Genomic DNA, 270176 nt, shown 5'->3' with positions numbered 1-270176 from the left:
AATCAAATACTGAAGTTTATTTTTTTAAATCAAATAACATGTATTCAACTTGCTCAAAAATTCGATAGGCCAAATTCAGATCCCAAAGTTTAAGTTAAACAATTCAGGTTAAACATCCAGGATACCAAGGCTAAGCAATTGGTTCTGTGTCAAATAAAACCAAATTCCAGCCAATCAAGTTACACTCCATTGGTCATGTGACACCGATGCTTGAACAAAAGGCCGTGACACGTCGGGCCGTCAGTTAGCGTCTGTGGCCCTAGTTTTTGCGGTGTGTCCCACACCATTGGCACTAGTCGGACCCCTGTCGGCAGCTTTTCGGCCGATTCAACACGGCAGAGCCCGTCGGTGAGAGAGGTCACTCTGATTGGCTGTTCAACTTAGTGAATCAGCGCACGAGAAGAGAAACGGAAGTTACGAAAGCAAGCAAACGACGAAGTCAAGAGACCACACAACAGGAAAGGCTCTGAACAGGAAAGAGCCGAGCGAAATATTTAAATTAGGAGGTGGTTCATTTATCGCCAGCTCTCGACACGGGTTCGGGAGAGCCCCTTGAGCCTGTCGCTGTAGTATCCATCCATCCAAAATAACCATACAACAAATTCATAACATATCAAAATCTCACACTGTAATAACCTCAAAGAATGAAATAGGGAGACCAAGGTAATGGGTAAACTAGGCATATGTTTACTGGGGTAACCGGCAGACACATACGGCGCATGATCTTACTCTTCGCTGGCCTAGTGTTCTGACTTCCTTACTAAGTAACACTGTGCTCTACCTAGTGGTTGAACTAGAATATAACATTCCCTCCCACTTAAGATAAAACAAGAATTGTAAGCAAAACTCCAACAGTTTCTCTAAACTAAAACAATAAAAGAAAAAAAACTCACATGGCCTATACCTTCTCTATCTCCTTCTGGTTGATTTGAACTAAACAGTCACCATTTATCATGCAATTCACTAACAATGATGCCATCTTAAAACGTATTATCTCCACAGATAGCTTAGGTAAATATCACCAGGTACGCATCATTTATTGTCTGTTCTACAGTGCAAAGTCTTTCAGGTGGTTTGGCAGCTTTGTGAGTCTTTTTGTACGTCAGACACTTTGAGTGGCATCACTGCCCCCTTTCACTTGTGCAGTATCTGGTGGCTGCCTCTGGGCACTGACCTGAGTTTCTGACACAGAGCTTGGATTTCCTTCAGTGGGTTGTGGTTGTCCAAGAAGATCCACCGGTTGTGGTGACGCCACGACGGCAGTACCGGGAGCGTGGGTGCTGGGTTCCTTGAATACATCCAGCCCTTCTGCTGTCTCTTCACACCTGGACAGGATCTGGCCTACATGTCAGCGGACAACTCTACCATCTCCCAGCATGACCTTATATGAGACAGGACCTGTTTCTGACACAATGAATCCTGGGACCCACCTCGGTCCGTGGCTGAAATTCCTTGTCATGACAGCATCTCCTGCCCTGAACCCTCTGTCTTTTGTATTTTTGTCGTGCTGATCTTTCTGTTTTCTTTATCTGGTTTCTTTTTCCTGTTTAGGTCTGGGTGTAATAAGTCCAGAGTGGAGCGCAGCTTCCTCCCCAACAGCATCTCAGCTGGGGAGAGACCTGTGGTGGACTGAGATCCTGTAGCTGAACAAGACCCGTGACACCTTAGCTGACAAGCTGCCCTCAGCGCTTTTTATCATTTCTTTAAATGTTTGAACAGCTCGGCCAGTCCATTTGACGACGGGTGGTAGGGAGCAGCCGTCACGTGCACTATTCCGTTTTTTCCTCATGAATTCTTTAGTTCCAGTACTAACAAAACATGTGGCATTGTCACTCACCACCATTTCAGGGATGCCCTGGTTGCTGAAGCTCTGGTGCAGGCAGTCTATGGTAGTGGTGGATGTGGCGCTGTTCACAGGATACACATCCATCCATTTGGAGTGTGCATCGATGATTATGAGGAACATTTTCCCCATAAATGATCCTGCATAATCCATATGCAGTCTCCTCCATGGCTTGTCAGGCCACTCCCAAGGGTGGAGAGGAGCGGTTGCTGGTGCCTTTCTGTGTGCCAGACATGTGCTGCATGTTTTGACTAGGTTTTGTATGTCCGCATCTAGCTTCGGCCACCATATATAATTCCGTGCCAGGGCTTTCATCCGGGAGACCCCAGGATGGCTTTGATGAAGCTGCTCTAAGACCATTTGTCTGGCTGGCTGTGGAATAATCACTCGTGCTCCCCACAACACACACCCATCCTGAACGCTGAGTTCAGCCCCTCTCACCTTGTATGGTGCAAAGTCTCCCTTTGTCTGATGTGGCCACCCCCTTACCACATACAGTGCTGCTTGAAAGTATGTGAACCCCTTGAGCAGTTTAGATGTTTCTGTTGTTTTACCATGATTTTCTTATTTTATCATCACCAGTTTTTATATATGAAATGTCAGATATATGTTTATCAATTGCATCTACTTGTTTAGTGGAACTTGTTTAAGTAGCCCAAAAACTACATGAAACATGAAATTAGGGTATGTGCAAAAGTAAGTGAACCCCCAGCTCCATTGGTTAAGTCAAGCAGGTAACAGACTTAGGTGAAACACATTTGGGTGCTTAATTAATCATTTCAGCAGACCAATGAAATGAGACATCCTTGGGAAAGGGTTTGGCCTGCACTAATTAAAAGAGAGAGGAAACCAACCAAACCACTGTGGTCCCATACAAATCAACAATGCCGAGAGCAAAGGTGATATCCGAGGACATGAAGAAGAGGGTAGTGACGGCCCATCAGTCTGGGGAGGGATATAAGACCATCTCCAAAAGATTCCAGCTCCATCCATCCCCTGTAAGACATATAATTTACAAATGGACTGCCTTCAACATGACAGCAACTCTGCCTAGAAGTGGACGCCCATCAAAAATATCACCCAGAAGCACCAGAAAAATAATACATCAGGTAAAGGCCAACCCACACATCACCTCTAGAGAGTTGCAGACCTCTCTGATAGCATCTGGGACAAATGTGCATGCGTCTACAATCAGACGAAAATTGAATAGCCATGACATTCATGGGAGGGTTGCTAGAAGGAAGCCTCTGCTCTCAAAACAGAACAAAGCTGCCCATTTCAACTTTGCCACAGAGCACTTGGACAAACCAGAGGCCTTCTGGAAGTCCATTCTCTGGACAGACGAGACCAAAATAGAATTATTTGGTCACAATCAAAACCAACATGTTTGGAGAAAAGCCAACACTGCATATGAAGAAAAGAACCTCCTCCCAACAGTGAAGCATGGTGGTGCAAATGTGAAGGTCTGGGGCTGCTTTTCTGCTTCTGGACCTGGACGACTCCATATTATCCAAGGAACCATGAATTCTCCGGCATATCAACAAATTCTTGACCAGAATCTCCTGCCATCAGCCAGGGAGTTGAAGCTGGGACGAAAATGGATTGTGCAACAAGACAATGACCCAAAGCATTCCAGCAAAACTACAAAGGAATGGCTTCAGAGAAAGAGGATTCGTACTCTGGATAGGCCCAGTCAAAGTCCGGACCTTAATCCAATTGAAATGTTGTGGCGAGACCTGAAGAAGTTGGCACATACCAGATGTCCCTCCAACCTCTCTCAACTGGCTGAGTTCTGCAAGGAGGAGTGGGCAAAAATCCCCATAAGCAGATGCGAGTGACTGGTTAGTGGTTACAGAAGACGTTTGGTTGAAGTAATGGCTGCAAAAGGAGGAGCCACAAGCTACTAATACAAGGGTTCACATACTTTTGCACATGTTAAATTTTCAGTTTTTGTGAAATAAACCACCTTTGTCGAATTAAATAATGATAATATATCTCTTTTGTGTGTGTGTCCATTATTTGGAACGTGTGCTTTACAAATTGGGATTTGGATGTATGTGTAATAAGCTTATTTTTAAGTTTTTTTACAAAAACAGTGACCCTGTCTGGAGGGTTCACAAACTTTCAAGCAGCACTGTATTCACGTACTCTGGCTAGTAGTGGATCTTCACTTGTCAGTTTCTTTACCTGTTCGGCTGTCACTGGTGTTGTGTCCATTTCCTCAAACATCAGCACTCTGTCCTCTGGTGCTGTGGTGATGGGCGTGCATTGGAGGGACAGTCGGCTTAAAGCGTCTGTGTTGCTGTGGTCTTTCCCCGCCTTTTAAACAATGGCATATTCATATGCTCTCAATGTCACTGCCCACCTCTGTACTTGTGGTGACACCATGTGTGGAACAGCCTTTACTTCACTGAACAGGGAGAGCAGTGGTTTATGGTCTGTGGAAATGGTGAACTTATGACCATAGATGTATTTGTGGAACTTCTGCACCCCAAATATTACTGCTAACCCCTCTTTGTCCAATTGGGAGTAATTTCTTTCCGCCGGTGTCAGAGTTCTGGACATAAACCTTATCAGTCTCTTTGTTCCATCTCTCATTTTGTGAGACAGCAACGCCCCGACCCCATAGGGTGATGCATCACATGAGAGGATGAGCTCTTTCTCTCTGTCGTAGTGCACTAGCAACCTGGATGACTGTATGAGTTTCTTTGACCGTTCGAATGCGTCCTCCTGGTCTTTTCCCCACTCCCAGCGTGCATCTTTTCTCAGGAGTGAGTGGAGTGGTGCTAACGCCGTTGACAAGTTGGGCAGAAACCTGTTGTAATAGTTCAGCAGTCCCAGGTATGCCCTCAACTCTGTCACATTAGTTGGTGCCGGTGCTTCCTGGATTGCTTCTACTTTTTTTTTTAGTGGGTGGAGTCCTGTTGCATCCTCTCTGTGACCCAGGAATTCCACCTCTGTTCCTATGAAGGAGCATTTGGTCCTCTTTAGACACAGTCCTGCAGCATCCAGTCTTCGCAGCACTTGTGCAAACGTCTCCAGGTGTGGTTAGTCATTGCAGCCTGTCAGGAGGATATCATCTAAATACACTGCCACGTTTGAAACCCCCTGAAGCACTGATTCGATAGTTCATTGGAAGATAGCTGGGCTGGAGGACACTCCGAAAGGCAAGCATGTGTATGTAAACAGCCCCTTGTGTGTGTTTATGGTCACCAGGTTCTTTGCTTCCTCATCTAATGGAATTTGTAAGTATGCATGGCTCATGTCTAGCTTTGTGAATTTCTTTCCTCCTGTCAGATTTGCAAAGAGATCCTCTGTCTTTGGGATTGGGTATCGCTCTAGCTTGGATATTCTATTCACCGTCAGTTTATAATCGCCACATATTCGGATTGAGTTGTCGGGTTTCTGTACTGGCACTATGGGCACAGCGAATTCTGCATATTTGACTGGCTCAATGATTTTCTCTTTTAACAGCCGGTCTAACTCTGCTTCAACTCTCGGTTTCATGGCATATGGCACAGGTCTTGGTTTGAAAAGTCTTGGTGTCGTCTCTTTGTCTACATGGATCTTAGCTGGGGGGCCCTTAAATGTACCGAGTTCCTCCTTGAACACATCCTCATGTCTCGCTAGCACCTCCTGTAATGTCCACTGGTTTCCTTCCCAACCCTGATTTACTGCCACCCTCCAGTCTATGTTCAGGTCTTTTATCCAGCCCCTGCCTAAAAGGTTTGGTCCCGTGCCTGAGACTACAACGACTGGGAGCTGTTGTGTGACACCCCTGTGTTGTACAGTGACTCTGGCAACCCCTAACACCTCTACTCTGGCTCCTGTGTAAGTTTTGAGCTTCAGGGAACATTTCTCTAATTCTGAAACTTTTGCATTGTTGTCGCATATCTTTGAATATTCTGACCTTGTCATTAAAGTTACACTGCACCCCGTGTCAACCTCAAAATTTACCTTTGATTTATTCAACTGCAGCTGTAATGTGATGGGGGGCACTTTTGGTATTTTCTCCAAAACACTGAACATTGTGAACACTTCGTTCTCTTCTTTTGCTTCCCCTGTGTCAGCTTGTCCGCTGATGTGATGTGCTCCCTGACTCATCCTTACTCCCTTTTTGGTTCCCCCTTTCCCTATGAACTTGGGTTTCTCTGGGGGTGAGGTAGTCCGACACGCCCTCCTTATGTGCCCTTGTTTTCCACAACTATGACACTTTTCATTTGCAAAGCCACACTTGTAGCATTCCAGCCGGACTTTATTCAGACGATGCACTCCAATAACGACTGATGGGTCCATGGTGCGGTATCAGACCATTTATTGCAGCATTTACTAGTCACACCGTAGACACACCATAGAACCACCGTAAGAGCTGTTCGCCTTCTAGCTAGGTGCTAAATAAATGATGATGATCAATGAACTATAAGTTGTGAATTCGTTCTGTGCATAGCGAACATGACCATCATTTTCAACTTTCAGTTTAGTTCTGCCGTTTTCTCGCAGCGGCGCACAGCATCATGGGAGACCAGAGTTTTTCAAATAAAGGTCACATAACAAAAGGAAGTGTAATTCGCTGTTAATATCAATCAGGACTGTACTTTAGGCACCAAATACAAATCAATAATGAGCACCATACAAATCAATAATAATAAAAAAATATTATGACAAAATTATATGGGTCATTTACACTCCCACCAAATCATTAATGTTTTGAATATAGAAAATCAAGCATAAGCAAAAACAAATGATTTCTCAACTCAAAATGACCATAAACCATAAGTATCGTGGGAAAGGAGTGTCAAGTATTTTAAAATAAAATAAAAAACGCATCTCAAGAGATGCAAGGCATGTGTTAGTAACTAACTAGTCACTATCTAGTAACAAGACCAGTTTTTGAACTGGCCGTTCAAGCACTGTCTGCTTGGTGAGCCGTTCACCTTTTTTGCCTAGGTTTCTATCCCCTAGACAGATCTTCACCCTCCTAACCAGTCCATCTCTATCTACTACAGTCTCTAAAACTCTACCCAACCTCCATTCATTTCTAGGCAGATCATCTTCTTTCATCATCACTATATCCCCTTCCTGTGGGTTTCTTTTTTGGGTGTGCCAGCGCTGCCTGATGGCGATGTTGGATAGATACTCCTTACACCAACGGCTCCAGAACTGTTCCGCTAAATATTGTACATGCCGCCACCTCTTTCTCGCGTACAGGTCCTCCCTGACGAACTTGCCGGGGGGAGGGAGAGCTGGGGTAGACTTCATGGTAAGAAGTTGGTTGGGATTGAGCGGTTCGAGACTGTTGGGGTCATTGAGGTTTTCAACGGTGAGAGGGCGACTGTTGACTATTGTCATCGCTTCATAGAAGAATGCTTGGAGAGAAGCATCATCCAGATTCCCAGAAGAGAGAGAGAGGGTCGAGTTGAGGATACTCCTGACCGTCCTAATTTGACGCTCCCACACTCCGCCGACGTGGCTTGAACCTGGAGTATTCATCATGAAGTCGCACTGATTCTCAGAGAGAAATATTGCCAGCTTGTCACCATCGACTTCTTCAAGAGCTTTCTTCAGTTCGTTTTTAGCTCCGAGGAAGTTGCTTCCTTGGTCAGATTTGATCTGGCGCACTGCACCATGTATGGCGATGAAGCAGCGCAGTCCATTTATGAAGGAATCCGTTGACATGTCCTCCAGCATTTCAATATGAATGGCTCTGGAGGAGAAGCAGGTGAAGAGAAGGCCATATCGTTTGTGCGCACTCCGTCCTTGTTTGGTGTAAAAGGGTCCAAAGCAGTCCATTCCACAGTATGTGAAGGGGGGAGATGGATCCACACGCTCTGGAGGGAGATCTGCCGTCCTTTGCTCTTCTGTGTGTCTCCTGAGCCTTCTGCACGTCACACATTGGCGAAGATGAGATGCCACGGCCCGACCAAATCCTGATATCCAGTAGCCCTTTGATCTGATCTCGTTGCTGGTCATTCCTTTACCTTGATGTTTAGTTTTCTCATGGCAATGGGCGATGATCATCTTCGTGATGTGATGTTCTTTCGGGATGATTGCAGGATGTTTGACTGCGTGGGGGAGATTCGAGTCACGGAGTCTTCCTCCAACCTTGATCACGTCATCGTCAACCAGAAAGGCATTGAGGCGATGCAGCTTGTTGTGGAGTGGCAGCTGAGAGCCTTTTTTCAGAAGCTTCAATTCCTCTGGATATGATTGTCTCTGTACATCCTTGATTATGAGGCGCTCCGCGTCTTCTCGTTCCATCACTGTGGAGAGTCCATTGGATTTATCATTGCCGATTCGTCGAAGGATACGCGCCACTGCTCGAACAGCTCGAGACCAGGATGAGAGCCCTGACAGCCGATCTGCCAGGGAGTCTTGTTCTGTAGTTTCTGTGCTCAGTGTCTGAGCTCCTTTCACTTCCGGGTCTCCTAATGGCAGTTCTGGGATCACCTCTTCCGAGAGGCCAATTTCCTTTCCCCATAAAAACACAGGTCCTGTGAACCAGTCCGATGATATCAGTTCATCGACAGTTAGGCCTCTGGAGGCGTGATCCGCCGGATTCTGGTGAGTGGGGACGTATCTCCATTGCTGGGGAGTTGTGCTGAGGTGTATCTTCTGGATGCGGTTGGCCACAAACGTGTGGAATCGTCGAGCCTCGTTGTTAATGTATCCTAGAACGACTTTAGAATCAGTCCAGAAGTACTCCTCGGCATCAGCGTATCCAAGTTCTTCTTTCAGCACATTGCTGGTTTTCACTGAGACGACTGCAGCTGTTAGCTCTAGTCTTGGGATTGTGGTGACCTTCGTGGGAGCAACTCGTGATTTTGCCATGACTAGGGCACAGTGAACGTCTCCTTCTTCATTTCTGAGTCTCAGATATGAACACTGTCCGTAGCCAGTCGAGCTTGCATCGTAGAAGTTGTGTAACTCCTGTCTGGTGACCCTCCCAAAGTTTGCAGGTGCATAGCTCCGGGGAATGTCTATCTTCTCCATGTTGGTAAGGTCATTTTTCCATCTCTCCGACCGTGGGCGAAGTTCATCAGTCAGAGGATCATCCCAACCCGTTCCATGTCTGCACATTTCCTGCAGTACTCCCTTTCCGATGAGCAAGAATGGGGCGACAAACCCTAGGGGGTCATACAAGGAGGCAACCGTAGACAGTATACCTCGGCGTGTTGCAGGTTGATCCTTGAGATTGACGTTGAACTTCAAGCAGTCTGACTCAATGTGCCATTGGATCCCCAACGCTCTTTCTGAAGGTAGGTCATCCAAGGTAAGGTTAAGATCTTTGATTTCTGATGCACGTTCAGATAACGGTATGCTTTCTATTACAGCTCTGTCATTGGACACAAATTTGTGGAGTCTAAGGCCACCCAGGGCACAAAGTTCTCTGGCTTCTCGAGCGAGCTGAATAGCCTTCTCTGTACTGTCCATACTTGCGACACCGTCATCGACATAAAAGTCTCTCAGAATGAACTGTGAACCTAGGGGGTATAGGTCTCTGTTCTCAGTAGCCAGGTACTTCAAGCCGTAGTTTGCGCAACCAGGCGATGAGGCAGCACCGAAGATATGCACCCTCATTCGGTACTCTTGAGGTTGCGTGCTGAGATCTCCTTTCTTCCACCACAGGAAGCGCAGGTAATCCTGATCCGTCTCGCTCACGTGGAATTGGTGAAACATCTTTTCTATGTCGCACATCAACGCAGTAGAATGCAGTCGAAAGTGAAGGAGAACGCCATTGAGATTGTACATCAAGTCGGGTCCGGTGAGCAGATGATCGTTTAGACTGGTTCCCTTGTATTTGGCAGAGCAGTCGAATACCACGCGCAGTTTGTCTGGCTTCTTGGCGTGGTAGACACCATGATGAGGTATGTACCATTTTTCTCCTTCCTTCCCATCATCATGTACTTCCTCTGCGTCACCCTTTTCTATGACATCCTCCATGAATTTGATGTACTGTTCTTTGTATCTTTCATCCTTTGACAGCTTCCTCTTCAGATGGCTGAGACGAACGATGGCAAGCTGTTTGTTGTCAGGTAGGTTGGGTCTCTCCTTAAAAGGTAAGGGCATTTCGTAGTGACCTTGACTGTTCTTCTAGGTGCCGTTTTTGAGTTTGTCCAGGAACAAGATATCTTCCTGGGACACCATCTTTTCATCCTCCTTGGCATCTTTGAAGTCGGACTCCAGAATGCGAATAGCATCTGCAGGGGTGACTGGCGGGAGCTCCTTCACAGCTACCCGGAAACACTGTCTCGCCACGCTTGGAGTGTCAAGGTACGGTGAAGAGCAACCCACGATGCTCCATCCAAGGTCGGTTCGGATTGCGTAAGGCTCTTCATTTCCTCCTGCTATTACGTCTCTTGGTGTCATTGCCCTCGCACAGTTGTATCCTATTAAAAGACCAATATCCCAATCTTGCAGCGATGGAATCTCGTCTATGACTGCGGAGAGATGATTCCATTGTCTGGCTGTTTCACTTGTAGGAATGTGGGCGCGGTTCACCGGTATACCGTCCTTAGCGTAGGCAGGAGGAAGGTCGATGTGGAGGGAAGATCTGTAACCGCGCACACGAAGCCCCGAGACTCGTTGGCTTTTCACGATAGTGTCACATCCTATCATTGTCGTTAACTTCAGTTTCACTGGACAGGACTCTGCCTTTAGAGCGCTGCTCACTTCCTGGTCGACGAATGTGGTGTCACTCTGTGTATCCAGCAGGGCGTAGACAAGTTTTTCTGTTCCTGAGTTGTTCTTGGATGACACCCATATGGGCACAATCATCGATGTGTTGGTAGACTGTCCAGTCGTGACGGCATGTGACATTGCAGTCGCGGCAGCTTCTGATTCATTAGCGTTGCTTGGGGGAGTGTTTTCCCGAGCTGCAGACGGTTCCCTTTTCACGTGGTTGTCATTGTGAAGACAGGTGGGGTGTTTGCCTTTGCAGGTGTTGCAGGTATGTCTATGTCGACAGTCCTTCGCGCTACGGCCGGGTTTGGTGCAGCCATAGCAGAGCTTGTTCTCTTTCACGAATTCTCTTCTCTCCTCCAGAGTCTTGGCGATGAACTTGGGACATGCATGTAGCCCGTGTTGACTGTCTTGGCAGAACGCACAGGGGTTTTTTTTCTTTCCGCTGGCTGGCTTTTGCTTGTCACTGTCCGTTTCAGTTTGCGTACTCAGAACACTCGCCTTGTTCCTCTTAGGGTCCCTGTTATTCAGTTTTGCTGTGCTAGACTCGGAGTTGCATAAGGCATAAGGTGAGGTGATCGGATTGCATGCGATTGCTCCCTCCTTTGCCATGAAGGTGGTGAAGTCCTTGAAGCTGGGGAATTCTTGATTCCTGTCCAAGGTTTCCGTAGCCTTCCTGTTCCATCGAGATGCTGCCCAGTCTGGCAGTTTGTGGACCAGCTTCATGTTCTCTTCACAGTCGTTCAATATTTCGAGGCTCTTCACATGAGACATTGCGTCTTGGCAGGCGTTCAAGAAGTCGGAAAAGTCTCTAAGTCCCTCTGCATCCCTTGGTTGGATTTTTGGCCACTTTGTGAGCCTATCTCTGAAGGCTCTCTGTATGACGAAGGCCTGTCCGTATCGGTGATTCAGTTTGCTCCATGCGTCCTTGTAAGACTCGCCGTCGTTTCTGTAGAAGGTCCCTTCCAGTGTCTTACGAGCTGGGCCGCCTACAAATTTCCTCAAGTAGTAAAGCTTGTCTGCTGAGGAGATGGCCTTTGAGTCAATGAGTGACATGAATGAAGTTCTCCACTCAATGAACTGAATGGGGTCGCCATTAAATACCGATGGCTCTGGCACTGGAAGTCTATTCAGGGCTATACTATCTTGGAGGGCCCGGGCGAGGGACGACACGTTTACGTCAGGTGACGATGCCGTTATATTGAGGGTTTGGTTGCTGGTAGCTGGGGAGCCGTGAAGATTTCTTTCAGGATCATTAGAGTGGACACTGCCGCCCTGTGATGTTCCCTGGTTATAGACTTGAAGTCTGGCCCGTGCAGCCCTTAAGTCCTTTTCTGCCTGTAGACGTTCAAGAGCGCGTTTTTCAACTTCAAGCTGCCACCTTTGTTGCTCCTCTAGCGTCCTTCGTTGCTCCTCTAGTGTCCTTTGTTGCTCCTCCAAACGTTGTATCTTCTCCCTTTGCTTATCTTCTTCAAGCAACCCTTCGAACTCCGCTTCCTTTGCTGCAAGCTCTGCTGCCGCGTCCACACGTTTGACTGTTAAAGTGCTGCCTTCGTGGCTGTGGACTGACTTTGACACTCTTGAGACAGTGGATCCATAGATTGAGCGCGCATAGCCGCCCTTGAGTAGCTCCTTGAGACGTCGTTGTGCTTGTTCTGCATCAAAATCTAAATCGATGTCTACAATCCTCTCGTAGGCGATTTTCTTAATATCTGTTGTAGCTGCCTCACATGCATCAACACGGCTTCTCATTTCGGCTGAGGGTGTGAAGTGACCTCGTATGTCATTATAGGTGTTCAACACAGCCTCTTTATCCTTCTCCAAAGTATCAAGCAGAGATGCCAGCTCAGTTTCCTTGAGGTCTTTCTTTAGCCGCTCTCTTGACTCACGAGCTCGACTCTTCCATTTTTCGCACGCTGAGAGGAGCTTTCTCTCCTTCTTCCTCACCTCCTCTTGTTGCAGTTCAAGCATTTTAGGAGTCGAGATCTTCACTCGAGTCGAGCGTCGGAGGCTATCCCCATTTTGTTCTTCAAGTTGACTTTGGAGGCTACTTAGTGTTTCTTCCTTAGTTTGAATTTCCTTCTCTAAGTGTTCTATCTCGGTAGTCTCTAGCGTTTCGTTGAGAGCCTCTTGTAGCTTACTAATTTTAAGCTGTAGTCTATTTATCCGATTCTCTAGCTCTGACTGTGGGGCAGGATTCTCTGTTTCGGTCATATTCAATTCTGCCATGATAAATGTGATGTAATGAATTGTTTGCCTTTACTATAGCCCATAGACTACCCGAAGAGAGGAGCAGAGAACCTGGTATAGCTACAGACTGCTTAGAGGACTAGAGCCTATTACTGTAGGCTGACTGTTATATTACTGACTGCAAGGTTATAATAGCAATCTCTCCACTGAATACAACATTCAGTTACCATTCAGACTGTATAAATCATGCATTAAACATTTTCCCCTTTTTTCACAGTCAACAGGAAGGATGATCAGTAAATGGATAGTAATAATAATAACAGTCAATAAACAAAGTCACTTGATTCACTTGTTACTTTGTGTGAACTTATTTGTTCTATAAAGTCCCATCACCTTCACATTGAGAAACATCAAATTCAATAAATGTCCATTGTTGTTGATGTCTTTTTCTTCTTAAACCTATTCTTCTCAAACCATATGTTTATCAATGTTCTCAGTGAAGATGAATTGTTCCTTATCAATCAATGAAATGTTCCATACCTTTGTCTGACCGTCGCACCAAACCTTTAGCCAGCTGCCTGATGACCGTAAAGTCTCTTTGCCTAGAAGATCCATAGAATGGCGCCGAGTTGCTCGACGAAGTGTCCGTTGTCAGCAACACCAGACGTAGTAGCAACTTGGCCCCGTGATTCGTCGTCGTAGACCTCTCGGTGCAGCGTGGCGGCAGGGTTGATGAAGAGGCTAGCTCTTACTGTAGCATTCCAGCCGGACTTTATTCAGACGATGCACTCCAATAACGACTGATGGGTCCATGGTGCGGTATCAGACCATTTATTGCAGCATTTACTAGTCACACCGTAGACACACCATAGAACCACCGTAAGAGCTGTTCGCCTTCCAGCTAGGTGCTAAATAAATGATGATGATCAATGAACTATAAGTTGTGAATTCGTTCTGTGCATAGCGAACATGACCATCGTCTTCAACTTTCAGTTTAGTTCTGCCGTTTTCTCGCAGCGGCGCACAGCATCATGGGAGACCAGAGTTTTTCAAATAAAGGTCACACAACAAAAGGAAGTGTAATTCGCTGTTAATATCAATCAGGACTGTACTTTAGGCACCTAATTAATGGTGACTACGTTCCCCATACTAAAGTGTTACCCCGCTTCCTGCTGGAGGGTCGCCCATTCACGGCTTATGTGGATCATAAACCGCTGACTTTCGCCATGTCCAAGGTGACTGAGCCGTGGTCTGCTCGTCAGCAGCGCCACCTATCGGCAATCTCCGAGTTCACAACGGACATTCAGCATGTGGCCGGGAAGTCCAACCCTGTTGGTGATTGTCTGTCGCGTGTGCTTGTGTGTCCTGTGCACCTCGGTGTGGATTTCTCCGCTATGGCTGCCGACCAGCCCAGCGACCCGGACGTCCTTGCCCTTAGGTCAACGCGTACCGGCCTCAAGCTAGAGGACGCTGTGATGCAGGAATGCAGTCCTGCCCTCCTCTGCGATGTCTCCACCGGCCATCCCCGCCCCGTTGTTCCAATGGCCTGGCGCCGTCGAGTTTTCGATTCGATTCACTCCCTCTCGCACCTTGGAGTTCGGGCGTCGGTGAAGTTGGTCGGTTCCAAGTTCGTCTGGCCTGGCCTCCGCAAGGACATCAAGGGGTGGGCAGCTGCATGTGTAGCGTGCCAGCGCGCTAAGGTCCACCAGCACACTAAGTCGCCCCTCTAACCGTTTCCGATCCCGGCCAGACGTTTCGACCACGTGCATGTGGACCTGGTGGGCCCTCTACCTTCTTCACAGGGTTTTACGCACCTGCTCACAATGGTGGATCGGACCACCAGGTGGCCAGAGGCTGTCCCTCTGTCCTCCACAACATCCTCGGATGTTGCACGTGCTTTTCTTTCCTCCTGGGTCACCCGTTTCGGCACTCCGTCAGATATCACCTCAGACAGGGGCCCCCAGTTCGTGTCAGAGCTCTGGTCGGCACTTGCGCGATCCTTGGGTGTGCAGGTACACCGCACTACCGCGTATCACCCTCAGGCTAACGGCTTGTGTGAACGTTTTCACCGGTCGCTCAAGGCAACGCTGCGCTCTCAGATGGTAACTGGGTGGATCGTTTACCTTGGGTTATGCTCGGGTTGCGTTCGGCTCCTAAGGAGGACCTCGACGCTTCGCCCGCTGAGCTGGTGCTCGGTCAGCCGCTCCGCGTCCCTGGGGAATTTTTGCCCGGAGAGTTCCGCTCCTCGACCCCGTCCGGCCGTTTATCCTTTTTTGTCCGACAGCGCTCGGGTTCCAGGCCCCGTTCACCACTGTTTTCCGCGGTCGTTCGTGCCTGCGGAGCTCATGTCGGCTCGTTTTGTTTTTGTACGGCATGGTGCTCACCGCTCACCCCTCCAACCCCCATACGATGGCCCATTTCGGGTTCTTGAGACGGGTCCTAAGGGTTTTGTGCTGGATATGGGTGGGCGTAGGGAGCATGTCACGCTTTATAGGCTTAAACCGGCGCACAGGGTGGCAGGCGAAGTTGTGTTTCCGGCCCAGGTTCCCCGTCGGGGTCGTCCTCCTTCCAGGACCCCGGCAGTGTCTTCACAGGTTCAGCGTTCTGCTTCTCAGCCGGCTTTTGGACTGTGTTTCACCTACTGTTTCGGCTGAGGGACGGCGCAGCCGTTATGGCAGGCTGCTTAAGCCTCCAGTGAGACTCTAATTTTCCCTTCTGGGTGTTCGGGGGGGGGGCTGTGTGGCGGACACTAGGGGCTATGCCTCTCACCCAGCAGGACTGTGAGCTGGGGGCGTGGTTTACGTTCCCGGGCTTGCTGGTGCAGGGTTGTTCCTGCGGGAGTTTTGGTTTTGGAGTTGAGGAATAAACATCAAACTCGCCTTCGTCTGCTGTGTTTTTCCTCATCCTGCCACAATATAAGTTTAATTTATTATTATTATTATTATTATTGTGCTATCAATAAAGCAAGCTAGTGTAGTAGTGTGATGTTGTTGCACTGTATTATGAACAGGGCATGGTGTATTTCGGAGGATGTTGTATGGGTTGAAACAAGCTTTTATTCTGAAAGACACAGGTTAGCGTTTTTTGTTTTCGGGGTTCCTGTGTTCACTCAGTGTTGTTAATATGTGTTAGTATGTCCTTATACAATGTTGTAAATAATTAATGTTTAATTTGGGTTTTCACATTATGAGCGGGCACCTTTCTCTGGGAAATCGCGGGGGATGTATCCAAGCGGATGTAGCGAGCATTTTATTGTGAAATGCACTTGTCTGATTTCCGTTGGCTTGACTTCCTCTTTGTTTTGGGATTTCTTGGCTTGGGGAAATGTACGTAGTTTCTGCTCGTTGTAATTTCGCCGTTTATAGTTGCAAAGTTGACGTTAAAAGTACTTCAAAACACATGTAAAGTCAGTGTAACAACAGTGTTGAGTTTTAGAATTGCCATTTCAGTTGTTTTTATGCGTAAATCTGCTGTAGAAGTGTGTCGAGGCTTTTGTGTCGCAGGGCTGCCGTGTGTCTTGTCACGCTAATGTGTGCTGTTGAGACTCGTATGGAGCATGTAGTGATTTTACTCACGTTACGCAGGCACGGAATGAGAGCATTGTGGAGTTAGAAAGCAACGAGACAGGAGACGTGAGAGTAGACGTAGTCGAGGTAGTTTACTAGCTCCAACTTAGCATGTCATACATCGGACAACGACACTGAACTGACTGTGAACCGGAAGCGGAAGTGCATTATCTGACCCCTGGCCTCTTCCCTTAAAGGTACACCGTCCTCTTAGGTGAATGTCTCTCGATATATAGATGTGGGTCACCACACAGGCCCCCCCAGAATTCACCTACACAAAACAATGCAAAACAGCAAAAGTGCAAGTCATGAACATAAAAATAGACTCTACAACAGAACAGTCAATGACATAGTGCAAAGTCACGGGGAAAACAGGTGACAAGTCAGGGGGCGGACCCTGCGGCCATAACGGCCGCGCTTCACAGGAGGGGAAACAGATGGGGCCGAAACCCGGGCCATAGGCGGGGCCGAAGCAGGAACAGAGGCAGGTGCCGGGGCCGACCTAGGAGGGCGCCCCCGCCGCGGGGGTAGGGCCAATTGCATTGGCTCCCCAATGTCCAAGTGAGCGGGCTTGAGATGGTCTATAGCGACCCGCTCCGGCCTGCCCCCCATGTCAACCACAAAGTTCTTATCCCCCCGCCTCCAGGACGCGGAAGGGCCCGTCGTATGGGGGCTGCAGCGGGGACCGATGGCTGTCGTGCCTAATGAAGACGTACCTCGCCGATGGCAGATCCTTGGGGACGTAGGACCGGGGGAGGCAGTGTTGAGACATCGGAACGGGAGCGAAGGCACCGGCAGCGCTCCGGGACGCACTGAGGTGAGAGGCGGCCGACCAGGGAGCCGTAGCATCCGGAAGAAACTCCCCCGGAACCCGCAGGGGCTGGCCATACACTAGCTCAGCGGAGGAGGTCTGGAGGTCTTCCTTCGGGGCCGAACGCAGGCCGAGCATGACCCACGGGAGCCGGTCCATCCAGTCGCAGCCAGTGAGGCTTGCCCGCAGAGCGGCTTTCATGTCCCGATGGAACCGCTCACAAAGTCCGTTGCTCTGCGGGTTGTACGCCGTAGTGCGGTGGATCTTCACCCCCAGGTGCTCAGCGACCGCCGTCCAGAGCTCCGAGGTAAACTGGGAGCCCCGGTCGCTCATGATGTCACCAGGCGTGCCGAAACGGGCCACCCAGCAGCCGATGAACGCCTGTGCTACCTCTGCTGCCGTCGTGGAGGACAAGGGAATAGCCTTTGGCCACCTGGTGGCCCTGTCCACAATAGTGAGGAGGAACGTATAACCACGGGAGGGGGGCAGGGGACCCACCAGGTCAACATTGACGTGGTCAAACCGCCTCTCTGGAACCACAAACGGCGCCAAAGGGGCCTTGGTATGGCGGTGCACCTTGGCGCGTTGGCACGCCACACACGAGCCGGCCCAGGCTCTAACATCCTTACGGAGCCCAGGCCAAACGAACTTGACGCTCACCAGCTTGGTCGAGGCCTTCACTCCCGGGTGGGAAAGGCCGTGGACGGTGTCGAAAACTCGGCGCCGCCAGGAAGTAGGCACCAGGGGGCGCGGTTGACCGGTGGAGATGTCACAGAGGAGGGTGGTGTTGGCCGCGTCGAACGTCACGTCCTCCAGCCGTAGCGCCGTAGGGGTCGACCAGTAGTCTTGAACGGTCGCGTCCTTGGCTTGGTCCGCTGCCATAGCGGCGTAGTCGAGTCCCAAGTGAACGGCGTTAACAACCGCCCATGAAAGGCAGTCGGCGACGAAGTTATCCTTGCCCGACACGTGTTGTATGTCCGTGGTAAACTCGGAAACCGCCGCGAGATGGCGCTGCTGACGCCCAGACCACGGTTCTGAGGTTTTGGCCATACAGAACGTCAGCGGTTTGTGGTCCACGAAAGCGGTGAACTGTCGGCCCTCCCTTAGGAACCTAAAGTGTCTGGTTGCGAGGAAGAGACCCAGTAGTTCCCTATCAAAGGTGCTGTATTTGCGCTCGCTCTCACGGAGTTGTTTACTGAAGAACGCCAACGGCTGCCAGCCCCCCCCCCCCACCCATTGCTCACACACGGCCCCCACGGCGTAGTCGGAGGCATCCGTTGTAAGGGCTATGGGGGCGGCAGGCGACGGGTGAGCTAGCAGCGCAGCATTGGCCAGCGCGGTCTTGGCGGCCACAAAAGCCTCGTCCATCCCCAGTCCAGCTCGTCCTTAGACTTCTTACCCCGCAGGGCCTCATACAGGGGACGCATGATGTGGGCGGCACGGGGCAGGAAACGGTTATAAAAGTTCACCATGCCCAGGAATTCCTGCAGCGACTGTACAGTGCGGGGGCGGGGGAACATGGTGACAGCCTCAACCCTGGCAGGGAGGGGAACGGCCCCCTGTGGAGTGATGTGCTGCCCGAGGAAGGTGATGGACGACTCCCCGAACTGACACTTAGCTGGGTTGATGATGAGGCCGTGTTCGCTGAGCCTGTCGAACAGCTGTCTGAGGTGCGTCATTTGTTCCTCCGCCGACGCGCTGGCCACGAGGATGTCGTCTAAGTACACAAACAAAAATGGCATGTCGCGGAGCACAGAATCCATAAGGCGCTGAAACGTCTGCGCCGCCCCTTTAAGGCCGAAAGGCATACGTAAAAACTCAAAGAGCCCAAAGGGTGTGATGACAGCCGTTTTTGGGACATCCAGTGGGTAGACCGGCACTTGGTGATACCCCCGCACTAAGTCGATTTTGGAATAGATGGCAGCGCCCGCCAGGTGGGTAGAGAAATCTTGTATGTGCGGTATGGGGTACCGGTCGGGGGTCGTGGCATTGTTTAGGCGACGGTAGTCCCCGCACGGGCGCCAACCCCTGTCGGCCTTAGTAACCATGTGAAGAGGGGAAGCCCATGGGCTGTCAGAACGGCGGACAATGCCGAGGCGCTCCATAGTCGAAAACTCCTCCCTGGCTATTGCGAGTTTGGCCGAGTCGAGGCGTCGGGCCCGGGCGTAAACTGGGGGGCCCACTGTGGTGATATGATGTTCCACGCCGTGCTTGGTCACCGCCGAGGAGAAGGTGGGTGTGGTGAGCTCGGGGAAATTTGCGAGCAGGCGTTGGTATGGATCCCCGGTGGAGAGTGTGTTAGCAAGGCACAGCGCTCCAGCCCCCCCAAGCGTGCAGGGGTATGACGCAAAAGAGACGGCATCAATCACGCGACAGTTTTTAACATCCACCAGCAGGTTGAAAGCACAGAGGAAATCCGCACCTAGGAGCGGGGTGGATACAGCAGCCATCACAAAGTCCCAGCCGAAACGTCGGCCGCCAAAACACACGTCCACATGTCTGATACCGTACGTCCGAACGGACGTGCCGTTGGCGGCGTCCATCTGGGGGCCGTGACTGTCGGTCATCGTGTCCACAGCTTGTGCTGGTAGTATGCTGCGTTGAGCGCCAGTCAACCAGCAGCCGCCGGCCCGACAAGGAGTCTGATGAACAACAGCTTGCAGTCACGGCCGGCGCCTTGGCGTTTCCCTGAACCCTGTAACTGCAGGGTTTGCGACACTGTTTTGCTTTTGCCCCAAACCTGGCATGGTAATAACAGAGCCTGTCGTCAGGTTGGCGGCGGGCTGTCACCGCAGCCGCGGTGTCCATATAGTCGTACACAGGTGATGGTGGGGCGGTCTGGTGGGGTAGCAGGGCATGCACAAACTGTTGCCGGTTGGCCAGGAAAACCCTGTCTGCTTCAGCAGCCAGAGAACGGTAGTCCTTGGAGGCGGCGAGAGGAGAACTGGCCAGTGCTGTGCGTACAGGTGCGGGGAGCTGCCTCAGAAAAATGTGTGTGAAAAGAAAGGCCGGATCAGCCGATCCCAGCACAGACAGCATTTTTTCCATTAACTCAGACGGTTTGCCGTCGCCGAGGCCATTCGGGGACAGTAAACGGTCTGCCTTCTCCAGCTCCGACAGTTCAAATAGTTTCAGGAGGAATGTCTTTATAGCATCGTACTTGCCAGCAGCTGGCGGAGCTTCCAACAGTGTCATTGCTCGCGCCGTTGTCGATGCGTCTAACGCCGCCACTACGTGGAAGTACTGCGTTGCATCCTGCGTTATCCCTCTCAGCTGGAACTGGGCTTCCACATGTTGAAACCACGGCTGTGGATTATGCTGCCAAAAGTCGGGTAGCTTCACAGTAGCGGCGTAAATGCTAGCGTTAGCAAAAGCCATGTTGTTAGCACCGACGTCGGGAGCGGGTACCGCGGCAGCATTATTCCCGGCGTCTTCGTTGTCAGACATACTCGTATTAGTAGTTCGATCACGTCGGGGTCACCAATGTGGAGTTAGAAAACAACGAGACAGGAGACGTGAGAGTAGACGTAGTCGAGGTAGTTTACTAGCTCCAACTTAGCATGTCATACATCTGACAACGACACTGAACTGACTGTGAACCGGAAGCGGAAGTGCATTATCTGACCCCTCGCCTCTTCCCCTAAAGGTACACCGTCCTCTTAGGTGAATGTCTCTCGATATATAGATGTGGGTCACCACAGCATGTAAGAAACTCAATGTGAATGCTTCTCTGCACAAAAATACAGGTATGTAGTTTTATGCATAGTTTTGTAACCGGTTATTTTCTTGCTCGGTGCGGGATTCGATACGGGGTGTACTGCACCACAAGGTGACATCACTAACCGCTCGACTGAAGGGTCAGACCCTTTGCTAATGGGTCAGACCCTTTGCTAATGGGTCTGATTAGTAGTTTACAGTCGTCACCCTCTCCCGGAAGCGCGCCCTCGCGTTTTGTTATTCCCGCGCTTCGAAGAGACTTCTGAGGATCTGCACACTTCCGGATCCCACCGCTGCCACCAATGTAACCGGTTATTTTCTTGCCCGGTGCGGGATTCGTACGGAGTGTACTGCACCACAAGGCGACATCACTAACCGCTCGACTAAAGGGTGAGACCCATTAGCTAGGGGCTAACGTGTCTTATTAGTAGTTTACAGTTTTATTATTTGATAGAAAATACAATGATAGAACCATTTATTCATACTTTGCACTGATGTATTTTGGCCGCTGGCAGGCAGGTCTGACCCTTTAGTCGAGTGGTCAGCGATGTCTCCCGCGGTGCGGGCGATATGGGTTCGCGTCCCGGCCGCGGCAGTTCCTGTGGTGCCCCCCCCCCCCCCCAATTCGCTACATTGGTGTCAGAAGTGGGATGGCGAGACCGTAAGGCCATCGGAAGCGTATGGGCCCAGAGGCGTGAAGGAGCTGATATGCTTCCCGAAGTGTAACGTACATGGATAAGTAGACACGTTGGCCGCTGGTTGACGGGGCGGACCCTTTAGTCGGCTGGTTACTGTTGTCGCCTGCGGCGCGGGAGATACGAGTTCGTGTCCCAGCTGCAGCAGGCCCTGTGGTTGCCCCCCGAATTCGCTACATTGGTGTCAGAAGTGGGATACGCGCTTTCTGGAAGGAGGGGGGTAATGTAACGTGCATTGATAAGTAGACACGTTGGCCGCTGGCTAATGGGTCTGACCCTTTAGTCGAGCGGTTAGCGATGTCTCCCGCGGCGCGGGCGGTACGGGTTCGCACCGCGGCAGTTCCTGTGGTTGCCCTTCGAATTCGCTACAATGTGTTGCTTTTAATACTTTCTTTTTAGTACCCTAAAATAAGCCAAGTCTTTGCCAAAACTTGTTTTTGCAAATAAATACATCTAGCAAGTATACAATCTGTCACCGGCGAATGTCAGAAGATTTTCAAATCCATGGATTACTGACCTACGCATACAAATATTTTGTTGTTGGATGGGTTATTTACCTGAGTATATAGGACTTTTTTTTTACATGGTGATGCTGGTCACTTGGCTTGGGTCCTGGGCTTTTCCGGTGGCGTCTCGACACTGCTTGGCATCCTGTGCATCATATTCTTCATAAATTTTATAATTCCATTATAATTCTGTCATTCTCTTTTGTGTAAACACAACATCCATTGCACGTTGTCCATCTTGGAAGAGATCCCTCCTCTGTTGCTCTCCCTGAGGTTTCTTCCTATTTTTTCTCCCTGTTTAAAGGGTTTTTTTAGGGAGTTGTTCCTTATTCAGTGTGAGTGTTTAAGGACAGGATGTTGTTATTGTAAAGCCCCTTGAGGCAAATTTGTAATTTGTGATATTGGGCTATAAGAATAAAATTGACTTGACCTTGAACTGAAAAAGTTTATCTGAGCACAGGATGGGCAAGTTGATATAGGCTGTCAATAAATGTAAATGTTTTGTTGTGCCGTTACCTTGGTTTGCAGGTTGACGAGCAAGTGAACCATGTGACGTGCCAGTTTGCCACTGATTGCCATTAAAAGTAGCACAGGCCAACTTACCATTAACTTTCAGCCATAGTAATTAGGTACTTGCCAATCACTTAAGTGATTAAAAGTACATGGCCCACAATGGTCCATAGGCCACAATCATTAATGTACTTAATGCTACACCAGGTTCGACTCTCACCCATCTACTTAGCCTAGTTTCTTGGTTGATTGATAATATGTACTGTTTTGAATATTTAACATATAGTATACGTGATAGCTTGACAGTATGCTGACACTAAGCTGTTTTAGCTAAAATTATAATTCGGTGTTTCACTTAGGTGAATCATTCCCAGAATCTCAACTTGACACAAACACATCCATGGATAATTGTACAAGATGATGGGATGGTAATGGCACACTGTATGTGCATAGCAGGCCTAGGAGAGGTTGGCTTACATGATGCAGAAGCTCGGTTGTATCCTATTTGGCTGCTGTTGAAAGGGAAGATGGATAGGTGGCCACCCAGAAACCCTATGTATGGACAGAACCAGCAGAGTGTTTGACGATTTGAATATGATTTAGGCAACAGTGTTGTAAGGTTTATGAATCTGCGTGTGTGTCTCGTTGAAATCCCTTTTCAATCTATTTTAAAGGTTTGCTAAGCCATAGGAATAAATACTTAATTCAGGGTTGAGTAGATATGAGGCTACACTGCTTATTGGAAGCTTAAATCAATCAATCAATCAATCAATCAATCAATCAAGTTGCATTTTTATAGGGCTTTTCTAGCTGCAACAGTCACTCAAAGTGCTTTCAAAAGCTTCCAGATAAGTAGACCAACAAGTTACAATAACAAGTTCATAGCCTTGTTCTAAAGACATATGCCCGTGTAGGGCTTTATGCACTCTTCGTGAGACCATCGGGCGTAGTCTCTACATATTAGCAAACATATCTTGGCACAACAGACAAAGCATAGCAAACATATCTTGGCACAACAGACAAAGCAGCTTGGTGTGGCTCAATGTCATATCTAATCTCATTCATGGTCTTCCATGTCTCAGACAGATGTTCAGAGCTTATCATCTCTCCTTGCCTGAGCCCACGGTGAGTCAGGACCTCTGTTTAATGTCTCATCCGAAGGACGGCATCTCCTATAGCAGTGTCCCCGTCACTGCGCTGGGATTTTTTTTTAGAACCAGTGGGAAGACTGCCCCCTATGGTCCACCAACACCACTTCCAGCAGCAACTCAAGTTTTCCCGAGAGGTCTTCCATCCAAGTACTAGCCAAACCTGTACCTGCTTATCTTGCGTCATTTGGCAGAGCCAGGATACAAGCTGGCATGGCTGCTGGCCTTACTTAGTACTTAGTTCACATTCTGAGTCAGGATGATATTAGACCTGATTCCAGCAAGGCAGAAGCCATCGCTGAAATGGAAACCCCAAAGGCCGACTGTAGAGTCCCAGTCGAAAAAATACAAGTCGGGACTGATGGTTTAATGCTGTTTATTTTTGTTTCCTTTCCTTCATAGACCAACGTAAGCGCTAAACAGAAATTAAACAACCAGAAGGCAAAATAATACGTTAAACTCTGTTAGCGTAACACCAGAAAGTTAGCTTAACACCAGAGTTATCAAAACACAAACAAAATCAAAATGATTGAAAATACATTAAATACCTTGTTGCCCTTTCGACTGGAGCTAAACTCCGATTATGCTCTCCCCGTCCATCCTTTTTACACCTTGCTTAACTCAATGTTTTTCTCCGTGTTGACGTTAACTTTCTACACCATTTTCCCGTCGCTTTACTTCCGTGTCTGCTGTCTTTTCAAAATAAAGGCACTTTCGTGTTCATAGGAAACAACAAAATAAAAGCAATATAACAAATACATTACAAATGCAAACGTTATACACATGAACCACGCTGTGCATTGGGGTCATTTACACTCCCACAAAATTATTAAGTGTTTTACATACAAGTTAATTTAAAACACAAATGATTTCCTCATATGAAATGACCTTTTACAGAACCCTATGTAAACTACAAACCTTTACCGTTTTTACCTTCCCATTGTGCTTAAGAGGCCTCTAATAGCAAAACTAACTAAAATTAAGTGGACATTCTACCACAGACACTTTGCTTACGCGTTCACCTCTTTTATTCAGATTTCTATCTCCTAAAAATATCTTGACTGCCCTTACAAGTCCATCTTTGTCTGATACAGTCTCTGAGACTCTTCCAAGTCTCCACACAGATCTTGGTTGTGTTTCATCGGTGTCTATCACTATGTCACCTGCTTGAATGTTTCTCTTAGGTGTGTGCCATCGTTGTCTGACAGTGATGTTATGGACGTACTCCTTCCTCCAACGGCTCCAAAACTGTTCTGCCAGATACTGCACTTGGCGCCATCTTTCTTGTCTGTACATATTCTCTCTGACACACTCACCTAGGGGAGGTAGTGCAGTGGTGGCCTTCATGGTGATGAGATGATTAGGGGTGGTTCCAAGCTATTTGGATCATTCAGGTTGTCAGTTGTAAGAGGGCGGCTGCTTACGATTGCCTCGTACAATAAAGTCCTTAAGGAGGCATCATTAAGTTTACCAGGGGAAAATAAAAGTGTAGAGTTAAGCGCATTTCTTACAGCCCTTATTTGTCACTCCCACACTCCACCAGCATGATTTGCATGAGGTGCGTTCAAGACAAAAACTCACACCGTTTTTCTGCCTGGAATGTTGCCAGTCTCTCAGCATCAACGTCCTGTAGAGCCACATTCAGTTCATTTTTGACGCCTACAAAATTGGCACCCTGGTCATGTTACGCCCCTGTAAGGGGGAATATGAAAGGAATGAATACAGAGATGATGTTGCTGCTTCAAGTCCATGAGTTGTAATGAAAAAAAAACCCAATAAATACATTTTACATGTTCGCCAAAATCCTCAATAAACATTGTATTGTCCCTTTAAGAAACTGCACATTTGAAAAATAAGAGTATTTTCTCTTTAAGAAACTTGACAATAAGAAAAATCCCAATATGAATAAATATTAATGCCTTTCGTCACCTTAAACTCATGGCCGGATTAACCCACTAGCAGGCCCCGGGGACATGCACGTCCATTGCCCCCCACCCCGTCAGATAGGCTATGCAAACAATACTAAACATTGTTAAATGTAAAACTAATGCAAATACCCAACATGGTAGTCGATGCTATGCCAGTCGGCATCAGATTCGGATGGCGACTACAAAGTACCACACAATTTTGAATCACAAAACAGACAGATGAGAATAGCAGCTCACAGCATTGCAAACATATTGCGAAGCCTTCTTCCCACTTACAACAGCAAATAAATGTTGGTTTCAGAGCAAATAATGTAGTGAAATATGGGCATATTTTAGTAAAACTATGTTTAATTATGTTTCAGTATGGGCATTCTAGCTAGCACATTTGTTTAACTATACCCAATGAAACGATGAATTTGATCATAAGCATCAAGTTTGCGCTATGTCAGACTTTGTTGCACTCTCAACGCTACAATGTAAAAACAAAGTGAGCTTGGGGCCCTGCATCAGTAGAGACTGTAGCTTGGGGCCCCGCATCAATAGAGAATTTGTAGCTTGTGGCCCCGCATCAATAGAGAATTTGTAGCTTGGGGCCCCTGTATCAGTAGAGACCTTGTAGCTTGGGGCCCTGCATCAGTAGAGACTGTAGCTTGGGGCCCCCGCATCAATAGAGACTCTGTAGCTTGGGGCCCTGGATCAACAGAGACTTTGTCGCTTAGACCCCGCATCAATAGAAACTGTAGCTTGGGGCCCCCGCATCAATAGAGACTTTGTAGCTTGGGGCCTGTTACGTCCCTCGGCCTGGTGACGGTGCAACAATTAGTGCACTGGGTAACAATGGGGTGAGGGTGCAACACAGTGAGACAAACGTTTAAAAATAATAAAATATAAATATTTATTAACTTAAACCATGACAAGACAAGGGAACCGAACAGTTGCCAAAACAACAAACTACTAACAAAAGTAACCCCCCCCCCCCGACAGTGCTCAAATGCACCAAACCTAAATATATACAGAGTGGCAACCACTCCTAACCTAGTGTGTCTAACAGAGGTAAGCTACGTGATGGGGTGTTTGCCCATGGGCATCTTACCTTGATCCCCTTGCCCAAAAGAACTAAACAAACTAAAGGCTAAACATAACTCAAAATAGTGATGCCAATGTGTTCCACATAATGGCCGAAATAGCGGCCATTATATTTCTACCACTTTCTCGCCAACGTGATGCCAGCTAGCAAGCATGCTACAGTCAAGCAACATTTTCATGGTTAGCCGAACTAGAATCACTTCCTAAAATTACTCTAGACACAGATATTTTCTCTCCACATGTTCCATATAGCATAAAAACATATATACATGGATAAACATATTATAACCTTCTTACCTGTGTAACCGAGGGTTTGTAGATGTCGCCTATACTGTATGAAACTATAAAATAACAAATACGGAGGTTCCACTTTCACACGAGGACCACTTTATTTGGATTCTTCCCCCAACAGAACTCCACAGCAACAACACTGCGTACAGCACTTCCGCTCTCTCTTCAGCCTTCAAAATAAGAGCTCAAGGCATATACTGTGGCAACAGCTTATAACAGGAACTTAAAATCACTAACAGGCAAGTCCAGAAAAATAGGTTACACCTGTAAGGAGGAATATGAAAGGAATGAATATAGAGACGATGTTGCTGCTTCAAGTCCATGAGTTGTAATGAAGCAACACGTTTCCCTCACAGGCAGAGCTAGGCATGAGTAATTGAAAACACATCAGTAAATTACAGGCTGATAGTTGAACTTGGAGAAATAAAGAAACACTGTAAAACGTTAATTCAACTACATTTTCCCAAAGCATTAGAGAAAGCAAATTAGACCATGTTTTAAACACATTATCTCTTTTTAACCTCTTTTACCTGGACAGCAAGCAATGGATTACACATCTCTATACCAAAGCAATGGAATTTGCAGATAATCCAATTAGCAGATCAGAGTGCATTTCTAACTGTATCTTTTTGTAAAACAATGAATTATAGCCAAGGCTGGATTACAGACCGGGCATGCCGGGTGAGTGCCCCGGGGCCCCGCACCACGAGGGGCCCCAAAAGGTCAGGGGTATGTGTTCGCATTAGGGCTGGGACTTTAACGCGTTAATTCGATAATTAATTGTAGCAAAAATAACGGCGTTAAAAAAATTAAAACATTTTATTGTGGCGGACACTAGGGGCTATGCCTCTCACCCAGCAGGACTGTGAGCTGGGGGCGTGGTTTACGTTCCCGGGCTTGCTGGCGCAGGGTTGTTCCTGCTGTAGTTTTGGTTTTGGAGCTGAGGAATAAACAGCAAACTCGCCTTCGTCTGCTGTTTTTTTTCTCATCCTGCCACATTGGTGACCCCGAATTGAACATGTTTGGAGCAGAAGATGAGTGTGAATCCACTTCGGCCACGCCGCCCCAACTCTCACAGCCGGCCGTTCTCGCCGCGGCTGTGAAACTCCCAGAGTTCTGGCAGAGCGACCCGGCTTCGTGGTTCCAGCATGTCGAGGCGCTGTTCCACCTGCGTGGAATCTCCGCGGACGACTCCAGATATTATTTGGTCGTCGCTGCGCTGGACCAGCAGTCCACACGCCGGGCCATGCAGCTGTTGCGCGCCCCTCCGCAACACGATAAATACGTGGCCCTCAAACATCTTCTGCTCCGGAGGTACAGCCTATCTGCCGCAGAGAGGGCAGATAGAATCCTTTCCCTATCCGGTTTGGGCGACGGGACGGCTGTGGATCTCATGGACAATATGCTGTCGCTGCTAGGCTCGGACGAAGGCGGATTCCTTTTCCCGCACGTTTTCCTGCGCCAGCTTCCGTCTCCTGTGTGCGCGGCTTTGGCCAACTCCCCGTGTCTGGCCGCTGGTGACTGCCGAGGTTTGGCTGAGGAGGCCGATCGGGTGCTGCTGGCTACCAGACGGTTCTCTGTGCGGAGTGTGGCATCTGAGCCTCTGCAGCCGGCGTCGGAGGATGCGGACCCGGCGCTGGTGGCTGGAGTAACTGCCCGGAGACGGCGCGGGAGAGGCCTCTGTTTCTTCCACCAGCGGTTCGGCGGCAAGGCGAGGCGCTGCGTCCCTCCGTGCACGGTTGAGGCGGCGGGAAACTCCCGGGCCAGCGCTCAGTAGCAGCTGTGGGCGCTGGCGGACGTAGTGAGCTGCTCTTCATTAAGGACACGATGTCAGGAAGACGGTTTCTGGTGGACTCAGGCTCGCAAAAGAGCCTACTCTCTCCTGCTAAGACAGACAGGTCGACCGAAGGCGGCGGCCCACAGTTAAGTGCAGCTAACGGTTCGTCCATTGCGACGTTTGGCACAAGGATGGTGACTGTTTGTTTCCACGGGCGCCATTTTGAGTGGGACTTTGTAGTGGCCGCCATTACTTTTTGTATTATCGGCGCGGATTTTCTGTGTGCTAATGGTCAGCTTGTTGATGTTGCAAACCGACGTTTAATTGATGCTGTGTCTTTCGCCACTTTTCCGTGCGAGACAGGGGGAGCTGGTTGACGTTAACACACGCTAACTTCTTAAAATTAGGGGATGTTTTTCAGCGTTTGCTGGCGGGTTTTCCATCGGTGACTACGCCTGCCTTTTCCACCGCGGTTACTAAACACGGGGTAGAACATTTCATTCCCACTCTGGGACCGCCAGTTTTTGCGCGCGCGCGGCGCCTCGACGCGGTAAAATTGGCTACAGCTAAGGAGGAGTTCGCCATCATGGAGCGTCTGGGTATAGTGAGGCGTTCCAACAGCCCGTGGGCCTCGCCGCTTCACATGGTGCCCAAGGCGGATGGGTCGTGGCGGCCTTGCGGCGACTTTCGCCGCCTGAACAACGTCACCACCAATGACCGCTATCCCATTCCACACATACAGGACTTTTCCATACGCCTGGCGGGTACCACTATTTTCTCTAAGGTGGACCTGGTGCGCGGCTATCATCAGGTTCCCGTGCGCGCAGAGGACGTGCCCAAGACAGCAGTGATCACCCCATTTGGGCTTTTTGAGTTCATGCGCATGCCTTTTGGCTTGAAGGGGGCAGCGCAAACCTTTCAGAGGCTGATGGACTCGGTGTTGGGTAACCTTGATTTCGTGTTCGTTTATCTCGACGACATATTAGTGGCCAGTCCGTCAGCTGAAGAGCACCTGGCGCACCTGAAACAGGTTTTCCGTCGTTTGGACGAACACGGCCTGATAGTCAACCCCGCCAAGTGTCAGTTTGGACTGCCGGTGATTGACTTCTTGGGTCACCGCATTTCGCCGCAAGGCGCGGTCCCGTTGCCTTCTAAGGTGCAAGCGGTGGCGGAATTTCCCCGCCCAGTCTCTGTTAAGGCATTGCAGGAATTCTTGGGCATGGTGAATTTCTATAACCGTTTCCTCCCTCGCGCTGCCCACCTCCTTCAGCCACTTTACGAAGCCCTGCGGCTTAAGAAGGCTAACGACCCTGTCGACTGGACTCCCGAACGGGTCCAGGCCTTTGACGGAGCTAAGTGCGCCCTGGTTAACGCTGCCCTCATCGCCCATCCCACACCCATGGCGTCCATAGCTTTAACAACCGATGCGTCTGACATAGCCGTGGGGGCTGTGGTTGAACAGCGTGTGGCGAATTCGTGGCAGCCACTCGCATTTTTTAGCCGCAAACTGCGCGATAGCGAGCGCAAGTACAGCGTTTTTGACCGGGAGTTGCTGGCACTGCACCTAGCAACCCGGCATTTCCCCTTCCTGCTGGAGGGTCGCCCATTCACGGCTTATGTGGATCATAAACCGCTGACTTTCGCCATGTCCAAGGTGACTGAGCCGTGGTCTGCTCGTCAGCAGCGCCACCTATTGGCAATCTCCGAGTTCACAACGGACATTCAGCATGTGGCCGGGAAGTCCAACCCTGTTGGTGATTGTCTGTCGCGTGTGCTTGTGTGTCCTGTGCACCTCGGTGTGGATTTCTCCGCTATGTCTGCCGACCAGCCCAGCGACCCGGACGTCCTTGCCCATAGGTCAACGCGTACCGGCCTCAAGCTGGAGGACGCTGTGACGCAGGAAGGCAGTCCTGCCCTCCTCTGCGATGTCTCCACCGGCCGTCCCCGCCCCGTTGTTCCAGTGGCCTGGCGCTGTCGAGTTTTCGATTCGATTCACTCCCTCTTGTACCCTGGAGTTCGGGCGTCGGTGAAGTTGGTCGGTTCCAAGTTCGTCTGGCCTGGCCTCCGGAAGGACGTAAAGGGGTGGGCCGCTGCATGTGTAGCGTGCCAGCGCGCTAAGGTCCACCAGCACACTAAAAGTCGCCCCTCAAACCGTTTCCGATCCCGGCCAGACGTTTCGACCACGTGCATGTGGACCTGGTGGGCCCTCTACCTTCTTCACAGGGTTTTATGCACCTGCTCACAATGGTGGATCGGACCACCAGGTGGCCAGAGGCTGTCCCTCTGTCCTCCACAACATCCTCGGATGTTGCACGCGCTTTTCTTTCCTCCTGGGTCGCCCGTTTCGGCACTCCGTCAGATATCACCTCAGACAGGGGCCCCCAGTTCGTGTCAGAGCTCTGGTCGGCACTTGCGCGATCCTTGGGTGTGCAGGTACAGCGCACTACCGCGTACCACCCTCAGGCTAACGGCTTGTGTGAACGTTTTCACCGTCGCTCAAGGCAGCGCTGCGAGCTGCGCTCTCGGATGGTAACTGGGTGGATCGTTTACCTTGGGTTATGCTCGGGTTGCGTTCGGCTCCTAAGGAGGACCTCGACGCTTCGCCCGCTGAGCTGGTGCTCGGTCAGCCGCTCCGCGTCCCTGGGGAATTTTTGCCTGGGAGTTCCGCTCCTCGACCTCGTCCGGCCGTTTATCCTTTTTTGTCCGACAGCACTCAAGTTCCAGGCCCCGTTCACCATTGTTTTCCGCGGTCGTTCGTGCCTGCGGAGCTCATGTCGGCTCGTTTTGTTTTTGTACGGCATGATGCTCACCGCTCGCCCCTCCAACCCCCATACGATGGCCCATTTCGGGTTCTTGAGACGGATCCTAAGGGTTTTGTGCTGGATATGGGTGGGCGTAGGGAGCATGTCACGCTTTATAGGCTTAAACCGGCGCACAGGGTGGCAGGCGAAGTTGTGTTTCCGGCCCAGGTTCCCCGTCGGGGTCGACCTCCTTCCAGGACCCCGGCAGTGTCTTCACGGGTTCAGCGTTCTGCTTCTCAGCCGACTTTGGACAGTGTTTCACCTACTGTTTCGGCTGAGGGACGGCGCAGCCGTTATGGCAGGCTGCTTAAGCCTCCTGTGAGACACTAATTTTCTTTCCAGGAGTCCCTTCTGGGTGTTCGGGGGGGGGGCTGTGTGGCGGGCACTAGGGGCTATGCCTCTCACCCAGCAGGACTGTGAGCTGGGGGCGTGGTTTACGTTCCCGGGCTTGCTGGTGCAGGGTTGTTCCTGCTGTAGTTTTGGTTTTGGAGCTGAGGAATAAACAGCAAACTCGCCTTCGTCTCCTGTGTTTTTTCCTCATCCTGCCACATTATCGCATTTTATTTTTACACTCCAGTCAACACGGAACGCTTCTCAGTGCACTCGTTTCTGGCATACGGATTATACCGATGCACCGAGTGACGTCAGTCAAGCGGAAGGCGGAGTAGGTTAGGCTAACAAGTTAGTATGCTAACAACAGATGTGATGGACGACAAGGACGACACCGTGTTGCTTAGCTCTGTGGATGGGAAATTTACGTTTAAAAAACGGTCGGATGGAAGCCTAGATAAGAGCACTGTTGTGTGCAGACTCTGCAACAAAGAGTTAGCATTCCACTGCAGTTATTCAAGCCTCCGGTACCACCTAAATGCGAAACACGTTGCAGCTAGTATGAACACCGGAGCTAACGCTAACGCTAGTGCTCTAGTACAACCAAGCAGAGTCGCCAACCGACTCTCCATCAGATGACGGGTCTCAAAGCCAAGATGAGTAAGTCCACGTCTGATAAATTAACAAACTCACTGGCGAAATGGATTGCTGTGGACTGTAGACCACTTTCAATGGTAGAAGATCAGGGGTTACAAAAAGTACTGTGTTTACAAAACAAACTTGTTTTGAACAAAATAAACAGGATTTTGTTGTTTAAACTTATGTATGTGTCTATTCATGGATTTAGTCATCTACCAAGACCTGTTTGAATTGAAAAATGTTGCTTCTGGTGTCAAATATCGATATGCGATTAAAATGCGATTAATTGCGATTAATTAATTACAAAGCCCATAATTAATTCGATTAATTTTTTTAATCAAGTCCCACCACTAGTTAGCATATAGTAGGGATCCCCAATCATACCCTACAAGGGAAGTTTGTTCCAACCCTGCGTCGCGATGCAGGGCCCAAGCTAGTCTCTATTGATGTGGGGGCCCCAAGCTGCAATCTCTACTGATGCAGGGCAACCAAGCTACAAAGTCTCTATTGATGCGGGGCCCCAAGCTACAGTCTGATGCAGGGCCCACAGCTACAAAGTCTCTACTGATGCAGGGCCCCAAGCTAGAAAGCCCATACTGAAAAATAATTAAACAGCTAGTTTTACTAAAATATGCCCATATTTCACTAAATTATTTGCTCTGAAACAAACATTTATTTCATGTTAGTAAGCCGTTGTAAGTGGGAAGAAGGCTTCGCAATATGTTTGCGATGCTGTGAGCTGCTATTCTCATCTGTTTGTTTTGTGATTCAAAATTGTGTTGTACTTTGTAGTTGCCACCCGAATCCCATGCAGGTTGGCATAGCATCGACTACCATGTTGGCTATTTGCATTAATTTTACATTTAACAATGTTTAGTATTGTTTGCGTAGCCTATCTGACGGGGGGGGCAATGGACGTGCATATCCCGGGGCCCCCTGGTGGGTTAATCCAGCCATGATTATAGCCATTTTAACTTATTCAGTGCACATCTAGTGGATGTTTTTAACGCCATCTTTTCCCATTCGGTGCATTTAGTAGATATTTTCATATCCATTACAGTTACACTTAATTTGTCTGACTGAGCCTCGCAATGCAATAAAGCAACTCAGACCATTGATGAAAACATCAGTCGACAGATCATCTAACATCTCAACATGAATGGCACGAGAGCAAAAGCATGTAAAGAGCAAGCACAATGCCCACCTGGCTGTGATTGGCTTGACTGCTTTCTCTGTTGGCACTCAATTGATTTGAATTTTTTGTCAGTTGATTGATGCACGTCATGCAGCAGAACGTGAGCTTGCATCATCTCACGAGGCTAGTACAACGCAAAACTGTTGGTCCTTCACACCGTCCTTACAGTCCTTTTCTGTCATTGTGTGGTAAGTCCTGATCTTTTAATTAAGACTAATGTTAACTTGTGTACATTATTGCCATGACACATTACTCTGCTTGGTTGTTTTAAATAATTGTGAAGTCTGATGCTCATCTGGGGTCGGCTGTAGTAGGTTAACTTTGCTAACATTAGCTAGCTTGCTCTGAAAAAACCCACCGAACGGAATTCTCCATTTCTATGGTGCTTGCCAGTTGGTAATAGCTAGATAGTCTAGCTATGTTAGTTTAGCGAGAAAGTTGTATTAATACAAATCTTTGAAGCAGCTGTCAATACAGTCTTCCATTTATGTAACACTTGTGTTGTGAACTGCTTTAGCAAGTTGATTTAAAGTTGATTTGGTGGTAAGTGCAGCTAAAATGGTGCCGGGTACGTTAACATTATAGAGTTGGCTAGTTGTTCAATGGTGGCCATCCGTCTGGTTTTAGGATGGACAGTGCAGTCTTGAAATACTGTGTCCGTCTCGTCTACATTTGGCAGCTCATTGCTTGCTTAGCAATTGTTTACTGTATTAATGATGGCGAAAAAGAGTCTACAAGCTGCCGGAGAGGTTTTTAGATGAAGAGCCAATTAATTTAGCTACCACATTTGTTAGCTTAGCAAGCAGAACGTGTTTAGTACCAACGTACTCCCGCAAGGAGCACATGTTTAGCAAGGAGCAGACTCTGGGGACTGGGAGAGGGGCTGCAGGCACATGCACATAGACCGATTATCATCCAACCCTATTATGATGGCAAACAAATTGGCCTCATGTCATTCCTTTAGGCTCCACAGTTACCTAGCATAGAATAGTGTGTAGCTATCATGAGCCTAGCTACTTTATTTTGAGTTGGCAAGATGGTAAGCTGCTAATGCTAGTTTGCAGCACCGTTTCGCACATGTGCTGTGATTTAATTAATGGGACCTGCTGTTCTGAGTCTGCAGCCATTCCAATCCTACTGCTCCTACCCCATGAGGGAGGGAAAGCAAAAAAATAAGCTTTATGCAGTGTCATTTTTTTAGATATTAATTTCAAGTCATCTAAACAACAACTTATCTTTAAACTATGTAATGGTGTTATCCTTCAAGATGGCACACAGCCTTCTGTGGGTCCTTTTTCCAATCAATATGAAGGAGAGATTGTTTATGGCACTCCACTTGGAGGGGAAAGTATGTCCAACTTCAGGATTTCACCAATGCTAAGGCTGATGATTAGACTGACACCACACATCTAGGCCTACATATTACCTCTTGACAAATGTGTGCATCATAACTTTTTTCCCCAGCTTTTTGCAATGGTAGCTCACATATTGCATTCATTTTGATTTTGCCCCTGTTTCTGTTTCTGTTCAGGGTTGTGTTATGAGAGGAGCCAGAAAGGAGCGAGAGAAGCGAAGAAATAGGCTACACAAATAAGCTACAGCCAAGTAAACTATTGCAATTATTTCCACAACACCACCATAACTTGAGTTCATAAGATGGCTTCTTATTGGGCTAAAAGACGTAGAGTCAGCAGATTTGTAAGGGACATAGAGCAGGATATCCTTAACAAATATGATGAAACCATTGATAATTCAAGTGAAAATTCACCCACTTTTGCACACACAACTCCCACACAACTACCCTCCACAGCCTCTTCTGAGTGCCTACTAGATACACCACCAACTTCCCATATACAAGGGGATAGTGTTCACATCAAAACCCCAAAGAGTTCACTGGGTGCTGAGTGTAGCAGTACAGCTGGGGATGATCAAGTTGAATCGGATTCTTCCTCTGACTCTGACGATGATGAGCCTAATCAGGATTTTCTAACAATGAGCCCACAATATTGGGCTACCACCTATTCAATCTCTCTAGTTGCACTGTCTGCTCTGCTATGCATCTTAAAGATATTTCACCCTAAGCTCCATAAAGATGGACGAACTTTGCTTGGGACACAAGCTCATCTTCCAACTACTAAAATAGAATGTGGCGAGTACTATCATTTTGGGTTGGTGAAAGGAATACTTTCATGGTTGAAATGTTTGACTTTACCAGTGAACCTTAGAACTCTTACTTTACAATTCAACGTAGATGGTCTCCCCCTCTTTAAAAGTTCGAAACTTCAGTTCTGGCCTATACTTGCAATTCTCAAATGTGATTACACTAAGTCCCCATTAATTGTTGGTATCTTTTGTAGTATAATCAAACCAAGGAGTGTTTTTGAGTACCTGCAGCAATTTGTTAAAGACCTTACAAATGTACTGGCAAATGGCATCGTAATGGTAAGCAATTGAAAGTACTGGTTTCCTCAGTTGTTTGTGATGCTCCAGCCAGAGCTTTCATTAAGAATACTAAGGCACACAATGGATATTCAGGATGTGACAAGTGTCATGAAGAGGGTGAGTGGAGGAAGAAAATGATATATCCTGAAACAAATGTCAGGCTCAGGACAGACTCTAGCTTTGCTGACATGATTGATGAGGAACATCACTTGAATCAGACACTTGGGCCTTTAGCAGGGACAGTAAAGATGGTGTCTATGTTCCCGATTGATTACATGCACCTCTGTTGTTTCGGGGTAACAAGAAAACTGTTGCATATGTGGTTAAAGGGCAAAAATCTGGCTACTAGGCTTTCATCACAAACTGTAAACATAATTTCAACTGAACTGCTGGGACTACGTTCCCACACCCCTTGTGAGTTTAATTGTAAGCCAAGGGATCTAACAGAGCTGGATCATTGGAAAGCTACTGAGCTGCAATCCTTCATGTTGTACTGGGGTCCTATAGTTCTGAAGGATTGCCTACCAAATGAGATGTGTGACAACTTTATGTTGTTTTCAGTTGGCATGTATCTGTTCTTGTCCCCTGGAATTTCTGAGGAAATGGTTGAATTTGCACATACGTAGGTTGATGATTTACTTTGTGGAACACTTTGGAGAGTTGTATGGCAGGGATGAGATTGTGTTCAGTGTACACCAGCTTATTCATTTAGCTGATGAATACAGACGATTTGGACCTTTAGATAATATTTCAGGATTCCCTTTTGAGAACTATCTTGGCCAAATTAAGCATCTTTTACTGCAAGCCACATCACCCTCTACAACAGTTAGTCAAAAGGTTGTCAGAAATTCCACATGTTGAGGCGTCTTTCCCAACGGATGAACCAGCATTACACAAAATCCACACAGGTGGTCCTCTTCCCCAACATTTCAGTCCTGCCCAACAGTACACAAAAGTCTCCACTAATTGCTTTACCTTGTCCACAAAGGAGGGGGACAATTGTATTGGGGTGGGAGATGGAATTGCATTAGTGGAGAATATAGTCCAGACAGAAGATGATGTCTATGTGATATACAAAAGGTTCAGACACCAAGAGTCATATTACACCTATCCCTGTGAGTCATCATACATAGGTACATACAAGGTCAGTGAGTTGCATGATGGCATAGGGACAAGTAAACTTAGTTACAGCAAACACAAATATGTTCTATGTCCAGACAGAGATAGCCTCATAGCTATTCCAATAGCTCATATGAAGTAGATGGCCTCATAGCTAGTTAAGTTTTCATTTAGGAGTGCAGGGGAAGTTGCAGCACATCATGAATAATGCTCTTGTTCTTACCCATAGAACTTAAGATGGAAAGTGAGGTGGTGCTGTGGACCGTTGTACAGTTCCCAATTGGTGGTACAGCAATAGTCCTAGACAGCTGGTATAATGCAAAAGAAAAGAAATTGTTATGGCCCCCCAAAAACATCAAACTTTCAAAGGCCCTTCAAGATGGACTGAAACCAGATGATGGATGGACCTTATTTGAAGATGTTCACCCCCTAATTGCCTGTGGTGAGTCATCACTGCATCACCCTTGTCTGATGTATACATTGATGGATGAACAAAAAGCTGCAAGGCTTGTCAATCATGCATTGTGACAATCTCGAAGAGCCCTGTTCTGTTCTGCCCTTAGCACTATCTATGGCAATAAGCTGTAATTGCAGGTGTGTTGGGGTATATGCTATTATTGTTACCTCATTAGGCTAGAGATGGTAGCTAAACTGACATTTATTTGAATGAAAATCTCAGATTGCCACTTTTAAACCCCTATTGTTTTCATACATTTTTTGGTAATAATTGTTCACATTTTCTGTTTGTTCTCTTATAGAGTCATTCCAGCAGGCCAAACACAGTGAAAAAAAGTACATCTCAACACAGTGTGCAACCTCGGACATAGAATCTGAGGAGGAAGCTGAAGAACGAAAGAAAAGAATATCAAGGTACATGTTAGGGTTTTGTTGGTTCTAGGGCCCAAGAGCAGACATGACAGGCAGTCAGAGAAACCCCTGGTGGAGATGGGTTGATTGGTGACAGGTATGGAGTGTGATGAGTTGAGTGGTGGCTGATGTGAGGGGGGGGGGGTGATGACGTTGGGAGTGCGCCCGGCCCGTGATCATAGCTGGCGAGAACACGGCTCCTGCTGTGCGTCCTGGGAAGTACTTGGGGAGTCAGAGACAGAGGAGGCAGCCGAGTGTGCCCGGGCAGGCAGGTAGACAGTCAGAATCAGAGTTGGGGGGAGCATGCTGGCGAGGCAGAGATATGACAGTACACTTGAATTCCTCAGTCAAATGTGTTGGTGTATTAAACTACTTTAATGTAATTGGCCTACAACTTGTTAATTTTTTTAAAATTTATTTTCAAGGCCGAATCCCATATATAGTCAGGGGGCCAATCCTGAAAAGTGCTTCCGTTAACACTTTTGTGGCCATGTTTGGGTAGAAGCTGTCAACATATTTTTTTGGTAAGAGGGGACCTGTAGAAGATGTTCTAGGGTGGTTGACATGTTAAAAAATATATTTTGTGACTTTTAGAGGCCATTTCGGGCCTATTTTTCAGATTTCCTGCTCGAAATGACATGCCCAAAATAAATATAGAATATCTCCCCAATCACAAGGGCCATATACATAATCTTGGTATCAAAAGAAAGCTAACAACAGTGGGATGGCTGCAGAAGTGTCAGGATCTAAATGTATGTTACTGTGTCAGAGAAAATAGCTGTAGACCATTGAAAAAAGTCAAAAATTCAATTTCCGCCTAAAAGAAAACATGTTTTTAGAGTGAATATCAGCTTGGAAACATGAGATAGTAGCCCAAATAATTTAGGAATCATGATTCCAATGTATGATAGGTACTTGTGCCAAGTTGAAGCATAGTAATGTGATACAGTGCAATACTGCACAGGTTTTAATACTGTAATGTCCAGGTGGAAATCTAGATAATTCTAGAGGTGACCTTTAGTGCTAATGCTATTTGACTTTTTTATGTTGTATTTTGACAATACGCTTGGCTATACCATGATAACACAAAATATTGATGTGGATTACTATTACTGAGAATCATCTTTCCAGTAATGGAACCATTGTATGTAATATATACAAAATATAACATAAATAAAAACTAAAATAATAACATGAATCCAGTGTTAGGGTCGGAAGGAACCAGAGCAACTCAGGGGTTAGGCATGTTCAAGCCCATAGGCGTGTTTATTGGGAACAAGGAGGGGAATTTGCGGGACGTGTATGGTGCAACTAGAATTCTGGATATGAGATGTGTCAGTGACTATGTGTATGAGTGCAAAGCGAGTGTAGTGCATGTGTGCAGAATGGGAATGTTGGAAGTGTTGTTAGTGTGCGTGTAGGCTAAGGCGTGAGCCCGGGAGACAAGGTGTAGTCAAGGCAGCGTGGGGCACTAGAATCCCGGGGTCTGCGAGGACACTCCAGGGGGGCCCAGAGGACAGGCCCGGGAATCCGAGGGGGCACAGGAGACACTGAGGAGGGGAGAGACACAGGGTCAGAATGGCACGACAACTGGAAGCACAGCAAGGTAGGAAACGTGGTAAGTCTAGAATCTCAGGTACATACCATCAGGACCTAGAAGGCACTATTGACTCTGGGTTTGCTGGTTACAGATGAGCGATCTGTACGCCCATGCGCCCTCAGTGCACGTGCTGATGTGGAGGGATGAGCAGCGCACACAGGAGATCTCGGTGGTGATGTGCTTTTTACTGGCGACCGCACCACAACATCCAGATCAAGATCTGTTTCTTCACCGTTAGTCTCTTCAATGTCATTGGAGTTCTTGCACCAAGCTGCACGGGCCCATCCACATGCCCCACTGCAATACAGTCCTCTTCTGCGACAGAGACAATGTCTGGTACTGCACTGACTTCCACTTTTCTTGCATCCACACACTGTCAGCTGTAAGCATGTGGCTTGTACAGGTTCCTTGGTAAGAAGCTGGGGGACCAGGATACCATTCATCATGTGCCAACCGCAGTTGATTGGTGAGGGCAGCTGTGGATGTGTCACTAGTGACTGTTTCCAAACCTTTGTTTGGTAGTGGGCCCTCATGATGAGCATTGACAATGCATCTTCAGTTGGTGGTAAAGTATCAACATTGGCTTTAAGTTTCTGAAAGAGAGCGCAGCGAACTTCTTGTATAGAGTTGCTGGTTGACTTAAGGTCATAGAGCTTACATACGAACTTTTCTGCCAAGGATAGAGAAGTGGGACTTGGTACTTCATCCTCACCAAAGTTGTGGAGAAGATGAGGGTACTGCTGGTGCTGGAACACTTTCCACGCTGTCCTTTTTCCGATTCCGGTGAACTGGCTCGTAGTGTCACATCCAGTGATGGCATGAAAGGCCAACCGACCATTGAGCATCTCATTTGGCAGTTTGATATCATGAACTTTGACGTAGCGTGGTTTTTTAGCTGTCCCTGCTTTCATCCAAATTTCTTGGCTCAGTTGGTTTGCAAATACAAGAAGTAACAGCAACACATCTGTGTCTCAGCACTGAATGATGAGCCTCTGATACCCTTTCGTTGTTGCATCAGCTGCATGTCCAGGCAAGATCCTGGTTCTTTGATTGTTTAGTTAGTTGTGTGTCTGCATCATACATTTCTGGTGTAACTGGCCCATGAAATTTTGGAGGGGGCTTCTGTGATTCCATTTTAGCATCCTTGAGCTCAAACATCCCTGATGGAATTGAGTGACTTTGATCTGCCTGATTTCAGCTTCACTTTGAGGATTTGTTCTTGAGGTTCACTTCGTCTGAAAGCTGCAGTCTGGGAGGCATGAAAGGTTCCTTTCCCATCAAGGGTTTCTTCATTAATGTCGATGTTGTCATTTGCATACATGATGTATCCAGGGAGCCTTGCATTGACAAAGTTTTGTGGAATAAATACTCTACCATTGTCAAAGTATCGCTTCACAGCCTCATTTGCTATAGCAGTATCTGTTCTCAGCACTGACTCGTAGCTTATACTGTGCCCAGCAGCATGAAGTAACTGCACTAAGCCCTTTGAGTGTGTAGCTTGGTGTACTGCAACTCCAATTCCAATGTGCTTTGGTGTTGGTCTCTGTCCACCAGATGCCAGGAACACAATGTCTTGAGCAATGCTGAGTAGCTTTGTGTTCACGGTTCGTTTATCCATATTTTCTTGGTCGCCATCATCAGTGCATAGAAGTCGTAACAGCAGGTAACGACTCTCAGGCGCAACTTCTTCTGCATGGGGCTGATCAATCCCTCCAATGACATCATGTCTTGGGGACTCCCTGATGTCTGCCTTGATCTTTAATGACACCCAATACAGCCAACTCAGTATCTCATCGTCACAACTAGCCATACTCGTTCCTTTAGTGTCATCTTGGGATTCCTGTTCATCATCCATTGTTTTCCTTAGGTTTTGGAGAGCAGCCTCAGCTGTCATTTCAGGAAATATCATTAAGGGCTCAGTTGGGCTCAGTGATTGAACAAATAATGCTTTCCCTTTAAGCAATTTGTCAAGCTTTGTCTTGAAATGATGACATTTGTATATTCCTGGTTCTAAGTCAAAGTCTTCAATAAGTTCACAGTATCTTTCCCAAACTGTTTTCAAAGAGTATATTTCACCTCTGGCAAGGCTAGTTCTAAGCTCATCTGCCACATTGTCTAAGCAAATGGCATATGGATCTGCTCCTGGCGTAGTGCTTTGGTACTTCCTGGAGAATGCCCTGTAGCAGATAAGATGATGTTTGCCCTCTGCGGCAATCAAGTCATTGACTCCTGCAAGCCTGCATCTCAATACTGTGTCTAGCCGAGCTAGGTGAAGAATATTTTCCGATGTACGTAAGACTTGAATGTTGTGAAGGTTTTCCTGAGGCTTATCCTTCTGACAAAAAATACATTTTCCCCAAATGACTGGAGCAATTGAACTTTTAGTGGAACAAGGGCGGCTTGCAGGTTCCAGTGTGTCCTTAGTGTTTTCAAAGCGCCGCTTAAGATGATCAATGACAACGGCATGGGTAAAAGCATGTCTTGTGCCACTGGATCTCTTCGGCTTTTGTGTCCAGGAACTCCTGAATTCGATCTAGAGTATCAACATATTCTACATCTTTGTATTTTACTCGTTCACTTGCTCTAAGTCTAATGCATTTCAGTCCATCCTTAGATGCTTTTCTTAGCAGCTTATCTTGCCTGTTTTTCCCATAGTCATGTTGACAAATAAAGCATTTTCCCCAATTAATATAATTTGCCATTCTTCTTCTTTTACACACTACAGCTCCCACTGGCTTCATATTGGCTCATCTGAAAGGCAAATACACAGTATCACTACTCTAGTCTCTATTCTACTTGACCACTTCTTGTGAGGAGAAATAAAAAAAAGTGGATCACTGCAACATCTTTAGCTGTAGCCTACATTATCTCAGGAGCTGGCTAGCTAACCAGCAGATTTAAACTTCTAGTATTCTAATAAATGTATAATAGATGCTATAGCTATATTCCCAGTACACATGCTCACAAAAACTCATGTACACATAGTACTCCTTAATTATAACTGTTGGTGAAGTGAAAAATTGGAAATAAAATAAGATGAAATGATCTGTGCTTGCTAGAAGATGGGGTAGCTAGCTTGCAGATGGAAAACCGTTTAGCATACCTGTTTTATGGCAACACTTGGTGGTCGAATCCGGAGGTAACTGTTATTTGGTTGTCAAATAACAGACTTAAACCATTTATTATCTCAAATCACCCATTACTTGATAGTTTTGTTTGAACTGTAGAACTCTTCTGTGATTATCTTCACTGTCATTGCTGCTGTTTTTTTGCTGTATCAAATCACAGCTTTGCTGATCACAAACAGCACCCCCTGTGGTAGGCTATGATATTGTTTTACCATTAGTTGATTTTTTATCAATAGTTAAGATCATACTTTCACAGGAGATATATTAAGGGATAATATTACAAATTTGCTCAAAATTGCCAGAGCAAATTTTTACTAATTTGGCAGCATTGTGAAAAAAGGTCAAATTTTTACCACTTACAGTGATACAATGATAAAATGACAAAAAAAAACATTTTCAAAGATGTCAACATAACTAGAACATATGTCAAGGGGTTAAACATGAATACTGGATAGGTTGACAGCTTCTACCCAAAAGCGTCAACTTAAGTTGCAATATCAGTTTTGGCCCCCTGACTAATATGTGGGGACTGACGACGAGCCAGCAAGCAGTCATGTAAAGAAAAGATTTGCCAAACCACCCGACGTGGGTTTCCCAGGTACAGGGATGACAATGGGAACAACGGCATATTATGGCATTAACTATATTTACATATTGCCTTGTATAATTCCAATAAGGGTGTTGTGGTTACACCGCCCCGAGCTGCCTCCCCGGCACGTTCAAGCCACTCCGCCAGCTCGGACGTGCCGGAAACATCCGAGCGCTCGGCTCGCGCTCTGAGGAGACGAGCGCTGCACTGCACCAGGTGTTTGCCATCATCCATCAGGCACACCTGCGGCAATCAGGCAGCCCTCTACAAGAAGTCTCCCAGAACACCACTCCGGGCTTCGACGTACTGAACCCTGCGGTAAAGCTCTGACAAGCCCTCCAGCGTTCCTTGCATTCTGTTTATTCCCCAGTGTCTTATCTTCGTGTCTCTCTGTTTCCTCCCAAGACTCTCCCTCCGCGACTTCCACGGCTCCCCGCGTCTCCCTCGTCCCCAGCGACCTTCACGTTTTTCCCCGGACCTCTCCTGCGATCTCCCCCCTTGTCCCTCTACCTGGACCCCTCCTTTCGGACTCGACTTCCCGGATCTCGGACCCGGACTTCCTCGGACAACCCCATAGTTATACACGCAAACCACGGGACATCACACATAGTTTATTCACACACCCCACTAACCGAACGTTTTTCGCACCATACATTCCCCTCCCACAATAAAACCACCTTTTTGGATTTTGAAGTCATCCTGTGTCTGTCTGCCTTGGGTTTCACCACACGGGTCGGGTTCTGGTGCGCGAGCATAACAGAACATCGGAGCCATTATGGACCCAGGCAAACCCAAGGGGCAGACGGTCCCTGTGACGCCCCGTCCCCCTAGAGGCAGCAGTAAGAAGTCACAGCTGCCAACTTGCCTCTCTCCAGTCAGAGCTTACTACTGCCCTCACCCATGTCACCGGAGAGATCAGCGATCTTCAGTCCGGCTCCCAGACCACGACGAGCGCGTTAGACGCCCTCTCCGCGCAGATCGCTGCACTCACAACAGCGGTCTCCAGGATGAGTGACCACCCTGCTCTGGCCCCGGTCCCTGCCCCCAGCTCGGCCTCCGGTTTCCCCGTTCCTGGTCCCGACGTTCCCCCTCCTCCGAGTCAACCCCCACTGGACCCCCGGTTCGAGCCTAACCTTCCCTGCCCCAAGGCCTTCGGTAGGAAGTTCGAGCTGTGCAGGGGTTTCCTTGGTCAGTGTGAGCTCCTGTTCAAACACCAGCCAGCCAGGTATAGGACAGGAGAGACTAAGGTAGCCCTTGTTATGTCCCTCCTCACCGGCAAAGCCCTCAGCTGGGCCATAGCGGCGGTTGGCCATACCGAGCGGCTCGCCTCGGACTATGGTGCCTTCCGCCGCGAGTTCAATCTGGTGTTCGACCACCCAGCTGACGGGCAGGACGCTGCCAGCCGCCTCCATTCCATCCAGCAGGGAGCCAGGTCGGTGGCAGATTATTCCTTGGTGGTGAGGATACTCGCGGCAGACAGTGAGTGGGATGACACTGCGCTCAAGAGCGCGTACATGAGGGGGCTGAGCGAGCCCATCAAAGATCTCATCGTTCGGAACCGCCCTGCCTCCTTCAACGAGCTCGTCACCCTCGCCCTCCTGATGGACGAACGGCTGCGGGAGCGGCGCCAGGAACGCGCCTCCGGCGCACTGGCCCCTCCCATAGACCAACCCCCGTCCGTTATACCGGTGCCTTCCCTGGGTCAGCGTCCCATGGGCTCTCTCCACCCTCACACTCCCCCTCGCAACCCTGGGTGGCTTCTGGATCCAGGCCGAAGGAGGAGCCCATGCAGTTGGGTCGGTCACGGCTCCCGCTGGAGGTTAGGGAGCAGAGGATGCGTGACCACCTCTGCCTCTACTGCGGGAGGTCGGGCCACTACATCAAGGCCTGCCCGACTCACCCAAAAGACCCGGCTCACTAGCGAGGGGTGTCCTAGTGAGCCTGGCGACCCTTCCTCAGCCCCAGCCCAAGAAGGAGCACAACCAGCTTTTCCCGGTCACTCTCACCTGGGGTAACGACTCTCTCTCTATTGGTGCACTCCTGGATTCGGGGGCGGACGAGTGTTTGATGGACATCTCACTGGCCCGGCAGGCCGGCATTCCACTCGTCCCCCTAGACACACCCCTCACAGCCCAAGCCCTAGATGTTTCGTTCACTTGGTAAGATCACACACAGCACTGCTTCCCTCACCCTCACTCTTTCGGGTGATTACGTGGAAACTATGCGTTTCTTTGGTTTTGCGCGCCCCTGGTGTTAGGAAGACTGTGGTTGGAACGGCACGATCCCCACATCTCTTGGTCTACTGGGCGGATTTTGGGTTGGAGCGTTGCGTGTCATGCCAACTGCCTTCGCTCCACCCACTCCCCGTCCAGCGGCCTCAGACCCGTGCCTCCTCCCACGGATTTCACTGGTGTTCCTCCCATTTATCACGATTTAGCCCCTGTATTTAGTAAGGACAGTGCACTTTCCCTACCCCCTCACCGTCCCTATGATTGCGCCATAGATCTCTTTCCCGGGGCCGCCGTTCCCACCGGTCGGTTGTATAACCTCTCCGTCCCGGAGAAGGAGGCTATGCGCAATTATATCAGTGTCCCTGGCCTCAGGAATCATAAGGCCCTCGTCTTCCCTGGTGGCAGCAGGCTTCTTTTTTTGTGGCAAAGGAGGAGGGCAGCCTGAGGCCTTGCATAGATTATCGAATGTTAAATGACATCACGGTTAAAAAGAAATATCCACTCCCCCTTATGAGTTCCACGTTCGAGCCACTCACTCACGCCACGGTGTTCACCAAGCTAGACCTGCGCAGCACGTACCACCTGGTGCACATCCGGGAAGGGGATGAATGGAAGACGGCCTTCAACACCCACCTAGGGCATTTCGAGTACCTCGTTATGCCCTTCAGCCTCACCAACGCCCCGGCCGTCTTCCAGACGTTGGTCAACGACGTGCTCCGGGACATGCTGAACACTTTCGCGGTGGTGTACCTGGATGACATCCTCGTGTTCTCCAGGACTGAGGAGGAACACCACCAGCATGTCCGCCTGGTCCTCCAACGGCTGCTGGAGAACAGGCTCTTCGTGAAGGCCGAGAAGTGTGTGTTCCACTCCGCCTTCGTGGAGTTCCTTGGCCACATCGTGGAGAAGGGGCTCTTCCGCACCGACCCCAGGAAGACCCGAGCGGTGGAGGAGTGGGTACGGCCCACCGACAGGACGCAACTCCAGCGCTTCCTGGGGTTTGCAAACTTCTACCAGCACTTCATCAGGGGGTTCAGCCGTGTGGCCGCCCCCTCACTGCACTCACCTCCACCCTCCGCCCCTTCTCCTGGACCTCGGAGGCAGAGGCCGCCTTCTCAGCCCTGAAAAGGCTGTTCACAACGGCTCCGGTGCTCACCCACCCGGACCCGTCCAGGCAGTTCATCGTGGAGGTGGACGCATCGGACACGGGCATCGGAGCCGTCCTCTCCCAGCGGTCGGAGGAGGACCAGAAGATCCACCCGTGCGCCTTCTTCTCCCGGCGTTTCAGTCCTGCGGAGAAGAACTATGACATCGGCAACAGGGAGTTGCTGGCTGTCCACGCCGCCCTAGAGGAGTGGAGACACTGGCTGGAGGGAGCAGGGCAGCCGTTCATCGTATGGTCCGATCACAAGAACCTGACCGACGTGCGGACGGCTAAGAGGCTCAACCCCAGGCAGGCGCACTGGGCTCTCTTCTTCAGCCAGTTTGACTTCACCCTCACCTACCGCCCGGGCACCAAGAACGTCAGGGCAGACGCCCTCTCCCGTCTGTTTCCCCGAGGGGTCCCCTGACACCCCAGACACCATCCTTCCCCCGGCCCGGGTGGTGGGTGTCGTCACCTGGGCCATCGAATCGGTGGTGAGAAGGGCCCAGCCCGACCCAGGCAATGGACCCCGGAACCGGCTATTTGTGCCTCCCTCTGTCCGGCCCCAGGTGCAGGAGTGGGGCCACTCCAGCCGTTTTGCCTGCCACCCCGGTGTCCACCGAACGGCGGCCTTCATCCGCAGGGGTTTCTGGTGGCCCACCATGGAGGCAGACACCAGAGAGTTCGTGGCTGCCTGCACCACCTGCACCAGCAGCAAGGCTCTCCATCACCCTTCAGCAGGTCTCCTGCGCCCCCTTCCTGTCCCTGGCTGACCTTGGTCCCACATTGCCTTGGACTTTGTAACTGGCCTCCCCGTGTCCCAAGGCAATGACACCATTCTGACCATTGTCGACCGGTTTTCCAAGGCCGTCCACTTTGTTGCCCTCACCAAACTCCCCTCTGCAGCCGAGACGGCGGACCTTCTCGTCTCCCACGTCGTCCGACCCCATGGGATTCCCCTGGACATTGTCTCTGACCGTGGTCCCCAGTTCACTTCTAAGGTGTGGCAGGCCTTCTATAAGGGGATTGGGGCCACGGTCAGCCTCTCCTCCGGGTATCACCCCCAGACCAATGGGCGGGCCAATCAAGCCCTGGAGGCGGCTTTGCGTTGCGTTACCACCAGCAACCCCGCCTCCTGGAGCAGGTACCTGCCCTGGGTGGAGTACTCACTCAACTCCATGGAGAGTTCGGCTACCGGTTTGTCCCCCTTCGAGTGTTCCCTTGGCTATCAACCCCCTCTGTTCCCCCGTCAGGAGTTGGAGGTGGCGGTCCCGTCCACGAGGGCCCATCTCCGCCGATGTCGGCGCGTTTGGAAGACCGCCTGGGCCACTATGTTGCGAGCTACAGAGCGGGCCCGGCGCAGCGCCAACCGGCGGAGAGTGCCGGCCCCAGCTTATCGACCTGGCCAGAGGGTATGGCTCCTGGCCCGGGACCTGCCCCTCCCTACCCTCAACCGGAAGCTGGCTCCCCGCTACGTTGGTCCCTACACCATCGACCGCATCGTCAACCCTTCGGCGGTGCGCCTCCATCTCCCTACCTCACTCAAGATCCATCCCGTCTTCCATGTCTCGCGCCTCAAACCGGTAGCCTCCAGCCCCTTGTCTCCCCCTGTCCAAGCTCCTCCACCCCCCAGGGTCCTCGACGGTGGTGACATGGTCTGGGATGTCGACCGGCTGCTCGCCGTACGCCGCCGGGGGCGTGGGTACCAATACTTGGTGGACTGGGTTGCAACTGGGCCCGAGGGCCGCAACTGGGTTCCCCGGTCCTACCTGGCCGACCCCGCACTGCTGGAGGAGTTCTATCGGGCCAACGCCATCGGACGGTCGCCTGGTGTCTCCCGTAGGAGGGAGGGGGGGGGGGTCCTGTTGTGGTTACACCGCCCCGAGCTGCCTCCCCGGCACGTTCAAGCCATTCCCCCAGCTCGGACGTACCGGAAACATCCGAGCGCTCGGCTCGCGCTCTGAGGAGACGAGCGCTGCACTGCACCAGGTGTTTGCCATCATCCATCAGGCACACCTGCGGCAATCAGGCAGCCCTCTACAAGAAGTCTCCCAGAACACCACTACGGGCTTCGACGTACTGAACCCTGCGGTAAAGCTCTGACAAGCCCCCTCCTTTCGGACTCGACTTCCCGGATCTCGGACCCGGACTTCCTCGGACAACCCCTCTTGGATCACGGACTGGACTGTCTTGCCAGGTGCACGCGCATTATTTCAACACCTCCTGGTCATTTACATACCGCACCACACATAGGCTAAGAACACTCACACATAGTTATACATGCAAACCACGGGACACCACACATAGTTTATTCACACACCCCTCTAACAGAACGTTTTTCGCACCATACATTCCCCTCCCACAATAAAACCACCTTTTTGGATTTTGAAGTCATCCTGTGTCTGTATGCCTTGGGTTTCACCACACGGATCGGGTTCTGGTGCGTGAGCATAACAAAGGGAGTATAATTCCAATGTCAGTAAGGGATGCCTGGATCCAGCACAGGCCAGTACCACACAGTACTGTCACCACATGCAAGGAGAGGTGTGTCACTACTCAAAAAATGACCAAGACTTAAAAATTGATTGCTGGAAGCATTAGCTTCCTCTAAATGCAAGCACATCAGTCTCATGTGCCATTTGTTCACACATTACAGTATCCACAATTCATGTCTTGAGTTCCCTCCTTTTAGACTTGAGTGGCAGCTTCCTACATGCCTTGCAGTCACCTGACCTGGGTACTAATGGTAAGTGAACCATTGATACCGTGGCAATGCCAACTCGGATTGTGAAGAATCTGGGTGTGACCCTGGACTACCAACTGTCATGGTAATTGACTAATGTAATGAATCAATTCAGTGTCTGATTACATTTTCCTGCAAGGAACTGGTTTACAATGGCATGATATAGCAAACTGACATGTTACCTTGTTTAATTACATCTGATACCAGGACCCAGCACAGGCCATACTCTTCTGTCACAACATGCATGGAGTGGTACGTCATTACTCGTTAAAAAATGACCAAAATTTAAAAATAAATGGCATGTATGGTAGAAGCCTTTGCTTCTTCTGTAAATGAATGCAAGCACATCAGTCTCATGTGCCATTTGTTCACACATTACAGTATCCACAATTCATGTCTTGTGTTTTCTCCTTTTAGACTTCAGTGGCAGCTACTTACATGACTTGCAGTCAGGTTATAAATGTGAGTTAACCAACTGAGTGTCTACATTTACATGAAATTATCTTGGCTATTCTGTAATGATTAACTTGGAAGTCAAGTGTGGTCATCCCACAGGTCCTTCTTTCCTTATAGGTTGCATCTAAAGTTGGAATGTTCCTGTGAGGAGCTGGGTACACTGGTATGATATGGCTATGGATAACTACACTGACATGTTACCTTGGTTAATTCCATCTGTGTTTCACTATAGGGACACCAGGATGCAACACAAGCCACTACTGCACTCTACCACCACAAGCGTCAGCACAAGCAGCAAGGAACGGTATGTCATTACTCATCTTAAAAGACAGATTTGCCAATGAATGGCTTGTAAGCTAAACACATTTGCTGAAAATAAGTGCACACACATCTGTCATGCGCTTTTGTGCACAAGTCCACAATTCATATCCGATATCCACAATTCATGTCTTGTGAGCCCACCTTTTAGACCTGGGTGGCAGCTACACCTTGCCTGGCCTGGGTAATAATGGTAAGTGAACCAATTAGCATCAACATTAAATAAGACTGGTAATGGTGTTTATATTTTAAGTATGCACTGTGTGGTGGCCTGGGAAAAAATCTCTCAGGCATAATGTCAAATGACCCGCAATAATCTCCACTCGTACCATTCAAAACCTAATCAATGACTTGATGTGCAATGCTGACTATTTTGTTTGTATTTTAAAGATTCAGCACCAGAGAAGTGCTGCCAAGGGGAATCCAGGCAACTTTTAAAAGGCAAGTTATATTTTCTGAAAATGTTAGTAATTTAAAGAGACAACAGACACCTTTTCAACGTTTCCACGCTAGTGTTTCCAAGTGGTATTGTCTGCACGGCTGTCGCAAAGACAACTGTCTGCTTAAAAGCTGATGGTGTCATTTCTCTAATAGACATTAGACTGCAATCTACATTTTTTTTCCATAATGATACGTGAAAGCAAAAAAAGTGTCTGTTGCTTCTTTAAGGATGGGTTATATATAATTTATAATGCCAACCTCACTGATGCCTTAAGTATTGAGAAACGTACCCCTCTATATTGCAACTTCCTCATCTTCGAAGAGTCCATTTATCATGGTATTTGAAGGCCTAAACGATTGCTCTAAGCTACAGTACAGCAAAGGGGTACATTTCTCAATACTTAAGCTATCAGTGAGGTGCTATGTACAATTCTAAATTATGGAAAACATTTTAATAAGGCCTGGGTTGAAAAATGGTGAACCTATCCTTCGAATGTTAATTTAAAACCAATTGTTTTTCTCAAGACATTACCATCAACAAAATGACTTCAATGCTTGCTGAGCTACTTGTGGAGGTGAAGCAAATGTCATGAGAGATCCAGTTTGTCAAGACTGAAATCATGGACATCAAAGCCACCTTAGGAGTTCTTCATGGAGCAGGACCTGACTCTACCACTGAGATGCTCCCCATCCAGCTGCCACTAACCAGTGAAGAGGACTTCAATGAGGCGGAATCAGCACTCAGGAATGGCTCTGTCCGTCGAAAGATGGTGAACAATCTTCACACACATCTTTGTGAATATGCATAATCCACTACACTTGATCACACTAACCAACCATTCTCTCTCTGTTAAGGTTTCCCACCTGGCGTTAGTCGGAGGAAGTACATCAGAGGCCATAGTTCGTAGAATGCTGTGTTCCACCATCACCAACACTCTAGCCTGCAGCTTCAACTGTGCAGGCAAGAGGAATAAGAGGCCCTTCAAAGAGACAGTGGTGCAAGACTGCATGTTTGGTGAGTTTGCATTAGCCTGGCGGCACCATCCTGATCATGTGCGCTCACACTCTGCTCTCCACAGATCAGTGTGGACTTTCTCGCATCCACATCGATTTGCAGAAACCAAAATCTACTTGCTCTGTTGGCGTCAAATATTTTGTTACGCTGATTGGCTGAAGGTGTTTGTCTGTCAAGCAAGTACTCCCGCCCACTAAAATAGGTCTGGATGGGAGAAAGTCCAGACTGATCTGTGGAGAAAAACAGAATATGAGCTTGCGTGATCAGGATGGTGGTGCCAATAAACTAGGGTTAATACTTAAGTCACTTTGGAATGGAACACATCCACTGCATTATCTCTATCTCTCAACTTAAAATCTGTTTTTTTCTTTTCAGAGGCTGCTCGTCAACATGACCGAAAGCTGTTGGAGCTTAACTTCAGTGATGTCGTCAAGAAGTGGCTGCGTTATGCACCAGAGAGAGGAGGTGGGATAAAGGGGACTGATGGAAGAAAAGGAAGTTAAAGACTGTTTATATTACATGTCATGCTTTGATTGTTGTTGTCTCAACATGACGATTCTTGATTGTTCCGTTTCAGTTGGGACGGAGATAGCTTATGGATCAATGAGCAAATGTTTGTAGATTTTATCATTTAGCATTGTTTCATGTGCTTTTGGCTTGTGGGTGGATAATCTGACCACCTGGGTGGTTCTGGAGTTTCTGATTTAAAATTCACTTTGCACTAATAATTTACGTGTATATTATCTTATAGCCCAAGTTAAACCTGGTGGTGTAGTAGTGACTGAAGAAGTGTATACGATAACAGAAAATATTTGGAATTTGTTGTTTTGATAGTGTGGAATCGCAAGGTGTTTGCCTCATGTTCAAAGGGATTTCAACTTAGAATTGTACAATAAAGAAAAAAAGGACGATTTTCCCGTTTCTTTTAATATAGCCTAGGCCAGACGAAGCGCATGATGTAAAGCATATAAATGATTATTACAACATTGTTTCAAAGTCAAATAAAATAAATTTAACCTTTTAGATAATAGCTGAATCAATATTGATTCAATATCAGCCATGATTGAAAATTCATCGTTATTTCAACAATGAACATACGAGCGCTTTCAACATATAATCGATGTCGGAAATCAATGAACATTCGATGCCATTTCAACATTGAACAAATCAAGCGCTTTCAACAGTGAATCTACTACTACTTTCGGCCGCTCCCGTTAGGGGTCGCCACAGCGGATCATCCCTTTCCATTTCTTCCTGTCTTCTGCGTCTTCCTCTGTCACACCAGCCACCTGCATGTCTTCCCTCACCACATCCATAAACCTCCTCTTTTGGCCTTCCTCTTCTCTACCCTGGCAGCTCCATATTCAGCATCCTTCTCCCAATATACTCAGCATCTCTCCTCCACACATGTCCAAGCCATCTCAATCTTGCCTCTCTTGCTTTGTCTCCAAACCATCCAACTTGAGCGGTCCCTCTAATATAATCGTTCCTAATCCTGTCCGTCTTCGTTACTCCCAGTTAAAATCTTAGCATCTTCAACGCTGCCACCTCCAGCTCCGCCTCCTGTCTTTTCGTCAGTGCCACTGTCTCCAAACCATATAACATAGCTGGTCTCACAACCATCTTGTAAACTTTCCCTTTAACTCTTGCTGATACCCTTCTGTCGCAAATCACTCCTGACACACTTCTCCACCCACTCCAACCTGCCTGCACCTCTCTACTGCACTCCCCATTACTTTGGACAGTTGACCCCAAGTATTTAAACTCAAATGCCTTGTCACCTCCACTCCTTGCATCCTGACCATTCCACTGTCCTCTCTCTCATTCACGCATAGGTATTCCGTCTTGCTCCTACTGACTTTAATTCCTCTTCTCTCCAGTGCATACCTCCACCTCTCCAGGCTCTCCTCAACCTGCACCCTACTCTCGCTACAGATCACAATGTCATCCGCGAACATCATCATCCATGGAGACTCCTGCCTGATCTTGTCCGTCAACCTGTCCATCACCATTGCAAACAAGAAAGGGCTCAGAGCCGATCCTTAATGTAATCCGACCTCCACCTTGAACCCATCTGTCATTCCAACCGCACACCTCACCATTGTCACACTTCCCTCATACGTATCCTGCACCACTCCTACATACTTCTCTGCAACTTCTGACTTCCTCATACAATACCACACCTCCTCTCTCGGCACTCTGTCATAGGCTTTCTCTAAATCTACAAAGACACAATGTAACTCTTTCTGGCCTTCTCTATACTTCTCAATCAACATTCTCAAAGCAAACATCGCATCTGTGGTGCTCTTTCGTGGCATGAAACCATACTGCTGCTCGCTGATCGTCACCTCTCCTCTTAACCTAGCTTCTATTACTCTTTCCCAAATCTTCATGCTGTGGCTGATCAACTTTATACCTCTGTAGTTGTTACAGTTCTGCACATCGCCCTTGTTCTTGAAAATCGGTACCTGTATGCTTCTTCTCCACTCCTCAGGCATCCTCTCACTTTCCAGGATTGTGTTAAACAATCTAGTTAAAAACGCCACTGCCATCTCTCCTAAACATCTCCATGCCTCCACAGGTATGTCATCAGGACCAACTGCCTTTCCACTCTTCATCCTCTTCATAGCTGCCCTCACTTCCTCCTTGCTAATCCGCTGAACTTCCTGATTCACTATCCCTACATCATCCAACCTTCTCTCTCATTTTCTTCATTCATCAGCCCCTCAAAGTACTCCTTCCACCTTCTTAGCACACTCTCATCGCTTGTCAGCACATTTCCATCTCTATCCTTGATCGCCCTAACTTGCTGCACATCCTTTGCAGCTTGGTCCTTCTGTCTAGCCAATCGGTACAAGTCCTTTTCTCCTTCCTTAGTGTCTAATCTGTCATACAACTCACCATACGCCTTTTCCTTTGCCTTTGCCACCTTTCTCTTTGCTTTACGCTGCATCTCCTTGTACTCCTCTCTACTTTCTTCATCTCTCTTACTATCCCACTTCTTTTTTGCCAACCTTTTCCTCTGTATAATTTGCTGTACTTCCTCATTCCACCACCAAGTCTCCTTGTCTTCCTTCCTCTGTCCTGATGACACACCAAGTACCTTCCTAGCTGTCTCTCTCACTATTTCTGCAGTGGTTGTCCAGCCATCTGGCAACTCTTCACTACCACCGAGTGCCTGTCTTAACTCCTGCCTGAACTCCACACAACAGTCTTCCTTCTTCAACTTCCACCATTTGATCTGCGGCTGTGTCTTCACTCGCTTCCTCTTCTTGGTCTCCAAAGTCATCCTACAGACCACCATCCGATGCTGCCTAGCTACGTTCTCCCCTGTCACCACCTTGCAGTCTCCAATCCCTTTTAGATGGCGCCTTCTACAGAAGATATAGTCCACCTGTGTGCACTTTCCTCCACTCTTATATGTCACCCTGTGTTCCTCCCTCTTCTTGAAATGTGTATTCACCACAGCCATTTCCATCCTTTTCGCAAAATCGACCACCATCTGTCCTTCCACATTTCTCTTCTTGACTCCATACCTTCCCATCACCTCCTCATCACCTCTGTTCCCTTCACCCACATGTCCATTGAAGTCCGCTCCAATCACCACTCTCTCCTTCTTGGGTACCCTCTCCACCATGTCGTCCAACTCACTCCAGAATTCTTCTTTTTCATCCATCTCACACCCAACTTGCGGGGCATATGCGCTGATAACATTCAGCAATAAACCTTCAATTTCCAGCTTCATACTCATCACTCTGTCTGACACTCTCTTCACCTCCAGCATGCTCTTGACATACTCCTCCTTCAGAATTACCCCTACCCCATTACTCCTCCCATTCACACCATGGTAGAAGAGTTTGAACCCACCTCCGATACTCCTGGCCTTACTCCCCTTCCACCTGGTCTCTTGCACACACAGTATGCCTACCTTTCTTCTTTCCATCATGTCAGCCAGCTCTCTCCCTTTACCAGTCATAGTGCCAACATTCAAAGTTCCAACTCTCACCTCCACATGCCTACCCTTCCTCCTCTCTAACTGCCTCTGGACATGCTTTCCCCCTCTCCTTCTCCTTCGCCCAACAGTAGCATAGTTTCCACCGACACCCTGATGGTTAACAGTACCGGTGGCGGTCGTTGGTAACCCGGGCCTCGACCGATCCGGTATGTAAGTCTTATTTATGATCCGCATATTTGATTTAGCAAAGATTTTACGCCGGATGCCCTTCCGGATGCAACCCTCCCCATTTGTCCGGGCTTGGGACCGGCACTAAGGATGCACTGGCTTGTACATCCTCAGTGGCTGGGTTGCTTTCAACAGTGAATCCACGTCATAAATCAATGTGGATTCAATGCCTCTGCCTGGCAACATTTCAATGTTGATTCAATGGCATTTTGCTATCTGGGTATCTTTTGTGTTCTTTCATCCTTGTTTAGTTAGGAATGGGCTGAAACAATCCATGCCACAGAATGTGAAAGGTGGAGAGGGTCCTATTCGTTCTCTAGGGCGAGCACTCATTTTCTGTCCTTCCACAGGTCTCCTTAGTCTCCGACAGCCCACACACTGGCCAACGTAGGATGTAACTGATTTACTTCATCCTGGGATCCAATAGCCATTGGAACGGATTTCATTGATGGTAAATTCTTTGCCCTGGTGTTTAACCCTTTCATGGTAGTGTGCAATTATCATTTTTGTGATATGATGCTCTCTGGGAATGACTGCCAGGTGCTTGAATGAGCTAGGAAGGGCTGAACAACGTAGTCTTTCTCCCACCCTGAGCACAGCATCTCTGTCTAAAAGGACATCAAGATGATATAGCTTGTTACTTGATAGCAGATTCCCTTTGCTTAGTGTCTTCATTTCTTCCTGATATGCTTGTCTTTGCAGGTCTTTGATGATCACAAGCTCTGCGTTTTGTCTTTCACTTACAGGGGAGTGTGCATTTGATTTGCTTTTTAGGAGTTGCTGTCAGAGACGTGCTACAGCACTGACAGCCTGAGACCAGGATGAGAACGTTACCAGGTGGTCCATGAGACTCATTTGTTCAACAGTCTTTGTTTGCAATGTCTGAACCTTTCTAAATTCCGGGTCTCCGATTGGAAGTTCCAGAATCGTCTTTGCTGGAGGATGTATTTCCCTTTCCCACATGAACTTGGAACCCATGAGCCAATTGGATGACAGCAGTTCTCTATTGACATATATGAAATAAGTGTGCTCTCAATTGTAGAAGTAAATCTACATTTTTGTATTAACACATAGGCAAACTTAATGAGTGCATGTGGGCACTGTATGATGGACAATGATAACAGCCAATGAAATGCGCTGAGATTGACATGTGGTCTGTGCGTATATAACAGTGTGCATCTGTCAATAAAGTTTCTCTTTCAACTGTTGCGAATTCAAGGGGATAGTGTAATCTGTGTACGTTACACTACCCCCCTCCTTCGGGAAACGCTTCCGATGGCCTCACGGTCCTTCACGATCTCACCATCCCACTTCTGACACCAAGGTAGCAAATTTGAGAGGCAGCCCGGGAACCGCCACAGCCGGGACGCGAACCCATGTCTCCCGCACCACGGGCGACTACGTTAAACAGTCGACTAAAAGGTCCGACCCGTTAGCCAACGGCTAACGTGTCTACTTATTCGTGTACGTTACACTACGTTGATTCCGGTAAGAGCAGCACTGACACCCCACTGTGTATTTATTCCTCCGTAAAGTTAGCATTTATTGGGGTCTAGCATTGGGTATGCCCGCCAGAATCGCTGAACAATTCAACTCTGACAATAGGTTATGGGCCCAGCGTTACCCAGAGATAGTTATCAAGCGATTTGCCACCGAGAGAAATATCGCAACGTAACGTGTGTGTCGGTTAGCATGCTAGCACCATGAGTAGAAGGGTCGCCGAGTCAAACCGCAGGGCCGAAAGACCCAGGATGGAAAGATCAAGTAGCCGTTGGTCTCGACTAGTTTTTGATGGAGATGAAAAGAACTATGAACTGTGGGAGGCGAGCTTTTTTTGGGCCGTCTTCGGTTACAAGGGCTAAAGGACACTATTTTAAATGAGCCTACCGACATTGATGGACGGACAGTAGATGGAGCGAAAAATGCCGAGGTATATGCGGAGCTAATCCAGTTTCCGTATGATACAAATTTGTCGCTGGTAATGCGGGAAGCAGCGGATGATGGGCGGAAAGCGCTAACATTTCCGAGAGACTATTATGCAGGTAAAGGGAAGCCGCGTATAATTAGCCTGTATACAGAACTGACTTCACTTCAAAAGTCGAGCAGTGAGAGTGTGACTGAATACGTTATACGCGCAACGACAGCCATCACCGCATTGAGAAACGCTGGTGAGACATTGATGGGCTGTTAGTAGTGTAACCGTTTATTTTCTTGTCCGGTGCGGGATTCGATAGGGGGTGTAGTGCACCACAAGGCGACGTCACTAACCGCTCGGCTAAAGGGTCAGACCCGCTAGCTAGGGACTAATGGGTATTATTAGTAGTTTACAGTAGCAATGATTTTGAAGGGACTACCAAAATCATTCAAACCGTTCGCTATTCAGGTCACGCAAAGTGGTTTGACAATGCCTTTTGCCGAATTCAAAACGAAACTACGGAGCTACGAGGACATTGAGAAAATGCGCATCCGACGACAACGTCATGAAGAAGCGGTGCTCTGGCGAGAGCCGCTCTGGCGAATGCTGGTGATCGGAGAGCCGAGAGTGCGGATCGTGTGCCTCAGATGTGGCCTGAAAGGACACTGTTTGAGCTAGCAGTGTGTAAAAACGAGGCATACTCCAAGTTAACAGTTAAGGGGCTTTAGTGTCGAACTGTTAAGTATCAACAATACAGAGAACTGATGCCTTACGTAACATTAACTACAGTTAACATCCACTGGGTGGTGATATAATACCACCCCGTAACAGACACCGCCAAAGCATGTCAACGCAAGCAGTGGTGTGTAGTCACAGTCCATGGGCCAGAGCCCAAAATTTCCTATTTCGATACACTCAAGGTGGCAAAACTTACTTATAATTTTTGAAAGGATCCATGTCTGTAGATGATATTTTGGTATGATAACCATTCCTGAGTGGCAGCTGTATCACAGTTATCAGCTCATGAAGTTAACCACCCCCTAAAGTAAATTGCATTTTAGACGCTGGTGCATATCCTGGTTTAGCCTCATGGTCAGGACATTTTTCAATGTTCTATAATATTGTCTTTGGTATCATTTTAAAGGGGACCTTCTTAGCTTTCATTCAAGCCCTGTTGTGGATATTTCTCACAAATATAGAGGTCACTTGAGCTCTTCAACCCGTCAATAACACACATCTTTCTGCAATGTTCGCCTAAACTATATACTTTCTTTTAGCCCTGTGGCATCTAGGAATATCAGGGACACAAAACACAAAAACTGGAATACTCACAGGACTGTAAAGATTCAGGAAATGTATAATATACCCGTACTATTTCATTGTGTGAGGTGATTGTGAACCTTAAATTAGAAGGGCATTATTACTAAGAAACTAACTAAACCAAAGCCAGTTAGTCCATGGGTCAGACCAGATATTGATATCACCCAAGGTGACACAACTTCACTGGTGCCATTTTATTTGGTACACTAACAGAAGTAAAATAATACATGATAACCTTTCCAAATGAGCAGCTATTTCATTTTTCTTTCAGGAAACCTGTTTCTGTGCCTCTCACGATTGTGTATTTGCCCAGATTTTTACAAATATAGCATTTCAACACCCCTGGTACTGATTAGCCTAGCTTAAACTCTGGGACAGTTCTTAGTTGGCCAACAACCAAGGATAACCAGTACTGTGTACTTCCATTCATTGTGCTAAGCTAGGCTAACGTGCAGCCAGATAGCTTTCTACTAAACACATAGAGGAAACTGGTATCTATCTTCTTGTCTCACTCTGGAGAAGATTGTAAGCTAATTTCCCATAATGTTAGCATGTTCTTTTAATGTATATGTTAATATGATTAGTTAAAGTGGCTACGAGGAACTTTCATCTTGTGTTGATTTTAGCGGCCTCATGTGGACAAAATACAGCTGTTGCATAGCAACTAGGTAATGTATCTAATTGTGGCTATGTAAGATAAATAATGGTAATATGACGCTGGTGAAGCAAAGTAAACTTTGTTTTAGTAGTGTTCATACACCTAAGTTACATGTATTTGTTTGTATGTGGCAGGTGAAAACTGACTGAATATGGCCACTGGTGAACAAGCAAGTTTTTACCCAATACCAAAGCGCCCACGGGTGGAGTGCATTATCCACTGTTCTGATGATACAGTAAAGCTGGTTTCACTACAAAGTGTCGACTCATGGAGAACTCTGCTCAGGGCAGCTCAGATACGAAATCATGCACCAGTTTTGAAACTGGCAAAAGACATTCCTGAGGGACAGATTCCAGCAATCTACTACCACAGAAAGTGTCGCAGTATCTTCACTATGAAGCAAATTCTTGATGGCCTCCTTGCAAAAGAAAAGAAAAGTTGTGTCTCTGCTGAAGAGAAACAATCTAAGAGAGTAGCTCGACATGCTCCAAGTACATCTAGGACTTATGATGCAGAGTGCACATTTTGTCAGAAAAACAGCAAATATTCCAAGAGACAGAATACGAGAGAAGTACTGGTGCAGTGTCGAGAACTGCGAGCTGATGCAAAGATCAGGAGTGCAGCCACAAAGAAAAGGGACAGCAGAATCCTTGCCATTGTGAGTAGAGACCTTGTAGCAGCTGAAGGGCACTACCACAGGTCATGCTATAGACTTTACACAAAAGAAGAGGTTTCCAAAGGAGAGGTTGCCAGCAATGAAGATGATGATGCTGCAGCCCAGTATGAAGCTGCTGTGAATAAGGCATACAATGAGCTATTCCTCTTCATCAGGATGGAGCTTTTTGGCAATCCTCAAGTGATGACAATGACTGATCTCTCTTCTAGACTGGTAGCTTCAATGAACTCCCAAGGCATTGCCCAAGTCAAGGAATCAACCAAGAAGCACATAAGGCGAAACCTGGAGATTGAGTTTGCTGGAGCCTTGCAGATATTCCCTGATGAGAAAGGAAAATTCCTCCTCTATCCCGATAACTTGTCCATGAGGGAACTTGCCAAAGAAAATCAGTCTCTCAAAAGGGAGCTGCAGACCCTGAAAAGTGTCAGTAGACAAGATGTTATAGCCAAAGCAGCCATCAAATTGAGAGCAGACATTAAAAGTCAAGATGTTCCTCAAACCTGGCCGCCTGAAGTCAAACCAGAAGCAGAATGTCCTACCATTCCAGAGTCGCTCATTATCTTCCTGTACTCTCTACTCACAGGCTCAAATGATCCTGATCATGCATCCCAGAGATTGCAGTGCCTTCTGCAGTCATTTGGCCATGACATAGTATATGCAGTGACATGTGGAAATACCAAGCCTTCCAAGCACATTGTTCTGCCATTCAGTGTCAAATCGTTGACAGGAAATGTAGAGTTGATAAACATCCTCAACCGACTCGGTCACAGTGTGTCCTATTCACAGATGGAAGAGATCAACACTGCCCTGTGTCTCCAGAAACTCTCATCATCAGGGAGTGGCATTGCCCTTCCAGCTAACATCCATCCTGGCATATTCACAACTTTAGCCTGGGACAATATCGACCGTCTTGAAGAAACTGTCAGTGGTGAGGGAACATCTCACAGAGTCAATGGGATTGCTGTGCAAGCAAAGCCAGTCAACCCACTTCCTGTCCAACCCATGCCCACTGTTCCCAAAACAAAGAAGAGAAGCATTGATGGACCCCCACCAATGTTACCAACTTACAATGCTGGACAACGGGTAGGGCCACCACAAAGCAAAAAGTCAGATGCCGATACTGCAGCCAATACTAAGCTTGCCAGAGAGAAAAACCTTCTTTGGGTCCTAGCACGCATGTCACAACAAGAAGAACAGTCAGTCAGCAGCTGGACAGGCTTCAACATCCTGACTCGAGGAGAGATGACGGTCATCCCCGACAATATAGGCTATCTGCCTACCATCAATGCTCCAGCGACACAAATGTCTACTGTCAACGAGGTGCTTAACCAGTCACTGAGCATCATGCAGTGCTTAGGCCTGAGGAAGATTGTCTGTGTTTGACCAAGCCCTGTATGCGAAGGCTGTCGAGATCACATGGAAACACCATGACAAGTTCCATGATATCACCGTTAGGCTTGGGGTATTCCACACCATCTGCACACTGCTGGCAATAATAGGAAAGCGTTTCCAAGATGCTGGACTCAAAGACCTCTGCATTGAGTCTGGCATGATTGCAGAAGGCTCAATTGCTGGTGTTATGGATGGCCGCAAGTACAACAGGGCAGTGCGACTACACAAGCTCCTGTATGAGGCTCTCATGCGACTGACCTTGAATGGTTTCCTGTCCTGGTTGGAAGAAACTCACAGGAATGACATGGTTCACCTGAATGAGACACTGAAGACCATTGACAGCCTTGGGAAAGAAGTCTCACAACATGCTTTGAAGGAGGTCCTCGAGAACAGCTCTTGTACACGCATCATGTATCTATTTGAAGTCTACCGTGAGTTCCTTAGAGGTGGAAACGGCAGCCTCTTGAACTTCTGGATGTCCTATTTGGACATGGTTGAAATCTTGTTGGGGCTCATCCGAGCATCCAGAGAGGGAGACTGGATGCTACACTTGGCTAGCATTCGAGCAATGATCCCATGGTGCTTTGCTTATGACAGGATGAATTATGCACGCTACCTCCCCTACTACTACGCCCAGATGTCTGAGCTGCCCATCACACACCCAGATGTGTACACAGAATTCATGGAAGGAGGCTTCTCAGTCCAACTGGGCTCCACCAATCCCTTTGGCCGAATCCCTGTTGACCAAGCTATAGAAGAAACGGTGAACAAAGACACCCAAACAGCTGGAGGGACAAAGAGATTCAGCTTGAAGCCAGGAGCTGTGACCAAATATTATCTCACAGCTGAGTATAGAAGCATGTACCTCAGACAGCTGAGAGACCTGACAGGTCAAGGCAGGTGCAAATGGTCTCATCCAGATCTACAGAGTCCAAGGATCAAGAGAGATGAAGCAGATGTCCAGTCTCTCATGGACCTTATGGAGAATAACTGGCTCAATCCTATGTCCCCTGATGAGACTGATTTGGTTAGCCTCTCCACTGGCAACATGGCTCCACCTGATGTGACCATAGATCTCTTGAGAGCTCTTGAGAAAGGAGAAGAGGCCTACGAAGCATTCCAGCAAACAAGGTTAGATGCAGACCCACCACCTGTGAAATTCCACGACAAGATGACCAAGCAAAGTCTGAAAACATTCTCCAATGTCAGCACAAAACAAGCTCATGGAAAGAAAGCACAGGATGTGGTTCTGAAGGCAGATAGAAACCTTTTGAGTCACATGATCCTGGTGGCTGAAAGCAGGAAGGTGAATCTGAAGGATGTCCTTGCCTACCCATTGGGCCCACTACCATGGGCACTGGCAAATGCTGATGGGTCCTTACGAAAAACAAACAAGGCTGCACTTGCCAGAGAGCTTGAAAAGAATGTATCTCCTGCAGAAGACATCCCAATCCCATCTACTTCCATCATTGATGGGATGAGCCTGGTCCAAAAAATGAATGGCAACAACAAAACCTTTGCACAGGTGGCAGAGTCAGCCTTGACCCAGGTCCTCCATGAGGGAGCACAGAGTGGGAGGATTGATGTTGTTTTTGATGTCTATCACCAGACTTCGATCAAAGATGCTGAACGACTGAACCGGGGTGGAGACATCACTCTCCAGTACAAGAATCTTGCAGGGGGACACCACGTCCAGCAGTGGAGAAAATTTCTGTGCAGTTCCTCCAACAAGACCAGTCTCATCAAGTTTCTGGTGGAAGAGTGGAAACTCCCACGATACAGAGCTATGCTGCATGGCAAGGTGTTGTACATGACCTGTGAGGAAACCTGCTACAAGTTGACAGAAGATGGGTGTGAGGAAGCAGCAGAACTGCACTCCACACATGAAGAAGCTGACACCCGTCTGCTCCTGCATGCATTGCATGCAGCAAATGCGGGCTCAAAGTCAGTTATCATCACAGCTGAGGACACTGATGTCATGGTGCTTTGTCTTGGCTTCCAGAAGGACATCATCTGTCCCATCTACCAGAAGTGTGGGACTCAGAACCGCACACGGTTTGTCGACATCACCAAACTGGCAAGTTCACTTGGAGACAGCATCTGTGACAGCCTAATTGGCTTACATGCCTTCACAGGCTGCGACACTGTCAGTGCATTCGCTGGTCGAGGGAAGCTGAATGCCCTGAAGATAGTGAGAAAGCACACTTTCTGCCAAGAGACTTTTAGTCAACTGGGACAGACATGGAATGTGAGTGATGAGCTGTTCCAGAAAATTGAGCAGTTCACCTGTCGGATGTATGTTGCTAATAGCAGCACTGCTGAGGTGAACAAACTGCGTTACCAGCTCTTCTGCACCAAAAGGGGAGAGGTTGAGTCCAGCCAGCTGCCACCATGTAGAGACTGTCTCTTTATGCATGTTCAACGAGCCAACTATCAGGCAGCAATATGGAAGTGCTGTCTGCAGGGTAACCCTGTGGTGCCAAGCCCTACTGAGTATGGATGGACAGACGATGAAGGCAAGCTGGCCATTTACTGGATGCGCTCCCCACCTGCACCAGATGTGGTCTTGGAAATGCTAACATGCAAGTGTGTGCATTCATGCAAAATGCCAAGCTGCATGTGCCTGTCAAATGGACTTCCATGCACAGACATGTGCAGGTTACAGACCTGCAGTAACCAAAAACAGCAGGATGGTCCAGAACTGGACTTTGAACTTGGGGAGTCAGATGATGAGAGAAACGAGCAGTTTGATAAATGACAGTGTGATGATTCTGATGGTATTACTGTGGTAGTAGTCTATTGATGCACAGGATGTTGATTCTGGACTTGGTTACCCAGAGCTTGATAACAATAATGTAACCATATTCACATATTCCCATTACCCTACCCATTACCATTACATATACCCACTAATGATATGGGATTACATGTATCATTGACTAAGTGTATGTAAATGTCAATGTTGTTTAAAATATTAAAATAGTTCATTACCTCACTATGGTATTCCTTTTTATGATGTATTTTGATTGTGTATTTAAACAAATGTATAGAGACCAGTTTATGACCTAACTGGCTTTGGTCTAGTTCTCATTTAAAGCTCACAATCACCTCACACAATGAAATAGTATGGGTATATTATACATTTCCTGAATCTTTACAGTCCTGTGAGTATTCCAGTTTTTGTGTTTTGTGTCCCTGATATTCCTAGATGCCACAGGGCTAAAAGAAAGTATATAGTTTAGGCGAAAATTGCAGAAAGATGTGTGTTATTGACGGGTTGAAGAGCTCAAGTGACCTCTATATTTGTGAGAAATATCCACAACAGGGCTTGAATGAAAGCTAAGAAGGTCCCCTTTAAAATGATACCAAAGACAATATTATAGAACATTGAAAAATGTCCTGACCATGAGGCTAAACCAGGATATGCACCAGCGTCTAAAATGCAATTTAGTTTATCGGGTGGTTAACTTCATGAGCTGATAACTGTGATACAGCTGCCACTCAGGAATGGTTATCATACCAAAATATCATCTACAGACATGGATCCTTTCAAAAATTATAAGTAAGTTTTGCCACCTTGAGTGTACCGAAATATCGTCTGGCCCATGGACTATCAGTGCAAAAGTATGGAGGTAGATTTGTCTTTTTATTATCCAATCAAAAAATAACTCACTTCAATCAAAAAATATATTTTCAATCAAAAAATAACTCACCTCAATCAAAAAAAATATTTTCAATCAAATAAAAAAGTTATGAGTTATTTTTTGATTGGATAAAAAAAAGACAAATCTACCTCCATATTCCTCAACAAGCGTCCATACGTGACGAGTTGGGAGTGAAAACGGGCTCTCATTGACCACTCGAACTAAAGGACTTCATTACCCAGACACCAGGTCATGCAGCTGTGGTCTGAGGCTGCCGACTGTTCGATTTTTTTTTTACAAAGCACCCTGACGAAATCGATTCAATTTGTTTTTTTAATTATATTCTATTTTTTTTAAATTTATTATAATTTTGAATAAAACTTGGTTAATCGCAATTTGCAAAGCAATCCTAAAAGAACATAGCATTACTTTTTGGCTTGCTGTGCTTTTATGCAATGAATTGTTTTTAAAGATCATTTGTTCAGATCGAGGCTACATTTCACATTCGAGAGACTTGCACCACGGCGGTGTAAAACTGGCCACAAAAATGTTCTTTGCTAATTACAATTAAGAATTTAAATTCGTGTCCTTTTTTTATACCGCAGATACACGTTTTGAGCATCAGCAACATCTCACGGTGTATTTTATTCACCGTGGAAAGTTGTAAATCTGAAATGACAATCCAAAATGAAAACAGTTTGCCTGTGCTTTTTTTCTTTCTTCCACATAAAGCACGTGTTTACATGTTTTGAAGTTATTTTTGGCTCAGATGACAGGCATGTCTATAGTCCACTGATACAGACTTGTCTGTTAAGTTTCGGCGTGGACGAAGATTTGCAAAAAAACATTCACAAAATTATATCGTTTTTGACAAGCCATTTTACTGTACTTGGGAAAACAAGACTGAGTACGTGTCTGCGGTTAACCAATTTAGACCTCCAGTGTATCCATACTGGTGCGCTCGTCCAAAAGAAACGTTAAGGTTTGCGCAGTGCGTCAATATTTGCAGTAGATGGCGCCACTGTTATTGCATCGCATCCAGGCTCCCGGAGACTTTTCTCATGCTTCCAGGTGCTGCAGTTAGAGCCCTTCCGCTCTCCGTACAGGAATTCAGAGCATTACGTCAGTTATCCTGCACACAAGAAAAAAAGCCTCCTCCGAAGCAATTATTTCCTCTCTTTGGAAAGCAAGGCGGACTTTTTTGATTTATTTCGTTTTTAAGTTAACATTCAATAAAGGGATATTTCGAGTCTCGAATGCGTGCGGGGGTAGCATGAAGCGTCCGTCGGTGCATCGTAATCTTTCTGCTCGAGTATGAAAACTTTCCCGAAGGGCTGAACATCGACGACGCTCGTTGCAATTAGATGGAGACACCAGAAGGTGAGCAAATCCGGAGATTTAATGGCCCCGTACTTGGGCTGGCTTTGTTTTGATCGTAGCCAAACATTTAGCCTCCATCCGTCTTTTGCCATTTTACGCGATCTCGTCAATAAAATGAGGACACGTTGGTCCGCTCGTCTGTGTCATACAGCATGTTTATGTGAATAACGTCGGTGTTTGCAGTGCCGCTGAAGTGGCCCTTTTGCTGCGCTAACTCGCTAAAAAGTATCACACACACACACACACACACACACACCAGTTAATTAAGTTTGTATTTAGTGGAGTGAGTGTGTCGTTGCGCCCCGTCGCATGTCCCACAGCATCTTCTCTTTCAAAGTAGTGTTACTTTCCAAGTTTAGCTCATCATAGTGTATTTTCTAAACAAGTGCATCGTGCGTGGGGGACAGTAATCCATCTCCTGTAGCAGGTACAGATGGACATCACTGCGCCGGATGCGGAGGAAGAATCCAGGACTCCTTTCACATGAAGGTTCTCCAAGACACCTGGCACAACGCCTGCTTTCAGTAAGTGTTAAAATGATGCTATTTTAGACAGGTCAGCGAGAGTCCAAGTCTTTTGTGTGTCTCACAATTTGTTTGCACTGACCGTGAATGCTTTGTCATCACTGAAAAAGAGGAAAGGAATTGCACTGAAATGGAGATAATTGTTCCTCTCGGGCCTTCTGGTTGGTCTGTGGTGTGCATAGTAAAGGCCTTGTGGGAAATCCCAGAAGGTTCTGTTTCACAGCCAAAATGTTAGGCCTCTGTTTTCATTTTTCTTATGTAGTTCATGTGGCATGTTGAGGAAAAACGTGCGTCGTTGGGGATGCCACCTCCTGCTAGTGTTGGTCCTACCATATGTGCTGCAGCCAAACACACATGTGTTTACATAGGACAGTTCCTAGTTCATGAATCTCGATCAGCCAGAAAAAAAGGGGAAAAATCCTGCTTTAAAGTAGAGAACTTTGCCCAGATATTTTGTCATTGGCTCTAAGGCTTAATGATTTCCAGGCCCAGAGTTGACATGAACTCTTTGACGTGCTTTTGGCATGTCAGTACCCCATAGGGAGACATCTACAGACCTGTGATAGGATACTAACGTGAGAGAAGACAAAATCAGATTTTGAATTCCCTTTTAAAGAAGGGATTTCTTAAACTTTTGCTAATGAATGCTGATGGTTTTCACTGCTGTCATGCTGGGGAGGGAATGTAGGGCAGTTATGGCAGCTTTGTTAGGGATGTGTGTGTGTGTGTTGTGTGTGTGTGTGTGTGTGTGTGTGTGTGTGTGTGTGTCTCCACACTTGCTGTGTTTAGTTACCACAGACATTGCATAAGAGGTTTTAAGAGTGTCTTGATTGTTGAAAGGGGCTTCATCAAGCAGGGATCTTACTCAGTGACTCTCTCCCTCAGCAAGACCACTCTTATTGACGGGAGTTTGGCACTGGATGCTTTGGCATTTCCCAAAATAAAGATGTAACAATAGAAAGGATTTTGCTTTGACTGGAAGTTGTCCAGTTTGACAGCTGAAATAGTGCGTGCCTTTTGTATTTCAAGAAAATCTTCAATGATTTTCACCCCTTCTAACAAGAGGATCTTATCCGACGCTATAGTGCATTTCAAAGTGCTTAAGTAAGTCTTGATAAAAGGAGAGAGGTGTAGAGACAAATAAAAGTCTCTCTTTTCAATTGTCTTTTTTACACCCCCCCCAACGTTTGGCCACCTTGTGCATAACATCATCTTATCTGGAATCTGCCTCAGTTTTATTTCTACCAAATAAAACCAGTAGATGAAGAATATTTTACAAGGCCTTGTTGACTTTTTCATGTCTTTTAATGAAGTGTGTTGCTTTGTTCTCTGAGGACAAACCCTCCAGCTAAAAAATTGCCATTTCTTCCTGACAACTGTGGCTTTTGCCACCACTTGAGACTTGACACTTAAAGAAGTGTTTTTCTGTTTCATTACAGGATTTATTTAGCTCACAGGGAAGAAAATATTCGTCCACTCCATTTTGAGGACAGTGCTAACTGAAACCCTCCCAAAAAGATCTTTGTTAATCTTACCCCCTGTGTTGTTCCTATTGTCTGCTGTCCACATGGTTCGCTCCATGTACCTCTACCTTGTGTAACATTGCTGAAGGCTGACGTTATTCTTGTTCCAGTAAACCTGGCACTGTCATTGAGGCCTATAGGTAACAGCAGACTCTACCACGCTGCGTTCGGCACTGCTGCATTCCTAGACAGCGATTCAGAGGTGTGGGTTCACTGTCCCAGACTTTGACTGCAGAATCCTTTGTTGTATTCCCAAGAAAAAGATGGATGGGCAAGTAGAGGTGGAAATTGGCCAAGAGTTAAAGATGTTCAAATTATTATGATCCTTTGAGTGACACACTCAATATTAATGTGATTCCCAATCTTCCAATACAGTAAGTAGTCATCATTAGTCATCATCCCTTTTTTTCCACGGGACTTCTGTGAAAATATTAATCCAAAAGCCATGAGAACCATAAAGTGGTAAAAACACCTCCATGCACGTGTGCATGCGCACGCGCGTGCACACACACACACACACACACAGAAGACATGTATGAACCCTGAAAAACCTGTTTACCTTTACCAGTTCTTCCAATTTTTGGTGTTGGTGCCACTTCCCACAGTTTGTTTTAAAATGTGTGTTAACTGTACTAAAGACTTGAATGGTATATATTTTAGATTTTATGAAGTTGGGAATTGCTAGAGCTGTTTTTGTACAGATGTACAGACTGAGATAAAGAGCAATTCTTAGTGTGTGTTCTGTTTTCCGCTCCAGCTTTTATTTACAACACAACCTGCCCTTCTCATTCAGCTGGGGGAGACTCTCTCTTCCTCTTCTTGGAGAGGGGTATTTATGGAGAACATTTGGAGCACAGCAGTCAGAGATAAAGAGATAAGAACCTGTGAAAAGTGAAAGATTCTTTCTATAAGTTGTCAAGGCCAGTTTTAAAGGCCCTCCCTGTTTGTCCCTACATACTCCAACAAAGGAATGCAGTCCACGAGGAATGTTGATTTTTAAGGAAATGAGTAATGTTTACATTTTAGTGTTTGTAAAGGCAAGTCCATTGCATTGTCTAGAGAACTGCCTGAATTTAGCGTGCCCCCTTCCTCATTCTCTTTGCTTGTCGAGCTGAATGGAATATGTTATAATTTTGATAATCATAGAAATTTTTCCACAATATCAATATGACAGTATCTGCATACACATGTTTAAGAATCCAGCTGAGGTTTACCACCTTGAATTATTTGGCAATGTTAAGTATAATATCAAACCAAAATTAGTTTTCAAACAATGTTCCCTTGAATATTTCAGACCTCATTCTGTAAGAAATCTTAGCTAGTAGATTCTTGCTATCATTGATTCAGACAACGCAATTGTGTATGAGAGTATGAATGTTTCCAAATTTCATCCCAATTAAATACCATTGGAACAATGATGAACAGTTAAACTGAATTATTGCCCAGCCCTATTGTCCAGATGCTTCAGTGCAGATAATAATGATAACTTCATGGAAAATCTTGTGTTCTGACCGCTATGGCCCTTTTGTCCAAAAATGTGGCTTGTCATGCCGTGATGAACAGAACACGAGCTAACTTGACAGGATTCGTCCAAAGTTGTCAAAGTGAATCTTTTGTTATTTGCGTCCACACCTGGAGACATCGTACTGAATGTGTCATAAATACCAGTGTATATAAATAAGGCTTTCTTCACACCTGTGTCTTCACACCTGTGTCTATCTTTCTGTTGCCCTCTAAGGTGATTCAGCATTTCATGCCAGCATCTGTATGCATATGTACCCTTGTTTTTGGAGAAAAGTGTGTGTGTGTATGTGTTGTGGAAAAGGGCTTTTGATTGTAGTCATTTGTTTTGTCTGGCTCTGTATCTTGATGGTATGATCTTTTCAACGGTCCGTCGGACAAGATTTCTAGAAGGATGTAAGCAGTAGTCCAGCTGTGGCGAAGGCAGCGCTGTCCATACAGCTCCTTTCATTAATGTGATCTTTATCTTGGCCGACTTTCAGCACCACTTCCTCACATCATCCTACTCTGCAAAGAATCAGACTGAACCTTTTTTCCCCTCTTCCTGTTCATGTGGGGTTTTTCCCCCCCGTGTGTTAGGTTTTTGCCTTCATCAGTGGGAGAATAGTAGATGGGATCTTTTAATCACACACGTCTACATAAGGATGTTTAACAATATTTGAATATGATTAATGCAACTTGATGTTAAAGAATAAAACATTAATATGCCCAGTTGTAATGTAGTGGTTAAGACCGCTGGCTGAAACCTAGTGTTTCCCCTCCCCCTTGGCGTCTCAAAAGAGAAATGAATGTACTCCGTCTATATGACTGAATCCAGCACTGAACAGAACACTTCAACTCTGGCAAAATTCTTGGCAAGGACATCAGTACAGAGAGCCACCACAGCCACTTCAACCACCATCTGATATTTTTCACATTGCATCCTTTTAAAATAATATGTGCTTTCTATTTGCCTTCAGTTTTAATTTTGGGTCTCTTACACACAATCGTAAAGGCCAAACAGTTCTCAGTGAAACATGCCAGTACTTCTTTATTACTTTTAAATACTCCTTGGCCCTGCATGGAGCATCAACATGCAAAAACTGTAAGTTTTTTCTTTTATTTTGATATACTCTTGATCCACATAGGGAAATTATGCTCTGCATTTAACCCATTCTAGCTGTATAGCTAGGAGCAGTGGGCAGCTGCTGTGCAGCACCCGGGGACCAACTCCAGTTCGCCTTGCCATGCCTTGGTCAAGGGCACAGACAGGAGTACTAGCCCTAACATGCGTGTCTTTTTTTTTTGATGGTGGGGGAAACCGGAGCACCCGGAGAAAACCCACCACAGACATGGATGGGGAGAACATGCAAACTCCACACAGAGGATGACCTGGGATGACCCCCAAGGTTGGACAACCCCGGGGTTCAAACCCAGGACCTTCTTGTTGTGTGTTGACAGCGCTAACCACTGCGCCACTGTTTAAGAGAAGAGAGCAGCTTCCCATTATTAGTTTGACAATCTACAGCAGTTAAATTACTTAAATAGGTTTAGGCTCAATATTTTCAACCCCAACCTCTTTAAAGCATTGTCCCATCAAGCCTTTAATGCTCTTGCTAATTAAAGTAGAACCTATTTTTTTGTATATAATTTGAATGATTTCGTTGTATGGCGTTTATCCAAATTATTGTTTTGAAAATGCTTTAAAGGACAGGTTCACTATTTTTGAACCCATATCTCATTAAAATGTAGTCGGGCATCATTTTTAATTGCTCAGGAAAAACTTCAGAGATGGCTTCAGTATAGAGAAAAGTAGCACTTCACTGAATCTTCTTGCTAGATTTCAACACAGTCCAACAGGCAGTTGCTTAAATTGGCTAACAGCAGTTTTTGAAAACTTTTCATAATATTTTCAGAAACTCTTTCTACATCCTGACAGCTATCAAGTAAGTAGAATAATCAGGGAGGGGCAACATGAGCCAGAAAGGGCCGGTGTGGGTTCAGGTCTTTGTTCCAATCAAGCAGGTACACACCTGAGTCTACAAATCAAGGTCCTTAGCAAAGACTATTGGTTGATTAATAGAATCAGGTGTGTAACAGCTTGGTTGGAACAAAGACCTGCACCCACACTGGCCCTTTCTGGGTCATGTTGCCCATCCCTGACTGATGCACCAAGAAAAAAACTCGGGTCTCTGTGGCTGCCTTTGGCATCATAAACGGAGACAGAAAATGTTCTCTGTACACGCTTCTTATCAGCCAATCAGGAAAGTTCTTTGCAAGTCAGCATCTCCATTGGTCCATACTTGCTATAAATCAGTTGCACATTCACAAGGCTCTTAGGCAGAAGTGAGGGGGTGGATTTTTTTGCAGGATGTTTTCAAAACATAGCTAGCTCCTGCTGACTTCTGCTCAGGATCACTTATCCCCAATTTAAGCCTTTGAAATCTGCGATAAATCTCCTTTTCAAAAATTTTATGCTTCTTGAGAATATGTTTTGAGCAAAATTTGACGTGATTTGAAACCATTTTGTACTTCCACACATGAGAGCAGAGTCCTGTAGCCAGACAGTCCCGTAGTGTTGGTTACGACCACATTCTTGCAGAGACTGGTGTGGATTTCGCAAGGAAAATGTACTTGCAGAAGTGCATAATAAAGTGCTAACTTGATAGAAAGCAAGGTTTGGAACAGTTTGTTTTTATCCATCCATCCATCTGAACCGCTTATCCTGCTCTCAGGGTCGCGGGGACGCCGGAGCCCATTCTAACAGTCACTGGGCGGCAGGCGGGAAGACACCCTGGACGGGCTGCCAGGCCATCACAGGGCCGACACACACACACACACACACACATTCATACCTAGGGGCAATTTCGTATGGCCGATTCACCTGACCTACATGTCTTTGGACTGTGGGAGGAAACCGGAGCCCCTGGAGGAAACCCACGCAGACACAGGGAGAACATGCAAACTCCACACAGAGGACAACCCAGGACGACCCATCAAGGTTGGACTACCCCGGGGCTCGAACCCAGGACCTTGCTCTGAGGCGACCGCACTAACCACTGTGCCACTGTGCCGGCCAGTTTGTTTTTAAATCAAACCTATTAAGATTTGCATGACTACACTGTGAATGTGCTGTTTTCAGAAAGCGAATATGATTTTTGAGGCCTTAAGCATTTGCCCCATTGGAGTGTGTTGAAACCCATAGAGAAGATTAGGCAAAGTGATATGTTCTTTCATAACATTCATTTCGATGTCTCTATGGGACACGCCCCCTCACGTATTCACAGAAGCACTTGTACCACTACACCAGCCCTGATTGGCTGGCAGTCATGACGTCTGCGTCTGGGCCCCACACCTTATTTAAGACTGATGCAGTGACAACGATCATGGGGGCGGCCAAGATGGCGGCAGAGTGGTAGACACTTTTTTGTAACTTTCCTCCAACTTACACAGAAAAGTAGCATCAAAGACTTATTCTGCTGATTTGAAGTAATGTCTCACACTTATTCAGCTAAGCACAAAAGTGAAGGTCTCTCACCCGCTACTCCCAAAAGAATCGCCTCATTCAAAAAAAGGGGAAGTGGAACAAGAAACGGCAGACAACATCATGGCTGTGCTCAAGCTAGCTATCGAGGAGCCAGGCTCTTCGATTGGAAAATCTATTGAGGAACTCAAATCTTCAATCAACTTCCTCTCTGCTGACATGCAAGATATAAAGTGCATCTGGAAAGTATTCGCACCCCTTCACTTTCCCCACATTTTGTTATGTTACAGCCTTATTCCAAAATGGATTAAATTCCTTTTTTTTCCTCATCAATCTACATACAATACCCCATAATGACAAACTGAAAAAGGTTTTGTAGAAATTTTTGCAAATTTATTAAAAATAAAAAACTGGAATATTGCATGTACATAAGTATACACACCCTTTGCTATGACACTCAAAATTGAGCTCAGGTTCATCCTAATTCCACTGATCTTCCTTGAGATGTTTCTACATCTTGATTGGAGTCCACCTGTAGTAAATTCAATTGATCGGACATGATTTCGAAAGGCGCACACCTGTCTATATATGTGAGGTCCCACTGTTGACAGTGCATGTCAGAGCAGAAACCAATCCATCAAGTCAAAGGAATTGTCTGTGGACCTCCGAGACAGGATTGTATCGAGGCACAGGTCTGGGGAAGGGTACCAAAAAATGTCTACAGCTTTGAAGGTCCCGAAGAGCACAGTGGTCTCCATCATTCGTAAATGGAAGAAGTTTGGATCCACCAGGACTCTTCCTAGAGCTGGCCGCCCAGCCAAACTGAGCAATCGGGGGAGAAGGGCCTTGGTCAGGGAGGTGACCAAGAACCCGATGGTCACTCTGACAGAGCTCCAGCGTTCCTCTGTGGAGATGGGAGAACCTTCCAGAAGGACAATCATCTCTGCAGCACTCCACCACTCCTTTATGGTAGAGTGGCCAGACGGAAGCCTCTGCTCAGTAAAAGGCACATGACAGCCCGCTTGGAGTTTGCCAGAAAGCACGTGAAGGACTCTCGGACCATGAGAAACAAGATTCTCTGGTCTGATGAAACCAAGATTGAACTCTTTGGCCTGAATGCCAAACGTCACGTCTGGAGGAAACCAGGCACCCCTCATCACCTTGCTAATACCATCCCTACAGTGAAGCATGGTGGTGGCAGCATCATGCTATGGGGATGTTCTTCAGCGGCAGGAACTGGGAGACTAGTCAGGATCGAGGGAAAGATGAATGGAGCAAAGTACAGAGAGATCCTTGATGAAAACCTGCTCCAGAGCGCTCAGGACCTCAGACTGGGGCGAAGTTTTACCTTTCAACATGACAACGACCCTAAGCACACAGCCAAGACAATGAAGGAGTGGCTTCGGGACAAGTCTGTGAATGTCCTTGAGTAGCCCAGCCAGAGCCCAGACTTGAGGCCCATTGAACATCTCTGGAAAGACCTGAAAATAGCTGTGCAGCGACGCTCCCCATCTAACCTTACAGAGTTCGAGAGCATCTGCAGAGAAGAATGGGAGAAATACCCCAACTATAGGTGTGCCAAGCTTCTAGCTTCATACCCAAGAAGACTTGAGGCTGTAATCGCTGCCAAGGGTGCCTCAACCAAGTACTGAGTAAAGGGTGTGAATACTTATGTACATGCAATATTTCAGTTTTTTGTTTTTAATAAATTTGCAAAAATTTCTAAGAAACCTTTTTTGCTTTGTCATTATGGGGTATTGTATGTAGATTGATGAGGGGAAAAAAAGGAATTTAATCCATTTTGGAATAAGGCTGTAACAACAAAATGTGGGGAAGGTGAATGGGTGTGAATACTTTCCGGATGCACTCTAAAAGGTACAATACAACACACGGTGGATAGAGTCTGCAAGGCCAAAGAAAAACTCCAGTCCTTGGAAAACAAAGTTTTGGAGTTGGTGCGCTATAAAAGGAGGTGGAATCTGCACCTACATGGTCTCCCTGAAGAAGAAGGGTAGGAAGTGAGAATGGTGATCGACATATGCCAAAACGTGGCTCCAGGCTATAAAGAGAAGTTTCAGGTAGTAATTGATTCAGTTCACAGGCTTGGTAGAAAACACCCAGCCAAAGCAAAAGCCCGCGATATCGTCCTTCAGTTTTCTATGATGCATTTTCGCAACATGATCTGGAAGATGTCCAAACACTCTGAGTACCTGAAGCAAAGAAATCTCCCTTTCTAGCAGGATCTCACTCTGGAGGATCGCGAAAAACAGAACCGACTGTGGCCAATAATCAAGCAAGCCCGTCAGGAGAAGAAGATTGCCTACTTTGTTGGAGGCAGAGCCTTTGTAGATAACAAGGAGATACACTGGCTGATCAGATGCTCGCATACGGTTTCAGCTAGGAGGATAAGTTCTACTTTCTGCACCTAACCAGCTTTCAGGTTACAGTGACATTTGTTTTGTTTAATAATTTCCTTTATAAAGTTCTTTTCAGTTAATGCTCAAGGTTTGAGAGACATTACTAAATGAAAGGCATTGTTTCTTTATCCAAAAAACTTTGATGCTGACCTTTGTCTGATCCAGGAAACTCATTTTGTTGTTGAAGATTATAACTTTTGGCAATCACAATGGGGGAAGACTTGTGGATGTCACATGGAAATCGGCGTTCAGCAGGAACACTAATTCTTAAGCACAAATTCAGTGGTAAGATCATCCTCACTCAAGCTGACCCATATGGACACTACATTCGTATGGTTCTGTCCTACAATAACCAGATTTTTCTGATTGGTAATGTTTATGGCTTTAACAGTGCTATGGAAAACAAGTAGTTGTTTGAAACTTTAAGTACAAATATAGATGCTCTTTTAGGAAAATTCTCTATGAAAATTATTTTGGGTAAAGATTTCAATGTTACTGTAAATGATAAAGTCGACAGATGGCCAAGTAGACAAAAAGAAAACTCTCTTATAATTGACTTTATGAATGAGAGAGGCTTAATTGATATATGGAGAGTCTGCAATCCCAATTCTAAAGTATTTACCTGGAAAAACAAGTCTGGCTCTTTACAGCCGAGAATTGATCTTTGGTTAATATCGGATTCTTTATCCTACTCGCATTGTAAAGCTGAAATTATTCTGACACCTCTAACAGACCATAAAGCCATTCTATTGAACATGAATATGTCATCACATGAAGTAAATAAAAGGACTCCTACTTGTTGGAAGCTTAATAATTCACTAATACTAAATGAATCCCTAAATTTACTTATTAAAAATAAAATAACTGAGTACCTGATAATGGCAGAAAATGAAACGGCTTACAGGAAATATTGGGATCTTCTAAAATTTGAATTAAGGAAACTTTTAATGGAGATGGATGCTAATATTAAAAAAAGATAAGAAAAAGGAAGAAAATGATTTGATTGTTGAAATAATTTCCTTGTATATTGCCTGAAAACATGTCTGGGATTCAAAGAGCACAATTGCAAACACTGCAAATGAGCTAGATCAGTTATACATCAACAAAGCCAAAGGAGCTTTTATACGCTCAAGGGCTAAGTGGATCGAAGAGGGGGAACAACTCCAGTTACTTCTTTAAATTGGAGAAACAAAGACAAAATAAAAATGGCATAACAAGACTTTCCCTACATGGCACTGTTGTTGACAATCCAAAAGTCATTGCTAAAATTTGTGAAAATTATTATAAAACTCAATAAAAAACGAACTTATCAACAGCTGAAATGGAAGATGTCTTCAATTCTTTAGGTGAGGTTAAGTCAATGGGGCAGCGTCCGAGTGCTGTCACAGCATCGCTGTTGCTATGGATGCATCACAGGAAGTCAGACATGAGGAGCATGTTATATAGTACAGCATGGCTGTGTTTACAGCACCAACTCATATATATATGCTGCCATAAGTGAAAACGGCAAAAAATTACGCAAAAAACAAAGAATATTACAACAAACTGCTTACTTCTAATGTAGTCTAGTGCATCCGATGTCTGACTTCCATTTACTGCGAAGCTTCGGCTTCCGCTCGGGAAGGGCTAAAAATAGCTTATGGACGCTGCCCCATTGGAGATGTTAACAAAACAATATGTGATGCCCCAATCACTATTGAGGAAATTAAGGATGCTATTAAGAAACTTGAATTGAACAAATCCCCTGGAGTAGATGGGTTGACATGAATTTTATAAAATGTCTTTTGCAGAGCTTGCCCCCTTTCTACTTAATGTTTCTATTGAGAGTTTAAACAATGAAGAACTCCCTCCTTTACTATGCCAAGGTTTAATTACTCTATCCCAAAACCCCAGAAAGATGTCCTAATATTGGCTAATTGGCATCCCATTTCATTGCTAAACATTGATTATAGGATTATTGCATTATGTCTAGCCAATAAATTAAAGAAAGTCCTAAATTACATTATTGATGAATCTCAAAATGGCTTTATGTCTTGCAGATACATAATTGATAATATAAGACTCGTCCTTGATATCTTAGACTATTCAGATTTTGTACTAGATAATAGTTTCATTCTCTTTCTGGAACTTCTCGACCAATCCATTAGCTTGAGGGTGATACGCTGTGGTGCGATGGAGCCTCACCCCTAAACCCGCGGCGATCTCCTCCCAGAGCGCTGACGAGAATTGCGGCCCTCTGTCCGAGGAGAGGTCAGATGGGGTGCCAAAGCGGGCGACCCAGGTTCCGATGAACGCTCGGGCAACCTCAGGTGCTGTCGTGGATGAAAGCGGGACGGCCTCTGGCCATCGCATGGTCCTGTCGACCATGGTGAGCAGGTATGTGAAACCACAGGAGGGGGGTAGGGGGGCCTACCAGGTCCACATTCACATGGTCGAACCTCCTCTCAGGTACCGTGAAAGGTATCAGGGGCGCTTTGACGTGCCGGAGCACTTTGGAGCGTTGGCACTCCACACAAGTGTCAGCCCAGTCCCTCACATCCTTTTTGAGTCCATGCCAGACAAACTTTGCCACCACCAACCTCTATGAAGGCTTTCTGCCAGGGTGAGACAGCCCATGGACTGCGTCGAAGACCCGCCGCCTCCAAGCACTCGGAACGACGGGTCGGGGCTGACCCGTAGAGACGTCGCACAGGAGCATGGCGCTGGCGTCGTCGAAAGCCACATCCTCCAATTGCAGCCCTGTGACGGCAGTCCTGCATGCCTGCACTCCTGGGTCGGCGGCCTGGTCAGCCGCCATCTGGCTGTAGTCGAGTCCCAAATGGGCGGCACCAGCGATGGCCCGGGAGAGACAGTCGGCGACCGGGTTGGACTTCCCAGCGACATGCCTCACGTCGGTGGTAAACTCTGAGATGTAGGCCAACTGTCACTGCTGGTGGGCTGACCACAGCTCTGCCACCTTGGCCATCGCGAACACCAGTGGTTTGTGATCGACGAAAGCCGTGAACTGACGGCCCTCCAGTAGGAAACGAAAGTGCCTAACAGCGAGGAAAAGGCCAAGCAGCTCACGATCAAAGGTGCTGTATTTGCGCTCTCTCAGGTTCAACTGCTGGCTGAACAAGGCAAGCGGCTGCCACGCGCCGCTCACCCACTGCTCGTAAACCACGCCGACAGTGTAGTCCGAAGCATCCGTTGTGATGGCAATGGGCGCTCCAGACACAGGGTGTGCCAGCATCGCCGCGTCAGCCAGGGCGGCCTTCACATCCTTAAAAGCCTTGTCCCTCTCTGTAGACCAGTCCACGGTGTGTTTGGGGGCTGTGCCTTTCAGAGCCTCGTATAGGGGGCGGAGATGATCGGCAGCCCGGGGGATGAACCGGTGGTAGAAGGACACCATGCCAATGAACTCCCGGAGGGACTGGGCCGTGTGTGGGCGTGGAAAGTCTGTGATGGCCTCCACCTTAGTTGGAAGGGGGGCCGCCCCGTCCTTGGTGACCCGGTGGCCCAGGAAGTCGATGGTGCTCAGACCAAACTGGCATTTGGGCGGGTTAACTATCAATCCGTGCAGGCTGAGCCTCTCGAAAAGGGCTCTGAGGTGGGACAAGTGCTCGGATATGGAGGCGCTAGTGACCAGGATGTCATCCAGGTACACAAAGAGGAAAGGCAGGTCCCGCAACACTGAGTCCATGAGGCGTTGGAAGGACTGCGCGGCGTTTTTGAGCCCAAACGGCATGCGCAGGAACTCGGAACAGTCCAAACGGAGTTGTCACAGCCGTTTTGGGGACATCAGTGGGATGGACGGGCACCTGGTGGTATCCATGGACGAGGTTCACCTTGGAAAAGATCACTTTCCCAGCCAGGTGGGCAGAGAAATTGTTAGAAGACTAGACTAATACTTTATGTCTATCTCTGCGCAGATGAAGTAGATTATTAAACCGTTATAAAGAATCGTACTGACTACCGAACTTCTGCTGGAGGGAAAAATGCAGCCTCCATTTATTCGGTAGTTTGGGGAGATGAAGAAAAATGAACGGCGTCTCAGTGACGTAATCAATCCGCGCATGCAAGCGCAACACCGCCCACTTGTGGACAAACAAAATAATAGTACACAGTAACACATAGTCATACAAATACGCTGGTGTCATATCTCAACACTCCCACTTACGAATCATGAGCTTACTGTATACCTTTTCTTATTCATAGAACAAAAATAAAAATAAAACTTGGTATAACCCATACCACTCACATTTCACACACCAAACATTGCCTTAGCAAATGTCTTCAGTTTTACCTTGGATGCGGGCTTCGTCATTACATCCGCAACCATTTCGTCTGTAGGGCAATACACCAATGAAATCCTTTCCTTTGACTCCTTGGAGTACACACAATGGTCTGATTGGTTTTGTGTAAAACCATCACCTGTCAAACACTCGTGTAACAGTAAGTTCCAATTGCGGCCAGACTGCTTGAGGCCGTAGATTGACTTCTCTAGTTTACACACTAGTTTTTCTCCCTTCTCAATATAAACCTCAGGTTGTTCTATGTATATGTCATAGTCTATGGGGGCATGAAGATAGGCCGTCTTTACATCCATCTGGTGTAAAATCAAGTCATACTGAGCCGCCTTCTGTAGAAGCACTCGAACACTTGTTAGGTTGGCTGTTGGCGAAAATGTCTCCCCATAATCCACCCCAGCTCTCTGGCTATATCCCTTTGCTACAAATCTAGCCTTGTACTTGTCGTGTCCGTCTATATCTGTCTTTATCGAATACACCCACCTTCCTCCCACTGTTTTCTTGCCCTCTGGCAATTTCGTAAGGGTGAATGTTTTGTTGTCTCTTAGAGACTCCATTTCCTCGTCCATCGCCCTGGACCACTTTTCTGATTCTGGCGATTCCATGGCCTCTTTAAAGGTCAGAGGGACACCGCACACTGCCCTGTATGCATAATCTATAGTAGTGAGTGAGCTGTCATCACTGTCGCCCTGACTATAGTCAATCAGGTATCTCGGAGGGTTGCATTCCCTTTGGGGGTACCTCCCACTGGCTGAGGCTTGTGATGTCACCCTTGGGTGCTCCTCGTCATCATCCTCGGGTGCTGACTGTGTACCGTCAGTCTGTAATCTAGGCTGAGTTGCAGCTGTCTCAACAGACTTTCTCTCTCTTACCCAGTCTTCTGGGTGCAGACCTGGTGTCTGAGTATAATTTTCACTAGTCGCCTTGTGTATAAACTTAACTAGTCTGTGTTTCTGTACTTTCTCTTGGTCAGGGTAGTAGACTAGGTAGGCCGGGCTGTTCTTATCATGTCCTACAAAACGCCCCCTCTCACATCTAGAATCTAACTTTCCCTTGTCCTGCTGGTAAGCATAGCATTCTGTCCCGAACTTTTGCATTCTAGCCATGTTGCACTTTTTTCCTGTCATTGCCGTGTATGGCGTAGTGCCTGTGTGCTTGTTGAAGCATCTGTTTCTGGTGTGGGCTGCCTCCTGTACAGCATAATGCCAGAGGCTCTTTGGTAGACCACTATCTATTAGCATACACCTTGCCATCTCGAATAGTGTGCGTCCTTCTCTCTCTGCAACGCCATTTTGATGGGGAGAGTATGGGCAGGACGTCTCATGTCTTATTTTGTTCCATCTCAACAGGGTTTGAAACTCCTTGCCTGTAAACTCAGTTCCATTATCTGACCTTATGCATTTCACTGTCCCATAGGGAGCTACATCTGCCAGAAATTTCTCGGTCACTTGCACTGTGTCACTCTTTGTTTTTAAGAAATAAACACACACAGCCCCTGTGCACACATCTGTAAATGATTGCATGTACCTGAAACCATTAATGGACTCGTTTGCCACAGGACCGGCTAAATCAGTGTTTACCAACTCCAGTGGTGTCTTGGCTTTGTCTGTAGATTTCCTGTTCCTGTTTTGGGTAAACTTCCCTTCTATGCATACTGCACACTCTTTGTCAGGTTTACACACTTTACCCTTTATATTTATACCATCAGTGATATCCTGTAGCTTTATGATATCATCATAGTTGCAGTGGCCCATTATCTCATGCCAAGTTTCTATATCATGGCTCACATGGCACTTTTCAACAACACATTCAGTTTGCAAATAGTACATTTTCCCCAGTACAAAAATGTCAAACCTGGTACCATCCGGTGACATCAGGGCACCTCTGCCCTCTTCGAAGAACACACTGGCTCCATGTGCTGTCGCAGACTTCACAGAGAAGAGCTCTTGGGGGTACGATGGAATATATAGTGCGTTCCGCAGTGTCACTCTACACCGTCGCCCCTCACTGTCGAGCAGACATACCGTAGCATCTCCCCTGCCCTGCACCACACCAAAGGTGCGCTTACCATCCGCCAGCTCCATGCAGTGTTTCTCTGGCTCGAACGAGCTGTCAAAGCTCTTGAACTTCTTCTTATCATTGACTATGTGGGAAGAAGCCCCACAGTCCACAATCAATCCTGGTTTGAACTGTTGCCATCGTCCTGGTCCTGCTGAGCTGGTCTCTCCAGCCTGCACTCTGAAGATGTAGTTCTCTTCTTCCGCAGTATTCCCTGGTCCCTGACCTCGACCTGCTCCGTGACCACCGCCGCCGCCGCCACCTTGCTCGCGTGCACATCTGGCTCCATCAGCGCGGTCCTTCTTCTTGCACACTTTGTCCGTGTGACCCTTGATCCGGCAGAAGCTGCACCACACGCTGCATGAACAGTCCGATTTCCGATGGCCTTTGTCACCGCATCGCCAGCACACCGTTTGATCATCTTCTCCCTCACAGCGTTTCACTGGCTTTTTCTTAGGCGCTGCATGGGCCTTCATCACCCTCTCGGACGTCTCGTCCGATGCTGTAGCATTAGCTACATCTTCTGCCGCCTCAAAGTTTCTCAATTTGGCCTTAAATTGTCCCAATGTCAACTCACTGTCGCCATGTGTCACCATTAGAGTGAATGGCTTATATCTCTTGGGTAACCCCCTCATCACCATGGCCATCATTAGTCCCTCACTCGGTGCTTCTCCCGCCCCTTTGAGAGCCGTAATGATTTGTTCAGCTCGGATAATGTATTCGGTTATCGTCTCATTATCAGCTTTCTTTAGCCCAGTCAGTGTTACATACAGAGTGACAATCCGGGGTCTGCCCTTACCAATGTAATGTTCCCGCAACACCCGTAGACTCTCTCTACCGTTGTTCCTCGTTTCTCTGAAGATCAGTCCCAAGCTTGTGTTGTCCAATAAAGGCGCCAATGCGCAGTAGGCGTCCGCGTTCCGCTCCTCGTCTAGGGCCTGCTCTTCCGCTGTCAAAGGTCCCGCGGGCTCGGTAAGGATGGTGGTTTTCAGCCCCACACCATGCATGCAACAGAGCATTCGCTCTTCCCACAGTTCATACTCATCGGCCTGTCCGTTGAATGTGGGCCACCTGCTCTTCTTTCGCTCCATCTCCCTAGGTAGCGTTAGCTTAGCTTAGCGTTCCGTTAGCTTCCCGATAGCTTCTCTCGATGCTAACTAGCTTCACACTTGCTAACTTGCTACTCCGTGCTAACCTGCGCGCATCCCGCCATCCGAGGTTATCACACTTCGTGTACTTCTTTTATCAAACTACTAAATAATCCAACGTTATCTGGGCCCATAACCTGTTAGAAGACTAGACTAATACTTTATGTCTATCTCTGCGCAGATGAAGTAGATTATTAAACCGTTATAAAGAATCGTACTGACTACCGAACTTCTGCTGGAGGGAAAAATGCAGCCTCCGTTTATTCGGTAGTTTGGGGAGATGAAGAAAAATGAACGGCGTCTCAGTGACGTAATCAATCCGCGCATGCAAGCGCAACACCGCCTACTTGTGGACAAACAAAGTCGTAAACAAAATAATAGTACACAGTAACACATAGTCATACAAATACGCTGGTGTCATATCTCAACAGAAATCTTGGATGTGAGGGACCGGGTAGCGGTCCGGTGTTGTTGCGTCATTGAGCCGATGGTAGTCACCACATGGACACCACCCACCGCCAGGCTTAGGCACTATGTGGAGGGGTGAAGCCCACGGGCTGCTGGAGCGACGGATGATGCCGAGGCGCTCCATGTTCTCAAACTCCGCCTTGGTGACAGAGAGCTTGGTCGGGTTGAGGCGCCGAGCTCGGGCGTGCACCGGCGGGCCAGTGGTGACGATGTGGTGCTCAACCCCATGTTTGGTCGTAGATGACGAGAATGTGGGCTGAGTGAGGTCAGGGAACTCAGAGAGAAGATGGAGAAACACGTCCTCGTTGGAGAGCATGCTGGACAGCCTGACGGAGCCTGTATCGCTGAGTGCACACACGTGTGAAATGAAGGTGATGGCGTCAATCAGGCGTCGATTCCTGACGTCCACCAGCAGCCCATGAGCAAAAAGAAAATCTGCACCGAGGAGGAGAAATGCCACGTTGGCGGTGACAAAATCCCAGCTGAACCGCTGTCCGTTAAAACACATGTCAATGTGCCTCGTGCCGTACGTATGGATAGAGCTGCCGTTAGCAGCTTCCATGGGAGAGCCGTGAGCGCCCGACAGGGTGTCCACACTCAATGCAGGTACGACACTCCTCTGCGCCCAGTGTCGCATAGGAAACGCCGCCACGAGATGGAGTCTTGCAGGAAAAGTAGCCTGTTGTTCTCCACGCCGACGCCCATGGCCACTAGTGAGCGCCGGCCTTGGCATTTCCCGACGAGCTGAAATTGCATGGGGAGTTGCACTTTTTCACCTTGCTCCGAACTTTGCATGGTAAAAGCACAGGCTGGGCTCCTGTCGCCAACCGGGGGTTGCCGCGGCGACCACCATGGAGTCACCAGGTGGTGGCGTGTGGGGGTGGGCAGGGGTGAGCGTGGACGCGCAGTGCTGCTGTTGGCTGGCCAGGAAGAACTTGTCAGCTTCTTCAGCTAGCTTGCGGCAATCGGTAATGTTGGTGTTAGCCAAAGCGGCCCGCACCTGAGCAGGCAGTTGTCGCAGAAACAGTTGGACAAAGAGGAAATCAGGTGTGTGCGCCGGTCCCAGCAGATTCAGCATTTTGTCCATGAGCTCGGATGACTTGCTGTTACCCAAGCCTTGCAGAGAAAAGAGACGGTGGGCCCTCTCGGCGTCGGAAAGTTCAAAAATCTTCAAGAGGTGATCTTTGAGCCCCTTGTATTTGTCTGCTGCCGGAGGATTTGTAAGGAGACTCACCACTCTAGTTGCAGTCGAACACCCGAGCGCCGATACCACGTAGTAGTATTTAGTAGCATCATCTGTTATTTTGCGGATAGCAAACTGCGCTTCCGCCTGGTCGAACCATGTTGTTGCCGATGACTCCCAGAACTCTGGCAATTTGAGAGAAACCACGTTGATTTCGTCAACCATGTTCGTTTGGAAGATTGTCTCTGATAACTACCAAGAGACAAGCGTCAGGGTCACCAGTGTAGAGGAGCTCAAGCAGGAGTCGTGACAACTTTCTCTTTTGGCTACACAACGTGCACCATTTATTCCTTCACCATTACAACAACAACACAAAAACCCGTGCAGCGGAAGTGTATCACTGTAAACCCGAACCGAGAAAACAGCAGCTGTAAACCAACGTTCCTACTAGCTCAATAAGGGGAATTATGTATCCCTATAACCACTACAGTTTGTACTTTTATAAAATTTGCCTGTACTTTTATATATGTATTTTTGTGAGGGGGGGAGATTTTATTGATTTCATTGTTTTATTGTGTGAAGCACTTTGTGTTACATTTGTTTGTATTAAAAGTGCTATACAAATAAAATCTGATTGGTTGATTGATTGATTGATTGGTATTTCTACAGGATAAATCTCAAATTGATATTGCAGTTAAACTCTTTGATAACTTTTCTACAGCTTCTGGTCTCAAGCTTAACTTATCAAAATGTGAATTGCTTCCCATCAAGGCCTGCAGTGATGCAGAAGTTTCAGGAATTCCTGTAAAATTCAAAGTTAAATACCTTGGGGTCACCGTTGTTAAAGACCAAACTGCAAGAATGAGGGAAAACTTTAATCCATTTATTTCTTCACTATAGCAGAGATTTATTCTATTTATAGATTCAGAGAGACTTAACCATAACTGGATGAGTCTTGCTCACTAAAGTAGAAGGTCTATCTAGACTTGTTTATGCTAGCTCAGCTCTCGATGTCTCAAAAGATATATGTACAAAAATTGATAAGACCTGGTTTGATTTTAAAGGAAATCTCATTTCATTCAAAAAAATCTAATGATTAACAAGCTTAGTGATGGTGGTTTCAATGTTTTAGACTTTCATACTCTACACTCCACTTTTAAAATTAAATGGATCAAAAGATACTTGACAAATCCAAATTCGTTATGGAACTTTATATCAACATATGTATTTGACCCATTAGGAGGATTTAATTTTATATTAAGATGTAATTACCATATAGAAAAGCTCCCTGCAAAACTGTCAAATTTTCATAAACAGCTGGTCCGTGGTTTGCAAACATAAATTTTCCCCTCACAAATACTACATTTGGAATAACCAGGATATATGTTTCAAGTACAAATCATTGTTTTTTTAAGAAATGGGTTGATAATGGCATACTACTTGTCTGTCAGTTGTTTAACAAGGAAGGTCATATGTTTACATATAGTGAATTCTTATCAGAATATAGCACTCCCGTACTTCCTAGAGAATTCGCTATTGTCTGATGCTATTCCGTCAGGTATTAAATCTCTGTTGTCATCGTCAGCCAGAGATGATATCATTCAAGCTACTCCACCAGAATTATACATAGGGAATTCAGAACCCTGTGATGGCCTTGTGGCCTGTCCAGGGTGTCTCCCCACCTGCCACCCAGTGACTGCTGGAATAGGCTCCAGCATCCCCACGACCCTGAGATCAGGATAAGCAGTTTGGATAATTGATGGAGGGAATTCAGATCCTTTTTTGAGTAGAAAAACTAATAATAAATGTATAAGGGAAATAATCCAGAGGGGCACAATTAGTAAACCTGCTTCTGTTTTTGTTTGGAATAATTTGTACTGGGGAAAAACATGGTTATTGCCGAAGAACTATTTTGTTTCAAATAAGGTGCGAGAGGTGTCTTGAAAAATATTGCACAAATGTTATCCCGTTAATTCTGTCATTGTAAAATATAGGCTAAATGTTGATCCTCATTATTCATTCTGTCACCACACAGATGAAACTATAACTCAACTTTTTTGGGACTGTACCTTTAGTCAAACCTTTTGGTATGACCTTAATCTGTTGTTAACAGAAAATTAGATATTCAGCTCAAACTCAAAATTTAATTAATTTTATTTGGTCTCTTTAATGATGAAATGCCTGTTAAGAAAATGTATGTCATTAATCTTGTTTCTTTATTAGCAAAATTCCACATAACATGTCAGCAAATTTGCAAAACAGAAACCCAACCATGCTGTTTTCATGTCTTACTTAAAATCCTACCTGAACGCACTAAAATTCTGCACAAACTCAAAAACTGTGAAAACTAGAGCCTTATCTAATGAATTCAATTGAATTTGATTTGTAATTTATTTTATTTTAACTTTGTTTATGTCTTCATTTATTTTATTTCTTTATCCTTTTATGTATTTTCTTTTTATATATTATGATTTATCAATACCTCGAGCATCCACTGCCTTGTTGAAATTGTGACCATTTTGTAAGTTCAATTGTGTAAATAAAGTTTATTATTTTAAAAAAAGACTGACGCAATATCACTCGTCATTCAATCACCTCTTCTTGCTTCAGAAGCAAGCTACTCTCACCTGTATCTAAGCTAACTAGCTAAGCTGTCCTCAGACCGGAGCGAACACCTCTGTTGCCGGACGTTAGCTGTTGAAATACCGGTACGACTGCCTTCACCATAGGTAGTTTTTTACTCTGGCCTGTCCCCAAACAGCGGAGTATTTTTTTGCTTCTAAAAGCTAGCTAGCTAGCATGTTAACTTTGCTACTCTAAGCAAGCTAACAATACCGGGAACCTGCGGTCACCTCACCGCTTGCCCACTTTTGAAGCTAGCTAACAAGATTATCACTCCAGATAGTTATTTTAAATTTAGCTAACCAACTAAATGGATACAGCTACAAAGCTGCTTCCCACCTTGGAGCGCCCGCCTGTGCAACTGCAGAAACAAAATTTCAAGCAAAGACAAACACCAGGTCTGCTCCGCGTGTCTTGGGCTGGAACACGCCCAAGCTGCTGTCAACAAACCCGGCTCGTGTGCTCACTGTGCTCGCTCCACGGCTAAGAGCCTCCACTGAAGGCTAGCCCACTAGGCTAGCCTCTCGGATAAGGACCCTATTTTCACCAGTCCCACCCCCGAGGAACCCAGCTCGATATGGTTGAGGAGAACAGAGAATCAGAGAGGGAGGATTTTCTGGTGTTGGAGGAGGACGATGAGGATAGTTTTTCCTTTTTCTCCCCGGCTCAAATTCCCAGCTCTCCATGCCTGTCTGCTGCTAAAGGCGAGGGTGAGACTGCACAGCCTCCGCCTAGTGCTGACATGCATGATGTGTGTAAATGCGCCGTGGCGAGACTGGCAATCCCATGGCCCACTGTTGTTATGAGGCTCTCCGGTCCCGCTACGAGGGGAAGAAATTGCCCCAGGCCAATCGGACTGCGAGACAGCTTCTCCCAGTGTTCCCTGAGCTCCTGGAAGAAGTCACCGCCTGCTGGAATAAAAATCCATACTCCAGCAAGACCCCCATTCATGGGGCGTCTTCCCTGGATTTTGAAGGGATGGCTAAGCATGCCATGGCCCACATGCCGCCCATGGAGCCGCTGATGGCATCCCACCTCCACCCACGGTTGTCTGCTACATCATCCAGACCACCCACCCTCCCCGCCAAAGCCGACCGCTTCCAGTCCACCATGACTGAGTGAGTTTACAAGGTGGCAGCCCTGACGGTGAGAGCACTCAACATCACCTCCATGTTGTTTGCTTACCAAGTGGAGCTTTTCGAAGACATGACCGAGGTACCCAACATTTCAGTGTGGGATTAGATTGCCATGATTGCAGATATCTGTCTACGTGTCCAGCGATGCGCTGTCCAGGCCTCGGGGAAGTGTATGTCAATGTTGGTGCTACAGGAGAGGGCACAATGGCTCAATCTGACAAACTTGTCGGATAAAGAGAAGAAGTACATCTTGGACATTCCAGTTGTTCCTGATGGCAAGTTTGGCTCCGCTCTTGCTTCCATGCAAAAGAGATGCGAGGCAGAGAAAAAGGAAGACGAAGCCTTACAGCTCTGTCTCCCATGGAAAGCAGCGTGCCAGCCATCCCCTGTTCCCTGGCAGTCCAGCATTCCAGTGTATCCGGGGAGGAATCCTCCAGTGCCAACCCTCTCCCTTGGTGACGTGCAGACCCGAAGCTCAGTTCGTGCATCCCAGCCAAGAGGAGACAAGACTCAGTTCAAATGTGGGATTGTTCAAAGCCACATTCAAGTCTCATGAGCACTCATGCATACACTGAAAAAAAATGTTCATTCACTGACCCACCCGGGCACAGCCAAGGGCGCAGTATTGCATGTTTTGTTTTTTTTCAAAGGGAAAAAGATACAACGCAAAGTTGCAAAACATAGTGTTTACCCCTATAGGACTACCAGAGGGGGCTAATGCCCTCCCTGGGGTGAAACAGCTCGGGGCAGCTGTCCTGGGTCTATCAGTTCACAGTAGCACCCGGGTTTACTGACCACTATCAGCCACTAATGGGCAGCGTCGTACAGTTAAAAGAGGTTCCCAGAGATCGTGTAGATCGGACAGAGCCTCACCCCCCTCAATCTTCATGGATAGAGAGTTGGAAAACATGCACGGCGTCAGAATGTCAAAATGGGTGTTGAAGACACTGGCCAGGGTCTACAGACCTCAATTCACCACAGCGCCTCCTCGTTTCAATGGCATCATTGCTTCCTGTGCTCAGGGAGAATCAGCCCAGGTGTTACAAGAAGAAATATCTGCCTTGTTAAACAAAAACACCATACAAATAGTGTCACACGAGCAGAGGCTAGAGGGTCTCTATTTGAGGTATTGCTTGGTCCCAAAGAAGGGGGGGGGGGCATTCGTCCCATTCTGGACCTACATGCTTTAATAAGATACTTGCATCAAAATCCAACTTTTCCTGTTGTTAATCGATGTAAGGAGTATGGATGTGATCGATGAGACAAATGGTAGACCTAAAATCACATTTATGGCCAGACGAGAGATATCGGCGGTCGAGTAACTAATTTCCGGTTGGTGAACATGTGGTAATTTGCCGTGTCACGAATTGCCATTAGCATAGAGGGCATGTCCGTAGCGGGACACTATAAAAGCGGAGACGGACCCTTTTGGCTTGAAGGAATATAGCTGTATTGGCTGAGCAAGATATTCATGAGGCGAGTAGTCAACTTCCACTGAGAAAGAGGAATCGACTTCCACATCCTCAACCTCAAAGCTGCTGTCCATGGTCTCATCACTCACCTTTTTTTTTTTTTTATAAAGTGACGACAGAGCAGAAAGGGGGTTGTCACCAGTGAATTTCTCATTTTTCTGCGGCAAGCGGCAAGCGGTTTAGCCCCGGTGTTTAGCCCACCCAGCCATACCCACACGACCGCCCTGAATTTCAGTAGCCAATAGCTATGAAATCATAAAACCACACCTACCTTTCGGTTGTAATTCAAACCACCCATGTTAAAAATGTTCTCAGAAACAGCATGAAAGTATCTCTTTAAACAAGTATCTCAGGAGATACAAGTTTCTCATGCTCACACACACATCCCTGATACGCTTGGTGCACCTGGGCAATTGGTTCACATCCATTGACCTGAAGGACGCATGTTTTCACATCCCCATTTATCCTCCACACAGGAAATATTTAAGGTTCGCATTTCAGGACACTGTGTTTCAGTACCTAGTACTCCCATTTGGCCTGTCACTGAGCCCAAGGGTGTTTGTGAAATGTGTTGAGGTGGCTACAGCTACCCTCAGGGAGCAAGGCATCTGCTTAGCCACCTATATGGACGACTGGCTGTTGCTGGCATGCTCGGAGCAGGAGGCTGTTACGCACACGGGCATTGTGTTGACACACCTGGCCGAGCTAGGATTTGTGGTGAACAGGGAAAAGAGTGTGTTAACTCAGAGACAGGACATAGCTTTTATGGGTCTCAAGTTGAATTCGCTCACCCACATGGCCCGCCTGTCAGCCGAGAGAGTGGACACATTTAGGTCCACTCTGGCGCATTTTATCATAATGAAACGGGTCACATACGGTCTGTGTCTCAGGTTATTGGGACTGATGGCGTCAGCACTCTTGGTGGTGAGGCTGGGCAGGTTGTACATGAGAGATTTCCAGCGTTGGGTGGCTTCTCTCAGACTGGACCCCATGCGCCACAGACCCCACAGGGCTACGGTGTCTGCGTCATGCGCACTTGCGCTCTGCCCTTGGAAACCGCTGTCTCTCCTGACGGAGGGTGTGCATATGGGCACAATACCAGCCAGAAAAGTAGTGGCAACGGATGCCAGCCTATCGGGCTGGGGCAGTGTTTCCAAAAGCAGGGCAGTAAATGGGGTCTGGAGCACACATCTCCATCACGCCCATATAAACTACTTGGAGCTTCTGGCAGTGTTTCTAACGCTAAAATATTTTCTGCCATTTCTCCAGGGGTATCATGTGCTGGTGAAGATGGACAATACGAGGTGGCCTATATCAACCGCCAGGGAGGTCTGCGCTCCCAACAGCTGCAGATATTGGCGCACGAATTAATATTGTGGAGCCATGCACATCTCCTCTCTGTAAGAACGACACACGTCCCCGGGATTCAGAATTTGGGTCCAGACCTCCTGTCCGGAGGGAATCCCCTTTACATAGAATGGAAAATGCACCGGGCTGTAGTGCATCAGATTTGGACACGGTTCGGCTGCACAGCAGTTGACCTGTTTGCGTTGGGGGAGAGCTCACATTGCCCACTGTTTTTCTTCCTGCATGACCAGAGCGCACTGCTGGGAGTGGATGCGTTCGCCAAAGAGTGGCCACGCGTTCCACTATATGCGTTTCCCCCACTGGTCTGGATTCCCCCAACATTGTTCAGTGTGTGGGAGAATCGCCCTTCCCTGATTTTGGTCGCTCCTCAATGCCCATCCATGCATTGGCTGGCAGAAGTGAAGCAGCTCCTCTATGGTCCCCCGTGGCCCCTCCCACTGCGCAGAGACCTCCTCTCTCAGGCGCACGGGCAAATATTTCACCCCCACCCAGAGCGGCTCGCCTTGTGGGCCTGGCCTGTGAGTGGTTTAATTTAAGACATACTGGACTATCACAGAGTGTCATTAATGCGATTCAGAATGCCAGAGCATCATCCACCAGGTCCCTTTACGACTGTAAGTGGAGAATCTTTTTTTTTATTTTTAATTTATTTCTAGTTTTTCCCCTTATCCCACCCGATTAACCCAATGGCATATGGCCGGAACTTTTGTCGAATAACTCTGCTAGCTCACGTTTCCACAGGAAGGAGATAGGCGTAACACCCGCTTCCTTCAAACTCGTGTCGGATGCTCTTGCTATTTTACACACTGAAGCCTCGCATGGATTGCATCACCTTCAAGCCGTGAAGGAGGCATAGGGAGAATGCTTTAAGTTGCCTGGCTGCATGTGCCCGGGCGGGCCAGAGGGGTCGCAGGAGAATGACAAGTCCTCGAACATTACACCGATCTACACCCACTATCCCTCGGGTAAGGGTGGCCTAATGAATGCCTTACCCCGTGGACGCTCTGGCCGTGACTGGTTACGGCGAGTCTGGGATACGAACCTCCCAGCCACATGACGAGCGGATTGCAAGAACGGCGGTTTATTCCGCTCAGCCACCAGAGTGGCTCAAGTGGAGAATGTTTGAAGAATGGTGTGCTAGTGCACAGGAAATTCCTTTTCAGTGTTTGGTTGGTGCAATTTTGTCCTTTCTACAGGACCTAATTGACAAGAAGAAGGCATTTTCTGCTGTCAAGGTTTACTTTGCTGCTATTTCTGCTTGCCATGTTGGTTTTGATGGTAAGCCAGCAGGCTAGCATCCCCTTGTTTCTCAGTTTATGAAGGGTGCACAGAGACTGTTACCCAGCTCTAAGCCTATGTCACCCTCCTGGGATATGACTGTAGTTCTGGAGGCCCTCACCAGTCATCCCTTTGAGCCACTGAAACACAGACATGAAAGTGTTGTCTCTTAAGGTGGCTTTGTTGTTGGCTTTGGCTATGGCTAAGCATGTGAGTGATATTCACGCTCTGTCTGTGCATCCTACTTGTATATGCGGATCATCCCGGGGAGCATTGGGGTGACCTTGAAGCCTAATCCTGCTTTCATCACTAAAGTGGTCAATCGATGCTTGCCAGTGGACCTGATGGCGTTTCAGCCGCCTCCTCACAGCTCTGCGGAGCAGCAGCGGCTGCATATGTTGTGCCCAGTTCGCACTTTACACACTTATGTGGAGAGAACAAGGGCCTTCAGGAAAGGGGATCAGTTGTTTGTGTCCTGGGCTAAGTCCTGCAGAGGCAAGCCCATCACCAAACAAAGACTTTCTCACTGGATAGTGGATGCTATCAAGCTGGCTTACTCCAGCTCAGGCCTTCAGGTTCCAGCTGGGTTGCGGGCACGCTCTACTAGGGGTCTTGTGACCTCTTGGGCCCTGTTTAGGGGGTCTCTATCCAGGATATCTGTGCTGCAGCTAGCTGGTCATCGCCCCTCACATTTGCAAGGTTTTATAAGTTGGATGTTACATCTTCAAGCCTTGCTCATGCTGTCCTGAGCGTGGGTTCCTCAGTGGACCTGCCTCATCCACACACTTTTTCAGGGGGAGGGGGGGTGCTGGTGGTCAGTCATTGAGATAAGCTTGTTTGGCAATACGGGGAGTCTCCATATCCCATAGTGAGACATTGAAACAAACGCTATGAAAGAGAACTTTAGGTTACTTCCGTAACACCGGTTCTCTGAGTTGCATGAGTGAGACGTCTCACCAGACCACCCTTCTTGCTGCTGGGTTGAAGCGAGAAGAGGTGTGCTTGTTTTGAATGAGTGACGCTGTGTCAGTCATATATAAGGTGCAGGGCCCTGACGCAGAGGTCATGACTGCCAGCCAATTAGGACTGGCGTAGTGGTACTGGTGCTTCTGTGAATACACGAGGGGGTGTATCCCATAGTAAGACATTTCACTCATTCTACTCAGAGAACCGGGATTACGGAAGTAACCTAAAGTTTCTTAATGCTGAAGTGATCAGTGAAGCTTTTGTGTATATGATTCAAAATGATGCCAGGTCGTTGTAGCAGCAGACTGTTCCTTTACTGCAGAGGAGAGGAGAGTGTGGTAATTGCTGACACCTGTGAGGGAGTGCGTGCGAGAAAGGATGGACACATTGCAGGGAAGAGTGGCATGACTTAGCTAGTGTTTAAGCCAATTCTAAACCATAAGCCATGTAACTTTATATCCATTTTGATTCTCATTTATATTATGTCATTGCAAGCATTTAGTGGAGAATCCAGGGGTCGGCAACCTTTACTATCAAGAGCCATTTTTGGCCAGAAAAAAAAACTGTCTGGAGCCACAAAACATATTTTAGCATTATAATGAAGGTAATACAGCCTATTAAGTCTAAATTAACCTATCGACATTACTAATAGGTCTAAATGAGTGTTCATTAATATGTTTACCACATGTGGCTACTCTGCAGTGGGCTGTTTGAGTATTTGGCACTTTAACTTTGCATTTCCATTATAATAATACCATGTTTTGTTGCATTTATGAAATTATAGAACTACAATAAAGAATATTTTTTACATTTTTCGTTATTTTATTGGGGGATGCTATTATCAACAAAACGCAAAACTGAACGTAAGTCCAGTTCAGTGGGAGATAATCCTCTTCTTTTTTCCTCAGCCACGTACAGCACTCAACCCTCAGGCCTGAGCATAAAACACAAAAGCTTAGGGTCATTCAATTCACTGATGACATCACAACTTGCTAAAACAGATACTTTGTTGCAAATTAATAGCCTATTAAAAGATAGCATTCTCACCATTAAATGTGACACCGTGAACAGGTTTGATTGTTCTCTTTCTTTACCTTTTGGCTCCTGTTATGTTTGATTGGAACTGTTCATTACCAGGAGAATCATTTTTACGATCATCGTACTGAATTTGGTGACACTCTCTTGGCTTATAGCGCTGGAGACTGCCCTCTTTAAAATCTCACCACTTCCAACCAAGAAATAATGTTCTTCTTTTACCTCATTTGCCTTCCCTACTCATCCCACTTCAAGAACACAGGCCTATCTCCAGGGATGGCTGGTATAAATGGGCTAACAGGGCTAAGCCCCCCTATCTTTTACAATAAAGTTTTCTTTATTAATCCCCTTGAGGCAATTCATTTATTGCAAATTAACCCATCCTAGCTGTGATCCGTGTAACTAGGAGCAATGGGCTGCCACCTTCATGCTGCGCCCAGGGACCAACTCCAGTTCTTTTCCCATTGCCTGGATCAGGGGCACAGACAGGAGTATTCTTCTTTTGATGGGGGGGGGGGGGCGCGGAGCACCTGGAGAAAACCCACTGCAGACACAGAGAGAACATGCAAACTCCACACAGAGGATGACCTGGGATGACCCCCAAGGTTAGACAACCCCAGGGTTCGAACCCAGAACCTTCTTGATGTGAGGCGACAGTGCTAACCATTGGGCCACTGTGCCGCCCAATAAAGACGAGAAAATTATTGTTAAAAAAACCTTTGAACAGATTGTTTTAACTTTTGGTGGAACCTAGAGTAGCAACAGCACCAAATAGTTGCAAGAAAAACACAGGATGTATCTAAATGGGCTTATTTTTTTATAGCCCAAACACTGTAGCATCAGCTTCCATTCATCTTTGTAGTAAGTGAATGACAGGCATCGTGGCATGCCCCCTTGATTTGCTGATCATTCAGGCTAAATTCATTCAGCCCTCAAGCTGCCGACTTTTGACCAGTGACAGCGGACGTTAGGGCCGTGCGATGTGATGATATATATCGTGCGACAATAGAAAATGTCTCTTGTTTCATATTAAGCTCTATCATTTAATTTGTTGTGTCGCAAATCACACTCTTTACGGCAATATTTTTCGTCATTTGGACGACCCTTTCCACTCTTTGCACAGCACGGACGCAGGCAGGAAATTTGCATGAAGGCAATACAAAAAAACATGGAGGACAGTGAATGTAACGCAGAACCGGGTAATTTTGAACAGAAGGACTTGGAGCAGCCTGGAGAAAACGAGGAACTTGTACCTAAAAGAGGGGGTACTTCTGTCATATGGGTGCGGTTTGGGTATGAAAAGTCTGACACAGACCAGAAAATAGTACTTTGCAAAATATGTGACATGCTGGTCCCCACAACAGACTCAAACACCACTAGCCTCTTAACCACCTACTCAACTATAGTTGAAAAGAGTTTTCTCTTTACCTTTTTATATTTTATACATTAATATTTTATATTTGTTACATGCTTAATTGAAAATCAGAATCAGAATACTTTATTCATCCTTGATGGGAGATTGGGTAAAGGTTCTAAATAAAAGGAGAAAAATAATCAAATATGAGTAAGTACCTTTTATTTGTCGAGTATATAATTCAAAATGTAATAAGAAATAGAGCTTTCCATGTGGTCATTTTATATAAACTATTTATTCATCGAATTTACAGAAAATGTGCTATATCATGATATGAATCGTTATTGTTTTTTTTTTTTTAATTTATTTCTGATTTTTTCCTTTTTTTCTCCCAATTTAGTGGCCAATTGATCCCTATTTTAATTCAAACACCCACCCTCGTATTGCATGCGTTCGCCAACTGCATCTCTCCGGCCGGCAGTCTCGAAGGAAAGCGCCTCCCCACTTTCGTGACAAGGCGAATCCAAGCCGAACCACTGTTTTTCCGACACACACAGAGACGCATTCACATGACGAACACAAGCCGACTCCGCCCCCCTCCCGAGGACAGCGTTGCCAATGATTGCTGCTTCATCGAGTCCGGCCATAGTCGGATCTGACGAGACCGGGGCGCGAACCCCAGTCCCCAGTGGGCAACTGCATCGACACCAAGCCGATGCTTAGACCGCTACGCCACCGCGGACCACCATGAATCGTTATTGTGATATGAATGACCTATATCGTGATCTGAGATTTTGGTCATATCCCACAGCCCTAGCGGACGTACAGAGTAACGGTATGTACAATGTGCTACTTGTGCGAGAGTGGGGAGAGGAAGGTGAGTGCGGGCATTAGCATGAACAAGGTGGATTCTTTAAATTATCATCCATTATCTTCGATGTCTTTGGAGGAAAAACTGAAAGTGAGGAGACTGGGACACGTCGTCCAAACGATGTTCAAATAACACAAATGGATAAACAACAAAATAGTAAGTTTGTGTTACTTGGTTTCAAGAGAGTTTTTTTGGCATCAGGCCATTTGGGGGTACGTCTCTATAGGGTTGTTGTACAGCACTTGCTATAACAAGCTTTGTTACAGTGTCGCTGCTGTAACCTGTTATCTCGGATGTGAGGCTGCTGTTGCTGCAGTGTGAACTATTGATGGGTATAATGCATTTGTTAGCCCACCCACCCAATATCACCACCATCCGTCACTGCCTGTCTCATATTTACCCATCTGTTTAACATTAATTTTTCTGCCAGCCTGGACTCTGCCCTCTCTTCAATGCCCCCTCCCATCTCAATGTGAGATTAAATTCCCCATGTACACACACACCAAACCACAAACCTTGAGTTACATCTGTGACCTTTTTTTTTTTAATGGACATTTGGACAATTGATAATTGTGAAGATCCTCTGATATAAATGAGGACTGTTTAAAGATAAATAAGGAGGGGACATTGTAAGTTGTTGATTTGATGAAATCTTTTTCTTTAGTTCATTCACATAAAGTTTATATGGAAGTGGTTTTGGGAGAACATTTTTGTTAAAAGATTAAATTCGTTTTTTTTGTCTTGAATTTTTGTTTGAAAAGAGTTTTAAAGAAAACGTACACCCCTGAGTTATTAATGACAGACTGAATTATCTATCTGACGTCCAATTTTGATAACTATAGTTCCCTATTGTTCCTTCAGGCCTTAAATTGCACAACAAAAGTTCAAGGCAAAATATCCCAGTCAGGATTGACGACGGCATGGTTGAAAGGGCATGAAGTTATGCAACTTAAAAGTCCTCACTGAAATGAAAATGGTATTTCCTTCTCTGTTATTTTGAAAATGTTTTTAATATTAATTGGGAGATTGACGGATTACGAACTATTTCTTACTAAAGTAAAAGATCACGATTTGATGAATTAAAGCAGTACTGAAAAACTGGGTCATAAAATGAGACGATAGCTCTGATAAGGTCTTGAATAAACTTTCGAGGTTTGGAGGTTGTATAGTAGGTTAGTAAGCCAAGCAGGAGAACCGTGAAACAACGAATAGGCTGACATTACCACATGGATGAACGTTTAAAATCCTGCAGCGGCATTGAGCCTAGCAGCCAGTTCATGTTCATAGCGGTCCCAGAGACCTGGATAATTGGATAATTCATACCAACATTACTGAGTGGTCATTTTGTTGATGCACTTAAGACGGCTGCCCTAAGTCATTTGATATAAAGCTATAAATGATAAACGCTGTAAGTGTTTGTCCATTGAAGAAGTGCAGTTTCCAAAGGGGGGAAGCATAAGCAGTGCTAATATTTCCACCATTGTGGATTTATTTCCATCCTTCATTTTGTATTTATACCCAAACTTGTTGTGTACACTTTTCTTGTATTAAAAAAAAAAGCAATGCTGGTTAATGTGTGATGGGCAGGCTTGGCCGGAGTGCTGAACAGGCAATAGCTTTGAATCATGAAGATGAGGTTTGTGTAGTAAGAAGTCTGTATTCCTTTGCCTCTTACTTTCCAACAGTCCGTCTACTCCATCACGCGTACTACGTTAATTTCCCCCCCCCCATCTTTCTCCCCACTTGTACTTGGTGTAACCAGGTTAAAATTAATGTTTTTATTTTATTTTGTTTGAGTATGAAATATCACCAAATCCTGTCTGTGTGCTGTTATTTGTGTTAACTACATTTTATTTTGTCATTATTTACTTTTATGTATGTTTTACAACGACCGTCATATACGTGTACTGTCGCTTTAAGGGAGAGGCCATTTTTGTTTTGTGGGAGGAGTCTCAAGCAGCGATCGAGCCGAGCCACGCGTGTTTTTTTTTACCGTAGCACAGGTTTGCTGATTGAGGAGAACGTAACTTTGAGTATCCCTGTAAGAAGATACTGCAAGCTGTGGGATAAAATACTTGTTTATCCTTTTTTTTTTTTTTTACATCGGAGTCCCGTGGACGGTTTCTCCTTCTGACGCACACGAGTGAAGTCCGGACAGTGGTTGAGCTTCGACCCCACGTCCGTAAGAAACACCGCTCCCGCTGGAGGACTGGATGTTTGTCGAAGGGTTTGAAACCAAAATAAATGGCAAGGTGGGCCAAATAGAGTCCTGTGTGTCCCCCCTCCTTCTTTGATCATGATGATGATGATGATGATGAGAGACTGAGGGCCCCCCCCCCAACAACACCTGGGGCCCCACCCAACTAGAACACAACGCAGAGCTACTGATGAGAGTGACGGGCGTGCTGCAGGCTGACCAGCATAGAACAGCATAGGACTGCCCCCGTTACATTGGTGCCGTGACCCTCCTGGATCCTGAGAGTGACATCAGTTGCTCGCCGCGGGAGCCTGCCGTCGTCATCAAGCCCCAGACATCCTCAGGTATTTCTATAGACTGTACGCTCATGTTACAGTGGACTGGAGTTGAGCTGTGTGGACACTGGACAGTCATAGCTGTGGTTATCATGGACTGGGCTTGTGAACAGGACATTTGTATATACTGAAGGAAGAAAAACACACGAAAAAAAAAAAAGGAAAAAAGGTTAATGTTGATGTGATTGAAGGACTCGTGTGAATAATCTATTGATGTAAACTACTGGATATGTGCATATGTGATTAATCTATTGGTGAATTTGTTGATTGTGTGTGATTGTTTCAATCTCTTAGTGATTTCTAGATTCAATTATTTAAATGAATTGCGCTTTTCACTTTTTTATTTTATTTTTTATTTTATCTGAGTGTTAGAGGTAGGAACATGGCAGAGGGTGGTTCGTACGTGGGTGGGGGTTTACGGCTAGGTGTAGGTAGGAGTTTCGGGCAGCTCTTAGAGGGCGGGGAACCAGACACCAGAGCACCAGGACCTAGAGACCCGACCACCAGGACCTAGAGACCCGACCACATTTGGCACTCCTCAGTTCACCTCCACACGCTACGTAGAACGGGCCAGGCCAGGTATCAGCGAAGGGGCTGTGCTAGGTAACAGCGAGCAGCCAGTGGGTGAGTTAGCCATGCTCATTACTCGGTTAGCAGAGAAGATAGGAGAGAATCACTGCTAAGCTGCAGGAAACACAAATGCTTAGAAACACACACACAGACAGTGCTAGGTCTGCTGAACAGCGTTCGGAGACAGTGCCTAGTGTTAGAGTAGTAATGCAGACAGACGCTAGGGAGCCTCCTATTTTCAGGGGTGATAGCTCTGATAAGTTTACAGTTCATGAGTGGGAGAGCCTTATGACTTTGTATTTGAGGAAGCGAGCCATTCCAGTTAGTGAGCAGTCACATGAGATTCTAGCTAAGCTTATGGGGAAAGCAGGGGACGTGGTGAGGATAAAGCTGCGCAACACATCTGTCAACCACATAGCGAACCCCCACATTATTTTTGATGTACTGAAGCAACACTTTAGTGACCTCACATACTCGAGCATGCCCCTGGCGGACTTTTACAGTACGCTGCCCAAGCCAGGTGAGGACGCTATGGAGTATTGGATTAGGCTTAATAAAACAGTGGAGGTGGCTGACGAATGCTTGAAGTGGCAGGGCCGTAGTATTGAAGAGCCAAGCCACGAGGTAAGCATGATGTTTATCAAACACTGTCCAGATCAGTCTCTTGCCAATGTTTTTAAGTTCAAGTCCGCAGGGAAATGGTCTGCTAGCGAGATCCAGGAGAGGTTTGATGAGCACATGCTGGAGAGGAAGTCCCGTGTTGCTGCAGGTGGACAACGTGAAGCAGGCGCGGTAGAGCGTAGGTTCCATTCACAGGTTCATGTCCCTGTAGTCGACATGGCTCCCGACTTGAACACGACCGTGCCGGTGGTGCCATCTCCCGTCTCGGCTCATGCGTCATCTCCTATACCATTTTGTACAAGGTCTCCTACACCGTCTCCCGCACCGTCTCCCGCACCTGTCTCTGGCGGTGATGACTATATGAGGAGTTTGGTGAGCTTGCTAGACCGTTTGGTCACAATGCAGACTCAGGTTCCAGTTAGCGCTGCAGTCCAGACACCGACGCTGACTCAACCGCCAGCTAACGCCGTAGGGCGGGTGCCAGACACACCACAGAGGTTGTGCAGGATTTGTAAGTCTCCGGATCACTCCACATTTTCCCACTGCAGCCGGGAGAACCGGTGTATAAACTGTTTGTCTCCTGGTCATTGGAAGAGGGACTGTCCTCACCCGCCCAACCAGCTCCGTTCTCAGCCTGGTGGAAGAGCTGGTCGTCAGTCTCGTCCGTTAAACTACTAAACCCACACCTAGAGAGGGATGGTGTGGGTAAAGTAGATGTATCCCTCACTGATGTCTCCGACCTGGCTCACTTGTATGAAGACAAGTGTGCCAAAGCACCTCAGGGTTCGCGTATGGTCATTCAGGCGACACAGAGGATTCAGGCTTTCAGTGACTTGTTCTATGCTCCTGTTCTTGTCAACCAGAGTGTGCAGCTTAATGGCATGTTGGATACTGGCTCTATGTCATGCAGTATCAGTGAAAATGCAGTAGAGAAGCTCCGCTCTGGGGGTGTTTTACCTGAGAAGCAGCAGCCTGAAGAGAACATTGTCTTGATTGGCTGCGGTGGTCTGGAGACTAGGCCTGATGGTTTTTATGACCTCAACATGCAGCTTTATGGTGTTTCCTTTGTCATACCCACTCTGGTCGTGCCCAGTCAGCATGATGATCTGATAGTCGGCACAAACGTCATTAAACATGTGGCCCATGTACTCAAGAGTGGTACTGAGTACTGGGACATCGCGTCCGGACAGGAACATCCGTCTAGTCCTGACGTTGAACAGTTCTTGTCCATGTTCACGAATGTAGAGCGCTGGAGGGGTGGTGCAGTTCCTGAGAAGATAGGTACTGTTAAGCTCACCCAGGCCGTGACACTCTTACCGAGGCACGAGCACTTAGTCTGGGGCAGACTTCCTGCTAAGGTGCCTATGTCAGCTGGAAGCACTGTTGTTGTGGAGCCGACAGACTCCAAGGCCATGCCACGCAGTGTACTCGTAGGTCGACTTGTCACACCACTCTGGGGTGATAGGTGGGTACCCATGACTGTTGTCAATCCATCTGACAAAGCCATCACGCTGAAAAGGAACTGCAAGTTGGCTGATGTGTTTCCATGCTTGGCGATTGAGGACTTTAATGTTTTCCAGGGACTGCAATCAGTTGCAGGGAGGCATGAGTCCAACGCCACAGATAGTGCCTGTCCGCCTGTCCAGCCGGCTAGGAGTTTGTCAGAGCTCGGACTCAGTGACGTTGACCTCAGCTCCTGTCAGGTTAGTGAGGCATGCAAGTCCCAGCTCACTCAGCTGCTCACCGAGTACCATGACATCTTTTCCAGGGACTCTCTGGACTGTGGCGAGGTCACAGGATACACACATCGCATCCATCTGGTGGATGAGCGCCCCTTTCGCTTGCCCTACAGGAGGGTTCCCCCAGCCCACTATCAGAAGTTGAGACAGGTTCTCACTGATATGGAGGAGAAAGGGATTATCCGGAAGTCCTCGAGCGCATACGCTTCACCGCTGGTTATGGTGTGGAAGAAGGATGGCGGGCTTCGGATCTGCACTGATTTCAGATGGCTGAATGCTCGGACCTTGAAAGACGCTCATCCCTTGCCACACCAGTCGGACTGTCTTGCCGCGCTGGGTGGTAACTGCCTCTTTAGTACGATGGACCTCACCTCTGGCTTCTTCAACATACCAATGCATGAAGATGACAAGAAGTACACTGCTTTCACGACTCCCCTTGGGTTGCATGAATACAATCGCATGCCACAGGGCCTTTGTAATAGCCCTGCAGCCTTCATGAGAATGATGATTGGGATCTTTGGGGATCTGAACTTCACGAAGCTTTTGTGCTATCTTGATGATCTTCTTGTCTTCGCGCCGTCAGAGGTTGAGGCTCTGTCGAGGCTCCGCACTGTGTTTCAGAGGTTGAGGGAGAACAACTTGAAACTGGCTCCGAAAAAGTGTCATCTGCTGCAGAAGCGGGTGCGGTTTTTGGGCCACGTGGTTGATGGCGGAGGTGTGTCTGTCGATCCCTCCAAAGTAGAGGTCATCTCCAACATGACAGTGCAGGATCTCATGGAAGGTGATGGGTGCACGCCTTCTGTTCGTAGGATCAAATCTTTCCTTGGTATGGTATTTTACTACCAGCATTTCCTCCTGAACTGCTCCTCCGTGGCTAAGCCCCTGTTCGCCCTTACAGCTGGACAAAAGAGGAGGGGGAGGTCAGCTAAGGATAAGAAGCCCCATGGCAGCTTCCGTAAGCTTACCTCCGCAGACTGGACGGTGGAATGTGGGGAAGCATTTGATCTGTTGAAGACGATGTTACTGGAGTGTGTGGTGCTTGCCCATCCAGACTTTGAGGTGCCTTTCATTTTGTCGGTCGATGCGTCTTTGGACGGACTCGGCGCGGTGCTGTCTCAAGTGCCCCGAGGAGAGTCCAAGGCCAGACCTGTTGGTTTTGCAAGCAAGTCCCTCAGTGCCTCACAGCGGAAGTATCCAGCTCATAGACTGGAGTTCATGGCGCTGAAGTGGAGTGTTTGTGAAAAGTTCAGCCACTGGCTGAAGGGTCAAAGCTTCACCGTTTGGACAGATAATAATCCGCTGACTTATCTCCTAACGAAGCCGAAGCTTGACGCGTGTGAGATCCGCTGGGTGTCTAAGTTGGCGTCTTACACTTTCGATCTCAAACACCTGCCAGGGAAGAAAAACGTGGTGGCGGATGCCTTGAGTCGCTACCCTTTTTCCAAGCCCGTCAGTCAGAGGCTACTTAGGGAGCCCTACCCGGCCCTTGTTCAGGAAGCCGACGGGGTTGAGGGGGACTCTGTGCAGGATGTTTTCAGACTCAGTTGCCAGTCCCAAACAGTGAGTAGTGCGCGATCTGGGTTTGCTTGTGATGCAGCTGAGGTCAGGGCTTTTTGTCAAGCCAAATGTGACGGGCCTGATGCATCAGTATTCACAGCACTCAGTTTGGTCCAGCACGTTCAGCATCTGTTGGGTGGTCAGGATACACTGCCAATGTTATCCACCGAGGAGCTCAGGTTGAGTCAGGAGCAGGACCCCTGCATCTCCAAGGTGTTGCCCTTTGTCGCTGTTCAGAAGCGGCCATCGAGACGTGAGAGGCATGGTGCTGACCAGAAGGTCCTCAGGCTGCTGAAACAGTGGGAGAAGTTGGAAGTCAATGATGGTGTCTTGTACAGGGTGACAAAGGACCCAGTGTCCAAGCAGAGGAGGTCTCAGTATGTTTTACCTCTGAGTCTGAAAGACAAGGCACTGTCTGGCATCCACGATCACGCTGGTCATCAGGGCCAGGACCATACTCTCTCTCTTGCAAGGCAGCGTTTTTATTGGCCTGATATGGAGAGGGATATCAGAGCATATGTCAGATGCTGTCGGAGATGTGTGTTTGGGAAGACCCCAGAGCCAGCTGCTTGCGCGCCCCTGGAGAGCATTAAAACCTCCGCACCGATGCAGCTTGTGTGTATGGATTTCTGGTCCGCTGAGGACAGTAAGCAGCGGTCGGTCGATGTCCTAGTGGTTACTGACCACTTCACTAAGCTTGCTCCCGCGTTCCCCTGCGCCAATCAGACAGCGAAGCAGGTCGCCAAGAAACTCTGGGATCATGTATTCTGTGTTTACGGGTTTCCGGAGAGAATACATTCTGACCAGGGCACAAACTTTGAGAGCAACCTGATTGCAGAGCTTCTCAGGTTGGCGGGTGTAGCGAAGTCCCACACGACGGCCTACCATCCTATGGGTAATGGCGGGACAGAGCGGTTTAATCGCACGATGGGGAATATGCTCCGTTCCCTTCCGCTTCAGCAGAAGCAACAGTGGCCTCAGCAGATCCATTCTCTCACGCTCGCGTACAATGCCACTGTTCACGAGACCACGGGTTACGCGCCTTTCTTCCTGATGTATGGGCGTGTCCCAAGACTGCCGGTGGATGTTATGTTCAGGCAGGTTTTGCATGACCCTCACGTTGTTGATTATGACTCTTATGCTCAGTCTCTGCTTTCCTGTCTAAGGAGTGCAATGGAGATTGCTCAGAAGCACTCCACGGCTGAGCAGCAGCATCAGGCGCGTCAGTACAACAGACATGCCAAGGGCACTGTCCTGTCTGTCGGGGATCGTGTTTTGGTTGCGAACCAGAGTGAGCGAGGGAAGAGAAAGTTGGCTGACAAATGGGAGAACGGAGTGTACACGGTTGTCGGTGTCAACCCCAATATCCACGTCTACAAGATTCAGGATGCAGAGGGGCACACCAGGGTGGTGCACAGGAACCGTTTGTTGGAGGTCAACTTCTTGCCCCTCCCTGAGTTAGATCAGGGTGAGGAGTCCAGTACAACCAGTCAGTTGTTTGACTGCACAGAGTCCGATGAGGAGGACAGTGCAGATGGCCTGACGGTCTCAGGGGATGCAGTGGGGCTAGCAGTCTCATCACTTGGAGACTCACCTAGATCTGAGTGGGCAGAAGCGGAAGAGTTCATTCCGTCTAGTCTGGTAGTCAGTCCTGTGGGGGCCACTGCTCAGTCTCCACCCAACACACACGCACCACACAACACACATGCACCACACATAGAGGCATCACACTCACTCGATGTAGGTGTTATATCTCACACTGATTCGCACACAGGGGCACCACCCTCACTCGATACAGATGTTGCAGCTCGCACTGTCTCACGCACACAAGTAGAGAGCGATGGTCGGGTTAGGACACGCACAGGGAGGGTGGTGAGGTCAGTGAACAGGTTAATAGAATCTATGGCTCAGATGCCATTTCTACGGAGTGTGAGGGTTTGAACTTTGATGGAGGTTGGAGTCATTCAAACTAGTTTAATGTGAGTTATTAGGTGTCTATCAGACAGGGTTGTTTTGGGCCAAGTGCATGGTGTGGCGTATCAGGCGTCACATTGATCTAAGGGAATTCTGAGACTTGATCAACCTCATTATTTTCTGGACCTCGTAACCGAGGTAGCTCCTAAGTTGACTGGAGGACTAGGTCCTTCTTTTCACTTGTGCCAGTAGTCAGTGATGGGCTTTTCCTTTCCTCTTTCTCTTTTTATCCTGCTGTCAGGATGTTGGTGAATTTCAGGAGGGGTGAATGTAACCAGGTTAAAATTAATGTTTTTATTTTATTTTGTTTGAGTATGAAATATCACCAAATCCTGTCTGTGTGCTGTTATTTGTGTTTACTACATTTTATTTTATGTCATTATTTACTTTTATGTATGTTTTACAACGACCGTCATATACGTGTACTGTCGCTTTAAGGGAGAGGCCATTTTTGTTTTGTGGGAGGAGTCTCAAGCAGCGATCGAGCCGAGCCACGCGTGTTTTTTTTACCGTAGCACAGGTTTGCTGATTGAGGAGAACGTAACTTTGAGTATCCCTGTAAGAAGATACTGCAAGCTGTGGGATAAAATACTTGTTTATCCTTTTTTTTTTACATCGGAGTCCCGTGGACGGTTTCTCCTTCTGACGCACACGAGTGAAGTCCGGACAGTGGTTGAGCTTCGACCCCACGTCCGTAAGAAACACCGCTCCCGCTGGAGGACTGGATGTTTGTCGAAGGGTTTGAAACCAAAATAAATGGCAAGGTGGGCCAAATAGAGTCCTGTGTGTCCCCCCTCCTTCTTTGATCATGATGATGATGATGATGATGAGAGACTGAGGGCCCCCCCCCCAACAACACCTGGGGCCCCACCCAAAATAGAACACAACGCAGAGCTACTGATGAGTGTGACGGGCGTGCTGCAGGCTGACCAGCATAGAACAGCATAGGACTACCCCCGTTACATTGGCCAATTACCCCACTCTTCCGAGCTGTCCCAGCTGCTGCTCCACCCCCTCTGCCGATCCGGGGCAGGCTGCAGACTACCACATGCCCCCTCTGATACATGTGGAGTTGCCAGCCACTTCTTTTCACCTGACAGTGAGGAGTTTCACCAGGGGGACATAGCGTGTGGGAGGCTCATGCTATTCCCCCCAGTCCCCCCCCCCAACCAGGTGCAGTGACCAGGACACATACTCGCATCCGGCTTCCCACTCGCAGACACAGCCAATTGTGTCTGTAGGGATGCCCAACCAAGCCGGAGGTAACATGGGGATTCGAACCGGCGAGCTCCATGTTGGTATACTCCGTTATCGTTTTAATGAAATTAAACAAACGATAGTAGCAACTGATGTCATCCAGCAAGGGATGTTACCATGCATCTCAGCAACTGTTCCATTTTTATTGGCAGTGGTACCAGATCTGACTGCCATTTCAGTAATACGATCACTAAAAGAGTGGTTCATCGGTTGTGTTCTTGGCAGTTTAACCTGCCACCATTTTGCATAACCAGTGGAGCTAGTTGAGCTCTCGCTCTTTCTCTCTCTCTCTCTCTCGCTCTCTCTGTCTCTCTCTGCCTGCCTGCAGGTGCACCATAATCTCAGCTGCAGCATTCCTTAACTCTCTGAACATTCTGTCTCTATTGTCAAACTTAGGGCCATAAATTTACCCTCAATTCGCCAAGTATCTTTCCATTTTAAGAACGAAGATTAATCACTTACTGGAATAGAGATTCCCAAACTCTAAAACTGTAGTAATCCGACAGCAAAGCTGAATTTGCTGTCATGCCCTACGATATTATTCAGTGGAGTTATGTTGACCTTGATAAAATGTTGACGGACAAGGTGATTAAGAATATGTGTACAACAAATAACCTCTGGTCTTCTTTTAATGATCCTAGGACTGTGCCCCTGCATGTAAACCCATATATTTTCAACATTTTTTTCCCCCTTGATCCTCTTTTCCCGACCTGCAGATTATTGTTAGAGGTGTTTTGAACCTCCCCAAGCAACTGGATCATATTAAGGTGCTGGAATGTGGCTAAAGGTGGGACAGTTTCCGGTACTGGTGTTAAGTCGTAACGCACAGCCTTTCCCACATTCACGCTCCACTACAACACAGCATATACCCCTTTCTGGGAAGCCGCCAGGTAGACTGACCTGTCATGTTGTCAGTGCTTCTGACCACAACCCAGTGTTAAGCAACAGATGGACATGACACGGCATGTCTCATGAAGGAGCTATTTCCTATTTTTACCTGGATGAACACAGGAAAGACAAGTACCGGCTGTTATCCATGAGAAAATGCCTCCAGCTAATGTTCCAATCTGTTCAGCTTGGGAGTGGAAAGTATTATGGTGAGCTGTAGGATGTTTCTCTCTGTGGCATCTTCCTCATTACTGAAATTTTTTCTAGAAAGCATTTTCACTTTTTTTTTCATCTTCTTCACTTATGTATTGTGTGTGTGTGTTTGTGTGTGGGTGGGTGCCACACGCACACCATGTTGTTCAAGGCCAACCTGTAAGAGTTCACAGAATTCATGTTATTGTATTAGAGAGCATTTGAATCAAATTTCCATGAGTATCCTTCAGATATCATTCACATAACTCTGCAATTGTCAACAGGCCTTTGAAATAATACACCAGACTTTAGACTCTCTGCCTTGGTGCCTTGAAGTTGATTGACTTATGGTTGGAGAAGCATCTTCTGAAAGCCCTCATCTGTTCACTATTCTCTATTCATATTCTCTATTCATTTTCTTTATTCTCTGTATAGATGGCTTACCAAGTGTCTTGTTTTCCTGTCCACAGATGTTCTGTATGCTGTGACCACCTGACTAACTGGTACTATGAGAAGGACGGCAAGTTGTACTGTCGGAAACACTACTGGGAGAACTTCGGGGAGCTGTGTCATGGCTGCTCTCTGCTAATGACTGGACCCGCCATGGTTAGTCTGCGGCAGTTTTCTGTCCTCACCTCATGTTTTGCCCAAACATTTTCTGCCTTTTTTTTTTTTGTCAGACAGTCTCATTTCTCTAGGCCTCTGTCTTATTAAGTTTGTCATTAGATTTAAAGTGATGACCGTTGTAATAACTGCTTGCCACATTTAAAGGATATGCTTTGCCATGCTTTTAAAAGCAGATTATGCTTGGAAAGACACTTCAGTAATATACTGTAACCAGACTTTTCTCAAAGACATCGCCAACTTTTTCCCTTTCTTCTAAATGTACCATAGTGGGTTAAAGCTCTCTCTGCTCCAGTTTCTCACAAATGTAGCATGAAAATATACTGTGCAAAAAGCAATGGGGCCTGGGTTTGTGGTGATTACATATACAGATGATTAATGCTTTATATTCTGGGCTGGCGTAACATAGCAAACCGGGCCCCAAAACTTACTCATGTATTAGCCCCCCCACCCCTTGGGGCCCCACTGTTATTCGTTTCTGCACAGACATTCTCCACAGTTGACTTCCTCAAGCACACAGATGATCTAGTGGGGAAAAAGGGAGAACATAAGGTGGTTTTGGAGCCCATCCATAGCCTCTTTCAGTCCTCGGTGGTGAGGTGGCTCTATAAACAGTTAAGCCTACCCACGTTCTACCAACAGAACCACTGTGTTTACCAGTGTGTTGGTGTATTTTCAGAGATCAAGTATCTGTTGTTGTATAAAGATACCTGTAATTCTCATCTTCATGTTGGATTTATTTAACACAGCATAAGTTCTGCTTAGTTAGAACCTTGATTCAAATACAGTTCATCCAGGATCTTGCTGCTAGTTATCAAAGTTAAAACTCAAACAATTTTGCATGTACAATACCTAAACCGGTCAGTTTACAAGGAAAAAACTGACCTTTCAGGCTAATGTGAAGGTCTATCAGTGGACTTAAGATGAGATTTATAAAATGTAATACACTTGGCAAATGGCAATGCAACTTGAATTATATGTTACATGTTTATGTTACAATATCATGTATACATGGAGCATCAATTTCAAGTGGGTTTGAAGAAGCCAATAAACCATAATGATCTCCAAAAACTACCACCTGTACTTTATTAATGAATGTCCAGAATGTTTAAACTATACATAAATGAAAAACTTTGGGGCTCTCCCTAGATTAGAAAATGAGCTCATTGTTTTAAGTATGGAAAATCTTGCTGATGGTTTTAGTTAGTTTGGTCCTTTGTTATGTCATTTTATGCGTAGAAATCCCATATATTAGAGTGTGGTGCTGTGAAGTTAAATGTCAATGTAATTTAAATAACTATGAATTTCTGGTGGCACCAGCCCTTGCTGGTCACAGCCAAGGTCATGCCTTGTTTAACTGGTCCAATGTGGACCTTCAAGTAATGGATTTGTTTTTGGTTTTTTTTGCCACAAAGCAACTCACATAAAGGACCCTTCTATTTAGTATTGGCATCTCGCTTCACCGGCTAGTGTAGCCAAGTATTTTTGGCATGGTTGAATTGGCAGCCTCCTACCCAGAGACAGAATAATTGTGGGCCCTCAGCAGAGGAGAATTGTACAGGGTGGCCAATGCTGGTCATGGTTGTTGTTGTATTCAAAAAGCTATGGTATGACAAATCTTTTTTTAATGAACAGAATAGGGCAAGAATGTTATAGGCTATTTCATAGTAAACCTTAATTCACCTTGGGCCATGTGGAAGTTTTGGTGTGTAAGCTCACATTGGAAGCTCTCCAAAATGCAACAAGCATAATTTGATTGTCCCTCTTTTATTGGAGGGGGTTGGAGGGGGAAATGAACAGCAGCAAATTCAATCCCATTGTGAATATTAAATAAATTGGCCCAGTACTGCTCACATGCTTTGTTTTGAACAAACACGCGCAGACTGGCCTAGGCAGTGTCCGAAACTGCATGTGACCCATACGACTCATGCTAGTGGTGACGTGGAGTGAGTTTTAGTTTAGACTGCTCAGTATGCTGATTTTGTGAGCGCAAGAAGTCTCCAGATGTGTACTATATGTAGTTCTATATGCCAGATATGAGTACCTATAGCTGAAGATTCCACTGGTATTTAGGGCGAGTTTTAAGCACTGGGCGTGAAGCAAGCATTAGTTTCTCTTTACTCAGACTGATGTGTTTTTTTTTCCCCCATTGTGTTGTTAATGACTTCTCATTTTATGTCTGCAGACTGGAAATGCCCCTTACCGCTTTTATCACCGCCTCTTCACGTGTTGCACGCTGTTATCTCTGTTTTTGTGGAGGATAAATCCAGATTGATTGCAAAAGAGTTAAATGCAATGCACATTTAGCCTATCCACCAGTACAAGTTGGTATCATGATATGCTGGTGTCTGTTGAAAAACTTCACAAGAAAAACCTTCATCAGAAAAAAAAAAGCATGGGAGAAACCTCAGGAAGGGCAGCAAGGGAGGGATCCCTCTTCCACGGTGGACAGACATGCAATAGATGCCAAATGTACAAAAATAACAATTATAACGTAACATTAGAGATTACACAGAGCGAGGTAATGTAGAATACACAGAGTTAAAGCATACAATTAGTGTTATTTGGTATTGGTATAGCTCAGTAAGGGGCATGGTTAGAAATGAGGGGGATTTTTGCAGGGTATGAAACAGTCATTCAGACCTGTGACACACCATTTTAACGTTAACAGCAGTGTAAGCAGTCTTTTGATTAAAGAATACTGCATTACTATTTGATAATGTAGTATGTTTGTGCAGGGTTTCAGACTCACCTTTAGCCTGTGCTGCTACATGTGCATAGCAGCATCCAGTGGCTGGGAGCCTGAGGCTTGTTGTGTCTTGGGTCAGCGATGATGTTTTTGCCTTGCGGGTAGGGAGTCACAGACTTCTGGGATGTAACACTCATTTGATTTACATCGTCTTATTCTCTCCCTGTAATGATGGGGAATCCTTTCCCAGCACTCTGACTCAGAGTCCATGTGAAAGAGATGTGGCACTATGCGTGTTCTTTGAGTAAATTCTGTTAGAAGGTGACTCCCAAGTCTCAAACTAATTCCTTAACCGTAAGTTCATGGACCCGCCTTGACAAGACCTTCCTAATTTATGTTTCATCCATCCATCCATCCATTATCCAAACCGCTTATCCTGCTCTCAAGGTCACGGGGATGTTGGAGCCTATCCCAGCAGTCATTGGGTGTTAGGCGAGGAGACACCCTGGACAAGCCGTCAGGCCATCACAGGGCATGTCACTAGATTTATATTATCATAGTCAAAATGTTTCTGTTAAAGTCCAACTCACACCAGTTTGGTGAATCTTCATTTGCCCCCTGCATAAGAGGAGATTGAAATGTTCCATACACGTGCAGTGTTACTGTGTGGGTTTAATATCCAAGGTTCAGAAGGCAATTCAAAGGCATTGTAGGGTTAGTCTTTTGTGTGTGACAGGGTGTGTTTCTTGATTTCAAGACCAGTGAGCCCTGAACTCAGTCTTCTCTTGATCTTGAGCCCATTTTGTCCTGGTCTTGACTTTAAATCTTGACTTAGTTTTTTTTTTTAATTATGCCTAAAAATATTATTATTATTATTATTGTTATTACAGTGTAAACTGTAAGTCGTCAGATGGGATCATTTCAATACTAATTCCATCCATCCATCCATTATCCAAACCGCTTATCCTGCTGTCAGGGCCGCGGGGATGCTGGAGCCCATGGGCAATAAAAAAAAGAAGCTATTTTAAAGCCGAGATAATTCAGGGAAACTAATGTTAAAAGGTTTAATTTTTTTCACTCACTCCCATGATACTGAACGCCGCTACCTCCAGTCCGAAATCATCAAATATTTTGCAGTACAAATCATGATTCAAATCATATTCCTGGTACGAATCCTATGGACAAATTCTTGCCCATAATCAGCCCTATTCTAAAATGCCATAGGCCTACTTTCATTTTTAGACGTGGGACTACTGTTATTAAAAATGTACTTCAGGCAACGCTTGGCCATATTGCTGTGTCCTACAGTTTATCTTAAACGTGTTTGAAGCAGCTGATTGTTTGTTACAGTCCATTTACAGATAGTGGGCTTCTGTCTTTAGGTCAGTTTAATCCAGTAAAATTGAGAAATTGTGTGTTTCATGACATTTATTTAATAAGTGTACATGTAACAATAATATGGTCATCTGGGGAAAAAAAATCAAAAACCTAGTTTAAAATGACCTCTTATAGTGATGAGAGCAGTCACTATAAGCGATTACTGTGAATGTGGTCACTGCAAGCTGCTTTTCACATTATTGTTATTGTTTTCGGTATTATTATTTCTATGAAGGAAATTCATTTCCTTGCTGCTCATCTGCCACTTTCCTTCCTGCTGTTGCCCATAATAATCCAGTTGGGATTTTCAAACCTCCCCCAATGTAGCTACCCTATATCTTTTACAGTCATAACTTGTGAGCAGTTTGGATGTTGAGCTCGTATTCGTGTAGTCTGAGTCTTGTCTCTGTCCTGACCATTGAAAGTCTTGGTTGGTTGGGGTCTTGGTTTTGTCTTGATATCAACTGAGACAGTCTTGACTACAACGTGTGTGTGTGTGTGTGTGTGTGTGTGTGTGTGTGTGTGTGTGTGTGTGCGTGCGTGCGTGCGTGCGTGCGTGCGTGCGTGCGTGCGTGCGTGTGTGTGTGTGTGTGTGCGTGCGTGCGTGCGTGTGTGTGTGTGTGTGTGTGTTGGAGCAGCAGCAGCAGCACATGTATATGAGATATCCTGTGGTGGACTGGAAGGGGGGATGCATTATGTCATCTTGCATGATTAAAAGAGAGAAAAAAACAGCCTGAGGTGAGAGTGCAGAAAGGGAAATCATCTGGTGATCTTACACTGTGCAGCCTACATTCATGAGAGAAAAGCATGAGGAGAGTGATCTGTGAACCACAGAAGTTGTGAAAAAGAGGCAACGTCAGCACAAGTGGCTCAGAACTGGTGTGGTGACATCATCGCAGATTCCAGACGGGCTGTGAGAGTAAAGCAGGTGTTACTGTCTGCATCAGTGCTCAGAGAGATAGAGAGAGGGAGTAAGCGAAAGAGCGAGAGTACAAGAGAGAAAAGGTCAGACTTGCTGCGTAATACAGATCACCTCTAAACGGCACAGCTCAGCTCAGCTCAACACAGCACCGCACCTTGGGTTCACCAGCAGCAGGACATTGCTCTTCTCCTGCTTTTACGATATGTCATGGCAGTAGCATGAAGATCAATTCAATGTGTTTGTGGTTCCAGGTGGCTGGAGATTACAAGTATCACCCCGAGTGCTTTGTGTGTCTAAGCTGCAAGGTGGTTATCGAGGACAGGGATACCTACGCCTTAGTTGAGCGCTCCAAACTCTACTGGTAAGGCACTGACACTAGTGGATTGCCTTGATTTATTTATTTACTCATTCATTTGTCTGTTTATTTGTTCATTTACTGATTCTTTCCATGTTTTTGTTGGCAAGAGTACTATAGATGTCTTGGCAAAACACATACTGTTACCAAGCAGTGTGTGATATCAGAGTTTTTGCTAGATCAACAACTGACAACTTGCCCTAGTACACCATTCTCAAGCTTTCTCTTCATGGTTTGGTGCGTCAAAGGTATTGACGCACCATAAATAAGAATGCTCACTCTGCATGAGCATGGGATACTTCCATCTCCTTTTTGGATGAGCAGATAAACCTAGAGCCTAGAAGACACTCTAGTCTTATACTTGGTATGGATAATATTTTGTTGTAATAAATACCGATGTTTTCATTTTTTGTTTTCTTATTTTGAGTCAGATATGTTCCTTCTGGTAAAAATGTAGAAAATAGCAGGAAGCTACGTGCATTGAATCGGAGGTTCAGTCACAGTTGTTTTTCTTTATTCTGTGTTTTTTTCTTTTTTTCCATCTGTGCTTTAAGTAGTAAATAACTTCCGTGAGTGTTTCTGAACATGTCGTGATTTGTTCTCTTTATTTCCTTGTGCACAGTGGAAAGTGCTACAAGCAGGTTGTCCTCACGCCCATGTTGGAGAAGCGTTCCCCTGACTCTGTCCTAGACTCCCTGCCTCACACGGTGACCCTCATCTCCATGCCCTCCGCCGCAAATGGCAAGCGGGGTTTCTCTGTCTCTGTTGTGAGGGATGTCGCCGGCGGCTCAGCCACCGTTCAAGTAAAAGAGTGAGTGCTGCTGTCCAAAAAAACAAATCCTTGTTTGAACACCTCTGTCCAATGTCCCTGCAGGAGCAGCATGAGTAGGAATGAGTTATATAAGATCAATTCCTGGTCTGTTACGTAGCACAACATCGGTGCATTGTGTTTGTGTATCATTATTACTGGTTACACCTCTAGGGTGTAGTTTAATCTCTTAAAAATTGGTTTGTGGCCTCAACCTCCTCCAGCTTAAGTATGGAGCCACTCTGACATTGACTGTTCTATTTGACATAATACTGATTCGGTCACAGTAACTCATATTCATATTGTCCTAGTCTAGTGTTTTTGTCCAGCTAGTACATAGAGTCACCAGTTTGACTCATCAGTGCATTCATTTTATACCAGTAATATAAGTATTGGTGTTATGTTGATCCCAGGGTAAGGGGCATGCTTATTAGTCCAGAGGTCCGAAACGCCATCCATGTTGGGGACAGGATCCTGGAGATTAATGGTCTTCCAGTTGGGACATTGATGGAAGATGAAGTAAGTACATGCACCATTCATGACTCGGATACTCAGCTTGGTATTTAATGATAGTTTGTTTCACTGATCTTCTAATTAAGTGAATACATTTCTTCGTAAACATAATTTCTCATTTGAAAACCATATTCAATTTATTGGTGTAACATATTAATCCACTGGTTAATTTATACTAACCACACATGCGATCTTGAGATTCCACACCTTCATTTAGATATGAGGAGAGAATGATATGTGGAATGCAGGCACATTCTCACATCCTCACCCAGGAACCATGACATGCATTCCAATTCTGCTTTCATTCACTAATTTTAACTTCTAGTTCTCATCTACACAAGGTACACCCCAATTGCAATTCCATCGTTAGGTGGCATTTTTTTGGAATTACTTTGCTGAATTCTCAAGAAGTGTTGTGTAACTCAATTTTCCATCCATTATCCAAACCGCTTATCCTGCTCAATTTTAAGACTTAAAATTTGAGGTGCTAAAATTCTTTCTTTCTAGAGTGAAATCTTGCTAAATTTTAAACAACACTACGCTGTCTTTCTGTCCCCGATGCTTTCTGCTGTTTGTGCAACTTTGAATGAAAGCCGTTTGCCCTAAAAAACACATTTCTCTGATTGGTTTGTTTAGGTGGATGACCTTATTCACCGAACCAGTCATACTCTGCAGCTGCTTATAGAATATGATCCAGTGAGGCAACGTTTGGACAGGCTTAGGCTAGGGTCCCCAAGGAACCAACTGGGTGTCCCCGCCACCTCCCGCATGCGCCTGTCCTCGCCTTCTTATGCTGTCTTGGAGAGAACGGATGTGGTCTATGATGGCACGCTGAAGAGGAGATCTTTGAGGTCTGCCAAAGCAAGCTGAGCAGCCAATAAACTGTCAAGCTTATAGAGAAAAACATCCTGTTGAAGACGAGATTTGTAATGTACCATGTTTTGTTGTTTTCAGTATTGCCTAATTGACCACAGCATCTTTTTTTTCTTCTTTTTTTTTTAGGCGCAGTAACAGCACATGTAAGTCTCCTGGGCCATCTTCTCCTAAGGAGCATCTGACTCTCATGCGGGACATCGGCCGCTCTGAATCTTTACGATCATCCAGCAGCTGCTCTCACCGCATCTTCCGGCCCTGCGACCTCATCCATGGCGAGGTGCTCGGCAAAGGCTTTTTTGGACAGGCCATCAAGGTCAGCCTCTAAAATGGAGCTAATCCCTCCCATGATTTTTTTTTTCTGCCCGTGTCACCTCTTGTTTCCACTCAGGGCTGTGTAGTTGGCTGGAAATTTTACATTGTCTCTCATTGTTTTCTCTGATCTTGATAGGTGACACACAAAGCCACGGGAGAAGTGATGGTGATGAAGGAGTTAATCCGCTGTGATGAAGAGACCCAAAAAACATTCCTGAAGGAGGTTAGTAGGATCTGGGGAAGGCGCCTGGGGCTACTTCACCAAAGATAATGGAGTCCTCTGTATCTACCTTGAGCTATGATTTATGATACCCACAGCTGGAGTACATGCCAAACACTCCCAAGATTAACCTCCTTGTGCATTTACCTTTATTTTTGGAGTGTGTTGCTTTGATCCTGTGAAGGTTTGTTTTATTTATTTATTTATTTTTGCAGGGGTAATCTCCATCAGCCCTAAAATTTATTTGTCGAACTTAACTGCTGAAAACTCTGCCTTTTATCTCTCTGTCTGTCTGTCTGTCTGTCTGTCTGTCTGTCTGTCTGTCTGTCTGACATGTCGCTTCCCAGGTTAAAGTGATGCGTAGCCTGGAACATCCCCATGTTTTGAAGTTCATCGGTGTGCTGTACAAGGACAAGAAACTGAATTTGATTACCGAGTTTATTGAGGGAGGCACCCTAAAGGACTTCATTAGAGACATGGTGTGTAAGACTAGTTGATTCACTTAACCCTTTTCCCTTTCCTCTCCCACAGCCCGGTACCAAAATAAATACCGGCGGCTTTAGAATGTGCTCTGTTCTGCTCAAGGCTGTGTGGGAGGGGCTGACCCCAACTAAACTCTGCTCAGATAAAGAGCTCTTGGCTCTGTCGTGGGCTGGCTGGCATGTGAACTGGCAGAAACAAAAGTGTTCCCAGGTGAAAATTCAAGGTTTCTTCTCCCCTCCCCCTGTAATGCACTGAACAGAAGTATCCAGCACAACATATGGCCCACACCAATAAGAGGGGGAGGTTTTGTTTTTCCACTGGGACTTTTAAAAGTGTATTGTAGCTGTAGTCATTTGATTCTATTTGCTGAAACTGTGGTACTACTTAGAAGTATCTGTGGTAAATTCTATGTGAGGTTTAGCATGTAGAATATATAATCACCTAATGTTGGCTATTGACCAGTAGCTATCTTTATGTGGAGAACTATTCTTTATCATATCATGTGTCGATATTATGTTTAGTCTTAATGACATGTCAAGGAGCATCTATTAATCTTCTGTTGTTTTCTTTGTTTTTTTCTCCTGTGGGACATGACAGGATCCATTTCCATGGGAACAAAGGGTCAGCTTTGCAAAGAGCATCGCCTCTGGAATGGTAAGGTGATCCCTTATTGTCCCACTAATTAACTACAGTGCAAATGTGCTTTGAGAATACCTTTTAGCTGCTGTTTACAGCACCCTCCTGTGTTTGAAGGTGTCATAGACAATGCATTTAAAGGCGCAGAGCCTCATTTCAGGATTCATGTTGCAGAAGCAGGCCCTGCAGTAAAAGCCGCATTGTCCTGAACTCCAACATTCTCTCTTTATCAGTACACGTCAAGCTACACATAATTACCACTGTGGCTATTGTGTTTACTCAAATTTATTCCTCCTCCTTTCTTTTTTTTTAAGGCCTACCTCCATTCAATGAGCATTATACACAGAGATCTCAACTCTCACAATTGCCTGGTTAAGCTGGTAAGTGCCAAAGTACATTGCAGGACGAAACACTTGAAAACATAAGGGCTACTGAGGAATGGTACTTATTACTACCATTGAGGGGAATGGTAGTAAAATTACCTTGTCCCCTGATTCAAACTGCCTCCAGTGGCCTTCAGCAGTCTGTTACATTGATGGTCAAGTTTAGATTAGATTACATGCTCTATCCATGTGGATGAGGGATGGTTATACCCAGCCTTAATGATTTATTCAAAGCTGCCTTGTCTACAAGTGAGCACTGTTCTCATTTGTGATTTGAACTTAAATCCACAAATGGAACAAAAGCTGTCAATGCAGTCTTAAAGGGAAAATTCAGCCATTTTCAACCTTATCTCTTGGCTCACCAATCAGGCCAGTAAGATACCAAGCCCAACCCAACCTCCCCTATATGAGTTGGACAGCCGGTCAGTTACTAAGAAAGGCACTTTCATTACACAGGACCTCTCTCACCCCCTCTACCAATTCTTTGTTACACCCATCAGGCTGCTGTTACAAAGTCCCCCTGGCCAAGAAAAACACCTATAAAAAGTCCCTCATTCCCTCAGCCATAAGCACCCTAAATAAATTAAAATTAGCACTTTAGCCATTCCACAAAGCACTAGATAATTTGTCTTTTTAACTGTTCTCCAGTGTCAGTTTTTTTTAACCTTTCTACTCTTCCGCCTTTTTAATTTGTTGTCGTTATTTATTGTGTTGTGATTTATGAGCCATGTCAAAGAAGAATTTCAAATACATTATGGCAGACAATAAAGCTTCTTGAAACATGAATCTCTCTGCAAAAGGCATAGCACATGAAAAACACCTGCAGTTGTTCCCGGGCGTCTCTGCATCTCGGGAACGGCAGTGAAACGTTTTTTTCCAGCTGCCAAGTGACATATCGTGGCGTCATTTAGCAGGCGGAAAAACTAAATACGGCCTAGAATGGTTTCTAATACTCTAATCTACTCTACTGTTAATGAGACACATCCTCATTCTCTCTGCTAAGCTACATTTCCAATCATGGAAATTTCGTCCTACAACACTAGCGCAGAGGATTTTATGGGTAATGATACAGAGGCTTACACGCAATGCATTCTGGTATGTGTAGCCACTGTGGGAAAGACTCTGAGCAGGACAGCACTGTTTCTCTGTCTGTACATATAGTACACAGTGAGGACTTTATTGCGTCAATTGACTACATTACTCATCAGTACTGATTACATATGCACAAAACTATCGGTGAAATTTCCCTTTAAGTAAGAATCTTTGGGCCCCTATAACATTTAGCCCCCCCCCCATTTTTCTCCCCAATTGTACTTGACCAATTATCCCACTCTTCCAAGCCGTCCCGGTCGCTGCTCCAACCCCTCTGCTGATCCGGGGAGGGCAGCAGACTACCACATGCTTCCTCTGATACATGTGGAGTCACCAGCTGCTTCTTTTCACCTGACAGTGAAGAGTTTCACCAGGGGGATGTAGCGTGTGGGAGGCTCATGCTATTTCCCCCAGTCCCCCCCCCCCAGACAGGCGCCCCGACCAACCAGAGGAGGCGCTAGTGCAGCGACCAGGACACATACCCACATTCGGCTTCCCACCCGCAGACGTGGCCAATTGTGTCTGTTGGGACGCATGACCAAGCCGGAGATAACACGGAGATTGGAACCGGCGATCCCCATGTTGGTAGGCAATGGAATAGACCGCCACGCCACCCGGAAGCCCTTAACATTTAAGTCTTTTACCTAGGATGAATATTTTCATCCCAAGGGGGGAAAGAAGTGTTTTAGCTCTGCCACCTCTGGTGCCACGTGTCTCCACTAGCCTAAGGATGGAATCCCATCAGATCTTTCTGTCCACTTTCCCCCATTTGTTTTTGAATGACCAAATTTTACTCATTAGAATGCGTATATTTTCCCTTATGTATTTGTATACCTATATATGTTTACGTTTTTGTTTGTTGCTTAATGAAATTGGAATTAAACCATCCCCATTGGCATGTTTTAACAGGATAACACAGTGGTGGTTGCTGACTTTGGACTCTCCCGACTCATAGTAGAGGAGAAAGTTAAACCCCCACCTGAAAAACCTGCCACCAAGAAGAGGGTGTTCAAACGTATGGACCGCAAGAAACGGTACACAGTAGTGGGAAACCCCTATTGGATGGCTCCAGAGATGCTAAATGGTGAGCGGGGGTGGGGGAAATTTAATCGAAAAGGAGCATTCATTCCATGGGCCATTCAGTGCTCTTAATCTCTTGTTTTATCTTAGGTAAACGCTATGATGAGAAGGTGGACATTTTTTCTTTCGGGATTGTACTTTGCGAGGTAAGAAATGTTTTCATCACTCTCAAAATGCTGAAATTATCATTTACATTTTAAAAGAAATCTGCGTTGGAGGTACGTACATCTCCAACATCTACATCTCCAAAGGCCAATTTATTAGGAAACCCAAATCAGAAACGTTAAATTCTAGTTGCAGTTGAACAGATTAAGTTTTGTGGTAATGCAGTGCTCAACCGTGAATGCTTTCCTCAATGATGGTATGTGCAAGTAGTCATATTCAAATGAAGATTTAGCATCTTTGGGATGTCAAAGAAGGTTAAATCAGTTCATCTGGATACAACGTTTATTGACAGATACTTTTCATCACTCAACTAAGTGACATCTTGGGTCCGCGGTGGTGTAGCGGTCTAAGCAGCGGCTTTGAGTCGATGCAGTTCCCCACTGGGGACCGGGGTTCGCGCCCCGGTCTCGTCAGATCCGACTATGGCCGGACTCAATGAAGCAGCAGCAATTGGCAATGCTGTCTTCGGGAGGGGGACAGAGTCGACTTGTGTTCGTCACATGAAAGCGTCTCTGTGTGTGTGTCGGAAAAAGCAGTGGTTCGGCCTGGAATTGCCTTGTCACGAAAGTGGCGAGCCGTCTCCTTCGAGACTGACGGCCGGAGCGATGCAGTTGGCGAATGCATGTAGTACGAGGGTGGGTGTTTGAACTAAAATAGGGATCGATTGGCCACTAAATTAGGAGAAAAAAGGGAAAAATCAGAAATAAATTTTTACAAAAATAAGTGACATCTTCTGTCTAAACTGACTGCAGGTATCCCCACCCTTATAAACAATACAGTTGCATAACGACCGAAACCAACGGCCAGTTTCATATGCAAATATGGATGTGACCATTGATCATGTGTACTATTCACAGAGGATTAGGGATTGTTGCAATCACAGCATTGTAAGATGGCGAAAGATGTCTAGCGACTGAAACCAACAACCAGTTTCATGATCAAATAAGGGTGTGCCCATTATCTAGAGTTTCAGTGGCCATTTGTACTATTCACCGAGGATTTGGGATTGTTTGCAATCACAACATTGTAAGATGGCGACAGATGTACTCTTTGTCGCCGTCTTACAATGCTGTGATTGCAACTATTCCCCAACCCTCTGTGAATAGTACACATGGCCATTGAAACTCTAGTTAATGGACAAACTTGCGTAATGGACAAACTTGCGTGACAGTGTTTGCTTTTGCATACATCATGCAGCATTGCCTATAAATATCATCATTGTCTGTCATTTGCTCAGTAATATAATGTCTAAGATATTTCACCTTATTACATACCACAAGATTATTATCAGACAATTTAAAATCGGGAAATTTTAGATGATTGACCTCGTTGGTTCTGCAGATCGTGACAACACTCTTACTAGCATTGTATTTGATATCATGCTCCACACCATACACAGAACATATATCAAGGAGCTGCTGGAGACCAGCGCTACAGGGACTAAGAATGACAAGGTCACCTGAATACATAATATGGTTCACCAAGGTAATACCAATCATGCACCCAGTGTTACAGGCTTTCAGCTGCTTGGACAAATCAACAATATATAAATTGTAGAGAACCGGAGACAGAATTCCCCCTTGTCTGACACCATTGCTAACCCCAAATGGGGCTGAAACGCTATTACCCCATTTTTCTTGCATAGTCTGGTGGGCATACCAATAAGCCAGAATTCTCACAATGTATTTAGGCACTCGTCTTTGACTCAATTTAACAAACAACTTTCTGTGATTAACACGATCAAAAGCTTTAGAAGCATCAATAAAACACATAAGAACTGATGAGTTTTGGCCTCTCTATTTGTTAATAATTTCCTTTAAGACATACGTATATATATAAGTCAGTGCCAGTGCTCATTTTTACAGATGAAACGAATGGCATACTTGTATCTTGCATTAGTGAGCTTCTTGTGTTCAAGCTCAGGCCCTTGTCTGGGTCTGCCTGCCATAGCCCATGATTTAAAGGCTTCTCCAAAGAGATCCTGAAAAAAAAAAGTTGGAGATTCAGTTATAAGTGTTGGTGGAAGAGGCAAATAAATGCCCCTCTGAATTACAGGAGCGTAATATTAATGTCACGAGAGAAGCAATATCATCACCCTTGTATAATATAGCATTGATGTGTTGAAAAACATGTGTGTGTGTGTGTGTGTGTGCATATATATGTATGTATATATATACGTATATATATAGTATATACTCAATAAAGTTACATTGCTTTATTGACAGCTGACAATTGTTTATGAAACAGGCTTGTACTGTCTCATAAAGTATTTACCTTCTTTTTATTTATTTCTGATTTTTCCTTTTTTTCTCCCAATTTAGTGGCCAATCGATCCCTATTTTAGTTTAAACTCCCATCCTCGTATTGTGTGTGTTCGCCAACTGCATCTCTCCGGCCCGCAGTCTCAAAGGAGACGCCTCGCCACTTTCATTACAAGGCGACTCCAGGCCGAACCAGTGCTTTTTTCGACACACAGAGCCGCGTTCATGTGACGAACATAAGCCGACTCCGCCCCCCTTTTTTGTGCCCTTGCTCACCTCTGTTTTTTTGTTTTTGTGGCATTGTTTTTTGGCCATGTGCAGCTCATTGGGCTACAGCCACTGTATGAAATGTGCTATAAAAATATTGACTTGATTGATTGATTGATTGATTGATTGATTGATTGATTGATTGGTTTCCCCTGTTAGTAAATTAGTTTCATAACTTTTTTGCAAGCTTTTAACACTTAAGTACATTATTTTACACCTGCAAACCTTTAGTTAAAGAGACCATTATTTGCATGGATTGACCATTATTGACTCTATACTGTATTTCAGATTATTGGACAGGTCTATGCTGACCCTGAGTGCCTCCCCAGGACTCTGGATTTTGGCCTGAATGTTGGCAAGTTTTTGGAGAAGTTCCTCCCTGAAGATAGTCCACCAGCATTCTTTCCTCTGGCTGTGGCCTGTTGTGATCTCATCCCAGAGAAAAGGTGAGTGTTTAGTGCTCCTGTTATAGCCAGTGGCTAAAATCTGGGTTTGTTTTTTAACAGCAGTCTTTTCATTGTTGGTGGCAAATGAGTTCAAGCTGAACTCTCTTTAGCAAAGGGTAATAAGTGACATTATGGGGATGATGGTATTCATCACTCACCTGAAATTCCCCTTAGAGAGAAACATCTTTGCCTTCATCCTATGTGATGAAAGCCCAATCGATTCTCTGCTTTCTTTAAATCTGTGTAGACCCACTCGTAAAACAACTTTGAGCTAAAATCTGCCTCTGATCCCAGATTGTTTCCTCGTATTTCCTCTCAGCCTTGTTGGCTCTAACCATTCTCCCAATTATCTCTGCCCATCCCTTTAGGCCACCTTTTGAGAAGCTGGAGGACTGTTTCGAAGCCCTGACCCTCAACCAGGAGCTGGGCATCCCTCTGCCTGGTGAGTTGGATGAGCTTTACCAGAGCCTGTGTCAGATTTACGGGCCCAAAGATGTATCCCCAGTGCAGAAAACAGATCAAACCCCAATGCCACCAACTGCTTCTCCAGAGAGCGCCAGTGTGACAGATGATGTGACCTAGCTTCTGTGGACCTACTCCCTATTTTTTTCAATCCACCTGAACTATTGCAGGAACAGAATGGATAAGGTAGAAAAAGAAGGTGAACTTGTGCTGTATGATAACTGGATGAGCTGAGGTTATCTGGACCAGTCTCCACCCTTTTTGGGACTATATCTCGGAGTGCCAGTGAACTGCAGTGAGAGTGGAAACAACTGAGGCGACGCATTTCAAGAAGAGAAAAAAGTTTTGGGTTTTGTTTTTTTGTTTTTTTAATTCTATTCAGCCCCACAGTGCACATACCGGGAGATGCAGGCTTATGCTTCTATTAGTGTGTGTTACAAGAATAACTTTAAATCCATAACAGTACTGCGCCATGTTTGGATGAAGACCTGTCATTTTTGTCAAACGAGTCCTTATGTGAAAGCTTTTCTTTTTTTTTTGAGTTTCCTATTTCTCCTTCCTCCTCACTCCTGAAATTATTTTACGCAATGCATGGAATGCAGATCGGTCCTTGCCCATGGTGAGACCCTTCACTGCAGCAACAAAGAAAACACGGATGTGTGACAATCTGGTTGATTGACATCTCAGAGTAAGCAGAAGGTTGTGGGCTTCAGAGGGAATTTCGTTTACCACCAAAAGTGCATACTTCACCAGTGCACAGGCCTCTCGAGTGCACATACTCGAGAGTCCCGGGCAATCGCACATGGGTTCGAGGAGACCTTGTGCAAGATGTCAAAGGAATGTTCTGACTTTATTGACCCAAGGTAAAACTTTGTCTACCTGTGCCTTATTATGTATTGTCACATGGTGCCTCACCATTATTACATCACAGTTCTGTCAAAAGCACTCACTTGTTTGTTACAATTTCGGGTGTGTACCAGCCCTATTCCACCACGCCTTCACTGAATGGTTATGACTTTTACGAGTAGGCAGATAAATTCCTCCTAAACCATTTGGAATTTCATTTTTGATTTTTTTATATATATGAATAATGCCGAACTGCCAGTTTGTGTTTTTTTTTTCTTCAAATATGGGGCAGTCATGGGAAACTTAACATTGCTGCTCATCAGTCTTGTTATCTTGGTATGTGTTCATTGGGGCTGTGCCTTCCAAGGCATTGTGCATTTTATTGAGATGAGCTGTACAAATGAAACTGGATTTGTATATTTTTCTTATCAGAATTTAAGGAAGTGTGTATATATTATGGTTCTAATTCGATGTCCTTTACTAATGGAAATCATGGATTTGTAGATTTTCAGGCATTTGTAGATTATGGAGACTTGTAAAAGTTGTTTTCTGACTTAGTCTAGCATTGTCTAAGGTACTACCAGTTATAACCACTATTTGTAGTTTTTCTTAAATAAATCTTTCAAAATGCTGGATTTTTTTTGTTTTTTGTGGTGTTTATAAATTTGCACGACATTACATTAACTATTAGAGATCAGTTGGGTTTTCAATTCAGGATGGAAGCTATGTAATAGATAATGATATGGAATGGATCAGTATCTGAAACTCACACAAAGCTAAACTCATTAGATATGGTGAGAATTGTGTTTTTCTGTTAGACAGCCAGAGAGCTAAACTTTTTTTTTCCTCCCCACTACACATTAAAACTGACAGCTTTCTGGGAAGAATATGCAAAAGCTGTTCTTTTCAACAATTACTTTCATAGATCACTTCAGAGTCAATTTGATAATCTGCTTATTGTGCCAGTAGTCATTGTCCCCATTACATTATTTGTATGCTGTCAAAAAAGAGCATCATCCAAACACTTTTAAATGCTTATTAGTTTGCACTTTCACAGCACCTCACACTCAACTTTATTTATTTATTTATTTTAGTGTTACCGTTCACTGTGAATTTGATGTAGATTTTGTTTTCCCTTTTAAAGTATAGTACCGTAGGTTCATCACTAGAGGGCGACCGTTTTGGAACGCCACACACACACCCAAACTAGTGCGTAAAAACACCTTTTACCTACCAAACAAAGCTGACTTGGGAGTTAAAATCTGTTAAATCCTTTTTATTTCAGTCTTTTATTTCAGTCACAGCAGTATGAATCATACAAATAACTTTAAATAATGAGCAACAGTACATGTTGCACATGAGATAAATGATGAAAAAACAATTACAGCCAGCACAGTTGCATGGAAATGATAGCACAGTAATGACCAGAGCTTACCAGTGATGCAGATCCAATAACTGCTATAACCACAGAACAGGACGGCTGGACTGATGTGCAATTTCAAAAATTAGATTATCAAAATATTGAGAACTGTCCAAACAAGAGACTTTGTAACCTGGTCTGCGATTTGCATAATAACAAAATTCGCCTGGCATCTAGTTTCTAAATGCTTACTTTCTCCATGCTTTCTTCAAGTGCATGATACATCAGCCTGCCCTGCGGTAAAGACGTGGGTTACCATGCTCATGCATCCATATTTGCTTCATCTTTTAAAAAAAACAAAACCAAACTTTGGGACCATCTTATTCTGTTCCTCTCTCCAGCCTGAAGCATTGAGAGTGCAACTCACAGCCCTGAAACTAATTTAAGCACCAGGCTTCAGCACTTTTTAATAGAGCAGACTGCTCCAATCCGGGCAGCTCTCCTTTGTTCTGCATAAACAGTGTTCGGGCTTATGTCCAGGTCTCTCGACCCCTCCCCGGCCAGATCTGTTCTGTGTGGTGGCAGTGCTGTTTTCTCCTGAGGACTAACTCCTGTCTCTCATGTTTTACACAGAGCACTGCATTTCCTGTCACTCCTTAACCTGTGGAAGTAAAGGGCATGTCCTGTCTCATGTCTGCAAACTACTATTGCTGCTGTGCTCTGTAGTCATGTTGGCCACTCATCCCACCCAGCCAAATGCAGAGGAAAGTTAGCAAGGAAACAATGTGAAAATACATTCGGATGGATAGTGCTAAGGCAACTTCTGGGTGGGATGGCCTCTTTGCCATTAATGGGTTTGCTTAACTTCATGTTTCCTCAGTAAATATTCTTAGAGGAGTCATTCTCACATTGGTCTCAACTGTCTCAGAAACAACGTTTTTTTGTACAGGATGTACACACTTTCCTTGTCCTTCTCACATCAGTGTTCGTGCAGCCGGTGGACAAATTAAAGTGAGTATCTACTTACACGTGTACCCATAATGGCGCGCAAAGCCCTCCCACTACTGAACATGTGAACTTGGAAAAAGAACAGAAAAGAAAAAGGCTTTCTAGTTCCCACCATTTCAAACACCATCTCCTCACCAAGAGCTGTTTAAATTACACACTATGATTGGTCAACATCCCATTCACTGGCTACTATGCTACTCTTTTACAGCGGGCCGCCCACGAAACAAATTTTCATGAACAAAATGATCTCAGTGAGCATTCATGACATGCACATTTGTACAAATAATCCTCCAACCATCTTTTTCACCACAGTGGTTTCCATGAGTTAGTAAATATCTCCTTACACCTGTCCACTATGTGTCATCTTATCCCCCTGTTTGTGACACGGGTGTATTAAAACCAGAGAAAAAAACGACACACAGGACACAAAGCTTAGTTCAAAGCCTTATGGAGCGCAACACTGCTCCCCTACTCCTTTTAGGCCTTCAAAACAGGTTATTTAAGGGGAGAGGAGAAGGGATGGGAGTGTTTTTGGTCCAACTAAACTCATCTATGTCCCGTTCATAGACTGCAGTCACACTCAGGCTCCTGGTGTACCGGCCTGCTGGCCCATGAGTGGATCTGCACCCTCTGCAACCTCCTGGGCGGGGGTCGGCTCATGCTCCGCTGTAATGACAATGGTGCTCTCGTCTACGAGCTCACATGTGGGGTTGGAGAAGGCGGATAGGGGTAAGGTGATCCTCTGCATCTCCCGCTCATACACACGCTGCTCGTGCTGGTTTTTCAGGTCTTGGCCCCTATGCCAAACAACGCACGCACGCACGCACGCACGCACACACGCACACACACACACACACACACACACACACACACACACGAATCAATAATACATTCATTAATACATTCATTCATTGTGCTGTTGCGGGCGCTGAGTTTAGCCTTCATTTATGAGAGCTTTCCAAAAGTTTCCATTACGAAAACCTCAAACTTTGTTGCAGGTCAACAGCCAGTGCCAAATCCAGGTTTTTTTTTTAGTTTTTTTTTTCTTCTTAATAACAGCAGCTATTAATAGAGCAAGTAATGGTGAAGACTGCCAGAGGGTGTGTATCTGGTTGGGGAGGGGGGATTACTGAGAAGATGTGCAGGAGTTTGACCAGTCAAAGGCAAATCTGCTGATGGGAGGCAGTGTGAAGTGTGCCATTTGCTGAATGAGCGACAGAATGGAACAAACACTTGGAACGAAGCATTTTCCTGCATGCTTGCCTGCATCTATGCAACACGTTATGCAACTGTGCTCCACTCCACTACACCCATAGCACAAACACAAATGTAGGATAATTTTAGGCCCAAACCTGCAACCCCCCTCCACCCAGGGTTTTCAAAAATCCCCCAAGCTAGAAGAAATGATAAATGCCAAACTTGTTTTTCTTTTCTAGACTTTGAAGCAAAGACAGTTTTATTGTAACCCATTCACCGAAATCTATATTAGAGCATTTACTGCAGGCAGGCATACCTCCACAAGCATATCAGATCATCACTGTGTCTTACATGCTTTTAATACAATTATGCATTACACAATTGCCTCGCTAATTTTACATAACTGAAAGTAATGTCATGGTATGCTGGGGGCAGGTTTAAAGCCCTCTGACACAATATGTTGCCACTGCCACTACTGCTTCTGGTCATTAATAATCACCTTCCCAAAATAGATAACAACAGCAGAGGCCCAGCTAATCAGATTTGATAGCTAAACATAAACCTGCAAGGGCATCTTGCAGGACCCACAAAACAAGGAGGCACCCTTTTAACTCAACTTTAACGGGTCGATTTGTAATATTCTCCACCCCCCCCTCCCCTTTCCAGGAGCCCTCCTCTTTTTTAGGAACAACAAAACAGAAAAGCCTAAAATAGAAAGGCTCCTTACTTTTCATTTCCTGTGTTTCACTGCCTATGGGCTGCTTTGGTTGTTGTGACAAAGGCATCTGAATGGGCCTCATTACATTAGTGTGAGACAACAGTGGCTCATAACAGCACAGCTGAGGCCCCACACTCAACAAACCTACAAACATGCATGCTAATTAATACATAGCCTGACTAATCACATGTTCAGATATGCCCTGCCGTCAACAGAATTGCCGGTGCCACCGGACATGACTCTTACAGCCTTGAGTAATATCCCATTTGGGCTCTCTGTCAGAATAGATGTACTTAGCCTTGATATGGCCTAATGCAATCTGGATGTTTTTAATCTCTGTCCCTCTTGAGTTGAAGACACATAGAGCTTAACCGAGAGATAACAAGCGTCTTAAACAGGAAGATATGCAGTACTGTTTTTCTCTGCTCCAACATTATTGTTTTAAGACTGTGCAATCTGCTTGCAGTGATTCAGATACCAACCTCTTATAGAAGTAGCCCAATGTGATGCCCACGCCAAGGATGATTATAATGGCCATCATGAGGATGCCAAGGACATAGCCTGAGAGAGAAAGTAAATAAACGAAAGGTTCAAAATTTTAGGGACAAATACATCACACATGACATACCGCAGCACAAAACATACGAAAAAGACTACTTCATGTATTTGTAAAAAGAAGAGTGTATTCCAACAGTAGCAAATGGCCTTTTTATATGCATTTGAGGAATATTCTAGACAGCCGGAACATACCGAGGGTCCCCAGGTCCTTTTTCTTCTTGGGTCCTGTGCGTACTCGCTGACTAATGCCCATAACTGGCTGCACAGCAGCGATGTCTCCCTGGGAAGAGCCGGACTTGGCAGGCTCAAAGATCTGTGGCTGTAACGTTGAGGCTGCTGGGTCAGCTTCTGCTGCTGTGGTGGAGGGTTGCTCTGAAGGCACAATAAGACAACAGCAGAGAATTAAACCCCATAAATTGAAAAGAAAAAAAAAACCGAGGGGATGGTTTGGCTCATAGTATATCTGAGGTTCGTCAAAACATAGTAACAGCTGATCACACGTGCATACATATAACTGATTTGCATGTAACCGTTTGATATGAAAACTAAGTCTCTTGGAGATAATGCCAAAGGACATGATTTCCAGTAACCACTGGTCCGACACAATAACCAGTGACTCGGAGATATCCAGTAACTCTAAAGATATCCTGGGCTCATTGAAAAAAATGCCTTGAGACATCTCAGATTTTATTGAAGTAGATAAACAAAACCATTAAAAGTGCACTGATTATCATATTGACGCAAGTTGGGGGTAGAAGTGAACACGCTCAATCTCTTGAACATCTCAGGGGACAACAGGCTCCAGCTGCAGATGTCAACATCTGCACTTCAGTTAAAAAGGCAGCTGGGTCCACCTCCAAAAAGTTGTTTACCAACTCTGCTGGAGTTAAGAGGGCGTGGCGTCATCAACGCCAGCAGCCAATGATCTGCTGTCTCTAGGGGAAGAGCATTTCTCATGGCCAATGAGTTTTCTTGTTGGGCAGGGTCAAGACATTTCCTGAGGGCACTGCTGCAAGATTGAGGGCTCAGGTTCAAAGTCTCCAGACGCCATCAACAACATGGCATTGTGACTGTTTCACTTGAGTTGGCTCTGGGACAAAAAGGAAGCACGCGGTCTTAATTGGCCGAAACTTATCTCAAGTCTGACCAAGTGACCCACTATATGCTTAGATTTTCAACTGAACAAGATTCAACTGGAAAGAATTAACAATCACAATTCTATCCTTCATGGTGATTTGCATGTGATTTCAAAGAGGTGAACACTGCGATATGGAAAGTTTAGAAACTTTTGAGAATCGTCTACAAGTAAAAAAAAAAAAGGCAAAAAACCCCAAAAAACCCTGCTGAACCCATCCACATCACTATGACAAGCTACAGCTTTTGGTTTCACTTAGGACATTTACAAATCTACCAAATATTTCCTCCAAACATTTACGTTTTGCGTCAAATAAACAACGTCAGCAACAGATATTCAGGGAAGAGCAAAGAAAGCCAACCAGAGGCCATAGAGGTTGACAAAATCAATATTTTGAAAAATCCAATACGTCGAGCAGGACTGCCATCATGGGGTGGTTATATTAGCTACCTGCTTCTTATACTTTGAGATGTGGCGGTGTCTGATCCACTGTCTATGCCATCTCAATCTCTGCACATGGAGCGTGGGGATATATATATATTTTTTTTTTTTTAATATTTATCACTCGCGCACTGCTGCCATCAACACAACAGTCAAAAATATGACCTGGACTCTTAAAGGAAATCAAAGTCAAATCAAAGTCAGAGTTTTTACACAGGATGAGCATTGACGTGACATAAAGTAACCTACCTTTGCATGTGTCGATAGAACACGACTGTCTCTGGACTACCCCATCCGGACCTGAGATGTAGCACCAGGGCCTCTCAGTGGAGTCTGGGTTACGACAGTAATTGTGGTCTCCAACACCTACAGGACATCAAAACAAAACACAAAAAATGCAAAAGTTACTGTGATCCATTTGAAAATACTCTTAAGTCTGCTTCTGTATAAAACCTCCTGGTCTATTAATCACTCACACCTCTTTACAGGAAAATGAACAATCTGGGGTGAACACAAAGAAAAGCAACAACCGCTGTTGGTTCAAATAGGTCATTCTGTGTCAAGAGACAGACAGATCAGCTGTGAGCAATAACTCCATTTGTGTTGTAAATAGTGCATTTGTATTTGGTTGCACTACAGTGGAAGAATGCATACTACACACGGTAACATTATATCAGCATTACACCAAAAGATGAGAGGCCTGGCTGTTGTTACAAGACAGGATAAAGGAAAACACGTCTCAGTCCCACGCAACAACGTTCTCTAAAAACATCCCTGACATTTCTGACCACCTCTCGTCTCTAAGCAGGTTTTGCAGACATGCTGCCAAGAGCAGGAGTGCAATTTGGTTTATAATTTGACAGGATGTTAAACAGATCTCCAATGCAGACCTATCATCGCCGGCAGAAGTAATAATACGTGTGTTTAGTACCACAGTACATGAGCAATGGTGTGTTTACCAGTGTCCGAGTCAGTATGGCTTGTAACGTCATAGTCTCTGGTAATGTTGGTCCAGATCAGACATGTGAGGCCCGAGGAAGAGCTCTGTTGTTCCCCTCTGTACTCCACTCCATTGGACCTAACACAGTCTGGGGGGGGGGGGACAAAAAAACCCACCATGAACATGAACTCGATTGTAAGTTTGGGCCCTCCTAATCACAGAAAGGAAAAGGTTAGACGAGCTCTCTTTAACCAGGTCTGATAATCAACCACATTATTCTGCGGAGCTTCTTTCTCAGCTAAGCTCGTCGGACACCTCGAGGCTCCACAGATGTTGAAGCGGTTCCGAGCGAGTGAGAAAGGACAATACGGAGGTAGTGGGTATCGACGCTAAAACATGGTGAAACGCTCGGTGCAAATGCGTTTGGGTCGTGTTACCTTCGGTCGTGGCTGCGCCGCTGTCGACGAGAGCCGCGCTCAGCAAAACCAAGTGCAGAGAAAGAAGCGTTTTGCACAAACGAGGCGGTGGATAAACGACGTCCGACGACATGGTGGGTTGTGTCGCGTTGTTTTCTGGGTTTTTCAAAAGATAAAATGCAGCCTGACTTGAAATGAAAAGAGCCTATGCTGAGCGGATCAGACACGCTGCTCCCCCACGCTGCAGCCCAGCCTCCCGTTTGCCTCCTGCAGGCACTGTGCAGTTTTCTTGGTAAACAGCCTCTCCCCTCTGCAACACGCGCGCGCGCACGCACGCCCAGACCCTTATTAGGACATCGCATTTGCCTTCCGTTCATTATGGGCCGCCTAACCCAAACCCTAACGTTAACCATAACCAATCCATGGCTAACCCTAAACTTAACCTAACCTCTTTTACACGCACGCACGCACGCACGCACACACACACACACACACACACACACACACACACACACACACACACACACACACACACACACACACACACACACACACACACACACGAGGCAACTCCTGTCTGGGATATGCTGTAGCTTTTCATGTATTTTTTTTTCTTCTATCACAAAATCGAATTGGCTCCCTTTCCATTTAAATATCGATTTTACGTGTCAGAAGTTGAAGCGCAACTAATTGGATTATAATTTGATTTTACTTATATGCAAAATGCCATTTATAGATAGACATTTTTGATGGAGAACTACATTCAAGATTACATTAACAAAGAATTTCTGATACCGACAACTGGATTCCTGGTATCAACAATAGGCATTCATAACCATTAAATACACAATTTCAGCTCTAATTGATATGAATGGGGGGGGGGTTGTAATTCTCTCTTGTTGAAATTAAATGTTTCATATCAAGATGTGAATTTTTGATATCAACAATTGGTATCGTCACTCATTAAAAATGTAGTTGTTATTCGATTTCTGATATAAAATGGATATTGAGGGGTGGATATTTTAACTTGTGAAATTTAAATTTGTGGTACTAAAAAAACGAGATATCTAAAGCTGAGACAGTGTGCCATAAACATTTTGGACTAATCAGGGTGAAGCGTGGTCTGGCTTGACCAAACCACATATACTGGAATGAAGCTTGGAGACGTTATTAATCCAGGCCACAAAACAAAATGGTCATTGGACAAAGGAAAGACGTGATTTTCTCCACATTGCTGCAGTGCAGAGTCCAACAGAGACAACAAGCAGTTCATTCCGTAAGCCCACAGTCTGTCGGCTGTTGAATAAATCCACAGAAAAACAACAAACACTGATGATATCATCTTCATCAGATACTGCTCCAGTTATAGTCCAGCAATGAGTTATCAGACATGGCTTATTTTAGACGCTTCTAGTTGTGTTCTTTCAATGGTTATCTAAGTATTTTTGAATGACAAGCAAGACTGCATACGCTCTCTCTGCTAACTAAGTCAGTAGTTACTAAGTCATTACTAAGTCAATACCTACTAAGTCAGTAGTTACCAAGTCTTCTCCTGGATCGCCACCTTGCCATGGTGGAGAAACTTGCATGTACTAATGATCCCAAGAGCTATGCCATCTGGAGCTTGGCTCCTGGTAGGGTCACCCAAGGCGGAAAGGTTAAGGGGGAGGTTCCAGACGAAGCGCGAGCCAACAAAGACCTCAAAGGCAGAACTAGCGGAAGATGTGTCCGGGTCACAATGCCAGTGAAGGCGGATGAAGGCTGCAACAGAGGGTGGTCCCCAGTTGTCTTGGCTCTCCATGCCACTGGACTCTGGCCACCCCCTGCCGAGGACCGTGTGGTGGCTGCAGGCGCATCAGCCACTCCACGTAAAAAGCTGTCACGCGCAGGCCTGCGTCCTCCCATTATGCGGCTCCAGAAAGACCCAGAAGGAGAACAGTCATACTCGACCCCGAGTGACCGCCAATGATGATGAGTTACTAAGTCATTACTTACTAAGTCAGTAGTTACTAAGTCATTACTTACTAAGTCAGTAGTTACTAAGTCATTACTTACTAAGCCAGTAGTTACTGTCATTACTTACTGAGCCAGTAGTTACCAAGTCAGTACTTGGGCTGATCCAAACTAAAGTTAGGGGAACATGTGAGCTTAAAACATGTTGTCAAAAACGAGATTGACATTCAGTCAATGTTCACTCTTTACAAAGGACAAACACAAGCAACAGCAACAAATGCAAGGTGGCCCTGATTTATAGTTTTTTAGTCTCAGTCATCGACATAAAACAGATTTCACTGTTACAATAATCAAACTTTTGAACCATTTACGAGAGGGCCCTGTTTAAACACGATAATGACATCATCATGTTTCCCGCAGACAGGTTTTTGATTTACTTTTACCCAATTAAAAATAAATGTAATAGCCGATTTGCTTTTACAACAATCTTTTCTCAGTCTAGTTGCGGTTCCCTCAAGATTGGATGTTGAAGGGCTTTCCCATCCCTACTTTCCTGTTTCCCAAGCTGCTTCCACACCCCCCCCCGCCCCCATCCCCTCCTCTAAATCCTGTTTTCCTTTGGCCTCGGTTGGTGACCCATGTGGACGTCGCTAACAGAGCAGGACTCTGCAGGGCCTTATGGAGGATGGTTACCAATAGTACATGGTGCCCTCTCGTTGTATGCAGACAGCTGCAGTCTCACAGAAGAGCCCTGCCATTGTTACCTGACCTTAGCGTGGGCAGCAGACTATAGACCGCAGGCTGTGCACGACTGCATCTGTTTTATGTCGCTGTTGTTTTAAATGTTTGCCCTGCTTTCAGGAAATTACCAGTACAAATACACATCTCTCTCTTAGTGTCTGTCATTTTCTAAAACAGGTTCACCGCCTGGCTAAAAATGAATGACTGAATGATGTTGCTGAATACCACCACAGGGAGAAAAAAAATGTATATATATCTCCACCATTTCAATATGAAATGTGTTCCATTTTGATTTATTGTTTTTTCTATATTAGGTACTAGTCAGGGATGTAAAATGTGACGATTTGCTTTGCTATATACTGTAATGATGGCACATAAATATGTATACATAAACCCTTTAATAGCTTTTAAATTGCAAAGAGAATGCTTACAAGTCTATGAATGTTCTCATTCATCCAGGTCATAGTTATCCAAAGGAAGTGAATCAAGTGCAACCGGACTTGGTTATATATCCGTTATATATCCAAGAGGCTTCATCAGTTCTGATGAAGCCTCTTGGATGAGAGGCAAAACGTCTTCACGGATATATAACCAAGTCCAGTTGCACTTGATTCACTTCCTTTAGATAATGCTTACAAGGTAACAAACAAGCATCACACTGTCTTTTATTGGAGATATTTCATTGTCAGCTTTATCCTCTTTGCCCTCTGTGGAAAAAAACCCTCTTTGTACTGTTCTCGGATGTGCCCAGACATGGATTGGCATACTATGTACATTACAAGAATGTATTTTCCATTGTTTCTATACAGTCTCTTAATATCCCATAAGCAAATGTGTAGTTGGCCATATATCCTGATAAGCTTCAAGTACAATTCTTCAGGTGGAACAAAATACGTTTGTTTGCTTGGCTTGAAATAACTTGTCTTGCGTTTTTGTCTGCACACAAACTTCCAGATCCGATCTGAGTCTTTCTCAGTATGCATCCTTTCTTTAATGTCACAATACACCAGCGCTAATTGTAATAAATCCCACCATTATTTACCTCAGTTTGACACAACTGCAGAGAGTATTTAGAATTAGATAAGAAAAATACCCACAGTTTTTTTGGTGTATCTGTTTTTCAGTAGCCCAACACACATCTCCTGTTTCCCTCCCTGCTAGGTGAATGTGGGCATGGATTTCTTTTAAATGTTCAAAAAGTTGCAATTTCCTGTGAGTGTTAGCTGACATTAGTGGAAAAACATTTGTTGTGACCCAAATGGTGCGTGCATGTCCACACACTTGCACACTAAACACAACCCCACAGACCTTATGAAAGCCTAGGTGCCTCCTCGGTCTTGTTCCTTGCTGCCATGGTTAATCATTTCATTAGTAAGGACAGAGGCTTAAGCAAAAGCCCAGCGGCTGTCACCCTGCAGTCTCAGGGAATGACAGCAAAGGCTTTTATAAAGCCAGATGGTCACTTTCCAGCTGCACATACACATTACACCAACACATTCAGCTACCTGGAAATGTACCCCCCCTTTTTTTTAATGCATAACCTTTACAGAGGAACAGGAAGAACTCAATAGACACAAATATACGAATGAGTGCATTTTTTAACAAGATTAGGCCTTTGTTTTTGTTTTTTTTAGGTCAGCGTGCCAATTGTCAAGGACATAAGTCAAAGCACGAGATTCAGACGCCAGAAACCGAAAGTAGTGACAAGTTCAGTCTGCCAATGTGATGTTTGTTTTAAAAGCATTGTTCTCCCAGCATTGCCCTGATTTGTTGGCTTTCAAGAGTTTTGCCCAGGTGAAACTGGAACAGATTCATTTGCTCCCTGGTAGCAGCCATACAAACATCAGCAAAGATTATGAGGCAAAAAAATAGATATGAAAAATTCAATTTTATTTACAAGTTTGGGGGGTATCCATTATCACATGCTGTAAAGCTAATAAAAAGTATTAATTGTTTAACTTTACTTAAATTTGTTGTCTATCATAGTAGATGTCACTGTTTCTACAGTGATTTCCAATTATTTATGAAATGCAGGCAGGCAGCCGTAAGCACTCTGTTGTGCTTCATGTTCTGTGCACACATACACACGCGCCCCACCATCACCCTAACTTGCTGTCATACACACATTTTAATCTCATTAGATTGCAGATATGAGATGTTAAATTCAACATGGGCAATGGGTAAAAATATTGCATAAGTTTTGGGTATGAATCATTAATACATGCTTGATGTCATGGAAGGTGGTTGCATAATCGAGATGCTCACATGTACACAGGTGCATCACCTGGGTGCATGAGTACCTGTGTAATCTGTGTGTATGTGCACTTTTTTCCCCTCACACACACACACACAGTTTTAATCAATTGTTTATATCAACTTAAAAAACAAAAGACACAAAAAAAATGTGCCTCTGAATGTGCTTTTAATCTAATTTTGTATTAGCACATTATCAGATTGCCAACAAACCACAAAGCAGTTCTAATGGACAGCTCATCAGGTCCAACCACAAAGACAAATATAGTCCGTGAGCAGTTCTATCTGTTCCCTCTGGTTGAATGTTTGCCTGTCGTGATAGGGAATCTATCTCAGACAAAAGGAGTGGATTGTTCCGATGATATAAGACTGCCCCAGTGTGTGGTCAGTTACGGAGCAACCACCGGTCTCTCGAACAGTCAGTCAATCATCTTCAACTCGTATGCCAGAAGAAAATGGACAATCAGCCAGGCAGAAAGCCGCTAATGGAGCATTAAACATTGTATTCCCCTGCTGGGCACCAAGCAGCCAATCTCTCCAGCTGCCACTGCATTACATCATTGCATCAGTCTGAGCCTGCTACGGTTACCAATGCAGATGAAACACGATAAGACAAGGAAAATATGAAACAAAGAACAAAATCAAAGGACTGCTACGTTGTTCAGGCAACGAGGATAAGCACCCGGCTATGGCTGCTAGTTGCAAGAGACACACCAAAGGAGGCTGAGGCAGTTTTTTGGCATAACCTGCTGTACTAAAATGTTCATCCATAAAAAATAATGTACCTGCAGTTTATGATAACAGATTAAATCGTTATCAAGCAATAAATAACATGGGTGTCCGGGTAGCATCGCGGTCTATTCCGTTGCCTACCAATATGGGGGTCGCCGGTTCAAATCCGTGTTACCTTCGGCTTGGTCAGGCGTCCCTACAGACACAATTGGCCATGTCTGTGGGTGGAAGGCTAGATGTGGGTATGTGTCCTGGTTGCTGCAGTAGCGCCTCCTCTGGTCAGTCAGGGCACCTGTTTGGGGGGGAGGGGGAACAGCGTGATCCTCCCACGCACTACGTCCCCATGGCGAAACTCCTCACTGTCAGGTGAAAAGAAGCGGCTGGCGAGTCCACATATATCGGAGGAGGCATGTGGCAGTCTGAAGCCCTCTCCGGATTGGCAGAGGGGGTGGATCAGCGACGGGGATGGCTCGGAAGAAAAAGGGGACCCCCCCCCCCCCAAATAGATAACGCAATGTAAGATCGCTTAATCGTAACCACTGTGGCACAGGACAGATTCTCATTGTGTTTTGCTACAACCATATTGCATCTCCTGCTGCCTTGTGCACACATGGCACCTAATACTCATAGGTATATCTTTGGTTTAGATAATGCAATTATGCATCTAACTGGCTGCAATCGTTTAGCTCTTACATAACCTGTTTGTTAGACTGCCAAGTGGTGCTGTACTGTAGCATCAGCAGCTGTACAGCTCATTCATGACAAACAGTAGTTGTTGTTGTTATTGGTGTTCCTGAAACATCAACTGACCCATGTATGCTGGGCTCCATCGTGCAAACTTCTGCTTTGTTCACCGAGTCTAGAAATATGGTTCTGCCATTCCCCCGTACTGGCAGGTCTCCACCCACAGCAGCTGTAAAGGTAGAGGGAAACTGGACACCATTCTGACCAAGCAGACTAAAAACGTCCAGTAAATTCTGTTGTAGGCTTGAGGGGTCGTAAAGGGCTCGTAAATCATCTGATATTTTTAAAAGCTGGAGGAGAAGGGTGGCTGTTGTAAATAGACCACACAGAGTGCCATGAAATCGGGAATTCATGAGAAGAGACAGCCAGGTTGGGTTGAGGGTTTCACCTAGAGAGAGAGAATAAATTTAATGCAAGCACAAACATTTGTTTCTACACATCACAAGTAACCATGGGCCATAGCAACCATCATAAAGCCTGCCCTCAATTTTGACTGGTTGAGTCATGTTTGAAACAGCTGTAAAATAACTGGTTACTAGTATCTCACTCTTGTGACTACATTATTATGAATATACAGTTGACACAGCTTATAGTGGATAGATGGATGTGATGATGCTTATAGTGATCACCTGTTTATACTGACCAAAAGTCACCGGACGGAATCACTCAGACGATCATTTACTGTGATCAAACGGTCCACTTAAAGTGATCATTTTGGGTCTTTCAAAGTGGAGGACAGTGAGCCTCCCTTCAGAGAACATCCAAGTCACTGGGGCATCTCCCATTTTAATAAAAGCCGTAACATTTAATGCTGTTTTGAAATAAAGGTTTGCAACCATAAAGCGTTTGGAAATGTTTATTTTGAACACCTAGTCCTAATACAGTCTCCCACATTTTAATAAAAATCAGTGAATTAGTATATAGATGGCAGCATGGTGGTGCAGTGGTTAGCGTGGTCGCCTCACAGCAAGAAGATCCTGGGCTTGAGCCCCAGGGTAGTCCAACCTTGGGGGTCGTCCCAGGTCATCCTCTGTGTGGAGTTTGCATGTTCTCCCCGTGTCTGTGTGGGTTTCTTCCGGGGGCTCCGGTTTCCTCCCACAGTCCAAAGACATGTAGGTCAGGTGAAACGGCCGTACTAAATTGTCCCTAGGTGTGAGTGTGTGTGTCGGCCCTGTGATGGCCTGGCAGCCTGTCCAGGGTGTGTCCCCGCCTGCCGCCCAATGACTGCTGGGATAGGCTCCAGCATCCCCGCGACCCTGAGAGCAGGATAAGCGGCCTGGATAATGGATGGTAAAAAAAAAATATGTATGTACACATTTCTTTCTTTTTTTTTTGATTTTCCCCTCTTTTTCTCCCCAGTTGTACTTGGCCAATTACCCCACTCTTCTGAGCCGTCCCGGTCGCTGCTCCACCCCCTCTGCCAATCCAGAGAGGGCTGCAGTCTACCACACGCCTCCTCCAATACATGTGGAGTCGCCAGCTGCTTCTTTTCACCTCACAGTGAGGAGTTTCGCCAGGGGGACGCAGTGCGTGGGAGGATCACGCTATTCCCCCCAATTCCCCCTCCCCCCTGAACGGGCGTCCTGACGAACCAGAGGAGGTGCTAGTGCAGCGACCAGGACACATACCCACATCTGGCTTCCCACCCACAGACACGACCAATTGTGTCTGTAGGGATGCCCGACCAAGCCGAAGGTAACACAGGGATTCAAACCAGTGATCCCCGTGTCGGTAGACAACGGAATAGACCACTATGCTACCCGGATGTCCAAATATATATTTCAAAGCAAAGATAATTCGGCTCTGCTCCAAATATCTGAAAATCTGCCTCATGGCATAGGCTTACTTTCATTTTTAGGCCTTGGCCCATTGTTATTAAAAATGAACTTAAGGCAGTGCTAAGTGATATTACTGTAGCCTATAGTCTATTTTCAAATTCCTGTTTAAAGCAGCTGATATCTTATTATGGCACAACAGCTGAGAGTAGGCTACTGTATTTCAGTCAATTAAATCCAGTAAAATAGAGAAGTTGACTGTTTCATTAGGATACATTATATTAATCTAATAAGTGTATATGTCAGTTAAACTGTCATTAAAGAAGAAAAAAAAACAAACCTTGACTTTGCTTAAAATGATAGACTGCTTATAGTGATCATAGCCTGGACAGATGTGATCACTTACAAGCAGTTTCCACTGTAATTTAAATTCACATTCCATTCTGCTAATGGAACCATCATAGTCTGCAGAGGACTAAAATTTGATTGATATTATTTTCATAATTTCTATTATTATTATCAATAATATTGAATAGTTGAACACTTTTATTGAAATAACATGCTACCACCATTTGAGATTGTACTTTCCATAACCTCATTATATTTAACTATTGTTAAATCATTCCCAATAGTTTGTTAGCAGTTCCAAAATCACTTTAAAGCATGACCTCTTGCGATTTATTGCTTGATAGTAACACAATTGAACTACTACTACTTTCAGCTGTTCCCATTAGGGGTCGCCACAGCGGATCATCCGTTTCCATTTCTTCCTGTCCTCTGCATCTTCCCTCTGTCACACCAGCCACCTGCATATCCTCTCTCATCACATCCATAAACCTCCTCTTTTGGCCTTCCTCTTTTCCTCTTCCCTGGCAGCTCCATATTCAGCATTCTTCTCCCAATATACCCAGCATCTCTCCTCCACACATGTTTAAGACATCTCAATCTTGCCTCTCTTGCTTTGTCTTCAAACCATCCAACCTAAGCGGTCCCTCTAATATACTCGTTCCTAATCCTGTCCTTCTTCATCACCCCCAATGAAAATCTTAGCATCTTCAACTCTGCCACCTCCAGCTCCACCTCTGTCTTTTCGTCAGTGCCGTCTCCAGACCATATAACATAGCTGGTCTCACAACCATCTTGTAAACCTTCCCTTTAACTCTGGCTGGTACCCTTCTGTCACAAATCACTCCTGATACCCTTCTCCACCCACTCCACCCTGCCTGCACTCTCTTCTTCACCTCTCTCCTGCACTCCCCGTTACTTTGTACAGTTGACCCCAAGTATTTAAACTAATATGCCTTCATCATCCCTACTCCTTGCATCCTGACCATTCCACTGTCCTCCCTCTCATTCACGCATATGTATTCCGTCTTGCTCCTACTGACTTTCATTCCTCTTCTCTCCAGTGCATACCTCTACCTCTCCAGGCTCTCCTCCACCTGCAACCTACTCTCGCTACAGATCACAACGTAACACAATTTAACTGATTGACTGAAAGGCTGTGTTACCTGGCTGGAGGTCTTTGCATGCGGAGAGGCCGTCCAGTACTTGTGCAGCATTCTCTTTGGCCCACACATTCAGGCACTCTGCCAATGCAGAGGATTCACAGTATTTGTCAACAATCTGCAGTAGGTACGGCAACAGATAAGCAGACATCACAGCAGGCTCTGCAAACACATTGGCCTCGTCCTGCTCGTACAGACTGCCACACCTGCAGAAGACAGCAATAACAGATGAGCAGTACTTGTAAAAGGAGAGGCTGAGTGACACAAAACAAATGAGCATCTAATGGAGTATAGTGATTTAGTGAGCTACCATACCCTGTTTGCATGGTATCTCTCAGCACAGATCTGAGGTCCGTCTTGGGCAGGTGACACAACAGCACCTCCATAGTCTCAAGGTTATCCCAGTATTCCTCCAGCAGCAGGTCCAGTAGGAAGAGCAGTGCCTGGTTGACCTGCATGAGGTAGACACTCCTCTGCTCTCCACCTCTTTTGGCACAGTGAAGCATAGAGGTGAAATGGGCTGCTTTCACCCTTACAGGCTGGCTCCCATCCTGTAGAAGGTAAAGGCCTGTGTTGATCAGCCTACACAGGAAAGATGGACATTTTTGTTTAAGCAGTTTTATAAAAGCATAAGAAACTATTGCTGTAATGAACACCTCATCCAATGCTTTCTCAGTACCGAATACGAATGGCTGGGAAAGAGCTGTGCTCTTCAGGGACTTGGCTCATTATGGAAACTCCAGCAAGACACAGAGCCTCGGCACAGGCCATCCTGAGGGCCTCAGGGACCTCTGGGGACCGGTGGCGCTCCAGTAAACTGGACCAGCATTGGAACATGGAAATCTCAAGGCTAATATACATATGGTGCAGATAAGGACAAAATGAAGGAAACAGGTTAATGAAGTAGTGGTTTATTGTGTCTCAAAGATATTAAATTCTTTATTAAAATACAACACTAAAACAGAAAAGAAAAAAAACTTTGAAGCTGACCTCTGGGAAAGCAGCAGGCTAGCAGCACACAGGGCATGGGACAGGAACTCTGGTCCGCCTTTCTGGCTCTCCAAGTCTCCTAGCAGGAGCTCCAGACACTCCAGCAGGAAGGGCAGCTCCAGCGGAGCAGGCTGAGGAAGCTGTTGAGATGAAGTAGAGTCTCCTCCAATCATCACTGCCACAAGGGCTGCTAGGTAGGTGCTGCGGTACGCCACACACTGGTTCAACAGTGCCTCCCGCAGGTTGGACTAGAAACAAAGAACACTGTTAGTTCTTATCAGTGTCAAAAACACAAAAATTAGTCGGTATGCTTGACTACACATGGGGAACACAAAAGGTGAAATATGACTTAAATACAAAAAGCTCTTCATCATCACTTTTCATTAATAGCATTCATTTTTAACATACACTATTAATTTCAAGGCTTTTCTCACAAATGACGCATGAGCACAATATTTAGAAATATATAATTCCAATTGCACTAGGGCCAAATGGTTTTTGTCTGGTCCTACGTGCGTTCTTAAGTAAAGCATTTATTCTCGTATAACAGTAAACAGTGCTCCAATAGCAAATTATTGGGCCTCATGTTCTGCAGTTGGTATCTTTCCCCACCCTCCTTGTAAATCTTATCAGTCTAATCCAAAAGAAAACAATGAAAAAGAAAAAAAGGGCACAGCTATGAAGTACTGGTTGATTAAGAGGACTATAACCTACTCTGGTGTTTGTATAAGTAAACCCATGAGACCTTTATGACAGCGAAAAAAGAGACGGATATCCTTGATTTGACTGTGCTTGTTAAAGTCTCCTTAATTACAGAATAGCTGACACACACACCCATTTCTCATTCAAGGGGAAAAAAGCTCCCAGTACCGATTTTACCTTCATATTAATTTATATTCAAGCCTATCTTTGCTTCCTGGATTTCCTCCTATTGTGCTGTGAGTTCAGTCATTTCACTGAAAGCTGTTGAGCAGGTTTTGAAAAACGTCATTCTTTCTATGCCATAAGAGAGATCATGCCTCACCTGCAAAACCCTCTGGATTGCCAGTTGCAAGCTGGTCCTCCTTAAGTCCTGCCAATCTACCACCCAAGTGACCAATGAGAGCCTCAGATCAGGGCTTGCTGCAGAAAAGCTGTCCCACGTTTGGCACGCCCACCTTGGGTCCGCACAAAGAAACTGTATGGCTTTTTGGTGGAAGGACGATGACCCGATCTGTGGGGTCATTGTCACATCGTCAACACACTAAATGTTTCAAAATCTGAGGTGTGTGTGTGTGTGTGTGTGTGTCAGAAAGCATGCACAGTACCTGAAGCCTGTGCTGCGGTCTGTGGAGCTCACACAAGAGTGTGCCATTCATTTTGTGAAGGAAGGCTTCAGAGCAAAATCCTCTGAGGGAGCCTGCCACTGCCAAGTATGCCCCTCTCACCAGGGGGCAGCGTTGATGATCTGTCACCAGCCACAGCAAGGCTTCCACTCTGCTCACCACCTTACAGAGGTCAACTGAGTGGGTACTGTAAATAAAAACCCAAAAGAGATTTCAAAGTCTGAAAGTGTAAATGAATGAATAAAGCAGATGATTTAAGTTCCACCTGTCTGCCCGTAGAGCTCTGTCCAGAATGTCTTTAATTTGCAGTAGCTGTCCATGTAGTCGGTTGTGACAACAGGGCGTCTGGGCCTCTGGCAGCTCATCTGTCAGTCGGATGAGGATGCTCCTGTACTGACAAGAAGGAGTCATGGCAACCAACGCCTTGGATGCCATGACTCTCACACTGTAGATGGGACTGGCAGCCAACTGGATTAAAGGGACAAGGAAGTCTGACAGAGCTCTGGAAAAAGAACAAAAAAGACAATGAATAATGAACTTGTCAAACCACAGTCACAGCTGAGATGATTATCCAATTCTTGGATACAACCGTATAATCAGCGAAAATATTTGTTTGCCTTTCGATTTCAAGTGAGGACGCATTAAATACAGTCAGGCAGTTCATGCATACTGTATGTAACAATGGAATATAAACCAATTTCAAAAAGAAAAAAGAAAAAAGATTATAGTAGTCTGTCGGCAAATCTAATAAAGACATGAAAACAGTGATCACATTGTTGGGTCTGGGACACCAGGCTGGAGTTTGGCCAACAGAGTGAGGACAGGATAGAGTGAGGGGTGGAGGTGTAGTCTGGCCTCCCCACATCGGTCCTGGAAGTCTTGCGCTGCCTCTCTCAGCTCCCCCAGGAGGAAGGGCTGCAGCATGGGGTAGTGGATAAAGAAGGCAGGAGGAGACATGGCGTGCTGGGCGAAGCTGTCCTCCTCACTACCAGGACGCTGGCCGAGCATTCGTGAGCACAGAGAACCTGGGAAGAGGAGAGCTGATGACTACATGAGGTCATGAGGGAACACTTTAACTGAATACATGGCTCAGGAGGAAGAGCGGGTTGTCTAGTAATCAGAGGGTTCCTGGTTTGATCCCCAGTTCCTACAGACAGTGTGTCGAAGTGTTCTTGAGCAAGACACTGAACCCCTAACTGCTCTTGATGAGCAAGTTGGCGCCTTGCGTGGCAGTCTCCGCCATCAGTGTATGAATGGGTGAATGTGAAGCATACACTATAAACGCTTTGAGCGGTCAGTAGACTAGAAAAGCACAATGTAAATGCAGTTTATTTACCATTTAAATACAAACCAAGTGAAAGGGCTCAAGGGCTGGTAAAACGCTGTTTCTTCATTTGTGTGAACTAAACTAGTATGATTGGGATCAAAATTTCAGTACATTGTCAAGGTGCAAGCAGGGGTAGGAGTGTCACAGGCAAGTTCTCAACCGCCCATCTCACCTCCACCCAAATGGCTTGCAACCTCACCTGTCCTGCAAACCCTGGGCCTATCATTTGGTGTTTGTGCTGTGTGTATGCATTCCAGAAGTGGGAGAGAAGGGTAAGGCACAGCAAGACCAACACAGGAGTGCAGCCGGCCTGATAGAATGCTCTTAAATGGTCATTGTAGAGTAAACTGGAATGAATTGTGAACACAACTGTGAACAAACTGCAAACACACCCATAATCATTTATTGTCTTACTGTAGAGTTGCAGGGCAGCATTCCTCATGGCCCAGCAGGGAGAACTGAGGAGAGTAAGGGACAAAATGGCTACCTCAGGGGCATACTGCAGGATAGCTACTCCCAGCCCTGAGCCACGCACCAGGGTCTGCAGAGTGTGAACAGCGCAAACCTAACAAGTAAGGAAAGAATGAAAACATATACAGAACCTGAGGGCTTCAAGGATACTATGAATATGTGTTTTGCATGTGAGCATTGTGTACACTATACCTCTAATCGTGATCATAAAGCATGTCTCCTTTTATTCATGTTGAGGTTTATATGTACCTGCGGCAGGTCCAGTGTCTGGTCCCAGTTCAGAGGTATAGGAGTCCTGGCGATCGCCAGTAAGGTGTGCATGCTGTTTGCTAGGAGGGGCCTGGCTTTACTGGCCTCCTCTGCAGACACAACACACAGGATAAGCATGGGCAGCCCAGCCGCCCGGCGGGTCACAGAAGAACAGCGAGCAGACTGAAGAACCTGCAGCCCCTGGAGAGAAACAAAATGAGAAGCAGTATTAATTTAGTCAATGAAAAGTTTGATGAAAATATCTGTCAAACACCCCTTTTTCAAGCAGATAAACCATCCTGTAAAAACAACAACTACTTTAAAATTCTTTTTCAATGAATAGTGAGGACAACATGACAAAACAAACATATTATCAGTGACTAAATGGTGATTGTTTACTTGATATAAATAATGTACAATCGTATTTGAAGTTTAAGTAGAGCAATACTGTCATTGGACAAATTTCCTTTGCCTGGTGATTGACAATCTTCACGCTACATAGGTGGCTTCTGCAACTTGTCAGCGACAAATAGACTCGGAGCAAAAATGGAGACTTGATCCGGTTCAAATGTCAATCACATTTGTAATATTAAATAGTACAATTGTTAAAATGTTGAGCTGGAAGAGTATCGCTGTTATAATGTGTGATACAAGTATGGAAAACGAGTTTTAATGAATACAACATGGCTGCCAACTTTTGGGAATGGTCTAGAGTGAGATTGTGTGATTGGGCAGGGGGGGGGGTTGCAGTTTCACATTTTTTATGACTTGGAAGTGACACAATCTCTCTCCCTCCCTCAAAAATCACTTTGTTCAGAATCGCTTGTCAAATCAAAGGACTTCATTACCCAGACTGCACCACATTACACAGTTCCAGAATCTTGCTTGCTGCTGCCCTACCGTTCCTTCTTATAGAACCCCGATGTAATGTTCTTTTTATTCTACATTAGTTTTTGTTTTATTTGATTCTTCTCTCTATTTTGTTTGAATAAAACTGAATCATTGCCACTTGCATAGCAAGCACAGGAAAGCATAGCATAGGAGAAAGACTATTTGGCTTGAAGTGCTTTTTATGCAGTGAGTTCAGAATTTGATTGTTTGTACCGAGTCTTATGCTCAACGTGTGAGAGTTGGCAGTCCTGTACGGTTACTAAATTAAAATAACAATCAGTAGACTGATACGACCAGAGATTTAGTCCACTTAACAGTAAATCAAAACGAAATAACTAAAACTTGACAACTACTATTAGTCACACTATGGGAGTAAAACTTAACACTGGAGAGAAGGGGAAATGTATTTATTAGTTGGCACATCCAATACCAACTCAGTTAAAAGTGAATAATGAATTTTTTCTTTGGCAGCTTACTAGTTTTAACATGTGGGCGGGGATCTCCTGAAGGTCTGGATCACTACTGCTTAAAAGAGAGGCACAGAACTTTGTGAAGCCAACACAGCAGCCTTCTACTGCCCCCTGGTGAGGAAAAACATGTACTTTTAGAGATGTGGATGGGAGCATCGTGACCATCTCGAGTTCAACTGATGCATGAGTGAATCTTACTTACCCAGTGACGGCATCTGAGAAGAATATCCTTGAAAATTTTGGATGCTCTTTTCAAATCATCTATTTTTAGGAGGTGCTTGGTGGGTTTGGATTCAGCAATAATTCTCTCCACAAGAGAGCCTAAAAAGATTCCTATTTCCTGAAGACAGAGATGAACAAGACAATTAATAAACAAGGAAAAAAAATGTTTTATACAACATGGATTTATGTAAGTGTCATTGCTAATGGCTTTTAAATATGGCTGCTGAATGCAGTGATATCTTGCAATGCATATTCAGGGAAGTGATCAACTTTGTGAGTCACTTTATCAACCTAACTTTATCTGTATGCCACTTATTTCAAATAAAGTTAACAATATATTTCACAAGCACAATAAAATACCATTACTCAAGAGAAAATGGAGACAGCGGCAAAGGCCAAGAGAGAATCCAGGAAACAAAAGACAATTATACAAAATGTAGTCACAGCTGATGTTCTGTTTTACCTTGAGGGAGACCCAGCAGCAGGTGAGGACCAGACTGTGCTCCTCAGACAGTAGCACACTCTCATCTCCATCCACGTGGCACTTGCCAGCTGCCTGGACTATCAGAGAGCTGATGGCATTCCCCATGTCACAGAAAGATGGGGGCGTATCTATCGAACATGGCAATTTAAAGCACATATACCGTTAACATCGTAGAATTACAAAAGTATAAATGGGAAAAATAAGTAGGGCCTCTTGTTCCAAGACCGGCCTCCATTCAAGGCGGTTGGCACTTCACCTTTCTCGTCAGTGCAAGTGTCTCTGGCGCCGTACAGCACACCAAGCAGAAGCTGAGAAGTTTTCTCCAGCAGACCCAAAAGCTCAATCAGCAGACTGCGGTCAACAATGTCACGCAAAGGGCCGGCTAACTCGAGCAGACACCTCCCAAGGGCACTCAAAATACCTGAAATATAATTTGTGACAACATACATGGTTGAACATTTCATGAGGTAATAACTTTCATGAGGTTCATCATTCATACTAGCTGTCGATGGCTGGGCTTTCACCAAGGTAGTTAAGTTAATGACGTGTTTAAGCTACAGTCCTAAAGATTTACACACACAAATGACATTTTCACCCAATTGATGAACACATTTTTATGGTTGTTGATTTTAGTGGTTATTGTTAGGTAGGATTTTATAGGGAAGAACAAAACAGTGGATTTAGTGCCTTTAACATGGAATCCAAATACAGAGGAAGGTGGCAGATGGGGCTGGGCAATAATTCAATATTATCGTTTATTGTCTTTCAATGGTATTGTATTGGGATGAAATATGGATATCGTCATATTGTGATGCACAATTTTGTTGTCTAAATTCATGATAAGAATCTATTACCTAGAATTTCTCATAAAATGAGGCCAACTAGTTTTGATTTGATATTATACTTAACATCACCAAACAGTTCAATGTGATAAACCTCAGTTGGATTCTTGAAAATGGTATTTTTGTATATATTGTGATATATACAAATATTGTGTAAAATTCCCTATGATTATTGTGATAACATTATCTTCCATAGTGCCCAGCAGTATTGGCAGGAAACGGCAAGTTTGAAGGGGGAAACCAAGTTTTTGTGGCCTAGCGAGCAGATGTAGCAGACCAAGCTTGTTCAAGGCTTTCACCAAATGATATTAACAAAATCAAAAGTTTAAACCCACGTACAAATGGTTTACTTGTATGGTGACAGAGAAGGTGCTGACATGACAGCACTGGTGACTTAATTCAAACTGATGCCTGGAATCACTCAAACATCATAGGGTCAGTAAGTAAATCAAAAAACAATGATCTTTAGGACTATAGCGTTAAATTACAGGACATGATTGGAAAATATCACAGAAATGTACTTACACTCACATGAGTCATACAAATCTTTTGTTGTGTGGTCACTCCCATGTATAAGTTGTATGCCTTGGTTGTGTGGTACGATTAACAGTTGCATGCAGTGCATTCAAACATTGTCTGGTGCATTTGTTTGTTTTTGTCTTCAGTCAGATGGAACTTTGGTCAACATTAGCTGGCATAAAAGATCAATGACAGCTTGGTCTTTCATTATCAGTCATGGAAAAAAATCTCTAAATTCTAAATTACAGAAATCTAGCTCATATGATGGTGATGTCTAGGCTCACCATGCATAGGTTTTGTCCTTGCAGCTAGCATCATGTCAGCACTGGCTGTCAGGTAATGCTGTTCCAGCTCCTTCACTAGGTACCTGACCACAAAGGAGGCCTTGGGCTCATCTGAACTGCTGACAGTGACATCACTGTTCAGCCAGAAGTTCTGGCCTTGGGATCTACAGATGGAGAAGATGGCGACAGCTTATCCCTCATAAGCAGAGCAGGCTAGGTTGTGACATCTAAACATTTTGAGGGCAAAGCTTACTTTTGAAGGAGGACCTTCATCATCAGAGCTCCCATCTGAGCCTCCTGAACCCGAGGACTGCAGAAAAGCTGTCTGGTACGTCTGAGAAGCATGGAAGAGATGTCATCTGGAAAACTGGGTGGGAAAAACCTCAATAATAATCCTGCTGAGAGTTCTCGAATCTGGAGACGAAAAACATGTATTTACAAATGCTTTAAGCTTTTTTCAATAACACAGTTTGTGTATCATTTTTTTGAAAGTAAGAAAAAGGGATTGTGAGCCTGTCTGAGGGAGCACTACCTCATTGGTAGAATCCTCTAAACAACCAATGAGGATCAGCTGCTTTGCCCTGCAGAAGAAATCCCACAGTCCTCTTTGTTTGGCACAGTCAATAAGAGAAGCCATGTTCACTGCAAAAAAAAAAAAAAGGTTTCATGAATGTCATTAAAATTATGACGGCATATGAAAAGTCACAAGCGCTCTTATAAGCAGCTTTCCATTTATAAAGTACCATCCCATACAATAGTGTATATTACAAACTGCCCCCAATAGCCATTTAGTCCATGGGCCAGAGCCCAACATTTCCTATTTCGGTACACTCAAGGTGGCAAAACTTACTTATAATTTTTGAAAGGATCCATGTCTGTAGATGATATTTTGGTATGATAACCATTCCTGAGTGGCAGCTGTATCACAGTTATCAGCTCATGAAGTTAACCACCCCCTAAAGTAAATTGCATTTTAGACGCTGGTGCATATCCTGGTTTAGCCTCATGGTCAGGACATTTTTCAATGTTCTATAATATTGTCTTTGGTATCATTTTAAAGGGGACCTTCTTAGCTTTCATTCAAGCCCTGTTGTGGCTATTTCTCACAAATATAGAGGTCACTTGAGCTCTTCAACCCGTCAATAACACACATCTTTCTGCAATGTTCGCCTAAACTATATACTTTCTTTTAGCCCTGTGGCATCTAGGAATATCAGGGACACAAAACACAAAAACTGGAATACTCACAGGACTGTAAAGATTCAGGAAATGTATAATATACCCATACTATTTCATCGTGTGAGGTGATTGTGAACCTTAAATTAGAAGGGCATTATTACTAAGAAACTAACTAGACCAAAGCCAGTTAGTCCATGGGTCAGACCAGATATTGATATCACCCAAGGTGACACAACTTCACTGGTGCCATTTTATTTGGTACACTAACAGAAGTAAAATAATACATGATAACCTTTCCAAATGAGCAGCTATTTCATTTTTCTTTCAGGAAACCTGTTTCTGTGCCTCTCATGATTGTGTATTTGCCCAGATTTTTACAAATATAGCATTTCAACACCTCTGGTACTGATTAGCCAAGCTTAAACTCTGGGACAGTTCTTAGTTGGCCAACAACCAAGGATAACCAGTACTGTGTACTTCCATTCATTGTGCTAAGCTAGGCTAACGTGCAGCCAGATAGCTTTCTACTAAACACATATAGAGGGAACTGGTACCTATCTTCTTGTCTCACTCTGGAGAAGATTGTAAGCTAATTTCCCATAATGTTAGCATGTTCTTTTAATGTATATGTTAATATGATTAGTTAAAGTGGCTACGAGGAACTTTCATCTTGTGTTGATTTTAGCGGCCTCATGTGGACAAAATACAGCTGTTGCATAGGAACTAGGTAATGTATCTATTTGTGGCTATGTAAGATAAATAATGGTAATATGACGCTGGTGAAGCAAAGTAAACTTTGTTTTAGTAGTGTTCATACACCTAAGTTACATGTATTTGTTTGTATGTGGCAGGTGAAAACTGACTGAATATGGCCACTGGTGAACAAGCAAGTTTTTACCCAATACCAAAGCGCCCACGGGTGGAGTGCATTATCCACTGTTCTGATGATACAGATAAGCTGGTTTCACTACAAAGTGTCGACTCATGGAGAACTCTGCTCAGGGCAGCTCAGATACGAAATCATGCATCAGTTTTGAAACTGGCAAAAGACATTCCTGAGGGACAGATTCCAGCAATCTACTACCACAGAAACTGTTGCAGTATCTTCACTATGAAGCAAATTCTTGATGGCCTCCTTGCAAAAGAAAAGAAAAATTGTGTCTCTGCTGAAGAGAAACAATCTAAGAGAGTAGCTCGACATGCTCCAAGTACATCTAGGACTTATGATGCAGAGTGCATATTTTGTCAGAAAAACAGCAAATATTCCAAGAGACAGAATACGAGAGAAGTACTGGTGCAGTGTCGAGAACTGCGAGCTGATGCAAAGATCAGGAGTGCAGCCACAAAGAAAAGGGACAGCAGAATCCTTGCCATTGTGAGTAGAGACCTTGTAGCAGCTGAAGGGCACTACCACAGGTCATGCTATAGACTTTACACCAAAGAAGAGGTTTCCAAAGGAGAGGTTGCCAGCAATGAAGATGATGATGCTGCAGCCCAGTATGAAGCTGCTGTGAATAAGGCATACAATGAGCTGTTCCTCTTCATCAGGATGGAGCTTTTTGGCAATCCTCAAGTGATGACAATGACTGATCTCTCTTCTAGACTGGTAGCTTCAATGAACTCCCAAGGCATTGCCCAAGTCAAGGAATCAACCAAGAAGCACATAAGGCGAAACCTGGAGAGTGAGTTTGCTGGAGCCTTGCAGATATTCCCTGATGAGAAAGGAAAATTCCTCCTCTATCCCGATAACTTGTCCATGAGGGAACTTGCCAAAGAAAATCAGTCTCTCAAAAGGGAGCTGCAGACCCTGAAAAGTGTCAGTGCACAAGATGTTATAGCCAAAGCAGCCATCAAATTGAGAGCAGACATTAAAAGTCAAGATGTTCCTCAAACCTGGCCGCCTGAAGTCAAACCAGAAGCAGAATGTCCTACCATTCCAGAGTCGCTCATTATCTTCCTGTACTCTCTACTCACAGGCTCAAATGATCCTGATCATGCATCCCAGAGAGTGCAGTGCCTTCTGCAGTCATTTGGCCATGACATAGTATATGCAGTGACATGTGGAAATACCAAGCCTTCCAAGCACATTGTTCTGCCATTCAGTGTCAAATCGTTGACAGGAAATGTAGAGTTGATAAACATCCTCAACCGACTTGGTCACAGTGTGTCCTATTCACAGATGGAAGAGATCAACACTGGCCTGTGTCTCCAGAAACTCTCATCATCAGGGAGTGGCATTGCCCTTCCAGCTAACATCCATCCTGGCATATTCACTACTTTAGCCTGGGACAATATCGACCGTCTTGAAGAAACTGTCAGTGGTGAGGGAACATCTCACAGAGTCAATGGGATTGCTGTGCAAGCAAAGCCAGTCAACCCACTTCCTGTCCAACCCATGCCCACTGTTCCCAAAACAAAGAAGAGAAGCATTGATGGACCCCCACCAATGTTACCAACTTACAATGCTGGACAACGGGTAGGGCCACCACAAAGCAAAAAGTCAGATGCCGATACTGCAGCCAATACTAAGCTTGCCAGAGAGAAAAACCTTCTTTGGGTCCTAGCACGCATGTCACAACAAGAAGAACAGTCAGTCAGCAGCTGGACAGGCTTCAACATCCTGACTCGAGGAGAGATGACGGTCATCCCCGACAATATAGGCTATCTGCCTACCATCAATGCTCCAGCGACACAAATGTCTACTGTCAACGAGGTGCTTAACCAGTCACTGAGCATCATGCAGTGCTTAGGCCTGAGGAAGATTGTCTGTGTCTTTGACCAAGCCCTGTATGCGAAGGCTGTCGAGATCACATGGAAACACCATGACAAGTTCCATGATATCATCGTTAGGCTTGAGGTATTCCACACCATCTGCACACTGCTGGCAATAATAGGAAAGCGTTTCAAAGATGCTGGACTCAAAGACCTCTGCATTGAGTCTGGCATGATTGCAGAAGGCTCAATTGCTGGTGTTATGGATGGCCGCAAGTACAACAGGGCAGTGTGACTACACAAGCTCCTGTATGAGGCTCTCATGTGACTGACCTTGAATGGTTTCCTGTCCTGGTTGGAAGAAACTCACAGGAATGACATGGTTCACCTGAATGAGACACTGAAGACCATTGACAGCCTTGGGAAAGAAGTCTCACAACATGCTTTGAAGGAGGTCCTCGAGAACAGCTCTTGTACATGCATCATGGATCTATTTGAAGTCTACCGTGAGTTCCTTAGAGGTGGAAACGGCAGCCTCTCGAACTTCTGGATGTCCTATTTGGACATGGTTGAAATCTTGTTGGGGCTCATCCGAGCATCCAGAGAGGGAGACTGGATGCTATACTTGGCTAGCATTCGAGCAATGATCCCATGGTGCTTTGCTTATGACAGGATGAATTATGCACGCTACCTCCCCTACTACTACGCCCAGATGTCTGAGCTGCCCATCACACACCCAGATGTGTACACAGAATTCATGGAAGGAGGCTTCTCAGTCCAACTGGGCTCCACCAATCCCTTTGGCCGAATCCCTGTTGACCAAGCTATAGAAGAAAGGGTGAACAAAGACACCCAAACAGCTGGAGGGACAAAGGGATTCAGCTTGAAGCCAGGAGCTGTGACCAAATATTATCTCACAGCTGAGTATAGAAGCATGTACCTCAGACAGCTGAGAGACCTGACAGGTCAAGGCAGGTGCAAATGGTCTCATCCAGATCTACAGAGTCCAAGGATCAAGAGAGATGAAGCAGATGTCCAGTCTCTCATGGACCTTATGGAGAATAACTGGCTCAATCCTATGTCCCCTGATGAGATTGATCTGGTTAGCCTCTCCACTGGCAACATGGCTCCACCTGATGTGACCATAGATCTCTTGAGAGCTCTTGAGAAAGGAGAAGAGGCCTACCAAGCATTCCAGCAAACAAGGTTAGATGCAGACCCACCACCTGTGAAATTCCACGACAAGATGACCAAGCAAAGTCTGAAAACATTCTCCAATGTCAGCACAAAACAAGCTCATGGAAAGAAAGCACAGGATGTGGTTCTGAAGGCAGATAGAAACCTTTTGAGTCACATGATCCTGGTGGCTGAAAGCAGGAAGGTGAATCTGAAGGATGTCCTTGCCTACCCATTGGGCCCACTACCATGGGCACTGGCAAATGCTGATGGGTCCTTACGAAAAACAAACAAGGCTGCACTTGCCAGAGAGCTTGAAAAGAATGTATCTCCTGCAGAAGACATCCCAATCCCATCTACTTCCATCATTGATGGGATGAGCCTGGTCCAAAAAATGAATGGCAACAACAAAACCTTTGCACAGGTGGCAGAGTCAGCCTTGACCCAGGTCCTCCATGAGGGAGCACAGAGTGGGAGGATTGATGTTGTTTTTGATGTCTATCACCAGACTTCGATCAAAGATGCTGAACGACTGAACCGGGGTGGAGACATCACTCTCCAGTACAAGAATCTTGCAGGGGGACACCACGTCCAGCAGTGGAGAAAATTTCTGTGCAGTTCCTCCAACAAGACCAGTCTCATCAAGTTTCTGGTGGAAGAGTGGAACCTCCCACGATACAGAGCTATGCTGCATGGCAAGGTGTTGTACATGACCTGTGAGGAAACCTGCTACAAGTTGACAGAAGATGGGTGTGAGGAAGCAGCAGAACTGCACTCCACACATGAAGAAGCTGACACCCGTCTGCTCCTGCATGCATTGCATGCAGCAAATGCGGGCTCAAAGTCAGTTATCATCACAGCTGAGGACACTGATGTCATGGTGCTTTGTCTTGGCTTCCAGAAGGACATCACCTGTCCCATCTACCAGAAGTGTGGGACTCAGAACCGCACACGGTTTGTCGACATCACCAAACTGGCAAGTTCACTTGGAGACAGCATCTGTGACAGCCTAATTGGCTTACATGCCTTCACAGGCTGCGACACTGTCAGTGCATTCGCTGGTCGAGGGAAGCTGAATGCCCTGAAGATAGTGAGAAAGCACGCTTCCTGCCAAGAGACTTTTAGTCAACTGGGACAGACATGGAATGTGAGTGATGAGCTGTTCCAGAAAATTGAGCAGTTCACCTGTCGGATGTATGTTGCTAATAGCAGCACTGCTGAGGTGAACAAACTGCGTTACCAGCTCTTCTGCACCAAAAGGGGAGAGGTTGAGTCCAGCCAGCTGCCACCATGTAGAGACTGTCTCTTTATGCATGTTCAACGAGCCAACTATCAGGCAGCAATATGGAAGTGCTGTCTGCAGGGTAACCCTGTGGTGCCAAGCCCTACTGAGTATGGATGGACAGACGATGAAGGCAAGCTGGCCATTTACTGGATGCGCTCCCCACCTGCACCAGATGTGGTCTTGGAAATGCTAACATGCAAGTGTGTGCATTCATGCAAAATGCCAAGCTGCATGTGCCTGTCAAATGGACTTCCAAGCACAGACATGTGCAGGTTACAGACCTGCAGTAACCAAAAACAGCAGGATGGTCCAGAACTGGACTTTGAACTTGGGGAGTCAGATGATGAGAGAAACGAGCAGTTTGATGAATGACAGTGTGATGATTCTGATGGTATTTCTGTGGTAGTAGTCTATTGATGCACAGGATGTTGATTCTGGACTTGGTTACCCAGAGCTTGATAACAATAATGTAACCATATTCACATATTCCCATTACCCTACCCATTACCATTACATATACCCACTAATGATATGGGATTACATGTATCATTGACTAAGTATATGTAAATGTCAATGTTGTTTAAAATATTAAAATAGTTCATTACCTCACTATGGTATTCCTTTTTATCATGTATTTTGATTGTGTATTTAAACAAATGTATAGAGACCAGTTTATGACCTAACTGGCTTTGGTCTAGTTCTCATTTAAAGCTCACAATCACCTCACACAATGAAATAGTATGGGTATATTATACATTTCCTGAATCTTTACAGTCCTGTGAGTATTCCAGTTTTTGTGTTTTGTGTCCCTGATATTCCTAGATGCCACAGGGCTAAAAGAAAGTATATAGTTTAGGCGAACATTGCAGAAAGATGTGTATTATTGACGGGTTGAAGAGCTCAAGTGACCTCTATATTTGTGAGAAATAGCCACAACAGGGCTTGAATGAAAGCTAAGAAGGTCCCCTTTAAAATGATACCAAAGACAATATTATAGAACATTGAAAAATGTCCTGACCATGAGGCTAAACCAGGATATGCACCAGCATCTAAAATGCAATTTAGTTTAGCGGGTGGTTAACTTCATGAGCTGATAACTGTGATACAGCTGCCACTCAGGAATGGTTATCATACCAAAATATCATCTACAGACATGGATCCTTTCAAAAATTATAAGTAAGTTTTGCCACCTTGAGTGTACCGAAATATCGTCTGGCCCATGGACTAATTAGCCTGAATCCTCCATTGGCTTGGCATGAAAACTTACCTGGAGGCTGCCCTTTTTTCTTGTCGGGACTCCAGGTGTCTGTGCAGGTCTCCAGTACTGCAGATAGCAGCAGTAATACAGTCTTCTTCCTCTGATAGCTGTGTCCTGGAGCCAGATAGGAGTATGTCACCTGACCCAACCATTCCACAAACCCTACCAAGGAAAAAGTATGAAGACTAAATACAAATTAAACATACATGACACATATACGTGCACCTGCCCTGCAGAAAAAGGTTTTGTTTTAAAGGGATATAAGAGCAGCCTCATTTCATCTTACCTATTCCCTGGTCGAGTATCACATCCGTCTCTGTGGCATAGCAGTTTTTGCTATTCTTTTTGCCTTTTTGTTCCCTTACATGTGCCAAGCAGCTGTCTCTGATACGAACTAGGAACCTTTTCACCGCAGCCTGGAAATGTTGGCGGAAAGGTGAGGATTCACTGTTAAGGTTCTGGGGAATGAATGCCCTCAAAATTGACAGCTCTTCTGATGTTGGGGGGTCCTTGGTCTTTGAGCTGCAGCACAGGAGGTTGAGAACAGCAAGACGAACTTTGTCATCAACTGATCCTAAAGCCATGTGCAGGGTCTCCGAGGCCGAGCCCTCCTGAAAAGCCCAGCTAGAGCTCCCAGTAATGGCCCGATGAGAACTCACAATGCAAGCCCAGGCGTGGAGATGCCCTGGAGTGGCTGGGTCCAGAGACGCCAACAATGGCTCCGTAGCAGAGGGGAAGACGTGTAACGTACAGGGTAATAAGTAGGTGGAGCTGTTGTTCTGAAGGAGAGTCACCTCAGAGGTCAAAGCCTCAAGAAGAATGGCACACCAACGCCTTGCCCACTGTTGCGCCACATCCAGCTCAGTACATAGAGCGTCCTTCATAATATTTAGCTCTCGCTTCTGCTGCTGGATCATACATTTGTACAGCTCTGATGCACATGGTGACAGGTGATTAGTGGACAGGCACTTCAGCAGGTGATTGGGTAATTCAATATATTGCTTCAACACCTGATTAGACAAGCAAAAAAGTTTCAGTTAGTATTGCTACGAACAAAAAGTATATTACCGATTATGTCATAACTGTTCATCCTTACCTTATCAGTACCCAAATATGGGAGTAGAGCACAAAGTAGGGGATATTTGGCTTTTGCCTCCCATGGGAGTTTGGTTACACGTTGAAGAAGAGTAAGATAGAGTGTCTTCTTTGTATCACCAAATTGCTTACAGTCCGCCTCATACAGCTCGAGCAGCAGACTAAAGGAACTGCGCACAAATTGGGAAACACCCTCTATCTGCCAATACAAAAAGAGTAGCCATGGATAAGGACTAGGATAAATAAGGACTGTGAGTCAGATCAGTACATTGAAGACTTCTAATCTGTCTTGAGTAAATTTTTTTGATGCAGTCTGCAATAGTCCCATTTGGCCTAGGAAATTTAGCGTAGTTTAATTCACATGCTTAAGTGATTGCAATAAGGGTAGTGTAGTAGTGTATATTTTCATAGTTTTGAGTACAAATGCTGTCAAATTCTTTTCGCTTATTTTCTTTGCACTGTGATGTATTTTCAGTGACAGAAAACCAGGAAAAGGAATCATTACCTTTACTGCAAAATATTCAGTGACACAAACAAAATTAGAAGAGGCAATGCATCGTAATTCACAGGACTGGATTACAATTAATTATTATGGCAATAACGCAGACCTTTAACTGCACCTCATTTAGTTTAAAGTCCAGAAGTTGAGATTTCTATCAAATTTGGAAATTACCCCACTAGGCTGTCAGTTTAAAATGATTGAGATCTAACTGTTGCATGTGGACCTCAATTACATGCCATGGAGGGCCATGTGTATGCGGGTTTTCGTTTCAAACTAACAACACCAGATGAATTTCACCAATTCTCATACCTTCAGCTAGACAGGAGGACTAATCAGTGAAATCAACTCAGTTGACTGTTGTTGGAAATAAAAGATGCATATATAGATGGGTGCCAAATAAAAGGAAAACCAAACATAAAAGTGTCTTAATAAAGTGTTGAACCTCCAGAACAGCTTCAGTGCTCCTTGGCATGGATTCTACAAGTCTCTGAACTCTATTGGAGGGATGGAGCACCATTCTTCCGAACGATACTCCCTCATTTGGTGTTTTGATGATGGTGGAGAGCGCTATCTAACACATCAGTCCAAAAGCTCCCATAGGCGTTAAACTGGGAGGAAATCTGGTGACTGTGAAGGCCATAGCGTATGATTTACATCCTGTTCATCTTCATCAAACCATTCAGTGACCCCTCGTGTCCTGTGGATGGGGGCATTGTCATCCTGGAAGAGACCACTCCCATCAGGATAGAAATGTCTCATCATAGGATAAAGGTGATCACTCAGAAAAACTTTGTATTGCTGTGCACTGACCCTTCCCTCTAAGGGGACAAGTGGAACCAAACAATGCCAGGAAAATTTCCCCCATGGCATAACAGAGTCCCAGACCCCCTCACTGTAGGGATCAAGCATTCAGGCTTTTCCTTTAATCTGTCACCCGTCTGTATATGGCCCTTCCTACCAACTGAATTAGAAACACCAATGAAGCTGTTCACCAAGTTTCCAAAGATGAGTTTAGCCCTTGTACTTAGTAAAAAAAAAAAAAAAAAAATTGCCCATCCTTGACTGAACATGATATAGTACAGCTCCTCATACTCACTGGACTTTCAGTGTTGTTCCAGATAACCTGAATGAGCTCTTGTTGGAGGTTGCAGTCATCGGGCAGTAGGCGGACATCCCTCATCTTCCAGATATCGGTCAGACTTGCTTTAACTTTCTTCAGCCATAGTGTCAACACTGGAATGACACAATACTGTATATATTAGGGTTGGGCAGTATTATGGTAATAGGGTAACTCGGTTATAGGGTAACTCAGGATATTTAAATATGATGACCATATCCATTTCAACAGACATAAAATTTCTGTGCCATATCTATCTGTTAAATTATAGGCCAACTGTTCATCGATTCACCATTTATAACAGTATACACCTGACTATTTCAGAGAAACTGAATTTCAAGAAATACAAACGCTCCAACTTCTGTGTAAATTCTGAGGTTTGACCTGTAACATGTACTTAGCAAAAACAACTATACAGCCAACAAACGAAGACACTGTGCGATGGAAAACTTGTACTGGTGCAGTAGCAACAACATAGATCTCTAAGGAAACTGTTATTCCACACTGTGGACCAATTGTCATTTAAAGTCATTATCCAAACACTTGAGCCACTTTACAAGCTGCCCGGGAGGGAACTGCTTTCCAAAACCACTATTTCAGACTTGCATAACAAAATTGGACAGCATATTCATGTGGATTAGTGAATCTACTACTACTACTTTCGGCTGCTCCTGTTAGGGGTCGCCACAGTGGATCATCCGTTTGTGAATTAGTGAGTAAACAACTGTAAACAACAGAAGCTTGCCGTGACCACAATAGCAAATTTGCATGAAGGTGCTGCAAAGAGAGCTCCCTACAGTCCCCTCCAATGTCTATTTTCAATTTTAAATTACCTATCTATCTATCTATCTATCTATCTATCTATCTATCTATCTATCTATCTATCTATCTATCTATCTAATCTATCAAGCCAGTAATATTGTATACCCTGATCAGGGGACTGTTTTGACGATATGAAAAGATGAATACTGCTCAATCCTGATTTAAATATATGCAATTATTTAGTCATGTATGGATATGAATAAACCTTTTTTTTTTTACCTTCAAAGGCATAGTAGAGACAGTCCAGCTTCTCTTCACACAGAGCACAGACCAAAGGAAACACACCTCCCAGCAGTATACAAACCTGAAACAACAGATATTGCAGTCCACGTTTGTTTAGAAATATGGACAACAGATAAAACAGAGATTTCTCTATATAATCAGCTTTCTTTAAGTTTTTACCTCTGGGTTGCCTGTATGGGAACTGAGCAGGATCTGGGATCGGCAGCAGGTTAGAAGACCCCTGATCACAGCCAGTCTGTGCACTCCGTCCTGCATTGTGGGATTGCACCTCACCTCAAGCTCACCAAGCATCAACAACCAGGGTTCTGTGAAACAGTTAATTATAGCTAACTTTTGAGGGTACCACATATAACTATATAAATATAGCTATTATAGCAGCACATACACAAAATCATCTCATTCCAAATAAAAACTTAAAACTAAGGGATGAGTTCGTGTTTGGCTTAGCACTTGCCTATAGAAGCATTCCAAATTATAATACCAATGCAACATGCTGCTGCATCCGGTGATGGTGAATTTGAAAACCTTGATTCCCTCATTCTGATGATTTTGACAATAGCACTGATCGTAATGTACCTGCTTTTGAAACCTTCAGAAGACTCCAGGCAGCAGCTCCCCCAGCCAAGTCCTCTGGGGCTGTGTTGATCAACATGGCCACAGCGGTACCAGCCAACAGGCGCGTGTCCCTGTTAGAGCACTGCAACAAGAGAGAAGCATTACATAGTGAGATGAAAAAGAGTAATTAAGTAAACAGATATCGGACAATTTCAACACTGCAAAGGGCAATTAGGCAGAAACCTTTCCAAGAATTATATCCACGAGAGCCTGTAGAATATTCTGCAATGCTGGGCTTCTATGTCCCTTTACCCATGCCAGAGGAGCCACCATACTGGGCAACAGCTGAAACATCTGCAAACACACCTTTGGAGAGCACAGGTTTGACATCAATAACAAAACAAAAAATGGATTGGAAACAAATGCAATGAAAACTTTGAACAGTTTTAGCACAAAAATCAGTCATTTATGAAATGATAGCTACACATTTACCTTAACAGCAACATAACACAATGGCCCATTTGTTAAGCCCTCTTGCTGTAGTAAAACAGGAAACAACTCAGCCACTTTAATCAGCATTTCTTGACAGTTCTCTCTCCAAGCCTCTCGACCAAAAGCACTGTCCTCCAAGAACATACAGGCTGAATGGGAAATTCAATCAATTACAACTACAATCAGCAACACAGGTAATACCATGGTACCATTAGCCTACACCAACCTCTCTGCAAATCCTCAGTTGAAAGTATCTGGGGAAAAAAGAAGTTTAAATTTAGCTGCAAAGTCATTAGTAAAGGATCTGAAAAGAAATAAGCTTTAAGAATGATGTACCTTGTCTGTTTGGACAATAGTGAGCAAACAGTGATTGATTTCTCTAAAAACCAGCTGGTACTCCACCTTTGACAGATACTGCAACATCTGTAAAGAGATATGCCGATCCAAATTCAATGTTATTTTAAACAGATAATCTAACAGGTGATAACTTGGGACTGACCTGGTCAAGTTTGCGACAAGCCATAGAGATGTTAACCATCTGCCACTGCATGGAGATAAGGAGCCTGACAAGAAGCAGGAGGTGCTTTTCTTTTAGAGAACGGAGCTGCGTCTCTGGGATCTTTCTCAACAGCTGGGCAGCTTCCTCTAAACAGCGTTCTTTGCATCTTTTCACACAACTCCTGCACATGTAAACATGGTATGTTATAAGGCGACAATAATAAATTGCTCAGAAATTATTACCAGCCCTGGACAAGACAACATGAGGCAGACCGTGCACCTAAAGAGGTAATGTACCGGGATGAATCATCCAGTTTATTGATAAACAGATTGAGGGATATGCTGACATCTTCCGGTGTTTCTTCCTCGCTGATTATGCAGTCCTGCAGACTTGTCATGAGGTCTTCAAACGATAACATTGTTAAGATGAATCCAGTTAAGTGGCACCGATATCATTCACCAAGTTAGTGCGCTCCTCGTGTGACAGAGCTCTTCTTCTGCTAATATGCTAGTGATAAAGGCACAAACAGCAACGTGCTACCATCTAGTGACAAATGTAGGTACACATTGCGTCAGGTAGAACATGTAACATAACCTTTGTTAGGTACTGTGTGCCTGCATGTTGTTTTTGTTTTGTTTTTAATAGTGTGAATTGGTAAAGTTACGGGGCACATTAAAAATGGTCTATGCCCAGTCAACTTCAAAGGAGGGTGTTAGCGATCGCGCGGTAGTATCAATATACTATTACTCCACGCCACTAGGGGTCCCTCTTGATCGTACCGATAACAGCTTATAGCCTCAAACTCCTAGGTGAGAAGCACTTTTCTGAATGTTGATTGGTTAGAGCATATATCTGACTTTTAATTGGACCAGAGCATCTGTCTAACGTTTGATTGGTTTAGGATCAATGCGTTGCCAAGAGACATCTGAAACAGTGTACACGTATGGCGGCATTCTAACTGCGACAAATGGCAGACGTATTGTTTTCACGATCAAGCGTGGTTTCGCGGCTGTTTCTGTGTATGTGGCCGTTGGTATTCATATCAAATACCAGAAGCGCTCTCGGTAGGAAGTCAATTTATTTATTCATTCGTCCATCTGTTTTAACATAAACCTTACAAACGAACCTCAACAGTTATGACTTATTACCACAATCCCCTTGTCCACATTGAAATTAAGCTAGCGTTAGTTTACGTTAACGTATTAACCATAGAGTTGTAATAGATACAGGGTAGCTGATTAATATCGTATATTCTGCTCAACAGTTTTTCAGCCGTCCTATCGCCTTGCAACTGGACCCACGGTCACGACGTACTTGCTTGGAAACGCGACAGACATATCTCTGAAATTAAGGACAGTATCCCCATCCAACACTACTGGTAAAATCGAAGCTCTTCCACCTTTCGGTTTGACTGTGTGGTATGTTTGTATATATGATGATATAGCAGAGAAATAAGGCATCGTTTAATGCAACTGATTCTTTTTAAATGGGTAGTGTTTGGTACACTGGTTGTATGAGGATACTTTACCAATCCGGACAGTTACGATACAAATGTCATAGAGGATATACTCTGATGAGCCAACATATTATGACCACCTGCCTAATATGCTGTTGGTCCTCCGTGTTCCGCCAAAACAGTGCCGGCCCATCGAGGCATGGAGTCTTCAAGACACCTAAAGGTGTCCTGTGGTATCTGGCAAAACATTAGCAGCAGATCCTTCAAGTCACGAGGGGGAGCCGCCGTTAATCGGACTTGTCGGTCCAGCACATTCCACAGATGCTCAATCGGATTGAGATCTGGAGAATTTGGAGGCCAGGGCAACACCTTGAACAATTTATCATGTTCCTCAAACCATTCCCAAACAGTGTTGGCGCAGTGTGGCAGGTCGCATTATCCTGCTGAAAGAGGCCACTGCCATCAGGGAATACCATTGCCATGAAGGGGTGTACCTGGTCTGCAAACATGGCATGTGTCAAATTGACGTCTACATGAATGGCCAGACCCAGGGTTTCCCAGCAAAACATTGCCCAGAGCATCACACTCCCTCCACTGGCCTGTCGTCTTCCCACAGTGCAGCCTGGTGCCATCACTTCCCCAGGTAAACAGTGCACACATACACAGCCATCCATGGGAGCTAGAAAAGCAGTATATAAATGCAATCCATCCATCCATCCACCTAAAAGAAAATGGGACTCCTTGGACCAGGCAACCTTCTTCCAGGTCCAGTTACGACGCTCACATGTCCATTGTAGGTGCTTTTAATGGTGGACAGGGGTCATCATGGGCACTCTGACCGGTCTGTGACTACGCAGCCCCATACGCAGCAAGGTGACAGCAGTTGTGACACATTCCTCCTGTAACCATCATTGCAATTTTCTGTGACTTGTGCCACAGTAGACCTTCTGTCGGTCCGGACCAGACAGGACAGCCTTCATTGCCCTTGCGCATCGATGAGTCTTAGGCTCCCAACACCCTGTCGCTGGTTTGTGGTTTATCCCTCCTCGGACCACTGTCGGTATGTACTCATCACTGCTGAGCAGGAGTACCCCCACAAGCTTTGTTGTTTCAGAGATGCTCTAACCCAGTCATCTTGCCATAACAATTTAGCCCTTGTCAAAGTCGCTCAGGTCTTTACTCCAGCCCATTTCTCCTGCATCCAGCACGTTGACTAGAGCTGACAAGAACTGATTGTTCCCTTACCATCTGATCTACCCAGGCCTTTACATGTGCCTTTGTTTGGCTGATGATCAACATTATTCGGTTCACCTGTGAGTGGTCATAATGTTTTGGCTCATCAATGCATCTACTGCCTATGTGCTATTCTTCACAGTGCTAATAGTGGATTAAGATCTTTCTCAAACAAAGATAGAACGAGACAGGCATTTTTTTGTGACCCAAGATGATTGTGTGATTCACCATTGTTTTGTGCCGATATTATTTGTTATATTTTTATAGGACGTCTTCCTCCGCCCTCCTGTGTGGAGGAGTCAAAGCAATGGATTCTCTCAAAGGAACTAGTGGGAAAGGTATGTAGCCAAATCTCACCTTGAATCCTAATAATATACAGCAAATAATAAATACATTCTAAGACTAGACTAACAGGCAAAATTGGTTTTATTACAGTAATGACAACTTCCCTACTTTATCACAACTGACCTCATATTTCAGTGTGTTCAGCCTGACCTAAGAGCATTCTTCCTAAATGTTTGTCTCCACCTTTGTCCCAGACTATAACTCGAGTCCAGCTGAGACTTAACCGCAGTCTGTATTTGTGTGGTGATCAAGAGAATGAAACAGATTGCTGCCCAAAGCCCTTGTGTGTTCTGGAGGCTCTCCAGATGTCTGCCTGTCTGGGAGACACACCTCAAGCATCTATGCTTATTCAGGCTGAGATATATGCCTTGTTTCCTCCGACTAACTTTGTATCAGGTGAGCTTAAAGAGATAATGAAATTGCTCTGCATGATAGTATTTTGATATTATGCAGGGCATGTAATTTTGTGGTTATTGGCTAAAAGTAGCATTTATGCACATATGATAAACCCTCCTATCCATTTCAGATAATAAAACAGTTATTCCCAATCAAGTGTACCACCCACTTGGTCCCTGTCCCTGTGATCTCACTGTCAAAATGTGTGACATACGCTGCTGCTGTGACAAGGTATCCACAACTTTCACGTCATTACATATTCTTTAACAAAGGCTAATATACCTTATTCTCACTGTAGCTTATCTTCTGAGTCTGTTTATGTATGACTTGACATTGATCATCCACACTCACAGGACTGCTCTTCTGAGGATCTGAAGCTTTTTGAGTTCCATTGCCTCCCAGGGCCCTTTGGTGGGCACATCTCTCCTACACCGGACTACCATTGCTCTGTACAATCAGCTGAAAATGCCCCTGATTGGTTTCCATTTCTCTGTGTCAGCTCTCCACCAGAGAATAACCCATACCTTGGACAATTTTACCAGGGAAAAACCATGTGAGGGATAAATGAAGTAATATACAAGTATTTATTCAATATTTGATTCTATAACATTAAAATGTTTTTTTTTGTATTGTATCCTCTTCTATAATTGATGCCCATAAATTGCACCATACACAGTACACCAAAGCCTTGCCCATCCTTCCAAAGAACGATATTGTCAGCACCAATACCGACAAATGATTATCGCCAAGGAAGTCCCATCTTTACCTCAAATGATCAATACTTCACCATTCCTCAGGTGAGACTTACACTATCGAAAATGCATCAAGATTTCAATAGATTTTGTGTTTATAGCCAAACTGTCTCATTTAATGCCCTTTTTATCGTTCTACAGAATTCTCTTGCTGGACAGTGTTTATACAATGCACCAGTGGCATTCTTGAAAAACTTCAAGAGCAAGTGTTTAACCTCTTTGCACTCCTGCCCAAATGGACCTCCATTACAGACAACACTAAGTGATTTGAGGGTTCAAGTGAGGGATGGCCAAGGGGGTATGTTTTACTTGCTCATTGTACAAGTATGGAAGTGATCACATTACTTTCCAATTTCATTGCTATTATAGCCTAATTCATTGAGGTTTCCTGTGTTTTGATTTTGTTTTTTGTATTTCAGGTGTGGTTACAGTGGATGTGCTAGAAGAAGAGCCTGTTGATTTAAGTCAATTTGTCACAAACACAGCACATTTCACCCCTCCCGGTATAGGCAATATCATATCCCTACCATTACTTTTATAACTTAAGATATACAGTGACTTTTTTAATATTCAGATTTGTGTTTTACTGTTATTTTTCTGCTCAAATTCTGGAATTATTTGACTTGTTTATGAAGATGAGGGGCAGCTGTGTGTGAACGTGACCTTGGCCTTGACTTACAAATTCTTCTGGCAAGGAAATGGCCTCACCAATATTACACTAACACGCACTGTTGGGAGTTTCATGCTAAATGGTAGTGGTAAGGGCCTTCAAGTTTTACCCATTACTTGCTTTATAATAGTTAAAATGTATAATGGTTGCATTTGATGAGTTTTGGGTTTAAGTGTGTATTTTTCTCTCTTTTTAACAGTTGCATTAACTACAAGATATTCTTCTTTGTTTTTGAATGGAGAATTCCAGGGTGAACTGAAGTCAGGAAAACCAGGTTAATGCTATCCAAGATACCAGACATCTGGAAAAAGTTTGCATGTCTGACATGTTGTGTCTGAAATTTCATGGGACCTGTTAACACTGGTTTACCAACAAACATTCTGTATGGCTTCAGGGTATCAGCTGGAAAGGCCTGTTATTGCTGGGTTTGTGGACACTATGGAGATTAATACAAAACTAATAAAGAGGACATCGATCAATCTTTGGAAACCAGGTAATACCCATTTTCTTGGCAAGGAGGTATCGATAAAATGTCATTATCTAATTGTTATAATGGACATAATGATGCAAGTAACTTCAGCCTAACTGCTTTGTATATATCTGAACAATGTATGAAAAGGATTAGTGTTACATAGTGTGTCCACATTTGTGTATTTAAAGCCCCTTTTTTATACTTGCCATCAGTAAGTGATGGACTTTGTTACACTGCTGAGATGAGGCCAGTCCTGTTTGGAGAGAACTCAACTGCAGGATGTCTGCTACCTGTCAGCCTACAGAATCTTACCCAATGTAACGCCCTGAGGTTGGTCTCTGAGTTTTTGTTTGACATAACACACCTTTATTTGTCTACTTGAAATATCATTGTTTTTCTTTTGTAGAGAGACTGTTGCTTTGCTACAGGCTACCTTGATAAGAGCAACACTAGTAGCTAAGACTGGAGACCCAGATGATCTAACTATGACAGACTGGGTAAACATAACCTGTGAGTAAATGGTTCTAACTGTTATTGTACACCAATTTATGCAAATGCTTAAAAAATAGTAAACGTGACTTTTTGTTCAGATTACACAAAATTTGTTTTAAATTTTAAAAAGTTCTCTGGTTCCAATCCAACATTCCTCACGACATATAATTTCCAGTTGTGACACTGAACTCAAGCAGTCAAGTAGATGATACAACCAGTTCATGCTCTGGTATTCCATCACACCAGCACATCCACGTTAGGACTATCATCACAGACATGATTGAAGGAATACCTCAATGGGAGATTCACTCTCTGCAAGTCAGGTGTGTGACTCTTAATTGTGATTACACTCTTAACACATAGATGGTGCAGTGCTAAATACATTTTCTACTCATACATGTTGATAATTCTGAATTATATCATGTGGTGCCCTAAGCATCACCAGATCAGTGAAGAACAAAAGCCTGATTCTTATCTTTCGTTGTATGGTTATTTTTCAGTTACAGTCTGTCCACTTGGAGATTGGAGTGTGGAGGAGGAGACACCTCTCTTTGTATGAATGTATTGGATACTCAGTCATTCCCTGTTACATCATCAGTCACCTTCACTGAAAAACTTATTAACACAGGACCACCCAAAACCAGGTGCTTCCCCAAATACCGAGAATGTCACATCAAAGAAAGATTTTTATCAGTCCAGTGTTTATTGTCTGACTAATTCTGACCTGTACTGGGAATCCCTGCTCTGATCCTGTGTTTCTCAGGTTTCAAATCAACTTCACAGAGTATGACTGTAACAGGAATGATGTGTGTTGGCCAGAGCTTGCCTTTCCTATCACAAGATATTACACAGGTGGGAATTTATGGAATTTACACAAGTAGAATAGAGACAATGAACAGAAGAAGTAGAGTTACATGTATTTTTCTTTTTCCAGGTGAGCCACATTCCCAGTCATTGGCTAAGGGTCTCATCTTGGTGTTCTTCTTCGTTGTTGCCTCTGTTCTTGGGACTCTATGGAGACAAATTCGACAGGCATGGAGCAGCGCATCTCTATAAAACCTAGAGTAATTCAAAAAGCTGACAAAAATAAACAGATGGACAAGTGGCCTTATAGGGAGTGTATCTTCTGTTGTATCTTCTATCTTGACCATTGATCTTGGTAAAGGCGAGCAAAGCCGTGGTAAAGAAACAAAACATATTTGAATGTAATGATTAAATGTCCCTGAGATGTCCTAACATTTTTCCTACTGGGTTCTAGGTTATTTAGAATCAGAATCGTGTTTATTTAAAGAATATTTAAAAATTGGTTTATAAGAATATAAATTGTGTTGGTGGACCACTGTGAAAAAATAAATAAATAAACCATTGCGTTGACCAAATCCTTTGCGTTTGTGTGTCGTGTGCGCAGAATCCGGGAGGAGGTAGTCATTGGCCAAACACCCAATTCGCTGTCATGCAAGTCGGACTGAATGAACACAGTGATAGAAGTGACGTGGTCGTTATCCACGGTGCAAGCCAATATATGCCTGAACTTGACATCGATATGTCTTCATAACTTATGCGGGTTTTCTTTTATGATGGGACCCTGCTGCTTTTATTAGCACTTGATCACCGGACGGCTAACTGATCCGAACCCTCTCGGAATAAGGCTTTTTTTTCTTTCCTCTACACTGGAATCATTATCAGCGTTCACCGGCTATTAACGTTAGCTAGCAGTATTCTGCCGTATATAGCTGGCTAGGGTTAACGTCTGCGTTGAGCAATCTTATTAACGTTGTATCGGACACACTGGGACAATCGCAGAAGTTACGAAAACGGTGAAAGAGGGATTATGACTGCGACGCGTTTGCCATCGGTAGACTGCAGCCAACCTAGCTAGCTAACTTGCGTTTGACAGCAAGCCTGTTCGTCTGAAGAGAAGACTGTTCGGACCCGCTATCAAGATGGGCTCATTATTCCGAAGTGAGGATATGTGTTTGGCCCAGTTGTTTTTGCAAGCCGGCTCGGCATACGACTGTATCAGCGAACTCGGAGAAATGGGCCTCGTAGAGTTCAGAGACGTAAGTTGCTACATATAAGACACAGCTTAGCAGTTAGCGACGTCACCCACAAACTTTAAAAGTTGCAGTTTTTTTTACGCTAATGGCGAAAGTAGTAACGGTATCGCCTTAGGTTAAGTCACCTAAGTAGAGACGTGCATCAACTACACACGAGCGCTTCAAGCCCGTCAGACTTCTCCTTGTGTCTCCATTTCAGGTCGTCGTCTTTGTAATCGAATTAAGGCGTTTTCGGGTTTCTGATACTTGACCTTGCAAACTTGTGTGTTTATGTACGTGTGTGGTCATATTGTAATGACAAACATTGTAATTGTGTGTTTAACTGAATGGCTCTCTCGTTGCTGTTTCAGCTCAACCCCAACGTCAACTCCTTCCAGCGGAAATTCGTCAGCGAAATCAAAAGATGCGAAGAAATGGAGAGAATCCTTGGTAACGATGCGTAGTAACCTAAACCAGTGGGCTCTCAAATACTCATTTATTTATTATCTTTAAAAGGTTGTAGTTAAGACATAGAGGGGAGATAATTCGAAACCATGCGCAGGAAATGGACTTTGACCTCAAAAGAGAGCAAGTTGTGGGAGTCTAGCCCCAAAGCAGGGATAAATGAAGTTGGATCTAAATTTCGATTAGTCAAGTGAATCTTGTCGTACAGTAGGCAAACTTGCTTTAATTGTTCCACATTTATTTCAATCCTCTGTCAGATACACTATTTAAAAAACACACTGCCAAAACGCAAATGAGACTTCTTAACTTGAATTGTCCTTGCTTATTTTTTCACTAATGTATTTTGGAATCTCTTTCTGCTGTTGAATTTCATAGGTGAGGGAAGAGATTTGACTTTGGTCTGACTTCTTTGACTTACACTTTGTTTTTCATAGGATATCTTTTGAGGGAAATAAAAAAAGCAGACATCCCCCTGCCAGACGGAGATGTGAACCCAGTTGCTCCTTCAACCAAGCACGTCATGGGTATAATGGTAAACTACCTGCATTTTGTCTTATTCGCCTTTTTTCTTAAAATTGTGTCCATTATGGCAGTGTTTTTTCTTTTTCTTTTTTATAGTAGGATGTTTTGTAAACTGGTGGGTGGGAATATATGTGGTTCTGAAATATTGATTCATCCCTCGGCCTATTTCAGTATCTGTTCTAATAGATGTTGGAAACAATAATTTTGATAGGATTATCCTAATATACAGGGATTTGTGTCAGAATAGTAATTTGTACTTTTGGTGGAATAGTCTTGAGTAATAAGGCCAGATGATGAATGTTTGATATTTACATTTTCCTTGCTTTGGCAGGGCTACTTGGGCTCAATGAATTCATTTGAAACTGGTTTAGCTTGCTGTAATTTAAGTGACACCCCCCCCTTATTGTTACCCCCCCCAATTAAAAATAAAAACACTCATGGTATCGATAAGCAAGTGTTGGCAAAGCAGTACATCTGTTAAAACCTGCAGTCTTTGGTGTGTCTGTATGCAGGAGCAGCTGCAGCGTTTGGAAGTAGAGCTAAGTGAGGTCACCAGGAATAAAGAGAAGCTGCAGAAGAATTTGCTGGAGCTGACTGAGTACACACACATGCTGCGCATCACACGTAACTTTGTACAGCGAAGTACTGAGGTCAGTACAACATCTTAATGCCATTGCTGCATTCTTTATGTAATCATTTTGCTGGCTTGATTATGAAGCAGAGAAATATGTTTTGGATTTTAAAAGGTGTAAATTCAGCCCCCTTAACCCTGCATGTGTCTTGTAGCGTGAGCCTCTACAGTTGCAGTATGAGGAGTTTCCCTTCTTGGAGAAAGACACCATGATGGATTACAACAGCATGCAGAGACTTGGAGCCAAGCTTGGGTGCGAGATTATAATGAAGCTATATCAATATTTATAAGATGTGTTATATTTGTGCTGGTGGGGCACTCATAGTTTGCTTTGTTTCTAAATATTTCTCCATTTGTTCTTTCTCAGTTTTATTTCGGGGTTGATACAAAGAACCAAGATCGAGGCCTTTGAACGGATGCTTTGGAGAGTATGTAAAGGCTACACCATCCTCAGCTACTCAGAGGTTGAAGAGTATCTCGAGGACCCTGATACAGTAGGTTCCTCGTGGCTAACATTTGTGTACTCAGTCTTAAAATGCTGTTGCTGTGACTTACCTGAATTATATTTTGAGATTAAATGTCAACAGTATAGCACATTAACAACTGTATTAGCTGCATAATAACTGAATCAGCACAGTGTATTGAATAAAGTAGGCTGTGATGCTTGTTTCAATATATGGACTACAATAACAAAACCCACAAATGAATTTGTTTGGTTTGGTTCAATATGAGATTTTTAAAGTATGTTGTAAATTAATAATAATAATAATGCATTTTATTTGTGGGCGCCTTTCAGAGCACTCAAAGACACCTTACAGAACACAGTTTAAAAAAAAAAACGAGCAGCACTGTATCAGACAGTATAAAATCAAAACAAAGCAGGGTAGACAATATTGTAAATTAAAAGTAATAGTAAAATTAACCTAGTTAAATTAATAACCTAGTAAAATTGTTCCAAGATAACATTTAGATTCAGGCCTTGCTGGTTTTCTTTGGCATTTCTACAGCTTTCGTTATTTATTTGCATTTACATGTAAATGTATTTGCATGTAAATGAATTTTTCTGTTGACATAAATTTGGACGAATGATATTAAAACCTGAGGAGACTTAAGGAATGTATTCTTATCTACATTCACTCTGGATGTTAAAATACACAAGCTAGGAAGCTCATTCAAGATTCCTCTTTGGAACAAGCCAAATGTTTTATGTCTCAAAACAAAATGTCAGTGAATAGATGTGTTGTTGTAGTATGTCCATGTTCTTAAGTTGGACTACAGTATATGACAGACTGATGAGTCTGAGGATTCAGTTCATATGATAATAATATTAATAATGATAATGTTAAGAATATAGCCGCAAGTGGCAATGACCGGGGTCCCAGCAGAATGCAGTTTTAGAGAAGAAGAGAGGTTGAAAAGTAGGTGAGATAAAACTGAGTGTTCACGAGCAGGACTTGAATCCAGGACCATTGTATCCTCAGGTAAGATGACATACTGTGAGCTTTGAGGGCATGGTTACCCACATGCTTTCTCACATTTTGAGGAAGCAAAATAACACGGACCAAACAGGAGCATTTTTGTCAGTTTAAACTTCAAAAAAATCTCTACAATTGAACTGTTGGGTATAAAATTCTGAAATAATTCACAGATCAACCTGCTTTTCTCAGGTGTATTGTCTAAGATGTTGGTGAAATTTGTTCATAAATTGGATGAAATAATAAATGTACTTATAGTACAAAATACGTAAGACACTGCATGTCACTGCAAACTCATCATTTGAATGAAGACTTGTGGAGCTATAGATGTTAATTGATTTTGCATATTTTGAAAAATATAGAGTGACAGACTTCTGAATTGACCATAGGTTGCAGTGAGGCAAGCTTTTGTTACACACCAGTGGATGTGCTGAAAAAAATTCAGTCTCTAGGACATATGGAGAAATTTAAATGATTTTTGGAAGTTTTGAGGGCAGCACAGTAGTTAGCGCGGTCGCCTCACAGCAAGAAGGTCCTGGGTTTGAACTCCGGGGTTGTCCTACCTTGGGGTTCATCCTGGGTTGTCCTCTGTGTGGAGTTTGCATGTTCTCACCGTGTCTGCGTGGGTTTCCTCTGGGTGCTCTGGTTTCCTCCCACAGTCCAAAGACATGTAGGTCAGGTGAATCGGCCATACTAAATTGTCCCTAGGTATGAATATGTGTGTGTGTGTGTGGGGGGGGGGGGCTGTGATGGACTGGCGGCCTGTCCAAGGTATCTCCCCACCTGCCGCCCAGTGACTGCTGGGATAGGCTCTAGTGTCCCGTGACCCCAATTGGGATAAGCGGCTTGGATAATGGATGGATGGATGTTATTTATTTGTTTTTTTGTTTATCAAGTTAAAGTTAAAGTTTCACTTTATTATCATATACATATAAAAAGTACTAGGTACCTTCAAATGCAATGAAATGCATTTGGCTCTCTCAGCCCTTAAAAGTGTATATTATAAGGAAATAATATATAACAAAAATCAGAAATCAGAAATCCCACAAAATAATAAATCACTGAAGTTATATAAGGCACCTACTTACTGTTCATTACGCTGACCACCTGGGGGTAAAAACTGTAAACATTTATTTATTGTCTGCTATGAGATAACAGTTGAATTCAAAGCCATTCCCTTACTCCAACTTTGTGTCACTTTCTCAGTATCGGTTAAGGAATATCACATGTATGCTTGTGAATTAGTACTATGTATGCAATACTTCAAAGATCGGTAGGTATCCCAATGTACAAAGGACATGTTCATAAAAATATTCTGTGAATATATGGCAATAATTCATTTACTGACTCATGTATTTTGACTCACAAATTCATGAATATGTAAAACTTTGCTGTTAAATTTAATCAATGAAAATTGAAGATCATGTACAGTGGTTGTAGATATTCGAGAAAGGCGACATCCGAGATGAGAAAAAGTAAAGCCAGATGTACAGCTGGGCTGGATTTTGTATTAATTTATGCAAGGACACTTTTATGACAATAACAAGATGGAACAAGAAAAACAAAAGGAGGTCTCTTCCAGTCCCAGGACAGACTGGCTTAGTAATGAGTAAAGGAAGCAACTACTAGTAAAAAGAGGGTGGCTATCAAATGTGTTGACTTACACACAAAAAACTGTAACAAAGAGAAACATTCATTCCACACACTGTTGCTGTGGCTGTTGCATCAGTTTTGCCTGATCAGGAGTGTTAAGTGTATCGTTAGAATGCAAACACCGCCTCAAGAGTTTAATTTGTATTGATGAATATTAACAGCTCTCTGCTAAAGCTCAAAAAAGTCTCTTGTCACCTGTCAACAAAAAGATAATTTTAACGCTGCTCGTTTCACAGCGAACAAGAGGATGACTTTATGCCTTTTTTTTCTTCTTTTTTTTAATCAAAATTAGTTATTTTTTTCATGGTGCCAACCATTCTGAACCAAAAAAATTATCCTGTGCCTCAAATACTCACAAAGCCTCTCCAGAACTATTCTGAGTCTCAGCTTTGGCACGTCACACTTCTTGTTCTTTTCTGTCTACAGGGGGAGCCTACAAAGAGTGTGGTCTTCCTGATATCGTATTGGGGAGAGCAAATTGGCCAGAAAGTCAAGAAGATCTGTGACTGGTAACAGGGGGTTAAATTACTACTTAATCCTCAAATTCAGTAAATTACAAGAAATTGTTAAAAGAAGAAAGAAGTGTTCTCTTTTGTTGATAATGAGGCTTTTTCTTTTCCACCAGCTACCACTGTCATCTGTATCCATATCCCAATAGCAATGAGGAGAGGAATGATGTTGTGGAGGGACTTGGCACTCGCATTCAGGACCTCAATACAGTATGTTCTGTTCTTGAGTGATTCTTGCTCTTTAGATACTTAATATGTCACATAGAAAGTAGTTAACCCTGTTTGCTTTAGCTAAACCTGTGTATTCTTCAACCAGTCATTGTTTCCTCATAAGATGTCTCTGCATTCATTAGCCAGTTGAAAGCCTGGTTGGCCAGATCAGGACATGACCATTACAGATGTTAAGGGTTAATCCAGTGATTTTTGTATTTAGAGTTTTTTTTTATATATATATACAGTACTTGACCTCTTTCTCATAATAAATGGTAGTAGTCTGCAGGGTAAGTGGGGTTTGCTGGGTAACATTCTATGAATCCGTCGATGGTTTCATCCCACTCTAAATGAAAAGGGAAATTGCATTAACCTTGTCCAGCACATGATCAACACGAGGCCTAAGCTGAAAGCGAGTAGGCTTTTTCTCTTTCCTCTCATGCTTTCTTTCTCTCTCCCCCCTCCTCCACTCTCCCACTCTTCCTTTTTTATCTGACTCTCTTATTCCATTCTCTCTCTCTGTCTCACTCAAATGCACGTACAAAGACAATTGACCTTTCGCAAAGTACCGCCCCAGAACGGTGCTTGTCCAATCCTACCTTAGCAACGGGTTCTATGTGGGGGAGGTCCGTCAAGCTTTCAAACACATAGCAAAATGCTGAAACGGTGTGCCTATGGGATGTGCAAATCGGATACTAGATATCTGAAAAGTTTGGAGGGGGTGTAATTTTCTTTCCCTTCGCGAAACCCAGAACGCAAGAAGCGCAATGTCGGCAATAGATTTCACAGTATAGCAGACCCCATGACTAGCTTAATCCATCCAAAATCAACAAAAATACCTGCCTGCTCCAAGCTTAGCTTGCTACTAGCTATTATTGATAGCTGATACAGCTAACGTATTATTACTGTTACTTTTACCCACACAATTATTATTACCATTATTAACATATGAACGTATTACTGACTAACAAAATAACATTATTAATGTACCTGATGAACGTAACCAGCTTAGTCTGTGTCCAGAGATACCAAATTTAATGATAGCTAGCCCACTAACATAACTTTGTTATGCTAGTCACAGGTTAGCCAGGTTCCACCTTTCATTTCAGAGCATAAAGACCCGCGGGGAGGGTCGGCTGGGATGGTCTCTGGCCAGTCTGACCTCCTCATATCTGGCCTATTTTAAACGTTTCTCCCCCTCTGTGAGCTCCAGGTGGGGACCGGTCGTTTGGAAAAGTCATTCCGCCCGCGGGGGCATCTCGTTTGCCTTATTTTGTTGAAAATACTGGTTCTGGTCCAAAGGTAAAAAAAAAAAATCATGGGGCGGTTCCCCCGGCCCCGGGGCATGTCCCTTGCTGCCCTGCAACCCCCAGGAGCCCATACAGTACCCCCGAAAAAGCCTGGATAAAAGAACGCTATGGGGAACCTTGGCTAAAATCAACACTACAATATGGGGATGTTGACAATGGATTATCAAAAACATACCAATAATAGCTTAAATATGTAATTTACCCTACAGTGCAAAAGCACAGTTGGTCCACAATGTGTTTCAGAATTAGTTATTGGAGTTTCTCATTCTTTGATTGCGACTGGTAAGCTTTACGCTCAATTACAGTCGCACCTGGCAGCTCGGAGTCCACGCAAGTCAGTTTTACTTTTAATATTTTGAATGTATCCCGCCACCGCATACTGTAGCCCCTTCTGCCTTTCACGGGATGATATTAAGGATGAATTACTCGAAAATACATCACTTATTTTCTCTGGGAATGCGCTGATTTCGGCCTTCATGTTTTGCTGTTTTCCGGCTACTTCCTGGATAGTTCTGAATTGCTTGAAGGGCAAAGCAACAGTAGCTAAGGGGGGGGGACTTTGCAAAAGGTCAATTGCTTCCCACTGTCAGTTCAGTATTTTTTCCTCTTTTTTGCCATGGTTATTCCCAGTCTTATCACAAAAACACATTGTTTTGGCATTTTGAATGGATGTGCATATCTCATATCTCTTGCCTTATGTTTCCACGAGACTAAGATAGTGTGTTGACCCTTGATGTGCCTAGGTGCTCCACAGGACAGAGGACTACCTGAGACAGGTCCTGAACAAGGCCTCAGAGTCTGTCTACATCTGGGTCATCCAGGTCAAGAAGATGAAGGCCATCTACTACATCCTCAACTTGTGTAGCTTTGATGTCACGAACAAATGTCTGATTGCTGAGGTGTGGTGCCCTGTCAATGACCTTCCCACCCTGCGGAGGGCACTAGAAGAAGGCTCGGTAAGGACCTCTGTCAGAATGGGTTGTTCACTAAATTTATATTTTCCCACTCAGGTATTGGATTTAGTTTTCAAATCTTGACAGTGGCCTATGTTTTGATCTGTATCTGTAGTGTTGTTGTAGAAAAGAAGTACTTACATCAATTCATTTTGCCATCACACTAGCTAGAAAAGAAGTACTTGACATTGATCCTATACTGTCCTATATATGTTGTTAGCTTATATTAAAAGCAAGTCATCAAATATGCAGACCCTCGCTTATTACTAAGAGACTTCTAATTGTTAAGTTACTCACTATTTTTCACTGATGAAGGCACTTTTCACTCAGTATGCAGTCTACAAAGGACAGGGTTTGCATTTTGGTCAGTGAAAAAGGTACACACATGAAACATAGAATGCTGAATAAACCACTTGGGGAACAGTAAAGTTTTGGCTGCCAGTGGGCTTTGTCACATGCACATCGCATCAACACTGCTAAATACACCACTGTGAGAACAGTAATCTGTGTGGCGGTATCTTGTTTTTCTCTTTTTAAATGCCTGCCATTTGTAGCCCAAACAATTTGAAGCTGTCAAATTCTTTTTAATTTTATTTATTATTTTTACTCTTTATTTGACAGGGACAGTGCACATTAATGAACATTGCTGTAATTATACCAGGGTTAGCCAAAAGGCTAATTTTCATCTGTAGTCCCTGGCCAGATGTTATAATAGGTTCCTTAAAAGTAAAAACAAAAGAACAAGAAAAAGGTAAAGATAAAAACACAGTTATTGAAATAGCGTGCAAGCAACAACTCATGACAAAACGTTAATAAAAATTACGTTACATTAGAGAATGTTAACGTTAATGTGAATATAGCTAAAGTGATGTGACAACATTGACAGAACAACATTAAGCAAATATAGGTGAAGCATGCAGTATAGAAGCATATAGTTCATGAAGCAAGCAACAGGACTACATTAAGCAGGCAGTTGCCAAAGAAGCATATAGCATGAAGCAAGCAACGTGTGCATGTGCTGTATACATTACCTTCTTGCTGCCGCATTGAGCCAGCGTTACCCAGCTTTCTATTCATTTTAAGCATAAGTGCTTGAAGACATTGTGTCAGAATGGCAGTTAATTTGTATCAGAACTAAATTTTGCAATGTCATTTCAGAGAAAAAGTGGAGCAACAGTTCCTTCTTTTGTCAACCGCATCCCAAGCAATGACACTCCTCCGACTCTAGTAAGGACCAACAAATTCACCTCTGGCTTCCAAAATATTGTGGAGGCCTATGGAATAGGCAACTACAGAGAGGTTAACCCAGGTAAGGGAAAAGCCTTTCTCCTCCTTCTGGGCATGCTGTTTGTGATTGTGTGAGAGGTCAGTGTTGATACTGGACTCAATTAACTTTTCCACTAGTGCAGGAGTCGCTAACCATGTGCCATGGAGAGCCATGTGTATGCAGGTTTTCATTCCAGTCGGCCTCCACACCAGGTGATTTCACTGATTAGCAACCCTTCAACCAAACAGGATGAATATATCGGTGAAATCACCTGGTGTGGAGTCAGGTTGGAATGAAAACCTGCATACAAATAAAATTGACTTGACTTGACTTGGCTCTCCATGGCACATGGTTAGCCACCGCTGAACTAATGCCTAAATGGTAATGATTTGGTCACATTTTTTTCCTCTCAGTTTTATGGCACGAATGCTTGACTTGTCATCTAAACTTTCATGCAGTAATCTTGCAGATATGATTTTGTTTCATATGAACCTGGTCTGTTGTCGTGTTGTGAAAGTTTTACAGGTGGGATGGTGGGGGCCAACATGTTGTGGTGGGGATGGGGAGAGGGGTGTAAGGAATCTTTGCTGTGCACGATCACCTAATCTGATATGTATCCTTAAATTTAAGATTTTCTTAGACAAAGAAATCAAACAAAAGTAGCTATTACTAGGCTCACGTGGATTAAAGTTCTCCTTCGCTTCGGATTTCCGTCAGTTAGATTCCAGAAGCCATGTATGAGATCAGTACAGGGTTTACAAATGGCCCTCTCAGACACAACACGATTTGAGCTGCGCTCGCCGCTGGGTTCAGCGCACATCTGACTAGATGTTTGGGGAAGTTGGGGAGGACAGAGCAAAATAGGCGGAAATTTCAAAACTTCTAGCAGGACAAGTTCTTTGTTATCTTTTTATTTTCATATTTTATTTTATATTCATATATACATTTTTTATTTTATATGATCTTTTCCTCCATTTTTCCTTACATGCCTGGCTGGCTGCCTTGTTTCTTCTTTTTTTTTAAACAATATATTGGTTTTCAGTTTGCAAATAACATCAAATTATACAATGAATAACAATTCAGAAAGTAGTAGTAGTAAACAGTTACATAAAACACAGCAGACATTTTCCATCCTGTTCGCCCTTGGCTGCCTCGTTTCTATTGGCTGCGCGGGTATTCGTCACAGCGTGCTGCGAATTTGGGCACAATGCAAAGTTGGGGCGTGCTGCACTGCGCCCGCGCTTTCCTCGACGCAGCAAAAAGCCGCTGTGGCGCAGCACAAGCTATTGGAAATAATGAATTTCAGAGTGTGGCGGTGCTGTTGTCGCGGTGTGTCTGAAAGCTCACACAGCACCTAAACAAATGAATGGAAAAACTATGCTGAAAGTTCTCTACGTTCTGGAGAGAAAGGCTACTGTATTGGCCTTGATATAAGACTTTTTTTTTTAAACTTGGGTTTAAAAAAAAGTGGGCGTTGTCTTATATTTCAGGACTAAATAAATACGTGTTCATTAATTACAACAGATGTTCTTTTTGAATGGAGAGTACCAGAGTAATTACGGTATTTTATTTACAGTGTTGCAATGTGGGGTTGTTTGTAGCCTTAATGTGAACTAGGCTAGCGAGTGTTTTTAGTCCGCAGAATAGTAAGTCTTTCAGAGTCGGTCAGCACTGAAAGTGTTTCATTAGTCCAGTTTGACTGAACTCCTGCAGTGTCTGAAGGTATTTTGTTGCCACAGAGGAATTAATTCACAACGAGTGAAAATGAGTTCTTAGCGTCTCCCGTCTTAACTGCAGAAATGAACCAGGGAGAAAATCTGTCCAACATCCAAGAATTATGTCTCTCACAGATGATGAGTGCAAAAAGATAGCCTGAAAAATGTTAACTATCAGTTATGCGAGAGGAATGAGAGTGAGAGAGGAATAGACTCGCTACAGTAACTCTGTCAGCTGACTAGTGGCTACTGGGAAAGTCAGCTGTCTACAGACGTCCAACCGAACACCAACTTTGGTAAGCAGCCAAACGCTGGTACACTGTCAAATGGCTATGGGAAGATGAGAAAATTACAGTTCAAATCCATTCACCGTATCATGTCTTACCAAAGTTATTTTGTACTGCGCACAGTGCGATCCCTCACAAAAATGTGAAGGATTACTTCAGGACATAGTGCTTACTTCATAGGATCATATTTGTATCACTTTATCGCTTTTCTTCTTCCTAATGTCTGAGTGTACTGTGAAAAACAACCTGTGTTGTGTTTTTATAAATATTCTAATGATAATGGCCCAAGATGATGTGGAAATAATGCCTATTTTCACAATGCCCAAACGCCCCGACCAAACAACACCCCCCCCCCCCCGCCACAACTACCACAGCGCCTAAACCCTCCAGAAGCTGGTGCTGTTTGTTTTGTTATTTTGTCTTTTTCTGTTAAGTGAATAAAGGCTCACTTTAAACAAAAAACATTGATTTGTTTGGTGTTCCAAGATAAATTAAAAACATATATGACTTGGCCTGAATCCATGCTGATCAGGATGATTGATAAAAACCATAAAATGGGACCAATCTGGGATAATTTTTGGATTATATTTACATTGTTCGATGAACCTGAAATATGATTCCTGTCTTTGTTTGCCTGTGTGGCTTCCTATTCTTTGGATTATGATTAGTGCTGTATCTTTTCTTGTACCGATCTCTTATTTTACAGCCATTTTATTTTTGTTAGTGGCGTCACCGGTGAAATGTCTCATTTGATATAACAACCAGTCAACAAAACATTTGAATTACAACAATTCAGTCACTTTTTTTTTTTTGCTTTAATCCCTGGGCTCACATGATGTAGATTACTTTAGTGAGGGGATCATGAGTCATTCTCTTTTTTATATTATAACACGGAATATGAATATCCATCCATCCATCCATTATCCAAGCCGCTTATCCCAATCGGGGTCACGGGGATGCTGGAACCTATCCAAGCAGTCATTGGGTGGCAGGCGGGGAGACACCATGGACAGACCGCCAGTCCATCACAGGGCCCTCTTTCAGCAGCTCAGATATATTAAATCTCCTCACTAGATTTGAGGGTTTTGGTTGGTGTTCAGTATTATGTTGATAGTCAAATATGTTGATAGTCCGCCCACAATAAATATGTTGTGTTACCATTCTAATAAATTGGATAGACATTTTGAGTTAAATAGTTTTGACTAAGTTTGTCAGCAGAGTTATCAAAATATAATGTGATATAAATATTAGACCCCAATGATTCAAGTGATTTCTTTAATTCAGACAGTACAAGCCTGTTTCATGCTATATGAAATCATTAGTTGTCTGATTACAGCTGATGATTGCATAGCATGAAACAGGCTTGAACGTGGCATGGTTGTTGGTGCCAGACAGGTTGGTCTGAGTATTTCAGAAACTGCTGATCTACTGGGATTTTCACGCACAACCATCTCTAGGGTTTACAGAGAATGGTCCGAAAAAGAGAAAATATCCAGTGAGCGGCAGTTCTGTCGGCGAAAATGCCTTGTTGATGCCAGAGGTCAGAGGAGAATGGCCAGACTGGTTCGAGCTGATAGAAAGGCAACAGTAACTCAAATAACCACTCATTACAACCGAGGTATGCAGAAGAGCATCTCTGAACGCACAACACGTCGAACCTTGAGGCAGATGGGCTACAGCAGCAGAAGACCACACCGGGTGCCACTCCTGTCAGCTAAGAACAGGAAACTGAGGCTACAATTCGCACAGGCTCACCAAAATTGGACAATAGAAGATTGGAAAAACGTTGCCTGGTCTGATGAGTCTCGATTTCTGCTGCGACATTCGGATGGTAGGGTCAGAATTTGGCGTCAACAACATGAAAGCATGGATCCATCCTGCCTTGTATCAACGGTTCAGGCTGGTGGTGGTGGTGTAATGGTGTGGGGGATATTTTCTTGGCACACTTTGGGCCCCTTAGTACCAATTGAGCATTGTGTCAACGCCACAGCCTACCTGAGTATTGTTGCTGACCATGTCCATCCCTTTATGACCACAGTGTTCCCATCTTCTGATGGCTACTTCCAGCAGGATAACGCTGGAAGTAGTCCACCTGTAGTAAATTCAATTGATGGGACATGATTTGGAAAGGCACACACACACACACACACACACACACACACACACACACACACACACACACACACACCTGTCTATATAAGGTCCCACTGTTGACAGTACATGTCAGAGCAGAAACGAAGCCATGAAGTCAAAGGAATTGTCTGTGGAACTCCGAGACAGGATTGTATTGAGGCACAGATCTGGGGAAGGGTACAAAAAAAAACCTACAGCTTTGAAGGTCCCGAAGAGCACAGTGGTCTCCATCATTCATAAATGGAAGAAGTTTGGATCCACAAGGACTCTTCCTAGAGCTGGCCGCCCAGCCAAACTGAGCAATCGGGGGAGAAGGGCCTTGGTCCGGGAGGTGACCAAGATCCCGATGGTCACTCTGACAGCTCCAGCGTTCCTCTGTGGAGATGGGAGAACCTTCCAGAAGGACAACCATCTCTGCAGCACTCCACCAATCAGGCCTTAATGGTGGAGTGGCCAGACGGAAGCCTCTCCTCAGTAAAAGGCACATGACAGCAGGCTTGGAGTTTGCCAGAAAGCACCTAAAGGACTCTCAGACCATGAGAAACAAGATTCTCTGGTCTGATGAAACCAAAATTGAACTCTTTGGCCTGAATGCCAAACGTCACGTCTGGAGGAAACCAGGCACCTCTCATCACCTTGCTAATACCATCCCTAAAGTGAAGCATGGTGGTGGCAGCATCATGCTATGGGGATGTTCTTCAGCGGCAGGAACTCGGAGACTAGTCAGGATCGAGGGAGAGTTGATTGGAGCAAAGTACAGAGAGATCCTTGATGAAAACCTGCTCCAGGGCGCTCAGGACCTCAGACTGGGGCGACGGTTTACCTTTCAACACGACAACAACCCTAAGCACACAGCCAAGACAATGAAGGAGTGGCTTCGGGACAAGTCTGTGAATGTCCTTGAGTGGCCTAGCCAGAGCCCAGACTTGAACCCCATTGAACATCTCTGGAAAGACCTGAAAATAGCTGTGCAGCGATGCTCCCCATCTAACTTTACAGAGCTCGAGTGGATCTGCAGAGAATGGGAGAAATATCCCAAATATAGGTGTGCCAAGCTTGTAGCTTTATACCCAAGAAGACTTGAGGCTGTAATCGCTGCCAAGGGTGCCTCAACCAAGTACTGAGTGTAAAGGGTGTGAATACTTATGTACATGCAATATTTCAGTTTTTTATTTTTAATAAATTTGTAAAAAAATCTACGAAACCTTTTTCGCTTTGTCATTATGGGGTATTGTATGTCGATTGATGAGAAAAAAAAGGAATTTAATCCATTTTGGAATCAGGCTGTAACATAACAAAATATGGGGAAAGTGAAGGGGGTGTGAATACTTTCCGGATGCACTTTGTGTGTGTGTGTGTGTGTGTGTGTGTGTGTGTGTGTGTGTGTGTGTGTGTGTGTGTGTGTGTGTGTGTGTGTGTGTGTGTATATATATATATATATATATATACATACACACTTGCTAAATTGTAATAAAGTGTAAGTTCTGTGATTTCTTTATTTCAGTAAAGGGTGATGGAAATGTGTTTTTCAAATTTTAAACCATGTGTATATAACTATTTCAGTGCATTAAACCAATTTTTACTAAGCATTCTTTTGACCTAGCATTAGCCTCATTATTGTATATTTGCTTAAAATCAGGTAACACAGTGACCCACTGATTTCATGTTTTATTTTTTTACCTTTCAAAATATAACCTAGATAGATGGACCAAACTGCTGGCAGTTATTACAAAATTGCTTATCCTCACTACCTAAGCCTGTGTAAATGGATTGCCAGTTTAGGTGGTGGAAAGGTACATTTTTTTTCTACGTGGCTGTTGCTGTCTCCTCTTTCTCGGGTCCCCTGTCTTCCTCCTCCTCCAAAGTGGTAGCCCTGCATTCTCCATCTCCTAATCTTTTTTGAGAAATTTTGTTATGGACTGCTTCATTTTAATCACAACATTGCTGCATTTGCTCAGCTAAGTTATTTACTGATGTACTTTATTAAGGTAACCATGGTCCACCACTTGGGAAGACAGCAGTGAAGACAGCAAAGCTGCAGGAGTTACTTTGCTAGAAACAAAAACCAAGCAAATGAATCGAAAACACTACTAATACCTTATGTTTAAATTATTTATCACCCCCGAGATTCAGAGCTCTCATTTCATGTGAAAACAGTTGGATATGCAACTTTCATGGTTGCAATATAGAACTCTGTCCTATAATGTACACATTTTCTGCTATTCTTTCTCCAGCTCCCTACACAATCATCACCTTCCCATTCCTGTTTGCTGTGATGTTTGGGGACCTGGGCCATGGGCTGATCATGGCTTTATTTGCTTTCTGGATGGTGTTGTATGAGAATAATCGCAAACTGAAACGCACCAGGAATGAGGTAAATATGTAGTTCAAAGTTATTTTCTGCAGTGTGTATTATATACTATATTATCAAATATATCTGTGTAGCCCAACACTAACACATCCTTTGCATATACAGTTAGGTCCGGAAATATTTGGGCAGTGACACAATTTTCATAATTTTGGCCCTGTACGCTACTACAATGGATTTGAAGTGAAATAATTGAGATGCAATTGAAGTGCAGATTTTCAGCTTTAATTTGAGGGTATTTACATCAAAATTGGAGGAAGGGTTTAGGAATTGCAACAATTTTCATACATGGTCCCCTCATTTCAAGGGACCTAAAGTAATTGGACAATTGACTCAAAAGTTGTTTCATGAGTAGGTGTGGGCTAGTCCCTCGTTATTTCATCATCAGTTAAGCAGGTAAAAGGTCTGGAGTTGATTTCAGATGTGGCATTTTCATTTGGAAGCTGTTGCTTCGAATCCCCAACATGCGGTCAAAGGAGCTCTCAATGCAAGTGAAACAGGCCTTCCTTAGGCTGCGAAAAAAGAAAAAAAAATCCCTGAGAGAGATTGCAGAAACATTAGGAGTGGCCAAATCAACAGTTTGGTACATTCTGAGAAAAAAGGAACGCACTGATGAGCTCGGCAACACAAAAAGGCCCGGACATCCACAGAAGACAACAGCGGTTGATGATTGCAGGATCCTTTCCATGGTAAAGAAAAGCCCCTTCACAACATCTAGTGAAGTGAAGAAGACTCTCCAGGATGTAGGCGTATCATTATCCAAGTCTACCATGAAGGGAAGACTTCACGAGAGCAAATACAGAGGGTTCACCACAAGGTGCAAACCATTCATAAGCCTCAAGAATAGAAAGGCCAGATGAGAGTTTGCCAAAACACATATAAAAAAGCCAGCCCAGTTCTGGAACAGCATTCTTTGGACAGATGAAACTAAGATCAACCTGTACCAGAATGATGGGAAGAGAAAAGTATGGAGAAGGCTTGGAACGGCTCATGATCCCAAGCACACCACATCATCTGTAAAACATGGTGGAGGTAGTGTGATGAAATGGGCGTGCATAGCTTCCAATGGCACTGGGTCACTAGTGTTTATTGATGATGTGACAGAAGACAGAAGCAGCCGCATGAATTCTGAAGTCTATAGGAACATTCTGTCTGCTCACATTCAGCCAAATTCAGCAAAGTTGATTGGACGGCGCTTCACAGTACAGATGGACAATGACCCAAAACATACTGCGAAAGCAACCCAGGAGTTTTTCAAGGCAAAGAAGTAGAATATTCTATAATGGCTGAGTCAATCACCTGATCTCAATCCAATCGAGCATGCATTCCACTTGCTGAAGACAAAACTTAAGGCAGAAAGACTTGCAAACAAACAACAACTGAAGACAGCTGCAGTCAAGGCCTGACAAAGCATCACAAAGGAGGAAACCCAGTGTTTGGTGATGTCCATGGGTTCCAGACTTCAGGCAGTCATTGCCTGCAAAGGATTCTCAACAAAGTATTAAGAATGAACATTTTATTTATGATTATATTCATTTGTCCAATTACTTTAGGTCCCTTGAAATGAGGGCACTATGTATGAAAATTGTTGCAATTCCTAAACCCATCCTCCAATTTTGATGTAAATACCCTCAAATTAAAGCTGAAAGTCTGCACTTCAATTGCATCTCAATTATTTAATTTCAAATCCATTGTGGTAGCGTAGAGGGCCAAAATTAAGAAAATTGTGTCACTGTCCAAATATTTCCGGACCTAACTGTATGTGGGTCTTGTATAATGTTGTTATATAATCTGATTTAATTCACCCAGATCTGGAACACGTTCTTTGAAGGCCGTTACATCATCTTGATGATGGGCCTGTTCTCAATCTACACTGGCCTTATCTACAATGACTGCTTCTCAAAGTCACTTAACATCTTTGGTTCTGGCTGGAGTGTCCGTGCCATGTTCAATGCCGGTGTGTGGAAGTGAGTGCATTGATAACAACTGAGATTTTATTGCAATTACCAGATGATCAGAACAATTCAACCAGCAAACATCATATTGTCAAAATTTGTATCAGAGACCCTCAGTTTTTGTGCTTTTGAATTTTCACTGAGTGCTGTGTGGTGAGAATTGTTTTTTAAAGTCTTAGCTATTATCATATGGAAGACAAAGAGATGTGAGCAAAATCAAATGTGTTGTTTTTTTGTTTTTTAGTGGCAAACTTCTTTTCTTTCTTTTTTTTTCAATTACAGGGATGCTGTCAAAACCAATCGTTTTCTAACTTTGGATCCAAATGTAACAGGAGTTTTCAATGGGCCTTATCCTTTCGGAATCGACCCAGTGAGTGGCTCTACCTCTGCAAGAGTACCTGTCAGACATGACAGGAATAGATATGCACATATACTCATCATTTGTGTTATAGCTATAATGCCCAAGAGTACATTCTCTGGGGGTGAGTACTGTCAGCAAAGCTGAATTATAAATGATTACAGTAAAGAATGTCATTAAGTGTATAATGCTATGATTAATACAGAGAGATTTTGCCCAAGCTTTTGATACTATACAATATGACTTTCCTTCAAAGAGGCATAGATGCACATAAATTTAATAAACAAATGCAAAGAGAAAGAAATTTTATAAAACGGCTTGCTGGATACCACAGTAGTCGACACAGCAGCCAGTAAAGCACAGTTGGCAGCCTATCTTTGACCACTCCAATTGCTTGGCAATTAATAGTCTTAGTTTGTCTCATGCGATCCCCTCTATTGTGCAGATCTGGAACCTGGCTTCCAACCGCCTCACTTTTCTAAACTCCTATAAGATGAAGATGTCAGTGATCCTGGGTATCATACACATGAGCTTTGGGGTAATCCTCAGCATCTTTAATCACTTGTAAGTAATTTGTTCTCATTAAATCATTGTGCTCTTTGTGACAGACATCATAGACTTAAGTATGTCTCGATTGTGTCAACACACACCCAGGCACTTTAGGAAGAAGTACAACCTCTACTTGGTATTTCTTCCTGAGCTCCTCTTCCTGCTATGTCTGTTTGGCTACCTGGTGTTTATGATATTCTACAAGTGGCTGGCCTTCTCTGCTCAGAATTCCAGACTGGCCCCAAGTATCCTCATCAACTTCATAAACATGTTCCTCATGCAGGGGGACGCAGTGCAGCCCCTCTACCCAGGACAGGTTAGGAGCTGATATCAAGCATCAGTCCCACCACAGATATATCATATCATATCATATCATATATGCATATGCAAGAATTAACAGGCAAACCTGCCATTACTGAACAGATAAAGTCCACTTCCCTCTAAGGTGGTTAAAGCTGGTTAGTCTTTGTCAATGTTGTCACATAGATAAGGACAGTAATAAAATATTTTTTGTTTAACTTTTTAATTCTTTCAGACTGGGCTACAGGCATTCCTGTTGGTTATTGCTTTGCTCTCTGTGCCTGTCTTGCTGCTGGGGAAACCTCTCTACCTATACTGGCTTCACAACGGCGGCGGCCGCCTAGGAATGTACAGGGTGAGGCTTTGTCACTGCTTGTGTGCACAACACATTTGCATGTCTTGATATGTGCATAGGTGTGTGTCATGTGTCCAAATATTTGTCCTGTGCATGTAAAGCTAAGCCTTTTGTGTATGTATCTCTATCTACCCTTAGGGGTATGAGCTTGTGCGACGCAGCAGTGAGGAGGAGCTGTCACTCATGAGGGCTCACAACTTGGAGGAGGGTAGCAGCCACAGTGATCTCTCCACCAGTAGAGAGCACCAGACAGAAGAGGTCAGAGCAGTCATCAATTGTACAACGTGATATAAATAAGAATTAACATAGTTTAGGATTTGCTTTCTTAATGACTTGTACTGAATTGCATGATTGTTGTAGTTTGAATTTGCAGATGAGTTCCTGCATCAGTCCATCCACACTATAGAATATTGCTTGGGCTGCATCTCCAACACAGCCTCCTACCTTAGACTCTGGGCTCTGAGCTTGGCACATGCCCGTGAGTATCATTTCCATTGGATCAAATGAAAACCCAACTGGCACATTAACAGTAGATGAGCAAGTAAAAAAAATATAAATGGCCTCTATGGAAAACTCAAGAAAGCATACATGCCACTTGGTTTGAATTCAGTGAGCCATATGCATTAGGTTTTTTTTCCTCCTTGCTTTTTTTGCCAAGTTTTCATTTGCTAGGGAAAAATAACTGTCAATAAAACTTAGTCAATGCATTATTGTCAATGCATAGTTAAATTTAGCTGGTTCCACTATTTAAATACCTGAAACTTTAACATTGGTGAGCTGTTAGCGGTGTGGACAACATTAGTCATCACCTTTAAATGTGCATAATCATCTAAAAATACTAACACAAAAGGTAGACTTTTTGATCAATAAGTAAAGATGAAAGTGGATTGTCTCTCAACGTGAGTCAATGTTTAATCCTTTATTGATGCTAAGTTGGACCATGTTACACCCCTGGTACTGACCATTGTCATTTCAATGATTGTAGACCCTGACAAATTACTTGATACCAATAGCAGACCTGAAACCACTGTCTCTCAGTATTAGTTAAATAACCTAGGTCTGTTGCCAGCATCAGTCCATCTAATACTGTCTATCTCTTAAATTTTCCTATGTGTATTCCTTGCTTCTCTTTCTACAGAGCTGTCAGAGGTGCTTTGGGCAATGGTGATGCGAGTAGGGCTGCGGATGGGTACTAGTCTGGGTATCCTGTTCCTGGTGCCAGTGTTCGGCCTTTTTGCTGTTCTCACCGTGTCTATCCTCCTAATAATGGAGGGGCTGTCTGCCTTCCTTCATGCACTCAGGCTGCATTGGTAAGATGAGGCGAAGTACTTCACTGAGGTTACTGATGGTGCAGTATAAAAGAACATTTACTTGAATAATGTAATATTGTGCAATGTACAATAAACATTGTAATGTTCAGTCACTGTTTGTTTGTTCCTCAGGGTGGAGTTTCAGAATAAATTCTACAGTGGCTCTGGAATCAAGTTTTCTCCCTTTGCCTTCTCCCTACTGCCCTCCAGCTTTGAGCAGGATGGCTTGCTGTGAAGGAAGCCCTAGGTCACCTTATTCAGTGGCAAACAGCCAAAATGTGCCAACAGGGTTGAGTGCATCTGGAGACCATGTCCAGTGATCAGATTATTTTCTTCAGTTTGTTATTATTATTTTTAATAATAAGCTTTTCAAAAGTGGTGATTTAAAACTGCTGTATAAGCTTAAGAAACCTTCTTAAACGCAGGCAAAGGACTGCAATGTCTCACTCACACACAATTGCTCAGAGCTCTTGTTGCTTAAGGTGACTTCAGTGAACACAGGCAATAGAGTGATAGCTAAGAGATTTTTTTCTTTTTTAACTTACGGCTGATCATTCTAGTTCTTGTGTCTGTATGATGTTTAACGCTGTAGTTATCACACTATTGAGACACAAGGTATTAGTAAATGTTTCAAAACAGCACATTTGGGATGGTCAAAATGTGAATTTGAAAAGCATTCATGTAATTTATTTCCTGTATAGGTGATTTTCTTCAGAGGCATGATTTTGCTTCTTTTTTTTTTCCAAAAATGGTTGATAAGGTTACTGGAGATCTTACAGCTAGCCTAATGTACAGTTCAGTTTCTTAGTTGATTTTCCACTTGTTGCACTGACTGCCTTATAGACTTACAACCAAAATGACAGCATATCATCCTTCACTTTTCCTTTATATTTTAGGCCAAAAAGCAAAACATTGCAAAAGAGTGTTTGACTTTTCAATGTTGAAAAGTGTTTTGGCGTGAATGTGATAAAAGATGTATATACTTTTATAAAGCGATTGTTTTAAAAACGGTTTTTTTTAGCTCTGTATCAATATAAATACTGTCCAATATGTGATAAACTTTCTGCTGACATATTCTCAGTGTTGCCTATGCATCCATCGTATTATGGGAGCCTTTTCACATTCCTTGGAATCCTTGGACTAGATTTTAATTGACACTGTTCTGCTGGTTGAGAGCCCTTTATATAGCCAGTGGTTGGTAAGGAAAAGTCACAAGAATAGAAATTTATGAGGCCTTATTATTAAAAGTGCTATGGTTTGATTGTACTTAATTGTATCAGTGTTGAATTTCATAGTAAAAATCCATTGCATTTGTTGTATTGGATAACAGTCTTGAAAATTGAATTAGAATCTTCCTAAGGAAAGCGGAGTTTGTTCATTTTTAATTGTGATCAGCATACTGAATACTTATGGGGTGCCTGCACCATTTCTCTGGAAATAGAATTTTCTGCAGTAATCCAACAGCAAGGTACTTATGCACAGTTTTCAGAGACTTATTGTGGTTAAAGTTCTGTTTAGGAACAAGATTTTTTTCAAAAATGTGTGGTTAATTTTTTTTTTTTAAATGGGTGAATGATCTGTGATGAGGAACTGTTTGCCTTCCTGCTCTTTAATCATCAACAGTCATGGTGTTAGTTGAAAGGGTCTTGAAATTGTTACATTTGTTGTCATCCAGCCCTAATCAGGTAACTTATTTTAATATTCACAGGGATATTTTCTGTTTGTTCTTTTTTGGTTTTTGTGTAGGCACAAACACTTCTAATTTTGTTGATACATTCCTTTAGTTTGGTTATATTATGTTAAAGTTAAAATACACATGTAAATAGCTCAATAAAATAGATTTGTTTCAGTTGTCTTCGTTATAAACTATACAGCATCACAATTTCTTGTGATGCCATGGATAACATTAGATTTCTGGGGCATCAAAGCCTCTGCCTAGCTATTTGAACCACTGGACAGAAACACTACACATTTAGAACAAATACAAAACTAGTCACATATGTGAAGCAGTGTCAGTGTTTTTAACATTGCTGATGTCATTGCTGATGTCATGACCACATTTTCTGACTTTAAGACGGAAAAAGAGCTCGGTTGCGTTTTTTTTAGAAATGAAGCATCTTTTGGGACATCTCAGATGGGCTGTAGTGCCCAAGGCATGGCTATTACTGTTACCATGAGACATCTGAACAAGTCAAGTCATTTTTATTTGTATAGCCCAGTATCACAAATGACAAATTTGGCTTTTGACCTTTTGTTCAAATGCCGGATGCATGCTTAAATGGCCACGTTTGTTTCCAGTAAAGTAAGACAATTATGTCCAAACATTTCCAGACAGTCCGACAGTTTGAAGCAGGAATCGGCAACATAGGTAGGCTGCCGACGCCCATCAGGGGAGGTTGCGCATCGACGCCGATTTGTAGCCATATCAGTATACTGGTTTTGCCGGCGCTTTAAGAGTGGAGTGGAGCGGAGAGAAGTAAAAACAAATTGTTGTCGGGCCATATTAAGATATGTCCTGTAAAGCTCGACAACGGCGATAGTCCCGCCCGTAGCGTTGATTGGCTAATCGCTAGCCCCCGCCCCGCCCCCCCGCGGCGCTCATTGGATAATCTCTTTTTCAACCGAGAAACTGCTGTTTCATGAAGCGATGCCAGACCAGAACAATCAGTCAACTCGATGGAGTGCACGGATTCTGATGTTCTGGACCCAGGCAAATTTTAGGCGGTTACGCAATAGGGGGACGATGTTTCTACCTTACTGCCGAGAGAATCGAGGCCCGGGGCCCATTGTTTGTTGCAGCAGTAGCCAGGGTTGCCAACTGTCCCGTATTAGCCGGGATGTCCCTTATATTGGGCCAAATTGATTTGTCCCATACGGGACCTCCCTTGTCCCGTTTATTGACTGCTACTCTACTCTAACCACGAGAGGGCACTCTCACCGTTGTATCAAATCTGATACAACAGCAGTAGCCGCAGCGCTTATCACGACGGGTGAGAACGATCACCCGTCATCAGCCCCCCTCACGCGCATCAGTTGTACATATACAGTAAATGCGCCAATTCCTTCAAAAACAGAAAAAGTTCCGGCAATGTCTGGTGCCGTTCAGTCAGTTTGGCATGTGGCGATATGGATTAACCTGCAAAAAAGAAAAGACTGCGCAGCTACAATAAGCAATGGGAAGTTAAAAAAAGACGTGGGTTAAGCCCGTCAGCGGTGACTCAACGAAAACCTTCTGTACTTTATGTCGTAGGGAATTTTCAGTTGGCCATGGAGGTGAGAATGACCTGACTCAGCATGCTTCCACGGAAATGCACAAGAAGGCCACGCTAGCTAAAGGTGCAAGCAATATTCGGTGCATTCTTTGTGGCATCTACTGTGGAAAAAGACAAAATTGCGGCAAGTGAAGCCTCGTGCGCATATCATACTGTAACATGCATGGATAAGTAGATGGACTGAGCTACAACAGCACCGACTTGTTAAGTTGTGAAGAAGATGCACTTGGGAAGAACGAAAGCTGAGATGATCACAATGAATGTTTTAGGACCAAAGACTGTGCGGGATATTCTGGATGATCTTGTTCTGATCTGTTATTCCCACATGACATCCCTCCTTTTCTGGGAAATAAACTTCAGGTTATTTTCAATTAAAAAATATGAACCCATATAATGACAGTATCAAAACATTCCTAACCAAAACACATACCACATATTCTGTATGCTTTCACCTTAATTAGAACCATGTATTAATTCTCCATTAACACATATTCACTTATGAACAGTCTGTAAACATATAAGACCTTGTAACATGTTAATTTCACATTTGCATCATCAAACAACAATCGTCACTGAACTTGACCCAACAGTTTTGTTTGTTTTTACATTTCTCCAGTCTATGTCATATCATAATCTGCCAGCCTCGATGGCAAGCGTCTCTCTCTTGGAGGCCTGTCTGCCCCCGGGGTGTCATTGCTGGTGTTGCTCCGCTCTGCGTTTTGAGCACCGTGTCTCTCTGTTTGATGTGCAGTCCTCGGCATCCTGTGATGCTTCTGCTCCGGCAGGTGTCTCCTGAGTACTGGTGTATCGCTTCACGAATGTTGTGTTCCGTGTGTATCTGGCTCCGGTTGGAGATTCGACGACAACTTGGTTTCCTGATTTGCTCACCACCTTGTGTGGCGTTGTGTTAAATAGTGTTGTCAGTTTATCAGTCTTTTCTTGTATCACCAGGACCGTGTCACCGACATTGACATCCGAGTACCTGGCGTGACGCCGTTCGTCTGCATAGATCTTTGATTGTCCTTTCTGTTCTGACACTCTGTCTCTTACCTCCAGATCAGCGTGTGCTGCTGTGATGCTTAGCAGCTTCCCCCTCATCTTTCTTTTGAAGAGCAACTCCGCGGGACTCTTCCCTGTGGTCGCGTGATCGATGCTCCGGTATACTGTCACATACTTTCTAAGTTCTTGCTTCCAATTGAGTCCATCTGAAACAGTGATGCGAATCCTCTTCATCAGCGAGGCGTTTTGACGTTCTACCTCGCCGTTCGCCTGCGCCCATCGTGCTGTTGTTTTCACATGCTTGATTCCGTTGGTGTCACAGTACTCACTGAACTCCTCTGATTTGAACTGAGGACCCTGGTCCGACCTCAGTGTGACGGGAAGTCCATGTCGACTGAAGATTGTCTCTAGACTGTCTATCACTTTTGACGTGGTTGTGGACTTTAACACGTCATACTCATAGTAGCGGCTGTAGTAATCAATTACAACTAGAATCGAGTCACCTGTCGGCAGGGGTCCGAGTAAGTCAATGGCAATATCTTGCCAGGGCCCCTCTGGTAACTCTGTTGGTCTTAACGGTTCCGGTGCGTCTGGCCGAGCAACAACTTGGCATGCGTGGCATGACCTACAATGTCTCTCGGCTGCTCTGTCCGTTGTTGGCCACCAGACTTTGTTCCTGAGGTGCTGTTTAGTTCCGACAATTCCTAAGTGTCCTTCGTGTGCTAGTGAGAGAGCGCGTGCCCGCAGTACTTGTGGCAGCACAATACGCGTTCCACGTAGAACCAACTGTCCTATTACACATAACTCACTAGCCACCGCGGCATATGCTGCGCACTTCTCAAAGTGTCCACTCTCAATAGCTTTACGCACCTCAATCAGCTCCTCGTCGTGGGCTGATGCCTCCTCCACCTCACGGGTTGTCAATGCTCTGGGTGTGGCACTCACTGCAACGAATCTCACGTACTCGTCGGATCCGTGTGCATGTTTCTGTTTCAGTGCGCTGTTCCCCAGCAGACGTGTACTATGTACTACTTTAAAATCATAAGGCTGTAACTTTAGGACCCATCGCTCTATACGAGCGCATGGTTTCGAGCGTGGGCTGTAGATAGATTCAAGAGGTTTGTGGTCTGTAACCAAGTCAAATCGTCTACCATAGATGTATGGGTGTTACCTTTCACACGCCCATACCAGACCTAAGGCCTTTCTCTGTCTGAGAATACCTGCGTTCACAGTCGGTTAGACCACGACTGACATAACAAATGGGAACATTTTCTCCATTCTGGGTCTATACTAACACTGCTCCTAATCCCACTGGACTAGCATCTGCAATGATTTTGGTCGGTGCATCTTTGTTAAAGTAGGCTAGTGTCCCTGCTTTGGCTAAGCCCTCTTTCAGCGCCTCAAACGCTTGTTTCTGTTCTGGACCGAATTCAAACGGAGTGTCCTTTCTTGTCAGGCGTCGCAGCGGCTCTGACACTGTTGAAAACTGTGGAATGAATCTGCTGCTGTAACTTACGAGCGTTTTCCGGCTCTCTCGCCTCGCTCACGGCTCTCCCTCTCTCCTCTGTAGGACCGATTCCTTTTTCAGACAGCAGGATTCCCATGAAAATCAGTCGATCCATGTTGAACTGACACTTGGCAGGGTTTAGCGTCAGTCCGCACTCCTCCAGTCTCCTCATGACTGTGTGTAGTCGCTTGTTGTGTGTCTCCTCATCCTTAGCGTGGACTATGACATCATCTGAGATGTTCTCCACACCCTCTATACCAGCCAGTGCAGCGGCGATTTCATGCTGGTACTGTTCGCTGGCGGAAGACACGCCGAAGATGAGTCTCTTGTATCTGTAGACTCCGTTGTGGATGGCGAATGTGGTGATTCCGCGTGATTCTGGGGTCATTTCAAGTTGGTGGTAGCCCCACTTTAAGTCCAGTTTACTAAACACCACTGATCCATTCATCCCTTGTAGTAGCTCATCCACAGTGGGTATTGGATACCTCTCTCTGATGATGGCAAGGTTTGCCTGTCGCATGTCTAAACACAGTCTTATTTCTGAGTTTGCCTTAGGCACGATGACCACTGGATTTACCCATGGTGTTGGTCCATCGACCGGTTCTATTATGTCTAGATCTATGAGCTCTTTTATCTTGGGCTCCACAGGCGCCCGTAGGTTGAAGGGTATACGCCTGAGTGGCTGTGCTACTGGTGTCACCTCTGGGTCTATGTGTAGCTTTATCTGTTTTGTTTTCAGCTTCCCTACCCCCTGAAATACAGTCAGGTACTGCTGCTGAAGTGATTGGTTCATGTCTCTGACGGCTGATATGTTGGCACCTATTTTCAGTACACCTAGTTTCATGGCCAACTCTTTTCCTAGTAGTGGTTCTCCATCACCTCTGATTACTATGAATTCCGCTTGTTCAAAGCGTTCTCCTATTTTTACTTTGCATGTGAACGCCCCTTCAATGGGTAGAGGTTGGTTAGATGAATAGGAAAATAGTTTCCTTTCCGGCTTTGGGACATATGAGTGGCACCTAATTTTCTCTGACTTTAAACCCTCCCAGGTCTCTTCGTCTATCACATTGCAAGTAGCCCCGGAGTCGATAAGCATCTTCAAGCTAACTCCTCCCACATTTATGTTGAGCCTATCTGACTTGTTTGTATCACTCAATAGGCATAATCATGTTCTTCTATCTCTATTTTAGGCACTTTTTCCTTTCCCGTTGCACCTTTTGTTTTGCACTGCTTTGCGAAATGGTCTCTACCATTGCATTTGCGACACGTTTGGCCGCGCGCGGGACAATTGGGGTCTTTCAAAAAGTGGTCTGAATGTCCACATCTAAAACACGTTTTGTCCATTTTGTCCGTTTTTCCTCTATCCGCGCCCGGTCTCCCTTGTCCTCTCTTCTGATATTTCCCTCCTTTCTGTGAGACACGACTCACAGTCGCCTCTGCTTTCCCCTCCCTCACAGACATCTCCGCCATTTGTTCTTCAATTTGTTCACACTGTGCCGCCAACTCGAGAACGCGAGCAAGCACCAAACCACGCTCCTCAAGGAGTCTACGGCGAATATAACTTGACGTGCATTTGCTTACAATTGCATCTCTAATCTGATCGTCTGTGTCGCCACCAAAACCGCAGTCTTTTGCCGCACGTCTCAAGCTTGTAGCGAATTGTTGTACTGTCTCCCCTTGATTCTGGGAGATTTTCTGAAATGTCTGGCGGGCGAATGTAGCATTTACCTGAGGCACGAAATATCTGTTCAAAGCTGCAACAGCGGCATCATAATCAGTCACCTCTCCGGTGCCGTCCAAAGTTGAAAAGATGTCCTGTGTGTCTGGACCTGCGTGATGCAAAAGAAGTGCTCTCCGGCGCTGCTTCACTGCATCCTCGGTGTTATCATCGATGATCAGACCTTTCCCATCAGCAAACAGTTCAAATGACATTAGCCATCTTGTCCACCGCGGCCCCAAAGTCGCCGGGTTGGAGTAGCAATCAAACGCCGGTACGCATGCTGTCTTTTCCATGCTGCCGCGCTAGCTAGCTAAAACTGTTAGCTACACTTCAGATCTAACTAAACGTTACGAACTTTAGCTCATCACTTAGCTTAGGCTCGGTACATCACTCGTCGCCATTGTTCTGATCTGTTATTCCCACCTATATGCTTATTTAGGTGTCATTAATTATAAATGATTAGGCACACCGTTATTACACAATGCCTAACGTGGCTTGCTTTATTCCACCGTATTGCAAGACTGCCCGAACAACATTCCTCGCGCTTCTCCCCACATCAACAGGTGACGTCACATACATACGGGTGCCCTTACATGCCAAACCGGTACATGACAGATCTGTCCCCGACTGAAGGTGAGCCTGTGTTTTACTTGGTTGCCATTGATGCCTCAAACAATGGACATAGCAAAATGTTTCCAGTGTGTGTGAGATATTTTTCTGTGTCTGATGGAGTGCAGTGCAGGTTCCTTGACTATTATGAAGACGGTGATGAAATTGCAAACACCAAGCTCTGATGAACTGTCTGGAAAAGTATGAACTGGATATTAAACACATCACAGATGCAGCGGATAATGCCAATTTCAACTTTGAAAAACACCACTCCGTTTACCAGTTACTGAGCAGTGCCAATAGTCGCATTCTGAAAGCTGATTGCCCTGCTCACATAGCTCATAACACCTGCAAGCACGCCTGCGATCAGCTGTCAGTGGATATTGAGTCACTCGTTTTAAAGTTATACAGCTACTTCTCAGTATTTGCTTCCAGATGAGAGGAACTGTGTGCATTTTTTTTGTTGCCTTTGTTGACATTGAGTTGCGTGAAATTCTGCGTCATGTTCGCACGCGATGGCTGTCTCTTCATACAGCTGTTGATCGTCTCCTGCAGAGCTGGCCAGCTCTCACCTCATACTTAGGTCCCTTGGGGAGACCTGTCCTGTGGCACTGAAGAGGATTTTTGAGGGCGAAGAAAAAACTGGAGCTGCTGAGATTTATCTGCGCTTTTTCCACAACGCGCAGTGTTTTTTGACACACTCGTTAGAAAGCTGGAGGAAACAACGCTCTGCATCACAGATGTTTACGAGGAGGTGGGAAAATTCAAAGGGAAGATGCTTTAGCAGAAACAAAACAGCTTCTTTTTTACATACCAGATCAAGCAGCCAATGGACAAACAAGTGTCAACACAAAGCAGCAACAAGACTTTCTGAAGTTCTATGACTCTGTTTGTAGTGATATAATGCTATATATATCCACTGGAACTACACTAGGTGTTATGTACTACCCGGACTGTTATTATGGTTACACCACTACCATGTATGGTTATTACGTCTGCCTACTGAGCCACGATTAAACCTGAGTCCTATAACCCGGTGTGGTCATTGATCCTCGACCAATACTACCCCAAGTATTACTTCATGGTGGCAGTGGTAAAGTACTGTCGCGGTTTTTCTATAGCCCGGGTAACTATGGATGGAGGCGGGGACTTTTAGGTGCGACAAACCGGGCTTCACCACCGTTAGCTAGATAGCTGCGCCAATGCTAGGGCTAGCCTGCTAGTTAGCTAGTTAGCCGTGTGCTAATGGGTTAGCAAGCTCACCTTGGGACCAGGGCTGGTGATGGAACAGGGCGGCTGAGCTCTAGGCGGGGCGGGAGATGGATGGCTGCTCTCCGGGGTGCGTGTCTCTCTCTCTCTCTGTACTCTGGCTCCGGTGTGACCGGGTGAATGTCTCAACTCAGTCTCTCTGGGGAAGCTCTCGGGGGTAGTCAGCTAGCTACAGGTACCGAGGCAGTCTGCTGCTAACACTACCACTGCTAGCCACCGTATCTACTGTCTAGCCCAGGATACGCTAGGTTTCCCTGCTCTATCCCACGCTAAGGTGACAGTCTACGATATGGTTACTAAACAGTTCTGGCGCTTTGTCTCTCCCGCGGTGTCTAATATAGTTGCGTCTGTGACAGCGCGAGCTAACCTGTGATTGGTCCTCTAGCTGCACGAGCCCAGTGCAACATTCCAAGTACATCCCCAGGCATTTCCCACTACAGTACTCTCTATGAAGAATTAAGATGGACTGAAAAAATTGTCCGTGGATAATTTCTGTCATCATTCAAGCAAGAGTGCATAGGAGCTGAGCTAGCCGCAAAGCTAACTAGCTAGCTAGTGTAACCGAGGGTTTGCAGATGTCGCCTATACTGTATGAAACTATAAAATAACAAATACGGAGGTTCCACTTTCACACGAGGACCACTTGATTTGGATTCTTCCCCCAACAGAACTCCACAGCAACAACACTGCGTACAGCACTTCCGCTCTCTCTTCAGCCTTCAAAATAAGAGCTCAAGGCATATACTTGGCAACAGCTTATAACAGGAACTTAAAATCACTAACAGGCTAAGTCCAGAAAAATAGGTTACATACCTCCCCTCCCACAAAAAGAAACGTCCTCGTTTCAAAACAGTAACACTATAATTGCAAAAAAACACAGGCTTGTCCAAAACATTATCAACCTGTCCTCCTAAATATACATATATAAAGCAGAAAACACACCCTGAAACCAAAAAAAGTGCATATCAATCTGCGAACCCCAGAAGGAACCCAACACCATAAAACAAAATCTTAACAATAACATTATCCATGTTATCCCTCACGTCACTGCAGTCTCAATAAAGTATGCCACACTATGCCCCACGTACACCGGAAAGTTCTGATACACTATAGCATCCAGACATACTATATACATATGAGAAGAAAAAAAATGTACCATCACAGTAAAAAAAACATGTCAAGTAACCCCGACAAACATTCAACAGAAATTCCAACAGTCATATTGACTTGTCTGTGATGTTTTTTGTTTTTTGTTTTTCAAACAGCTAACCAAACGTGACAAAGTCCTTGAAACGAAGTGGTTTTCTCACAATCCTCCCAGAACGAGCAGCAGTCTGTAGTGGCTCACTGGTGCCTGTAATCTGAACAGTCCCTGTGTCACCAGAGGCCAGCGGCTCCTCAGCCACAAAGTCCCTCTCTGGCGACCCCTCGTCCAGCAGCGAGGGAGCATGAAGAGGAGAAGCCGGCAGGCTATCTGAAAAACCAGCAGCCACCGGTAGTGTGTATGGTTTCAGTCTATCATAATGGACGACCTGCCCCTGTCCATCAAAGTCCAAAGGGCTGCCAATATGATAGGTGAGTCCAGGTTTACCCTCAGAGCCCAACACAGACAGGACCCTGTAGGGCCCCTTCCAGTGGGGAGCAAGTTTCATACGGTCCTCTGTCGGATTATGCAGCCATACCAGATCCCCTTCTGCATACGGCTGGTGACGGACCGTTCCATCATAGTACAACTTCTGCTTCTCGTGAGCATCAGCGCCACCCTGCCTGGCACCAGCAAAAGCAGTCTCCAGCCTCTCTGCCAGAGAGGCCACAAAGTCAGCATGAGAAAGAGGTAAATCCGAACGCACCAACTGAGATGGCACCAACACATCCTCTGGAACACGAGCCTCCCTTCCGTAAATTAGATAATACGGAGTGTAGTTGGTGCAGGCATGAACAGATGTGTTATAGGCGAAAGCCACCTGTTTCAGATAATCGTCCCACTCACCACCACAGGCGATCAATGATTTGGCCAGCTGGTCAATGAGGGTGCGATTAAAGCGTTCAACCATTCCGTCCGATTTGGGATTATAAAGTGTAGTGCGAGTTTTCTTAAATCCCACCGCTGCCTCCAATATAACCGGTTATATTCTTGCCCGGTGCGGGATTCGATACAGGTTGTACTGCACCACAAGGCGACATCACTAACCGCTCGGCTAAAGGTTCAGACTCGTTAGCTAGGGACTAACGTGTTTTATTAGTAGTTTACAGTCGTCACCCTCCCCGGAAGCGCGCCCTCGCGCTTTGTTATTCCCGCGCTCCGAAGAGACTTCTGAGGATCTGCACACTTCCGGATCCCAGCGCTGCTACCAATGTAACCGAGGGTTTGCGGATGTCGCCTATACTGTAGGAAATTATAAAATAACAAATACGGAGGTTCCACTTTCACACGAGGACCACTTTATTTGGATTCTTCCCCCAACAGAACTCCACAGCAACAACACTGCGTACAGCACTTCCGCTCTCTCTTCAGCCTTCAAAATAAGAGCTCAAGGCATATACTGTGGCAACAGCTTATAACAGGAATTTAAAATCACTAACAGGCTAAGTCCAGAAAAATAGGTTACACTAGCAACAGGAGACGTCATGGCATCGCATCTACCGACGATGAATTGGTCAGACCCGGACCTGGGTGAGGCAATTTCACTGTATAAACAGAAAATGACTCTGTATTTAGAAGATGAAGAAATAAATGGCGCAGCTAAACAAGCTAGGAAAATATGTCGTGGAATCGGAGATGAAGGATTAAAAAGACTGAACGCCAGCGGTCTCACCGATGATGAAAAGAAAAAGCCTGCCAAACTATGGGACTTCTTTGAAAAACAGCTAAAGTTGAACGTAAATTTCAGAATCCATAGACTGCAACTGATGCAACACAGACAGAAACCAGATGAGAATATTGATGATTTTGTGACCAGAGCCAGAACACCAGCACAGAAATGTCAGTTTTCAGACGAAGAGCTTAACGAGCGTATGATTGAGTTTATTATTGCGAGCACTCCTCATGATGCCCTGAGGAATGATCTATACAGCAAACCAAAAGGATATTCCTTAGCAGAGGTTCTGGCCGAGGGACGAAAATATGAAGCCCTGACAGCAGGCAATGAACAGTTAGACAAACTTAGCCTGTCACACAATGAGAGAATCCACGCTGTGGACAGGGACCGCATATGTCGTAACTGTGGGAGAAGCCACAAACCACGTCGATGTCCTGCATATGATGATGAATGCAATGCGTGTGGTGCAAAAGGTCACTGGGAGTGGTGCTGCAGGAAGGCCAAACGAGAGCGCCAGGAACACTCCAGCCAGAGCAGGAGCGGGGGAAGTAAGTCCCACACACCACAAGACAAACAGTACAAGCGCAAAACCTATAAAGACAAAAAGCAACAGAGCAGGACTCGCATACATGCTGTAGAGAGTAGCAGTGAAACGGACAGTGAGAACGAAAGTGCCTACCAGAAACAGTTCCACTCCATAACTATCAGTGAAAAGTACATGCATAGCATAGACAGCAAGCCGGCCAGAGAGGAGGCGTACACAGTCCTGAAGGTGACACCACCTGACCTACCTGGCCGTGGATACACACTACGTCTGAAGATAGACACAGGTGCGTCAGGCAACACACTCCCATTACGTACCTTCAAGTAGATGTACGGTGAAAATGCTTGCACCCAGAAACGACTGAAAAAAACCAACAGGAGGCTATCTGCATACAGTGGTCACGCCATCCCCTGCCTAGGCACCATTGACATTCCATGCCAGTACAAAGAATCCAAATGGATCAATGCAAAGTTCTACATTGTAGACGTACCAGGGCCAGTTTAACATGTGAACTGTTAAAACCTAGTGACTGTCAATGTAGATGCAGTGACTGAGAAAGGAAATGCAAACCAGAAAAAAGTCAACACAAGACAGACAAAACCCAAAATGACCATATCTAACAGTGCAGACCTAAAGAGAGCATACCCAGACCAGCTTGACAAAATTGGCAACTTCAGTGGAAAGGCCAAGCTCTTCCTGAAAAAGGATGCTGAACCAGTCATAGAACCACCACGTAAGTGCTGCATTCACATCAAAGACAAACTGAAAGATGAACTGAATAACCTAGTCGAACAAGATGTGTTAAGAAAAGTAGAACAGCACACAGACTGGTGCTCGAGTCTGGCATACAGCACAAAGAAAGATGTTTCCCTTCGTATATGCTTAGACCCCCAAAAGCTTAATGCCAGCCTTAGGAGATGCCCACACAAGATTCCTACTGTGGAGGAACTGAACCCGAAGTTTGCAAATGCAAAAATATTTAGCAAACTTGATGCAAAAGTTGGATATTGGTCAATACACCTAGAGGGAGAGTCGCAACTGCTAACCACATTCCGAACTCCATTTGGTAGATACTGCTGGAAACGTTTGCCATTTGGTCTCAGTGTCTCTCAAGATCTCTTCCAGGCAAAGATGGACCAAATCCTGGAGGGGCTCGACGGTGTCGTCAGCATAGCCGATGATATCGCAGTCTACGGAGCAAGCGAAGAGGAGCATGACAGGAACCTGACCAACCTGATATAGAGAGCAGCCAAGACAGGTATTGTGTTCAACAGTGACAAGTGCACAATCAAACAGACAAGCATCTCATTCTTTGGCAACCTGTACACAGACAAAGGTATCAAACCTGACCCAGCCAAAATCAGGGACATCCAGAAAATGCCGACACCCCAGAACAAAGATGAACTGAGCAGATTCTTGGGGATGCTGACCTACCTGTCACCCTACATCCCAAAGTTCGCAGACAAAGCACACACACTGAGGGTGCTGCTGAAAAGTGACGTGCCTTGGACATGGGACACTGACCACCAAAAGAGCTTTGAGGACCTGAAATCAGTTATCAACGAACATGACTGCCTGAAGTACTATGATCCAAGCACACCTCTGACACTTGAGGTCGATGCATCACAGAAAGGACTGGGCGTGGCATTAGTGCAGAACAAAAGACCCATAGCTTTTGGCTCAAAGACACTGGACGACTGCCAATCCAGGTACAGCAACATAGAGCGAGAAATGCTGGCCATAGTCTATGGAATGCAGCGATACCATACCTACCTGTATGGGAAGACATTCATTGTAGTTACAGACCACAAGCCCCTCGTTACCATATGCACAAAGCCACTGCATGCCGCCCCGCCACGGCTTCAGCAAATGTTGATAAAAACACAAGGATACAACTACGAGGTCACGTATCGACCAGGAAACCAGATGGTCCTGGCAGACACACTCAGCCGACTACCCAACCCTGAGAACAACAGCAACATCGAGCTGGACGAGCGCATTGACGGAACAGAGGCAGAAGTCGATGATCCAGAGATGCTCACTGTTGCAATGATAAACTTCTCTCCCGAGAAACAGGACGCACTCAGCACGGAAACCACCAGCGACCCCAGACTCAATGCACTGAAAGAGCTGATCCACCAGGGATGGCCAGACAACATCAAAGCTCTACCAAGACAACTACGTGAGTACTGGTCATTCAGAGATGAGCTCGCAGTTGAAGCAGGAGTCATATTCAAAGGCAAACAGGTGCTCATCCCAGACTCCATGACTGATTCTATACTCGAACAGCTGCATGTAGGACACCAGGGCATCGAAAAGACACGGCGACTGGCGAGAGAAAGTGTCTACTGGATCAGAATGAACGATGACATCGAAAGAGTCTGCAGGTCATGTAGCGTATGCGTGGAACATCAGGATGCAAATCCAAAGCAACCTCTCAACCCACACAACACACCGTCAAAACCATGGCAATCCCTAGTTTCTGATCTATTCGAGATCGATGGACATCAGTATTTACTGATTGTGGACAGATATTCTTAGTTTCCTCTAGTGGACGAAATGCCCATGCCTGTGTCCAGCCGGGCAGTTGCACAAAAAATGGAAATGTACATGTCTCTTTTTGGAAGGCCTGACGAGATACTTACAGATAATGGACCCCAGTACACAGGGAAAGCGTTCCAGAAATTCACGGCTGACTGGGGAATCAGGCACGTGACAAGCTCACCCCACTATCCAAAAAGCAATGGATTCATTGAGAGGCATGTGCGACACATCAAATCCATTGTGAAGAAAACCATGAGACAAGGAGGTAACATACAAGTGGCCTTACTACAGGTCAGAGCAACACCCATCGACAGTAAACTACCATCACCAGCAGAACTGATCTTCGGAAGGCCAGTCACCACCCTGCTGCCGAGTCGAGGGGACCCAGGCAAGGAGGAAAACCGACTCCACCTGGAGCAGAGAACAGCAAACATGAAGGAACATCATGACCGCAGCAGCGGCAGAGAACTACCTCCACTCGGTCCCGGACAGCACGTATCTGTCCTAAACAAGGAAAAAGGGACTTGGTATCCAGCCACCGTCGTACAAAAGTGCGATGAGCCAAGGAGCTACATTGTACAAACATCAAATGGGAACAAACTCAGACGTGGCAGGAGCCACCTGCGGGAAATTCACCACCCCCATGCACTGAGGAGCGCAAGAACCTGCTTCACAGAACCTCAACAGGACACTCATGCAGCTGGAACCTCTTCCAGCCAAACCTGTGAAACACACAAGACAGTACGCACAAGATATGGAAGAGCTGTTTCCAAACCAGCTCACTACAAGGACTATGAGTAGAGACAATCACACACAAAAGGAGGGCTCTGAATATGTTTATTGTTTTTTGAGATGGACAATTCTGAGTGTGTTGTCTAAAAAAAAAAGAAAAAAAGAGAGAAGGCAACCTCTGTGTCATGACTGTGCAATGCTGATCAATGATTGTACCACATTGGAATTGTGTGATATGTTGGTTTATATAACCGAATGTTCTAGAGTATTTTGATACTGTAAAAATTGAAAACTAAACAGGGGGGATGTAGTGATATAATGCTATATATATCCACTGGAACTACACTAGGTGTTATGTACTACCCGGACTGTTATTATGGTTACACCACTACCATGTATGGTTATTACGTCTGCCTACTGAGCCACGATTAAACCTGAGTCCTATAACCCGGTGTGGTCATTGATCCTCGACCAATACTACCCCAAGTATTACTTCACTGTTATTGCATACATTGACAAGTGGTTTGATTTCTCATCAGAAAATGCAATGATGAAACTGAAACCGGACAGCCTACATGAAGAGCTCTCCTTCACTGACCTGAAGCAGGTGGTGGCTGCCCTCAAAATGACAGAGACAGTCAGTACGGATCAACTCTATGAAGAGTTTTGTGCTAGCATGGAGGAAATACAGAAAGCCAGACAGGATACCACAAAATTCACCGATGAGAAGTGGGTGACAGTTTTCCAAAACATATGGGAAGCCAACTTGATCAACATGTTCAGGATTGTCTCATTTGTCCTCAGTTTGCCAGGCTCAAATACCTTTGTAGAGAGGATTTTCTCTCTGATGACCATTAAATGGTCAGACTCAAGAAACAGATGCAGCACAGAGCTGATCAAAAATGAACTTCAAATATCTGTGAACTGTGACTTGTCATGTAAGGACTTTTCCCTGGCTGCACAAAAAGACAAAAGATTGCTTCAATCGGTCAAGAGTAGCAAAAAATATCCATGGAAAAAGTAGACTCGGTGAGCACAGGCATGCCCCTCTTTTCTTCTTTTGCATTTAAATGATTTTTGTTGTTGTTGTGAGGGTCCAAGTTGTGATTTCCAACTTAGTGAATAAGAATATGAAGCATTCATTCCCCACCACTGTTAGTGTACACAGAGGGTGCACCTTCTGTGAGTCTCTGCTGCTTGATTCCTCTGCAAAACTACAGCATACAGAAGCTATTGTTACTTATAGTTTGTCACTTGTAGGATTAACAAGAAGGGGATAACATTTTCTAACTTACACTGCAAGAGACACAAGTGTTTTGACTTGGACTAATAGTAAAGGTAATAGGTAATGGTTCAAATAAAGGATTGTGTTAAAGGTCTACTACTACTACTAAGCCCACTGAGGCAAATTTGTAATTTGTGATATTGGGCTATACAAATAAAATTGATTTGATTTGATTTGATTTACTACTACTTTCAGCTGCTCCCGTTAGGGGTCGCCACAGCGGATCATCCGTTTCCATTTCTTTCTGTCTTCTGCGTCTTCCTCTGTCACACCAGCCACCTGCATGTCTTCCCTCACCACATCCATAAATCTCCTCTTTGGCCTTCCTCTTTTCCTCTTTCCTGGCAGCTCCATATTCAGTATCCTTCTCCCAATATACCCAGCATCTCTCCTCTACACATGTCCAAGCCATCTCAATCTTGCCTCTCTTGCTTTGTCTCCAAACCGTCCAATTGAGCGGTCCCTCTAATATAATCGTTCCTAATCCTGTCCTTCTTCGTTACTCCCAGTGAAAATCTTAGCAACTTCAACTCTGCCACGTCCAACTCCACCTCCTGTCTTTTTGTCAGTGCCACTGTCTCCAAACCATATAACATAGCTGGTCTCACAACCATCTTGTAAACCTTCCCTTTAACTCTTGCTGGCACCCTTCTGTCGCAAATCACTCCTGACACTCTTCTCCACCCACTCCACCCTGCCTGCACTCTCTTCTTCACCTCTCTACTGCACTCCCCGCTACTTTGGACAGTTGACCCCAAGTATTTAAACTCATATGCCTTCGTCACCTCCACTCCTTGCATCCTAACCATTCCACTGTCCTCCCTCTCATTCACGTATAGGTATTCCATCTTGCTCCTACTGACTTTCATTCTTCTTCTCTCCAGTGCATACCTCTGTTATGTACGGATGAGGCTATTCTACCAGTGACCACTAGGTGGCACCTGTATTCTATATTGCTGTTGTCTGGGTTGTAACCAACAGAAGAAGAGTTCCAAGTAAAGCATGGAAATGAACAGCCGTGTGTGCGTTGTGGTCCCTGTATCGTGTGTGAAATTGTTTACACCATAGTGTTATTAGCCAGCCACATAATATAAATTGGCGACGAGATGTGGAGTAGAAACTTTTAAGCACCAAATAGCCGTGAAAAGGGAAGTTTTCTACTTGTTTGGACGAAGTCATCCACGCAGTTTTAGCTAATGCTAGCATGGCGCTAGCCAACTGACTAAACTTGCTAGCTGATGAGGAGCAGTGGCGGCGGAGAAGAAAGGGAAAAGGAACCAGAAGGACGCATCATGGCGGGAATTATTGGCGGTATGAAACCATTTGAGGAATCCGGTGACCAAAGGGCAACGTATATTGAGCGTTTTCAGAATTATATCCTGGCTAATGAGATCAGGGATGCTAAGAAGGTGCCGGTTCTATTGAGTGTGATAGGGCCAAAGACCTACGGATTATTGCGCAGTCTGATTGCTCCAGATAAGCCTGGGGAGAAGACGTATGGTGACATTGTAAAGGTGTTGAAAGGACATTTCGCCCCCAAACCGATAGTGATAGCAGAGAGATTCCGTTTCCACAAGAGGAATCAGGAGGACGGTGAGTCGATGGCTCAGTATGTTGCTGTGCTTAAAGGACTTTCCGAGCATTGTGAGTTTGGTGGCTACTTAGGGGATGCACTACGGGACAGGTTTGTTTGTGGACTGAAAAGTGAAACGGTTCAGAAGCGCCTGTTGACCGAGGACAATTTGACCTTTCAGAAAGCGGTCACTTATGCAGTTTCAGCAGAAACAGTGGCGCGTGACGCACAACAGTTGAGCGGCTCGTTAAAGGTAAATGCCGTTCTCTCTCAAACATCCCATGCCAAATGCAGGCGGTGTGGAAAGACAAATCATAGTGATGATAACTGTTGGTATAAAGATAGAGACTGCCATCAATGCGGCAGGAAAGGCCACATTGGTCGCATGTGTACAAGTAAACCCAAGAATGACTATGGCAGAGAGAGGAAATACAGAGAAGGGAAACCGGAGTTTAAAGGCAAAAGCAACACATCCAAAAACAGTGGGAGAGACAAGAAGAAGAAAGTGCATTGTGTGGAGGCCAGTGACAATGAAAGTACAAGTGAAGGGACTAAATCTGACAATGATAACAAATTGCCATGTTATGCACTGTTTCGTAAGGGTAAATATTCACGTATATCTGTGTTACCTGAAATAAATGGTAAGAAAATTGAAATGGAATTAGACGCAGGGGCTGCTGTATCTTTAATTTCATGGGAACAGTATAAAAGTACAATGAAAAAGGTGCCATTGCACCTGTATACGTATACAGGTGAACCTTTGTTCCCAGAAGGGGTTATTAATGTGAAAGTAAACCTGAATAAGCAAACAGCTGAGTTACCATTGTATGTTGTAAAAGTGAATGCAGCTCCACTATTTGGTAGAGAGTGGCTGAGAGCTATTAAGCTTAACTGGAAAGACTTAAAAACTGTATGGTGTACAACTTGAAAAGAAATACAGTTTAGATGCTGTACTAAAGCGGCATTCTGCTGTGTTCTCGAATGGGTTGGGTTCAATGAAAGACATTAAGTCGAGAGTGACTCTTAAACCTGATAGCATACCCAAATTCTGCCCACCACGTAATGTGCCCTATGCTCTGAGATCCAAAGTAGAGGCTGAACTGACCCGCCTCACTGACCTTGGCGTGATCTCACCAGTGGAGCATAGTGACTGGGCCACACCCGTAGTTCCTGTCAACAAGAAGGATGGCACGGTGAGACTTTGTGGTGATTTCAAAGTAACCCTCAACCAAGCACTCTGTGTGGACAAGTATCCTATTCCACGCATTGAGGATCTCTTTGCATCGCTAGCTGGAGGTCAACGCTTCAGTAAACTGGACTTTTCAAACGCATACCTACAGATGGAAGTAGTGGAGGAGTCGAGGAAGCTACTGACTATTTCCACACAAAAAGGACTTTTCTGCTACAACCGCTTGCCCTTCGGTATTGCGTCGGCACCAGCGTTGTTCCAGAAGGCTATGGATCAAGTGCTCGTTGGATTGCCATTCACGCACTGTTATCTCGATGACATTCTGGTTAGTGGGCCAGATGAAGAGATCCACCTGAAAGCCCTGGACGACGTTCTCACGAGACTGGAGGAGTATGGTCTCCATGTCAAAAAGGATAAGTGCATGTTTTTCCAGGAGTCAGTAGAGTATCTAGGTCATATCATCGATGCTGCCGGGCTCCACAAGTCGCCAGAGAAGGAACGCGCTGTTGTGGAGGCACCGGCACCCACCAACGTTAGCCAACTACGCTCGCTCCTCGGAATGATAAACTACTATGGACGTTTCATCCCGGACCTGGCAACCATCCTGCAACCACTGAACGCACTGCTGCACAAAGGGAAGAAATGGCAGTGGACTACAGCTTGTGAGGCAGCGTTCCGAAAAGTGAAAGAGCTCATGGTATCTCAGAAGGTGCTAACCCACTACAACCCTGAGCTGTCCCTCCGTCTAGCCTGTGACGCTTCACCCTATGGGGTAGGGGCTGTACTCTCTCACGTCATGCCTGATGGTGTAGAGAAACCTATCGCTTATGCGTCAAGAACACTCAGCAAAGCAGAGCAGAACTACGCCCAGATTGAGCGAGAGGCGCTGGGGATAGTCTTTGGCATACGTAAGTTTCACCAGTATCTCTATGGTAACAAGTTCACTCTTCTCACAGACCATCGCCCGCTGACCTCCATTCTCAGTCCAGTGAGGAGTACGCTGTCGATGGCTGCAGCCCGCATGCAGCACTGGGCGCTCCTCTTGTCAGCGCATGATTACACTATAGAGTATCGTAAGGCTTCACAACATACTAATGCAGATGGACTGTCAAGGTTGCCACTTCCGGACACTCACGATGACAAGATAGACACCGTAGGTGTGTTTTACATGTCACAGTTAGACACACTACCAATCAGTACCACTGATATCCGAAACAACACTAGATCTGACCCTACACTGTCTCGCGTACTAGAGATGGTCACTACTGGACATTTTCCAAACACGAAAAACACAGATACTGAACTGTCTGTTTTCCTGACTCGTCAAAATGACCTCACAATCCAACAGGGATGCCTCATGTGGGGCACACGAGTGGTAGGGGCACACGAGTGGTAGTGCCACCCAAGCTACGGCCCCGGGTGCTCAACAAGCTACATACAGCACACCCAGGGGTAGTGAGGATGAAAAGCTTGGCACAGTCGTATGTCTGGTGGCCAGGTATTGACTCTCAGATCGAGCTCCAGGCCAATTCCTGCCACTCATGCCAGCGTAGTCAGAGAGAACCGAGTCTTGCCCCTCTACATCCATGGATGTGGCCTTCCAGTCCTTGGGAAAGGATTCACGTGGACTTTGCTGGTCCATTTGAAGGACACATGTATCTTGTGGTAGTAGATGCTCATTCTAAATGGCCCGAGGTGCAAATCATGGATAGCACCACAGCAAGCAAGACCATCACAGTACTGAGGGGCCTTTTCAGTCGCCACGGCCTTCCTCACATTCTCGTAAGCGACAATGGACCCCAGTTCTGTTCTGAGGAATTCGCCACATTCCTGAAAGCCAGTGGAGTCAAGCACATTCGCTCAGCGCCATATCACCCTGCTACGAACGGCCTGGCCGAGCGCTTTGTACAGACTTTCAAACACGCCCTCAAATCCTCCAGGGGCACCGCACCAGTGCAACAGCGGCTCGACACATTCCTGTTGACGTATCGCAACACCCCGCACGCCACGACAAAGGAACCGCCGGCTATGCTGTTCACAAGGCGCATGCTACGCACGCGACTGGACTTTCTCAAACCCAGTGTGGCTGGGGTTGTTCATCGCTCTCAAGACTCACAGCAGCAACGCCGTCAACAACACTCCAAGGCCAGACACTTTGCAGTCGGTGAGTCTGTCCTTGTTCGTGATTACCGGAAGGGGGAGGAAAAGTGGACACAAGGAGTTGTAATGACTCAAACGGGACCAGTGTCATACGAGGTCAAGGTGGGAGCACAGGGAGTGTGGAAACGCCATGTGGATCAGATGTTGACTCGAACAGAGCAGGCACACGCGGACGCTGCCAGCTCTGCAGTCCACCTTCCTACCAGCTTCCCTATGTCACCTCAACGTAGTGCTGGTGGTACTACACGTCACCTCGGTACCCCTGCATCTCACACTGATGAGAACACTAATCCAGTTCCAGTGGCTATCGAGCCCACGGAGACACCTCACTCCAGTGAACCAGCTGGTGCTGGACCTACTAAGATAGCGGAGACTGTTAGACACTCGCGCTATCCGGTGAGACATACTAAACCACCTGCACGTTACTCTGCTGAGTCAACACATTGATAATGTGGTAAAGAGACTGAGACTTTTGAGCATAAAAATATTGGGAAACAAATACGGGGTCTGAATGTATACCGGAAAATAACATTGTTTTGAATGTACTTTTGGGAAGTAACATTACGCCTTTGTCACTTAATCTTTGTTCCGGGAATTGATTTTTGCATTGTTGATGTACAACATATTTTAGTTGGGAGGAGATGTTATGTATGGATGAGGCTATTCTACCAGTGACCACTAGGTGGCACCTGTATTCTATATTGCTGTTGTCTGGGTTGTAACCAACAGAAGAAGAGTTCCTAGTAAAGCATGGAAATGAACAGCCGTGTGTGCGTTGTGGTCCCTGCATCGTGTGTGAAATTGTTTACACCATAGTGTTATTAGCCAGCTACATAATAACCTCCACCTCTCCAGGCACCCTACTCTTGCTACAGATCACAATGTCATCCACGAACATCATCGTCCATGGAGACTCCTGCCTGATCTTGTCCGTCAACCTGTCCATCACCATTGCAAACAAGAAAGGGTTCAGAGGCGATCCTTGATGTAATCCCACCTCCACCTTGAACCCATCTGTCATTCCAATCCAACCGCACACCTTAACATTGTCACACTGCCCTCATACACATCCTGCACCACTCCTACATACTTCTCTGCAACTCCCGACTTCCTCATACAATACCACACCTCCTCTCTCAGCACCCTGTCGTATGCTTTCTCTAAATCTATAAAGACACAATGCAACTCTTTCTGGCCTTCTCAATACTTCTCAATCAACATTCTCAAAGCAAACATCGCATCTGTGGTGCTCTTTCGTGGCATGAAACCATACTGCTGCTTGCTAATTGTCACCTCTCCTCTTAACCTAGCTTTTATTACTCTCCCATGTCTTCATGCTGTGGCTGATCAACTTTATACCTCTGTAGTTGCTACAGTTCTACACATCACCCTTGTTCTTGAAAATCGGTACCAGTATGCTTCTTCTCCACTCCTCAGGCATCCTCTCACTTTCCAAGATTGTGTTAAAAAATCTAGTTAAAAATCCCACTGCCATCTCTCCTAAACATCTCCATGCCTCCACACGTATGTCATCAGGACCAACTGCCTTTCCACTCTTCATCCTCTTCATAGCTGCCCTCACTTCCTCCTTGCTAATCCACTGAACTTCCTGAATCACTATCCCTACATCATCCAACCTTCTCTCTCTCTCATTTTCTTCATTCATCAGCCCCTCGAAGTACTCCTTCCACCTTCTCATCACACTCTCCTCGCTTGTCAGCACATGTCCATCACTATCCTTGATCGCCCTAACTTGCTGCACATCCTTTGCAGCTCGGTCCCTCTGTCTAGCCAATCGGTACAAGTCCTTTTCTCCTTCCTTAGTGTCTAACCCGTCATACAACTCACCATATGCCTTTTCCACCACTCTCACTTTACGCTGCATCTCCTTGTACTCCTGTCTACTTCCTTCATCTCTCTGACTATCCCACTTCTTCTTTGCCAACCTCTTCCTCTGTATACTTTGCTGTACTTCCTCATTCCACCACCAAGTCTCCTTGTCTTCCTTTCCCTGTCCTGATGACACACCAAGTACCTTCCTAGCCGTCTCCCTCACTATTTGTGTTAAAGGTACCTGCTGTAAATTAACTATTATTAAATCTACCGTATGTTACCAAGGCATGAGAGTTGCGTATTGATCTTTAATTTGACTGTAAGAGATTAGCTATCATTATGACAAATGGCTTAAAACAAAACATTATATTCACACAACACCATACCCACACCGCCGTGGTACGCCACTTTTTGTCCCTTATTTGGTAGTGAAAAGTTGGCAACCCTAGATGTAACCTACAAAATAAATAAAGCTCCCAAACATTAAAAGGTCCATCCATCCATCCATCCATTTTCCTAGCCGCTTATTCTAATCAGGGTCGCGGGGTGCTGGGTGGAAGAAACTAAAATTACGTTAAACGAGTAGCTACTCAAACCACATAAATGTATCAAGTCACCTGGATTTCAGTCTCTTTTTCAATTCGTTTGAGTTGCCAATTTTGGTAATCTGGGCGGAGTGAGTTTGCGGACGCGCATGCGCTTTCATTCGTTGCTTTCATTCTTTTCTGCCGTGCACGTTATGGAGAAGACTTTGAAATGCAAACACGACTTTGGGATGAGGGGGAAAAGAATCGCCATGACGCATTGTTTTACAGTGCCGCACAGCACGCAGAATCTATGTAAAAGATTTTAACGTTATACAGCTTCATGAAGGCATAATTGTCACTTTCATCCAGCACACTTCAAATGATATCTCGTTCCTCTTCCTCTACCCACAAGTGCCTTAAAAATCCATTTACCATCCATCCATCCATCCATCCATCCATCCATCCATCCATCCATTATTCTTACCAAGAGTCGCGGGAATGCTGGAACCTATCCTAGCAGTCACTGGGTGCTGGACCATCACAGGGCTTCTTGAAGAATAACCACTAAGCTTTATAACGCAACGTTAATTCTATACATGTATGGTAGGAAATAAAAAAAAATTGTTAGGCAGTTTTTTGATAACTACCCAATTTGAAAATAAAATGCCCCGCCCCCCGCCCCGTGTTACATTTATTTGGGTCATTTAAAGTCACGGACAGGTTGCCGTAGCAACAGAGGTGTACACAGATTAGCGTGATAGCGTTGATGCTAACCTTTCTGCGAGTTCAGGTCGAGGTTAATGCCAGCCGGAAAATAATGTTTTTAAAGTTCATGTAAAATAACGACCAGCACTATGGTACACGACGACCTGCGAGTGGAGTGGATCCGAAACAGAGTGTGCTCCTCTTTTTATTTCCCGGACCCTGGCTGTTTTGAGGAATTCCTGAATCGAGGAGACGGAGAAAATGAACAGACAATAGTTCGATATTTGAACAAAGTCACTGAGGAGGAAGCGACATCAGCTCTGCTATTCGCCAAAGGTGTCAGAGAAGAGAAGATAGAGGTCGAAATTCCAATCGGTAAAACTCAAGTTTGCACACTGGCTTGATTAACTGACACACACACACACACACACACACACACACACACACACACACACACACACACACACACACACACACACACACACACACACACACACACACAAATAAATAAATGCACATATTGCAAGAGACGGGCGGCAAATGAAAGGAAAAAGCAGCATAAATTGTCTTAATAAGGTGTTGGGCAACCACAATCCTCCAGAATGGCTTCAGTGCTCCTTCGCATAGATTCTATAAGTCTCTGAAATCTACGGCAAGGATGGAGCACCGTTCTTCCAAACGATACTCCCTCATTTGGTGTTTTGATGATGGTGGTGGAGAGCACTGTCTTAACACATCAGTCCAAAATCTACCATAGGTGTTCAATTAGGTTGAGTTCTGGTGACTGTGAAGGCCATAATGTATGATTTACATCATTTTCATCCCTATCAAACCATTCAGTGACCCCCTTGTGTCCTGTGGATGGGGACACTGTCATCCTGGAATTACCACTCCCATCAGGATAGCAATGTTTCATCATAGGATAAAGGTGATCATTCAGAATAACTTTGTATTGATTTGCAGTGACCCTTCCCTCTAAGGGGACAAGTGGAACCAAACAATGCCAGGAAACACACAGCGTAACAGACCCTCTCACTGTTGGGGTCAAGCATTCAGGTTTTTCCTTTAATTTGTAATCTGTCTGCGTGTGTGTGTGTGTGTGTGTGTGTGTGTGTGTGTGTGTGTGTGTGTGTGTGTGTGTGTGTGTGTGTGTGTGTGTGTGTGTGTGTGTGTGTGTGTGTGTGTGTGTGTGTGAATTTATGTCTTTATTTAGTGACATATTGTTGGAGCCAGAATTCCAGCATTAAACACTGTATTTTTAAATTCCCAGAAAACTCAAAAAAGGGAGACCCTTCTGATGACTCTTCTGAAGCTCCTGGATCAGAACAAGCCACTGAGCAAGATGAGCAGCTATCCTCCCCCGTAAGAAACTGCAATGAGTGTTCCATTGCCATTGGAAATAGAGGCCTATTTTACTGATGAAAAGAATAAATGAAAATATTTATAGTGAATTGGTAAGATGACTAGTAACTCACATTCTGTCAAATTCATAATACTGGAATGTTTAGATGTACATTCAAAATGCTGACTTACAATAGTCAATCCAATTTTTTTTTTATTTGGAGAGGGAAAATAATGTTAGGTGTGGAATTTTCATTGTAGTTACATTTTTCTGGCCTGTGGAGGAAATTTTCTGGTAGTTGGGGACCACTACGGCTAAATAAATGTAAAGGAAACACTGCTACACTAGCTCTTTTGTCTTTTGTTTTCAGAGAATTGAAGTTCAAGTGGTTTATCACATTGAACTTCATGTAGCTTTGAACAATGTCCCGGAGAAGTTCACCAAATCCAACATCCTGTACTTTCTCAGAAACACAAACGGTGAGCGGAGGTTCCCTATAGGGTTACAGAAAAAGCAATGATCCAAACAATTTGAATGCTTGAAAATGCTAAAAAAAAAATGGTTATATACTCTTTTCTTATTCCAGATAACATTGTTCAACCTGTTGACATGGTTGAGGCTAACAACCTCATGCCCAAGATGATGGAGATGGGCATGCTGAATGGACACCCCCTCCTTATGCTAAAGAACATTCTCAGCCATGTGAGTAGAAAACATAGCTCCCACTGTAATAGTGACTAGTCAACAAAGTAAATTGAATATAAAGTATAGCAGTATAAAAGTACAAACATGCAGCAGGTTATTTATTTCCATCATCTCTTATTACAGGTGTACATCCCAATGCTCTCTGTCAATCAGCTGATGATAACTGATGGAGGCTATCAAGCAGAGGCAATATCCTACCAAGATAAAGAGGCCCAGAGAGATGGAAATAAGGTTGAGGCATCTAGAGGAATGTTAACGATTCGAGATGAGTTGCTCAACAGCACTCACAAGTTTTTGGGCTTCATCAACACGGCTCTCCAACAGCTTGAGGGTATTTTATTATTTTTGTTTGGTCAACACATACACGGTTGGTAGTTTAAATGCTCAAGGACGAAAAAAGACAACTAAACTATATAAGAAAATGTCATCTAAAGTTGACCCTTTTTGTAGGTGAGATTAAACTGCAAATCCCTGAAGTAGACCTGGAGCTGGAGGTGGATGTATTGTTGTCCTCTCCAGAGTTGACGGAGAAACTGGAACTGTGGGTTATGAACTGGCAGACTCAAATTGCCATTGTTATTGAGGAGCAGCAGAAGAAGAAGCCAGAGGTTAGTAACTCTCCCTCTAGACTGAGCTTTTATTTACCCATGGACGTAAGATAGTCTAGTAGTTACAGAGCTCATCTTTGAACTGCATTCAAGTTGTGTGCTGGCAGCGACCCCCAACCAGATTATCTGTAATTTGGAGGAATCCAGCTGTATTGCATAGCAATTTGTACTCATTCCAATAAGATATTATTCACCATCCATTCTCCATCTTGCTCCAGGCACCAGGTCCTGTTGCTGAGATAGATTTTTGGCGGGAACGTACAGCTGTCCTGGGTGCTCTGAAAGAGCAGCTCAGACAGCCTGTGGTAAAAAAGATCCTGGAGGTGATGACTAAAGCAGAACCAGTCACTGTCCAGAGCCTAGCCCAGACTGGGATTGAGTTTACAAAGTACCATGTGGAGTCAGTGGAGAATGTGCGCCTCCTCAGCACACTGGAGAGACACTTTAAGGTGTGCCATCATCCCTCTTGAGCAGAGCTATTGATATCCAATAGTACACATAGTAGAGATGCAGTTTTTCTGAAAGTCACACTGGCATTTATGTATTCTGTCCTCTTACAGTGACAGGTGCCCAGCAGCCTATAGGCCACACTCATCCTGAATCACTTCATAAGTAGATCTAAATATTTGATTTTTTTGTCTCTAAATATGCAGCACTAAGGACCAGAGCGTAAATAGATTTAACCTCTTATAAACCTTGACTATTTGACCATTACTTTATTTTCTATTGTACCATACATGCTACATTGTTGGAGAAATACAGAATACGCTATAGCTATGTTCCCTTGCTTATTGTTGCTTATTCTAGCTTGAATTAGATCTTCTTTCTGAATTTGTTATGACATTAAGGAGCTTCAAGTGTTAAATTGTAACAACTGTCAAACACCACTGAGAAATTCTCACCTACAAAACAACTACAAGAGAACCACATAGGCAAATCTTAAGACTGTACATACTTTGGTTCTAACTTCTGTGACATTAACATTTTCACAAAAACATTTATTGGGAAACAGGCATGTGGGGACCTTATCAAGTGATCTGTCTCAACAACTAATGTCCCAGGCACACTGTAACAAAGGAAATGTGCACTTCTCAGATCTGCCAAAACTTTTGCTGTGAAATATACTATTCATGTCATCAAAATTGGCGTTTTAATTGTATCACTGCTGTAGAATTTGGCCACAGGTGCAGATTTTGCTGTGATCCTGGACACTATTCCTGCATTGATGAAGAGCCTGCAGATGGTGTGGATCATCTCCAGCCACTATAACACGGATGAGCGCATGGTCCCTCTCATGGAACGTATTGCTTGGGAGCTTACAGAGCGTGTGGGTCGTGTTGTCAATGTCCAATTGCTCTTCAAGTGAGTGGCCTTAACATTCACCTACATTTCACATTTACACTTTGAACTTCTAATTCAAATGTTATACACAAGTGTGTCAAATTCTTGATTTTCTCAATTGGTATTTTCCATGCTTTCATTGAAAAGAGATAAGAGGGAGGTGGCAAAAGCCAAGGTCTGGGATAGTAAACAGGTTCTGGAAAAGTGGAAGGCATGCTATTTTGATGTACGTTCCAAGATTGAGGCATCAGGAAGGGACCCCCGCTGGGAGTTTGACCGTAAGAGACTGTTTGAGAAGACTGATTACATGGCCTCCATCTGCCAGGACCTGTACAATGTTCTGCAGGTTGGTAGAGACAAACCTCAAATAGACTGTGTTCTTATCTGAGCACTAGGCGCTTCTTTATGGGTATATGTAGCTATGTATTATAGTTTTGCAAGATCTCAATAGATGCTTTGATAACAGATTTCCCCTGGCCTCATCTCCTGCAGACTTTGGAGGAGTTTTATAACATTTTCAGTCCAGAGCTGAAAGCTGTGACTGGTGATCCAAAACACATTGACAATGTGCTGCACATGGTAGATAGACTTGTTGTGCCTATTGAGGAGGTCAGCTTTGATCCTTTCAGTATCCATAAGATGAACGGCTGGAAATTGATCATGCAAGACTTCAGCACAAAGGTTCAGGTGTGTTCCAGGCATCCAGAAAGCTGAATATTTTCCTCAGTTATCACAGTTATTTCACTCACTCATCCCATGCATGTATCTACTTAGGCTATTGAAACAGAAGTCATCAAACTCATTGACCAGTCATTCAAGACACTGCGCTCTGCAGCTGCTGCCTTTGACATGGTCCTGAAGTTTAAACACATTCGCTCCAGGGAGGCCATCAACAACCAAATGATGAAGAGGTTTAATGACATCCTGGCTCAGTATTGCAAAGAGGTACTTTAAAAAAAATGCTGATTTGTTTTGAGTCAGCAAGCGAATGTGAACATAACAGCAATTCTGTTCTTTGCTTTTACCATGAGTGATCATGAGCCCAAGTGTTTAAGAGGAGTGAGCATGATTTTTGTTAAGAGTTGCAGAGAATTATTGTTAGCATATTGAGTATGAAGTGGACATTATGTGCATCTAGTATATGTACAGCATATTGTAATGATTAAGTAACAAAGTTTCAATTGTGGCAGGTGGACAGCATAAATAAGATCTTTGAGGCAAACACAGAAGACCCTCCTATTTTTAAGTACTGCCCTCCTGTGGCAGGGGCCATCATCTGGGAGCGTTCTTTTTTCAACCGCATCAAAGACACCATCCGCCGCTTCATGGAAGTGCAGGAGATGGTGGAGAGTGAGCAAGGCAAAGTGGTCAGAGCAGTTACTTTCTAATAACATAAGTGTTGAACTCTTTATACAGTAATACCTTATCTGAAACAGTCATTCCACTTTCTTGTATTCTACTCAGGCCAAAGCCAAGTACCTGGAGGTGGGTATACGCATGAGGGATTACGAGCTAAAGAAGTGTGAATGCTGGAAAGAAGAGACAGAGCAAAACCTGCCCTTACTGATGAAAAGAACCATATTAGTCATGGTTAACAATCCAAGAGATGTTAATGCAAACCAAGGCCACAAGGAGACGGTCTGTTTGACTCACTCAATAAATGACCACAGACATACCAGTCATTCAGTCAATTACATGGTCTATACCAAAAGAAATCTTGTGTATTTTCTCATTTTTCCTCTACATCTTTTAATCTGTTTTTAAGAAGGCTCTAGCAACTGAACTTAACTTGGCGAAAGACGTGCGGTATGTTGTGAACTTTGCTCCAGAGATTAAGGAGATCATCTCAGAAACCAAGTACCTTGAGCCTCTAGGCTTCTGTGTGCCGGAGCTAGCTCAATATGTTGCTCTGCGGGAGGAAAATCTCCTCAGGTGCTGATACTTATGAATACATCACAAACCAAAGAATATTGTTGACATTTCAGTTACAAGTCACAAATGAGTGTTATCTCTTGCTTGACCTGTTTCAACACTGATTTTAGAAATGAAGATGGTCTGAGGCATCTTGTAAACCGCTACCAATCACTGATGGACAGCCTTAATGATGCTGAGTTCTTCCTGCTGGCTGAGCAGATTCAAGAACTTAGGACTGTGATGTGCTTTGGATATAAGAGACTCAACTGGAATTCCTTGGGTACATTCACAGGCTAATAATTTTGACACCATATTGTGACTTACAAGTAAACTCAGCCTAATGAGACCACTAAGAATGTGTTTAGTGAACACTAATGATAAGTAAAACAGTGATTTGAGATAACATGTATTTTGTTTTAGCTATCTATGAGTTCATCAGTCAAGGTATCCAGGCTGCTTCTAAGTTTGAGTCAGTTGTGAATCAGATTCAGAAGGCTGTGAGGGACATTGATGCCAAGGTGCAATCCATAGAGATGGCCAACCTTTTCAAATTTCCAGCCCTCGAAAAATCAAATGGCTTACCAGGTAGATGTTGAGAGAAATCGCTAACATAATTTCCCTCGATGTGAAATGTAAGCCTGTAACTTAATCTTTCAACTGCTTCTTGGCATTGTTATTGTTTAAAGGTGTGAATGAGTTCTGTGGGCTTATTGAGAGAGCAAGGGCTAAGGATATAACTTTGCTGAGTAGGAAGTACACAGCAATTGGGACTCTTCTCATCAACATGGAGAGATTGATCATGCAAACCAGCAGTGGCAAAGCAGAGCGCATGGCTCAGTATTACAACTATTGGGAGCACAAGATATTCAACTCCCTTGTGAAGATGGTGTTGAGGTAATTTGGGAAATTTTGTGTCATTGTTACAGTAAGTTGCCCTCTGTGAGCAATAAAAATCAATGTGCTTTACAAATATTACAAATATTTGTGCCAAACACAATTTTGTCTCTCTCGTTTACTTTCTTAGGAACATTCAGACCTTTAATAAAGCCTTAATGGGGAACACCCCTCTGTTCCAAATTGAAACTGTACTGACTGCCCCTGAGATCATTCTACAGCCTAAAAGTAATGAGGTCTACATGATTATCATGCGCTGTGTTGCACACTGTGTAGAGAGCACCAAGGTAGAACTTGCTCTCTTACTCATTTTGCCTCTTTGTTTGCTCTTCAATATTGTATGCTATATATTATTAACAGTATGCTGACATTTTGAAAGTTGACCTTGTACATCTTTTGTATTTTTTTCTTCAGATGTTTGTGCGATGGATGAATGAAACCTGCATCGAGTGCCCTCCACAACATGTGGGTGGAGAAAATGAGTTTGTCACAGTCAGCTTCTATACTGACGTGTGTCAACACCATCAAATCATTGAGGATGCCATGGCTGTATCCCATAATGTTCAGAGACTGCTCAGCTCTGTGGGTCACTACCTCAGCCATTTCAAACGCTACCAGCACCTTTGGACACTGGACAAAGCCAGCATTATGGAAAAGTTTGCTTCAAAGAAGCCGTCCTGTGTCATGTATGACAATAAGCTGCAGCTCTATGCTCATGTCAGCCAGGAAATTATGCTTCAGCCCCTTGTCCTGAATGATCACATCATCTGTCTGAATCTGGAGCCTTTGACTCGCACAGTGCAGGATATTGCCCAGGCCTGGGTCAGTTCATTGGGCAGGCTGCTCAATGAGTCTGCAAAAGGGGATCTCTTCAACCTGAGAGATGAACTTATGGTATTGCACACACATATGCTGCACATACATACAAATCACCAAGCATATATCAGTTGTCAAGTCTTATTTCTTCATATTTTCTACAGCTGAGATTCTGTGATTTTCATTATGGAATCATTCTACCTTCATGTTTATATTTGTGAAAAGCACCTCTCTGAGAGCCTGAAGCGAAGCCCCAAAACTTTGGAAGACCTGAAGTTTGTCCTTGGCACCATCGCAGACATCAGGGACATGTCTCTGTCTGTGGAGATGAGGGTCACTGATATCCAGGAAAAATTCAGGACTTTGGCCATGTACAAAGTAGAGGTATTACTATGGAGCAGTTTGTGTGAGGGAGAATTATGCTTCATAGATAGGCTTCGATGTGTATTGTTTCCATAGCTGAATCTGTTGTGCTGCTTTTTCTATGTGTAGGCCACAGAAGAGGAGCTTGCACTCGTGGCCAATATTGGCCAGCTGTGGAGTGAACTTTTTACAGAGGCCAGATTAGTGGATCGAAGTCTGGGCCTGGTTAAGAAAACCTTCACAGAGGTGAGACAGTCAGCTTAACCTGAATTCTTACGCATCTGAAAAAACTTGGAAATTAACCTTCTTAGTTCAAATGTCTTCCCCATTGTGACCATTCAGTTTAAATATTTTCAACAGCAATGCAAAATAAGGTGCTTCCACATCAGCATCCCTCTTCTTTATTTCTGCATACAAATTTCAAAGGTTCCACAAATTTTAAAAGAGAACTGGAGCCATACTATACAGTAATGATGATAATAGGTAAATGGTTTCTTCAAGATTCTTCAATATTGTTTACATAAACCTGTTTTTCTATTAATAACTTCTCAATAGGGGTGTCCAGGTAGCGTAGTGGTCTATTCTGTTGCCTACCAACACGAGGATCGCTGGTTCGAATCCCCGTGTTACCTCTGGCTTGGTTGGGCATCCCAACAGACACAATTGGCCGTTTCTGCGGGTGGAAAGCCAGATGTGGGTATGTGTCCTGGTCACTGCACTAGTGCCTCCTCTGGTTGGTTGGGGCGCCTGTTCAGGAGGAAGGGGGAACTGGGGGGAATAGCGTGACCCTCCCACGCGCTATGTCCCCCTGACGAAAGTCCTCACTGTCGGGTGAAAAGAAGCGGCCGGCGACTCCGCATGTATCGGAGGAGATATGTGGTAGTCTGCAGTCCTCCCGGCTCAGCAGAGGGGGTGGAGCATTGACCAGGACAGCTCGGAAGAGTGGGGTACTTGGCCAGGTACAAGTGGGGAGAAAAAGGAGGGACAAAATCCATAAAAAAAACAAAACTTCTCAATAATGTCCAACATTCATTCCTCATATTTTCCATCCACTGATCTTACAGATCACTAAGGAGAAGATTGAAGAGTTTAAACAGGAGCTATCCATCTTTGCCGAGAGCTTCAACATGCATGGACCGGGAGCTGTAGGAGATGATTTGGAGAAAGGTACTGTCACCTTGAGGTTTTATCCTTATTTGTACAATCTGCAAAAGAATATCTCATCCCATCATCAGCCACTTCCCTGGGGTTGGGTCACGGTGGCAGCAAGCTAAGAAGGGCACTCCAGACGTCCCTCTCCCCAGAAATGCCTTCCAGCTCCTCCAGAATATACGTTGTTGCATTTTAGTTACTTTACAAAAGGATTAATTTTTCTCTGTCCTTCTTTCAGGATTGATGGTCATGGGAACCTATGAGGCAGAGCTTTCCCAGATAGAGGCGGGACAGCAAGAGCTGGCTAATGCTGAGAAGCTGTTCGACCTGCCAATCACACTGTACCCGGAGCTGCTTAACGTGAAGAAAGAGATGAAGGACTTAAGACAAATCTACGAAATCTACAAAGCTCAGAAGGTCAGAGTTAGTGGACTTTAAATGATGAATGGTAATGACAGCAAAACCTTAAGTTTGCATTTGTACCTACAGTTGCAGACAGACACAGATTAATAAATGGATGCAGATCCATGTCTGAATCTGTCAATTCAAATATTTTATGTCTTTTAATTTTCCAGGTTGCTAAAACCGAGTGGTCCCAAACCCTGTGGGTGAACTTAAACATTCAAGTGCTACAAGAAGGTATTGAAACTTTAATCAAGAGCCTGTGGAAGCTGCCCAAAGATGTGCGGGCACTGCCCGTCGCTTTCTTTCTAGAGGGCCGCATAAAGGAGTTTAAAGAGCTCCTACCCCTTCTGGTAGACCTTAAGAATGATGCCCTCAGAAAAAGGTCAGTCTGTGAATCTATATCACCCAAGAAAAATGCCCAAAGACAGTGCACAAAAAGATAGTTAGAATGGGGCCTTCAAGTGCTTGATTCTGATAAATGAAAGATGTCTGTGACAAAGTTGAGGCATTCTGTAGGAAGGACACACGGGAAGCAATATTCTAATTTGTGAAAAAAAAATATATACACAGGATCACCGGTTTGAATCCGTGTTACCTCCAGCTTGGTCGGACCTCCCTACAAACACAATTGGCCATGTCTGCAGGTGGGAAGCCGGATGTGGGTATGTGTCCTGGTTGCTGCACTAGCACCTCCTATGGTTGACTGGAGGGAATAGCGTGATCTTGCCACGCGCTACGTCCCCCTGGTGAAATGCCTCACTGTCAGGTGAAAAGAAGCGGCTGGTGACTCCACATGTATCGGAGGAGGCATGTGGTAGTCTGCAGCCCATCCCAGATTGGCAGAGGAGGTGGAGCAGCAACCAGGCCCGCTCGGAAGAGTGGGGTAATTGGCCAAGTACAGTTAGGGAGTAAAAGGGGAAAAGCATAAAAAAAAGTAAATAAATATATATAAAATCCATAATCCAGTGATTCAAGTAAATTCTTTATGAGACAGAACAAGTCTGTTTCTTGCCATAAGCAATCATCAGCTGTCAATAAAGCTACATGGGAAAGAGCATACCATTTACTGCCTTTACATGCACAACATCCAGTGGGGAAGGGAGAGGTGCCTACATTCAAAAATTCAAAAACACGTGATCACTAATGGTGCAGTGGGGGAGAGGGGTTGGTATATATATGTATGTATGTATATATATATATATATATATATATATATATATAGCAATATACTATTAAAGAAGCACCACACTCCATCAGTTCACAGGCTCCATGTAATAGTTAAAATTCTAATTCTATTCACCACCCAAAACAGCCAATGAAACTGGGAAATTAAAAAAAAAAGTGTAAAAGGAAGATGGATTAATTGGTATTATCCTTTGTTTTTGGCACTCCAACATGTTTGTTTTCTCAAATATCCAATTTTAGTGGCAAACACTGATAGTAATAGATAAGTGCATGGAAATCTTATTTATGATCCGCATATTTGATTTGGCAAAGATTTTACGCCGGATGCCCTTACTGTCGCAACCCTCCCCACTTATCCAGGCTTGGGACCGGCACTAAGAATGTACTGGCTTGTGCATCCTCAGTGGCTGAGATATGTGCATAGGGACATTTTACAGTGCCATTACCCAAAATAAATGTATTAGCCAGGACTGGTTAACATGTAGGACTTCTTTTGATGATGTAAAGTTGATTGAAGATAATAGTTTTAAAAGAAAAAAAATAATTGACTCTACTTAATGATAAGTCATCATTAAACTATGTTCACTTTATATGTATTTTCCCCCCACGTTTTTGTTGTATTCTTCCATTGCTCCTTTTATTGTTATGACTTGAATGTTACATATCCCAAAATTGTGTTAGTGTGTAGTGTTCAGTTTGGCTTTTAGTCTTATATGTAATTTTTTCAATGTAATAGGGATCCTTATTAACAATATACAATAAATTCACAGAGCCCATAGATAAAGAAACGAATGGATCGTATTTTGTAAGTGGGGGAATCTTAGTTTATTTCACCCCACAGACACTGGAGGGAGCTGATGGAAAAGACTGGCACCAGCTTTGAGATAAACCCTGACACCTTTACTCTGGATAATATGTTTAACATGGAATTGCATAATTACGACAATGTCATAGGTGACATCGTCACCTCTGCTGTCAAAGAGCTCAATATTGAGAAGGTGAGCTTTTATAAGTTGTAGGTGTTTTATTGGTTTTTTTTTTTACCACCCATGTCTTTATTTTCAGTCATAAACAATTTACTTATTACAAAAAGGTGTATACAAAGTATACTTATAAAGTATGTGGATCTTTGTGTATTTGTTTTTATGCATGTGTGCAGGGTGTTAAGGAGGTGGTGGAGATCTGGGAAAGCATGAAGTTCAATGTAAAGTGCTACTTCAAAGACACCCAGGAGCGTGGCTTCATCCTAGATGCAGTGGACGAGATCCTACAGAATCTGAATGATAATGTCATGAACCTGCAGAGTATGGCAAGCAGCCGTTTCATAGGACCCTTTCTGGATACAATTCAACAGTGGGAGAAAAACCTGTCCCTCATCAGTGAGGCCATAGAGGTCTGTCACAGAAACTTAGTTTTCTCTAATCACTTGCTCTATTGAGTCATGAAGTGAATTAAAAAATATCCATCCAGCCATTATCCGAACCGCTTATCCTGCTCTCAGGGATACTGGAGCCTATCCCAGCAGTCATTGGGCGGCAGGTGGGGAGACACCCTGGACAGGTCGCCAGCCCATCACAGGGCCCACACACACATACACATACACACACACACACACACCTAGGGGCAATTTAGTATGGCTAATTCACCTGACCTACATGTCTTTGGACTGTGGGAGGAAACCCACGCAGTGTTGTGGATTTTCCTTTATCCTTTAATGGGCTCTTGCCACAGCAACCTCTGGGGAGAATGATCATCTGACAAATATCGACGCAAACAGGGAATCTTTATTGTATCTGCAGATGGAGAGACATAAGGCTACATAGAGGTTTGTCTGTGAGGATATGCTCTGCCTCTGAGCTGGAGGTAGTGGTTTCTTATAGAACAGTCCGTCGTGTCATACCCTATGTTTCCTGCATTAACTAAGGTGTCGTCTTACAAAGGAATGCAGGAAAACATCTGCGTTCATCATGTTCTGTGCCTGGTGAGTGTCTGTAGGTCCATTACTCTTATCTTTGCTGTCCCAGGCAGTGCCTGGGACGCGGCAAAGGGGAGGCAATCATGATAAAGTGGTTATGTGGCCCCCGTGGGAGGCACGCATGAAAACAATGGGTATGTGTGTCTGCAGTGAGTGAGAAGTTTCATACACACAGAGAAATGGAAAAATACAGAGTACATACGGAGTGCATATGGAGTACATTTTGTACTCCACAATTCCCCCCTTTTGTTCATTATTGAACACTGAGAGCAATAGGTAACATAGAAATAATGGAAATCAGCACACGTGTAGGAGGATTCAGAACTGGAGTCCTTGTGGGGGGGGGGGGGGGAAGAGGGGAAGAGCAGTGGTGGAGAGGGGGAAGATGCGTGGGGTGTTTTTGTCCCACCCAGACTCGTCCTGGCCGGGACAGGGTGATGTCAGGGGTGGGGGTGCAAAGTAGTAAAATTGTCCAGGCTAGGAGGATGCCCGCTACTGTCAAACATGCGGCAAGAAGAAACAGGCATAAAACAGGTCGTTGTTCCCATAACTGCCGGAAGGGGTCCCAAGGGCTCCATAGGCTAGGCCTGAAGGGATCCCATGTAGCACTTCGCTTCTTGGCTCGTTGTTGAGTCTGCCACTGGGGAACTGGAGTGGTTTGAGGGTTCTGCATTCTTTCCTTCGGGGTCAGCAACAGAGCTGTCGTCTGTTGGAGCTTGGACTGGTCTGCAATGGGTGGCGAGTATCCACGTGGCTCTTTCAGCAACCTTGACGGCCGTCTGCGTTGTCAACAACACCTGGAATGGACCCTCCCATCTGTTGGATCGCCAGGTCTTTCTCCGGAAACACCGGATGATGACCCAGACGCTGGGGAGGTAGGAATGGAGAACCTTCTCAGCTGGGGTGGGGAGAGCAGCTGTCACCTGTTGGGAGACTTGGGAGAGAGCAGAGGAGAGATTACAGCAGTGCTGTAGCATATCATGCTCGTAAAGAGCAGTTTGGGGAAGAGCTCCCGGTGCAGGGCCTGTTCCCATGGTCAGAGACCGTCCGATGTCGCATGCGCATGTACATAAGTACCAAGATAGTCCGGTGTCCTCACAGCACTTGGCCAGTTTGTTTTTTTAATGTGCCGTTCTCCCTTTCCACTGTCCCGCCGCTCGATGGGTGATATGCACAATGGTGTCTCAGATCTATGCTGAGAAATTTGGATAACTCCATGATGGCGGCGTTGACAAAATGACTGCCGTTATCACTGCTGAGTTTGTTGGGGATGCCCCACCGGGGAATAATTTCGGTGAGGAGGGCTTTTGCTATGGCCGAGGCCGAGGCACGTTTTGATGGAAACACTTCCACCCATTTGGACCACATGTCCACCATGAACCAGGCAATATTTTTTCTCTTCACATGGCGTTAACTCAATGAAATCCATCATTACATGGTGGAATGGCCCTGTTGGGGGGGAGGGGGTGCGCCTGCGCTGCTCTGGGCAATCTGTTTGTGTGGATTGTGTTGTGCGCAAATCATGCAGCGTCTGCAATGTTGCTCTGTGTAGGGTGTGAAGCCCTTGGTGAACCACTGTGCAATTACTGCCTGTAGGATCCCCCCTTTCGAAACGTGATCACGACCGTGGCACAGTTTCGCAAAATGAGGGAAAAAATGTTTAGGTAGGCATGGGTTGGAATCAGGGCCAAGCCAGACCCCCGTACTTGGGGACTTGACGGCCCCGGAGGAATGCCAGGTCGAGAGTTCGGTTGGCGGAGCAAACGTCTGCAGGGCAACCAAATCCACAGGTGGACCGGGCGGGCGCGCGTCAGGAGAATGAGACGTACGGAGGCACTGGGAAATGGGAAGCAGAGAGGCAGCCTTGGCCGGCGCATCTGCGCGGACATTACCCTGCGCAACAGAATCGGAAGTGGAAGTGTGAGCCTTACACCAGCATACAGCAACGGCAGCGGGGAGGAGGATGGTAGAGAGGAGAGCGTGCACTTGAGGACCATTGCGGATGGGTGTACCGGAAGAAGTACAACACTGTCTCTGTTACCAGAGAACACCAAAGTCATGTACCACGCCGAAAGCGTAGCGTGAATCCGTGTAGATGGTGACAGACTGGCCAGCTGCCAGCTCGCAGGCCGCAGAGAGGGCCATGAGTTCAGCAGCCTGTGCAGAGAGGTGAGAGGGCAACGAGCCGGAAGCAAGACAAGCGGAGGCAGAGCAAACGGCCCAACCAACCTGACATTGGCCGGTGGCAAGACAGCGGGAAGCTGACCCATCCACAAAAAGGACAATGTCAGGGTTGGCAAGAGGAGTGGAGCTGAGATCAGGCCGAGGTGAACAGCCAGCAGAGACAGCTGCAACGCAGTTGTGTGGTTCACCATCGTCTGGGGGGGGAAGAAGGGTAGCGGGGTTAAGGACAGTGTAGCGTTTGACAGTGATGTTGGGCATGTCAAGGAGCACAGTGTTGTAACGTAGCCACCGGGCTGCGGACAGGTGTGACGTTTTCTGTTCCAGTAGGAGGAGCGAGACAGCATGGGCAACCAGGAGAGTAAGGTCGGAGTACCCCACGATGTCTCGCGAGGCCATCACAGCCTTTTCAGCAGCAGCGACAGCTCGAAGGCAGCGAGGCAAGCCAGCCACCACCGGGTCAAGTTTGGCAGAGAAGTAAGCCACAGGGCGCAGCTTGCCCCCATGGGACTGCAAGAGGACAGAGATCATGCAGCCGTTGCGCTCATCCACAGTTTGAGTGAACGGTTGAGCGGGGTCCGGATAGCCTAGAGTTGGCGCAATTTGGAGCTGGATTTTCAGTCCCTCAAAGGCTTTTATTGCCTCTGGGGTCCACGAGAGGACCTGTGAGGCGGGTGCATGAGAGTCAACGAGGGCCCGAAGGGGTTTGTCAAAGGTTGCAAATGCCGGAACGAACAAGCGACAGTAAGAAGCCGTGCCTAAGAAGGACATCATTTGTTGTTTTTTTTTGTGTGGGCGTGGAAGGGAGGCAATGACTTGTGCGCGGGAGGGCGCGATTTGGCGTCCTTCCGGTGTGACTGTGTGTCCAAGGAAAGTGACGTGTTGTTGACAAAATTGGAGTTTGGAGAGACTAGCTTTGTGACCTTCTTGGGCCAGATGGTGTAAGAGAGAGACCAAGTCACGGCTGCACTGGTGGGGGCACAAAGCAGGAGGTCGTCGACGTACTGCAAAAGGGTTGAGCCGGGCGTCAGCGTAACTGTGCTAAGGCTGTCTCGAAGCGCACCGTTGTAGATCATGGGGCTTTCACAATAGCCCTGACACAGCCGTGTCCATGTGTAAGGTCGACCGTCAAATAGGAACGCAAACCAGAACTGGCTGTCAGGATGCACAGGGACGCTGAAGAAAGCGTTGGCAAGGTCCACAACGGTAAACCACCGTGCAGAAGGGGGAACCTGAGCCATAAGGGTGTAGGGATTGGGGACACAGGGCGTGCGGGCCCTGACAGCTGCATTTACTGCCTGAAGGTCTTGAACGAACCTCCATTCAGTGGGCTGTCTGGGTGGGCGTATCTTCTTCACACGAAGGATGGGAGTGGAAACCGGGGAGGTGGGGCAAGGGACAATTATGCCCTGTCACGCAAGGCATTGAATACAGGGCGGATACCGTTAACTGCTTCTGGTTTCAAAGGGTACTGAGGTTGGTGGCGACGGAAGTCGGATTTCGGAATAATGATAACAGGCTCACAATTACGTATGAGACCTACATCATATTTCCCGTCAGCCCAAAGATGGGAGGGGATGTTGTGAAGCTCCGGAGCAAGTGCGGTGTGTGTGTGTGCCAGTGTATGGGCCTCAGTCAGTGACGGTGAGGTGGATGAAAGAGCCAAAATTCGTGGCGTCACCGCAACGGTGGCGCTGAGGTCTACCCGATATCATTTTGAAGAGTCGGCGGGAAGGCGGGAAGCCAATCTGACGCCAGAGGAAGCTTGTCGCGCGAGTGGACCCGTATCTTTCCACTGGGAACCCCGTGGTTTTACCAAGGAGACGTGTGGGACCGAGTCATCAACCGAAAACAGCGCAGTCTGGTCGGTGTCTAATGCACACGTGAGGAAACCCCATTTTGATGACCAATAGAAATGTCGTAATTCAAACCCCTGCTCTAGTTTTCCCTGGCTGCGCCAGTGCTGTTCGTAATTCGAGTCGAATGTGAGGGTGACATGAGCGGTGCAGTGTAGGTTGTCCGCTGTCATGTAGGTCGATGCGTCCCCTGTTGTGCGTGCGTGAGCAAGGGAGCAGAGCCATTGTGTGTATTGGGAGGCGGTAAGAGCCCACATGTAGACCCGTAGAGGGAGGGCGGGGTTATGTGTATGTAAAAAAATATTCGCTGCTGGTAACAAAGTGATATGCAGCCCTGAAGAGGTGGAAACAACAGAGATGCCCAGTTGGATCATGTCATCTCTACCCAGCAAATTAAATGGGCAGTTATCAGAAATAAAAACAAGCAATTTTGTTGATGAGCTGTCATCCAGGCAAGCGAGGCCCACAGGAATGGATAACGGTTCCGCGACAGACGTACCACTCGCAACAGTGGAGAGGACCGTTTGGCTGCTCCATGTTACTGTGGACGGGCAATCGGCGGTTCTCGCCACCGTTCGTGTGGCTCCCATGTCTAACAAGAAAGGCAGCTCAGCATTTGCAAGACGCAAGGTTATCATTGGCAGTTTTCGGAAAGCTAGCTCATGAGATACATACTGTCCAACTGGGGAAGCTAACAGCAAAGCAGAGTCTTCATTGCAAATCCGTGTATTTGGTTGTGTCTGTGCATTCATACGACCTGATGTGGCAGCAGATGTGTCCAGGACCCCCTCCTCCTCCTCCCGCGTCGCCTGTCAGTCCGAACCCTGGTATGAGCCTCCCCGTGGGGCCCACTGGTTGTGAGGTCCGTCGCTCCGTCCCCTACCACCCTGTGGTCTGCTCTGACCCCATCCTCGGCCTCTTCCGCGCCCTTGGTTGCGCCCTCGATGGAGTGGACGGTCTTTAGCCCAGTGACCGGGCTGGCCACATGTGAAGCAGCAGTCGTCACCCGGTTGGGGGCCGCTGGGCTGGGCGTGTTGCCACGTGTTCTGACGTCGTGAACGATAACCGGGTCTGCCCTGTTGCGCGGGTTGGTGGGGTGAAGCCGCTGCAGCACCATGGAGGAGAGAGACAGAGGCGCGATGTTTGTCCTGAGCCTGCCTTGCCTTCTGTTCTTCTGCCTTTTTCTGTATTTGATTGTGGGCATGATCAGCATGTCTCAGCAAGTCTTCCAGTCGTCTCTTTCCGTATCCTACGCAGTGTGTTTCTATGGCTTTCCTAACTCCGTGCTGCAGGCTGGCCAGGAAATATTTGCAGAGGTAAATTTCCCATGGTCCCCTCTCTTGCCGATTGGTTGGTTGTAAGATGCCCCCATGGGTGTTGTAAATTTTGGTTAACCTGGCCAGGTAATCGGTGGGAGTTTCATTTGGGTTTTGCCGACATGTGGTGATCTGGTCTAGATCTAAGGTGATCTGGAACTATGTTCGAAAGGCGGTCGCCAGCCGGTCTAGTTGTTCACGGAAAATGGCGTTGTCGTCGTGATCCCAGGCAGGCTGCGTCAGATGACCCTGCTCAGGAATTTGAGAAGAGACTTTGGAAAAGGCAGCTGGTGTAAGGGTGATGCCCAAGAGGCGTCTGAGTTCGGTCCATGTTGGGCGAAACTCTTTGACGAATGCCGTAAGTTGCATGGCGCACTCATTACCATTCACAGTTGGGTCGGGCAGGTGAGTGGCCGCTTGCTTCATATCTTCATGAGTCCAGGGGCGGTGGATGAGAATCGGTCTGTGGGGGCCTGCGACTTCAATCACTGGAGGTGTAAAGCTACCATCCATGACTGTTCCACTAGAGGGGCCAGCGTAGCGCGTCCCCTGTCTCGTAGATGGGGGAGAGGGATTTGGTGGCAGTTGGGGTGGTGGTCCTGTGTTTGATGTCGACACCTGGTTCTGTTGGACAGGTTGCTGGACACACCCGGGGTCGTCAGAGGGGTGTCCCAGAGACATCGCTGTGAGCTGCAGATATAAGGAAGACAAAGGAGAGAGAGGCTGTTGCAAGTGTAGGTGCATATAAATAACAGACAGAGTCGGGCTGTGTCGCTTAGTAACATGTATTCACCGGCTGTGCCCATAACGCAACTGAGGCATGTTACACAGGGCAAGTATACATCAATCAGTGCCCCCAGGGGGAGCTGTTGGCTGCATAACATTACCCTACAACATCTCCCTTCCTTTCGTAGAATACAATACCAAATAATATAATGGATAGTATTAGCCATTAGAACATTAGTGCTCATATCCCAATATTAAAATAGTGCAATGGAAATAGTGCATCAAGAAGGAACAGCAAGTCAATATCAACCAAAACCTTTGCAGAACAATAACGACAAAATGGTAGCATCAGAACATCCACAAGACCACTGAATAAGAACATTAGAAGTGAACATCAGAGTTTTTGTTTCGTTTTTTTTTTTTTTTTTTTTAACGTCCACAGTCCAGTGTGTGTGTGTATGTGTATGTGTGTGTGCGTATGAGTGTGTGTGTGTCAATCTCAGTACAGTGTATGACCTAGAGGTCAAGTCTTTCTGGGGGCTTAATCTGCCTCCCGCTCTGGGAGAAGGCCCGGCCCTGTAACTCACGGCATGGTGTGGTCACAGCCTGTGGGGGAGATGGCGGCGACCTCGGGGCTGACGACCTTGGAGACATTACAGGGCTGCTGACGACTTCCTCCATGCTGCCCCCGCCCACATGGCCCCCTTCAGCTGCACACGCGCCCACAGGCTGCTCCGGTGGCCGTTCTGTGTGGGCTGACGGCTGTGGAGGGGCAACCTCTGCTGGTCGGAGATCAACCCTGTTGCGACGGTACGTGGTTCCCTCCACGTTGACGAGATAGAACCGCGGTCCCACCTGCTGCAGGCATACTCCTCTCCTCCATCGGCCTGTCCTGTCACCCGGGATTGGTTTCATCCTGACAGGCTGGCCGACGTTTAGCTCTGGCAGATCCCTCGCAGTTCTGTCATATGTCAGCTTCGCTGCCTGATGCTTCACCCTCAGCTTGTCTGTGACCCCAGTGATGATCTGAGGTGCTAGTAGCTGGTCGGCCACAGGGAGAAGAGTTCTCAGCTTCCGTGACATCAGCCGTTGTGCTGGGCTGCAGCGCATGCCCTCAGTGGGCGTGTTTCTCCAGTGTAGAAAAGCCTTCCAGGGGTCCTCGTCGGCCCGGTCTGCTTTTCTGCATAGGCCTTTCACAATCTTCACTGCAGACTCTGCTTTGCCGTTAGCTTTTGGGTGTCTCGGGGAGGACATGACATGTTCGAAGCCCCACTCCCTCGCAAACGCCCGAAACTCTCCACAATCAAACTGACCTCCGCAGTCGGAAATGACCCGGTCAGGGATACCGTACCATGCAAACTGCGCCTTGCACCTTCGGATGGTCGTTTCTGCCGACAGGTCTGGGAGTAGATCAATCTCCCAGAAGTCTGAATAGTGATCCACCATGAGCAGGAAGTCCTGCCTTGCATAGTTGAACAAGTCCATGCTCACCAGCTGCCACGGACGTGTGGGGAGCGGGTGTGACATCATAGTCTCTTTTTGTTGCTCGTGTGCATACTCGTTACACACTGAGCACTGCTGCACATAGTCCTTGATTTCCCCCTGCATATTTGGCCGGTAGAGAGTATCCCGGGCCTGTCTATAACAAGCCTTACCCCCCACGTGGTTGTAGTGGATCCGTTTCAGCATCTCAGGACGCATAGCTTTCGGAATGATGACACGCTGGCTCCTAAAAAGCACACCGTCCTGTGCGCTTATTTCATCTCTGATGGCCCAGTATTCTCTGATGGCTATGGGGCTCTTCTCTTTGTGTTCTGGCCATTCCTCCAGCACGACCGACTTGAGTGTTTGAAGACACACATCCTCCTCTGTGTGTTTTCGAATCTGTGCGAGGCGTTGGCTGGTGACGTTTAGATAGTCTGCCTGCTGAATGGCTGCTGTGTTGTACTGCACTTGCTGCATGCTGCAGACCATTTCACGTCTGTACTGAGTGTCCGTTCTCTGTGGCGGGGTGGTGGCTCTGCTGAACGTGTCACTGATGTACATTTCAGGGCCTGGCTTGTACATCACCGTGAGGCAGTAGTTCTGAAGTGTGAGCAGCATGCTTTGAAGGCGCTTTGGTGCACTGAGAAGGGGCTTAGTGAAGATTGACACCAGCGGGCGGTGGTCGGTCTCTGCAGTCACATCACCCCTCCCATATAGGTAGTAGTAGAAGCGTTGACAAGCGAATACGATGCCTCAGGCACTCCTTCTCAATCTGTGCGTAGTTTTGCTCCGTCTGGTTCAGCGCGCGGGAAGCGAACGCGACCGGCTGTCCCCCCTGAAGCAGGCAGCAGCCCAAACCGGTCTGACTGGAGTCGCTCTGTATGGTGACTGGCTTGCTGACATCATAGTAACGTAGTACTGGCACCGCCATGACCAATGTCTTGATTTCCTTCATAGCAGCATCATGTTTGGGCAACCAGTGCCACAGCACACCTTTGTCCAGCAACCTTCTCAGCGGTTCACACACCTCTGACAAGCGGGCCATGAACCTCGATAAATAGTTAACGAAGCCGACACACTGCTGAACGCCTTTTGCATCCGTGGGGTTTGGCATGTCCAGGACTGCCCTGACCTTCTCAGGATCAGCTTTGAGGCCCTCCACCGACAGTATGTGGCCATGGAAGCAGACCTTCCTCACACGAAACTGTAGCTTTTTTATGCTCAGCCTCAGCTTCACTTCCCTGCATCTGTCCATCAGAGCAATGAGGTTTGCGTCGTGGTTTCGAACGGCCTCCTCCTCCGTGTCCCCACAGCCGACTATGAGGATGTCATCGGCTATGGGCTCAATTCCTTTCAAACCAGCCAGCAGCTCATGTTGTTTCCTCTGGTGCAGCTCTGGTGTGACTGACACGCCGAAAGGGAGCTTCAGCCATCGCTTTCTACCCCACGGCGTCCAGAACGTTGTCATCAGGCTGCTCTCCTCATCAAGGCGACACTGCAAGAATGCGTCGTTCGCATCCACCAGGGTGAAGATACGTGCCTTAGGCAGCTTGTACAGCACGTCATCTAAAGTGGGCATGAGGTAATGGGACCTTTTCAGGGCTCAGTTAAGCGGCTTGGGGTCGATGCAAAGCCTCAATTTGTCCGGCTTCTTCACTATGACCAGATTGCTAATCCAGTCTGTGGGCTGAGTGACTGTGGTTAAGTGTCCATCCTTTTCATATTGGTCCAGCTGCGCCTTAACAGCTGCCTTGAGGGCCACCAGGACATTTCTTGGTGCGCACTGGACAGGGGCCACAGTGCTATCCAACTCGAAGTGAACATCACCCGGCAGTGACTCGACTGGGCTGGTGAACACGTCATTGTAAGTGTTAATGAGACAGCCTTTGGTTAGCTCACCTGTCTTGCAGTGCTCCACTTTATTCAGCTCTTCGGGAATGGTGAAGCGTATCAAGCAAAGTCTCTCGCATGTCTCCTCTGAAAGCAAGGGCTTCTGGCTGGTGCGCACGACCTCAAAGTCCAGTCTGTGCGTCTTGCCCCTGATGACACACTGTGTGCTGTACACGCCCATTGAGCTCATCCACTCACTGTTGTAGAGTCTCAGCCTGGTGAGACTTTTCTGAAGAGGCACTCTAGGTGCCAGTCTCATCTTGTCTTTCAAGCTCATCACGTTGCAGGTGGCTCCAGAGTCAAGCTGGCACCTCTGGACCCCTCTGTGCAGTGGCAGGTTGACAAACCACTTTTTCCTTTGAGTGTTCACAGCCCCCACGCTCTCAGCCGTGTACACATCCCTCTCATCGCGGTCGCTGTCCTCCGGGTCCACTAGTGGCGGGTCATCCACAGCGTTCAACTGACGTGCTTGCTGGCCTCTTTTCATGCATACTTTGGCAAAGTGATTAGCAGTGCCACACAAGCGACATGACTTTCCAAATGCGGGGCACAGGTCTCGCCCCCGTCTGTGCGGTGTGCCACAGTACTTGCATTCACCTGTGCCTCTCTGTGGCTGTGCAGATGTGTTGGTGGGCTCGGATGGCCTGCTGGTAGGTCTCCGTCCTGGTCGCTGTCCATGTGCTACATTGATGCTCTCCCCAGGCACAGAGCTGCTAAGTGACATGGATTTTAACTTATTGTCCAACACCTCCGCTGCACGGCAAATGTCAATAGCTCCCTCCAATTTAAGCTCCTTTTCTCTTAGCATGCGTCGTCTGGCGCCCTCATCAGTTGTTCCAAGAACAAGCCTGTCCCTTATAGCTCCATATTCACATGTGGCAGCCTTTTCTCTCAGTCTCGTGACAAAAGCATCCACAGGTTCTCCTTCCTCTTGTTTAAGGTTGCCAAAAACATACCTTTCAAAGATGACGTTTTTGGTAGGTGTGAAGTATTCCCCCAGTTTGTCGAGTATCGCTCCGGCGTCTTTCTGCTCTTCCGCTGTGAGTCCCAGGTTGTGCACGTAAACATGGAGGCATTCCTTCCCCATTAGCCTCCGGAGCGTCGCTGCCTGCACCGGCTTCTCTGCCTTGTCGATCCCGGTCGCAAGCAAATAATCCTCAAACTCTGATCGAAAGCTAGCCCAGTTGCTGTGAAGATCCCCAGTCATCTTCATGGGCTCCGGCGGCGGAATATTGGAAGCCATCGTCTTGGCTCGATGCTAATGCTAGCAGGCTAACTAAAACTTCTAGCTACGCTTAGTAAAAAAATAAACGCACGCTGTTCAAGCAACAGGCAACGTAAGACTCACGTTGGGTTCCAATACAGCTTCTGACACCATGTTGCAAGTGTAGGTGCATATAAATAGCAGACAGAGTCGGGCTGTGTCGCTTAGTAACATGTATTCACCGGCTGTGCCCATAACGCAACTGAGGCATGTTACACAGGGCAAGTATACATCAATCAGTGCCCCCAGGGGGAGCTGTTGGCTACATAACATTACCCTACAACAGAGGCTGGCTGCCATGTGAGTATGGCGGAGAGGTGGGTGTCAGAGATGGATTAGGAGAGGTGGGTGTCAGAGATCGATTAGGAGAGGTGTGTGAGAACGGGTCTTTGGTTGATACGGGAGCTGTCGTATCTCTGTCTTTGTCTGAGTCGTCGCTGCGTGTCATAGTCCTCTGTAGTTTTTTTCTTTCCCTACTTTCACACTCTTTCTCCCACATTCCCAAAATTCTTTCTTGCTCTGCCATATACTCTAACCATTTTGTAGGAATCTTTTTCCTTTCTAAGACCTTCGCTTTTCCCTTTTCCATGGACTGTCGAACTTTCATTAGTTTATTCTTGCTCAAAGTTCCTTCAACAGGAAACCCATGACCCTGTATCCAGTCTAAAACATATTTTACAGAGTCTTAGCCATATTTTCTTATCATTATGTGATAGATCGGACCCTCCATATCTATCGGGGGCAGTTTACTGCCCTTGTTTCCCATTCCTTTCTCTTTTTTTCCTTCTCCTCTAGGTTCACTTAATCCTACCAGGTAACCACTTTTATTAGTGCGAGACCGAGGATTTTTGCGCGAGGTTCACTTAATCCTACCAGGTAACCACTTTAATTAGTGCGAGACCGAGGGTGAACAGCCGCTTAATTGTCAGTGCACGACCTCATCTGGTTTCAATAGTACGCGTTTTAAGTGATCATTTTATCCTTTAAAGAATTCTGCTTACCCGTGCGATAAATCTCCCAGGGTTTTGCTGAGGAATCTCAGCGACGCCGACCAAACGGACCACCCGCCTCTCCCTTTCTTCTTCTCAAATCTGGTGAGGTTATTGGGAGATCGGTGACTATGTCCTCGTCCCGAGATGATCAGTCAGCCGATTGTCCGTCTGGCGGGCGACGTGAGATCCCACTTCTGACACCAAATTCTGTCGTGGATTTTCCTTTAGCCTTTAATGGGCTCTTGCCACAGCAACCTCTGGGGAGAATAATCATCGGACAAATATTGGAACAAACAGAGAATCTTTATTGCATCTGCAGATGGAGGGACATAAGGCTACATAGAGGTTCGTCTGTGAGGATATGCTCTGCCCGAGCTGGAGGTAGTGGTTTCGTACAGAACAGTCCGTCGCGTCATACCCTATGTTTCCTGCATTAACTAAGGTGTCGTCTTACAAAGGAATGCAGGAGTGTCTGAGTGGTACGTCTGAGTGTCTGTAGGTCCATTACTCTTATCTTTGCCTGGGACACGGCAAAGGGGAGGCAATCATGATAAAGTGGCTATGTGACCCCATGGGAGGCACGCATGAAAACAATGGGTATGTGTGTCTGCAGTGAGTGAGAAGTTTCATACACAGAGAAATGGAAAACTACAGAGTACATACGGAGTGCATATGGAGTACATTTTGTACTCCACAGCAGACACAGGGAAAACATGTAAACTCCATACACAGGACGAGCCGGGACAACCCCCAAGGTTGGACTACCCCAGGGCTCGAACCCAGGACTTTCTTGCTGTGAGGCGACCACACTAACCACTGTGACTTGTCATTCAACTCTAGCTAATAAAACTGCAAAAATAATGCAAATTGAGTAGGCTAATTTAGTTCTGCAATCAAAACTACAGACATGTGAAACATGACTGTGTGCTGGTAAACACATACTGTGGTACAGTTCATTAAAATGTCATGTGTATAAACTCCACATAACCAGCTGAACATCTGGCCAGCTGCCAGCTCTTCTCTCTCATATGCCAACTCTGTATAACTAAAATAAGAACATTTGATGACCAAGAAAAGAAGTCCATAGATAGATCTCAATGTTTTAAGAGTACAGACTGGCTACAATGATAGCTAAAATATTTGTATTGTGCAATTGGAACTACAAGGCCTAACTAAGCAGAAATATATATTTAGAAATGGGCATAAGTAAAGATTGAACATTAAAATAAAAGGCACGGGTGCAAAATCAATAAAACTGGGGGAAAGAGAGTAAATTTCTCTACCTTTACATTTCACAATGTAATCATGGTAAAAACTTGAACTTTCAATCATGACAATGGGTTGGTTGCCTTCTCCTGGTTTGGAAGGCAGCAAGCGGCGGGAGAGGACAGGTGTGACATGGCGTGAATACAGAACACAGCGTTGGCCAGTGATGTCTGACACTGACACAGAATCAGTCAACATCTTTCAACATTTCATTGGAAAGAAAATTTGTCTAATTGTAAAAGTATTGTTGCCAATTCCCCTACAGTGAGAAGTACATACATTCTCCTATAGTGAATGTGTAAAACAGATGCTGTTCCTTTTTTTCATAAAAAGAAAAAAATGTGCACATAAAATGTTAAGGTTAGTAAATTCATTACATAGGAAGTCTTTTTTTCTTCATTAAGTGCATGCAGCAATTTGACAAGATATAATTTTTGCAAATGGAAATGAAAACTATTTCAGTTATGAATTTTAAACCTACACTGGAACTAATCCTTCATCTCTCAAAACCCAAAACTATGGCGTCTTCTTAACAGACAGCCTTGTCTTCGATTACAATTTAGGGGAATGAAAGTCAATGAATTTGATAATCTGTGCTTTTAAAGCCAGCCACACAGGCAAGACAAAATCACATACAAAGTGTGTTGCTGAGAGAGAGAGAGAGAGAGAGAGAGAGAGAGAGAGAGAGAGAGAGAGAGAGAGAGAGAGAGAGAGAGAGAGAGAGAGAGAGAGAGAGAGAGAGAGAAAGAAAGAAAGAAAGAAAGTGTGAAGCATTCATTTAACTTCATTGGTGACACTCATCTTGGGGGACATATTAATAATGAGTTCAACTTAAGACTGATAATATTGGTATTGCAATCATTTAATTTCTATAAGACATCTGACAAGAATTTTCAGCAGTCAGGGTAAAAAGTGCGTAGGAATGACAGAAATCAATTTCAATTGCTCCTGATTATTTGATTTTTCACTACCAGAAAAACAGCAGGGGGAGTTAGCAAACTGCAAAACGGCAGTATATATGCCTACATTTTAGGGAATTGCACTGACAATTGCAAGAGACATTGCGTTAAGCAACACGTCTCTTGATAATCCTTTTATGCTAGTAATTGTTAGGCAAAAATGATTAACAAACACAAAATTTGCATTTAACTTTGGTTGCTAATCTCTTGATGTCGTTCTTCTTTGAAGGGAACATGAAACACCCCATGCATTTCTAAAATTATATATTCTTTTTTTGAGGAGATATGCTTTTTATTTATTTTCCATTTCAATTATTCCCATTTTGTTAAACTATAAACTTATCCAGAAAAAAATGTTTGATTAAAAATTATGAAATATGAATTAAAAGATATTAAATATTTAATTCCTTTCTGCATAGGTGTGGATGCTGGTGCAACGCAAGTGGATGTATCTGGAGAACATATTCATTGGCGGAGACATCCGCTCTCAGCTACCTGAGGAAGCCAATAAATTTGACAAGATTGACAGATCGTTCAAAAAAGTGAGCACCTAGTGTTATTTAACATCGTGGGAAACTCAGGGTGACATCACAACTTGGTTTTGCAGATCAAAGGTAATTCAACCTGTTCTTTATTTTGGAGTAGATAATGAGTGACACGGTGAGGGATCCAGGTATCAAGCGATGCTGTCTGGTACCCAGCCGGCTAGCAGAGCTTCAGGGCTTGAGTGATGGTCTAGAGAGGTGCCAGAAGAGTCTCAATGACTACCTGGATTCCAAACGAAACGCCTTCCCGCGTTTCTTCTTCATCTCTGATGATGAGCTGCTCAGCATCCTGGGGAGCAGCGACCCTGCCTGTGTCCAGGAGCATATGATCAAGGTACAAGTTCTCTGGAAGGCCACTGTCTATGCCCATTTAAAAAGGGCCATGCTCTAGGTCCAGACCTTTCTCTAGCCTGGCCCCAAAATGGTTCTCTAAACATTATCAATTCACTTAGTATTTATTCAAAACAATGCCTAAAAACCTTTCTTTTCCAGGCCTGCTTTAATCCATAGATGTTTCTAAGCATGACTGTTATACTTATTTGTGGCATTATCCGTCTTGGTTGTAATTTGAATCATGTTGACGATCTAGCTATTGTGCATTTAAACTATTTTCATTTGCCATGACATGCTCTCTTGGCTATGAAATAATTACTGTTTAGTCTTATAATATGTCTGTAGGTTAACACAAATATATCTGCCAAGTGCTGAGTGTTTTGTAAGCTGCTTTTAATGATAGCATCTGCTAAATGCAAAACTGTTAAAGATGTACCAGGGCCACTGCAGAGTGACGCCTTGACATGGGACAATCTTTGTGAAAGATGTGTCTTAATTCTTCAAAGTAGCATTAAGTTAGATCCCCCCATCCTTCCCTTATGTCTCGTATGCTAGATGTACGACAATATAGCGTCTTTGAGGTTTGATGAGTCAAGTAATGGGGAGACAGTAGCAGGGGCTCTGGTGTCTGCAGAGGGAGAGGTAATGGAATTGAAGAAGCCCATCCCAGCAGAGGGCAGAGTGGAAGATTGGATGACCAGAGTGTTACAAGAGATGAGGAGGACCAATCGACTTATCACCAAGGAAGCCATCTTTCGCTACTGTGAAGACAGGAGCAGGTGTGCATGTGTATCTTTGTGTGTATGTTTCTGTGCCTGTGAAGGCACAAGCAAGATGTTTCATATGACCCTTTCAACAGTGGGACTATTTGTACAGTTTCCTCTGTACAAATAGTTAGTTAAATAGTCATATATCTTCCCCATGTCTCCCTCAGGGTAGACTGGATGTTGCTTTACCAGGGCATGGTAGTGCTGGCTGGGAACCAGGTATGGTGGACCTGGGAGGTAGAGGATGTATTTAAACAAGTGAAGAAGGGAGAGAAGCAGGCGATGAAGCACTTTGCCAAGAAAATGCACCGGCAGATTGATGAGCTGGTGACACGCATTACACTCCCCATGAAGCAAAACGACAGACGTAAGCTAAACACTGTCCTTATCATCGATGTGCACGCCAGAGACATTGTTGACAGCTTTGTCTGGGACAGGTAAGCACTGTTAGGTTTAGTTTAGTTTAGTTTAGCTTAGTTTTGTACACACTCTGATACATCATGGAGGAGGCAGAAAAAGGAATTTTTGAAGCTGAATCTTCTGAACTTTTTCCCCAGTATCATGGATGCCCGTGAATTTAAGTGGGAAAGCCAACTGAGGTTCTACTGGGATCGAGAACCAGATGACCTGTTTGTGCATCAGTGTAGCGCCACTTTCTCATATGGTTATGAATATATGGGGCTGAATGGTCGTCTAGTTATAACCCCTTTGACTGACCGCATCTACCTCACCCTCACACAGGTTTGGGCATCTCAACACCATGAATGAACAAAACAATGGAGTGGGCAAATGTAATGGCTGAATCTCTGTTGATAGTATAAGAGGTGTATTTTTTTGTGTTTTTACACTTGCATTTGGGTGTGTATTTATGACTCAGGCCTTATCCATGTATCTGGGTGGAGCTCCTGCTGGACCAGCTGGTACAGGAAAGACAGAGTCCACCAAAGACCTGGCCAAGGCTTTGGGCCTGTTCTGTGTGGTTACTAACTGCGGAGAGGGCATGGACTTCATGGTGAGCGACCTTTTTCTTTCAGAATCACTTGGTTCCTATGCAAGTCTGGAAAGTCTTGAAAATCAATTAAATCATTTCAAGGTCTCAAACTGGTTCGGAGTGACTCAAAAAGACTGAAAATAATCTTCAGTTATGGAATGATACATATTTGATGTAGCTTTTTAGTCAAGACCACCCAAAGTGAGAGCAAGTCAGATCGAGTCTTTAGGGATGCGAGTCCGACTCAGGTACAAAACCAAACTTTACTGAGTTTGACTCAAGTCCAAGACTTAAACAGATTTTCCACTTGCCCTAGAAAGCCTGGACATTTATAGACTAGTTTTCCAGTCATGGAAAACATTCAAAAAATAATAAAATTGGTCAAATATCTTGGAAATATCATTGAGGACCTGGAAAATTGTAAAGCTAGATTATAAAAACAAATTTTTACCCACTGAGATGGCATATTTTCAGTATAATTCTTTGCTGAGATCTCATATTTTTGTCTATATTTTTAGCCACTGAGTGCTCGAGGGTTTGAGTGCTCATCACTGCTTTAAGTTTTTTTCAGTGACCAGCTAAAAGTTAGAGTCCAATAAGACTGTTGAGTCTTTCACTGATAATTAACACTGAACAATGTAACCTTCAGTGAGCAATGACTTTCATGTATATCCAAGCAAATGTCATGGAAAATGTCTTTGAAAAGTCCTGGAAAATGATCCCCTGACATGAGTGGGAACCCTGTCTAAGGTGGTGAGTCCAACTCAAGACCAATGGGCCCAAAACGTATAGACTGATACCAGAATAGTGTAAATCCAGTCAAACTTGTTACTTACTCCCTTCCCATCCATTTTGTCTCACTGTATAGGCTGTAGGGAAGATCTTCTCTGGCCTCGCCCAGTGTGGAGCCTGGGGCTGCTTTGATGAGTTCAACCGTATTGATGCATCAGTGCTGTCCGTCATCTCATCCCAGATCCAGACCATTCGCAAGGCTCTCATTCTCCACCTCAAGAGGTTCTATGTGAGTCAAATGATGATAAAGCTTGGAGCAGAGAATGAAAGCATCAAAATATTTTTTTTACTTCTCTGAAAGCATAAAGGTCACAACATACTCAGGTTTCATCCTTGTCTTTTTGGTCTAAGTGCAGACTGTACTAGAATTGTTCACTTGAATGGTTTGACTTTACTATCCAACCTGCCCTGTCTTTGCCTCCTGTGTATTTCAGTTTGAAGGCCAAGAGATCAGTCTGGATGATCGTATAGGGATTTTCATCACTATGAACCCAGGCTATGCAGGGCGCACAGAGCTGCCAGAATCAGTCAAAGCCCTTTTCAGACCTGTGGTAGTTGTTGTACCAGACCTGCAGCAGATCTGTGAGATCATGCTATTCTCTGAGGGATTTCTCATGGCTGAGGTGAGGGACACACACATACCAAGCTGCAAATGTGCACTTGTATGCAGACAAACCCATGCGTGCACGCACGCACGCACGCACGCACACACACACACACACACACACACACACACACACACACACACACACACACACACACACACATTTCGTACACAAAATTTCCCTTCACATTGTCAATTGCCCATTCATTATGACCCTTGCTGTTGTTCAATTTAGATTCTGGCAAAGAAGATGACGGTTTTATATAAGCTGGCTCGTGAACAGCTGTCCAAGCAATCTCATTATGACTTTGGCTTGCGAGCCCTCAAGTCTGTATTAGTAATGGCAGGGGAGCTAAAGCGAAGCTCACCAGACCTTAATGAGGTAAGGATGTATAGATTACAAATAGTGGCCTGAGTACACTTCTGGAAACTCCCCACTCACCTGTCTGATTTTTATGACAAAATGTCTCGCTTTGCCAGTTTTTGTCAGTTTCAGTCTTTACCTCAAGATCTTTTTTCCTCTTTTCCTCTCAGGATGTGGTGTTGATGCGTGCCCTCAGGGACATGAACCTGCCTAAGTTTGTGTTTGAGGATGTGCCTCTTTTCCTGGGGCTGATCTCAGACTTGTTTCCAGGGTTGGATTGCCCCCGTGTCCGCTACCCCAGCTTCAATGATGCTGTGGAGCAGATTCTGCAAGAGAACAAATACATCTTGTTGCCCAATCAGGTGTTTCAGCCGCTGCTGCATGTCCAATTCCACTAAACCTTTGGTGATGGAGATAAAGCCTTTGTTTAAGTAGTCCTCTAAAGTAACATTGATGTTTATATATGTTATTCTTGATCAATCCATGTTTCTACTCATTGAAACCTCAGTGTTGTTTTTTTTTAGACTATTTTGTTTTAGATTATGCTACAATCATGTATTTCTTTATCTGTTGAGATAGGCTGTAGTGGGTTTTTGAAGAATAACGTTAAAATAATCTGTAGTATTACCTAGACAGTATTAATGCCATAATTTCTCTAAGTATCCCTCCCAACTCGTCCTGCTGCCACTATCCTCCTCCCTACATTTTGTGCTGTTATGGCCATATCAATTGCTTATATCACATGTACCTGTTAAGATATGAGTAAAGGCCTTAAGGGGGTGAAAACCAACATGTACTTGGGACACAGAAAGAAAATGTTTTTTCAGTAAGCCATATTACATGTTTACTCAGGTCCTTATTGAGGAACAAAAGCTTTGTCAGAGAATAATGATGTCGCATGCACCATAGCTGTTAGAATTTTCTCTTTGAAAATATTGCAAGATAAAGCATATAAAGGATGCACCATATGTTGTCTATGCTTACCATTTTCAACTTAACAACAGAGCGATTAGCAAATGGAATTTAAAAGTTTCATTAATTTTAGACAAAAAAAAATCAAATGGATCTGGATGTGCTCTTGGAGCACAAATTGACATCATCACTTAAGAGGTCTATCTTGTGAAATTTAAATGGAAAAGATTGACCTTAAACACGTGATGCTCAGGTTTTGGTGTTGGATGGTATTTACCAATTATGCTTGTGGTTTCAGGTGGATAAAGTGGTCCAGATGTATGAGACCATGATGACCAGACACACTACCATGGTGGTGGGGCCCACAGGTGGAGGAAAATCAGTTGTGATCAGCACATTATGTCAGGCTCAGACCAAGTCAGTGCTACTGTAAACTACCCCGCCCAGTCATTCATATTTGATTTGGAGTAGTCCTCATGTTGATAGTTGTTTTATCACCCACATCAACAGATTAGGGATGCCCACCAAGCTGTACTGCCTGAATCCTAAAGCGATGAGTGTCATTGAGCTCTACGGCATACTGGATCCTGTCACCCGTGACTGGACTGATGGTATCCTGTCCAACATCTTTCGTGACATCAACAAACCCACTGACAAAAAAGAAAGGAGGTACTCTAGAAGAAAAACACTTAAGAAATTAATTCAAACATTAGGAGTTGCATGGTAGTTTCTCTGAACTATAAGCACTCCAAATCTAGTATTTGCCTTGCACTTGTGTGGCTGCAATAGCCCACCACACTTAGAAAAATAGAAAACATGCTAAAAAAAATTGTCACCTAACTAAATAGCCCCACATACCTCCATAGATCATAAAGATTTTCATTCAAATGTTGAATGTTTACACTATTCTGTAGAATTTTGCCTAAAAATATTAACTGCATCTCACAGATACATCCTGTTTGATGGGGATGTGGATGCTCTGTGGGTTGAGAATATGAACTCAGTGATGGACGACAACAAACTCCTTACTCTGGCCAATGGAGAGAGGATCCGTTTACAGGGACACTGTGCCCTGCTTTTTGAGGTTTGTCTGAATTTCAACATCTCTGTGTTTTGTAAAGTAGCATGTGGCAGTCATTGTAAGGCAACATGTTTCACAGGTTGGTGATTTGCAGTATGCCTCTCCTGCTACTGTGTCCCGCTGTGGAATGGTATTTGTTGACCCCAAAAACCTTCGGTACACCCCATTTTGGCAGAGATGGGTTAACAACCGACCGCTCAGGGTATGAAAAATAAATCTGTATGGTAAATGTGACTGTCTCAGCAGAATTACTGATTTTAAGAAACATCTCAACTTCATATCCATGTTTTTCTCTAGGAACAACAAGAGCTTAATAAGTTGTTTAAGAAATATGTCCCCAGCGCTACTGACATGGTCGTGGATGGCATTGTTGATAGTAAACAAGGACAGAAACTGAAGACCATTGTCCCCCAGACAGATCTAAACATGGTTGGTTTATCTTGTCTATCTCAGCTGTCCTTCCATGTCCCTATTGTTAAACTTAACTAAGAGTTGAAATCTGTCATACTTTGACCTTAGATTTGTTGCCCTTGTTATTATTGAGGACAATGTCTATATTAAGATGATTGCATTCATGTTTGTCTTCATTGGTGGTGTGTTAGGTGACACAGCTGTCCATGATGCTAGATGCCTTACTAGACACCGAGGGTCATAGTGCAGAGGTCTTGGAATGTTACTTCTTGGAAGCTCTGTGTTGCTCTCTCGGTGCTACCTTAGTGGACAGGGGCAGGACCAAGTTTGATGAGTTTATCAAAAAATTGTCCTGCTTAGCTACAGTTCAAGATGAGAAGGTCGTGGCTGGACCAGGAGAGATCCCAGGTTGGTGAAGAACACAACAATGTACTTAATTCAGGTGGTCAACAAATTGATAAACTTATATGTAGCCTGTGGAATTAGATACCACACAGGACACAATTACTTCCGGGGTTCTTGTAGCTTTAATTTTATTGTTTGAACCTTCGAATGCAGATCGTTTTACTGAGTGCATAAATTCCTGTGTCTTTCGAGCAAACAGCTCATAAATGTTCACAGATGTGGCAAGTTTAACAGAAAAGATTTTAAAAGGAAAATAATAAATACAAAATACAAAATACGGTGCAAAATACGGCAGTGGACTATGTATGTTAAACAGGGTTTAACAAAGACATGTGGAACTTCCTGAAGATTGCACAACTTCTCACTCTGTCAGTTACCTTTAAACAGAATTAAAATGCATATAAAACCTTTACATTTCCCTTACTACCCAAATACAATGGCATGGTGTGGCTTTATGCACGCCAACATTACCTTGTCATGCCTGCAATGGCGAACAGTGGTCGACGGCTCGCGCCCAAAATCACCGAACATCAACTCCAGTAGCGTCTAAATCAAACCACCGTGTCAAATTACCGACATACAATATTGTTTGGAATAATGTTACAGGTATATTTCACAAGATATTTACACCTACTTACTATGGAGTCAGAGCACCGTCACACCGCAATCTTCAGGTGGTTCGCACAAGAAAAAAAAAAGAATACCCAAGATGCACTTGGATAACTTGCAGAAAGAGTACCCAAGATGCACTTGGATAACTTGCACGGAGTTACAATAAAAGTCCGCAACACTGCCACTTACTCGTCAAAACATGCAATGACAACCAAAACTATAAAAATACACTCACAATCTGCGTCACAATTTAAATACATCAAATGACATTTTACACGGCTTGACAGTGTAACAATTACATATATTAACAGTTAAACTATACTAAATTTAAGTGGAAAATCATTTAACATATTTAACAGATTTACCACCCGGCTACATACTCCCCTGCAAATATAGTCAACGTCCTCGGTGACTACGAAACATGAACTGACTCAAATACTCCCTGCAAGGCCTTTTCAAAGAGAGCAGCACCCAGGCTTGTTAAAACCTTAGAGACCATGTCTGTGCTGACTGAGACTGCATTACAGGCTGACTTTGGCAGATGAAATGGGTTTGAATGAGATCCAGCCATTTCCCGCTTGCTTTTCCTAACGGCAGGTTTAGGTGCATAGGTTCTACGTCCTGCTCCACCAGCATCATCTGTTAGTGTGGGCCTGTCCCTGTTTTCAATAATGGGCAAGTCACTGTCGCTAACGTCTGGATGCACATCATTAACACATTCTGTTTCTGTGCCACAATTTCTCATATCTGAATAACTTTCCTCAGGTCCTTCACTGTCACTCTCATCTGTGAGTGCTGTCACATGTAAACTAACACTTTCTGCTGCAAGAGGCAGATTAGGTACTTGCACAAGCCGGCGAGGGATGACTTCCTCAACAATAACAAAATCAGCCTCAGGTGACTCAGGCTCATCCTCAGCTACCGGCTGTGTAGTGGTCTGTAACCTAGTTCTAGTTCTGGGTTTGGGAACTGGTTTTGCACAAGGTCGCAACTCTGACCTATGAACTCTTTTAATGAGACCTCTCTCAAAAGGTTCAATGGTGTGTGTGGTACCCTGGATGTCAACTACCTTGTAGACTGTTGAGGTCCATGTGTCCTGAATCTTATGTCTACCTGGGGGTCGGTGACGTAGGAAAACCAACTGACCAATGTCTACAGGAGGACAATACACCTTCTCATTTTGCAGTGAGATCCTCTCAGCTGCCTTCTGCTCTGAGTACTCTCTGGCTCTCTCGTGTGCCTGTCTGAGTCTCTCCTGATGAACAGACAACCAATCCTGTTTCCTGTCTGACACACACTCACGCCCTAATAAAGCATCTACTGGGAGATGTGGCTGTACCCCGAAAAGCAAATAATGAGGCGAGTACCCTGTGGTGGAATGAGGAGTGACATTATAGGCATATACTACTTCAGACAGATGCTCTGGCCAACGCTTTTTTTCCTCTGGTGGGAGTGTCCTTAACAAGTCATGGAGTGTGCGATTGTATCTTTCACACTGACCGTTTCCCTGTGGCCTGTAGGGAGTTGTCCATGTCTTTTTAACCCCATAGAGTTTGCACAGCTCTGCTATAATTTCACTCTCGAAATTTCGACCTTGGTCTGAGTGCAGTCTCTTTTGGACCCCATATTTCATGAACCACTCCCTGAGCAAAACTTTAGCTGTAGTGTCAGCCTTCTGGTCTTTGGTAGCGTACGCTTGTGTGAACTTTGTGAACACATTGGTCACAACAAGGACATTTTCACGGCCATCTGAAGCTGCCTCCAACACTGTAAAATCAACAGCCACCACTTCTAGAGGTCGGAAGGCCAGGAATGCCTGAACTGGAGCATGGATTTTTGGCTGAGGCATCTTGGTCAAAATGCACCGCTCGCAGTTTTTAACCCAGCTTTCAACATCCTCACATAGCCCTACCCAAAAACACCTCCCTCTTAGCAAGTTTACAGTGCGCTCTATGCCCTGATGTCCCATGTTGTTATGTACATTTTCTAGAACTTGGTCCCTCAAACAACTAGGCACGAGTAACTGCCACACTTCTCCATGACGTGGGTCTGTGATAACCCTGTACAACAACCTTCTCGTTGTTGTATGCATCTCCGTTGTTTCAACAATCTTTTCACTTGACTAGACAGGGCTGCTCTCTCTCTGGGACATGGCCTCCTCCCCCGATCCCAAAATGCCCTAAACTCTTTTAGGGTGGGGTCACTGGCCTGAAAACCTACCAGCTCCTCTCTGGTATAACCTGGCAGTGTGGGGGTGTTGCCCTGTTTAGTACCTGTCTCACCAGACCTCGACTCCCCAGCATGGATCTGTCTCACTTTGTAACACTCCAGACCTCTAGAGACAAGACCAGGATCCAGAACTGTTCCTCGCTCAATCAGGTTACACACAGCGATACAGTTGTCAAAATCCGAGTCAGGGTCTGTTTCAGGCTCCCCTGCAAACTCCTGCCTAGAGAGAGCATCTGCGGCGGCATTACTGCAACCAGGACGGTACTTAACCTCGAAATCAAAAACAGACAATTGCGCTACCCACCTCTGCTCTATAGCACCTAACTTGGGTGTCTTGAGGTGGCAGAGGGGATTGTTATCAGTCAGGACAACAAACTTTGAACCAAGCAAGTAACCCCTGAATTTTTCAGCAACTGCCCATTTTAAGGCAAGCAAATCCAACTTCATGCTACTATAATTACGGTCATTCTTCTCAGCCTGGCGTAGTCTGCGGCTAGCATATGCTATGACACGTCTGGTGTCACCTTGCTGCTGACACAATACAGCGCCTAATCCATGCTGACTAGCATCTGTCTCAACTACGAATGGTTGTGTGAAGTCGGCAAAACCCAAAATGGGAGCAGAGGTAAGTTTTTCCTTTAACTGCTCAAAGGAAGAGTCACACTCTGGTGTCCACATATTACAAAACTGGTGACCTACTTTCCCTGTTTTCTTCACACCTGAACATTTGTTGACTAGGTCATGCAGTGGCCCGGCAATCTGTGAGAAGCCTCGAATGAATCTCCTGTAGTAACTACAGAAACCCAAGAACGACTGCAGCTCTTTGGCAGTGGTTGGGACCTTCCATTTCTTAACAGCAGAGACCTTGGAGGGGTCAGTTCCTATACCTTCTGCTGACACCTGATGACCCAAAACCTTTACTGACTGTTGTAGAAAAGCACACTTCTGCAACTTCACCTTAAGGCCCGTCTCTGCCAGTCTCTTAAACACAGTCTCAAGTCTCTCCAAATGCTGCTCAAATGTCTCTGAAAAAACCAAGATGTCATCTAGGTAGACCAGGAGTATCTGAAAAATGAGATCATTCATAGTAACTTGCATAAGTCTCTGAAATGTAGCTGGACCGTTACAAACACCAAAAGGCATTCTCACATACTCATACATACCAAACGGTGTAGTAAATGCAGTCTTAGTCCGATCTCTCTCATGCATAGCTACCTGGTGGTATCTGCTCGCCAGATCTATGGTCGAAAAGAACCCTGCCCCTCTCAGCGCATCAAAACTCTTATCAATTCTCGGGAGCGGGAATGCATCACGTCTTGTCTTTGAGTTGAGTTTCCTGTAATCGACACATAGCCTCAGACTACCATCTGCCTTTCTCACTAGTACTATGGGCGAAGCATAAGCACTGGAGCTTTCTTGAATGACCCCTTTTTTTAGCAGCTTGCCAATATGTTCCCTGACTTCACTGTACTGTGTGGGTGGAATTCGTCTGTATGGCTGTGTTACAGGTATGTCATCTGTCAGATGGATCTCATGTTGTACTTTGTCAGTGTGGCCTAGATCTTCATCTTCTGTTGCAAACACAAAAGAGTACTTCTCCAGTAACAAAGTCAGCTGTGCTTGCCGTTCTGGGCTACCACAAAAAATGAGCTTGCCGAGAATTTCCTGCACATCTGTCGGTGTTTCAGAGTGTTCACTGATACTCACTTGTTCAGTGTCTGCTGAGATTCTCTGGAACTGTACCTCACAAAGCTCATCACTTTTCACACAGTCTACCTGAGTCAAAACCCCTAGCCTAGTCCGTGGCCCTAGCCAGATATCTTCATCAGACATGTTCATGACTCGGACTGGAAAAATGTGATTGCCCGATGAAACCAAAGTAGGCACAACAACCAAATCTCCAGGAACGGGGACACCCACAGACTCCAGCAACAAAAAAGAACCATCCTCACTCACGGTCCTGAGTCCCCTAGCCATAACTGTAGCAGCAGATGAAGCAGGTATATGGACTACATCCTTACCAGCTACCCTAGCGAAAGAGAGTCTGTCTGTTGCATGTACTGCATGAAGATGATTAAAAGCCTCTCTCCAGTTTGAGTCAAACCTCTCCTGCAGTGTGGTGTCAAACTCAGTGTGTACTAGCTCTCTGCATTTTTTGACAATGTTCATCCCTATTAGACCTGGAACAGAGGAAGAGTGTTCAGAATCTTTAACTGTCAGAAAACCTCGCTCTGGGATAGTCAGACCCATGGCTTCTACATCAAGCTCCACATAGCCCATATAGGGTATGTCTAATCCATTAGCTGCAGTGATCTTTAACCACTCAAATGCCGGGTGAATGTCTTCGCCTTTAGCTGACAGGTGTTCCCTGAAAAAACTCTCAGAAATTGTACTGACCTGGCTACCAGTGTCACGTAAGCAGGACACTGTAACACCTCGTAGTTTCACCTCAACAGTTTTACATTCTCCGACTGCACGCTCTAAGATCCTGCTTCTGTCTGGTGTCTCTTTTGGTGAGCCAGCTTCCTCCCCTCGAGTTGTGTGGCTCATGACAACTGAGGGTGCGAGTTTTCCTGCACTACAGAAGAACTAGGTGTTGCGTCCCCTTGACCCCCTCTGGCCTGTGGGCATTTTCTTGCAATGTGACCTATGCCTCTACACTTGAAACAGATAGGCTGGCCATCTGGTGTGAACTTTGGCTGGGGTCTAGGTCGTGGCTTGGGCTCTAGGAATGTCTGTTGAGTGCTGCGCTTACTCAGTTCACCTACAGCAAAGGCTAGATCAGCGAGTGTTTTGCCTAACTCTGCTAGCTGTTTTTCCTGATGGGCTACTGCTCTCCGAACATCATTTAATGCAGTACCTTGGTCATTGTTTGTTTTAATAGTAGAGCACTGGGTTTCTGGAACCTCTGATGTAACTTGGTTGCTCTTTATGACCCTGGGACGATGAGACCTGCTGTCCTCCATCTCCCACAGGAGGGCCTCGTTCCTCACATCTAGAAGACTGCTCTCTGGTTTGTCCCTAACCATTTTCCTGAGTTCACGCCTGAGTGCTGCTTCTCTTAAACCCTCAATAAACCGGTCTCTGAGCACAGTTTTCTCATTAGGTATTACATCTGTGGACTGTTTCACTACAGAGCTCAAAATCTGGGATAGTGCATGGGAGTAGTCACGGAGGTCTTCTCCATCAGTTTGGTTACGATTGTAAAAGGTCTGCAAAAGCTGCGTGGAACTGCGCTTTTCCCCAAATGCATTGCTCAGGTAAGAGTATAAATCATTGGGCCCCACTGACTGACCCCTCATGCATAGTCTCACCTCTTCTAATGCAGGGCCACGCAATATAGTATATAGTCACATTGTTCTTCTGTTGTTTGCTCTCTATCTTAAAACCCTTTCAACCTCTTCAATAAACTCTTCGACAGATCTCCTGTCTGTACCACACTCCCCACTAAATGCTTGGATCTGGCGTTCTCTTGGAACGTAGATGTATGAACGTGTGGGTGCACTGTTATCACTTGCTCTCTGAGCCCTTGCTTCACCATTTAACCTGGTGAGCTCATCTCGCAGTCTGGCGAGCTCTTGCATGGTGGTCTGCATTTCTTTTGTAGCATCTTGGCGGCTTAACTCCTCTTGGAATGAGAAGTAGGGCTTGATTTCCCTTGGTGTTTTTGACTTATCGTCAGACCATCCTTGCTGCATCATTTTGATGAGAAGCTGCAGTGTTTCATCCTCTTTTGTGGCAGATCGTATATCATGTAGCCTGTCTGCTGCGATAGGTAAGTGTTGTGCCATGTTGACAGTCTCTAGTTCTGCATCCGGTGCACTCTCAGGAAGATAAGCTCTGCTCAGAGTGTCTGCTAGCAGCATGTCTCTACCTGGCACATATACTACATCTAGATCATACTTTTGTATGCGCAGCATCATTCCCTGCAGCCTTTTGGGTGCACTTAGTAGAGGTTTTCTCACTATTGTTTCCAACGGCTTGTGATCACTTTGCACCGTCACTTTTCGGGCCGTATGTGTACTGGTGAAATCTTTCCATGCTAAAAACCATTGCTAAGAACTCCTTTTCTATTTGTGCATACCCACGCTCTGTTTGAGTGAGTGCTCTGCTTGCAAATGCTATTGGCTTACCCATCTGCATGAGCGCTGCGCCTAAGCCTGTGTCTGAAGCGTCACACTGCATTGTGAGTTCCTCATCTGGGTTGTAATATTTCAGTACTGGGACCTTTGCTATAGTCTCTTTCAATTTGAGGAAAGCCTCCTCGTGCTGTGCTGTCCAGTTCCACTCCCTGTTTTTGTGTGTCAAATCTCTCAACACTATGCGCTGGTCTGAGAGGTGGGGACAAAACTTGGCTAGATAATTTACCATACCTAGCAGCCTTTGCACTCCTTTCACATCAGTCGGTGCCGGCATCTTCTCAACGGCAAGCGCTTTCTCTGGATCCACCCTGAGTCCATCAGCCGTCAGGCGGTGTCCAATGTATGTGGTCTCCTTTTGTCTCAGCTTGAATTTGTCTTTGTTCAGCTTGATGTTCTTTTGTCTGCATCTTTCAAGAAACAGTCTCAGTTTTCCATCATGGTCACGCTCAGCTTCCTCCTGTGTTTCCCCTTGGCCTGTGATCAGTACATCGTCAGCTATAATGTACAAGCCCGGTACACCGTCCAGCGCTTGTGTGAGCTTTCTCTGAAAGATTTCTGGGGCCGGACTTATCCCCATTGGCATCCTCAGCCACCTGTAACGTCCGAATGGAGTGGCAAATGTTGTTAAATAGCTGGACTCCTCCTCCAGCTGCACATGCCAGAATCCACTCTTGACATCACACACTGTGAACACTTTTGCTTTTGACAAGTCCGGTAAAATGTCCTCAATGGTTGGCAGTGGGAAGTGACTGCGCTTTAGAGCTTTGTTCAAAGGCTTGGGATCGATACACACTCTTGGTTTCCCACTTGGTTTCTGTACCACCACCATTGCACTGATCCAATCTGTACTGCATTCCACAGGTGTTATGATCCCTCTTTGCTGTAGGTCCTGTAGCTCGTCCTTCAGTGGTTTCATCATGGCGACTGGGACCCGCCTCTTTGGCAGCTGTACTGGTTTGACTGTGCTGTCCACCTCTATTTTGTATTTTCCCTCGAGGCAGCCATCGCCAATGAACACATCAGCATACTCATCTTTAATTTGTCCCATTATCCACTGTCCTGTTGTTGTTTCTGTTGTGACAATACTGTCTATTGTCATGATGTTTTCATATTGCACTTTTATCAATTTCATGGCCTCACTGGCTCTCCTACCCAGCAGAGGCACTGTACCAGCTGCATTCACCACCTGGAACTCTAAGCGATATAGCTTGTTGTTTCTCGGGTTTCTTATTTTCACTTTACATTTTCCCAGTGGTTTTAATTTGGTTTTATTGTACATTACTAGTACACTCTTCCTGTGTTCTAATTTGGCATCTGGATTCAGCAGGTTAATTGGGATGATATTGCAACTGGCACCACAGTCTATTTGGAATTTGATCATGTCCTTGCCTAGAAGCATACCAGCATAGAGAAGCTGAGTTTTCTTCATTTTCTCAGTTTCTTTTACATCCTCTACAGTCTCTGTATGCACATCTTTCCCTGTGTCAGTCTCTACTGCATCCACAGTTTTTGTCTCAGTTTCAGTGACACAGGTGGTAATATCTTCATATTCATCACTCTCAGATTCAGTTGTTATTTTACTCACATATTTCTTTTTCCTTAGTTCCGGTTTTACTCTGCATTTTGCTGCAAAGTGGTTCTCTCTTCCACACTTTGTGCACTTCTTCCTAAACGCTGGGCACTTTTGTTTACTTTTCTCATGCGTTTTTCCACAATATCTGCACTCCACAGTGTTGCTCGTCTGTTTCCGATACTGTGCTCCTTTCACTGCATGTACCTCTTCCACCATCGATCCCGAGATGGTTTTCACATTGTCCTTTGAGAGCTCAGCGGCTCTGCACAGCTGCAAACATGTGTCCAGTGTCAAGTTTTTCTCTCGGAGCAGTCTTTCTCTTACGATTGTGTTGTTACCTCCACACACAAACCGATCCCGAATGAGCGAGTCTCTCACTGTCCCAAAGTTGCATGTTCCTACCAACACTCTCAGTTCCATGACATAATGGTCTATATTTTCACTGGTGCCCTGGTTTCTTGTAAAAAAACGATAACGTTCCACATTCTCGTTAACGCTGGGGTCGCAGCGATCATCAAACTTCTTGATAACGTCATCTAACGTCCATGCATCCTTCGGTGTGTCGCCCAGTAACGTGTCCATAAGTTCCCTGCCGCTCTCTCCGACAAGATAGCTGAACAGTTTCACCCTGTTTGTCATCGGCGTCAGCCATGGCTAAATCCACATACAGAGCAAACTCGTCCCTCCAGGCCTTCCATGTCCTCGAAAGGTTGCTTGAGTCCAGACATAACGTTTGCGGTGGTTTAAGCCCATCCATGTCACACGGCAGTCTCACACTAGGAGCTAATGCTAACATATACTGAACGTTGCTTAGGAACACTAACCGCTCTCCCGCTCCTAGAAACTTTTCCGCACCAAACTTCAAACCGAGTCGTCCGCCGCTGCCACCATGTTAAAGTGTGTTGTTTCCTTCTACTAATGAGACGTTACAACTCGTTTCAACCCCACTGGGCTATAAACTTTAATAATAACTTCGGCACGTAAGGTTATGCATCATGCTCGGTCCGTTATTCCAGGTGCAACAACATAAACGACCCCTGTGTAAACAAGGAACTAAACAATGGTTCCTAACAATAGTTCCTATTGTTACAGATACCACACAGGACACAATTACTTCCGGGGTTCTTGTAGCTTTAATTTTATTGTTTGAACCTTCGAATGCAGATCGTTTTACTGAGTGCATAAATTCCTGTGTCTTTCGAGCAAACAGCTCATAAATGTTCACAGATGTGGCAAGTTTAACAGAAAAGATTTTAAAAGGAAAATAATAAATACAAAATACGGTGCAAAATACGGTGCAAAATACGGCAGTGGACTGTATGTTAAACAGGGTTTAACAAAGACATGTGGAACTTCCTGAAGATTGCACAACTTCTCACTCTGTCAGTTACCTTTAAACAGAATTAAAATGCATATAAAACCTTTACATTTCCCTTACTACCCAAATACAATGGCATGGTGTGGCTTTATGCACGCCAACATTACCTTGTCATGCCTGCAATGGCGAACAGTGGTCGACGGCTCGCGCCCAAAATCACCGAACATCAACTCCAGTAGCGTCTAAATCAAACCACCGTGTCAAATTACCGACATACAATATTGTTTGGAATAATGTTACAGGTATATTTCACAAGATATTTACACCTACTTACTACGGAGTCAGAGCACCGTCACACCGCAATCTTCAGCTGGTTCACACAAGAAAAAAAAAGAATACCCAAGATGCACTTGGATAACTTGCAGAAAGAGTACCCAAGATGCACTTGGATAACTTGCACGGAGTTACAATAAAAGTCCGCAACACTGCCACTTACTGGTCAAAACATGCAATGACAACCAAAACTATAAAAATACACTCACAATCTGCTTCACAATTTAAATACATCAAATGACATTTTACACGGCTTGACAGTGTAACAATTACATATATTAACAGTTAAACTATACTAAATTTAAGTGGAAAATCATTTAACATATTTAACAGATTTACCACCCGGCTACATATATTATATGTTGATACGAAATGTGTTTGTTCATACAGGATCCCTACCTACTCTGTATGATTTTCATTTTGATGGAACACAGCAGAAGTGGATTCCATGGACGTCCCTGGTCACCAAGTACATCCACAACCCTGACATGAAGTTTATTGATATTCTTGGTAAGAGTGGATTCAGGGAATTGTCAATAAAGAGAAAAAGGCCCTTCAAGTGAATCTTTACTTTTTTCAAGCTTTTTCTTTCCATTTGTTTTGTACTGATCCTCCACTGCATTTCAAGTTCCCACTGTGGACACTACTCGAACCAGCTGGCTCCTGGAGCAAATGGTAAAGATAAAGAGACCAGTGGTTCTTGTGGGAGAGTCTGGCACTTCTAAAACTGCCACCACACAGAACTTCCTGAAGAATCTCAATGCAGATACTGCTGTGAGTTTACTGTATAGCTATTCATATACACATCAGTTAAACTCATTTGTTTTTAAATACCCTTATATTAGTATCTCCGTCTCCTTCCAGATGGCTCTGATTATCAACTTCTCGTCAAGGACCACCTCGATGGACCTTCAGAGGAACCTGGAGGCCAACGTGGAAAAAAGGACCAAAGATACCTATGGCCCTCCAATGGGAAAGAGATTGTTGGTCTTTATGGATGACCTGAATATGCCAAAGGTACCTGCCCTGAACCCTCCACCCACTCCTTCCTGTCCCCTCTTGATCTCAAACTATGTCTATGGTCATGGTTACTGGGCTTAAATGTTTGAATATATGATGTGCATGTCCTTTCAGGTGGATGATTATGGTACGCAGCAGCCTATTGCGCTACTAAAGTTATTGTTGGACAGAGGAGGCATATACAATAAAGGCAAAGAACTTAACTGCAAATTTCTGAAGGACCTGGGCTTCATAGCTGCCATGGGGAAGGCAGGAGGCGGGAGGAACGAAGTGGATCCCCGCTTCATCTCACTCTTCAGTGTCTTCAACATCCCTTCTCCTACAGAGGAGTCCCTTCATCTCATCTACGCTTCCATTTTAAAAAGCCACACTATGGTAGGCATTGCCCTCTGCTTCATAATTAGATATATGTTAGATAATCTGAATTAGTTGTGAAACAAGTCTGCTCTAACCAGTAAAATGTTTGGATGAGCAGAATACATCATTATATAGGGGCAACAAAGGAATCATGCACACTTGTGTATTTTCATGCTGGTTATGTTCCGTGCAGTTTATAGCATATACTGATCATCCTGTCTGTTTGGTTGAGTGGTAATTTCAAAAGTTGATGTTTCAGAAAACAGGTTTTGTTTTTCTGCTTATGTTTAGCAAAATATACCTGCTATGTCCTTTGTCACTGCTCTGTAATAAACTTGATCAAATTGTTTTAGATGTTTGAGGAATCCATCCAGAAGGTTTGTGACAAACTGACCTTCTGCACACTGCAACTGTACAAAAACATAATTAAAGATCTGCTGCCCACTCCTTCCAAGTTCCACTATATTTTCAACCTGAGGGACTTGTCAAGGATCTACAATGGACTCACCCTGACCAGTGCTGAGAGGTTGGACTCACTTCATTATCAATGTTGCATTTCACTTGATGGCTCAGGATCTTAATGGGTTTTGTTGCATCCTGGTTTTGTTTTTTTTTTCTCTGACAGGTTTTTAACAGTCACTCAGTTTGTACGAGTTTGGAGGAACGAGTGCCTGAGAGTATTCCATGACAAACTCATCAATGAAACTGACAAAGTCTTGGTAATGATTTTCAATATTCATTTTGACATTGACTAAATAACTATTTGGTATTTTTACTTTATTGCAATTGCCAATTTTTGTTCTACCTCCAGTGACAAAACCTTTTTAAATAAATTACTTATTTGTGATTTATGCCTTCAGGTCCAGGGTCATATAAAAAACCTAATTGTTGAGCATTTCAAGTCAGACTTAGAGGCAGCCACCATGAGGGACCCTATCCTGTTTGGAGACTACAGAACAGCCCTCAATGAATCTGAACCAAGAGTCTATGAGGACATACAGGACTATGATGCTGCTAAAGCCCTTTTCCAGGTACTGTCAGGTTATGGTGAATGGCATTAATCAAAAGGTCCTTTGAATGATATTCAGGTGCATTTTTACTGTCATTATTTGTGACAGTATTTGTGAGATATCTAATTGTGATACTTTGCAGGAGATTCTAGAGGAGTATAATGAGAACTATTCAAGAATGAACCTGGTTCTGTTTGACGATGCCTTGGAGCATCTGACCAGGGTGAACCGTATCATCCGCATGGACCGTGGCCATGCATTGCTGGTGGGTGTAGGAGGCTCTGGAAAGCAGTCTCTCACCAAGCTTGCTGCCTTCACTGCTGGCTGTGAGGTTTGTAAACATAAGTGGTAAGGTTAGCAGCATGAAGAAGGGGAAACGATTGCCAGAAAAGCAAAATAACAGCAAGAGGTAATGGGGAATCAAGTCTTCCACTAAAGACTACAATTTATTTGTCAAGGTTATTTAAAGTGCGTTTCACAGAGCTGTCTAAACATGCTTAATATATAAACCCCAAAACACAAAACACAACAATAACAAAGGTACCTATGAAAATAACTATGAAAATAAGGTTATTTACACAATGGTTGCCATAATGGCAAGTGGAGCTAGTCAGAGTGAGGTGTAAGAGAATGAGAAAATATTTTCTAACAAGAGAATTTTAAGAGAAAAGTGAGAGAAGCATATGAAACAGACCCCCCCCCTTATTTTTCACCAGGTGTTTGAGATCACGCTTAGCCGAGGTTATGCTGAGCCCAGCTTCCGTGAGGACCTGAAGTCCTTGTACTTGAAGCTGGCTATTGAGAATAAGAAGACAGTATTTCTGTTCACTGATGCCCATGTTGCTGAGGAGGGCTTCTTGGAACTCATAAACAACATGCTCACCTCTGGTTAGATATCAAATTTCATTTTAGGGCTCACACCCACATACTAACCTGTCTTTAGACATGAAAGTTCTCAAACTACAATCAAATGAACCCTCCATTCACAGGCATTATTCCTGCATTATTCCCTGATGATGAGAAGGAGTCAATTCTCAATCAGCTGCGTGATGAAGCCATGAACATGGGAGCAGGCCCTTCCAAAGAGTGTGTGTGGCAATACTTTGTCAACAAAAGCGCCAACAATCTGCACATTGTATTGGGCATGTCACCAGTGGGAGACACCCTTAGAACACGATGCAGGAATTTTCCAGGTGCGATTCTGTGCCCAAGTTCTCAGAGACCAACAGCTCCAGTAGTTGCATCAGTTCATCTGTCTTTTTTTATTTTTCAGGACTGGTGAACAACACTGGGATAGACTGGTTCCTGCCATGGCCCCCGCAGGCTTTACACGCTGTGGCTCAATCGTTTCTTGGTCTGTAATCACAAATTTAACCTACTATATGTTCAATGTGACTGTTATGATATTGACTGAGTATAGAGTCGTTTTGTTAAGCTCTTCGTGCTATATGACATGTAATACCACAGGAGAGAGTCCAATGATCCCCGAGTCATATTGTGCTGCAGCGATAGCCCACGTGTGCATGGTCCACGGCTCTGTGGTTGATTACAGCAAAATGTTTCAACAAAAACTCAGACGCAGTAACTATGTCACTCCTAAGAACTACTTGGACTTCCTCACTACCTATAGAAGCCTGCTGCAGGACAAAGACCAGTATATCCTTGGTGAGAAGACAGAACACTTCAAAGACAGATTTAGCTTCTGCAGGAAAATCTGACTAAGCTGTGTGTTGTTTTTCTGTGTATAAATGTTCTTGATAACAGAAGACTAAAGTTTTGTTTTTTTATTTTTTCTATGCGCGATTTAAGTTGTTTTCTTATTTACCAGCTCAGTGCAAGCGTTTAGAGGGAGGTCTGGACAAGTTGGAAGAGGCAAGTGAGCAGCTGGCTGAGCTCAACATCAAGCTGGCAGAGCAGAAGGTGGTCCTGGCAGAAAAATCCTCAACCTGTGAGATCCTGCTGCAAGAGATCTCAACTAACACCATTGTGGGTCAGTGAGGACACAAATGATCATTGCATTACTGAGACTTAAAAAACACAACACATGCTTATAAAATCAAAAATGTCCATCTTAACAAGTTATATGGTCTCATGATTAATAAAAGCTGAAATAACTATATTTTTTCTGTTGCTGTTCCACTAGAATTTTCTCAAACTCTTACGAGTAAATATTAATATTTCTTAGAAGATCACTTTACCAGTATCAAGGAAATGACATTTCAAGGGCGTCTGTGTGGCATGGCGGTCTCTTCCGTTGCCTACCAACACGGGAATCGTCGGGTCAAATCCCCGTGTTACTTCCGGCTTGGTCAGCGTCCCTACAGACACAGTTGGCTGTGTCTGCGGGTGGGAAGCCGGATGTGGGTATATGTCCTGTTAGTTGCACTAGTGCCTCCTCTGGTCGGTCAGGGTTCCTGTTCAGTGGGGAGAGGAAACTGGTGTGATCCTCCCACGCGTTATGTCCCCCTGGCAAAACTCCTCACTGTCAGGTGAAAAGAAGCGGCTGGTGACTCCAAATGTATCGGAGGAGACATGAGGTAGTCTGCAGCCCTCCCCGGACTGGCAGAGGGGGTGGAGCAGAGATCGGGATTGCTCGGAAAAGTGGGGTAATTAGCCGGATACAATTGGAGAAAAAAAAGGGGGGGGGGGGTCCAAAAGAAAAAAAGGAAATAACATTTCAAGAAAAATCTTGAAATAAGCATATGCATATGACATAGGCAAAATTGTCTTGCTTAAAGGGCAGTTTTTTCTTCTTTTTTTCTTCACCCTGGTAGCTGAGGAGAAGAAGACACTGGCAGAAGACAAAGCCGAGGAGATTGAGGAGCAAAACAGGGTGATAGCGGTAGAGAAGAAAAATGCCGAGGATTCCCTGGCTGAGGCTCTGCCAGCCCTGGAAGCAGCCCGCATCGCCCTGCAAGACTTGGAAAAGTCTGACGTCACCGAGATCAGGTGTCGCCATCCCCTGATTCAACGGATCACTTTATCAAGCTGCTGAAATAGCTAGCGTTGATAAGCAAATTGATTAGAATTAATTATCATGAAGCAGTTTTCTAAACCAGGCAGAGATAAATGGATCTGTTCCAGATGTTCCATTTGTAGTCTCAAAATAAACACTGTACCTCTGCAAAAGAAATGAAAGACTTTTAATAGAGGTTAGCGTCAGAGATTGTGTAGGGCTGAGGACCCGCTCTACGGAAGCCTGATCGAAATTGCAAAATTATAGAAAGTACAGTCTGGCCATTTTCAGGCAGACACAATCCAAAAGTTAAACACGTGACAACAGACTTAGAAAACATTAATGAAATCTAGCCCCTCTTACGACATCCACTTGGAATAGATATTATGTTGCTTCGTACCATCTGTTAAAGGAGTATGTAAGAACAGTGCTCTGACAAGTTCCCACTATCATTTCAACAGTCATCAAATCATACATCACAGCTGTGTTGAGCGATATTAACGTTCTCTTTTGGGAGGTACTCTAAATGATATGTTACCATATAAATGCATCTACAAGAGTCAATGATTGATAAAAGAAGGATTAATCTCACTTTAGCTGAGCACATTTTGACTCCAAATTTTGGTTTTATCATAAATAAAACTTTGTTTACAGTTTATTGTTTTTCATACTTCCATCTGTCTATCCTCTTTATCTGCTGTTCCTCTTTGGTACAGATCCTTTGCCAAGCCACCCAAACAGGTGCAGACGGTGTGTGAGTGCATCCTAGTAATGCGTGGCAACAAGGAGATCAGTTGGAGGACGGCCAAAGGGATGATGTCAGAGGCTAATTTTCTGCGCTCTCTCATGGAAATGGATTGTGATTCCATCAGTGCCAGTCAGGTCAAAACTGTCAGAGGTATATTTAATTTAATTGTCAGAGGAAAATTAAATCTAAAATCGTACCAAGAGTTACAAACATTACCATCCAAATGATGGCAACATGATAGTCGTATATGGGTTGTACAGAAGAGTATTTCCTTGGTGTGTCCCTTTGCCAGGCTTCCTAAAAAATCTCAACACTAGCTTTGAGGAGATGCAGGCCATCAGTAAAGCTGGCTCGGGGATGCTCAAGTTTGTAGAGGCTGTCATGAATTATTGTGATGTTGCCAAAGAGATAAAGCCCAAGAGAGAGCAGGTAATTTGATAGAAGATGTAGGATAGAAATGAGTTCTGAGATCTTGTTTTCTATAGAAATAGCTGGACTAGAGTTTTCGTGTTTATAAAACTGTAGAAAATGAACAAGAGGACATATAATGCATTTTTTTTAGGTGGCACGTCTTGAGAAGAACTTTTTCCAGAGCAGGCGGGACTTGGAGTGCATTCAGACTGAGCTGAGTGCTATTCAGAAGGAGCTGGGGGCTCTGCGAAAGAAGTATGATGCTGCCATGGGAGAGAAACAGCTGCTGCAACAGGAGGCTGAGCTCATGGAGAGGAGACTGATAGCTGCTGACAAACTCATCTCTGGCCTAGACTCAGAGAATGAGCGGTGAGGCAATAGAATCAAACACACATTCACAACAATGCATCATACAGTGCCATGAAAAAGTATTTGCTGCCTTCCTGATTTCCTCTAGGTTTGCATATCTGTCATACTGAATGTTTTCAGATCTTCATACAAAATGTAATATAAGATGAGAAGAACCCAGGTAAACACAAAATATAGTTTTTGAATGGTCATATCATTTACTGAAGGAAAAAAAGTATCCAACATCCATGTGAAAAAGTAATTGGCCCCTTGAACTTAATAAGTGGTTGTGCCACACTTAGTAGCAACAGCTGCAAGACTTTCTATGATTGGAGATTGTTCCAATTTTGTCCCACTCTTCTTTGCAGAATTGCTGTAATTCAGCAACATTTGAGGGTTGTTGAGCATGAACTGCTTTTTAATGTCCTACCAGAGCATCTCGATGGGGATCAGTTCAGGACTTTGACTAGGCCGCTCCAAAACTGTAATTTTGTTTCATTTGAGATGCCACCAGAACAGCCTAGGATCTGAGCTATGCGACCACCATCACCATGTAGCCCTGGCTGGAGGACAGTCTACACATGCACACAGGGGAGACTTGCATCACACTGTTCACATACAGTGCATCCGGAAAGTATTCACACCCCTTCACTTTCCCCACATTTTGTTATGTTACAGCTTTATTCCAAAATGGATTAAATTCCTTTTTTTCCTCATCAATCTACACACAATACCCTATAATGACAAAGCGAAAAAGGTTTTGTAGAAATTTTTGCAAATTTATTAAAAATAAAAAACTGAAATATTGCATGTACATAAGTATTCACACCCTTTACTCAGTACTTGGTTGAGGCACCCTTGGCAGCGATTACAGCCTCAAGTCTTCTTGGGTATGAAGCTACAAGCTTGGCATACCTATATTTGGGGTATTTCTCCCATTCTTCTCTGCAGATCCTCTTGAGCTCTGTAAGGTTAGATGGGGGGTGTCGCTGCACAGCTATTTTCAGGTCTTTCCAGAGATGTTCAATGGGGTTCAAGTCTGGGCTCTGGCTGGGCCACTCAAGGACATTCACAGACTTTTCCCGAAGCCACTCCTTCATTGTCTTGGCTGTGTGCTTAGGGTCGTTGTCGTGTTGAAAGGTAAACCTTCGCCCCAGTCTGAGGTCCTGAGTGCTCTGGAGCAGGTTTTCATCAAGGATCTCTCTGTACTTTGCTCCATTCATATTTCCCTCGATCCTGACTAGTCTCCCAGTCCTTGCCGCTGAAAAACATCCCCACAGCATGATGCTGCCACCACCATGCTTCACTGTAGGGATGGTATTAGCAAGGTGATGAGAGGTGCCTGGTTTCTTCCAGACGTGACGTTTGGCATTCAGGCCAAGGAGTACAATCTTGGTTTCATCAGACCAGAGAATCTTGTTTCTCGTGGTCTGAGAGTCCTTTAGGTGCTTTCTGGCAAACTCCAAGCGGGCTGTCATGTGCCTTTTACTGAGCAGAGGCTTCCGTCTGGC

General features: G+C 45.0%; 7 protein-coding genes across 7 annotated transcripts in view; 5 read left to right on the top strand and 2 right to left on the bottom strand.

Annotated features, from left to right (window-relative positions):
• Positions 1-66739: 66739 nt before the first annotated feature.
• On the top strand, positions 66740-126444 carry limk2 (LIM domain kinase 2). Its single transcript, XM_056284851.1, has 16 exons — positions 66740-66973; positions 67398-67497; positions 109470-109605; positions 114863-114972; positions 115589-115777; positions 116188-116293; positions 116924-117138; positions 117290-117476; positions 117612-117698; positions 118043-118174; positions 118776-118832; positions 119129-119194; positions 121199-121373; positions 121460-121515; positions 124351-124508; positions 124877-126444. The coding sequence occupies exons 1-16, from the start codon at positions 66958-66960 to the stop codon at positions 125088-125090; spliced, it is 2004 nt and encodes a 667-aa protein (XP_056140826.1). The 5' UTR covers positions 66740-66957; the 3' UTR covers positions 125091-126444.
• A 639-nt stretch (positions 126445-127083) lies between these two features.
• pik3ip1 (phosphoinositide-3-kinase interacting protein 1) lies at positions 127084-133850 on the bottom strand. Its single transcript, XM_056284839.1, has 6 exons — positions 133611-133850; positions 133193-133321; positions 132483-132599; positions 130850-131029; positions 130582-130660; positions 127084-128981 (listed from the first exon to the last, which is right to left on the bottom strand). Exons 1-6 carry the CDS (start codon positions 133720-133722, stop codon positions 128765-128767), a joined length of 834 nt encoding a protein of 277 aa, XP_056140814.1. The 5' UTR covers positions 133723-133850; the 3' UTR covers positions 127084-128764.
• A 3818-nt stretch (positions 133851-137668) lies between these two features.
• Positions 137669-164733, bottom strand: si:ch211-225b11.4 (thyroid adenoma-associated protein homolog). The gene is made up of 32 exons (XM_056279426.1): positions 164601-164733; positions 164305-164485; positions 164142-164228; positions 164032-164059; positions 163806-163954; positions 163557-163679; positions 163335-163455; positions 162918-163063; positions 162735-162819; positions 161673-161809; positions 160076-160273; positions 159266-159989; positions 158989-159141; positions 151902-152011; positions 151623-151783; positions 151370-151533; positions 149981-150145; positions 149704-149852; positions 149221-149358; positions 149025-149129; positions 147658-147858; positions 147352-147502; positions 146383-146635; positions 145876-146112; positions 145530-145797; positions 145310-145498; positions 144286-144533; positions 143989-144145; positions 143611-143951; positions 143299-143501; positions 140079-140400; positions 137669-137753 (listed from the first exon to the last, which is right to left on the bottom strand). Exons 1-32 carry the CDS (start codon positions 164699-164701, stop codon positions 137669-137671), a joined length of 5880 nt encoding a protein of 1959 aa, XP_056135401.1. The 5' UTR covers positions 164702-164733.
• A 498-nt stretch (positions 164734-165231) lies between these two features.
• On the top strand, positions 165232-171490 carry tctn2 (tectonic family member 2). Its single transcript, XM_056290521.1, has 18 exons — positions 165232-165368; positions 165569-165682; positions 167261-167331; positions 167533-167734; positions 167865-167965; positions 168088-168287; positions 168411-168531; positions 168628-168784; positions 168906-168989; positions 169122-169244; positions 169356-169430; positions 169551-169649; positions 169841-169958; positions 170035-170138; positions 170296-170443; positions 170621-170764; positions 170884-170972; positions 171055-171490. The coding sequence occupies exons 1-18, from the start codon at positions 165272-165274 to the stop codon at positions 171174-171176; spliced, it is 2169 nt and encodes a 722-aa protein (XP_056146496.1). The 5' UTR covers positions 165232-165271; the 3' UTR covers positions 171177-171490.
• A 338-nt stretch (positions 171491-171828) lies between these two features.
• On the top strand, positions 171829-194302 carry atp6v0a2b (ATPase H+ transporting V0 subunit a2b). Its single transcript, XM_056293009.1, has 20 exons — positions 171829-172180; positions 172528-172606; positions 173056-173153; positions 173656-173793; positions 173930-174027; positions 174142-174268; positions 177329-177411; positions 177528-177621; positions 179675-179887; positions 181043-181193; positions 187521-187660; positions 189464-189621; positions 189892-189979; positions 190413-190531; positions 190622-190832; positions 191052-191171; positions 191310-191429; positions 191532-191649; positions 192310-192481; positions 192614-194302. The coding sequence occupies exons 1-20, from the start codon at positions 172064-172066 to the stop codon at positions 192714-192716; spliced, it is 2547 nt and encodes an 848-aa protein (XP_056148984.1). The 5' UTR covers positions 171829-172063; the 3' UTR covers positions 192717-194302.
• A 16771-nt stretch (positions 194303-211073) lies between these two features.
• LOC130112129 (uncharacterized protein K02A2.6-like) lies at positions 211074-214457 on the top strand (the record flags this gene model as incomplete). Its single annotated transcript, XM_056279424.1, has 3 exons — positions 211074-211190; positions 212401-213696; positions 213936-214457. Coding segments are annotated over exons 1-3 (1935 nt in total), but the record flags the coding sequence as incomplete, so codon positions are not given.
• A 3460-nt stretch (positions 214458-217917) lies between these two features.
• Positions 217918-270176, top strand: part of dnah10 (dynein axonemal heavy chain 10) — a 67896-nt gene continuing 15637 nt past the window's right edge. The window contains 59 exon segments of the mRNA XM_056279415.1: positions 217918-218143; positions 219039-219130; positions 219481-219589; positions 219697-219812; positions 219969-220146; positions 220266-220423; positions 220642-220872; positions 221595-221785; positions 221912-222110; positions 222257-222451; positions 222539-222709; positions 222955-223131; positions 223229-223354; positions 223530-223696; positions 223807-223958; positions 224099-224263; positions 224365-224572; positions 224703-224859; positions 224987-225466; positions 225614-225772; positions 225881-225997; positions 226816-226918; positions 227142-227320; positions 227479-227690; positions 229335-229491; positions 229653-229886; positions 244823-244945; positions 245049-245282; positions 245837-246060; positions 246216-246485; positions 246606-246789; positions 246926-247060; positions 247908-248060; positions 248266-248454; positions 248671-248817; positions 248970-249161; positions 250010-250128; positions 250222-250380; positions 250660-250795; positions 250872-251016; positions 251100-251221; positions 251395-251611; positions 262206-262325; positions 262444-262589; positions 262680-262832; positions 262950-263210; positions 263546-263718; positions 263818-263911; positions 264053-264223; positions 264345-264533; positions 264919-265090; positions 265192-265395; positions 265476-265556; positions 265670-265867; positions 266031-266192; positions 266977-267151; positions 267875-268056; positions 268199-268335; positions 268469-268686. Of these exon segments, the coding sequence (XP_056135390.1) occupies positions 217918-218143; positions 219039-219130; positions 219481-219589; positions 219697-219812; positions 219969-220146; positions 220266-220423; positions 220642-220872; positions 221595-221785; positions 221912-222110; positions 222257-222451; positions 222539-222709; positions 222955-223131; positions 223229-223354; positions 223530-223696; positions 223807-223958; positions 224099-224263; positions 224365-224572; positions 224703-224859; positions 224987-225466; positions 225614-225772; positions 225881-225997; positions 226816-226918; positions 227142-227320; positions 227479-227690; positions 229335-229491; positions 229653-229886; positions 244823-244945; positions 245049-245282; positions 245837-246060; positions 246216-246485; positions 246606-246789; positions 246926-247060; positions 247908-248060; positions 248266-248454; positions 248671-248817; positions 248970-249161; positions 250010-250128; positions 250222-250380; positions 250660-250795; positions 250872-251016; positions 251100-251221; positions 251395-251611; positions 262206-262325; positions 262444-262589; positions 262680-262832; positions 262950-263210; positions 263546-263718; positions 263818-263911; positions 264053-264223; positions 264345-264533; positions 264919-265090; positions 265192-265395; positions 265476-265556; positions 265670-265867; positions 266031-266192; positions 266977-267151; positions 267875-268056; positions 268199-268335; positions 268469-268686 (10244 nt within the window).

This window comes from Lampris incognitus, chromosome 1 (genome assembly GCF_029633865.1).
Source record: "Lampris incognitus isolate fLamInc1 chromosome 1, fLamInc1.hap2, whole genome shotgun sequence".
NCBI lineage: Eukaryota > Metazoa > Chordata > Actinopteri > Lampriformes > Lampridae > Lampris > Lampris incognitus.
This window is presented reverse-complemented; position numbering and strand designations above follow the sequence as displayed.

What these genes read in the sequence shown, in the direction of transcription:
- limk2 (XM_056284851.1), top strand. An exon ending in GGACATTGATGGAAGATGAA is followed by an intron (nt 116,294 to 116,923) that starts GTAAGTACATGC and finishes TGGTTTGTTTAG; the next exon opens with GTGGATGACCTTATTCACCG. An exon ending in CTGAAGAGGAGATCTTTGAG is followed by an intron (nt 117,139 to 117,289) that starts GTCTGCCAAAGC and finishes TTTTTTTTTTAG; the next exon opens with GCGCAGTAACAGCACATGTA.
- pik3ip1 (XM_056284839.1), bottom strand. Translation starts at nt 133,722, where the DNA reads ATGTCGTCGGACGTCGTTTATCCACCGCCTCGTTTGTGCAAAACGCTT. An exon ending in CGGCGCAGCCACGACCGAAG is followed by an intron (nt 133,322 to 133,610) that starts GTAACACGACCC and finishes CCCCCCCCCCAG; the next exon opens with ACTGTGTTAGGTCCAATGGA. An exon ending in CCATACTGACTCGGACACTG is followed by an intron (nt 132,600 to 133,192) that starts GTAAACACACCA and finishes GATGTCCTGTAG; the next exon opens with GTGTTGGAGACCACAATTAC.
- si:ch211-225b11.4 (XM_056279426.1), bottom strand. Translation starts at nt 164,701, where the DNA reads ATGACAAGTCTGCAGGACTGCATAATCAGCGAGGAAGAAACACCGGAA. An exon ending in CTATTGTCCAAACAGACAAG is followed by an intron (nt 164,060 to 164,141) that starts GTACATCATTCT and finishes TTTTTTCCCCAG; the next exon opens with ATACTTTCAACTGAGGATTT. An exon ending in AAGGACAAAACCTATGCATG is followed by an intron (nt 150,146 to 151,369) that starts GTGAGCCTAGAC and finishes ATTATATTTCAG; the next exon opens with GTATTTTGAGTGCCCTTGGG.
- tctn2 (XM_056290521.1), top strand. Translation starts at nt 165,272, where the DNA reads ATGGCAGACGTATTGTTTTCACGATCAAGCGTGGTTTCGCGGCTGTTT. An exon ending in TCCGACTAACTTTGTATCAG is followed by an intron (nt 167,735 to 167,864) that starts GTGAGCTTAAAG and finishes TATCCATTTCAG; the next exon opens with ATAATAAAACAGTTATTCCC. An exon ending in TATCACAAGATATTACACAG is followed by an intron (nt 170,973 to 171,054) that starts GTGGGAATTTAT and finishes TTCTTTTTCCAG; the next exon opens with GTGAGCCACATTCCCAGTCA.
- atp6v0a2b (XM_056293009.1), top strand. Translation starts at nt 172,064, where the DNA reads ATGGGCTCATTATTCCGAAGTGAGGATATGTGTTTGGCCCAGTTGTTT. An exon ending in AGAAATGGAGAGAATCCTTG is followed by an intron (nt 172,607 to 173,055) that starts GTAACGATGCGT and finishes TGTTTTTCATAG; the next exon opens with GATATCTTTTGAGGGAAATA. An exon ending in CTCAGCATCTTTAATCACTT is followed by an intron (nt 190,532 to 190,621) that starts GTAAGTAATTTG and finishes ACACACACCCAG; the next exon opens with GCACTTTAGGAAGAAGTACA.